Source organism: Clarias gariepinus, chromosome 7 (assembly GCF_024256425.1).
Source record: "Clarias gariepinus isolate MV-2021 ecotype Netherlands chromosome 7, CGAR_prim_01v2, whole genome shotgun sequence".
NCBI classification, from domain to species: domain Eukaryota; kingdom Metazoa; phylum Chordata; class Actinopteri; order Siluriformes; family Clariidae; genus Clarias; species Clarias gariepinus.
The window spans coordinates 17,063,131-17,350,705 of NC_071106.1; the positions used below are offsets into that span (position 1 = coordinate 17,063,131).

The 287,575-nt window shown below is 38.4% G+C and overlaps 3 protein-coding genes across 5 annotated transcripts; 2 read left to right on the forward strand and 1 right to left on the reverse strand.

The window, feature by feature from the left end:
• Nucleotides 1-1,875: 1,875 nt before the first annotated feature.
• On the reverse strand, nucleotides 1,876-170,363 carry mgat4c (mgat4 family member C). Of its 2 annotated transcripts, XM_053500633.1 has the most exons (7): nucleotides 170,192-170,363; nucleotides 119,086-119,150; nucleotides 99,651-99,720; nucleotides 88,502-88,597; nucleotides 10,521-10,672; nucleotides 3,527-3,674; nucleotides 1,876-3,085 (listed from the first exon to the last, which is right to left on the reverse strand). In XM_053500633.1, the coding sequence occupies exons 5-7, from the start codon at nucleotides 10,647-10,649 to the stop codon at nucleotides 1,929-1,931; spliced, it is 1,434 nt and encodes a 477-aa protein (XP_053356608.1). In that variant the 5' UTR covers nucleotides 10,650-10,672; nucleotides 88,502-88,597; nucleotides 99,651-99,720; nucleotides 119,086-119,150; nucleotides 170,192-170,363; the 3' UTR covers nucleotides 1,876-1,928. The 2 variants fall into 2 exon arrangements, with proteins under 2 accessions (XP_053356608.1, XP_053356609.1); XM_053500634.1 differs by lacking the exon at nucleotides 99,651-99,720.
• eps8b (epidermal growth factor receptor pathway substrate 8b) lies at nucleotides 35,649-44,754 on the forward strand. Of its 2 annotated transcripts, none has more exons than XR_008360918.1 (7): nucleotides 35,649-35,765; nucleotides 36,980-37,073; nucleotides 39,536-39,670; nucleotides 39,808-39,898; nucleotides 40,035-40,264; nucleotides 44,136-44,268; nucleotides 44,414-44,754. XR_008360918.1 is itself a non-coding variant. In XM_053500635.1 (7 exons), the coding sequence occupies exons 1-7, from the start codon at nucleotides 35,755-35,757 to the stop codon at nucleotides 44,489-44,491; spliced, it is 720 nt and encodes a 239-aa protein (XP_053356610.1). In that variant the 5' UTR covers nucleotides 35,649-35,754; the 3' UTR covers nucleotides 44,492-44,754. The 2 variants fall into 2 exon arrangements, 1 of the variants encoding a protein (XP_053356610.1); XM_053500635.1 differs by having other exon boundaries at nucleotides 40,087-40,264.
• Nucleotides 170,364-200,506: 30,143 nt separating the features above from the next.
• LOC128527640 (uncharacterized) lies at nucleotides 200,507-212,771 on the forward strand. The gene is made up of 5 exons (XM_053500104.1): nucleotides 200,507-204,215; nucleotides 206,126-206,350; nucleotides 207,365-209,553; nucleotides 210,403-211,267; nucleotides 212,707-212,771. The coding sequence occupies exons 1-5, from the start codon at nucleotides 200,507-200,509 to the stop codon at nucleotides 212,769-212,771; spliced, it is 7,053 nt and encodes a 2,350-aa protein (XP_053356079.1).
• The last annotated feature ends 74,804 nt before the right edge of the window (nucleotides 212,772-287,575 follow it).

The window sequence follows — 287,575 nt, forward strand, 5'->3', positions numbered from 1 at the left end:
GGAGCTTGTTTAAATGATAAATGAATACATGTATTATTAATGCATCCATGCATTATAAATGTATTATATGTAATTCTAAGTTAACTTACACACTTTTAGTTCTAGGTTAATCAACAAACTATCTAGAGTCTGTAATGGAGTTTGAGGGCACCTTTATAGGCTCAGCCCATCTGAAGGTGTAGAGAGTAAGTGATACAGTATGAACAAGATCAAGACACACAAACAGGTTCATGTTTTTTTTCCAGATCAAATGGCATTCATTTTTGTTTCAACACTTCAGATACAATATACAAGGCAAACAGTTCTAATGGTACATGTAAAAAAATATACGTCATTTTACAATATACATACAGTACCATATGACAAACAATGTGGTGACGAAATACAACATAAATATACATCATCAAGCATTCTCTTCACTTAAAGACCTATGCAGTACACTGAGAGATGTACACTGCTGTAGTATTTGGACCATTTATACCGAACCAAACCATGTATGTTGCTGGTCAAATTCAAAGCAGACAGTTTGGAGACAAGTAATAAAACTTTAAAACAAATAACAGGATTACTCACAATGCAATATTCTTCCCTGGCTCATGCACTGTTGAGTGATGTGTTTTCGTGTGTTTCATTACTGAGTCAACAAACACCTTCCAGTAATCATATAATCCAGTTGGAAACCCAAACCATCAATTCCTCAGGTGGCTTTCTGAAACAGGACCTGTGCTTTTGTTTGGAGAAGAACAGAAAGTGAAAAAAGAAAAAAAAAAAAACAATAATCTTTTCTGTAATAATACTTGCCTTGTTGCTAGGATAAAAAAAAAAAAAAGATTTTACCGAGAAAGAGGAAGAAAATCACTTGATCAAACATGGCGCAAACTGATATGCACATTGGTAAGATATGAGTTAAGAATACTGTGCCATAACAGTCCTATTTTAGAGTAACATAAATACTGTTTACATAATCATACTGTTTTTGCCCAGCTGCTCTGCCATTTTCCAAATCTATATATTTATTATATATTTCACATACAATACAGAACCCATCTGTAGCTTATGTATCTTCTGATACTGCAAGAAAACCAAAGAAAATCCAATTTAGTTGGGCAAAATTGTGCTGAGGCAAAGGAGGGGCGAAAAAGAATGAGTGGAAGGTAGAACAGGTCCGCCTCATTTGTCACTGTACTGTTCAATCACAAGCTTCCTAAGACGGCTGAATAGAAACACTGTGTTGTGGTCCATGCTTTTGAAGGAACACATCAACAAATTACACACTGCAATTTCAAAACACTAGACTAAAGGTGACCCTCCAGGCCTGAGGTCGACTGAATAAATGACATTCCTTTTACCATTTAGTGGGGAGACAATGTGAAGTGCAGTCGGACTAAATTCATGCCACAATACATTGTATATTCAATGCCACATTGACCATATGCTTGCTGAATGGATGATAAAATGAGAGGAAATAATGCAAAAAAAAAAAAGAAGAAACAAAAGAAGAACAACAAAAACAACAAATCTTTGTATGTTTACAGTTTATCAAGCAGCTTTATCATATCATGACCATGTAAGTGGACATCTCAAGGATATGAGTGAAAATGCCACTGCCAATAATAGATCCAGCAGTCAGACTGCTGAAAAGATTCTGGCATAATCACATAAAAACAGCATAAGCCTACAGTGTTCTTATTGATGAAGAGTCAGAAAAATACCAGTCCATCATTTCGTCACATACTTTTCTATATATACTTAAGGTATGAAGCAAAATCGAAGGGATCTTTTATAAAAATGAATAAATAATCAAATAAATATTAAACATAATAAATACACAATAAACCAAAAATAAATAGATAAATATACCAAGCAAATCGAAGGACTGATTGTTGTGCCTTTTGTATGACAAGTATTGTAATGATCCATAACAGTTCTCACTGGCTTGGAGGCTGAGTAGTCCACAGGCTTATACTTCTGATGATCAGCCATTCCTTCTGGTTTGCTGTGACCACAATGCGAACGCACTCAATATCAAAAGCGATTTTATGGTCCACATTGTGAACCTCAATGTTCCCATGTTTGAACTCTCCTAAAGTGATGTAGGAGGAGCACTGCCTGCCTTTTTTTGTTCCCACCAGTTTCTCTCCAACTTCTAGAGCTCCGTGATGCAAAATGTCATTCTGCCGGTCATCTGTTCCAGTGCTGATCTTAATTTTGCTGATTTTTGTTGGCTTGTTGAAGACTATAACATAAAAGTCCCCAGTGGAAGGAGCCTTGCCCCAAAAGTACTCATCCACACTGCTGTAAGCTTTGGCAGCATCATAGCTCTCAAACACATTAATGTTAGTGTACAGCGTGGCAGGGGGGTTGTCTGGAATATCCAGTGAGTCCTCCTCAAAGTCATCATCCTTCAGTTTATTCTCAGCCCCCTTGTATGATGAGTAGTACCCCATGTGTTGAAAAAGCGATGGCTTGAAGCGGATCACTTCCTTCTGCGCCAACAGGCCTCGGAAATGAATCAACAGCCAGTCACATGGCATTTCCTGATAGAACATGAGCAGAAAGTGTGCAAGTCTGGGGAGATCTCTAGAGTGGTAAAGCTTCCCGATATACCCCAGCTTGGAGAACTCCAGAGTGACCCAGTATGACCCCTCTCTGGAAGTGACTACCTTCTTTAGAGCAGTAAGAAAATTTCGTGAGCATCTCACATCATCCTCTAGCATCATGTAGAAGTGGGACAGGTTGGTGCAGAAGTTTAGGAGGAAAGCATAGTCTACATTCTGCTTGGAACGGAACCGAACTCTGTCCTCAGGGTCATTGTAGTTTCGCTTCAGCCCGTCAAGAGATGGGTAATATTCTTCGGGCGCATGGATGACCAGTAGACGTCCTGCAATGATATGATGCCCAAACTTGCGGGTGATCTCTTGAACCAAACTCTCACACCAAGCCAGGTCGAAATCTGCTAAGTGAACCACAACTACAATCTCTTTAAGCTCTTCGTAGCTAGACTGATCAAAAATGGACTTGATGGTCTCCAAAAGGTAATTTCCTCTTTTTCTTTTCACTGATGATAATCCAATTGTGAGGTACTCTGTGTAAAAAAAGATATATATATATAATTCTTTTCTAAATTCAACACATTCATAAAGGGTTTATTGCATAAATACTTGCACTTTGGACCATCATTTATTACACTTCTGATGGTACTGTAGTACAGTAGTTCACTGTCAGTGTCTACGAGAGCTAACAAAGATGAATGCAAGTGACATTTATTAGATATATAAGAATATTTGCAAGTTTTTTATTAGCAAGCTGTTTTCTGCCTAGATACCTCATCATGCACACACAGGAAAATGCTCGAACAATACATTTAAAACACAATTTAAAACAGGTAATGTGTCATAACACTGAATGCAAGAAACCCATTATGTTTTCATTTTATTTTGCATGCTGGCATTATGGTAAATTACAACTACTTCAAAAAAGATTGAGTGCCACGTTAAATTACATGGAAATAAATAAATAATTTTACTTTTTCGAGGCAAAGGTGTCCCAGCAAGGTAACGATATGTCACGTTAATGGTTCCGGAAAAATTGGTGATGTCTTTGAAGGTGTGAACATATCGCTCAGAATTTAGCGGGTGCATCGAGACCTCCCTGAGCTGCCGTTTATCCTCCTCCTGTGGACAAACAGATATATTAATACAAACTGATTATATACAGTGGCATGTTTTTTTTTAAATATATTTTTAGACCTTTTTGAATTTTTCACATTTTGCTATTTTTCATCTTAAAGTGGTCATGATTCTACACACAATACAATAACAAAGTAAAATCACGTGTTTGGGGTGTTTTGTTTATTTATTAAAAAATAATGTAATATCTAATTTACATCAGTATTCAGATCCTTTTTCATGACACTTGCAATTAAGCTCTGGTGCATCCTCTTTCTATGAATGATCCCTTAGATGCTTCTACTGTACAACTAGATTGGAGTCCACCTGTGCCTAAATTATATGAATTGATTGAACATAACATAAATAACATAAGGTCTGACAGGAGATGGTGTATGTCAGAGTGAAAACAAAGCCATGATGTCAAGATAATTATCTGTAGACCCGCAGGAAAGGATTATCTATAGACCTGCGGAAAAGGAGTCTGCAGCATTGAAAGCGCCCAAGAGCTTGGAGTCCTCCATCTGTCTCATATGGAAGAGATTTGGTACAACCAATAGCCTTCCCAGATGTGGCTGCCCAGCCAAAACAAGTAATTGGTAATGAAGAGCCTTGGTCAGAGAGGTAACCAAGCACCCAAGGGTCACTAGAAATGAGACCCAGAGTTTCCTTGTGGGGAGTGCTGCGGGGAGTGTGCCACAAATCCCATGAGAAACAAATTCCTCTGGTCTAATGACAAAATATAAGAAGAAATCAGGCACTGCACATTACCTTATTAAAAACATCCCTAAAGTCAAACACATTGGTCGCAGCACCAGGCTGTGTGGATATATTTCTGGGACTGGGAGACTTGTCAGTATATACTTGTCAGTATATAGGGAAAAATAGATGCAGAAACATATAGCGCAACTCTAAACAAAAACCTAATCCAGAGCGCCCAGGGTCTCAGGCTGGGGTGATGGTTTACATTTCAACAAGAGAATGACCCAAAGCATACCACCAAGAAAACACAGGAGGGGCTTCAGAACAACAAGTCCTGGAGTCCAAACCTGAACCCAACAAGACATTTTTTTAAGAGACTTGAAAATGATTGTGCACAGACACTACCCATCTAATAAGCTCGAATATTATTATGTAAAGGAAATATTATAGTCTTTATTTCTTTTTAACAAGTTAACAAAAACTTCTCTAAACACAGAAGTTTATTTATTATTGTGTATAGAATGATGAGGAAAAAAGGATTTTAATACACTACTGTATATGGTACCAGTATGAAGTTTGAAGTTTGGATTTCTTTTCTACATTCTAGAACAATACTGTATACATTTTTTTTTAAATGAATATAATACCACACATGATATTTGGTAACTGATATTAGGTAGTTGTTATTTTGAGACACAAAGATGTCAGCACAATAATCTTTATGAAAGCAGCTACAAAAGTTAGTCCACATATGGCAGGAAGAAGGAGATCATGATGCATTTTCCTCCTGTAATAGGGTTTTCTTCAGACACACAATGTATATTTAACAGCTTGAGGGCCGAATTTGATGAATTACTTACTCTGTTTTACTTAAACAGATGCCATGTTATCCAAGCATAAATATATGTTTTTCAGTAGTAGGCTGCATTATTCTGCTTACAGATCAACTGATAACACTGCAGATTCTATTTTGCAATAACTTCCTGCTTGTTTATGTTATATAAAAGAATGCTTATTTCACCAAACCAGACTATTACTCAAACAAACAAACAAACAAACAAACAAACAATCTTTTGGGTTTGGAGAAAATCAGCACAAACTATTGCAGGTTATACAGTACCTTTAAATAATTATTTAGCTTCCTGCGTATCTGTTAACTAAAATTAATCTGTAGAAAATGACCAGAATGGTTAGAAGACCACATAAGTTTTCCTCCTGTCAGCCAGCAACAGCAATCTAAGACTAACAAGCACAGAACAACTGACAGTTGAAGACGTCTGGTTTTTCTACACATACAAACAAATTATATGTGTCTATATATAATCCCTCATAAAATTCTAAATCCATTTTTTTAGTAAAAAAAAAAAAATCTCTTAAATAATTCAAAAGACAACCACACACAACTTCTTGTGACCACAAAGATTTCATCATTAATTTGATCTCATAAATATTAATCAGGTCTCTTGCATTTGTAATCATGAAATTTTAACCATGATGTGTTTTGAGTTCCATCATTATGTCTACAACTCATGAACATCAATGCCCTGAATTATAAAAAAATAATAACTACTAAGAAATAATAAATCTAAAAGCTTTTGATATAAAAACTATAAAAACAACACCCAGCCCTTACTGATTTCTATCGGCCCCCCTGTCAAGGTTTCCCTTGTGTACTTGTTATTGTCGTTTTGTGGACAGTTGTTGGCTCAGGACGCCTACTGTGGCATTTGTCTTTCATTGTAAGGGATGGCTTCGCTGCCTCAGTAGCAGAGGTGTCGAAAGTTTGCTTATTCTCAGTATATACAGTAAGCTCCTGGGTTTCTTACATTGGGGTCTGTTATTGTTTGTTTGTTTTTTAGATACTGTATATCCTGTCTGTACTCTATATCCTTTTTCAATACTGTATATCTACTCTTCTCTATGCTTATCTTGATTCTGAAAAGCTAGTGCAAATGTTAAAGGGTGATAGCTTCTCTGTGTTTGGTCCCGTTTTAGATGTGTAAATATGTGTAATAAATGTCTTCTTCAGGCTACTGGTGCTGTTGCTATGCCACAGACACTGGACAGAAAACATATCAAGTTAGCTTTGTACTGAAAACATACTGATAACTCCAGAGCTACTGCCACCCATGGTAAAAAATAAAAAAACTTCTATCAATACCTAACAGAATAACTGACTAAGATCAGGAAGGAAGAGCTACTGAGGAGAGGTTCCTCCCCATATCTATATGCAGACTGATGCTAACTTGCTACAGTTACCTGCGAATGGAGTGTGCGATCACATCACTGCTGCTCCTGACACTGCTCCAATGTTTCAGCAGATATATTTTACCTCATATGGCATAAAAGACACTGTCTACTGTTATTTTGGATGACAAATTGTTACACATGTGATGACGCTGCTTACTGTTATAGTTGGTTAAGATCACCTGTGAAATGCTAACAGGAGGGCATAAAAGTTAATGCTGCCTGCTGCCTTCAGGTTAAAAACATCGACTACTGTCCATCCACAACACTATACTATAACACTATACGCCCGTTTATTTTGGGTTTATGAGGACGGAGCCTCCTGGATTCAGGAGGCTGGCAGGGAGACCAGGTCCCAGTGTTTGCTCTGCTACAGCACCAGTGTCAAGTTGCTACCTTGTTGCTGCCACGTTCCACTGTACCAAGTACAATTTCCAGCACACAAGGTTCTGGCTCAAGGTTCATGCCAAGAAGCTCCCATGTTTAGTTCCACCTCAGCGTTCAGCCTCTGGATGAAATTTCATCCCCCCATTTCAAAGTTTTTCATGTTAACACACTGTTAATAGACTGGTTTCTAGGGCTACTTGTTCTGTGCATCAGGAGACATGGCTTAGGACAATGGTTCTGTCAGTGTTCCTCCATGTGCTTGTTTTTGTGTTTTTTCCCAGGACTCGCATTGTCACATTTATTGGTCAGTTGTTTCACTATCACTTGTTTTGGGTGTTTTATTTAGTTTGAGATTTCATTGAATTTCCTGGGTTTCTTAAAATAAGGTTTGTTATTGTTTGTTTGTTTGTTAGCTTGTGTATATCTTGACTGCTACACTTGGCTGTGCTTATTTTTTATTCTGCTTAGCTAGTGCAAATGGTAACAGCGTATAAATGCATTAGGTGTTATTAGGTGTTATTCCCTCCGCTGTATACTGTAGGATAACAAAAGTCAATCCCTTTGTACTAAAATGCCTAAACATAGTGGACAACACTTTTGAACATATCGTGGGCTCTCCTTCATGCAACATTTTCAGCTCCTTTATATTTTTAAGGTTTGTGCATGTGCACTGTTTTCACAAATTCAGAAAGACAAATTCAAAAGTTCAAACCCAGAAACATAAAACTACCACTGCACAACACTGATTTTGTTTCAACCCCGTCTGAGCTGATTTGGATGATTCATTATTGTAACTTTATGACAGAGGCAACTTTTTTATTGAATGCAGTTTCTGTAGTCTGAAAGTGCTTTACACAGTAAAAAATGATTTCAAGCTTCAAATATTATTTACTTCAAGAATTTTACCAGAAATGTAAAAAAAAAAAAAGAACTAAACTAAAAACGTCTTAAATGAAATGTGTATAGTTTCAACGAAGCAGTGACTAACAGCTCGCATGTAAAAAACTTTAGACAACAACATCTGCATACTTTGTCTTCAAAAATCTGGAGCTGACTATAACTGGTCTGACCTGTCCTATATAGGACTGGTCCATTTATAAATGACACAAGAAAATGCCCTTTAAAAATGGTGCAGTAACTGTGTCACATACACTGGACTGTATGCAGAAAACATATCAAGTTACTGTAGCTTTGTACTAAAAGCGAAAAAGAAAAAGAATGGCTTTGGTATTAATGATCTTAAACTCTAATTCATCAATGAAATTATACTGCCAAACCAAAAACATTAAAAACAAATATATTTTATATTTTACCATGTGTCATTGTGTTTGTCACACCTCTGAAATTTATTTAAAAAAAAACCATATTGTAATTAAAGCATAGCGACACATGGCCAAATTCCCTTTATTCTTGGAAATTTCCCTTCATTCCCTTTTAATTCCCAAATTCCCCCCGCTATGTTTATTTGTTGGTCTTCGTTCAGTATGTCACATAATAGCTATAAAAATAACCATATACCTGATAATGGCCATATTCACTATCTTAATTAATTAAAAAAGCAAACAACCTGCCTGAAATGTGACAAAGAGTGGGAGGTTAGAGAAAATTGAATTCGCCAAGAAACTATTTATACAGCAAAAAAATAATTTCAGGTTTCCACATCTGCTATTCGAAGCCACTATCATCAAGTACTTATAAGGTGTGCCAGAAGAAAACCATGAAGACTGTAGCACTATTGTGCAATTCACCTTAATTAGGCACCTTCATGTTTAACAATACAAATACCATCTTTTATTGATTTTGCCAATTCATATTTTGTCACTTCTGCATTACTGAGTCAGTAAAAAAATTATAATAATCAAACAAACATACAAAATTAAATATTATAGAAAAATGTCAGTAAAAAAAACAAAAAATTTTATGAAACTACACAACGTCTACATGACACTATTGATGAATTTTTTAAAAGCATATCATTTTCAATTATTGTTTTCCCACTGCATGGTGCACAGGTTTGTATTTTGATGTTGCATGGGAGGATTATTTTGATTATTGCTGTGAATCATGCGTTCGGTGTTTTAATTCATGATTCCTGTTTTAGTTTAATTTACGTCCAGAACATTTCCTTGTTTCCTGTTTCATGTTGGTTTATTATACACTGCACAAGGTGTTCAGCCATGTTAAGTGTAATTTAAAAACTGCCCCGTTCAGAGGGAACTGTGAGCGGTGTAGGGTAAAACTTAACAACGGGTCATCACTGTGGTGGAAGTGGGCATAAAAAATGCGGAGCGTGAAAAAGCCGGAGTCTTGAACAGGGATTTATATATCTATTATCATTATTATAGAGGATGATGTAATATAGATATAACACAATAATTTTAAATCTAATTTAAAATCTAAAAAGTAATACTTTTATTTACAAACCAAACTTTTATTTAAAAAAGAATTTATTAACAATGTATACACCTTGCAATAGTATACATTTTATAATAGTATTAGTTTATGTTTCAATAAATATTTAATAATTAAAATCCATTGGGTAAACTTTCACAGTAGCAACAGGTATCTGAGGTGCTTATGTAACCAGGGTAACTCTGGTGATGTTGCAAAGTGTTTCGAATAGTGGAATTTTATCACTGGAGGTTCCCTTAACCAACATTTCCTGCACAGGGAACACGAATTAGGGAGTAGGGAGAATGGAAAACAGCCAAGTATTGTTATTCAAGGCACATGCTCTTGAGTTTCTTTGTCTTGTCTTCCTACGTATGACTGCTAATTGGTCATAGTCATAGCCCTAGCTGTTGCGTCGGTTTTGTAAGTTTTAACTCTGCTAAGCATACTGTACTGCCAAAGAGATTGTTTGTGTGTTTAACATGTATAATAAAGTTTCGCCTGTGTATACATCCTGCCTCTTCACCACTTGTGACATTGTGATACCAAACATTGACTTTGTTACAGTATGTATGTTACAGTTATTTTATATTAATAGTATTAACATATTATAATAAAATCTATTACCGTAGAAATGTTTCATTTCATTTTATTATATTTGGGATTTTTCCTTTAAAGAATTAATTTACATGTAACTAAGACTTATACAGGTGGCATTGGTGGCACCTCCAGGATCGAGGGTTCAATTCCCGCCTCAGGTCTGTGTGCATGGAGTTTGCATGTTCTCCACATGTTTAGTGGATACTCCGGTTTCCTCCTTCTGTCCAAAGATAACCAGATTAGGCTACTCTGCATTCCCAAATTGGCCATAGTGTGTGAATGAGCATGTGTGTGTGTGTGTGCCCTGCAATGGATTGGCACCCTGTCCATGGTGTACCCCGCCTCGTGCCCTTGAGGTGTGAACACAGATTTTTTTTTCTTTAAAAGAAAAACTCATCAAACAGTAGCAGATCATACAATTCTAAATGTAGGCGTTCAAGTAATGATACCACATGCTTTTCTTAAAATAATAACTTTATATTTCTCTCATATTTTCCATGTGAGATAAAGCTAACTAGCACTCACCAGCACATAGCCATCCTCCATGTAAAGGTTCATGAAGAGCAGAAAGGTGATGAGAATCACCAAAAAGGGGATGGTGGAGCGTTTACGTAAGCATCTCATTTTATCCAGGTTCTTCAACAAAAACCTCATGATGGAGACACTACCACTCAGATCTGAAAAAAAAGAGAAAGATGAAGCTACATCAGTGCTGAATTACCGCAATACTTGATATGATGCTTATAAAATGCCATATTTTAAGCATAGGAAAACGTCATCCTTGAAATTATTGCTTTACACCAGTAAGAAACGTGGTATTGAATAATAATGATTAGTTTTGGGTGGAAAAATCCGGCTCTGTGTAAATCAGCAACTCTCCATAAAGTAGACTGCCCAATCCTGTCTTGTCTACACAGAGTCTAGGATGGTGTTGGAAATGGCAGATGCAAATACTGTCATGAAAAGAGGCTTAGCTCATTGTTGCAGAACACTTGTACAATCATGTCTTTAGAGAATTATCCCCATGCTCACACTGCATATCTGCACAGAAAACAGAGTATAATCTATTTGTTTGTAAGGCAATGCACTGCAGAAATTCAGTTGAATTATAAAGCCACTTTCCCAGGCACTACATTCAAATTAACCTGACAATAAGAAGCTACATGTAAGCTATTGTACTAAGATTAGATAAGAACACAACAGTATGATAGGATTAATATTACGACCCACTTTGTATTAGCAAACTTGACACTAAGCATCTGTTATTCAAACTTACTAAAGTCTGCACTTGCTGCTAAGCATTTGCTAATATATATATATATATAGCTCAGTGGTTAAGGCATTGGACTACGGTTCGGAAGACCCTAGGTTCAAACCCCACAACCACCAAGTTGCCACTGTTAGGCCCTTGAGCAAGGCCCTTAACCCTCAACTGCTCAGATGTGTAATGAGGTAAAAATGTAAGTTGCTCTGGATAAAAGTGTCTGCCTAAATGTAATGTAAATGTATACAGTATATAAAAACATACTATATAGCAATACATTTAGGACTGCATTAAAGTATTTATACAAGTTTTTCTTTTCCTGTAATGTGTATATATTTTTTGACTGACATTGTATATACTGAATCTGTTTATTTATATATGTATATCTATACACACACACACACACACGCACACACACACACACACACACACACACACACACACACACACACACACACACACACACAGTATTGAGGCCTCCATAGTCCCTGGTTGGACTACAGAGGTTCCTAAAGGGATACACACACACACACACACACACACACACACACACACACACACACACACACACACACACACTATTCCATTCACCTAGTACAGAAAGAAATAGGAAAATAGCACTATGAAGCAAAGATAGGATAAAATGTCTTTGGTATTTTCGTAGCAGCAGAGGGCCATTTTGTTCTCAGTAGCCTTCATTCGAGGAAGAGTGGATGCAATCGTTATCACCTTTTTGCTTGAAAAAAAAAACCCTAAAAGTGCTCCATTATGTGCAATATGTGGGCTTGGGGTGTTTTTCCAATGGTAAATTACACTAAACAAGCCAAAAATAGATATAAAATGAGAAGTGCTGTTGAAGATTCTTGTGAAAGCATCTCCTTATCCCTTTTTTCTATAACTCTTGCTAACCACAAAGGACCACTAATGGAATACAAAAAAGCTCTATGCTAGATTCCGTAGCCAAATAGGTATCGATCGGGCTGACCACTAGTCTGCTTCACCAGGGAATTGGCCAGTCAATTGCTGTCTGCACTAACAGCAGTTAACGTGTTCAGCCCAAACAACACCATGGTCCATTTCAACACCTACAGTATAGAAATATCACAACTCACCAACTAATGATGTTTAATGGAGCTCTTTAGAAAACATACTGGATACCTGTTGTTCTAGCAATGTGATGTTCAATTATCAAGGCTGATTCAGTTGTCCAGGCTCTTTTGCCCTTTGCTCAAGCTCTCATTATACTTTTAAATCTTTTATAGATGCTGAGAATTAGGCATTAAAAAACACAGTGGGACATGAGATCAGACATTACTGTATGTCATCTGACATCAAAACAAATCTCCTGGGTAGATTGTAAGACTGTTTCCAAACTTTTGTTGGCCTAATGGCAGACATTATTGCATTTCGCCTGACTTGGATTATTTTTTGTAAAATACATCAATTATTTTCAGTAAAAAAAACACTCTTTGTCTATGTTAAAGGAAAAAAAAAACTATACACAGTTCCTGCTCATTTAGGCAGCTATCCAGACAGTAATATGGCAGCAACACGGTGCATACAATATATTACAGATAAAAGTCATTGGCTTCAGGTAGTATCAAACATCAAATTGGGGAAAATGTGAATTGGTATGGTTGTTGGTGCCAAACAAGCTTGTTCCAGTATTTCAGAAACTGCTGATCATCTAGGATTTACACACAACAGTCTCTAGAGTTTACAAATAATGCATCTAAAATAACTATTTAAATCTTTGGTGAGCAGAAAAGCATCTTAGCATGCACAACAGAAGACCTAACATCACTAACATAGGTCATCATTTTTAATCAAAATCCAGCCAAACTACTGTACATCTCAAAAAATACCAAAAAAAAAAAAAAAAAACCTTTCTTAGTCATTGTGTTAGAGACAAGGTCACTGTGGTGCTCTAGCATTCCTGATGAATGGACATTCTATTATTATACAATTGATAAATACACTTACTCTCCCTTTATATCTATATATATCCTGTACAGGGTTGCTGGAGGACTGGAGCCTTTCCAGGGGGACTCCAAGCAGTATACGCCCTGGATGGGGTGCCAGTCCATCAAAGGGCACAAGCACACACACACACACACACACACACACTCATACTCACACACACATACACACACACACACACACACACACACACACACACACACACACACACACACACACACACACACACACACACACTAAAGGAAGTTTGGAAATACCAATTGACCTAATCTCAGAATCCAGAAGAACCTCACCAAACACGGTGAGAACACACAGACCTGAAGGCCGGACTCGAATCCTCAGCCCTGGCAGTGTTAACCCCTACGGCACACTGCCAACTTTATAAATACATTCTTTACCATATATCTTACAACTGAAATGGTTCTGTACAATATAAACATAGTGTATACACCTTACCTTGTAAGGAAATGTATAAGATTTAATTTATTGTTCGCTACAAATTTTGATCACAAGATTTTGCAGAGCAACCTGGTGACCCTGTCTGTAACTGTCCTTTCCACACGTCCTTCTGCAAGCAGGGAGATTAATAAACTAATGAATCTAATTACTAATTACCATACTAATTTGTTTCACAGATGCTCCACAACATTAAATGTATCTGTAAAAGTTGATGTGTTAATGTATTTCTCTTTAATAATAAAAAAAATCAGTGGAAAATTGTTTTGGCATTGGAGGATTAAGACAATCTAGGGCAAAGATAATCAACTTGGGGTTAATAACAGTAACCGGCTTTTTGTTGGGCTTGAATTATTATATCCTTACTTATTTAACAGGCACTCAAAAAACATGAAACACTTGGTCCCACAAAAGGATACAACCTCAGCTTCATTTGAACATATACTTTAGTGAAGACTCTACATAGATATATTTGGGTTAAAATGTTTAATTTTTATAGGATTTCTATAAAACACTATTTAATGGATGCATGGACACATTCTTGAGTGCTACACCTTGAACTTGTCTTTCCCTCCTCGCCCCATGTGCTCTATTGTTAATAAAAAGAGAAAAAAAATCACTTTGCCAGACCAATGGAGGTTTACTGTACAATTACACAATTGGATGGTTTTTAAATTTTCTAGTTCATGCTGTTTTGCATCTGAGTGGCACTGGGGTTATGTCACGATAATACAGATTAATGGCGGGTCTGGTTCCTTTCAGCTGTTTAGGCTGCAGGTGGACTCAACTTTCCACAGGAGGTCACTCAGGGATGCCACTTCACACTTTACTGCTGATGCAGTGAGAGAAACTGGGGCAGGAATCTACACAGACCTTTCAAAATATGATGCATACACAGCAGAGAACATAACAGGTTGACACATTGCTGAATAAAACAGAGATCCTGCATGTAGAATTGCAATAGATCATGGGCAAGGGAGATGCTTGTTTTATATTTCCAGAAAGAAAGGAATATTTTTTTATTTCTGAAGGGAAATTATTTATAAATACATTATAAGTGTCAAGCTTTCTCACCCCCTCAGATAGCCTTTCACAAACTCCATCCTCATTAGACATGGCCTCTGGCTGACTGCAAAATGTCTATTAGAAATGTATAAATCTGTGGTGATATCAGTCATCACTAAACTCAATTGAGCTGAACTCTACTAGACATGAATAAAACAATTTTGAAGAAACAAATCCTCTGATACAAGCTTTGGTTTTGGTTTTCAAACATCGTAGAATTTAACAGTTAATTGCTTCTGACAAGGGCCAGATTGAGCAAGAAAGCAGAGCTTAGATCTCCTTGTTGTCTGCCAAGGACCTCACTTTTGAAGAGGCGTGTTCTGAAGGGAATGTCTATTCAACCATCCATCTCCTACCTCAGAGGAAACACTGTGACGGCAAATTAAGCATGTACACTATAGAGAAAGGTAACTCATCTGGACTGTGTTCATTTGAATACACACGATCATAGGAAATCCATATGGGATGCCCAAATATTGGCTCATCTGCATGTGGATTGTACTCATTATCTGAAGTCACTGACTAATCTAAACAGATGACTGAACAAATTTAGTGCTCAGCTTTATTTTTCTAACATAGACGTACAACAAGAACAGGCGTGAATCAATGATTAAAGGGATACAACACAATTGGATGAATTGTTAAGCAAAAATAATCACAATCATGACAATATGGTTATTTCTGGGCAACTGGCAACAATTTTAGTAAATGATTTTATGTATATGAAAACCATCTCAGGAAAGCAAGACCAGAAGTTAACTCTGCTGAGGAGAAGTTCATTTAGAGCTAGCAGCCTTAAAAATATATATTATTACATACCATATATGTATACAGTATGTGTGTATATGTACTGTATATGTTTATAGGTACTGTGCAAAAGTTTTAGGCAGGTGCTATAAACTAATTTTATTTATTGATTGACCCCAGCCACTGGATTCAGTGCCGGTCCCAAGCCCGGTTAAAATGGGATGGTTGCGTCAGGAAGGGCACCCGGCGTAAAACCTGTGCCAAATTGTTGTGCCAGCAGACTGGATATTCCGCTGTGGTGAACAACATTTATTTATTTATTTATTTAAATATACTGTATATTTTAATTTTTTCCAAAACAAAAAGTAAAATCTAAATCATATTAATATTTGGTGTAACTGCCCAATGGCTAGGACCAGGTCTTACACTTGCACACTTGCACAAAGTCAAGGATTTTGTAGGATCAGAGTCAGGTGTATGATTAACCAGTTATACTGTACCAAGCAGGTGTTAAGGATCATCAATTTCAAATGTAGGTTGAAATACAATATACTGTATGTTGCCATTAAATGAAACAGAAACAGTTTTGTAGGAGGCTTCAAACTGGGTGAGGAATATCCATCCTCTGCTACTAAGGTAAGGAAGTCTGTTGTGGAAGACAGTTTCATGTCACAGGTCATACCCCATGGCAAGACTGAGCACAGCAACTAGATACAAGGTATTTTTACTGCATTAGCAAGGTTTCTCCCAGGCAGACTTGGGGTTCAAACACAAACAAACAGGCAATGTTGAGGACTGTAGTTACAGTGACTGTTAAAGAAAACTTAACCCAGCAGAGGAAATACACATTATGCTTACTTCCCAGTGCCATTAGCAAAGAACTGCCAAAAACCACTGGGACCCTGGGATACTGTGGTTCTCATTAAAGAATTGCGTCAAAAAAGTCATACCTTCCACATGGAAACAAGGATAAGTGACTCAACTAAGCACGAAAACATATAACATGGGGTGCAGAAAAATGGCAGCAGGTGCTCAGGACCGATGAGTCAAAATTTTACATATTTGGCTGTGTAGCAGGAGGGAGGTTGTTTGCCAAAGGGCTGGAAAGCGGCATAATAATGACTGTCTGCAGGCAAAAGTGAAGCATAGTGGAGGTTGTTTGCAAGTTGGGGGCTATAATTCTGCAACTGGAGTTGGAGATTTGGGCAGTGTCCTTGATGTGGTCTTCAATGCTAAGAAATACAGGCGGATAGTTATCCATCACCATCTATGAGGTGTCTGACTGAACGCAATTTTTTCTGCAGCAGAGCAATGACCCCAAACATGCAGCCAACGTCATTAAGAATGATTTTCTGCATACTGAAGAACAAGGAGTCCTGGAAATAATGGTTTGGCTCCTGCAAAGCCCTGATTTCAACATTCTCTAGTCTGTCTGGGATTACATGAAGAGACAGAAGGATTTAAGGCAGCCTACATGCGCAGAAGATCTGTGGTTAGGTTTCCAAGATATTTGGAACAACCTACCTGGCAAGTTATTTCAAAAACTGTGTGAAGAAATTATTCTGTTTGTTTTGTGCATGCACACACACACACACACACACACACACACACACACACACACACACACACACACACACACACACACAACATACATACAGGTGTAGATTAAAGATTCTTTATTGTCACTAGTATAGTGCAGTTATAAACTCAAATTATAACGTAAATTACAATTTTTAGTACTGGCTAAATAATCATATGCTAAAATGGGTTTGCTACTTGAGCTTTGTAAAACTAGGTAAGTGTTGCTCTTTATTTCCTGGGAAGGTCTTTATGAGAGCCAATTTCATCATGTGCTTGATGGGTTTTGCAAATGCACTTATTCCAGAACAGCTGACCTTCGCGACTTAATACCTTAATACCTAATTCATAGTTTTTATTATTATTATTATTATTATTATTATTATTATTATTATTATTATGATGATGATGATGCTAGGATGTAGACAAAGTTGTGTCCAGACTTTTGACTTTTGATAAATATTACTTTATGTTTAGTCTTAAAACGACACCAGCACATTCAAATTCACTTATATACAGTACAGTATTGTTATTTTAGCGCTGAAAATATGAACAAATCCCAGTAAAATATTGAGTTAAGATTTTACAATTAAGATCTGTCAGTTGAGATATTTGTTTACATTGAGCAAGGAGCTTATTACTAGATTATTTAAAAGTAGATTATTATATCCGGCACATAACTGTTCATAACTGCTTTTATTCAACATTTTAATTTAATTTACGAAGCAGGTTAAACTGTAGGCAGATACTTAAGGACTGCAAAAGTTTAATTAAATTCTGTCAAGCGGTCGATTTAAGTCGCGCCCACATTTTGATGCATGTATAGTACGATGACAAAACTTGCGGTTTATAATCTGGCACAAAACTGCTTATACTGTAACTTTACTTCTACTAAACATTTTGATTTCAAATTTTGATGCAGACAAATACCAAAGGACTTGCATCGATGAATTAAACAGACAAACGGACATACAGACAGAAAATTCAGGTATCCGGTCCTCTATAATGTATGAAACATAAAGATTGAAAGAGTGAGTTGTGACCGATGTACAGACAAAACCTTTCTTTTATTTCTAGTGTATAAGCATCATGAATTGCACATGCTGTCATTTATTTTTTTACTGTAAGTGTATTTAGATCTCAACCACAGGCACAAAGCAGAGAAAACTCTCATTCAGTCGCATTTTGTGGTCTGCTAGTACCATACTATTGTTAATGCTAATGCTTATTTTTTTTATTTATACAGATTTATTATTAGGCTAGCAAGCTATTAGTAACACAGCACAAACCTTACGGGCATTACAAGCACTTATGACTTTATAAATTATTTGATAGTAATCAGTGTTCCTATAATACAATGCAGCACTAACATGGATTATCTTTTAAAAAAAACTGAAGAACATTATCCAGACTTTAAGGCATTTCAAAAATCTTGTTTAATGGACTGTCTCTCCAAGCTGACCGATAAACCCTGTATCAGGTGAGAAGTTCTTGGATTAATTAGGACACAAAGGCATACCCTGCCTTAATATAAAAACCTAGAGAGAGTGAGGTGTGGGAAAGCCAGTTTGAACGTGAAAGAAACAGATTAATAAAGCTGGCAAGAGAAAGCAATTCTCCAGCATTTGATCTTGTTATCTGTTTTACATTATTTCCCCTGGGTGTGCTGCACCTCGCTGATACACAGCTCTGCGCAAATAATCAATTAAGCCTGCAGCCCTCACTCTCTTTGTGTCACAGCTTCTGCCAGTTAAATAGGGTTTCTTGGCCAAAAAAGAGCAGAAAAATGGCAATAAATACTGTGCGGTGTATGAGATAAGAATGTTTCAACACATTAATATATTTGAAATAATACAGAACATTCTGGAAAGAGAAGAATAAAAATCTTTTTTCCGTGATCAATATATATATTGTCTGTCTGATGCAGAATGTTGATTGTAGGCACAATTGCTGTAATTTGTGAGTAATGTAATAGGAAGTGCTTATATCAGGTTATTGATTATTCATTTGCAATTATCTAAGGAAGTGACTAAAAACAACATTTATTATTTATGCTTAATTATGTTTCACTGATCCCATTGTTAACCCATTAATGGCACTGTTTTTAAAGTGTGTGTGTTGAAGAGGGTTACAGAATAGTCGGTAAGTATTGAACAGACATGCTAGAATGACATCATAGCAAGTGATATCTTGAATATTGACAAAATTTTCCAATAGAAAAAGATTCATTATATAATAGAATAAGCTAAATTAGTCTATTATTGTCTATATTATTTATGATGAAAGTTAAATTACAGAATAATATTATCTAAATTTATGGCTAAATTTTACTTATTTCATTATAAAACAACTTCCCTTTTTTCCTGAAAATCAATGCTTAAACATTGAGCATGACAAAAAAAAGTGTTAACCGTCATACAGTATGATTTGTTTATTGTAGACTTATACAAAAAAATATAAAGATATATTTGACTATATTTATTCAAATATTTACCTTGCTAAGATGTTATTTTTGTGTAAAGTGTCTACTGTAATAGGGCTTTACATGGTTAATAGAACATCGGTCACCAAAGGCACAGATGGACAAACACTAGCTCTATGAAAATGTTAATAATGTTAATAATGTTTATGAAGTTTTAACTCAAAATGTTGCAAAAATATTTATTACACATTTACAACACAACATTTACAACTGAAAATTATTTAAACCAAAATCTTTTTAGAAGAGGTTTTGATGTAAGAATATGGGATTTATATAGTATGTTCCCTGATATTTGTGCAATTTGTTCACTGATATAATAATTATGAGTACACATGGAAATAAATGTCAATATAAGTATCAGCTTTATAGTAACGGATATATAGAGAAACTACTGTAGATTAATAAACTTTTATGTATGTTTGTTTGTGGTGGGGATCAATTGTTTCATAATAGGAGTGGAAAAAAGAGGTTATGGGTAAATTTATAGTACTGTAGGAGTAGGCATGTGTATTAATTATAATTAGGCATTAATAATGCCAATAGAATGCATTCAGACAATGAAAATCAGTAAAAATTAAGAAAAGAAATTGTATCGAGCTCATGCTCTCTCTTTCTGTGTGTGGGTGTGTGTGCATGTGTGTTAGTTTAAAAGGTACTGACACTGCATTCCCTGCACTTACAAGTTTTTCTCATTGTCTCATACTTTCACACACAAAAATGCTCTATAAACTCCCTGGAGAAACACATCGAGCAGAGTGCCTGACATATGTAAACATTCACACGTATGTAAACATTGTCAGCAGCTCTCACTGTCTGTGTGTGTGTGCGTGTGTGCTGTTGTGTGTGCATACTTGTGTTCATGTATGCACACACACTGTGTTATCTAGAGAATTGTGTCAGAGCTCCTGCCCACTCCTTTACTGCCAGTGAGTTGAGCAGCAGCAGCAGCAGCGGCGGTAGCAGCATCATGAACTGCACATGCTGTCAGTTGTTTTATGATGTTTATTCAGAGCATGATCTCATAACCACAAACACAAACCAGAGAAAACTCTCATTCAGGTAGTTGCATTTTGTGGTCTGCCACTAAAAGTACCATGCTATAAATACCAGAAAATGAAAGCTAAAATTCTGATCATTTATCTCATCTTCATCTTTTGATCCCAAACCCAAATGTTTTCAGTGTATAACAGAAAAGTTTTGTCCTTGCTTTTATTAATACTTTCAGGGAATCTATGGTAACTGACACACGCTTTTCATGTAAGCTTTTTAAAATCCTGCTTCCAGTTGGGTGGTATGATTGGTTAGCACTGTCGCCTTGCATCTTCAGGGTCAAGGTCTGCATGGGGTCTGCATGTTCTCCCTGAGCTTAGTGAGTTTTCTCCCACAGTCCATAGACATGCGGATTTATCTAATCGGCGTTACTAAATTACCTGTAGTGTGTGAAAGAGCATATGATTGTAGGTAGGCATGTGCCAGCCATGCGATGGACTGGCACCCCGTCTAGGGTGTCTCGTGCCCTAAGTCTCCCCGCGACCCTGTACAGTATACAAGATAAAGCAGTTTAGACGATGCCGCTTGTAGGTGCTTCTAGTTATAGTGTGTGGCATAAAGCATGACAAGATGTCAGGTAAGGATGCCAAAAACCTTCCTAAAATAATATTTTGAATAGCCGCTTATGGTTGGGGTGAAATCATGAAGAAATAAAAAAAAATAAACAATGAATGTATGCACTATTGCTGGTATTAGTTTCGAGAAGGAATTTAATGGAATGGAAATGTTTCCTGTTCAGCATGACACCAAGGGTCAGATGCTACTGAGATGGCCTGACCAGAAAACTGGCCTGTTTCTTTAAATCAATGTAATTTTAGCACCAATCCACCTGATGTAAAAACTCGGCACTTGCTGGGGAAAAAGGGTGTGTACTGAACACATAACTAATAGCTGCTATTTAAGAGCCATTATCTCTTCATCAGGTTTACACTGAGACAATGTAATTACTGTATACATAATTATAGTGTTGCCTAAATGAACATACTGTACATATATGGTAGAGACACATAAATAAGGTGTTCCTGTTGCCAAATAACCATGACCCAAATAATTTTTATTCATTACTTATGGTTTTGAATAAGTTTTGAATGAGCAACCTTTTATGCAACCATTTTCTGGTCTTTATAACACAGTGCTGTTAAATTCTCAAATGTGAACAGTCAGAATGTGTCTTTTCTATACCAGTAGGTCTAAAAGTACTTCTGTCTGCAGGGCAAATCACAGGTTTGTGTTGATGTGTTCGCTCTAATGTACTATATACAAGGGCCAGAATAAAAGAACACATTATGAAAGTAAAAACTACCTTTATTTTTTATATAATCCTCTGCTGCAGCAAGTTGGTAACAAGTTATCAGGTGACAATTTATCAAGGGTCAGGCATTCCACTTGCAGAACATTCAAGGGAACGACTGCAGTGGGCTCTGAGCCACCTCGGCCAGGATTGTCATTCACGGACACACGGCCTTCTTTAACATGTTTATCTCAAAGTCATCTGTAAATGTCAATCAGTTTTTCGCCTTCAACAAGAAATACCATCACAAATCCCGGTTTGAATTGAACACCCCTCATAACAACAGATTACTCTGGGAATTGTAAGGGGATTTAATGAAGCTTTAGAAAGAGAGAGGCTGCTGAGTTAATGGCTTCATGTTTTTAGCTGTATACATCCTGTCCCGTGATGAAGGAGATCAGAAGTTTAAGAAATACCCAGCCCATCTGCCACCAACAACCGTGCCATTGTTTAAAATCATCAAGAAAACATTATTTCCTCATTCCAATGTTTGAGGTACATACAGAGACAAACCACACAGCTGTAATTAGAAGATATTCAACTTTAGCTTAATGAAAAGTTTTTCTATAACAACACATACCATCCTTGGATGGATTGGCACTGCGTGACCCTGCCTCATGCTCCTGGAATAGGCTTCAGGCCCTTCCGCGACCCTGTATGCAGGATAAAGCGGCAGAGTAATTCCCCGACTTACGAACGAGTTCCATTCCATTTGATGCAAATAGCAAATATAAAATGTAAACCACACGGTTTGGTCTTTTGGCGCTACATCATACTCTCATGAGACTGCACCTTTAAATCGCGAGGGGAACCCGGGTGACCCAGTGGGGTCAAAACCAGGGTGACTCAATGGAATCAGCTGACCTTGTGGCCCAGGAAGACGTCGGGAGCGGACAACGCTACATGGTTTTTACTGTGCGCTTGAACGGACTCTATTTTGTCACACAAACAAATACAATATACTGGACTTTGGACATTTTATACATTCACTTACACGATAAGAACATTGTATATAATTATAAATATTGGTATCTAGTGCACTGCATCGTTTTTTTTTGTTGTAGAATACAGGTTAGCAACATCCCTGATTTGTTCCCATTTCCAACTATTTGGTTCGGCGGTTCGATCGTCTCTGTGGAATTTTGTAACTCGAATGTTTATAGGTCGGGAACTTACTGTATAGGCGATGAGTGAGTGAGTAAGTGAGTAAGCATACACCATCATAATTTTTCCTATGTACTTTGCATGTTAATTCAGGGAAAGGAATGAAGAGCTTCTTCATGGCAGCCAATTGCCTAAAATATGCCTTGTGCCGGAGTACATGTTTAAATTAAGCTATCTCTTACAGAGATGACTAATATGAAGATTTTCTTTGTCTACACTTGGCCTTAGCCTATTTTCCCTCTGGTAGTGAGTGATTATGAGGAAGAACTTTTTTTGATGTATGAGCCACTCCATCCTGCTGCTGTAGATCTGGGCACAGTCCAGCCTGCAGCAGGACCCAGCTGCACAAGGGAGAGCTGCCTCTGCGAAACACTGCCTTGATGCTGACTACAAAGATGCTCTATATATACTGCTTGTCTAGACACACGCATAAAAGAATGCAGATTGTCCAAATGAGCCACAGACACAACAACAGGAGCTCACAAAGGCTGATAGCATTAAAAGTAGAAAGGTTTATTAACGAAACCATCCACATTCGCTAGAGCTGTTGAGGGGAAAGATATAATATGTTTTTTAATTTGCAGTTCGGTACAGTACATACCTCAGTTTTGAAGTCACAGTTCAGTATATTTTCCCTACATGAAGTGTTAAAAAGAAATAAATCTCCTTTAAATTACAAAAATTTACATTAATAATTATATAACCATATAATGAGCTTGTATTGCACACAAACCTTTCTTTCTTGTAAGGTGCATGTGAAAAATAATTAAATCTTAAGCTTAATCTATGCAGTTCATTGTTTACGAAAGATAAAGTATACCTATAAGCTATAACCTTTACACTACCATCAGCTGAATAGAATTAAATTAATCACTAACTAGTGTATACAGCAAACTGGTGACAGGCTCATGGCACCCAAGGCTCACCCATGACCAGAAGGGCCAAAGGCCAGGCATCCGCTCCAATCCCACAGAACAAATCAATGCTGGCCACTATAGAAAGGCACCTGAACACTGAGTACACAGCCCGGCACATGTGTCCGATCCACAAAGCCGCCGCCCGGCACCCTACGACACACAAACAATCTGATGGCAACCCCCTTGATGCCAGACACCATGAAGCACCCAGAGGCAAACGCACCCAGGTTGAAAATGATGTACTGTACTTCCAATCTGTGTACTTACACTCAGGATTATATGTGACATAGACTTATTAATCTTAATTTTGAAACCTTTACAAATGCTCTAAAGTAATATACTGAATATTTAGCTATTAGCTCCGTTCTCAGTACTATCTGTTTAACTTGACTTTTTTTTAGTTTTTATGTAAATGAATGGTGTCTGGAAGCAGCACCGAGAGTGTGTGTGTGTGTGTGTGTGTGTGTGTATGCTCCAGAGGAGTTCATTTATTGTTACCAGCCTCAGAAATTAAAACTTCAACAGCACCTCAGATTAGAGCCGTTATAAAGGATAAGTAGCACACACATCTCAATATCAACTGTTCAAAGGAGATCATTGCACATTTTGAATGCATTCAGAATTGTTTTAGAATGTAGAAAGAAATAAAAACCAGGAAAACTTTCGTCTGGTTTATACATATTGTGGCGTGGGCGGGGCGGCGGCTGACGACCAGCATGCCTTGCGGGGATGTCGGTAAATTCACCATGTTGAGGAAAGGTGTTTGGGTTAGTGGCTTCGGCCCTGTTGGGTGTGTGACGTGTGAATTGTGCTCCGGTTCAGGCTGAAGCTGAATTGAATGTAGGTTCCTGAGTGAATGTGCTGCTCATGCCATACATGCTGTGTGCCTAATAAAGTACTCCCAGCCATTGCATTGGGCAGCAAATAAGCTCACTCGTCTCTTCACCATCCTTTCCGGCGATAAAAACGCTACAATATAATCATGTTAATCAACTAATCATGTTAAAATCAACTAATGAATTAAACATAAGTTGAAGTATTAGTTAAAGCTTGACTATTTCCATACTTAAATACTAAATGAAAAAGTATTTGCCATTTTCTGTTTGTTTGTTTGTTTTTGCATATTTGTCACACTTAAATGATTTATATTATCAAACAGATTTTAATGTTACACAAAGATAACCTGAGTAAATATAAAATGCTAAATAAATTACATTTATTTATTAGGGGAAAAAACCTGTCCAAACCTGCCTGGCCAAATGTGATTTGCCCCCCTAAACCTAATATAACTGGTTGTGCCACCCTTGGCGGCAACAATTGCAATCAAGTGTATGTGATAACTAGCAATGAGTCTTTCATATCGCTGTAAGGCGATTTTGGCCTACTCTTCTATGCAGAATTGTTTTAATTCAGCCACATTGAAGCGTTTTCAAACAGGAATAGCCAATTTAAGGATCTCAATCAGACTTAAGTCTGTACAGTGACTCGGGCACTCCAAAACCATAATTCTATATATATTTTTTAACCATTTAGAGGTTGAGTTGCAAAGCAGCCTTTTTCAAGAAATGCTGTATGATTTTACATCAGATGTAACGGGATGCACACCTTCAAAAATGTTAAACTTTTATCTTATCACTCCACAGAATATTTCCTCAAAGTCTGGAAGACAATCAACATACTCTTTGGCAAAAACTCTCCCATGGATGCCATTTTTCCCAGTCTCTTTCTGGGATGTTGAATCATGAACACTGACCTTCACTGAGGCAAGTAAGGACTGCAAGCAAAATTGAACTCTTTCCAAAAATCACAGTCTATTTATGATTGAGCGAGGGGGCACTTTTTTACATAGTGGACAGGTAGGTTTGGGCAGCTCTTTGCCCCTAATAAATAATACATTTACAGTAAAACATTTTTATATTTTTGCATTTTATATTTACTTGGGTTATCTTTGTGTAATATAAAAAAAAAATGGTGATCTCAATAATTTAAGGGTTACAAATGTTAAAAAAAAAAAAATCAGGAAGGGACAAATTGTTATGGCACTGTACTTGGATATTTACATAACTTGCAGTTTATTACAACTCCAAGACCCCAGATAGGCTTACAAATGAGGCCACCAAATGATACAATTGCCAACACCCATGTTTTCAACAAACTCTATGACGTTCACCTGCCACTTTCACTGTTTCTGCTGCCTAAAGTGAACTCTATATTGAAATAGCTTTTTATTCATATGATTCAATTATTTATGTCATATTAAAACAAAACCTTACTGTAGTTAACAATAGAAATGTGCAGGAAAACTGTTTTTGAATGGCCTGTCTGTCCAAGACCACTTGCAGGTAAGGGCTTTATGATGCTTTTATGCAAAGCATTTACTGACAATAACAAACTGAGAAAGCCTCCATGTCTGTGCCTCTGATTAACATTTTTTATTAAAATGATAATTGATAGGTTTTTAGAGCAGGCAGTCAGTTCTGTCCCTAAAAATATAAAAAAGAATATTCAGTTTTTAAGCAACCTTTTCTGCCTCTCAGATTCATTTCTAAAAAGACCTTGCTACTTACAATGCCCTCTCCCTTTTTCTCCAAAGTCCATTAGTGGCATATTTCAAATACTGTGTTACACAGGCCCTCAAGTGTTGTGGTTTAAGCATTGGATGACCTGATTTTCAGAGCTGCGTGCTAGTGTGATGTTCCAAAGGTGCCATGTCGAGTGGCTCTCTCTCTCTCTCAGTACCATGAGGCTGAGAGCTGCAGGTCCACCTTTAAGGACAGTGTTACACATGAAAGGCTTTGAAATTATATCTGCAGTGAACATAATGAGGACTGGAGGCATGAGAAATGATTTATCTGTGAGTGAACCTCTCATAGGCCCTTCTCACCAGTTAGCACTTTGACCCAGATTACAGTGTTAGGGAGGCCTGGAGAGCTGGAGGCCGCTGCGATACCGCCTGCTTATCTCTGCACTAAAACGAACATTTTGTCCCATTGTTCATTTCTCCACATGCATGAGAAATGTAGTGGTGTATGTCTCTATATTTTGCACATCCTGTAGTGTCACCCAAACTTCCAAACAATGGAATTATTATGGAAGAATTATTAAAGGTTAAAAAAGCAGCAAATTCACAGCCACTTATGTGCTTTCTTGAAGTCTGCATTCATCAGCAGCCAGTCAGCAAATAGACCATTTTCAAATACAGTCCAAACTGCTTCCTAAATTATGCCCCATTCCTCTCTGTCTATGATGGGAAATCTGTGGGTGCATGCTATTTCCTTCAAAGCTCTGGAAAAAAGGCCAAGGTGACTTATAGGATGTGTGTTGATGAGAAAATGGCTACAGGGTGAGCATCCAGTGGCAGATAACATGAAACAGCACTATCTCCCCTCAGCACATTTAGTGAGAAAAAAGTCCATGGCAGTCTCAAAACAGCAATTTTCTTTTTTCTCTTTCTAAGAAATGAAGACTCACAAACAGTCCTAATTTTCTCTTGCTTTAAAAGCCCTGAAGGCCCAGGTTGAAATGTCTGTTTGTCAGTCAAAGGCCCTCTTTATTTATTCCTTTTACTTCGAGTACCAAAACTAAACTAGCCTCAATTATACATGTTCTGCCCAAAAATGTCTCAGAGGAAATAGTGGTCAAAGTTTGCGTAACAGCTAATTGTTGTTTTCCCAAACTTGTTTAGACTTTGCACTTCTGAGATACTGTATCTTAGCAAAAATATGAAGCGACTACTACTGGGCCACTAGCACACCTTGCACTATGTCAGGGAATATTGAAACATTAAACTATGCTTATGGGAAATTAAAAACAACAACAGCAACACAGATCCAGATGAGAAGCTATCGGCCAAAACATGCTATCAGTGCTAAAAACGTCTCACCTAAATGAAAAAGTAAATTTTCAGATAGGATCATATAACACTTCCGAGTACTCCGCTTTCCTCCCACAGTCCAAAGACCTGCAGATTATCGTAATTGGCGTTCCCAAATTGCCCTGTAGTGTGTGAATGAGTGTGCGAGTGTGTGTGTGTGTGCCCTGCGATGGATTGGCCCCCTGTATACAGGATAAAGCATTATGCGATGAGTGAGTGAGTAAGTGATCATATAGCACAATTTTTTATAATACAGTACTTAATGATTATTATATTCCAATCCATATGCATACACATTTATATTTTTATCAGATAAAAAAAAAAACACATTTTTTTAATACAATTTCATGCCCTTTTATGTAATGTCCAATTCTCAATAATCCTAATTGTTATTTAGATGAAGCTTGGCCAATTTAGATTTTACATAAAAAGACATAAACCTAAAAGTGTATTATCCTAAAATTCAAATTTGTCAAGATACTGCAATATGAAATTGACATGGTTACAAACACTACAGATTTTTTTGCTGTTTAAGCTTTTACTAAAAAACTATTTAAGCAAAAATTTTACATACTGTATGCTTTTAGATTACAAAAATATTAACATTGGATGCATTTTTATACTTGTATATGTCAAGGCACAGTTTTGGAGGTTTGTGTAATGTTGGTTAGGATAGTTTGAGTCTTTTGTATGTTTATGAGTGATAGAGTGGGTAAGCTGGGTTTGGACCAATTGTTGTACAGGTACAGTTAAGGTCAGTTAAGTGGATTAAAATATTTGTGTCCGGGCTTGGATTGCATGTTCTCTGGTTTCAGTCAGGGCATATACAACATTTTAAAACCAGTTAGCTCTAAAATAATGTTATGTAAATCACTAAAAAGTATTTATTAAAATAGGCAACAAGCATGCAAAAACATAGAAGCAAACAATTGTAATGTTTCTGTGTGATTTAGTATTAAAATTACATAAACTAAGACTGAAATGTTCAAACCTATTCCAGCAGAACTCAAGGAACTGAGGAAACTCGAGTGACCTGCTTAGAGCCCTGACATCAATCCCAATGAACACCTTTGGGATCAGGTGTCGGACCTTCTCACCCAACATCAGCACCTAACTGGCTGACTGAATCGCCATAGCCATTTTCAAAAATCTAGTGGAAAACTTCGCCAGAAGATTATCATTAACAAAGCACCTATACTGTAGGTATGATTATTGGTGTCCACATATTTTTGGCCATATGGTCTACAACATTAAATTTTCACAAGCTGCCTTTGTTAAACTACCACATGATTAGCAAATGAAATTTGCAATGCTACCAGTCGCAATCAAATGCGAATATCAATTGAAATCTACACTTAAATTGAATAGATTTTGAGCACCCTCTTAATTTAACAGAAGGTTTTTCTTAAAGTGGTAGTGATCTTTTCTAAAATTGGCATGAGAAAGGTTTGAGTGATGTGAGACTGTGAGACAGGATCTGAAAGTGTGAGTCCCATGCCAAAAGCAAGATTGTTGGCAACCCTGTCATTGTCCTTCGGCAAATGTCCTGACTATATCTACTTTTTCGTGCCAACATGCTGAATCTGCTGCAACCGTGTTTCAATCCGTTTTTTTCTTTCTAATGAAGCCTCTACAGAATAAAGCATTAAACTAGTTAAACTAGTTTTCTTAACTTTATTGGAGCCATTTTCTTACATTTCAGATACTTTAATGTCGTAACAAAGTATATACAGCATATATATATATTATACACTGTATAAATACTAAAAGTAATTGCATTTCTTACTACTGTGCAATAGTGCTTCCTAATAAAGTTCTCAATATGAAGACGGAACCACAGAAACAATATGCATTCTAAAAATGTTATGTACTGTAGCATACACGGAATTTGAGGAATGCAGAAATATACATTGTGGAGACTGTTCAATACTTTCACTACAAAATGCTAGCCATGGCAGTGAATATGATGCACTCACACAACCTTATTAACCAATGATGGTGATCCAAATCAGTGTGTGTTCTGGACAAACAGTGGGCTAGCATTGCTAGCATATTGCGATTCATGTAATCCAAATAAAAAACCTTACAGTGGCCTTACTCCAGCTCTTTTCAGTAAGGTCTGGCCAACTTTCAAAGCCCAGATGCATTCTTGATGAATATTTAATGAGGACATATGACTACTCTAGTCTCTTTTTCCTCCATTAGGTTATATACACAGACAGGTAACAAAATTAACCCCCTTATAGGGCAACCCCCTTGTAGTACTTGGAAATAACTTTTGTGATTTTTTCACAGGTTTTCATTGTTGTCATTTTTATGTTGCAAATCAAGGTTTCTCACCAGTCTACAGTAGGTTAATATTTTTTTCCACAAAAAAAAGATTGCACTATATATATAAACAAAACAGATACAGTTAAAAAGCACATTTCTTTAAACATAAAAATGTGCAAATATTTATATACTGTAGATCTTTTGTGCATATTTATATTATATTCATACTTATTTAGGGGCCCTTGCTTGCTGGACATTTTCGGTTAAGGAGAAACAGAAAAATTTTTTATCCGTAACCGAAAATGTCCAGCAAGCAAGGGCCCCTGAATAAGTATGAATATAATATAAATATGAACAAAAGATCTACAGTTACAGCAAAATCACAGGATTGCTGTTTATATTTGGTGCTTGCATTTGGTAAAAATAAAATTTAGATAAAAATTTATTTGTCAAATACACATTCATACACTGTATGATATGCACTGAAATGCTTATTTAAAATCGTTTAAATTTTTTTTTAATAATTTGCTAATAAGAAAATGATCAGAAAAAAATTTCTAAATTTCTACAAACAAAGGAACAGTTTCGGTGCAGACAATGTGTCTATCATGAACACAATCATTGAAAACATTGGGAGAATGAAAGGATGTTTGTGGAGTGGATAATGTCCAAACATCAAAAATGTGTGTGCACTGCAGTGACCTTGTTTCACACTTAAAGGCTGAGAAAAAGAAGAAAAACGTGTCTGTGATTTTCTAATGGAATTTGAATTGAATGAAATTTTGGGCTTGTTTCTGGTATTTTGTTTGTGTGTGTTTGTGTGTGTGTATTTTCCACATGTAGTTAGTCTGGACAATTTGCTGGAACTTGGTGACCCTGGTTAACAATATTACCTCTTCTGTGTGAGTCTTAAACATTGTGATGGGAAATACACTTGCTGCATTAGAGACAGTTGCAGAAACATATGTCTAGAACCATCAATATACAGTAAGATGCTAGACTGTATGACTCCCCACTGCCTATTATGGGATTAGTCTAAAACTACAGTATACTAGATAGTAGTCTATAGAATAACTCAGCTGTAATAGTCTCAGTGGTGTCTGTTTCCTAAGAATAAAGCCAATCCAGAGGTTCATTTTCACATTGCTTACTTTTATGCAATCATTAATATCTGATAAATTAAATCATATTATTGCCTGAGGAAAGGACTACTTGTAGGTGCAGATTTATCACATTATGTAATTATGACCTGCTCTAAGATTGCCATTCCTTTTTTTCCTAGCCTCCCTATTAAGTTAATGATTCTTAATCATGAGCCAAGCTCCTTTCTGCACTCCACAATACTGTTAATCACTTAAGTGTACTTCCAATAATAGGAGACAGTTATCTTTTTTATTCAGACTATCATTGTGCAAACAATGGATGTACTACAGTGTGAAGGATCTGAACATTTCCAAGCAGCTTTAAATTTCCATAGACTTGATCACTGCCATTTAGAATAGTTAATAGGAAATTTTCTGAGAACAGCATTATCAGATTTTTAGCAATGTTCTTCAGGCTAGAGAAGAAGAAGAAGAATAAAGGGTATTTTCTCCTTCAGTAAAGACTGTTTAGACTGATACCCCGACAGAATTAAATGAGGCTGTAGCACATTTGTAAAGCAATCAGTCCCTAATTAATGAGCACTATTTTGTTCACTGACATTTTTGCTTGTAGCTATGTGGAATAATTTTCAGCCTGTAATTATTCTTGCAGATTTTAAATCCTGTAATTCAGAATTATGCTGCAGAATTAAATAGTCTTTACTATCAAATAACTAAAAAAAAATGACACATGAGATGCCAAGCTAAGTTTCCCAAGTCAAAAAACTAAATTCCAAAAAAAAGAAAAAAAGAAATATTTCAATACTTCAGGATTTTGGGTTGACGCTTTATGAATACTTTAACAGTTTACCCGTTTGACATTGAAATGTCTCAGCAAGTCTTGGATGTTCTTGATGATGTCCTTAAAGAAGGAAAGACTTTACGTTGATGTTTCATACTGCAGAAACAGATGTCTGTCAGAAAGTTGTGTGTTTACTCAGAAGCATATTCTGTATCATTCATTTAGCCTATGTCTTAGATTACGTTTTTCATATCCAATATGAGAACGGCAGGACAACAGCTCTTACAGTGCAGTGAAAACCAATATCTAACCAAGGAGCAGAACATATTATTTATGACAGCACAGAAGATTTACTGTAGAAGGTAGAATCTTATTCTCCCTCCCTCTTTCTCCCTCTTCTATCTGTTCTTCTCTCTCTCTCTGAAGTTCACTTTTGACCCTGGTCTGAAACTACTTATTCTAAAAAGTGATTTCCACACACCAATTCCGAAATTACATTTTTGTCTCTCTTTCTCATTTACATAAAGTTTTCCCCACAATTTTTTTTTTCTTTTTTCTCCTAATGTGTTTCATGCATTCTAGATCCTGCACCTTACATCCACGTTCCTTTAACTACTTGCAAGCTTCCAGGAAATGAATATGCATCAGTGAATTTTCAGGGGAACCATTTACATGGTGGAATGTTAATGAAGAGAAAGTGCTCTTAAAAAACACAATTAATCTTATGTAAAACGGCTGCTCAATGCCTCTAATTAGATGCCATTTTAATAACTGGGTATGTTGTACAACAAAGCCGTTTGGTAAACACTATTGTTCATTTGTTTGATGACATGCAGACGAGAAAGAGCTGATTTTGTTTGCTGAAATAGAAGCGTTCATTCTTTGATCTTAAATACACCTGCCCTATGAATGTTCCACATGTTATTTAAACTTAATTTCCACCTTAAAAAAACAAAGCTCTTTTTTTTATTTTTTTTACTGAAAATGTATCAGCTTGACATTTTAATAATACTATAAATCGGTGTGTAACACAGCTGTAGTAAGGAAAGAGTCTCTTGTTTATTCGGATGGTAATTTATTACATGATTTATATTACTGGATGGTTTCTTAAACAATTATACTTTATTCTTACAGTCACCAATGAGTAATGTGCAACATGGAAAAGTTAATGAAAAGTTAATTTGCTCATAAATTTGTGTTTTGACAGAAAAATAATTGTTTTTTTCACTCATGCATGTTTTTCCAAGTAATCATTAGCAAGCTGTAAAACATGCAATTTATAATTAACAATGAGGCCATGATCTGCCCATAATTTTTACTATACCGCCGTTTGGAATGGTCACTTCTGCTCTACCATTTTTTAGCACTTTTGGCACATCCATTCAGCAACACTCAGTAAATGTATTATTTGTACAAATTTAACATCTTTACCTTTAATCTTTTGCCATTAATTCTTTGCTATATGACAGCCTCCAGCTTAAAGCATGAGAAAAAAATTACATTCTGAAAATGACTATTTAAGAATCAGCTTCTGTGAACCTTCACTGACCAGTCCCATGGGAACAAAAATGCAGTTACTGACATTTACAGCTAATGCCACCTAACAGTGTCATTATTCACTGTACAAGTGAAATCTGGCTTAGCGAGAAGGAAATACTTAACAGCCAATGGAACCCGTGTGTGGCCTCTGGCTATGCGTCACAAAATTCAAAACTGTCTACCACTGTGGTCATATTAATGCTTGTAGCTGCTGTCAGTTGTGTTTTTAAGGATAGTAAAATTTTACCTAAATGGGAATGATTTCCCGTAGTGTAGACGACAAATTGAATAAAAAACCATAAGAAATAAGTAAAAAAATATAGCAGGTTTAGATGCTTCTGGACATGTGTAAATTAGACCAAATTAAATGATTGGTTAAATGGTGTTCATCTGTCCACTTCTAAAATGTAGATTTTTAGAATCCATGCCGAGGGCAAACTAAAACTGATTGTAAAGGCCCATTATATAAACAGTTCAACAGCAAAATGAGAAAATGTATTATTTATTTATTTTTATTAAGCAAGAAGTATTGCAAACTGAAAAAAAATATTTTATAGATGTTTTCTTTGAGTTACTGTAGAAAGGTGTTATAAGGCACAAATACCATATTAAGCAATTTATTATCAATAATATATCAGCTAATCTTTAATACTTTGACTGCTGTGTTTTGTAGTGAGCTGCACTGATCATGTGACAGAAAGATCAATGTGATTAGCTGGTCTCAGCATATCAGCATCATCATCGAAAAAGTGTAAAACTTGTAAAATGAAAGCTCCTAAAATAAGGTTATATAGATATAAATAAATACTTTGTTACGAGAACCTTGCCTGTCAGAAATATTTATTTGCCAAAATAAGCAAACGTCTTAAAATTGCGTCCGCTGTCGAACCGTTCACATTATTTTTCACTTTTTAAAGATTTTATGCCTTTGCAGTAGCATGCAATGAAGCAATGTAATGAAGATTGGAAAAAGACCAGGTGGCATCTTCAGTTGAGTTTAGATTAGTCTGTGCCCATTATAGCCTCAGATTTCTGTTCTTGGCTAACAGGAATGGAACCTAATGTTATCTTCTGCTGTTGTAGTCCATCTGCCTCAAGGTTTGGTTAAAATACTTCTCTTTTAACCATTGTTGTAAAGAGTGGTTATTTAAGTTACTGTACATATCCTGTCAACTCTAATAAATGGGTGCTCATTGAATTTTTTTTCTTGCATCAATCTGTAAAAAATCTAGAGACCCATGTAAAAAAAAATAATCTCAGGAGATCAGCAATTTCTGAGATGACAGGTCACTGAGATCAGATTTTTCTTTCTTCTGATGATTTAATGTGAATATTAATTAAAGCTCATGACCAGTATCTCTGGGCAGGGATAGCTCATTGGTTAAGGCATTGGACTACTGATTGGAAGATCCCCAGGTTCAAACCACATCACCACTTACTGAAGTTGCTACACTTTGGCCCTTAAGCAAGGCCCTTTACCCTTAACTGCTCAGGTGTGTAATGAAAAAAAAAAAAAGTTAAGTTGCTATGGATAATGACATCTGCCATGAAATTTAAATTCCTGCTTGATTCTATGCACTGCCCTGCTGCCACACGATTGGCTCATTAGATACTTGCCTAAATCTGCAGCTGTACAGGTATTCCTATTAGTGGTAAGTGAGTGACTTATGGTTTGGATATCATGGTCTACACATATTTATATTTACAAATGTATTGTTGTGTGAGCGTGTGAGTGTTTGTGTGTGTGTGTGTGTGTGTGTGTATTACAGGGCCATAACATGCAACGGTGCTAAGAAGTTTGTATAATATTTGGACATCTAGGGCTGTTATACAAAACTGCAATTGCAGGCGAAAACGAATCTGTGTGTAGTGGAACGGCGTGCTGGTTTCCTGTGTTCACGCTCCTAATTTATTTATAGGAGAGAAATAGACAGCCTGACAGAGGCGGATACTGGAGGCAGTGCTTATCCTCTTCCCCTTGCTACTGGACCAAAAGACGGGAGGAGGTGTGCACATTAAAGATGCATGGGGACCAGTGTGTCGAGTTTAAAGTTCTCCACGCTTTGTGCAGGCCTACTAAAATATTCATGGCCTACACTGCGTGTGAAGGCTGCGGCACATCGACTTAATCTCCTTCCACTGAGAAAGAGGGTGCAGGGGCTCACAGCAAAGCAAGCACAGGCTCTTCTAATTAAGGATGTTCAAGTCGTAAGTTGCTTGTTATAATACTTGAAATCCACTCTTTCGCATGTAGCATACTTGCTATCCTTTTCACATTTCAGTGCAGGCTTACATCAGATTGCAAAGTACTGATAATCTGCAGGATTAGTAGAGACACATAATTCATTTTGGGTTTAAGGTGTAGCCAAAATACTTGTGTTATTCTGATGAATTGTATTATTTTCCAGTAAGCGAATTAGTATGAGTGGCTAAGTAAATAAAACTCATCTCAAGTTACTTTTGTGCAGACAAACTTTTCAGATGATAATAGAGAATAAAGCACTTGAGAAAGTTTTGCCAAAGTGAATTTCTCATCTGAAGAGATGATTCTGAGTGGCAGCAATGTTTCTGGCTTACTTTGTTTAAAAATGGCAATACTAAGCAACCTGCCGTATTTGGTGGAAAGCAAATATCAAAACTGGAAAACTTTGCACATTGAAAATGTACCCAGAGAGAAAGAGAGAGAGAGAGAGAGAGAGAGAGAGAGAGAGAGAGAGAGAGAGTATCCATTGTTTAACCTACGGGGCATATTTTTCCATTGTTAATTTGTACTTTTGTTTAAATTTTTTTGTTTAAATTTTTTTAGGGCAAAATAGAAAACCACCTACATCACAGAAGGCTATATGATGCACTGCTAAATTGAAAAATTACATTAGGAACAAAATGGGTGTGCTTTTTGAGGAAAAGGATCAAATTATGCAATCGTACTGTTCCCACCATGAAGTTAATTATTACTCAGTAACATCAGTCAAGAGTTTTACTCATCATATATTACAAACATTTCTCACCAGAACATACTTTTAAACCCTAAATGTTGTGTAACATCTGTACAACAATGTTTACAATACATTATAGCAGCTACAAAAAGATGTTCTTTCAACAACTTTTTATCTTTCTTAAAGTTATTAATATAAAAACTGGAAGACTCTCCAGTGATGTAAAACTTAAGTTTAAATTCTATTTATGAATCCTGGATCATGCAGAGCATCCACCATACACAGTGTTGTAAATGATAAAATAGTGAATGAAAAGGAGAAATATTAAGATCAAGATCAAGGAGAATTAAGGTTTATAAAAACCTTCATGCTGCCAGCCAAAGATCTTAAAAACACGGATCTCTGTACGAGCAGTTAACAAAAATGCATTCATTCTTCTTGACCAAAATCCGCTGCACAACTATTAACTCTGTTTTCATTACGCAGGTCTACCATTGAACCAAAATGTGTGATGATCCGTTACGACTTTGTGGCACGCAATTCGAACGAGTTGACTGTGCAAAAGGGTGAGGTGCTAAAGGTATGGATGAGACTGAAAGAAGAGAAGAAGAGTGGTGGAAACAGGAACAGAACATAGTAGGCACTTGTGAGGCTGGGGAAATCCCAACCTCACAAGTGAAGATAACTTTAAGTCATAATATCAGTGGTTGATGTTATGCATATAATATGCTTTTTTAAGCTGATGTTATACTGGGGTCAGAATCTAGAATGTTCTATAAGGTGCCCTTTCCTTTGAGTTCTCTGATGTTATGCTGGGATCAGTGTCTAAAATGTTCTCTGAGGTGCCCTGCCCTGTAAGTTCCCTAGTGTTATGCTGGGGTCAGGGTATATAATGTTCTCTAGGGTGCCCTGCTCTTTAAGTTCCCTGGTGTTATGCTGGGGTCAGGGTATAGAATGTTCTCTAAGCTGGTGTTATGCTGGGGTCAGGGTCTAGAATGTTCTCTGAGTTGCCCTGCCCTGTGTTTCCTGGTGTTATGCTGGGTCAAGGTCCAGAATGTTCTCTGTGCTCATGATATGTTGGAGGCCAATGTCTAGAATGCTCTCTGGGCTGATGTTATGTAAGGACCAGGCACTAGAATGTTCTGTAGGTTGATGTTATGCTAGGGTCAGACACTAAAATGTTCTCTGAGCTGGTGTTATGTTAGAGCCAGGCACTAGAATGTTCTCTAGGTCGATGTTATGATGGGGTCAAGATCCCGAATGTTCTCTAGGTCGATGTTATGCTAGGGTCAGGCACTAGAATGTTATTTAGGTTGATGTTATGCTAGGGTCAGGCACTAGAATGTTCTCTAGGTTGATGTTATGCTAGGGTCAGGCACTAGAATGTTCTCTAGGTTGATGTTATGATGGGGTCAAGATCCCGAATGTTCGCTAGGTTGATGTTATGCTAGGGTCAGGCACTAGAATGTTATTTAGGTTGATGTTATGATGGGGTCAAGATCCAGAATGTTCTCTAGGTTGATGTTATGCTAGGGTCAGGCACTAGAATGTTCTCTAGGTCGATGTTATGCTAGGGTCAGGCACTAGAATGTTCTCTAGGTTGATGTTATGCTAGGGTCAAGCACTAAAATGTTCTCTAGGTCGATGTTATGATGGGGTCAAGATCCAGAATGTTCTCTAGGTTGATGTTATGCTAGGGTCAGGCACTAGAATGTTCTCTAGGTCGATGTTATGATGGGGTCAAGATCCAGAATGTTCTCTGAGCTGGTGGTTTGCTGGGGTCGGGTCTAGAATGCCCTATGGGCTGATGATATGCAGGGGTCAAGCTCTAAAATGCTCACTTGGCAACCATGTTATGATTGTTTTAGACCCTACAATGTTTTAGCTGCTGATGTTACTGTGAAGTACAGTACTGTTAGAATTATATATTTTTTTCAATTAGATAAAAAAAAAATCAATTTTTTGTGATATTATACAGAGGATACCTTTACTTAAATATTAGCTATTTAACAGTTAAATTATACTGAAGTAAACAAATGGCCTCAATGCTTGTTTGAATCTTCAGATATACTCTTGTGAAAGAGTAATTATTAATTTTCTCAATATCATGGATCACCTAAAAGTGGATCTAAATTCTTGTACTGTATATCTGTGAAGCTGCTGTGTGACAATGTTCATTGTTAATATGGCTACAGTATACACATAAAATTTACCTGAATTGGACTGGATTGAATGCATGGTCTAGAATATTCCATAGATTGATTTTTAATCTAGTCCTATAGTGCTGAAATATAAACACAGAATAGAATAGATTCTAGAGTGTTCTTTGCATTGATGTTATGTTACACTTAGTACAGTACATAGAAATAGTCTGGACTATTCTTCCTTGTGAGATGTGCAGAAGATAGAATCAAGAGATGTACTGTAGAGAATGTCACAGTCACTTTTTTGTTTAATGTTTATCTAAAAAGGGTACTGAGGCATGGTAGCTTGCAGCTCCAGGCCTGGGGCTTTGAGCCCCACTGGCCTGTGTGTAGAGTTTGAATGCTCATCCCTACAGGCTTATTGGTGTTTCATACCTGTGGTGTACTGTATGATTGGGTGTGTGAATGTATGTGTGCTTCTAACTTGTGATGGGTTGGCGCCCCATCTAGTTGCTGTGAGTTGTGTGAGAAATGCTCCATGCCCCTGCAACCATACAAAGGATAAGCAGTATAGAAAATGTATGAATGGATGCATAGAGGACCTGGCATTTTACTGTTTTTTTTCTGGATTTGTTTTATTCACATCTTTCTTCCCAGGACATTATTTACTATCAAAGTTTCATTAGAAAATATGCTACATATTTTATATGTGATTCTCAAAAGAATACATTTAGGAGAAGGTTACGTTAGACTAAAGCAGATAAGGGTTAAGCATCTTCAACAAAACAGATCTAGCAAAACTAATTGGCTGTTTCAAGTGTCATTTGAAAATTTATTGACAAAATAAAGTTCAAAGCGTGTGTGTGTGTTGGTGAGAGCAAGTGTGTATGCACTCCAGGTGCTGGACGGTGAAAAACAGTGGTGGTTGGTGAGGAACCGCAATGGTCACACAGGGTATGTGCCCTGCAATGTGCTGGAAGAGCTAAAAACAGAAGAGACACCATACAACCGTGCTGTGTTCTTCAACAACCAGGTAAATCTCCATTTCTACTGTCCTTTTCTATTATTATTAAAGCTTAGCAAACATACAGTCACCTCCAAGTGGCAGGTATTGTCTTACTCTCTTTTTCTTCACCTCACCCACTCGCTCACACCTTTTTCTCTTTTCAGGCTGTGAATCCTTACAAAGCTACTTCTCCACCTGCCTTGATAAATCACGCTGAGAATGTGGAGATGAATAAATCCTTGTGGGACAAAGACAGTGCGTAACTGCTCTTATCTGTGCTGTGTAGTGGGTGTGAGATAGAGTGAGGAGTGAGTCAGGCAGAGAAATGCAGCAAGAGAGCTTGTATATATACGTAGGCTGCATGCCAAGAACTCATTGTTTCTCTCCATAGCAATGCGGCACACAATCTTCTCTTATTCTCTTCTCTTGACTTGTCTCTTGAGACCGAACACAGCAGAAGGAGATGAACGACGAGCTCTTGAAGAGGATAACGGACAGCAAGGTCCAACCTCCTGCTCGCAACTTCCGGGTGGAACACCCCATCAGAACGGTGCCCATCACTTACGATTCTCAGCCATTCGAGATCCGAGGCTGGCTCAACGCCAAGGGTTTCTCCAGGCCGTGAGCTCCCATTTGTTTGTTGATGTGTTTGCAATTGGCGCTCAGAGTGAAAACGTTTAGTAGGAGCACTATACTGGTCAGGGAGGTCATAGAGTTGTGAGCCCATTTACTGTAAATGTTTGACTGATGATGATGATGATGATGATGATTTTTATTATTATTATTTGGGCACTGTTGGCAGGTATTTCTTAAGTAGGACGCTACTTGTGGCAGAAGTGTTTACATTTTTTAAAATCACCCTCTGAATCTTTATGCCATAAAAAATTGCTTAATAACAATTTCTCCCAATCAAGCAGACTGCAGGTATGACATACAGCATCATTAAAGCCATATAGGACAAAAAATTAAATGAATTGAAAAAAGTTAATATCTAGCCTAATTAAATTTTAATTTGTTTTTTAAAATTAAATAATACAGTACATTAAAATACATAATTATAAAACAATATATATATATATATATATATATATATATATATATATATATATATATATATATATATATATGTATATATATATATATATATATATATATATATATATATATATATAATTTTTTATTTTTTTTTGGCCACGAGCCCCACAGACAAGGGGGACCCCATCATTACCATTATTTATTGCTCTATCTCCACTCATTGAGGAGCTTGGATCTCTTTACATGCTTCTTAATTATAGCTTTGTTTTTTTCTCATGTAAGGATGCTGTGTCATGGTGCCCACATGGGTCACTAAAGCCACAAACATAAATATCAAGTGATGGAAAGAAAATTCAACAAATTACAAAACAATGTGATATTTTTTTTATTGCCTCATGATAAGCCTCGGATCTTCATGGGCCCCGGGCCTTTAGCCCAGGTAAGCCCATGCATTAAACTAGCCTAGGTTCTGCCAACATTCTGAAATATGCTTGTAGGATTGGGTAATCTGAATTGCCCTTAGGTGTGGGCATGTGTTTGTGTGTGAATCTAAGTGTTTTTGGGATAGGCTCCTGATGCAACCCTGATCCTGAGCAGAATGAAGCAAGCAAAAATGAACAAATACTTAATACAAATGGAAAAACATAAACATTAATCCTATTTATAGTAAAAAATATATATATATATTTACATTGATTAGCATGAATAGTTCCAGTTTAATCATTGCAGATTTGTTTCACTCCAGCTGTATAATATGCACTTTTATGATGTCTTTATAAAGTTTATTATGCCATTACACCCCCAAGAGACTGATGCGTTGGAGCTCTTATGAATACACACCCATCAAAGTGAATCATAGAGAGCAAATCAGAGTTGTTGGTTTGGTCTTTAAATAGTCACATATAAAACAAATTTTCACAAGTCTTAGAGGTCTTTTATAGCTGAAATACTCCCGCATTCTAAAACACTCCTGCATTCTGGTTGCTTTATATTTTTTCTAATTCATTCCTTTTTCAAACGCACTGTTTCAGTGTCTGTAACTTAAATGAATGGGGACAAAGATTTCCCACTTATTTTCAGGCTTTTCCCATCTACATTTCAAACAAACAAAATAGTATCTACTGTACGAGCGTTAGTTCACAATGACATCCTGAACATTTTGCAGTATAAAAGACAAAACACAAGGAGCACAATGAGCTGGCTAGCCTTATTTACTGTAGCTCTTATAGTAGAAAACAGCATAGAGAACAGCAGAGAATTAAGAGAGCTAAGCTGAGCATTGGCAGTGAGAATTTTCTTTCCCTTGTTTTTTGTATTTGTTTTTCAAATGTCTAAAAATGACAAAAAAAGGATTTTGCATAATACGTCCCATTTACAGTAGGATCTTTGTTCAGCAACAAACAAATATCGAACCAGTTAATATTCTGCTGATCTGTAGGGTCAATTATTAGCTCTAATAATAAATCAGCATACAGTAATGGTGACACAACCATGCTGATTCTAAATATTTTTAAGTATTATTTATTTATTTATTTAATTATTACAGTTTGTGCATGACTTACTACAACAATCATAAAGTTAAATGTAAAACTACCCATGGAGTTTCAGTAACTTCAGCTATCATAGATCTAAATAGATTTGTCATTAAATTAAATTTTAATTATAATAATCAATAATTTTAATAAACTTATGAAAAAAGAAAAAAACCCTTGCACGCAGACTATAATTCAGACTATAATTCATATTATATTCAGCCATATGTAATCGAACTAAACATGGGTAAAAGATCAAGTTTTGCTTACATTTTTTGGAAAAATAAGTATAACGAGTAAATGTTATTATTTTACAGAGGTCATATTGGCTGTCTGCTCATTGTGTTGTGGTTGCAGTCTTTATTTACCACCTGCAAAAGAATAAAAATGGTCAGTCAAGCACCAAAGAGAAAATCACATATCACTCTGACAGGACCTTGAATGATGGTGGCAACAAATATTAAAAGTGTAGGAGTTTCTCACAAAAAAAACCCACAACAACAACAAGCACTATACTGTATGTAGAGCCATGGCCTTTTATAGCAGCACAGTGATGCGAACATGTTGATGCAGGTGAAAAAGACTGACAACATGAGTCATGATTTATACAATGTTCCACAGAAGTGGTAGGTTTAGGATAAAAAGGTAAAAATTATTAAATATGTGAAGTAATTCATTGTTTATGAGATCAGTTGAGCTTAGCCTTTTCATAAAGACAAAAAAGATTGATCGAATCATTATAAAGAATTAATTCGTGTTCGTTGTATAGAGAATTTGTTAATTCTCTACATTGCTTATCATATACAGGGTCATGGAGGCTACACCCTGCCAATTCATCATAGGGTCCACAAGCATTTACATTACAGCATGTGGCAGATGCTCTTATCCAGATCAACTTTTCACATTTTTATTTCATTACACATCTAAGCAGTTGTGGGCCCAATAGTGGCAACTTGGTGTTTGTGGGGTTTAAACCTGAAACCTTCCGATCTGTAGTCCAATGCCTTAACTACTGAGCTACCCCTGACAAGTACACATGCACTCACACACACTACAGGGAATTTGATAACACCAATAATGCTAATCTGCATGTCTTTGGATTATGGGAGGAAACCTGAGTACCCAGAAGAAACCCACCAAGCACGGGGAGAACATGCAAACTCCATGCACACAGACCCGAGGTGGGATTCGAACCTGGAGGTGTGAGGCTACAGTGCTAACCACCACCTCACTGTGGTGCTTGGGAATTTATATAAATATGATACATTTACTGTACATGGGTGTTCAATTATTATTGATGAGCTCTATAACCACCCAACGTTGATTATTTTCCTAGAATTGCACATTGCTAAATGTTTTAGAATTTAACTTTAACACCACAGCAATTTAATTGCCAACATCAGAATTTGTTTATTTATTAAAGGATTTACTTAAATGTTTGCAAAACAAGCTAGAAATAGGTATTCTCTCGTCAGATCAACACCACAGCATACAGTATACCTAAAACCAAAATGCTAGAATTTTCTTTGACTTGAGGGTGTCGCAATGTTTGCAACCCTAAAAAGACATCTTTACCTCTGACTGTTCAAAGTGCTGAAACTGAAGACTCATTCCAATATTAAACCTAAACATACAGTATTAACAACTTTTCTTACTGTAAAAAGAGTCATGATTAAGAATTGAATAGTATTGTGATTATGTGTTATCATACAGTAAGCCAGGATGAGAATAGGTGTGCCCATGATCCTGTCACTAGATTACCGTTATATAACTGATAATTAATGTTAATGTATTAATGTTTTGACTGATCAGTGAATACATAAGTATAATTTCATTATGCACATTTCATCATACAAGTTTATCTTTGAACATGGTTCAATGAGAACAATTCCATCTAAGAAAGCTTTTTCCATGTGTTGGATCAGGGTAGTGGATTGTCTGGGCATTCTGACAGGAGCTCAGTTGTTCTCTCTGAGTAAGGATGAACTAAAGGCAGTGTGTGGTGATGAGGGCTCTCGAGTCTACAGCCAGATCAGTGTGCAGAAAGCACAGATAGAGGTCAGTCACTCAGAAAGCCATAGCTGCTACACTGTTACACCAATTATTACCACCAATGCTATGATACACACGCTACTCTGTGTCAAATTCATTACTGCATTTTACAGATTTGGTTGGTAAACTCTTCTCATTTCCCTTTTCTCAGAGGAGCAATGGAAACTCAGAGCTCGAGGAAATCATGAAGCGACGGCAGCGGGAGGTAGATGCTTTTATGTGGGACTGATTGCACTCAAACTGCCTGTCAGTCACAGCACATTTCTGTTCAGCTCACCTCACATACTCCACAGATTTTGAAAAGTTGGAGTGAGGAACACAGACACTGTCAATCCTTTGATTTGAATGAAACTGAGCTTAGCAAAACAAAACAATCTCCAATGTTTATGCATGCTATTAATTTAGTATTTATTCCTATTTATTTTCCTGTCCATTTATTCAGTTTTATTTGCCAATATGTTAGAAATGTTAAGGTATATGTATGTAACTAGTGTGAATGTCTATTTACAGTATGTCTCTTTAACATGTCTCTAACACTTCAAGAAGGAATATAATGTATATTAAAGCGTGATCAGGAAAAATAAAAGTTTGCAAATACCTCGCATATACTGTATGCTATATAGCTTTACAACTGGTATGTACAAAAAGTGTGTATATAACACAATAAAGATTTTATCAGCCTCATTATGCCTCATTTGCATGAAAACCAGTGTGGGAAGGAGAATAAACTGCAACGAATAGTTTGCCGCCGGAAATAATATGGAGATGAGCAGATTATGAGCCAACCTCATTCCAAAAGGTAGCAAGGGCAATTAAATTGGGGGGGTAGAGGGAGATTGGATTAGGTGGGAAGAGGGGGCTGTTGGGAGTATGGTGGCGTGGGGGGGAGGACCTCATTTGGAACATGAGCTGGTGAGTCAATTGACATGTGCATGAGCAGCATGTTGTATAATCTCAGTGGATCTTGATTGCTGATCTGTGACAGATTGATGACTAAGTTGTTCCAGCCATCAACATATAAACGTACAGCCCATGACAGGAGTCTTGCCACGCACTGCCTAAGGCATACTACTCAAACAAAAAGGCAGCATTTAAGTCTTACATACATCTCATGACTCAATGTGTTTGTTTTTGACAGACAGCTTTCCTTGCACTGGAAGTAGAAGTAGAAGTGACTTGGTCACGTCACATTATTTCTTGTCTAGACGGCAAATGTTTCAGTCAGTATTGTCCCATCATGCTCAGTCTGAAATAGAGGCAAAATGACCTCTATCTCCCTTTCAACAAAGCACTCAGCTGAGCAGTGAGAAGGAATGGTCATGTAATGTCACAGTGATTCATGAAACAAAGTGATGTTTAACAATGGGATTTTTTTTTTAATATCCCGCTCTGTATATGCACAGATTAAGGCTGTTTATTGTAATTTTCAATATATAAAGTGTATATAAAAACATTATCAGCTTTTTCCTTTAACTCAACTGATTATCCGAAGAGATTTTTACATAAATTATCTTTAATTTATTTCATTTAATTTATTTTTATTTAATTGGTATGAAAACCCTTAGGTTTGTAACACTAACACTTCATTCTGGGTGTCTAGTAAAAATGTCAAAAAAGAGTAAAACAGTTAACGTATAACTTGGTTTTGACTTTCAACTCTTGACTTAATAAAAGGTACTGTATATTAAATTGATACCCCTCAGCAATTTCATGACCATAATGTTAAATCAAGGTTGTTTTACAATGATACGCTTGTTTTACAATAATTACCACAATGACAATATACTGAAAATAATGCAATTAAAAAGAAACCCATACTAAAGAACCACTGTCGTCAAGTTTATTAGGCATATTTAGCAAAAATATTTTAGGTGTTCTTGTTTAGTTCTTGATTAGTTCCCTTATATAAGTTTTTTTTTACTGCAGTTTATGTGTGGTAGCTTACACGTGCCAATATAAGTATAAAAAAACATATTTGAAGAAAATAAATAAATAATTAAATAATTAAATAAATATATATATATATATATATACAGACAGCTTTCCACATGCATTTTGCACACTTTTTATGTTGAACTTTACAATCGCCTTAGCGTAACATCAGCTTTTTTCTCCTGACATTTAATCATAGTAAACATGTAAAAATTCCTGTATTAGGTCGGTTAGGATCACTATTTTAAGACTAAAATATCAGAATAAGAGAAAGAGTTATTTTAGTTTTTATCTCCTTCATCACATTCCTCGTGGGTCAGAAGCTTATAAACACTTAGTACAGTATTTTGTAAAAAATGCATTTAAATTGTTTAACGGGTCAAAAGTTTCAGGCAGCCTCCACAAACTTCTTACGATAAGTTGCTGGAATTTTGGCCCATTTCCCCTTGACAGAACTGGTGTAATTCGTTAGGTTTGTAGGCCTCCTTACTCACACATGCTTTTTCAGTTCTGCCCATAATTTTTTTTATTGGATTTAGGTCAGGGCCACTCCAGTACCTCAACGTTATTGTCCATAAGCCATTTTGTCACAAATATGGACAAGGAAGTATGCTTGTCCATTTGGAAGAATCTTTTGTGACCAAGCTTTAATTTCCTGGCTAATATCATGAGATGTTGCTTCATGATATCCACACAGTCTTCCTTCCACATGATTCTTCACTATGCCAGACCCTCCTGAAGCAGAGAACCCAACATGACGCTGCTTGCAAGCCTCCCCCTTTTTCTATAGACACAAAGCCACAGGATATTTCTCCAAAAACTTAAATCTTTGTCCCCATGTGGAGCTGGCTTTTTTGTGGTTTTGGAACAGTGGCTTCTTCCTTTCTAAGTAGCTTTTCAGGTTATATTGATATTGGTGTCATTTTTCTGTTGATATAGATACTTTTATACCTGTTTTCTCCAGTGTCTTCACAAGGTCCTTTGTTGTTCTAGGATTGATTTGTACTTTTTGTACCAAAATATGTCTCCTTCCTGAGTGGTATTAATTCTGCATGGCCCCATGGTATTCATACTTGTGCAGTATTGTTTGTACAGATAAAAGTGGTTCCTTCAGGTAATTAAAAATTGTTCCCAAGGATAAACCAGAACTGTGGAGGTCTACTATTTTTTAGGAGGTCTTGGCTGACTTCTTTTGATTTTCCCATGATGTCACACAAAGAGGCTCCGAGTTTCAAGGAAGGTCTTGAAATACAGTACATCCTCAGGTACATATGGTATATACACAAATGATTTCTATTTGACATGACATCATTTTCTAGAGTTTTTCAAGCCAATGTTATTGATGGGTAAAGAGTTTTTAGAAATAGTTCAAAGGTTAAAGTAAAAAATATGCTAATTAGCTTTAATGTAATCAGTGATATTATTATTTCAGGTTAAAGCCCCACATACTGTACAAGTCTGCCTTATTAATTCCAACAAATAAAATTTGTAAAGTTACACCTTGTTTATGCTATGTTATACTCACACTCCCTGTTTAATATTTGGAGAGTGAATCACAGATGAGAAATCGACAAAGTAGATCTGATAAAGATTTTAAAAATAGCGTGTGAAAATTCACTAATACCACTTTAACGCTGTTATTTCAGAAGTGAAAAAAGAAGTAAAAAAAATTCAGGTTACTGTAGCTTTTCTAGTTAATATCTATTGGTGCAGGTTGTTTATGTTGAGCAAGAAGGTTATTAGTAGTTTCTTTTTAAAAAGTTTCTTAAATCTGTCACAGAAGTGTTCATACAATCACTTCTAAGCATTATTTTTATTTTGATGGTCAGGTATTTTCCATGCCCTCACTCTGCTGGATTTTTTTTTTACATTTTGTATTTATACAGATTATAAATCAAATAATCTATCCATAAACAATTATTGAAAAAATTACTTGTGGCCATGAAAAGTTTTATTGCCTTTAACCTAAGTGTATGTAAATTGCCAACTTGAACTGTAAATGTTCCTTCAACTTTATCTGATGATATTTACATACCTTTTAGAACAAATATTACCCTAGATGCAAAGAACCATACAGTATATGTAAATTTCACTAATCTTGATTTGCTACATACAAATGACAACAATAAAAAAAAATTAGATAATCAAAAAAGTTTAGGAAAAAGTCTTTTTTTTTTTTTTTTTTTTTTTACATTTCAAAGAGTTTAAATGGGTGCCCTATAAAGGGCAACATTGTTATGTCTATTTGGTCTAGTTTACTTGATGTTCTGTTTTTCGTCATGCTACTGTAGGTGTTCATAGTCTCACTATTTATAGCCTAGTTTCAGTTCTTGCTCATGTTTTATTTAAATATGTTCAATAAAGGAAAGTCTGCATTAACATCCGGTACTCCAAACCCCTGACAGATCAACATTCCTCAAATTTGATGTAGCGGATGACTTTAGGGAGACATGAGAGTTGCCAGCAGGGGGCTCAGTCTGCTTCCCCCAGAAGAAGCTTTTGAAGCTTATGAACATGATGGCGCCCTATGACAGCCTCAATTACATCCCCAAGGGGTTTCTCTTCAAGTGTCAGTTCTACAGGAAGGCTTGGCAAATCCCAAGCCTTGTGAAGGGAAGTAGATGAAGTTCATATTAGTCCTGATCACTGGCTCGCCTCATCTGTGGGACTGACTGGTAATGGCACAGCAACATCCAAGCCTGGGGAATGTAGCAGGATTTGGGTAGTGGGGACAGATTGCCAAATTGTCCTGGGTGAGTCTGACAGGGAGGCACCCCATGCCCTACTTCAGCCTTAGGATGACTGCCCAGAACACCAATATGTCCAGGGTGAGGTCTCTTTGTACTGCGCTTCAACCCAAAGTCATGCTTCCTGCTTAGCATACTCTGGGGTTCAACCTGATGGCCTCCCACTCCAGCTATGAATCAAGCCCAGCTCTGCCTGAATCCTGCCATGCTTTTTTTAAAAATTGTTGTTGAAGTCTTACCTCCCAACCCCAGACATTTTTACAATATGTACTGTAGGAAAAATTCCAGCTATGCATGTAGGATATGCAGTAATATACAGTAATAATCCTACCTAAAGTAATATTCACTTATATTCACAATATTCACTTAGGAGGATAAATACCTGAAAATGTTTGACTATAATTTCATTCCCTGCACTTGGAAAAGTATATGATTCATATTTTAAATGAATTATTAAAACGATTGGTAGAGTTGCATAAGATATTTCTTAATCTTTAGGAATCCAACACATTTAGTAGATATTATCTTACTGTCCCAATAATATCTTGGTAACATATTGTTTTAACACACTGTGACATAAACATGCTCTCCATACACAGAGTCAAATACAAGGGTGGGGTAAGGATATGTTATTAATGGTGCTATAACTCAGATTAAAAATTGACACTAACTAGACTAACTAATCAAGAATCAATCACTCATTCTCTATACATCTTATCCTGGGTCATAGGAGCCCTGGAGCCTATCCCAGCGGACCTGGGCACTAAGCAGGGTACACCCTAGACAAGTTGCCAGTCGATCACAGGGCATAAGCATGCACACACTACAGGCAGATTTGAAAATGGCAATTTTTATGATCTGTATGACTTGAATGTGGGAGGAAATTCACCAAGCATGCAAACACCATGCACACAGCCCTGAAGACTGAGTTTAAAGTAATTGTTTTTTTTAAAGGTTTTGCGTTTTTTCGAAATATAACTCCTATTGATAAATAAAAAGGGGGGAAAAAAAAAGAAAACTGACATTCTAGCAAGAACTTTGACCTCAGCTTTCTCTGGCTGTAAATCAGTGCTGTTAGCATGTCAAATTCAACATGCAAATAAACACTCTCAACTCTGAACATGGCGGCTTAATGACAGATACATGACTGTTAAGTACAGTCTGTTGACGGTTTGTCGACTGTTTTGTATAGAATATTTATTATACTAAAGAAAAAAAAAGGATTTTCTGTGTTTCTTTTCATACAGGGACATTTATCTAAGAAAAAAAACTCCCTTTTGCACCATAGTCCTTTAGTCCTTTAGGTTGACCAGGATAGTTATTCTCATTTAGCAAGCAGGTGACAGTGATCTAAGACCAAGTAAAAATAGAGCAGGTTTAAAATGGTCAATGATAAATCATTTAGCTTCATTCCAAACGACTGGCCAATTAGTGAAAAGGTATGAGTGTGCACATGAGCTATGGAAGATAATAAATAAAGGCTTTGACCTCTCATGGGGCTAATCAAGTTCATAATTCAATGAATAATACCCAGTCATCTACTTAAAAACCAGCAATACATTAAAAAGAAACTCTATCTCTATCTCTCTGTGTGTGTGTGTGTGTGTGTTTGTGTGTGTTTTTCAGCACTAAGCTAACAAACTGGGAACTGTTAAAGATGTCATTAGTTTAAATGTCATTTCACTTTGAACGAATAAACAACCATAACTTGAGTCGACTTTGGCATTTTGAATAACCACCAGGGATTCTTCCGGCTGCGTTTGTGTGTGCACTGAAACCGCTTTTGTTCTCCTGGACAGACAACTAAATCTGTGCGTCACTCACACCTTGCTGTCGGCACGACGGGAGACAGATAGTAAAAAACTTTTGGCTCATCTCACTCTGGGTGCTACTTAGAAGGAGGATACTTAAAATAGAAGACAATAACATGCATGAGGGCCTTTCCAAGGGGAGAAGGATGAATAGGTCTGAGGCCCTCATAATACATCGCCTCCTCCCTCGGCTCAGCTTTTTAATGTGGGTGTCAGTTTGCATAGCATATCCGATTAATGAGCGCCTGAAACATTAACATTTAATCAATGATCTATTCAAAAGCACACGAAGCACACACACACTCTGAGCGTCTACCAGGGTGTGGATTAGGATGATAAAATAATATCTGAAATAAAACTTGAGATACAGCACAATAATGTGCAAGCAAGGGCAGAGGATAACAGGATGTACAAGCAGAAAACGAGCTCAAAATATCAACCAGAACGGATTATTAAATTTCCTTGTACCCTCCCCCCCCCCCCCCCCCATGTGTCTCTCCATTGAGTGGTTTAAGACATTTTTTAAAACATTGCAACCATTTCATATCCAGTATGAAACTGTAGACTGTAGAGACAGTAGAGAAAATGTAGACCATTTTAGAGTCAAATTTAATAAGACTTTTATGATTTGGATTCAGTGTGCTTCCTCAAAGGTGAACAGAGGGACGTTATCTGGCTTTTTATTCTTCGAATGACATTTTTTCGCCTCCATACAGACATTTAAGCCGCCGCGGCTAATAGTCGTTAACTAGATGATTGCCCTTTCTTTTTGACCTGACCTCCCTGACTTTATTAGATTTGATTAGATCAAATGTCATTCCACACTTAGCTAATTTAATTATTTTTGCTGTGTTCCGCCTGATATCATTTTCCTTTTTCTTTGTTGTAAATCTCCCAAGACTTCAATTCAGATTTGCATCTCACGGCTTTGGGCATACAGAGACAAAGGCACTGATCCACTTTAGCTCTCTTAGCATGCAAGAGCATCTAACAGTTCGAACACATACATACCCAGATTGATTTCGAGAGTGTGGAAAAGCCTCCTTTATGTGTAATCTGTAAAGAATAATCAGCTATTATGCCTAAACTGTTGTTAATATGTGAATGTGGCACAAAGTAGAAAGCTGGCGACAGGAAGAGGGTCCACTGCCATGTTGCTGAAGGCTAAGATGTAAGCATAGCCATTTAATCCTTCTGAAAGTATGTAAGCATAGCCATTTAATCCTACTGAAAGCAAACCCCAAAGCAAGCACAATCATATGGTTTAGAGGACAGAGCCAGTCGGCTGGTTCTTGCTTTATAGTACACTGCCTGGCCGAAAAAGTAATGAATAAATACACATCCATACAAAAAGAATTGGTGCCAGCTAAAACATATCATAAATCACTGTAATAATTTTCCAGGCTAAGTATTTGCTTATTTACATCCAAACAGCAACGTTATTTTGGCCAGACAGTGTTAGTTGTAAATCTTTCTACTGTACAAATATTTCAGCATGTCTTTGCTTCATATATCAGAGTAACATCAAATAAAGTGTATTATATCATAATGCTGTTGAATTCTCACTTCAAAATGGTTATACATGATTGATTTTTTTTTCCTCTGGGCTTTGTCTCTTTTATCCTAGAAGTCGCCACGTCAAATCACTCAATCCGCAATCTGCAAGCTCTTCCATTTTCTAACCAGGCTTGGAAATAGCACTGGCTGGGTTGCATGGGGCGTTAACAGTCTGGCCCAAGGACCCGAGAGTGGTGACCCAGAAGTGAACCCGTAACCCTCTGATCAGCAACCCAGTGCCTCTTCGTTTATTGTTACACATTCATTATTTTTCCATAGGAACATGGCTCAGATAGTAGTTTATATTAATGAGCTCATTCAAAAAGTTGATCTTTTCTATAGTAACAATGAACCCAATGACTTGTATGGCAAACAATCCACATAAACAGAATAAAAATCTGTCATTATTGAATTTTTTCTGTTATCCTGAACAATTTGCTGCAAGCTGCAAGTTTAAGTTGTCAGCCAAAAGGACAAAAGATTTTAACAGTTTCTTAGTAACATCACAATCTTGTCTTAAGAAGCTTAAGTATAAATTGTAGATAACTGTAAATTGATATCACAATATCACACAATGAGTCAGGCTTTTTGGTAGGGTGTTAAAGATTTCTCTGCGTTATTAGTATACAGATTTTGTTCTCAATAGAAATTAATAATAAGCTTTCTGAAGAAAAGAAACAACACTGTGGTGGGATTATTGCTTTTTTTTAAGACATGTTGTTGTGATTTTAATGCGAGATATCTGAAACAAGGTTTCATTAAAATTTAGTATAATTCATTTGAGCTGAGGAATCCTTTTTACTAAGACGTATCTTGTCAAAGCATGCATTTTCAATCAGATCTACAAATGGTCCATCAGGTCTTTGCTTTTGAATGAAAAGTAAGGCTGATTTATGCTCCTTTGTCTGATGTACACTCTCACATAGCTGTGCACTCTACTTCGTACCTCACAGTGTTGCCTGACATGCACCTCTCCTACCTCGCTTACCTCACATCACAGCGAAGCAGATCGCAAAAGCTGTGACTGGGCCACCTGGAAGCATTGCATTTCTTTCATCTTTTTCCTTTTATGACTCCATTTTTTAATTCAGCTGAAAGTTGTATAATCATGGATCACAGCAAAAAGAGACTTCCTGAAAATGTTCATAAACATAATTTTATGAAAAGTAAAAGTAATCCAAAAGTAAGTAAACTATTAGCCCAAACTCCAATAAGATCTGCTTAGTTTCATTCATTACTGTTTGTAGTATACACACACAACAACAACAACAACAAACTCACTAGAGAGTGGCCGGAGAGACTCAGCATGGCGGCATAAAATGCCTGCCATCAACTTGTGGTTTGGTAGTCGTAAATGCCAAGTAACATAACACCGGAGCATAATTCAGGTTTTATCCTATACAAATACAAATTGTTATTGCAATATTGTTATTGCAATACTTAATATACAGTACCATATTCTACTGTATTCTAAGGTGCCTCTGGGACACTCTGGGAAAATGGAGTTATTAGTTTTGTTTGTCCCTGTCCATGAGATTTTCTACCGGCTCTCAGAGCGAGATTCAGGGACCACCTGGAGTTCATGTTGTATATCCAGTTAGTTCTTATTTTAACACAAATGACTCTGGAGGCATGGTTAGTATCACTGTGCTGCTGGAAGATCCAGGTGTGACCAGGCTTTAGCTGCTTTGATGTTTTGCTTTGGTATTTCTAGAAAATCCTACTTTCTCATAAGGGCAAATATTTTCTGAAGAGCACAAGTTCCTATTCCAGCAAAACACTCCCACAACATGATCCTGCCACCCCATGCACACCGTCTTCAAAACATAGTGTTGATCATCATGGAAGAATTCAATTTAAGTTTCATTTGGCCAGAAAACCTTCCTTTAAAATGTAGGTGATCGCCAGCAAAGTTCAATCTACCTTTTTTCATGACGGTCTTAGAGTAGGGGTTTCTTCCTTTCATGCTACAGTAGTCTTTTAGGCCATGATGATAAAGGGCTCTCTGATAGTAGATTTACATAATTGATGCCACCAACCTCTTGGGATTTATATTTTTGGATCAAAGTTTGTTTATTGGTGAGAGTTAACTGGTGCCTCTTTCCTGAATAATGCAATGTCTATGTTGTTCAATTGTTTTAACTTTGCAATCAACTGATTGTCCAGATGGTTTGTTGACTTCAGTTGTTTGCAAAAAGGAGGATTTGTACTTTCTTTTTTCTTTGAGGTTTTGGCGTTGCTTAGATTTTTCCATGGGATCAAGACTAAAATGTAATTGGCTTTACATGTGGGCTTTTTTACAGCTACAGGTGAACACCCAGTTTATGAAGTATGGCTAATCAGAAGCTTTTAAACACCATTCCAATTTCTAAAATCTTTAGACCTTTTAAAGAAACAGTCAACTTGGTAATTCCCATTGGAATTCTGACATACTGTAGTAAATTAAAGCTGTCTGTTTAATGACCTCAGATGGGAACAAATTATGTGCCCTAACTAAAATGCCAAAATAAATGTATAATAAGATGAAATCTGTAGAGTTGTGAAAAAAATAGAAAAACAAAGACTGAGTTTTGTGAGCCTAGGCAGTGGCAGATCTTGTGTGTAAAAATAATAATAATAATAATAATAATAATAAATTCTCAATCACGGTTTATACTATACAGGAAGAGGGGATGCCTGAAGCCTATCCCAGGGGACTTGGAGCACAAGGCAGGGTACATCCTGGTTGGGGTGCCAATCCAATGTAGTGCACACAAGCATACACTCACTCAAACATTGGAAATTTGGAAATGCCTTTAGCCTTCTCTGCTATCCAGGGAGGAAGCTTTCCTTATAAGAAGAACCTCCAAGCTCCGCGCACACAAACCCAAAGTTGAAGTTGGTCCATCGACCCTGGAGGTGCAAGGCCATAGTGCTAAGCACTATGCCACAGTTACAAACATGCGTTTTATGCTAGCATATGTAACTGTATTACGTACATAATATTATACTCATAAAGTGATAATATTGCTGCATACCTGGACATCTAAAGGCGTTGACTTTATTTATTTATTTATTTATTTTCTGATGAGCATCAGAGCATTACTTGCTCATTGGACCTTGCTTTGATTACAGCTGTGGAATAATTTAAAAAGGCCTATGCAATATCACACAATTTATTTTTATCCAAAGTAGAATTTATTTCTCTCCAAGATCTTGTATTGATAATGGGAAAGTCAGGCCACTGTGTAAAGCCATCTACAGCACATCCCAAAGATTCTCAGTGGGGTTAAGGTCTGGACATTGTGGTGGTCAATGCATGTGGGAAAATCTCTCATGCTCTCTGAACCACTCTTTCACAATTTACGATTGATGAATCCTTAAGTAAAAAAATAATTTATGGAAATTCTTGATCCTTCGATATATTCAGGTAGTCAGCTGACCTCATTTCTTAACGCAATATAAGTAGTTTAAGCAATCTCCTTAGCTGTTATCTTTTCTTGATGCAGGCCAATAAATTGACTTTTCTATATCAGAGTAACATCTTTGCCAGGACTACAGGATAGATCTTCTGACATGGTGGTTTAGGAAATGAGAAGCTTCTCACAGCATGATTAGTTAAATACAAGTGGTGCCTTTTTTTTTGCTGGGCAGTATATATAAGCTTATTCTTATATAGTTAGTTTATAGTTTATAGTTACTGAGCTAGTCTCAGTATTAGGCAAATTCAACTTTTAATGAACAACAAAATCTAACTTTTTTCACTGTGCACCATAATTCAATAGCTTGTACGTCCACCTTTAGCAGCAAGACCTTGACATTATCATTTCGTCTATGAATTTATCAGTCTATTACATCATTGTGGCATAATTTTGACCCATTCTTTACAACACTACTTCAGTTAATTAACGATTTTAGGAATTTGCATACGCACAGCTCTCATAAGGTCCTGCAACATCATTTCAACTGGGTTGACGTCTTCACTTTGACTAGGTATTTTGAAAATCTTGATTCTTAGCCATTCTGATATAGACTTACTGGTGTGATTCTGATCATTGTCCTGTTGCATGACCCAATTTTGACCAAGCTTAAGAGCTGTCAATATGTGACATATATATTATATTATAATATATGTTATATATATATATATATATATATATATATATACAGTGGTGTGAAAAACTATTTGCCCCCTTCCTGATTTCTTATTCTTTTGCATGTTTGTCACACTTAGATGTTTCTGATCATCAAACACATTTAACTATTAGTCAAAGATAACACAAGTAAACACAAAATGCAGTTTTTAAATGATGGTTTTTATTATTTAGGGAGAAAAAAAATCCAAACTTACATGGCCCTGTGTGAAAAAGTAATTGCCCCCTGAACCTAATAACTGATTGGGCCACCCTTAGCAGCAATAACTGCAATCAAGTGTTTGCGATAACTTGCAACGAGTCTTTTACAGAGCTCTGGAGGAATTTTGGCCCACTCATCTTTTCAGAATTGTTGTAATTCAGCTTTATTTGAGAGTTTTCTAGCATGAACCGCCTTTTTAAGGTCATGCCACAACATCTCAATAGGATTCAGGTCAGGACTTTGACTGGGCCACTCCAAAGTCTTCATTTTGTTTTTCTTCAGCCATTCAGAGGTGGATTTGCTGGTGTGTTTTGGGTCATTGTCCTGCTGCAGCACCCAAGATCGCTTCAGCTTGAGTTGACGAACAGATGGCCGGACATTCTCCTTCAGGATTTTTTGGTAGACAGTAGAATTCATGGTTCCATCTATCACAGCAAGCCATCCAGGTCCTGAAGCAGCAAAACAACCCCAGACCATCACACTACCACCCCCATATTTTACTGTTGGTATGGTATTCTTTTTCTGAAATGCTGTGTTACTTTTACGCCAGATGTAACGGGACACGCACCTTCCAAAAAGTTAAACTTTTGTCTCGTCGGTCCACAAGGTATTTTCCCAAAAGTCTTGGCAATCATTGAGATGTTTTTTAGCAAAATTGAGACGAGCCTTGATGTTCTTTTTGCTTAAGTGGTTTGCGCCTTGGAAATCTGCCATGCAGGCCGTTTTTGCCCAGTCTCTTTCTTTTGGTGGAGTCGTGAACACTGACCTTAATTGAGGCAAGTGAGGCCTGCAGTTCTTTAGTTGTTGTCCTGGGGTCTTTTGTGGCCTCTCGGATGAGTTGTCTCTGCGCTCTTGGGGTAATTTTGGTCGGCTGGCCACTCCTGGGAAGGTTCACCACTGTTCCATGTTTTTGCCATTTGTGGATGATGGCTCTCACTGTGGTTCGCTGGAGTCCCAAGGCTTTGGAAATGGCTTTATAACCTTTACCAGCCTGATAGATCTCAATTACTTTTGTTCTCATTTTTTTCTGAATTTCTTTGGATCTTGGCATAATGTCTAGCTTTTGAGGTGCTTTTGGTCTACTTCTCTGTGTCAGGTAGCTCCTATTTAAGTGATTTTTTGATTGAAACAGGTGTGGCAGTAATCAGGCCTGGGTATGACTAGAGAAATTGAACTTTTAACTGTGATAAACCACAGTTAAATTATTTTTTAACAAGGGGGGGCAATTACTTTTTCACACAGGGCCATGTAGATTTGGAGTTTTTTTTCTCCCTTAATAACATAATCTTCATTTAAAAACTGCATTTTGTGTTCAATTATGTTATCTTTGACTAATAGTTAACGGTTTTTGATGAGCAGAAACATTTAAGTGTGACAAACTTGCAAAAGAATAAGAAATCAGGAAGGGGGCAAATAGTTTTTCACACCACTGTATATATATATATATATATATATATATATATATATATATATATATATATATATATATAAGAGGGGTATCAACCTTTTGAAGGTGGCTGTATTTCCACAATACAGTGGACTCTCAGCCCTGGGTGGCTGATCATGTTGCCCATATCTAATTCTGCCACTGAGCCTAGCTATAAGTAAACCTTTGGCCTCAACTGTTCCTGTTGTTGTATCTGTTTTGAACGCATCTGTTCATTTTGAATAATGTATTTATAGTCACTTACATCCCCTGCAAAACACAATACAAAACACAAGCACTATCCATGGCCTCATGGCTCATATCGGCACACAAACCAAAGCAGGGCAAAGTGAAGTGTCTGCTGTAATTCTCAGAAAGATTATTGCACAATCTTCAGCTTCCCAGGCTCAAATCTTCCTCATCTGCTGTGGGAAATCCTCCCCTACGCTCCCTCAGTCCTTAATCTCACACAGATCCAGACATATAATGCAACCTAACTGTATAGGCAAAAACTGTTATAGTCAGATGAAAATCAAGAAAATATTATTTAAAGTCTCTGTTATACAGTCTTCACCGATAATAATGTAGTTAAAGGTTATATTCATATGTTACACTTTTATACGTTTCTCTTTCAGCACTTCCCAGGAAAGATATTTAAAAAAAAAATGCAGATGACATTTAAAGATTAAAAAATCTATTATTTTTAAATAAGTCTTTTTAAGCTACTCCTGGTTGCTGCATGTAGAGGTTTTTTTTAATGCTGGCTGAGCCTGATCTCTCTGTCTCTGTTTCTTGTTTTAGAGAGTGGAAGATGATGAGAAGTTGGATTGTGTTCATTGTGTGCAGATGGTGGTCCATAATGAGTTTCTGACCAAACAGGACATGCTAAGTCCGAACAGCACAGAGTTTCATTCTTTAAGCAGCTCAGCCAACCAGATCAGGAAGATGGTGAGTGGGAGCTCTTAGTTGCTCAGTGCCAGAACAGTGAAAATCTGAATTTCACAACAGCACTAAATTAGATGTATAAGAAATTCTAAAGGAAGCCAACATGTACTGTATTACTGTATGTTCATATTTCGTTCTCTTTCGCAATTCATGTCTTACTGACCCAAACCAATTCTTCATACAGAATTTATATTGTACACACTATAAACATCAAAGTAGGGATTAAATAAACTATATATTAAATATAATATATAATTGATTATTATAGATTAATAGTTCTGACTGAGTAATCTGGTCTGAAAAAAGAGTGGTGATATAAAGGATATTTAACTATATGTATCATGCTGCATCCCAGGTGCGCTAACAATTGTTAATTACACTAACTGTCGGTCACCAGCATGGGGAAAAGTAGGTCAGAATGATGAACAGTACTGGTAAGAAGGGATAGCAGCTGTGTGCCAAATCCCACATTCAAGACCAGATAGGGGAGCACATCGGAAATCATTGTCATCTTAATACTTTGTCTCCTTAGTCATGCAAATTGAATCTGAACCATCTGTGTTGTTTTGTTCATGGCTAACTGGAGCTATACAGCTAACTAGCTTCTAACACAGGACTGAATCTCAAATCACATTTACATTTACATTTAGGCATTTGGCAGACGCTCTTATCCAAAGCGACTTACATTTTTAACTCATTACACATCTGAGCAGTTGATGGTTAAGGGCCTCGCTCAAGGGCCCAACAGTGGCAACTTGATGGTTGTGGGGTTTGAACCTGGGATCTTCCGAACCGCAGTCCAATGCCTTAACCACTGAGCTACCCCTGGCAAATCCCCCTCTAACCCCTGATTAAAGGCATTACTTGGTATATGGAACAAGAGACTGCTAAATCTCATAAGTTTCTGAGGACTGTCCATGATTTAATCTTCTCACACTGTAGCTACAGTACATAGTACATGTAAGAATGTAAAGCTACTTTCATATCTGTTTATTACACTAACTGTCGGTTGCCAGCTTCGCCTGTCGTGTTTAGTTTATTCCACCAGGCATGGAAAGATATGTGTTGGTGAAGCAAAAATCTGTAAATGGTTATCATATCACACTTGTGCTGTTGTACTGAATATCAACACTGCAATGATATCTTTTGCACTCAGGCTGCACCCTCATGTCTATAACAATTTATATTCAGTATAACATCACTCCTTCTCATGTGATATTGATTAATTAAAAATATCTATTTATATTCCGCCATAATGCCACATTGTTTTGTCGTCATCTCAGTACAAATACTACAGTTGCACAACATAAAATAAGAAAAGATGTATACCAGATAAGTATAGTGATTTAAAAAGCACGAAAAAGTACGAAAAATCATTAAAATAATTGATGCAATTTATATATAAAAAAATTTAACTACAACCCGAAGATTTTATCTTGCTTGTCAGCTAGCTATTACTAGCTGTTACTTTGCATTTGCTTGAACTCTGTTATCCATATCCTACACTTTGTCCCATGCCAATTCCTCATTTCTTTTGTTCTTAAGCTACAGCAATTTTGGTTAACTGGTAAAGTGATGCAAATAAGACAACTAGCGGTTTACCACCTACAATGCAGCTATAACTTAAATTGTCTATGCCTATAATTCTGCAAAATTTTGGGTTTATATATTTTAAACTGATGAGTTACATAAAATAATCCATCCCTGTATAGTTGTAATGAATAGAAAATCTAGTTATGGAGACCAAATAATTTTTTGCCAGAATGTAAACACTTACAGACGTGGCCAACATTTTTGTGAATGACACGAATATAAATGTTCACCTGTCTGCTGCTACATATTTGATGTTTTAGATCTTTTTGTCAGATATTACTATGGTATACTGAAGTATAATTACAAGCATTTCAAAGGTGTCAAAGGAGTTTTACAAAATCTAGACGTTTTGGTCGCAGAGCTACTTAATTTTCAGTTTTGTCTCATGGCAAGGTGCTCCATCATGCTGGCAAAGTCATTATTTGTCACCAGGCTGTTCTTGGATGGTTGGGAGAGGTTGCTCTTGGAGGATGTTTTTGTACCATTCTTTAACCATGGCAGTTTTCTTAAGCAAAAAAGTAAAAATAAAAATAACTCTTTTGGCTGGTGAGCAACCCCACATCTGAATGGTCTCAGGATACTTTACTGTTGGCATGACACAAGACTGATGGTAGCACTTACCTTCATACATTTGAAGAATGGCAGCAAAAAGCCAGGAAAAACAACAGGGACAGACTGATATTCTGCAAAATGTACAGGTTTTATCCAGCTGAGTACTGGGATGAAGTCATTTTCTCCTATTAAAACCCCTTTCCCATTGTTTGGGGCATCTGGAAAAGAGCTTGCTTGGAGAAGAAAACTTGAGCGCTACCATCAGTCCTTTGTCATGCCAACAGGAAAGCATCCTAAGATCATTCACTGGTGGAGTTGTTTCTCAGCCATGGGGTTTAGCAGGCAAAGAGTTTAAGGTTGTTGATCTGGACTCTAAATTCCACAAGATGTCTATCCAACTGAACATCCACAGAACGTGCTAGACAAACAAGTCTGGTCCATGGTGGCCTCATATCACAACCCACAGTTCGCAAAGGATCCGCCACTAACTAGCTGGTGCCAGCCACCACAGCACACTTCTGGATCTCTTGTGGAATTGGGCTCTGAGGGGCCAGAAACCAGAACCCACACAATATTAAACGGAAATCTACACATTATTGGGCATAATGTTTGGGGTTTTAATGCTATGGCTGATCAGTGTATATACACACAGTTTTAAGAAATAAAAATGAGGGACAGGTGTGTTCAGCGGGCAGATGGAATGTAGACCAGTGGTGGTGGAGATGGATAAGCCACTGCTGCATGCTTTTTTATTATCAAATTCAAGATTAGAAGAATATAGTCTTGTGAGCAAACAACGTTTTATACTGTAGTTGTTATACCATATAGCTGTTATAGCATGATTAATAAATCAACACTGTGAGATTGTATTTCAGGGTCATTAATTAGATTTACGTCTTTGTGATATGAAATGTTAGGCTCCATTTTTGTTTCTTTTTTCGTCATAATATATATCATTCTCCATTCCATTTAAAACCATTGTTCAGTCTTTTAACCTAGAACAAGTCTCTCAATTCACTCTGTGCAGATATAAAAAATGAATTGGCATGAATTATACAATCAGATCATTGTGTCATAAGTGTGTCATTCATGACAAATGTGCTTCTCACTCCTGAATGTGTGATAACTCTGAGAAATCGACAACATATCATATCTCGCTCCACCTCCTCAACTGGCAGTCAGATTCATTAAAACATTTAGATGGCAATAAACTCATTCCATGAAAATTGCAGGACAGACCACATATGCTTTATTACATCGATTTTCTGCTGAAGCCGAATGAACAAATGTGAATTATTCTTTTTTTCTCAGCTCCTTCTGCTTTTTATATTGCCATGATAAGTGTGGAACAGGTGGAAGTGGACGCGGTAGTTTTCATTTAAACACTCCTATCACCTCTGATGTTAACAGCAAACAAGGCAAGAGCAGGAAATTAAGCCTCAGATAAATATATGAAAGAAGCATTGCAAGAGAAATACATTTTTCACCATATATTTGATTCATTGCATGCCATAGTGCAAAAATAGATGACTATATCCTCCCACAATTCATATCTATTGTGGAGGTGGGATGCAGGAGAACACAGTCTGGGTCTTAATTACTTGCAAATATTGCAGTCACACTTCTTCCCTTTTAGACTGAAAATAATCAAATATTAAAGAAATTTTACAACATCAATATCCATACTGTCATCACTCATTCATCGTCTATCCCGCTTTATCCTGTATTCAGGGTTGTGGGGACCTGTAGCCTATCCCAGGAGGCGGGGTTTACCCTGGACAGGGTGCCAATCCATCGCAGGGCACACACACACTCTACGGGCAATTTGGGAATACCAATTAGCCTAACCTACATGTCTTTGGGAGGAAACTGGAGTACCCGGATCCTTGAAGTCCCAGGCGACAGGGCTAACCACTACACCACCGTGCCACCTACTGTCATCACAATTAAGGTAATTTGTGATTTGCAGAAAAAGTCCCAAATTGAACATACACTAATGTGTAAAAATGATAAAAAATCCTTTTAAACAGTAGACACATCTATCAACCCACTGTTTTTTTTGTTTTTTTTTCTTTTTCATTACAGTTGATGAGAGGAAGAACACAAAACGCATTTGGGGCTACTGCACTCTATAAAGAATATAATCAATTCTCTATTATTGCATTCGGGAGGCTCGCAAGCTGTCACGCTGCAGCAAATGATATTGCTGGAGACCAGCCTAAGACAAATTTATGTGTGTGACGTTCGGGATGACAAATGGGATTGGGAGCTGTCCAGTTTGTGTGAGTCACATTAGTGATGATGGATGACCTCTCTTTGAGTGTCTGCGATGTGTCAACAATGACCTCAGGTACAGTACGTCATGTGTGGCTATTGATGACCGTGTTATGACAATGCTGAGTGACACGGTCCTCTCTTACAAAAATTACAGATATCAAACAAAGAGAGTCCAACGAATTCCCTTTGGATATAATTGGCTGCCCATTAAACATCCAGACAGGTTATAAATATTTTTTGACAGGTTTATACTTATTTTACAGCCACGATAAAGGATGGCAGATCAGCAGCATCTGAGCCTGTATTTCAGACCTGAGGATGTTGCTTTGATGCTTGGTGCCGTTAATGGCATGTACTCTGCACACAGTAGTGCCTGAAACATCAAAAGCAGATGGAGTTCCCACTTTGTGCTTCTAAGCACCATTTAAAGACATGCTCAAATTCCTTTTGAATAATTCATCACATCCAGCATTAATAGCAGCTATTCGTTTCTCTTCCTTCAAACTTTTCACTCCGTTTTTTCACTAATTGTATGTTTGTTTTTCATTTTTGGGAAACTGCAAGATGGCTCTGTGCAAGCAAAGAAATCAATATGCCAGAAACAAAAACAATAAACGCTGGCAATTTTATAGCACATTCTATTAAACTAGAACATAACCCCTCCAGGGCCGTCAAACCCTAAACAGTAATTGGTTTATCAAAGGTTAATTGCTCAATAGATACCAGACTGCTGGAGTTTAATTGTGCAATTAAATGCTTGTGCCAGAGCCCCGGGTTTGGGTAATGGATGTCACCATTTGAAAATAATATTTGGTGGGTATAAGACTGATAAGGCTGTCGAGCTCTGAGAAAGCAACGTCTCACGCTCACTGACTTCACCATGAGGAACAATGAGCTGAGCACCATGCGTACACACACTTACTGAAATGAATAATTATATTTGACCAAGGTCTATTAATCTAAATTCAGCTTAAATGACTAATCATTCACTTGCCACTCTTTCCATCAGTATTTCCCTTTTATGAATGAAACCCCAGCTCATGAGTCAGCCCTACATCAGTTTATGTGACAAATAAAGAATCCTACAGACAATGTAAAAACAAATGTACTAAAGGGGAAGATGATAACTGGTAGAAATGCTACTTTTGTGTTTTTTTTTTTTTATTGTGTCCATGTGTCTAGTGTTGTGAGCCCCATTTATGTAAATGCATACTGTACGATATTAATCTATTATTTTCACGTTAACTTGGTCTAAATTGAAGCTATCTTGTTTGTCTGGCACGCTTTTTACTGGATAACTCCTTTAATGGTCATTAGCGCAGTCATCATATCACATCACTGACCTTGAACTGTGCTTCAAAACAAACATTTCTATCAATGCTCCATTTATAACAACCTCTATCCTGGTAATTGATCCCTCAGGAGAATTTATTATGAGAGAGAGAGAGAAAATGGCAGACATGATTTATTATTCTGCAGTGTGAGCATCAAATGTCTGTTATTAGCTGAGAGATGATGCTTAATATCAATAAGAGAACGCTTATATTTTGTAGATTGGAGTGTGAGAAAAAAGAGGCCAGGCTATGCTTCATAACACAGCGCTTTAGAATGTTTTCACACATTATTATTATTATTATTATTATTATTATTATTATACTATCATGGTCATATTAATGTAAAGTCTAATGGATACACAACAAACACTGACAATCAGAACAAAATCCTAAAATTCAATGTAGCCATTATGTAAGGCAGTTGTGCTGTGTTATGGTTTCTTCTAGTTAGCAATCTATATGATGAAGAGTTGGTGGCAGCATCAGCTGTAATGCTCTGGATTCTGATCTGAGCAGAGAGTACAAATGAGGAAGTGAGACTGCTGCATCTGTCTATTTAGGCTTAGAAACAGTAAAGGGCTAAATCCTGCTGGTGCCACTAGCAGCAAGTAATCAAAAGGCATTGTTGGTAATATTGGAAACCTACAGTATAATTTGCCTACACAAGTCAGCCATAACATTATGCCCACCTGCCTAATATTGAATAGGTCCCACTGACACTTTTCTATCACCTTTCTATACAGTAGTGCTTCTGTTGGATCGGACTATAGAGGCCAGCCTTCACTCTCCATGTGCATCAGTTTTCCTTTTTTTGGTACAGTATGTTTTGACCACGGCAGACCAGGAACATCCTACAAGACCTGCAGTTTTGGAGTTGCTCTGACCCAGGCCTCTAGCCATCACAATATTGCCCTTTTCAAAGCCATTCAAATCCTATAGCTTGGCCATTTATTTGCTTCATTTATTCGCACCCACTTTTAGCTGCCATTGTAATGAGACATTTAAACTGTAGCTACTGTGAGAACGGTCAAATTGTAATGGCTAGAGGACTGGATCAGAGCAACTCCAAAACTGCAGGTCTTGTGGGATGTTTGCAGGCTGCAGTGGTCAGGACATACCAAAAATTATCCGAGTGAACTGGCAACAGGGTCATGGGTGGCCAAGGCTCACTAATGCACATAGAGAGTGAAGGCTGGTCCACAAGATGAGCTACTGTACTGTAGCTTAAATCTAGAAAAAGGTTAATGCTGGTTTCAATATAATAGCGTCAGAACCCAAAAGTCATTAATGTGTTGGTGGCAAAAGGCGGACCTACTCAATATTAGGCGGGTAGTCATAATTTTATAGCTAATTAGTGTATATTGTATATAAACTATGTTGACAAATGTACTGTAATGTACAGTAGATGGAAACATTTACTCAGAATTTTATTACAAAATTAGTACATGTTGGTTATCAAGATTTTTATTAGGATTCATATAAGATCCATTGAGGTTCCCTTAACTAACATTATACAATAGTTAGTTCCGAATGAGTAATCTGATTTGACTAGTGGCGTTCCATGAGTGGTTATAATAGACAGTAATGTCACTGGGATGATTAACTATAAAGTATGAGTCCTTTGTGGTTTACACTTACTTAAATCGTTATTTACACTTACTGGGGGTCACAGCATGGGTTAGTATAGGTTCTTCTAGCATACTCAGAAGAGATCTGTTATCTGCAAACACCCACATTCAAAACCAGTCACAGACGCACTAATGTATAGAAAGAAAACACATCTGATAACGATATGTCATTTTATACAACACTTCATGTCATCTTCATAATTGCTACTAAGCCGTTCCATTTTGCTTTATTTAAGCCTAAGGCGAGCTATGAAGCTGACTAGCTTTAAACTCAAGGCTGAATCCCAAATCCCTCTTCAACCCCTATTTAATGGCACTAATTTGTGTGTTGAACAAGTGATTGTACACCCTAACACACTAGCTGTCCATTTATCTCGAATTTAGATTTTATTTAAAAATAAATAGTGTTTGTGGAACTGGTATATAAAAGCAATATCACACTCAAGGTCTCATTGTTGTACTGAATATTAGTACGGCTGTCATACTGTATATTCGGCACTCAGGCTGCAGTCTCGGTCACATCATGGCCATGTTGTTTTTCAGCACAACAGCACTACCTCTTATGTGATATCTCTTAATTATATACAGCATCAGTTAACATTAATAAAGCATAAACTTCATCATTACGCAAGTTAGCACATGTATTATTTGATAGCGGTTTGTCGTGGCCACAAACAAATATGGCCATAAAAAGGCCGTTTTGAAACTTATATTTAAACTTTTTAGGTCTTGCAGGCCAAAGTTCTGTGGAGGATACTGGCAATGATGTAAATGTGGAAAGACATTTCTGTGGTTGCACTTTGTTGCAGGCTAAGAAAATGTGTTAAAACAGGAGAACATTTGGGAGAAACAAATAAAAAAGCAAGCTGAGTGGGACCTTATTTACATATAAACCGAGGGGGAGAGAGAGAGAGAGAGAGAGAGAGAGAGAGAGAGAGAGAGAGAGAGAGATTGTACTTAAACTTGGGAAAACTGCTGTCTGAGTTGTTCCGGACTTGTTGAATGCTCATGTGCTCCTGTGACACTCAGTTCAGAGGAAGGGAAGAAACGAAATGCAGGCTTGAAACAACATGCACAGGTGCTTGATTTTTCTCCCTTTTTGCTCTATGCTTTCCAGCAGCTTTATAAACACACACACACTCACCCCACACACACATACACACACATACACACCTGAACAAGCAACCCTCTGCTGTTCAGCTCTCCCTTCCCAGTTCTTCTCTAAGTTGCCATCTTGTTTGTTTCTACAGTAAATGTTATCTGGATCACAGGCTTGCTGAATATAATGTCACCCATTGCAAATTTGGAAGTTTACATTAAAATTTCAAGATAAAATTAAGGATCCCTTTTCTTTGTTTAAATATAGTACAATGCCTAGACGCAAAAATGTCACACACACTTATATATTGTTGGACCTTGTCTTCATTACAGACATGTCAATCTCACAACATTTATTTCCGTCCAGAGTCACAATAATTTCTCTCCAAGATCTTGTTTTCATAATGGGAGAGTCGGACCGTGATTCTTAGTGTTCTCAATATTGCTTCATTAAGCAATATTTTCATGTTTTACTTTCTGGGCTTTATTTGAATTATTAATGGCATGAACATCAGTTAATGCAGGTGTTGATTCGAGGTGCTGTACAGTATTTGACCTTACTTTAAAAAGCATGAATTAAACAAGAGGCAAGTCATTTGTTATTTTCATTTATTAATTATTGCTACAGTGTATAAACTGTGCATGCTAACTAATATTTTAAATAACTTCAATGTTTTAAAAAATTTAAATTAAGTAGACCTTATGCACCAATACTACTTACAATAATAAGGATATTTGGTTTATTTATAAGAGCCTAGCTTGACTTTGCAAAAGTGATCACCTGTCAGTATTTTCTTGCCACTATTTGATACAAACACACTATACAAAATAAAAACACCCCCGGGACAAAGGGAATGACACTTCCAGGAAATAGAGCCAGCTGTCATTTCCAGCAGAGCAGAAATGAAGTGAAATGCTTGACAGAATGTCAAAAACCAGCGCCACCATGATCTAATCCTGACCATCGTCAGCACAAAAGAGGTACAAGCACTTTTCCATCTCCTCTGAGTGCGAGACCTGTCAATCTACTTATTCAAAGGTCTCCCTATCCCAGGGCGAGCCTGTTTCTTTCCATCTGCCATTCACCCCTGCCTGTAAGTGTCACTTCAGTTTAGAGCGCCTGCGGAAGGATCCGTGGGCCCAAGGTAAAGCCGCCATTTCATTAGCACTATGGGGAAGTTAAGCTTTTTAAAGCAGCTTCGCATCATAGCACAAGGTCCTTCAACCTTACTGGATGTGTGCTGAGATGATTGTCTGTGCAGATCGAACGCCACTTCAGGCAAAGTGAGTCAGCCTCTTTGTGCCTGTTACAGAATCTTTATATTCATGTCTAGTATTTTTACACTTTATGTATGAATGAATAAATGGTGAGGGAAAAAAAGCACAGGATATATTTTTAAAATATAAAATACAATAGCACCTTCGGACTACATAGACAACCTAAATTCTTTCATCAGATAAAATTACTAACACTGACCAGCGTTTGTTGCAGACAGCCAATGAAAGCGAAGATGGGCCTTATGAGAGAAAAATCCTGCAAGCAAGGTGAAATTCAATATATTGCTGAGCACAGGATGGATAAGTCCTAATCTTAGCAACTACAGCTTGGTCTGAGAAACAAACAATAGAACCAGACTCACAAAGAGGAATGTACACACACTTTCTTCACATTTCTCTTCTCATTTCTGACTGACTTGTTTTACACAATCATAAGTTACAGTACTTATTTTTTAGGCTTGTGGCTAGATGGCAGAAAGTGATAATGTCTTTATTAAATAATTAATAGCATCTTTTTTTTTTGCTGGTTAGAAAAGGGATACCAAATATACCCTCTTTAATCACTTTGGAAGCTCACAGAAATAATCAATAATGCCAAACAATGAGCTAAAAGCTAGTTGCTACTGTAGTTACACTGGACTAGCCATTCACTAGCTTGTATCATTAATACCTTGTTCTCCTCAAAAATCACCACAAAATCATCAATGACAATCATTATTTTTCCAAGGCCAGCCTAAAGTGATTTTTACAGCCTAAAGTGATGTGATGCAGATATATCATGTGAAAACAGTCAGATTGGAATTCATGTAACTGTTTCCCTCTGTGCATCCATAGGGTGCTCACCGATGTCGCTAAAGTTTTAGCAACAGCTGCTAAAACAGCTAAACAAGGCATTTGGCTTACTTCCTTCTACTGGATTTCAACAAATACAGCTGACTAGATGCTTGCCATCCCCCAGAATAAAATCCCAAACATAGTTTTGCTAAAATCAGATCCACTGTTGGAAATTATTAAGTGGTCATACAAATATGATGTGGTTTAATTCTGATATTTGTGACATTAGAGTCAAATAAAAATTATTCATAATCATGAATGTGAACTGCAAATTTCATCTGTCCTAAAAGTTGACACAGTTGACCAGTGTGGCATGTAATGTGAACATGGCCCTAGACTACTAATTTGTGACAATGCTTGTCACTGCATTTACTGGCCGTGCATCACTACTCTGTCCTGTTTACTGCATAATGGTGAGCAGCATGTCTGACTCAGTACATGACTGCACAGACAACTGATTATGTGGTGAAGCATAAACTGATGGACAGAGAAGGAGCAGCCCAAATGAGAATCTTACACCCAGCACATGGCTTGGCTAGGCCTCGAAACTAAAATTTCGGCATTTCTGTCCTCAAATTATGCTAGGACATTCTTTGCCTCTTTTATAAAGCCCATAAGACAAAATACAAGCAAATAAGATATAAAGGATAAAGATTTCCTGTTAAAATGAATGCCACACTGATATAAATGCTATAAATGTTAACTAGTAAAGCTCCTTGTGACAGAAGGGTTTTTAAGCTCCTACTGTAAATAGATCATGACAAGTCAGCTGGGTATCGTTAGTGAAAAACTCCTATTTGCTACTGTATAAGTGCTATAAGTTTTGGCACCAGATTTAACAAAAATGACATACTAGAACAGTGTTAAAAGGACTGTTCTACTGTATACAACTCATTGTAATAATAATGGGGGCCAAAAGAAGAAGATTTGTTTGCAGAATGACCTGGAAATCCTTGCAAATGAGATGCATGCTGGAGTAATTGATACCTATTGTGTTAGAAAACATGATTCCTAATAAACCATATTGAGAGTCACACTGCCTAGATGCCAGAACTATGACTAAAAACATTCCTCTTCATGAAGAACTTGAATTGGCATCTTTTAGTTTGTTTTTCATACTGTTTTATCCGTATTAACACCTATCGGAGTGATGGTACTGTTTGTCCCTGACCTAGTGAACCAGTATAAGGATTTTTTTAAGAGGCTTCAAAGTCACTGTGGATAAGGGTGTCTGCCAAATGCCAGAAATGTACAGTAAATGCAAGTGGGTAAAATGTGCCACAGTATATTAAATATCCATCCATGCAATGTGTATATTGCTTATCCTGTGTATGGTTAAGGGGCCCTGAAGCCTATTTCAGGTAACTTAGGGCACAAGGCAGGGTGCATCCTAGATAAAGTGCCAACCCACTGCAAAGTGAACTTTTACTGACACACGTACACACACCATCTCTATGGTCAATTTAGAAACCTAGACCTCATGACTTTAGATTGTTGGAAGATACCCAAGAGAAGGGGAGAACATGCAGACAGAGTGGTCCTCAACCCGGGAGGTGTAAGACAACTGCTTATACACAGCAATATACTGTATTTACATTTCTTTGAAAGAAAACTGTTATTAAAAAACACAAACTGTCAGACAACACTGCTGTACATAATACAGCTTTCTAACAAAGTAGATATTAGGCAAGTAAAAAGCACTTTCTCAAGACAACAAATGTACAAGCAAAAATTAAGCTCATAGATATCGATGTGCAGAATTTCACTATTAACGCCTCTTTACAGCCCTTGGTAAGTTTCCCCCAAGGAGCTTTATAATTACAAAGTACTAATTTTCTCACATCAATAATTTATACTTTGCCTAAGTTAATGTTTCACCAGTCTGCATTCAATTTTGTATATGTACAGTATATGTGGTTATTGCAAATGAAATTTCAGGATCTATTTTCATGATCATAACTCAAGCACACACACAAAAAAGAGTCCTGGGAATGACATGAATGTAATGACCTACAGTTTGATTTAAGTTCTGGATTTTAAATCGTTTTTTAGTGTGGGAAATTTAGCTGGCGAAAGCTTAAAATAAAACTTGTCTCTGTCTCTAGATGTTTTATTACAATATATTATATTACTGCAGATGCTATAATATATTACATTATATTATACTACTGCAGATGCTTGGACACAACATTTTATTCGAAACAATACAAAATCCACAATCGTTAACGGGTTAAAGATGGCAAAAAAGATGAAAGTGCTCTATAGTGAATGCGATAGATGCCTACAAATAACACAGGAGATTAGCTATATTTAATAGCTTGTTAGTTGCCAAATTCTTACTTTGTGTTTTTATGAATGGGACACTGCATACTAATTATGTCTGATCACAATACATCAAACACACTTTGCCGAAAGGCTTGGAAGATGAGTTTCTCTGTAAATCTCGATCTCACCCACAACTGTTGTATTTTAAAGAACCCATACACATTGCAGGGGATTAAAGCCACCTACCCAAGAGCATTGGAAGTAATCTCATTCACCACAGTGAAAAACAGTTTCGCACATTAAAACATTTTCAATTTTATGCAGGGTGTAGACTTGGTGGCTCTTTTGGTAATTACTAAGATCATAATTTGAAAGAGGAGCTAAACTGAATGTATTATTAGAAGCCTGTACAAAAGAAATCTGTTTTATTTACTTGCTATAGCATTCAGATAAAGTAGCCTTATATTGTTGGAAAGGGGCTGACAAGTATTGACCACCCATTAAAGATTGAGTCAGTCTGTAAACACTATTTTATCCCGCATCTGTGCTAAGAGGATGTCTAGACAGATGACATGTTTTTTGTTTTTTAATATTACCCTGTGTCAGGATTTTAAATGCCATACCCCCCTTTGCAGCATCCAACCCATGGCATGACAGTAAAATAATTTATGTCTGTTAAAAATAGTACCAGATTACAAGTGAAAAAATGGCTTACGCCCAACCTAAACGGCAAGACATCAGTCTTAACGCATGAAAATACAGTCCTTATAGTCCTTCGGTTCAAAACACCTCAATTGTGTTTGTCAGGCCATGTAGCTAGCACTTTGATTCTACTAAAGAAAATATATAAAATCCATTATTAAATTTTAGAGCGTGTTTATATTAAAAGCTATTTATTAACTGCAGTGTTAATTATATTTTTGTAGAAATTTGGTTGTGATAATTGGTTTTCAGTGGTGTTCAGCAAGCGTATAATGACAGGCTTCGACAAATTAATTAGATTTTATTACAGTCATAGTCAGATTTGTCCTCGGTTATGTTGGTGTCCTGTCCAAGTATACACAAAATAAAATGCTGAATAATAAGGAAATGTTTAAAAAAAATAGTAATACCCATAGAAAAAACACTGAAAGCACACTGTATATCAGAGTATTGTAATTATATCGTCCCACACAATGCTGGTGATCCTATTCAATGCTGTGCAGCCTTCAGAGCTTCCCTATAGTACTTAAGCTTTGATAGCTCGAATTCTGTGATGGAAAAGCAACCTTTTTATGCCCAGAGTAATCTAACATAGCTCTCTATGGGCAGCTAACACATTTGTCACGCTGGCTGCAGTGATCCACTTGATTGTATTCTGCTGATTGGGCTGTAAGTGACCTGTTCTCCTTTCCTTTCCCCTTTCGACCCATCTATTTAACACTCAGTGTGATTGACCAGGCTTGCTAGCCAGACTTTTAAAATGCAACCTGATGGCTTGGGGATTTTTTTTTTTTACCATGAAATGCATCAGCTTGAGTCTTTGGGACACAAATGCACTTATTTCTTGCTGTTGTTTATAACAATGACAAAGCTACAAAATATTTGGGGACTTGATTTCTAAATGAACTGTGAAAAGATAGAAATGTTCTCTTTTTACTATAAGACTCAAACACTTAACTGGATTATAAACAGCATTTAAATAGTTTGCTTCACATATACCCCAAACCACAAAGGCACTCTACAGTCTAGCCTATGTATTGTTTGGTTTAACATCCATAACAGAGTATTCAAAAATCCTACAAACTGCTTATTTTTCTGCTTTGAGGATGTATAATAACATATACTGTAGCTCAGATCAGCTGGGTCTGTGCAGGAAACACTGTATTAGAAGATGCAGGTTCCCCCGAGAGAGGTACTATGTTATCAGCACTCATCAAAGGCATTGTCAAGAATATGGAAACTGGGACTTACACGGCCTGTCTTAAACCCTTTCCTGTTTAAATAAGACAGCCTTATTAATTCTTCAACATGCAGACAGAACCCAGTTTTTATCAATCCATACAAACATTGACACATACAGTATAAGAAGAGTCTCAAACACCTATAAAAAACAAACTTAACGCCTACTTACAGTATATACTGAGCTGCTCTTTGCCCATTTAGATGTGCAACATAAAAAGCTGTTTGTCGATACTTAACAGACTTAGGTTTAAACCTAACAATAAAGCTTATAATATATAGAAAGTATGTTATAATATATAAAATGTGGGTTTATATGATTGAGAAAGCTTTATCAAAGACATTCAGGACAAATAAATGCAGTACAGGACAAAGCAAAGCATATCGAGAGCTTTTTATACAGCAATAAATCAATAAGTTGTTATGTACTATATGTGTGTACGCTCCTGTGTCTTTGCATGTAAAATCTTTATAGTTACTACTCTTCTAGACATATCCATTTTAGACATGGGTATTGCATTGTTACATTACAAAAATTATATCTCTACTATTTATCCAGTTTAATATCTGAAATGATGTTGAGCCTGGAAAAAAGCCCATTTTGCACAATCATGTCATGTTCTATAGCATACAGTAGTATGTCCCTTAAAAAGGTCAAAATCATTTTCCCCTTATAGTCTGAACTAGATGACTTGCATTCATGACATGTTACAGGTTCCTTCCTATTTCTATTGGTAAGATTTTAGAGGATTTTTATTAATAATAATAATAATAATAATAATAATAATAATAATAATATTTATAATAATAATAATAATAATAATAATAATAATAATAATAATAATAATATTTATTATTATTATTATTTTATTATAATAATAATAATAATAATAATATTTATTATTATTATTATTATTATTATTATTATTATTATTATAACACACACACAGAGGGGGCTCAAACAGCCCCCTGTTATATACACTTAAACAGTTGTTATTTATGTCCTTTTGAAAAAGGTGAATTATGCTGGCAATGTGCAGTATTATGTGTCTTTTGAAGATATCAATATATACTGTATATATATATACAGTATATATTAATAAATAAAAAAAGAAACATAAATGACATTCCAATAAAGAGAGCTCTTGCTAATTTTTTTTACTGTTTCGTTTTTTTAAGCATCGTTAAATCCTAGATTTATACTGTTATGAAGTATGTGAATTCATGCACATTTAGTTAGATGACAGCTCTTTTCCTTAATACTTGTAAGAACATTAACCTTATACTAACTTTATAAGACTGATTGTTATACCTACTATTAAAAAATACACTATTCACTTGTAGTATCTTGCCTTAAGGTATACTGTGTAAAAGATATTTGCTGTCAAGTGAATACTTGAGTAGCAGAAAAGTACCCATATCAAGCCCAACTAATTAGCCATTAACAACATTTGCACTGTAAAGACAGAGACAGAGGGTTATAAAGAAGCATGGAAACACCATCAAGAAGTGCCGCACTGACATTTACTGTATAAGAAACATCTATATGAAAAAGCCAGGTCAGGTTTGCCCAGCACATTAACCTGGCTGGATTAGGAAGCACACATTGAAAATGTCATGTATGCAATTCCGTTGAGCCGAGTACAGCATTGAGATTTGCTTCGGCCTTCGCTCCCGTTTTCAGAATTATTCGTCATATTAACACGTGCGTCATTTTAATTTAAATGGAAATGGGTTGTACGGCCCACATGATGGAGAAGAAAAAAATAGAACGAAAGCAACTTGACTTTGAGGGAAGTTGCAAAATGAGAAAATAAGGTGATTAAATTGGATGAATCTCTTGTTGATACATATGTAATTGGAATTTACAATCAGGTTATCATCCATGAAGGACAGTACGAGTGTGTGCACAAGCACTGCTGCATATTTGCTGTAGAGTAGCAATGCACTCCTTCACCACAGACTCTTGGGGAAAGAGAAAAGACAGAAAGGGAGGTCAAATGAATATGGAGAGGAGGATGCATACTATAAAAATGAAACCCTTTCTCCATTTCCCTGTAGACAACACCACAGCATGAAGAGGTTTTTTTATATTAAATCAGTCCACAGGAATTTTTTTCCCCTCAGCTGTGGATTTATGTGGTACATCAAAGCATTCATTATCTTAATTACACATACTTCAGAATCTATTAGCAGTGGCCACTTGGCACATCTGAGGGAGATCTGACAGTATTTGTGGAAAACATATCTTTAATGCAAACTTTCAGATGTGTTTTCAAAAGCGACATGTTTGTATTTCAGTGTCACCAAGAACTTTCCTTTTTTTTCATTTTTTTATTATTAATTCTCCTCATTTTGTCTAATGTTGACGACTAATTGTTTTGTTCTGTATAAAACGGTATGACTAAAACTACTATTGTTTATCTTCCTGAGACCCGGAGTCAACTGTTTCTCTTAATTAGCACCTGATGACTATGAACTTTATCAATGTCTTCAAGTAGAAAAAGATTTATACCTAACAGTTTTCATATGAGGATCACACAGGAACACACATATATTTATGTTTTTTTTTATGGTTTTTGAATTTGTTAATTTGTTTTCGGTTTGTTGTTTGGTTTTTGGTTTTGTTATTATGTTTTAGTATTTGTTATTTTGTTTTGCTATTTTATTTAGTTTTTGGTGTTATAATGTTTTCTAATTTGTTAATTTGTTTTCGTTTTTGTTATGATGTTTTAGAATTTGATATTTTTGTTTTTGGTCTTATTGTTTTGTTTTTGGTTTTGTTATTATGTTTTTTAATTTGTTATTTTGTTTTGTTATATTGTTTTAAACTTCTCCACCACCGTGGAAAAGTGTGCCATACAATTGTATTTAGCCCCCTCTGAGTCAATACTTTGTAGAACCACCTTTTGCTGCAATTACAGCTGCAAGTCTTTTGGGTTTTTTTCTCCACTAGCTTTGCACAAGCTTAGTCAGATTGGATGGAGAGTGTCTGTGAAGAGCAATTTTTAGTCTTGCCACAGATTCTCAATTGGATGTAGGTCTGGACTTTGACTGGGCATTTTTTGAACATGAATATGCCTTGATCTAAACCAATCCATTGTAGATCTGAGCTGTGAATCTCTGCAGCTCCACCAAAGTTACCATGAGCCTCTTGGCTGCTTCTCTGATTAATGCTCTCCTTGCCCGGCCTGTCAGTTTAGGTTAGGTAGGTTTGCAGATGTGCCATACTCTTTCCATTTTGCAGATGATAGCTTGAACTGTGCTCTGTGAGATGTTCCAAAAGTGGGGACCAAAAGCCAGCCCATTCAGTCTAATTTATCAGAAAAGCCAATGCAGCACACATCACTAAGGAAAGACAATGTTGACCCTACAGGACAGTCAAAGAGGTCCTGTGGAGTCATGCCCTGAGGGGCCAGAACTTCCCTGGTGTACAAGGGGAACCTACACAATATGTTAGGCCATATGTTACAATATGTAATGTTAGGCTATGTTTACATGGTTTTCTATTATTCCCAAAAAGGGCCTTGATGTTTATAATATTAGAACAGGAGTAGGTGCATTATGGCAATAGATGGAAAAAGTGTGTGTGTGGTTATTTTACTACAACCTTGGTCCTTTTTGATGAATGCTGGACAGAAATAAAATGCTTAGCTACTTGAAAGTTGTCACAAAAAGAGTGTTGTCACTGTCGTCACACTTAAATAACATTGTGCTGACACACAAATAATGCAGAATGCATTAAAGACATGATTTTAAAAAATCAATGTGCTGACCACACTCGCTTTTTTTTTTTTTTTTTTTTTTTGCTTATTTAGTTTCTGTTTTTTTTTTTTCGCCCAAAGCGTTCCCCATTTTGGTTACCAGCCAATTTCTATCCAACAATTAGCTCTTTTCAGCATAAAACAACTACCAAACTAGCAGGGGACACATTTAGAAGAACGCACTGTTTACCTTATTTCACATACATGAGCCTGTGATTGGCTAGCTTTAATGATGATTCCATTAACATGACCTCAACTTTGGCCACAGATGGATGTGTCTTGTGATCTCCTAACAATTGGGCAAACGATTTTCTGTTGGGCCACTCAGAATAAACTCAGACTCATAATTTTAATGTTAATTGTAAGACTAAACCAAATTCCATGCATAATTTTGGATCAATTATCATGCATTCCTTTTTTACCTTCTATACCGCTTATCCTGTATACAGAGATGGAGCCTAATCCAAGCATTTCACTACATTTCGTACTGTGTATGTTTGTGTATGTGACAAATAAAATTTGAATTTGAATTTGAATCCTAGAAGACTTAGGGCACAAGGCGTGACACACTCTGGCCAATCCATTGCAAGGCCCATGCATGCACACAATGTAATGACAATTACCCTAATCTGCATGTCTTTGGACTGTGGGAGGAAACTGGAAGTAACCCACCAAGCAAAACATGCAAACCCTTGCATACCCGTGGCAGGAATCAAACCCTGGACCCTGGAGGTACAAGTCCACAGTACAGTACTAACCACTATGCCAGATCAGGTCTCATGTTGTATGCATATCAATGAAAACTGTCTACAGAGGGTCCAGTTTAGGGTGCATATTAACAGATAATTTGGAACCTTCAATCAAAATTAAAGTCATTCATTTGGATTAAACATCTCAGCATACAATGCAGCCATTGCTCCCCCTGGGAACAGTACAGTACATTTAAACAATCAACCCCACCATACTATCCCACAGGGGAACACTGCTGTTTTTTTTTGTTTTGTTTCACAGTTAGAGATTCTGAAGTGGTAGGCAGACCTGCGCATGGGTGGATAATTCATTGTCTGAAAAACAGGAACTGGGGCATCCAGCAGTCTCGCATGGTACAATGGTCGAGTGCTTCTGCTTTGGAGGTCAACATCCAGCTGATGGTGAGTCAGTGTGGTGGGAGACACCGACACCATTGTTCTGTTTTCTGTTCTCTGTTCTGTTTTTAAGCATTAAGCTGAAATAAAATCTCTCTGAAACATTTCAGTTCAAGGTAATGATTTTAAAATAATTTTTTAAATGACTATATTATAGTGGTCATTTGTTAGACTGCACTTTACTGTATTAAACGGCCCTTTCCTATATAAATGACACTTGTTGCAGGGTTTTCTTGTTCTCTCAGAAGAAAAAAGTTTTTTTTTTAAAAATAGCAATTTTTAACAGGAAAAAGAGACTAAAGGACAGGGAATGTAAACTAATCCTCTGAGTAGGTCTGCTCCATTGAAAACAAGTATTATCTCGCTTCTCTCCCAGAGAGAAGTGTTTATTTTTCATGACCTTTATTAGACATTCAAGATTCAATACAAGGCCAAGCCACCCGATGGATTTTTGTAATTACGTTTGCAGATAGAGGTGAATGAGAGTTCAGGAGCATCAGATGAGGGACTCACGTTGCTCAGGTATCTGTATTCCCTAGTGTGAATGTCACAGTAATCTCTAAAGGTTTGTACATGCCAGCGAATGATTCTCTTTTGAAACACGTTGTGCCCAATATGCTTTCCTGAATTTAGTCATTGCCAACTCCATCTCTTATGGCAGGATCATCGTAATTGTGCTTCTATGGCCAGAAGAAGACAGCCATAGTGTCATTCTAACCTGCAAACATTAAGCAGCATTGTTGAAAGCCTTCACAGAGGAAAGCCTAGAGGAAAGCACTAATTACTTCACTGCTGCTGTGCAGAAGCTGGGCCTGAATCAGTGCATTATACTAGAAAGTGGAATAAAATAGCCTGCTGCACCGAGTTGAAAAAACTGAAAAAGTCTTACAACAGAATATATAAATATAAAAATGTTCCACTTTGATAGAAACACCTGTACACCGGCACATACATGCAATTATAAAATCAGACAGCCGTGTGGAAACAGCACAATGCATAAAATCATGCAGATGCAGATCAAGAGCTTCTGTTCAAATCAAATGCCAGAAGTAGGAATATTCTGCCTGATCTCAGTGACTTTTACCGAGTCAGACAGGCTGGTTGAGTGTTTCAGAAAATGGATGAGCTCCTGGGATTCTCACAGATAGTATCTCAGGTTTAAACAAAATGGTGTATAAACAACAAAAACAACAAAAGCATCCAGTGAGCAGTTCTGTGGGTGAACATGTCTTGTTGATGAGCACGGTCAAAGGACAATGGCCAGACTTGTTCAAGCTGACAGGAAGGCTAAGATAACTGAGATAACCACTCTTTACAATCATGATGAGCAGAGAGCATTTGAGAAAACACCAGGTCAAACCTTGAGGTTGATGGCCTAAAAGAGCAGAAGACTGCTTTGAGTTCCATCCTTTTCAGCCAGGAACAGGAATCTGAGGCGACAGTGTGAACAGTCTCATTGGAACGGGATATTTAAAAATGTGAAAAATGTCAGCTTTATGTCCATTTTTCAACTGGACAATCGGAAGAAAAATTGGGAAAGAAATGAAGTGCACGTACAGTAAGTCATAGTCACTGTGGTGGCAAGGTTCTTCTGAAGCTGTGAAATTTCTGCAAAAGTCTTTTTGTCATTTCTTCATCCTTTTCTTGTTTGAACGAAACAAATAAAAAGCTGTATTCGCTGGCCACAGCGAAAATTTCTTTTTGATGGTCAATGCCACTATGCTACAAACAATCCACTTTATTGAAAATCTGTAGCTGTTTTTTGCTCAGTGATGTGCAACACTTGGAAACTGAGACTTTATGAGAAAGCATGGTTATGCTTATAACAGTCTGATTTTCAAGAAGGAAAATGCCGAGGCACATACTCAACGCAACAGCACAGGCGGTGGAGCCTGCACTATTCATTCTGCAATGGCCAAGCTGCCTGAGCAAACCTTCTCCCTCTCTTCTTCTGTCTTTTTCTTCCCAATCCTTTACCCCAGGAGAAGGATCCTGAATGCCACAGTCGCACATTGCCTCACATTTCAAATGTGTTTCATCCTCACATGCCTTTGTCTCGTTTAGCCTTTTATTTTCTCAGGAAAGCTGGTGCCATTTCAAAGAGTCAATGTCTTGAGAGACGCTCTGGGCTCCTATCTCATTCTCTCTCCTCTCTCTTTTACTTTACTCTTACCGTTTTTTTTCTTTCTACTAAAGCCAAGGCCCAGTGCATGCATCTTAAGGCATCTCTCTCTGTCATTGCCTCACCAAATGTATTATTTTTTTTTTTTTTACAAACTAGCTCTGTTACAGTCTCCAGCACAATCTTATAACAAGAGCTTCTGATTATGCATCAGGTGATAACAGCTGAAATACATTAATCTCTGCTCCTTTCTGCTCAGTCCCTGTTAAACAAGGGAGAAACAGGCAAAACTCATCAGTTTGCCAAGCCCGGCAGACACAGCCATACAAAAAGAGGTCGCTTTGTACCACCTTTTTATTCTCCCCTTTTCATCATCAGTACATATAATTTAAGTTTACCACATTCTCTTGATACCCTGGACATTTAGGAAATTGACTTGGCCCTGTTAGCCTTATAATTAGCTTTCTACTGAAAAACAAATCTGTTTACGAAGTTTTTAAAAGAAACATAAAACAAGATCGCATTTGGAAAATTGATCATAATGAGTGCATCAAACATTCGACTGGCTTTAAGCATCTTTAACATCGCTGATAAAAGGCCAGTGTAGCTATCAGTAAGTCAGTATGCATGGAGATAATCAGAGCCAGGCAATCTTGTGGAAAAAGCTCTTTAAAAATCACTTTCTTACAAAAAAAAAAACACACAAAAAAAAAATGTGTTTGATTTTTGTATTAAGCTCAAGTTATTACAACCATCACTGGGCAAAAAAAGCACAATGTGACCAACTATTGTCTAATGTGACATTTCATACAAATATGCACATGTTTTTTTTGAGGTATTAACACATAAATGTGGGCACATACACATATACACATATACACATATTCTTAGGTAGCCTTACACAAAATGCAAAAATCCAGTGAAACACGGTTGAGAAACAGAGTGTGTATAACTTATTTTTCTTCTAGCACTCATAGCAGCGTAAGTCTGAGAACTGTTACATTTCTCATAACCCTGCCATGCCCCTGCGCTCGCTACACCGACTTCCAGTGCTCTACGAGTGAGTTCTAAAGAGAGGAAAGAGTGCCCTGGCAGGACCTTTATATTTAATATGAGTCATGGAAAGACAAAGTGGCCCACACTGTCACTGTTACATGCCTTCGAACCATTCGCAGCCCAGGTTAACAGCTGCCGTCAAACAAGGAGTAACACCTCACAACAGTGCTTCTTCATCAGAAAAGCCATCACCAGCTGTTATTTCAAACGGAGAAAACAGGATTGTTACTGCGATCCCCAGAAGGAACAGGCTCACCTGCACTGCTTACTATTTTGTGCAGTGGCGCAGCTGCAGGGGGGAGGTGCGAGTCATTCTGTTTCTGACAGATAACCGCATTTCCCTTTCATCAAGGTCTGAGCAGGAAGGACAAAATATTTATTCTTCACGTTGACTGAAAATCATTATTGCAAGAGAAATATGAAAGAGACCTGGGTGCATTGTGGTGCCGGCGGGAGCGAGCGCTTCGCCTCGGCTGTTGCTCGCTGGTGAATCCTTTGTGAGATTTTGTCAGACGCTGTTTATGTTCTCTCGAGTGAAGGGCTGTTTTTGTTGTTTTGCTCTGAAAGATCTGCACAATCCATCATTCCCCCTAGAGAGTTCAGTAATGGTTGCGACAAAGAAAAGACTTATAATATGATAAACACTGTCTACCAGAAATAACATATAATCATTTTTATTTTTTATAGCGGATGTGTTGAGCACTGCACTAACTTAAAAACCTTTGGAGACACCTGGAAATGGCCAGCAGAAATTATAGAGACAACTTTTTAGTTGTTTTCATGTAAGAATGTCAAGTGCAAACATCATTATTGGGGCAGCCTGTTTATCGAGCACAAGCGTGTTGTGAATTCCATCAGGTCGTTCAGCAGTTTTAAACTTGACCAATTGTCAATACAGTAACTGTAAATTAGAGACAAACAAATAAAGCAAATTATACCACGAAGATTCTTTCTATTCCATTTTTTATTTAAGATTTAGTCAAATAAGTTTTTTAAGCAACTCAAAAAAGTCAAATTATTATAATATTAAAAATTATGGAGTCTGGAAAAAAAATGAATAAACAAATCAAATTTGAGCAAGCCTAATCATAACATAATAAAAAATTAATTTGCACATTTGCATCCATAATTACTAGGAGTGTAAAATACAATAAGCATGATTATATAATAAGATGTCTGGTTTCTAAAATAATGTACAGTATCCGCAGATTAATAGAACTGAAGGGCAAGTAATGGTCTTGAATTAATAATGATTAATCACAATTTTAAAATACTTAAATTTAGTGTATTATAAATGTGCAATTTGGGAATAAAGAAATGCATGACAAACATTATGCAAGTTTATAATATCTCAAACATTAAAATTTAACAAATGATAAATTAAAATCTCGCGAATGGGGGTGTTGCAACCCACCAACGGTGGTGCTCGAACCCGGATTCCTTAGACTCGAAAATAAATAGCCTAGAGCCTAGGAAGCACACAAGTTTGGTGTCATATAAACTTCCATCCAGAAGCTTTTTATAACGAAACTTGCTGTTCAGCACACCTGGTGATGTTTCCTCAGTCATCTTATTATCCGCGTTAAACGTGCCATTATTACACACAGCCGGATAACTGTGCTGCAATTATGGGAAGCCATTAGGATCACACTTGGACATATGATTTTTAATATGCATAAAAAAATTCTAGATTAATCACATGCGTTAATGGGTCAGTATTGATTGATATTGCCCAGGTATTTACAAAAAACTATAGAAGCTTCTTTGTGACAATTTAGAATTGTCTTAGTCTTGAAAGTCTTAATAATAAAAAAACAAAAAAAAAAAGGGTCTGAAGAACTAAATGACTTATCACAGTGGTAACATCAGTTTTGCATGTAGTATTGGCCACACATCTGATCTAATGAAAAACGCTTTTCTCACTGTATTTGATTAGTCACAAGGTTGATTATATACAGTATATGTGTGACAAACCTCATTTAAAGTCTTCTGGGAGTCCATTTAAGATCTCAAATCACCATAGCTATCAAAAACCTTTAGCACATAAAGCAAAGGCGTAAAAATTTACATGTTGCTTTCTAAAATAGCTTCACATGTCATTGTTTTTAATTTTTTAATTCTTATTATTGGCACAATTATTTTTCTATTATAGAAATTTGTACTGCTTATTTGATATTTTGTTAAATTATGATATCTGCATGCAAGCTACAGTAATAAATAATAAAATGATAAATAAATTACTGTCACAGGTAGAAGGATCAGCCATAACATTACAACACAAAACATTAAGCCCAATATTGTGTAGGTTCCCTTTGGGCCGACCTTTAGGGCATGACTCCACAAGACCTCTGGGGCGTGTTGAGGTGTCTGGCACCAGGATGTTGGCAGTGCATCCTTTTGGTGCTGTGGGGCGGGGGCTCCGTGGTATGGACTTGTCCGGTGCATCCCATGGGTGCTCAATCGGAGGATATCTGGGGAGGTTGGAAGCCAGGTCTGCAGCCTAGAGCTTTTTGCCCGCTGGGCAGTATTGACTTTTTTTCTGTGATTTGTGCTGTAATGACTTTTCTGTGGGATTGGATGAGACCGGCTAACCTTTGTTTCCTCACAGACATGGGTAAGCCTTGGGTTGCCACAATCCTGTCACCAGTTTACTGATATATAATTGATAATCAGTGTTAATGTGTTAAAGTTATGTGATGTCAATTTTATGGCTAAACAGTATACAGATTTTTTTTTCATTTATTTCTTTTTGCATAGGAATCTGGAGTTTGATAATGGGGCGGTGCCTCTGGAGAGAGAGATAAGGGCCTTGGTACACACCCAGTAGAGGCAGTTGTACCGCAACTATAGAATATCGAGTTAAGTGACTTAAGGAGGAGTTGTGCATTTTAATTATACAGAACAAAAACCATGGGACTCTAAAACTCACATTTTGACCTATTTAAAACATCCTTACCTAGATGTTAAGCATTCTGTCATTCAAAATGATTAATTATTATTTTTATTCATCATCTACAGGGTCACTGGGGCCTGAGCCCGGCCCCAGGCAACTTTGGGATGCCAATCTATCGCATGTGCGTGCGTGCCTGTCTTAATACAGTCTTTGGACTTTAGAAGAAAACAGACCAAGAACGATGAGAACATGCAAATTGCAAGACCTACGGCAGAAATCGAACCCTCGACACTGAATGTGCAACTCCACAGTGCCAATCACCATGCCACCTTGCCACCTCAAAGTTACATTTATGCATTATAATTTAAGTCATGATTATGCATTTATACTTTACATTACTGTATGTTCATATTGTATGTGTACTCATCTGCTAAACTGATATGCATGGTTATATGGCGAAAGACAAGTGTTAGTGGATGTGGATTGTGAATGCCCACATTTCTAACAATATATGTAATCATGTTACATCTGTCTCACTTGACAAGAGCAGGGCTGTTATCACACACTACACCACGCATAGGAAAAAAACACTGGTTCTGTTCAATTTCACAAATCTGGCAGATCTTACAGTCCAGCACATCTGGCGCAATACTCCAAACTCTTGAAACATTTCAGCCGTGATTTCTGCACTCCGTCTGGTTCGAAATCAGAGCACATGTCATTGCGTGATAGTGTTCTTTGCTTAGAACAGCTGTTTGAATGAATCATTAATGCTCGTTCCTATCAATGTTTCCCCTCTCGCACTGTACAGCTGTTCCTCCCCTCTGTGCTGTTCCAACTGCCCATCATCCATCAGGCCCGTGCTCTACCCTGCTCATTAGAGCTTGTGTCACCAGGCCACTGTTGGCCACAACGTCATTATGGCTGGAAGACGCATCAAAATAAAAAGGCCATTACAAGTGTGCTTGTTGGACAATAAGATTAACATTAATCATTTGTTGTAAAATTTAAGCTGTTTAGTTATGAAGACGTTCTGTCTACCTACATGTTGTGTGTTGCCCAGTGCACATGATGACAACATAATAAAAATAAATATAAACGAGCTATTTTTTAGCGATCTAACAGAACATGAACAATATGCTCTCGATATGGTTTCACAAATACTGTGCAGCAAGAATGAAAAGTAACTCTTTATAATTGTACATGTGTTTTTAACTGCACATGTGGTAGAGCCATCTGCTTGAAACTGGGGTATGATTAAATAAGAAAAAATGGTAGAACAGTTATGATTCCTATAACTGTAAGCAAATTGAAAGGATACTGAATTTTAGCCGAACACAGTTTTAACCTTTGTGAGGACGCATTACATCACAAAATTGCTTTGAATAAAAAAATAATAATAAAATAAAATAACAGCAGCCGCTGTACTTTCCCAATCCTCTTGAAAATAGAAATTGTATCAACAGACGTATGGTTATGGCTTCACTGAGTCGACTGAACAGCTTGCTTTTGCTTGAAACAAGACTGCGTTTCACTACAGCGTCTCATACTAATGTGTTTAGAGCTCAGGATTCTATAAATGCTATGGATTTTTTTTACATGCTTTTCTTTTCACACATTTTTTCCTAGCATATCTGTGCTGAAAACATAAAATGAAAAACATACCATGTGACTGAAACAGAAGGTTTGAAAAGGAAAGAAAACAGTATCCGTATTTCAGAATTAGGAATAGAGTACACCTGGTATAAATGAGAAAGCAGAGCTTTCATGGATCAAGTGCAACAGCAGCAGAAATGGTCATTAGGCAGAGGCTGATTTCTTTCTACCGAGTTACAAAGGTTTGTAGTTCCATACAGCCTATTAGTGAGACTCCCATGTCACTGGTAAAGCCACGACACATCACCAGCAATGATTGAGATGGATAATCATACAGTATATGTCATCTTACTCACTCACTTGCTCACTCCTCGTATATACTGCTTATCCTGTATGCAGGGTCATGGGGGGCCCTGGAGCCTGTGAGGCACAAGGGGGGTGTACACCCTGGACTAGGGTGCCAATCCATTACAGGTCTCACACACACACACACAAGTGTTGGCTGTATCGCGTTACTTTGCAACGCGTTAAGATACTTGTATTACCAAGTAAGAGTACTTAAATTACTTTTTTGATGTAACGATTAACGAGTAACGAGTGATGGACCCGTTAGGTCTGCCATTTAGTTATTTAGTTATATTCTCATAAATGTAATCCGTTATTCAGACAATTCATGTAATCTCTGAGCCAGACAGCAGTCATTCTGTTAGTGTTTGAGTGTGTGAAAGTCGTCCTAGAAAGCCCCGTCCCTGATAACCCGCCCCTCTTTCTTATTCCTGCTGCCACAATCTCACCTATGTGGTTTGACTAGCGGTGAGAAGCGGTGTTAGGCACCGTGAGCAGCCACGAGTGACTGCCCGCCGTTTTGCGAAGTTCTACAAGGTCTGGGGCTTCCGCGAGGAACGATGCGCAGAAAGATGGAAAGGTAATCACAGTGCCAAAACTAGTGGTGAATCAGAATGAATCGTAATTAGGGCCACCGCGCAAAACCGCATAGGTGAGATAGGGGTATAAGTAGTTTAGATTCTGGGCCAAACTTGGCTGAGTGATGATGATATAAATAATTATAAAGGTCTTGACTAAAACAACATGCATGAGGAATCACAAAGGAATTTTCATTTTCTGCATTTTCTCTAACTAGTTACTTTGATTAGAAAGTAACGCTGTAATGTAACTGATAACATTTTAATGACAGTAATTTTGTAATGTAATTACTTACTTAAAAAGTAACGTCCCACAACACTGCACACATATCCTCACACGCTCATTCACACACTATGGGCAATCTAGGAATCTCAATTAGCCTTTGAGCTGTGGGAGGAAACTGGAGTACCTGGAGGAAACCCACCAAACACTGGGAGAACATGCAAACACCATGAACTCCAAGGCAGGAACCGAACCCGGAACTGAGACCCAAAGGCAGGAACTGAACCCGGAAGCTAGAGGTGCAAGGCGACAGTGCTAACCACTACACCACCGTGCCATCTACTGTATATCTGTCAACTGATTTTTTTTACCCAAAAAAAATCTTTGGAGGAGAAACTAGTAAAGAAAGTAGCTAGACTAAGCAAATATTGTCATACAGTATTTACATTTTGCCAAGTTTGTTATTTTGAGGAACATGAACATTTTCAAAATACTAAACAAAAGTGCCTGTCTATGTTTAATCGTTCATGTACCAAACCCACGTCACTGTTATTATACCCTCAGTGTGGCCTCATGATATAATGAACTGCTCATGCCAGATATATTCATTATCATCATGTTCTCATCATCATCATCATCACTGCTCAGCATAACTGCAGCGTCCATATAGAGTAATGCTGACTGAAATGCCAAGCTGAAATCATTCTCTGGGAAAAAGACAGCATCCAGGGAAAAGAAAAAAGAAAAAAGAAAAAAACACAACCCAGGCATAAATTCATGACATTGTTTCTTCCCCTGTTTCATGCACTTATATATAATTCAATTATAGTGAAATTAAGATGTAGGAAAGCTGGAGCTATAATTGAAACTGTAAACCCAAGTGTAAGTCTGTGACTCATGCTGCTTCCACTATATTATATGTTACGTAGTAACCTGACATAAATAAAAGAATAATTCAATTTACCTGTCTACAGAGCTCAGATGTTTTTGCAGGAGACTGCCTGATGGTGGTAGAAGATGACATGCGGTGCAACCAACAACAGTGGATCGTCTGTATGCTCTGAAAAAAAAAAAGGGGGAGAGGCGGGGAGGATTGTTCACTTACAGGCACGCAAGCATGGATTCCTATGAGAATTTAGAATCCAAAGCTACAGGCAAATATCTGTAAGCATGCATGCATGGAAAAGATCTGTGTGTTAGTGTGAAAGACCCAATTGGCTAAAACACTTTTCAAAGATTCTATTTCCCTTTATATCTATGTTGATATAGCATTTCTGAGCATACTGGGAAGGTGGGAAAGGGGTTGCTTGGGATATCGAGGAATTCTATATGTATGTCTGTGTGTGTGTGGACAGGTGTGTTTGTGGATGGTAGAGCGCTGTGGTTCCCCAGAGCACTTGTATATACACACATACACACACACATACACACGCACACATCGTAATTGGCTCTCGAAAAAGAGCCATAACCATAGATCACACGGCTAGTAAATCGCCATGTCCACAAGCAATAGAGCCAAAGCCAGATCTATTTCTGCTTACACACATCAAATGAGCCTCTATAAGCTATATATAATATACTCACAAATGCACATTTACACAAAAACCCATTCAGCACATTGAGACTGACAGAGAGACACTATACAGTACATGCTCACTGGTTCACATTAAATCAAACACACAAACACATGCAAAAACTCACAAACACACACACACACACACACACACACACGTTTAAAGCAAATAGGCAGTATTTTAAATTTGCCAGATGTGTCTCTATTTCACCTGCTCACTCAGACAACTGACAGGAAACACCCATACACTAAATCACAGCCTGTTTTAACACCTTGCTAAACCCTATGTGTGTGTGTGTTTTGTATCATTAAACTTATACCATGCCTTAAAATACATCTCCTATTTTAAGCATCACTTTCTTAAAGAACTTTCACACACATGTGATCCCACATCATATCCAACTCTCAATCCAGCCATAAAACCTACATCACATATTTGATGATGCAACTGGATATAATTTATCTAATTCATGTCTAAGAAAGTCTAACCTTCACAGGAACAGACAGTCTGTGCCTGACCCTGTTTCTCCGCCTTAAGGGAGAGAGAGGAAGAAGGAGAGAAAGTCCTCCATCTGGATCTTCACAGGGGAAAGACAGCGCAGGTTCCTTCTCATTATTCTGCCCAGGCACTCAAGGCCAAAGGAAATGTCTCTCATTTTTCTTGTCAAAATTCAGTCTCTGTTAATGGTGTGCTCTCAGTCAGTGGTGAGACACAAAGCTGGATTTGGCCTGCTCCAACCATGTACGGAGTCATGATAAGTTCAGAGACCCGTTCTAACGAACGTCACCTCCTCCTGTTTCTTCCAGTTGCCTCAGGCAACCTGAACATTTACTGCAAGACTAAAAATCTTTATTTGGCTGATATACACATAAAGTTTATTCCAAATTACGTCCTTGGAAACGTTAATAATAAAAGAATTATACTTGCCAAAAGTGTTACTTATTCACTTATACACATATTTATTTATAAGTACAGTTAAACCTTGGATTACAAGCATAACTTGTTCAATTACTTGTATATCAAAGCAAATTTGGTCATAAAAATAATAGAAACTCAGATGATTTGTTCCACAACCCAAAAATATTCATATAAAAAGAAATTCTAAAATAATGAATAAAAATATAAAGTAAAAATAAAACAACTGTATGGCTACTGTGTAGGATGATCGTGCGCAAACACACACACACTTGCACACACATGCGGAATCACTGCTTTGTGGGCAAACTTTTTTAATATGGAACCTCTCTAGGATATCTTGCTTTTGCCTGGTATTGCAAATGTATCATTGCATTGTCATTCAACAGATTCATCTCCCACATGCTACAGCCTTTTTAATCTTTTTCTTTACCCGGCAGTTAGAACAGCCAAGTGTAGAAAGAACAGTCACTACACTTAAACGCAAAATTTTAATAAATGCTTTTACAAGCGCGCTCATGGTCACAATGTTATAGCAAACAGTACACGCGCATAAGGATGTTGACTATACGAGTGACCCGCTAGCACTGAGACTGAGCATGGGAGATGACTACCCACAATCCCGCAGTGCAAGAGGGAGAAGAACCATTAGCTCAGTTGTGATCATGTTATCATGTATCTTGGCAGATATAGTGCATACGTACTACTTGTAAGTCCTTCTCTGAGTTACTATAGACTTCCGGTAAGTTCAGATCAGTCTGTTCATTATCTTCAAACCCCTATCATAAACAAGATGTGTTTAGACTATAGCAATCAGCCATAACATAAGCTAGTGAACAGTCTGCAGTAGTCAGGACATACCAAAAGTGGTCCATAGAAAACCAAGGAACCGGACTGGGTCATGGGCAGCCGAAGCTCATTGATGGATGTACCGAAGGCTTGTTGGATCCAATAGAAAATCTACTGTAGCTCAAATTGCTGAAAAGGTTAATGCTCATTCGGATAAAAAGGTGTTACCCATCACCCTGGAATAGAGTCAATCTGGACTCATCAGACCACATGACCTTTTTCCATTGCTCTCATGTCCAATATTTAGGCTCTCTTGCAAATTTAATCTTTTTTTCCTGATTAGCCATTCTTATATCTGTACGGCTGTTTAGTCCTTGATGAATTGTGCATATCAAAATGCTCTTACTTTCACTAATAAACATGCTGTAACTGTGAATTCTACTGTTGATTTTTTTATTCAAGAGTGAGCTCCATGTCAGATTTTTTTCTCAATACATTTCTCAATGAAGTTGATAGTGCAGCATTATCCTATCAGGATAATGCATCAAACAGTTATTTACATAATTTCAGTAGTTTTAATTGTATTCAATCCCCTTAAATATGTTGACTGGTGCAAGCCAATAATTTGACCCTTCTAAAATGGCAACATGTTTTTGGCCAGGCAGTGAATATATAGGTCACACACACACACACACACAATTTCACATGTTGTATGATATCGGGAACCCTTATACTTTTATTCATTACACAAACTGGTTTTATGATATGAGATGAGATAATGATTTTTGGTTAAAGTACGGTTTTTGTCCTTCAAAATTCATTTTCAACAAAGAATCATCCGTCTTCAGCAATTACGGCCTCTCAGACCCATGGCATTCAAGTTGTAAATTTGAGCAGGTAATCAGAGAAAATTTTGCTTCTTGATGCACCTCAACACTGTGAAGGCCAGTCCTTTACAGATAAATGCTTCGTTCATTGTCCTGTTGTTGGAGTAGAATCTAGCACTATCCACAGCTCATGTGGTATTGCAAAAGGGAGTGACATCCTTTAGTGTTTAAGTTCCCTATAATCATGTATAAATCTTCCACTTTAGCACTGGTAAAGCACATGGAGACCATCACCTTCCCTTCACCGTGCCTGACAGATCATGTCAAGCACTCCTCTAGCAGCCTTTTTTTCTACATCTCACATGTTCTACTCTGTGTTTCAAACACCTCAGTTATGGATTTGTCTATCTATCTTACTTTTCTTCCTAGCCTTTCTCTGTCTAATGTCAATCCCATCTTATACTGGCCCACGCTTTTCTTTGCAACTGCCTAGATTACCCCTTAATTGTTGACGTCTTGTCTAGAGTTTTGCAGGTACCACTCAATAAAGCTGCCAGTTGAGGACCTGTGAGACATCTGTTCCTCAAGCTAGAGATTGTGATGCACTTGTCCTTTTGCTCAGCTGTGCACCATGGCCTCACACTTCTATTTCTTTGAAGAGAATAATACACACCATTGTATGAAATCTTCATTTTCTTGCCAATTTTTTTTACATTGAATAGCTTTCTTTTCTTAGAACTAGAATAGGCTGAAGAAGAGTTGCAAAAGAGAGTTTTTTTCCCTTTCCTTCTGGCCATTCTAAGTCTATACCCACAAATGCTGATGCCCCAGACACTCGTCTAATCTAAAGTAGGCCAATTTTATTGCTTTTCTAATCAGTACAGTGGTTTTCAATTGTACTAATATAATTGTGAAATGATTTTCTAATGATCAGTTTTAAGATGATAATGTGGTAAGATGGTAAGATGATAAACCTGGATTAGATATCACAATGAATTAATGAAACACAGGAATGATGGGTGCTGAGAATAACCGTTTTTGTGTCTGTGTAGATATTACATTAACATAATGAGTTGACAGGTATAAGTCAGTTACAACATTAACAATGTATAGACTGTATTTGTGATCAATTAAATGTTATTTTAACTGAAAATAATGCTTTTCTGTCAAAACCAAGGAAATGTCTGAATGACCCTATATTTTGACTGATAGTATTATATAAGCCCATTACTCTATAGAACATCAGAGGTCACAGGTGAACTACTGTGTGAAGGTTATAGGATATTGCACAAAATACATTCTGTGCCATGATGTAACAATATTGAAATTTTCCAGTACTGTGTCTTCAAACACAGCATATACATAATTATAATAATTGAGATGACAGTATGTCACCTGCTTCTTTCAACCAGGACTGATGCAAGTGTTGTCACACTATCTGTCATCCATCAGTCTCTATACGCATCCTGCATTCTTTAACATCTAATATCACACATTTAAATCAGCATCCATCTATCGTCCCCAGCTGGAATTCATTTAACACCCAGCCTGATCCCATGAAGAGGAAGCGCACACAGGCATTATGAGAAAAGTACACAGCATATGTTGCTGCTTAATAGAGCTGAAGCAAAGTAAGCTTTTGCAGAAGTGCCTGTGGGGGTTAACATTGGTCAGTGCAGTAAAAAAAAAAAAAAAACGAAAGAAAGAAATCCGTCAGTGAGGCATAGATAACCCCATGTTCTACGGTCAGAGGCCTCATCTAGCGTGCATATTATTTTTGTGCTCTTCTTCACACATAAGCTTAAATGTAGACTACTTGAGGTGACAGTTTTTCTCAAATCTGGTACACTTAAAAAACGCATTTAATTAGCATTTAATTATAATTATATATTATTTGGCACTATTATTATGTAGCTTTTTTATTGTGTCAAATGTGCTAAAATAAATGAAATGTGTAAACGTTCTGTTTAATGAATTGAACATAATAAAAAAAATTCTACCCTTAGTTACAATTATTATTTATTTTTGCTCCTCTTACAAAATTTTCTTGAGTGGAAATCCTGCCCTTAATTTAAATATATGGATACATGAATCATAAATAGTGTATATAGCATATAAAATCACATGATACTGATGGCCATTAAAATGACATTAAACGCAAAGGGTAAATACAAACATCGTTATTCCATAATGCTGACGAAACAAAAGTTTCCAAAAATCTGTGAGCTTACCAGCTGTACAGCACTATATTTAGTGTTTGGATTTTAATTAAGGCTTAGTTTCAGTAGCTCAGTGGATTAAGGCTCTGAGTTCCTGATCAAAAGGTTGGCGGTTCAAGCTCCAATTCCATCAGGCTACTAGTATGGCTCTTTGAACAAGGTCTTTAGCCCTCTCTGCTCCAGGGATGCTGAAACATGGCTGACCCCACACTCTGACCCCAGCTTACAAGCTGCAATATGCATAGAAAGAATTTTACTGTGCAGTAATGTGTATGTGACTAAAATGGTTTAATTATGTTACTGCTCCAATTCTCCATCCTCAACAGGAAAAAAATTTAAGTAATTTCACTTTACAGTATACTATACATTATAATAAAGGTCTACGTGACTTGACTGACTTGACTGTATGTCCAGAATAAAATGATTAATAGAGATAAACAGCATGGCCTGAACACCTAAATATTAAGTGTTCTTTCAGTTTGGCTGAAGTACATTTGGAAATGTATATATTGTAAATATATACAGTACTGTACATATTTTATTATTTGCAAAATTATAGACAGTACAAGGAGAAAACATTCCTGCAGCTAAAAACACAGAACACATTAACCTGAAGATAAAAAAGCTGTGTGAGGTTTTCAATGTGCAAATTATTTTTTTAATATAATAAAAAAAAAAGAAAAACAGTGCATGATGTTGCTAGACAAATGTTTACAAAATTGTTTCATCAGTCATAATGTTTAAAAACTCTCTCCTTTTGAATGCTCTCTTTTTAAAAAAAATCTCTGTAACCTTTGATGCTTTACCAACGTTTAGCCTAAAATAAGACACACTTTTCACACGTTAAATTCATGCAATAACGAAGTCAGTAATTACTGAATGTAGGGCTTGATGAATTGGAACAGGTGTTTCATTAGGATCATATTCATCTAAAAGGATGCGTGACCTGAAATACACAAGCACGAAATGGTTGTGACCCTCATAGTCATGCCTTTTTATCTTACCTCATATCTTTAAATGATTGCAAACATCCTTATTTAAAAGCAAATTATGTCTTGTATAGCTGGTAATTGTTTTCTTTAGGCAGGGTCTGAGAGCTTTATTGTGAACAATTGTGTGTACTGTATATGGAGCCACAGTATCAAAGGCACAGTATGAAAAATCTTTAAACGATGTGTTGGGTTTAGTTTTCTTAAGGCAGGTACAGTATGCAAAGAGCATACGGTAGTATACAAAAATTGTGAACTTGTTATCTTGCTGAAAACTGCTTGGACATTTCCCTAAACATTTCAAACAGTAAGCCAGGTTTTTTAAAGCCAATTACTCTAATGATTTGAACAAAACTGTAAATGAAGCAAACACATTCCGCCTTGCCTTCCGTGCAGGAGCCTGTACTTGCCAACAAGAAGGGACTGCCTTCAACAGCTAACGATCCTGACCTAATTAACTGTCTTTGTTTAATAAAACTGCACCAGTCAGTTTACAGCTGCATCTTCCCTCGATCTGTTTTTACACTGCTTACTGATCACGGTTTTAATTATCTGAGGCCCCTGCTGTAATGAGACTTGTAAATCCATATTGATATTTTACTGAATGTGTGGGGAGGGCAACATCTTCATCTCTACCCCCAACTGTGAAATAGGAAGGTTTAAGCCTCAAATCACAAGTCTGCAACTATTATGAGCTCCTGGTTTACATTTCCCTTAAGCTATTTTTTTTTTTTTTTTAATCTTTTTCCATTTGAAGCAGGGAATTAAACATAGCTTCAAAAATGTAAAGCATTCATTGCAGTAATTATTCTCTGTTGGGAAAAAAGCCTGGTTAAAAGCCTGATTTGACATTACAGGTTGTATTACAGTATGTAATATAAGTATGTAATCTCTGGATTTTACCTGCATAAAATAAAGAGCATACTCTAAATTGTCTCCAATCAGTAACTATATCGTAACTATAATGAGCATTAAAACTATTAAGTCTTTTAATATAATGTACACAGCCTGAGAAAAAAAAGTTTTAGACAGCTCATTATTTTTTGCTCATAAGCTCATAATTATTGGCTGAATCTCTTTCTACATGTGCAACATGAGAAGAACTCACAGTATCAGTAGTAAAACCTCTGTATGGCCAAATAAAAACCATTTGTTAATGAGAAAAGTTGCTTTAGTTGGTCAGGTCTAGGATTAGCAACTTTATGTCGAAAAAAAAGTCTGGAATGTACTGCATGACCCGGATATCACATCATTTGTGAAAGAGCGGTTCTAGGAGCATGAGGAACTATTTTTGCATATGAATTACCTACAACATTGTGCACTGTAATCAAAGCTAAAGGCGGCCAAGCTAAATATTACAGTGTATACGTTTTTTTTTTTTTTGTCCAGGTAATATACAATAAGTTTTCATTATTCTTCAATATGTTTTACTGCTTTTATACTACATCATCTGTTACTTTTTTATCAGAGAAGTGTATTAATTCGATTTTAATTGCACACTCATAAGTGCATATAAAAAAATATACAGTGCCATCTGATAAATTTTGACATTTAATGATTGCTTTTAAGGTTGATTTTTTATGCTTTCTTACCTGTATCAGTTATAAGTTTAGAATACGTTCAGCGCCACCTGTGGTATTTTTTTTCCATTTAAGTTTCCATTTAAATCTTCTCTTCCCGTGGGCCGATTGCAATGAAACAAAGCCTATACAGTATATTACCTCAAGCTCGGCCAAATACATCCGTGAAAACGAAATTAAGATTAGTTCAGTAGTTTTTGCGTGATGCGTGCACGAACAAACAGACAAACAGACAGCCAAAAATTCCAAAAACCATCTTGATGTGTTCAATTACTTATCTTACGTCTGAATAATTTTTTGCACATATCTTTTATGTACAGACATACTATATATCGTATAAAATATACTATATATTATATGTATATATGTGACAAGTAACATGTTAGATTTAGATCATGTGGATTGTCTGCCATATACTGTAAAGCTTTTGTTTCATTTGGGGCAAGCCGAGTATCAAGACCAAAAGAGTGCTTACAATAGAGATTTCAAAACTTCACCACACTAGTGACTGTTAAACGGGGTTGTACTGGGCCAGAAAATTAGCCCTGGCATTTGCGGTCTGGATTCCAGAATCAGTCTAGTCTTACACCCACATACAGTGAACCTTGAGAAATACTGTGGATAGATAAGGGGATTTAACAGAATTTAAATTAGGAATTTAATTTAAAAAGGGAAACACATATTCTAGATTTAGTACAAATAAATTAAAATGTCTCAAGCCTTTTTGTTTGTTTCAATTTCAATGATAGTAAGTTATAGCTCATGAAAATCAATATTCCAGTATCTTAAATATTAAAATAATTCATTAGATCAATTAAAAAAAGAGAATTTGCAATTTAGAAATGCCCAACTTCTAAAAAATATTATGTTCTTTTCTGCACTTGATACCTTCTGTACTGTAAGTTATTTTTGTGGAATTGTGGAAATTTTTATCAATATATTGAAAACTGGATTTGTTACTGTATTTTCATGAGCTGTGAGCCATGATCTTTCAAATTAAAACAAAAAAAAGGCTTGAGGCTCCATTGTTTAAATTAAATTACAGAAGAAAAAAAATCTTTTTCCATTTTTTTGTGATACACTGCCATTTAAAACACACCCACATGAATGCCCCCTCATACACACACTAGGAAAGACTACCTCCCTCTTTCTTCCCTGCAAGTCCCTGTTATGGTAAAGCTACTCCTTACTGATTCAACTACCATCTCCTCCTGCTCCTTCTCATTCTGCCTGCCACTCTGGACCTCTTCATCGATTACAGTAAACGTTGTTCTCCGTGGCTCTACCTGATGATGCTGCACCTCATTTGGCACCTCCAATGAAGTAGAGGCTACTGCAGCAGCCCATGCAGTAAACATGTCTAAGATCTTTACACATCTGGTGGCATCTGCCTCCAAACGTATAGATTTTCCACACCTTTCTGCTTAAGTCTGTTAGTTTTGGCATAAGAGACAAAGAAGAAGGTGGGGACAGGTAATGCCAAAAAATAAATAAATAAATAAATAAATAAATAAATAAATACATACATATATATATATATATATATATATATATATATATATATATATATATACATATATATATATATATATTTATATATACACACACACAAAGTAAGACATTTCCTTCCTCCACTTATGGTGCCATGTGATTGTGCTTATGCTGTTAGTACAAGAGAAATAAACAATGGACTAATGTCACTGGAGCCAGTCCTTAAAAAACAACAACAATGACAACAACAACATAATAATAATAATAATAATAATAATAATAATAATAATAATAATACATTAAATTACACTGCATTCGTTTTTTAACATTCATGTTACATATGAAACTACAGTACATGCACTATTATACAAAAATAATCTTCTGACCAACCAGATTAAAAAATTAAATAGTGTTGTGATATGATACCTACAACACCTTTACTGACTATGTTTACTTATAATGAATTAAATAACATGTCATACACAATTTGAAAAAGTGCCTTAATATACAGTCTTATGAAAAAGTTTAGGCACACCTTGATAAATAACAGATTTTGGTGATTTTTTTATTGAAAAGATGTCTCCCATGGAAATGGAGAAAATGCACAATATTTTCCACAAACATTGATGCATAGTTACTTTTTATGTCATAAAATGAACAAAGATAAAAAATAAAAACATTATTGTGGCACTGTGCAAAAGTTTAGGCACCCTACAGTACATAACCAGTACTTAGTAACACCTCCTCAGGCAGATATCACTTTCATGTTTTCAGACCTGTCCCTGGACGCCTAAACAATAGTTTTTCAATGATCCAGCCATTGTATACAGCATATCACCATATAGCACCATTTTCACATTGTAACACTGTTATTTGTTTTCTCCCCCTCCAATAACTTTATCTGTCTTACTTTTCCCCTCTGTGTTTTTGATGGGCATGTGAATCCGTGTGGTGGTGTATGCATGTGTGTGTGACAGCTTTCTCTCCCACTGAGGAGGCTGAAGGAGCTTCCTCAAGCTGTCAGAGATTTCCCAACATCTCACATCATAGACAGACTAGCCACTGTGACTGACACACACACACACACACACACACACACACACACACACACACACACAGTGCACACATAATTTTCTCTCTATGTCTTTCCAAGCATGCTTCTTTGTCAATTTCAAATTGACACACATGTAGACACACACACACACACACACACACACACACACACACACACACACACACACAAGGAAAAGTAAACTAACTAAGCCATATGCCACATAGCTACAATTTACAATCTACAGTAGCTAAATTTCCTTGCGAAAATAAAGTGCAGTGGTTAACATACCTAAAGACATGTTTCTTTTTTTTTCACTTTTTTTGCAGGCAAACCAATCTGAACACCATTACAAAGTAACTGAACAAATAAATTCATCCATAATTAACCCCAAAGTCAATCACACTTTCATGTAACAGTAAACCGGGTGTCTATTGCTGTAAAGGTTTATGTAAGAGATGACAAAAGCAAAGTGTGAAGATCTAAGCATTTATTGTGTGAACGTCTTGTATCTGTTTTATGCTTCTGTTAATCAAGAGCGTCCTGCAAAGTCTAAAAGCATAGCGGGTCGATACAGGTTTTAAGACATGCAGCCAATAAGCACAAGAGCACAAAGAGCAGGACAGATAAAAGGAGGAGGATGTCGATACGACTGTAAATACATCCAACTGCACTTACTTATATTGCTTATCGTATGGGCCATTATTGGTTGAGGCTTTCGCCACACATCAAAATGCCATTTTCAAGACTGCAGGGAGAGAACAAAAAAAGAGAAAAAGAAAAACACTGTGGTTAAATTTTACACTGTGAAGAGAGAGAGACACTGACAGAAAGAAAGAGAGAAAGGGGGTGAGCGAGAGGGTGAGAATGAGAAAGAGAGCTCGCATGAGGCTGAACCGAGTCATGAATGCACCCGAGGTCCTGGGGAGATAGAAAAGCCATTGATTTTTGACAGAAGTGCCAGTTCATCATTCTGAGAGACACTTGCGATCGATTTCTCCTTTCGTTTGTTTGTGATTTTGTTCATTCAAAGCCAGTTGCTATGATAAATTCCTCTTCATGCTGCAGCTTCTGAGCAGAGGACAGAGCAGATCAAAGGATAAGTCTAGATGACCTCGTTTCCAAAAGGTTTTATTTTAGGGGTTTATTTATTTATTTATTTATTTTACTTGGTCAATTATTGCACAATAGAAAAGTCATAGTCGTTAACACTGAACAAAATCAAGTGATAACCACCAGCAAACTGTGACAATGCACAAACGGTCCTTAAATAAGAAAGAGGTAGAAAGAGGGTTATCAAATGCCTTTTTACTCAGAGCCAAACTAGAATATCTACCTGCCCTAAAATCCATTGTCTCATTCAAGACAGCAAAGAGGATGCTGCTTTCAAACATCCCTTCCATCTGCGTCCCCCCCTTTAGTCATTTCCCAGCATTCTTAGAGGTTAGTGAAATGTCAGAGTAAGGTCTATGCACTGGAAACCTTGTCTTTTTCTTAATGTTCTGCTCCTATGAATGACAGAGAAGAGTTTATAACCTTAACCCTCCTCTTCACTTGCTAAAAACAGAACCTCCAGTCATCTAGGCTATAAGGCACAGGATCCCAACCCTGGCCCTGGTGTATCCGCAGTTCTGCACATTTTAATATTTTTCCTTGCTCGAACACACTTTAACTCAGTTGCTGTTGCTCTTTCAGCTGCTCCCACTGGGAGACGCCTCAGCAGGTCCGCACATTTAGGTTTTGGCACAGGTTTTTACATGGTATACCCTTCCTAATGCAACCCCCGTCTTTTTATCCGAGCTTTGGAACGGCCCTAAAGATGCCCAGCATCTTTAAATGTGTGGAACAAAGGCTGGAAGTCAAACCATCCACATGCCAGATGAGAAGCCCGCCACTGAAGAACCAATGCCCATTACCCACTTTAATTCTTTGGTTCTTAATTACCCAGTGATACAAAGAGTATAAAAACTGACACTGAGTCAAAGGTACTACTACTACTACTACTACTCCAGGAATAATTTTCTTGAGTAGAAGTGATCATTAAAATTAGTCAAGTGAAAGTACACGATCTGGTAGTTTTGAATAAAATAAGTTTTTTTTTTTTTCAAAAGAAGCAAGATGTATTACAACTCTTGATTCTCCTTCAGTCTTTAAGACTTAAATGATAATTTTTTAACTCTGTAGATCAAAAGTAAATGTAATGAACACTATTATACTTGGAAAAAAAACTCAAGTACTTTAATTAAATTTGGATACAAAATACAGCTACAGTTAACCAACTTAGTTACTATAATGAGACTACGTGCACAATAGTCTGTTACTTTCCGGCTCTGTAATTAGCTAATAGATAAATTCTCTGACAAATTGTGATAAATGATAAATAAGATAAACTTATGAATCAGGTACGCTTGGAGACGGGAAAACAGGTTTAAGTACTTGCAGTTTAAGATAATAAAAGGTCCTAAAATCACGTATCTGGTTTGAGCTTGCTACTGCTAATCTCCGTCTAGTTATCTCCCTAAAAAATAACATGCGTGATGATCTCTGATCAGGATCTGTTCACAGAAAATAAAACCGGATTTCTGTAACGATTTTAACACCCATCAGGTTGTGAATCATACGCTTGACAGTCTGTTCTTAAAAGCAGTGTCAGGTGGTTAGAGTGTGAAGAGCCAGCGTCCAGAAAAGCAGGGTTGTTTATAGCCTGAGCAATCACTATTCAACAAAAGAAAATTAAAAGTATGTGGATGAAATCTAAGGATACACTGGTAATCTGACATTGTCAGTTTTCTCATGAGGCTATTTGAAGTGTTCACACTATTCCATGGCTTCATCAAACATTACCTAACAGTCATAGCTGCTTCCTGTACCAAATAACCAACACTCGTCTGTGCTTTCCTCGCCTCTCCGCAAGTCTTTAAAACACTATTAATGCCTAATGGGCTTGCTCATTAGCTGCGCTTCCAAACACGCTCTGGACATTATGAGCTCCATTTGCTTTTAGGTCTCACACCCGTGCACACAGTGTGTGCTGTCTGTCTACTTTAAGTTCGCTTCACAATTCAAAATCACAATTGGGCTTGACTACTGTATGTTTTAACATTTTGATTACATTTATTTATTTATTTATTTATTTATTTATTTATTTTGGTCAGACCTATTTTTTTGTAGGACAAACAAAGACGATATTCATTAATTTGAACATTCATTAACCCATTCATCTTAATTAGTGACTGCCTGGTCACACTCACGGTTGGTTAAATTTCTAGTTTAAATGACTACTAATTAAATCATTAGTTTTGGTACATGAAACCAGATCAATTTATAAATTTAATATAAAAAATGAAATACAGTTTAAATTATGAAATTTTGTAATGTAGCTAAGGTTGAGGAACTGTCAGAGCCAGAATTCATACATACCATATTGTCAGTGCTGGTACTTTCTAACCTTTTTCTTCAGCGTTTCGACATACTGTGGTGGTAGGCTGCATAAAAAATAAAATACACTGACAAAAAAAAGAAAAAAAGAAAAAGAAACTTCACTTTTAGGATTTCAGGTTTAAACCTGAATACAGCTCCAGAGCTAAAGACATAGAGATACTTACACCGTTCATCTATAACATTATGACCACTGACAGGTGAACTAATCAACATTGATCTCCAGCTATAGACCACCAAACTCATGACAGGATCATGGGCATCCAAGGCTCACCCATGTTCACAGAGACCAACGCCAGCTGTCTCGTCTGACCACACAGAAAAGCCAATGCAGAACAAATTGCTGGAAAAAAAATCAATGTCGGCCTTGATAGAAAGGCACCAGAACACCCAATGCACCACAGCCCACCATGAACTTACTGTATAAATAATTTGAACAACGGGGAGTGAGATAGGAACAATATCCTCCCTGCAGTTATGTACAGTGTAAAGTGTGATACAGATACAACATACTGTATGTACTGTAGAATGTTAGTGTGTGTATTAATTAGAAGGTTGCTGTTGTCCCCGAGATCCGCATAGGATTATCATCAAAGGTGGGTAGTAACAAGTTAAATTTACTCCGTTGCATTTACATTTCATTTTTACATTTACAAGTGAAAAAATTTTTTTTATGCAGTTTAACTTACTTAAGCACCATATTTTTTTTTACTTTTACTTGTGTAGAAAGTAAAGCTACTCTTATATTTCTTATACTGGAAATAGTTTACACTGTTTAAACATACATACTGTATGTTACCTACATGTTTGTTTCAAAAGCTTCATGTTGTGAAAAAAGTGAGATTTGTGTTTCTTGTTCTTTGATTTGCTATTTTGTAAAGATATTTATTTTTATTCATATATTTGAATACATTTATTTAATTTATTTTATTATTTGAAAATGTCAGAATTTGTACATTATTTCATCATTTTGTTTGTCTGTTTACTTAATTCCCAAACATTACTAGGGACATTACAATAAGAGGTACTTGGCGCTCCCACATTAATCACGGCTCTACAGCCAATCAGGGGCGTCTGTGAGCTTTCGCGTGCGGAAGGAGCGGCTAGCGCTTTCCTCCAAATGTGTGTTACTCCGCCCCTAACGGTGCGTGAGCATGCAGTTCGAAAAGATGCGGTCGGCTGGCGTCACGCGGTTAAGAGGAAACACCCTCCCGGCTGAGTGGTAGTATTAGCCTTAATGTGGGAGCCCCCTAGTGACGGGGAGGAATTGGCCACGACTAAATTAGGGAGAAAATCTAATTTAATAGTTTAAACTATATGGCTAATTGGTGTATAGTAGCATTCTGTTGCACCAAAGCATTTAAAAAGGATGCTTCTCTATGTAGTATAATGTACATACACTACATATACAATATACTAGTACATATACTATCACAATCCATTAGGCATCACACTCTTTTAAACAATACAAATAACTTTTAAATCATAAAATGTGGCAAGATGCTGTAAGTTTTTATACTTTCTCAAGCAGTGATTAAATAGACCAACAGTAAGCTGACATTATATCTTGTCTCTTTTTTCAATTTAACAAAGATGGGTGAAAGGTGCACAGTTTTTCTTCAGGAAGGCGGATACTAATACTACTTTTGCTCTCTAGTGATCTGAGAAGCTCAGGACTATATTCACTTGTTCTCTGTTAATATTAGCTCACAAATGGAAAATATCTTTTAAAAAAATGGAGGTGGCTATTAAACTTATAGAACACCATAATCTTAAATTATGAACATATGCTGTTTAATGGTATGTGCACTTGACAGGCAATAATTTTAGCCTCATAATGGTGCAGTTTAGAGCTCTACAGTATGGAGTTATAGCTATAACCACTATTTTAACTTATTTGCGTGTATTTTTGGAAAGCAAATAGAACATCTACATTATGTTTAGACAATATCAGCTATCCCTTAGTTATGATTGATTAGCACTCAGGTCACTCAGGCAATGGCCTTCTTCTTCCTCAGAAACAACACTATCCATGCATGAAATGCACACATCTAAGACAATATCCTGTCCCATGACACATGATAATGTATCGATGGCAGCATAAGACAAAGAATGTTGTGAAGGACAGAAGTGTAAACCCAAGCATGAAAGGTTAAGCCTACATAGCTTACTGAGATATGGGTATATGTCATCAGCTCCCATTATAAGCAAGATAAGCCTAGTGAGGCTTACACACACATACACACCCACACAACCACACACAATCACACACAACGGTTAGACCACAGCTTTGATAGATTTGACCTCGCAGTAAGAATGACAGTAGCTAACACCGTTTTCTCGCAGCCCTGCTGCTGCTGGTCAATTGCTCTGAGCCATTGAACGACCTTTCACATAAGCCTCATTCCCAGACAAAATAGCAGGCAATTAACACAGCAAGTGGATTACAAGATTGCAATAACTTGTGGATTAATGTGTTCACTTATTCTTAACATTTCTGAGCTACCCTGAATAGAGATGTCTTTGGCACTCAGCCCCACACCAACTCAAGTGAATGCAGTGCAAATTATGGGGTAGTAAAATTGCTAATCAGAAGCTTAACTATTAGAGCAGAGAAGTCTAATGCTGAAATAGCTATGATTCGGGAGGGGGTGAATATCAATCACTGAGTGACAGTCATAATGGGTGTGAATGGGGAAACTACTCACTCATCGTCTATACCGCTTTATCCTGTATTTAGGGTCGCGGGGACCTGGAGCCTATCCCAGGAGGCTTAGGGCATGAGGCGGGGTACACCCTGGACAGGGTGCCAATCCATGGGGGGCCTATTGGCAAGATATTGGTCTCAAGGCAGTTATTTTGCAAACAAGGACCAAATTTGGCGCTCTGTTCATTTACCAGACACACCAAGCAACATTACATGCACCTTCATCTGGTAAATGTAAGTTTATAAAGTCTATAAACATAGAGCTCTTACTATTTCCTCATTTCCTACTGTACAGTTAGTTTGATCTTCTTCAGCCTTTTTATTTTATACTGTAGGTAGATATATAAACTTAATCTATATACAGTGTGCAACGATAGCTCATTCACAGTAAAATCACAACTCCACCATCTGTAGAGTCCAAGCACTCTTGGTAAATTTTTGTCAGTTCTTGCCAATTTACACAGAACAATACAGAGACCAGAGATAAGTGTACAGTACTTACTGTATGTACTCATGTTATAGTTGGGCAAAATACCTTCTATGCTCCCTATGCTCAACTAATAGTCTAATTTAAGGACAATCAAATATCCAGTTACAGATAAGAAGACCAAATTTCACATTATATTAACTTTTGGTTTCTAAGAAACAGCCATTTGAGCCTAACTTCACCCTACATCAGTGACCATGCTCTACATCAGGTGATTCGACCTGAGCCACAACGTGCATGTGTGGTTACTACATGGTAAAAATTAGGCACAGGAGCCTATCCCAGGTGAGCACGAGGCGGTGTACACGCTGAACAGGGTACCAATCCATCACAGGGCATACTTATACACACACACACACACACACACACACACACTCAACGCCAATTAGCCTAATCTGCAGGTGCTAACCACTAAGCCACCGTGCCACCGGCATGTAAAAAATATCAATTAATCTATAAATTTTTCAATAAGTAACTTGTTTTATTTGAATTTTTTTGATATAGAAAAACCTGTTACTAAAGTATTACATTTCTAAAATACAATTTACCTTTGAAATTAATAAAGTAATCTATTTAAAAAGTACTCTAAATTATCTATCTATCTATAATACATGAAATTAAGGTGTCCTATATTGCACTTATTTTTTTAGCACATACATTTCAGAGCCCCCCAAAGTGTCTATTAATGTTATTGTCTACTAAAATAGCCCTTGGATAACGCATTTTTCTATACCTCAGACCTCTTTTATTTTGTATTTGGAGTTTCCTTTTCTAATCTAAACCGTGCGTTATAAACCGATTCATATAGTACATTAATATACTATATAGTGTATTTGTCTAAAGTTTAAACATTTTAGGATTTGAATCTAGTTTGGATTTATTTTCTATATTATAGAACAGGGCGGCACGGTGGTGTAGTGGTTAGCACTGTCGTCTTGCACCTCCAGGGTCCGGGTTCAATTCCTGGCCAGATTCGATTCCCGTCTCTGTGTGCATGGAGTTTGCATGTTCTCCCTGTGCTTGGTGGGTTTCCTCCCAAAGACCTGCAGATTAGGCTAATTGGCGTTCCCAGTTACCTGTAGTTTGTGTGTATGTGTGTAAGGTGTACCCTGCCTTGTCTCCTGGAATAGACTCCAGGCCCCTGTGACCATAAATAAAGGATAAAGTGGTATAGACAATGAGTGAGTTAGAGTGACATTACAGAACAATACTAAAGTTTTATTATGAAATAACACATATGGCATTAGGGAAATAAGTAACAACAATAACAACAACAACAGTCGGTTGTTATTTTAAGACACAAAGGTCAGCTGTTCTGGAATAGTTCTTGTGAAACCTGTATTGTTAAGTGCATTTGCAAAACCCTCAAGCACCATGATGAAACTGGCTCTCATAAAGACCCTCCCAGGAAAGGAATAAAAATCAAAAAAGACCATGGTGTTAGAAGATGTGTTTATATTACAGTATATACTGTATATTATTTATCTGTGCACTGTACACACATATATGATATATATAGTATATTAATATACTATGTTACATTGTAGTCTTATTGAATTGTGGTGCACTATTTAAATATTTTACAAGAACAGTTTTACCCAGTGAGTTGCATCTAAAGAAAATGAATTCTATCATGCATTTTATTTGCTCTTTTGATGGTTGTGCTGAAAAACAGAAAATCCTTTCTGTTTTGGCCATACATACAAGATCATACTGCTTGGGCTCTGAATAATAGTAAATTAGAAGATTGCAAAGTATGGCCTAGTGCAAAAAAAAAAAAAAAAAAATTCTAAACACATCGAAGATCTCAGATGGCTAGCTTTGATCGTAAGAACAGACAGAAAAGCGAAGCTGATCAAGAGGAGTATAAAGTTTTGATTTACATCACAGTGTTCGCACAGGGATATTTTGGTCATTTCTTCTCCATTTTCTACTGACTGAATAAAATTGCATAACACAGCCGCATTATGTCTTATTATTTTTGACTTAATATCTAATGTCAGAGGTCTAAGCTTTTGGTCCAATGTTTGCAATCGTAAGTCAAAATATTGAGATAAGTCATTAAATTGTAGGATGTCATTTTAAAAAAATAAATAGTCATCGGAGATAAGAAGTAAATGTTGAAATATATATTTGAATAAAAAAACCTTGTTATAAGCCGAATTTTACGATAATAGTAGAAGTGTATCTCAAAATACTGATGAACTGCAGCTCCCAAAAGTAATAAAAATAATACCTTGTGTTTATTTTTATTCGATCTGCAGGAAATGGGTTTTGATAGATCTGATCCCAATTTCAATAAATAAACACACACACACACACACACACACACACACACACACACACACACACACACACACACAGTATACTCACACACACTGTTTTCCCCCCACACACACACTCACTCACACACACACACCCATCACTATTCCCCTTGGCTAAGTGGAGGGTGTCCTCGATCAGTAGTGACACTAGTGTTGGGTCAGTGGAGGGGAAGCAATGATACTGAAAGGTTATGGATGGCAGTTAGCTCTTGCCTCCTCCTCTGGGCCACACCAAGCCCTAATGGCTCACATCTCTCAGTTACTCTCAGACGTTTGACATTGCTCAGTTATACCCTGCTCCGAAAATTCAACAAAATGACCTCTTTCATAATGTGAGCATCAATACTAAGAATGAAAGAAATGTAGGCACTATTAATGGCACACTACTGTATTAATGGCAGGATGGTATACTATGGTTAGGCCACCTAAAACAGCTTTGCCGTTAATGTTATGAGGTTCACACACATATGTACTGTTACTGCAGTGATGATGCCTTGCCTAATTTGCAAATTTGAATACATTTATTTATCACATCTTCTTCTTTGTCTTTCGGCTGTTCCCTTTCAGGGGTCGCCACAGCGAATCATCTGCCTCCATCTACCCCTATTCTCTGCATCCTCTTCTCTCACACAAACTAACTTCATGTCTTCTCTCACTGCATCCATAAATCTCCTCTTTGGTCTTCCTCTAGACCTCCTGTCTGGCAGTTCCAACCTCAGCATCCTTCCACCGATATATTCACAATCTCTCCTCTGAACATGTCCAAACCACCTCAATCTGGCCTCTCTGACTTTATCTCCAAAACATCTAACATTTAGTCATCACCAATAACAATTTTATCATATAATGCTGGGGACTCTGGCAGTAATATGGAGGATATACACCAGGCCATTGCCGGGAACCCCTGCATACCCATTCACACACACATTTACATTAAGGGGCAATTATGCATAATTACTGACAGGTGAAAAGAAATCAAAACTAAACCCATGGGGAAAATTAGTACAAAAAAATAGCATTATGACGTGTACTGTCAGCAGAGTACGTTTAATTTGGAAGGAAAAATCAGCTCATTAGTGTGGGATATTCTAAGAACAAAAATGTGAGAATGGAGAATTCTGTAAAAACTTCTTGGATGGCTGTTATAGATTTATATGTGTTTTTTATTAAGTAAAAGTGGACATATAACATTCTTTTTGGATCAGCATTATGTGGATTATAGTAGATTTTGTATTACTTATGTTTATCATATTCTATATATTATGCATATATATATACACAATATCTACAGTGGGTGTAGCCAAATCTGGAAGGTTTTTTTTTTTAATTTGTATTACAGTACCAGTCAAAAGTTTGGATACAAATTTGGGTTTATTTTCTACATTATAGAACAATACTCGACTTCTTTTTTTAAAACTATGAAATAACCCATACTTTATAGAATTATGTAATTAAGTAACAACAACAACAACAACAGTCAGTTGTTATTTTAAGACATGAAGGTCAGTTGTTCTAGAGTAATTCTTGCATGAAAACTACTGTCAAGTGCATTTGGAAGACCAGCAAGCACCATGATGAAACTTAACCTCTGCTGTAGAGGAGGAGTTCATTTAGAGTTACCAGCGGTAAAAAATCACAGATTAACACATTTGGGATCACTCAGGTTTGAGCTGTTATGAAGGCTTTACCGAGCCTAAGTAGCAGACACATCTCAATATCAACTCTTCAAAGGAGATTATTGCATATTTGCGGTGCCTCCAGCTTTGTGTTACAGTGTAGAAAGAAAAAAATGTCAGGATAGATCATGAAATTAGAAGGTGTGTCAAGACTTTTGACTTGTAGTGTATATATATGAATCCTCCCACAAGGCCCTAACAGAAAAAAAAAATAGAAATAGGAATAACAGCACTGTCAGCACATCATAAACATGTGCAGCATGGTCACTGTTTGTCTCATGAGCATCAAATCTCACTCACACCTACATACTGTAAATGTGAATAATATCCTTTTCCCAGCTTGCCTCTTTTATTGTTCTGCAGGATGTTATGTCATGCATACCTCTAGTCTTTACATGAAGCTTTCTGTCATTCAAAAACTAGTGCAACCACCATTTTCTTATCTCTATTTCTATCTTTCTTTATCTATCTAAACATATTATACAGTATGTTCAATCCACATAATGTATTCATATTCAGGCAAATCCCTACTAGGTCTGAACATATAATTTTTTTATTGAGTTACATCCCATTTAATCAGTTTTTTTACAAATGTATGCACTGTATGGCACCGAACTTTCTCAGTCATTCTCTGTTTTAAACAACACCCACTTCTCCTGCGATCTCCTGTCGCAAAGGCTTCATATTCCGGCCTTTGCCGCACTGCCACCGATATGATCTTTAATCCAACTCTGGCCACTGCACCTCCACAGCATGGCATGGAGGAGGCAAAAGGAAAAAAAAGACACACTTTCATCATCACCACTGCCCCAGAGAGCTGCTGTCTGATTACGACATTAACTCCATCTCAGTGTGGCATCACAGATGACTGGCTGATGCATAGTGTGTAAGTGCAGATGAAATTACTGATTTTAATGTGACTCTGCCGCTGTGATTGCTGAGAATATACTATAACATGTAGTTACTCCTGCCTGACTCTGATAATTGAAGGATACATAGTGATAGACTTTATGGGTGCTTGCTGGGATTTTGCATGGTTCTAGTCCATAAAACATAGATTGGTTTTAATGACCCAAAATCAAAAAGTCAGTTGGATAAACCAATGACGTTGTTAATCCTATTTCCTAGAGTGCAGATTAACTGAAGAACTGAAGAACTAAGGGGTTGATGTCAGAGGCGTTGTGCAAGAAAAAAAACAAGTGCTTCCACTTGGCATCACAGATTGTCATGCTGGAACAAGTTTGGCCTTTGTGATCCTAAAGAGAAATTGTAATGTTACAGCATCGAAAGACATCCTATACAACCATGTGCATCCATTTGTGGCAATAGTTTGGGAAAGGCTTACATTTAGGTGTGATAATCAGCTGTAAACAATTACCCTATAGTGTAGGCATAAGGAGACTCATTGACGTTAACCTTTTGAATGTTTTATTGGCAAGAGTAGATGCAATTTCATATCCTGATCAGCCATAAATTTAAAACAAATGAACAACATTGATGTCTCCGTATAGTGGCATCTGTTCAAGGGTGGGGTATTGTACATTAGGCAGCAGGTGTACAGTAAGCTTACAGTGGGAAATGGGAAGAAAAAAAAAGGCAAGCGTAGGGTCTGAGTTAATTTTGTGAAAAGTAAAAAATTTTGGTGGCTTTTACTTGATGTCTAGGTTAGAGCATCTCCAAAGTGCCAGGTCTTGGTGAGAACCTACCAAAGAAGCGATCCAAAGATGGACAACTGATGAACCGACACCATGTTAATGGGCACCTAAGACTCATTGATGTTCGTGTGGAGGCTAGCCCGCCTATTTGGATCTCACAAAATACTTACTGTAGCACAAGTTGCTGAAAAAGTTAATGGTTGTCAGATCACACAGCACATCACAACTTGCTGTATATAGGGCTGCGTAGCCACACACTGTTCAGAGTGCCCATGCTGATCGCTGTCCCCTGATGAAAACTCCTACAATGGGCACATGAACATCTATGCGCTAGACCATGGAACAATGAAAGAAAGTGGCCTGGGCTGATAAATCATGTTTTCTGCCACATCATGTATAAAGCTTCTGCCTTACTTATCCGGGGTAAGAAATGGCACTATGGCAAGCTGGCAGAGGCAGTGTGATACTCTGGGCAGTGTTCTCCTGGGAAAGCTTGAATCCTGGTTGTTACTTTGACATGTTCCACCTACCAAACATTGTTTCATCCTTTAATGGCAACAGTATTCCAATTATTAGTGTTATTTTTCAGAAGGATATTGTGTCATGCCACAGTGCAAGTATTGCTCAGAAGTGTAAGGAAACGACACAAACGTCAAGGTGATAACTTGGCTCCCAAATAGTCCAGATCTCAGTCTGATCAAACATCTGTGGCAAGTCCTGGACACAAAAGTCTATTCAATGAAAGCCCTACTTAGCAATTTTCATTCTTGGTGCTATATACAGTACAACTCTCAAGGTCTTGTAAAGTCTATGCCTTGATGAGTAAAAGATATGGTAGTTATAGGTATAAGTATAAGGGTGACCTACGTAATTTGGTATGGTTGTTTTAATGTTATGGCTGAACGTTATACATGTGCTATCCTTACAAATTATGACTTGAGACCATACATAAAACCAAATATGAGCTATTCAATTAGGAAAAAAGAAACACCCCCTATAAAAGTATGAAGACATGATGTATGGCTGAGCTACATTTCTGGAAGATTTACTACATTCTGTCCCTAGGATATGCTCTTTTCCCAGTTTCAGAGATGACATTTTCAGCTCTCTGTGGAGTTTCTACCTTTTGTGAATATTTTCTCGGGTTACTTTGCTGTAACCCTGTTCTCTAAAAAAGCGGGAACGAGATGCTGCGTGGAAAGGCTATGGGAACATCTTTTTGTGTTGCCGGTTGTGAATCTATGTGTATCAAACACGCCAAATTTTTGGCTTATATAACCTCGGTCAGGTGATGTCACCTGATGAAGTGCACCTGCAGGTTATAAATAGGAGTGAACCGGAAACATTCCTCAGATCAGTTTTGTCTGAAAGGACGTCCAGTCATGCAAGCAGTGCGGCATTGGAGCGTCTCGTTCACGCTTTTTCAGGGAACAGGGTTACAGCAAAGTAACCCAAGACATTCCGTTTCAAAAGTTACACTTGATGCTGTGTGGAAACGCTTTGTGAACGAGAATACCAATGCCGCCGTACTGCAAGTGCCTGTACCCCCAAGGTTGTGTTGCTTGTGCGCACAATAGCCAAGGAGGTCTCAGACCTAGCTCTGGAAGGCTGACTCGAGGACCGTGAGTAGCATGAACATCCAAACTATAGAATCTGACAAATGTGTGCAGAGAGGACCAACCTGCCGCATCACACACCTGCTGCAAGGGGACACCTCTTGCCAGCGCAATAGATGAGGCAATCCCCCTGGTTGAATGAGCCCTGATTCCTAGAAGTGTGACCACACGGTTCGTAGGCTAGGGCAATAGCATCTCTCACCTTATGTGACAGCGCTTGGCATAAAAAAGGCTGTTCTGACTTACGCCACTGGCTAGTGCAATGAATGTAAATCTAAAGAGCACGTACTGAACACAGTAAGTGAAACCTCTCCTGCTCCGGAGCTGTAAAAGGCGGAGGACAGAAGGCTTCGAGGAGAACTGGGTGCATGGTCAAGAATGGAACTTCTGGAAGATAGTTCGGGTGAGGATGCAAAATAGCTTTGACTAGCCCAGGGACAAAGTTTAGGCAGGATGGGTAGACTGACAAAGCCTGCAGATCTCCAATTCTCTTGAAAGAAGTAATTATAAAAAAAACATCTTAAGGGTCAGAACCCCGACAAGCACTGACTTTAGTGATTTGAAAGGGGTGTCAGCCAGACCTTCGAGCATTATCGATAAGTCCCAAAAAGGGACCGTCGCCGTTTAGGTCCACGAATAAACGGGCAACTAAAGAGTGCTTTCCCACAGAAACCCCATCAGTCAGAACATAACAAGCCGAAATAGCGGCTACATACAATCTGAGGGTGCTAGGGCATAAGCCCGAGGACAACTTTTTTTAAAACTCCAGCACTGAAACAATCCGGCATTGGACTGGGTCTACATGTTTCGTCATGCACCAACTTTCAAATACCCTTCATTGAGGGCATAAGTTCTTCTAGTGGTTTTTCGTGAAGGTTCCAGAGTTTCCAACTTCATATGCCCTGGAATGTAAATCGCCCTGAGGGACAGAGACTCGTCCTGTGTCCAAAGCAGAACCTGGTGAGCTAGCTCATTCAAGCGGCACGAGCACAGTCCGCGCTGGCAATATTTACGGGACTACTGTACAATTGTACACCTGCACTAGGAGATGGTAGCCTCTCAACTGCTGGCGGAAGGGTTTCAGGGCCAAAATAGACCCATCATTTCAGGGCAATTGATGTGCTACGCAAGAAGATGGCCTCTCCAGCTCCCTTGGGCTGGACACCATCTAAGACCGTACCCCAACCCACGAGGGAAGCGTCTGTCGTTAGTGTGTCGCAATAACAAAACGCAGATAGAGTGGGAACCAAAGTTAGAAACCGGGGTCTAAACCACATAAAAAAGGTATAAAGCCTCTGGCGAATAACTCTTATTTACCTCCCTATTTCCCGAAGGCTTGTTCATATAATCTAGCCCGCCGAAACCTAGTGGCGACGAAAACAGGCCGGAAGGTGAGATGGGGGCATCAAGGAGAAAGGCACAATCCTTATCCGTGATGCCCATGAGATTTAGCCACAGGTGCCTCTCCAAGAGTAGGTCTCTCCTGTCCATTTACAAGAAGCACCGAGGTGCGCTTGAGAAGTGGACGGAAAACTTCCTGATCCGGCGAGAGCGCGAGAGAAAGGGGGAATTCCATCTCGTGCCCGTCTGCCAGATTGCACTGTTTAACCCCAGGAATGCGCCGCTCGAAACAAAGGTGTGGAGATCGCGCTCCGAAAGAGATCTATCACGCGAAGGTACGGATCTCCTAACAAACTCCCCCATATCGGTGAGTTAACATTTTTAAACTCGCTTGCACATACATGTGCGAACACAATGCAGTCCTAAAGACAAAAAGATCTAAGGAATGTTTTCAGTTTACTCCTATTTATAACCTGCAGGTGCACTTTATCAGATGACGTCACCTGACTGAGGTTATATAAGCCAAAAATTTGGCGTGTTTGATACACACATGCTTCACATCACAAAAAGATGTTCCGATAGCATTTCCACTCAGCATCGAGTGTAGCTTTTGAAAGGGAACACAAGAATTAAATTAGCTGTGTTGTGTACATGGTTGGTAATTTAAAGGTGATTTGCCATTTGTCACATATACACACAATTCAACACTTAATTCAAAAATTAATGAATAAGGCCAAAAGTCCTAATCTACCTTGATTTGGACCATAACCAGTATCATCTTTTTAGTGTCATCTATTATAACCTTTTACAGTGACCAAAAACATTTTTTTAACATTATTTTATTATTCTCACTGGGATAACTATGCTTTCTGTAGATAAAATCATGCTATATAGCAGCCAGTTAAACCCAATTTATTTAATCCAACCACAATTCAATAGTCTTATGCAACAGATCAAAACTCTTAAAGGTTTTTTTTGTACTGAATGCAAAATGGGGATACAAGACATGAGCAAGAAATTCAAGACACTTGCTGAGGTAGCCTACAGCACATTAAAATTTCTCTTTGAAAGTCAATAAGCTCTCACTGGTACACAGTGCACAGAACAGCACCACAATTATGTTAACACTGATGCATTGATTGTTCTAAATAACTATTCTAGGGACATGCACATAGAATTAATTCTCCTAGTAAAAGATATTAGTATATTATTGTGCTATTGATTGTTAGATTGAAGTTGTCCATTAGATATTTTAATTCATTTAATTCATTGTACAACAGTTTGTTCCGGCCGAGAAATCTGATTGGAATGGAAGCATACCATGAATTGGGATATAAAGTATAACAGCACTGGGACATTTTTTATCTGCGACTATATTTATCACTCTGCTTTACAGGTGTTCTAACATCTGTTAATTACAGTAACTGTAGGTCGCAAGCATGAGGTTGGTAAATTCCACAGTACTGCAAAGGGGGGAAAGTAGCTGCCTGTCTAAATCAACATTCAAAACCAGTCAATGAAGTACTTTCAGCAAGATCTTGTGATGTTGTCATCTTAAACAACACTTTTTCTTGCTTCTAAATTATTCCAAATTGCATCTAAAATATCTGCATTGTCTAGTTCACTGCTATCACAGGCTACACGGTTCTAACACATGGCTGAATCCCAAATCCATCTCTTATCCCTGATCAAGGGCACTACTTGGTGTTTGGAACAAGGGATTCTTCCTCCTACTGTACTGTACATACCGTAGTGCACTAGCTTTCCATTTAATACTATTATGGATTCAATGCTCTCATTTTGATGTTATTGTTACTATAGTAACAATGTACAGTGTCAACTCCTCATAATACAATACAATTATTGATATGGTGAGGAGGCATTTATTTAGCATTTTTGGAATAAATCATTTGTGTCAGTGCTTTGTAACAGGTAAAGGTAAAGCTGTAAAATAAGTTCTACAACAATCTGTAGTTTTGTCAATAACTTATATAAATGTAATACATGTGTCAGGTATTAATGAACAATAATTATTTTAGGGATCACACCATCCAATAGCTGATTAAATTCCTGTAACCACCCACGCTGCAATGTTTTGTTACTTTTTTATTCATTTTATCTTTAAAACTGGAACAAGATGCATAATTTTATTACCAAACTGACTTGACTGAATATGTTTTAAAGAGTAAAACACACACACACACACACACACACACACACACACATAACCCTTTATAGTTAGGTAATTAATGTCTCATCTGTTTTACACGGTTTCTGATGGAGAACATATACATGTGTCAGATGATCTGTGGCCTCTGCACATGGTTGCTCTATCACACCCAACCGCTATCGACAGAGTGCACAGCAGGTGCTTTACTGCAACACAATTACACTCCAGTTCACTGCACACTTGTGCCACATATATAACACATAGGCACACATAACTTCATTCATTTTTTTTCTTGGCTTAGTATGCAACGCTTCCACCTGGGCATTTTGTACAGGGTATAATCACTTCATTTGTTGCTGTAGACATTTCTCTGGTATTCATTGATTTGGCTTAATAAGGGCGGTGGTGCACCGAGCAAGCAGGTGGACAATTCATACAGAACAAAATTAGATGGTGCATCTGTCTTATTGGAAATGGATGAAAAACTACAAGGGTGATTAAGCTGATTGAACTCACCATGCTGTAGCAGGGGCCAGAGTGCAATACCTCACACAGTGTACACACCTACCAGCAGGCATCTACTAAACCTGTCACCAACCATCTAACTAATTGTGTTCATTAACCAAGAACAAGGGCTACAGTCTAGCCTGGAAAAAGGAATGTTCCTGTCACCCTACATTTCATTAAAGAAAGGAAAGAGACAATGGCAATTTGTACAAAATGAAATGTACCATACAATGAGGAGCTTAAAAAAAAGGGAAATGATATACTATGCTCATTAAAATTCCAACCTATAATCCTGATAACAATTTCAGTTGTCAGTTGAAATACTATACATGATAAAAGCAAAGAACATAAAGGTTAACATAATAAGATGCATCTAAATAAGAAGAGAAAGAACTGTGAAAAGATATTACATGAATTATATTTGTTATTTTACAATATAAATAAATTTAGAGTTTCTGCAAAAACGTATGATGCATTTTAAATCAAACCCATCAGCATGTCATGTGGACATGCATCAACAGATGAGATTAGGCATGAAAAAAAAATCTGACCTTTTGTAGATAGCAGTTAATACGGTCAGTATCACAAATTCGTTTAGATTTTCACAGGGACCCATAAATAATGAAAAAATCTGATTAAGACAATGGATATCTTTGAAATCTAGAAAAAAAACATATGAATTTTTTTTTGCTAATGACAATATGCAATATGCAGATCATTCAATAAGCTGAATGAACTGCAACTCAACATTAACTCAATCAACTCATAATGATGAATGAATATCTACTTTCTTTGTATATATTAAAATTTCCCCATCAGTGTGGTCTCAGACTTATGAACCCAAATGTGTATTTACTATATACATCGTCAACTATAACATTACAACACAAAACATTACATCCAATATTGTGAAGGTTCCCTATTAACATTTGAGCATTTGGCAGATGCCTTTATCCAGAGTACTTTGACGGTTACATCTGAGCAATTGAGGGTTAAGGGCCTCGCTTAAGGGCCCAATAGTGCCAACTTAGTGGTGCCAGGTGTGAACCTGGGACCTTCTGATCAGTAGTCCAAAGCCTTAATCAGTGAGCTCTGTTCCCACAGGGGACTCCACAAGATCTCTGGGGTGTTCTGTGACGTCTAACACTAGGAGGCTGGCAGTAAATAGTTTGGGTGGAACTTTTCAAAGAATGCATTTCGTGTTGAGATCCGGGAAGTTTGAAGGCCAAGTTGGGCTCTTTGCCTACCTGTGTGTATCAGGCTGTGGTGCACTTCATATTCTGGTGCTACAGTGGCTTTTCTGTGCTACAGAATGTGTTTTAATGTGTTAATGTTGTAATGGAGGATCGGTGTGGACAGTATATGCAGTCTGACATTTGCCAGTAAATTCTTCACTATTAAAAAATTCATTTAGGATCATTGTACTGGTGTATATATGTTTTGAATAATTGTAAACATTTATCAGTATATGCCTATTAGTGTACATCTGCTGAGGGTTCCATTAGAGAAGAGTTGCAATGAAACACTTGCTCACATATTTACTATAAATAAAGGAGTTGGATCCATTTGGAAATTTTTCTCTGCTTCAGTATTCTGCTTGTATTTAGAGGTGATAATACTTGAAAAGTACTCACAGTGCTCTCAGTGAATTGCAATGGCTTTACCCAATGTCAGAGAGAAAAAAAAAAGAGATTTAAATTATGAGACCTTCCCGGTGTGTTGTGCCGTTTTGCTGGAAATTCAGTGAAAGTTTGTCTCCACTAATGCACCATCTGTCTCTTAAGGAGGGCCTCATTAAAATGAAGGAGAAAACATAAATAACGTTTGTACTATCAGACAAACCACTGTGTAACTAGTGATGGGTGCAAGACGAGGAGGTTCATTTACCTCCTCACATCATTAGATTTATACTACAAACACAGATACCTGGCATGCTCGAATTAGCTTAATGCGGAGAAACAGATTCAGCATGACCACATGGCCCATGAATTTGCAGTATAAAACAACATTTTTACATGTTTGCATGAACAGAACACGAGCAGACACTTTCAGCCTTGATCAAAGTCAAGTGACTCCATGCTGGCTAAGGAAAATTAAATATATTATTATCTACATGATGAATATTACAAATAGTTGCTACAAATGTGTTTAACTTTATTTTCTGAATGGTTTAGTCAGATTATTGAGATTACCTGAATGCAGTCCACTCTCCAATGTTACTTGTTTTTTCTTGTGGAGATGCGTAGTGGATGTTTTTCTGTTTCGAGAACAAGAAAAACATAAGGCTTAGTCTTACACTATAACAATAAAATGCAAATAAAAAGAAAACAAGGATAAAAATAAATGTTTAACAGTAGATGATTATACCGAGGCTGTCCCAAAAGTCTCCATACATAGGGCATTAAGGGCATCCATTTGAACACCTTTTTAGCAAAATGGAACTTTAATTACAAAACATTCTCCGCATGATTGCCATTTCTTCGTAAACACACAGAGTCATCTCTCCCACTCAAGATGAACTCATGTTAACACACCGGCTGTTATGCATGTCTGATTCTTTAGAAAGACCCATTTTTAACAAAGAACATACACCATACAATTTTATCCTTACAATGCATAACATTAAGCCCAATATCCCATTGTGCTGCCTGGCCTCTCGGGCATGTCTCTTCATGACCTCTGGTGATGTGTTGCGGTGTTTGGCACCAGGAGATGGGCAGTACATCCTTTGGGTGCTATGGGTTGTGCGGTGGGACATCTTTGGATCAGATTTGTTTGTCCAGCACATCCCATGGGTGCATGATTGGATTGGGATCTCGGAAGGTTAGAGGCCAGGTCAGCAGCCTTAGGCTCTTTGTCTGTTGGGCCCCGTGCACAGTGGGCTTTGGATCACTGGATGTTCTCTTGCCTTCTATGATGACCAGAATTGGCTTTTTCGATGATTTTTGCTTCAATGGCTTTTCTGTGGTTGCAGATTAGACAGACTGTCCTTTGTCCCCCTGGCCATGGGAGAGCTTTGGGTGCTCAAGATCCTTTACTGGTATATACAATTGATAATCATTGTTAACATGTTAATGTTGTGTGGTAATGGTATGGCTGCTGGGGGTATAAATATATAAAATCCTATAAATTTATATGAAGATGTTTGTTAAACATTTATTAAGCAAGACATTAGTCAGTGGATTAAAGACAAAAGATGTTACATTTTTTCTACTTCTCAGTTTTTGTCTTCTTTTTCTTCTAGCTATTTAATTTGTACACCAATGTATTAAATGTGTCCATGTTTTGTTTAACTCATGCTCTCATCCATAGAAAATGTTCATGGTTTAGCAGACAAATCAACCAAGCACTCTCTGCTTAGCTATATATATATAGCTGGTCAAATGATTACACAAATCTAAAAGAATTGCAGTTATCAGTTCCCAATATGCTTCACAAATCCACCAGTAATCTGACTACATCACAAAAATGTGGTAGAATTTTCTGCCACCAAGCTGTGATTCAACTTTTTAATATGATGACCTCATGCATAAAGAACCATCACATGAGGAATAATCCCATGTCTGCTTAAAGAATCAATCAATCAGAACCAGCCCTTTTAGGTTAATTTAATGCAGCCTCATGAATAAAGCATCAACTTTGCATAGAAACTGACTCTTTTAAATTGTTCCCAGTTAAGCTTGGTAAGGATTTTTTTAAACAAGGTGAACAGTAGAGGTGAACATGTCAGGGCAGAACCAGGATAAGTAGAAAATGCACTGCATCTGAATTAGTTTTAAAAATAACAAAATTCTGAAAAATGTCACTAGTTATGTTTGCACATATTACAACAGATATAACCAAATAAATCATTAAGGACTTGTATGTACTCCAACATGGTATAGGGAAATATATACACATACTGTAGTACTGATTTTCCAACATGTACTCCTTGTATCCCTGAAATATAGTTAATATATTGCTAATCTTTTCAAGGGAAATATGTAAGTAGCTTGGTAAGTAAGGAATAAAACACAATAGGTCATGCAGTTATGGGAAAATAAGATCTATTTCCGAACAAGCATAGTGGACTACACAAACCAACATGCTTGCACATGGTCATGTTTGCCAGAGATCTGATTGAACAGACCCGCTCCTCATTACCACAAACTACATAAGCAGACTCCAAACCTAGAATCAGTGCTATTTAGCATGCTCCTGTCTGAATTCACCAAGCCGTTGATGTTTATTTTGATGTTCGGCTTTTGACCGCTTTTGTTTAAAGATTCAGATTTTGGCCCTGACCTTGTCATTATTGTTTGTACATCATCTGACCCTGCCTGTTTTTAACCTTGCTTTGGATTACTGTTTGGTACCTGTTGGCCTGGTGTTCGTAATTAAACCTCCTATTTTACGCTCATTTGCATCCTTCTCTACCTTCATTATACCCAACAGTTGCATAGACCAGTATTTACTAAAATAATCCCAAATACATCAATATTAAGTATTGATGCTCCAACATGCAAGGCTGAGCATGAATTATGTTCGCATTCTCTATTTTCAATGTAAATTTCGAATAAAGCAGCAATTTTTCATCTGTTGGGCCAGCAAACATTGCTAACATTAACTTTAGTTTACCATTACTTCCAGAATAAAAGTAACTTTTAAAAAATTTATTTGCATCACCAAGGAGATACTGTAGAGTGTGTACACACACACACACACACACACACGCACGCATGTACACACACAAACACACGCACAAAAGAAACAAACGATTGCCCTATCTTTTCGCCTTCAATTTTATGTAGGCTTAAATTCCTTTTCTGATAACCAGATTTAATTTCACCATGTTGTGCATGCTCTGACTTCTTCAAACAGAAACTGGCAGAGACTACATTTAAAAGTCAAGCCGAAGCAAGTTGATCAATAGACCAACACAAGCTGGCCTAGATTTAGGACAATTCAAGCTTAAGCAGAGAAGGAATACAGAGAATGTTTCAGTTCCATATTTTTAAAAAGAAAAAAAAAAGAAGCATGTATTATTAATAAATTTTATAAACAACATGCTATGTAACTTTAATGACAGTCAAATAAAATGTCATAAATCTCCTCCCATATCACTGGCTCAAATGGCTCTGGGTAAGGGAGCGAAAGTTCGGGGGGGTTCAAGCCCAAACAGTGTGGAATTTAAGGTTACTTGAAGATGTTTGAAGCAAGTTGACCAACAGACCACAATCTGGTCTAGATTTAGTTGCCTCACCTATAGAGGCTACTGGGATACCATGCTAACGTTGGTTAATTTCCTCAAACAGCATACCCTGATACTGTACATTTCATTGCCAAAGATTACAACTGCCAATCATTTAACAAACAGCTTGTTGTTTTTTTCTTCGTTGTTTGGTTGCTTCTAATTTTTCCCCCTTTTCCCCTAATTTGGTCACTTCCCAATTCCTATACACTATCTAACTTCTATCACACAACAACAACAACAAGTCCCCAGACAGGGTGAAAGCTAACACTGCTTCCTCAGAGACTTGTGAAACCAGCCAAATGCCTCCTTACGAATTGCTTCTCATGCTGCATTACAGGGCAGCATGACACACTTGGAGCTAAGCATTATTTGCCTTCTTTTACAATCACAACCACAACTGACCAGTGAGAGACTGGATGTTGACAGATAAATAATAATAATATCCTTTTTTAATTCTTTTGCATTAAAAGAATGCATTTTTAGTGTCCATTTACAGTTTGTGAAGTCCATTTATAGTTTCTGTCATATTAGTACCTTTAAGGTGATATAATTAATAGGTATATAATTAAAAAATATATTATTTGTATTGCAGAAATACCTTTCAGGAATTCAAGAATTGAATATTGCTCTGCTATAAAACTCAATAACTGATGCAACATAAATCTTTTACAGCATTCTCAATCTCCTTATCACATAAATGACTTCCATCAAGGACAATTTATTTATCACTGTGGTTCAGCTTTAACTGCTAGAGCCATTGAGGTGTTTACAGAGAGGCCCTTGACACAGCACAGATCAACAGCGTGTAATCTAATATCTCACCACTATCGGGTTCCTGTGAAGGCCAATTTTAAAGGCAACAATAGGCTTTTTAAACATACATTGATTTTTTTTTACACACTGATAGGCATTGTAATGCATTAATTCTACAATTACTTGGATTTTTTTCGTTGCCAGCAAGCCAACTTAAATTTGCCACATCAAATATAGGACTTTATTGGTTTATAGGTTAAATACAAGTGTTGCAGAAGACCTACGATTAAACATCCAGACTAAGAAATCCATATGACTAGAATTTAGAGGGTTTATGGTGTTTCCTTCTGTTGTAATTCCATGCTCTTGGGTCCAACTACAAAAGCAGTCATAAGCTGAATACTTACATTTACATTTTTAAATTCTTTTATAACTTTCTTTGATGGTTTGGGATGCTCTTAGGGGATAAACGTGTCCTATAGAGAGTGTGTCAGAGACAGTAAATGAGGCTTAACCTAAATTTCTGGAGGCAGCAGGAATGTCAGCCTCTGCGCACGCAAGACAAGTTTGACAACCCACTCTACCACTTTTATTAACGTTCCCTGAACTTGTTCTATTTTTTTGCTCCCTATTTTATTTTTGGCATTTATTATCACTGACCTTTTCCTCCATCCTGAAGTGACAATACAATAAAATTGCTATTAATTAGCTTACCTCTTATTGGTTTGATGTTTAATGTTTTTATGTGGTAATAACCAATGTATAAAGTCATATTACACATTGGCATTAGCAGCATTACTTAAGATGGCCAAAAATATGCGGACACCTGATCACCACAACTATGCCTGTACCTTCCTGAAACTACAGTACTTTTTTTTTTTTTTTTGAAACTACAGTACTGGCAAAAAGGTGGGACTCAAAAAGGTAGAAAAATTCTTTTAACTGTTTTTGTATGCAGTAGCGTCAAGATTTCCCTTCACTAAAACTGCAAGGCCTGAGCCTGTTCCAGCATGGCAATGCATAAATCAAAGTTCATAAAGATTCCTTTAATGCTCTTGTGCCTGAATGGGCAAATCCCCACAGCCAAAACCTAGTTCAAAGACTTCCCAAAAGAGTGGAGGTTATTATAACCTCAAACAGGAACTAAATCTAGAACAGGATGTTCAAAATGTACAGCAATGCTCAGGTATTAACAAACTTTTAGCAATATAGTGGAGCGCTGCATATAAGATTTTACATGATTTTCAAATTTATTTTTTTTATAAGGTGTATTATTATCGAGTGATAATTATGTTCCAGTCGTGTGCCCTTCTCTACTACTAAACTCAAGCAAAAAGGAAATTCAGAATTAACACAAATAAAATTATTTGAAATCAACGGCCATGCTGGATGTTATACATACATATATATATATACACACACATCATTGTGTAAATATACACTACCCGACCAAAAAAAAAAAAAAAGAAAGTCTTCTCTAACACATCTCAAAAGATTATCTATGGGATTAGATCTGGACTTTGCAGTGGCCAAACCATGTGTGAAAATTATGTCTCATGCTCCTTGAACCAGTCTTTCACAATCTGAGCATGATAAATCCTGGCATCTTATGCTTAGAAGAAAAAGTCTATTGATGGAAAATCCTGATCATTCAGTCTATCCAGGTAGTCAGCTGATGGAATTTTTGAGCACTTAACATTGTTGAACTTAAACCTGATCAACAGATACAACCTTATATTATAGAACACTGCCATACCACATGTTGTCTTTGCTCGATGAAGGCCAATAATTTGACCCTTTTGAGTAACATCTTTGCCATGACCAGAGGCACCCATCAGTTAGGGTTAAATTACTTGTTGCCAGCTGAAACATATTAATCACTGCAGTAATTATCCAATGGAAAGCTTTTAACTATTTGCTTAGTTAAATCCAGGTGGTGATTTTTTTGGCAGGACAGTGATATATACTCAGCAAAAAAAGAAACGTCCTCTGACTTTTAACTGTTTTTACTTTCAGTAAATTTAATGTGTAAATATTTGTATGAACACTAAAAGAGTCAACACCATAAGACATAAACTAAAAATGTTTCACAATGTGTTCCTGAATGAAGGGAGGCTCAAAAGCAAAAGTACCAGTCAGTATGTGGTGTGGTCACCAGCTGCTTGAAGTACTGCAGTGCATCTCCTCCTCATGGACTGCCTATTGCGGACAGTCTGAGCACTGATGGAGGGATTGTGTGTTCCTGGTGTGACTCGGGCAGTTGTTGTGGCCTTCCTGTACCTGTCACGCAGGTGTGATATTCGGATGTACCGATCCTGTGCAGGTGTTGTTACACGTGGTCTTCCACTGCGAGGATGATCAGCTGTCCTTCCTGTCTCCCTGTAAAGCTGTCTTAGGCGTCTCACAGTGCGGACATGGCAATTTATTGCCCTAGCCACATCAGCAGTCCTCATGCCTCCCTGCAGCATGCCTAATGCACGTTCACGCAGATGAGCAGGGGCCCTGGGCATCTTTCTTTGGGTGTTTTTCACAGTCGGTAGACAAGTCTCTTTAGTGTCCTGCGTTTTTAGAACTGCGACCTTAAATGCCTACTTTCTGTAAGCTGTTAAGGGCTTAACGACCATTCCACAGGTGCATGTTAATTCATTAATTATGGTTAATTGAACATGCATGGAAAACATTGTTTAAACCCTTTACAATGAAGATCTGTAAAGTTATTTGGATTTTTACAACATTATTGTTGAAATACACAGTCCTGAAAAAGGGACATTTCTTTTTTTGCTGAGTATATATTCTAAATTCAAAACATGTAACAGCTTGCAGCTCATGAAAATTAAAAATTGTGATTAATATTACATTTTGAGTTTGAGTAAAGTACTATTCTTACAGTATAAATACAAAGTATCTTTTGGTCTAGTTAAGAGTAAACATAGTAACAATCATGGGAAAGGCATATTAAATGAATTATTAGATAGCTGGAAATAATTTTAATCACACACAATCTCCCCAAACAAACCACACCAAAGGGGATCAGGATTTTTAATTCAAACTGCCATTATAATGCCAATGTAAAAGTCCCTTAGTGTACAGTATGTTACTCTCCTATACACAGTATCAGTCAAAAGTTTGGACACACCATTTACAGTAATTCGGTTTTTATTGTTTTGTCATCAGTTCAATCACTCACTCAATGTCTATACCGCTTTATCAAGTTTACAGGTTCGCGGGAGGCCTGGAGCCTATGCCAAGAGACTTTGGGCAAGAGGCAGGGTACACTCTGGACGGGCTGCCAATCTATTGCAGGTTACACACACACATATACATATTCACACGCTCATTTCTACACCACGAGCAATTTGGAAACTCCAATTAGCCTAATCTGTATATCTTTGCACTGTGGGAGAAAACCAGAGCACCCAGAGGAAACCCACCAAGCACAGGGAGATGCACACAGATCCTTAGATGGAATTTAAACTTGGACGATGGAGAATCAAGGAGACAGCGCTAACTGCAGAACAATACTGGAGATGTCAAAACTATGAAATAACACATACAGTATGGCATTACGTAATTAAATAGCAACAACAACAACAAAAAAAAGTCAGTTGTTCAGTCAGTTGTTATTCTATTTCCCAAACTCTGCTGTTCTGAAATAATAGTTGCAAGAACAGTATTGTCAAGTGCATTAGCAAAACCCATTAAGCATCATGATGAAATTGACCATGCCAGGAAAGCAAGACCAAAAGTTTATTTAGAATTACCAGTCTATTAAGAATAAAAGTACCTCAGATTAAATTTGTTATTAAGGTTCTACAGATCATAAGTAGCAGACACATCTCAACATCAACTGTTCAAAGGAGATTATTGCATATTTTGGATGCATTCAGCAATTCCTTCACAATGTAGAAGGAAATAAAAACCAGAAAAGACCCTGAAATTACGGTTGTCCAAACTTTTGACTGGTAGTGTATAATTTTTCCACTTCAATTTTACAGCTGACTACTCTTCAGAAAAGTGTTTGTCTCCCTCTCATGGTTTGCATCATTTTGACCTTTCAGAGCTCACAGTATCTCTGTGACCTGCTGTTCTTTGCCTGCTATTATCACCCCTAATTGCAGCCACTGTGATGACTGCTTATAGAATCACTCTCACACTGAACAGAAGGAAGGTGTTGGAGTGGAGGGTTGGAGAAAGACAGACAGTGATAGGCAGAAAGTGAGATGGAGACAGATAAAACAGGGTAGTGGTAGAGAGAAAAATAGCTCTGCTTTGTCGACCCCACAATGCGACCTGCTCCCAGAGGAAAGCAATTTACCGCTTGGCTGCATCCAGAACAGTATATCTGAATCACAAAATAGCCTTAGATAAATTACAGCCAGCTTCTTTCTGTGTTCCTTATCAGAGAGCTAGAGACCGGTAGGTACAGCTCGGCTGTGATTCTAAACCACACAGCAAGTGGCCTCATGGAGCGCCGTCACTAAGCAACATTGGCCAAATTGGACACGTAGGGATGTGATGTGTGGGAAGGAGAAGACAAAGAGACGTCATCCAAACACGCAATGCATGACTCTGAATGTGGTCCTCCAAACAGGAACTAAACACGCTGTTATCTTCTACAGACGAAAACATTTCAATCCCCTAAAATCATATTAGGTTTAAAGAATAAAAAAATGTCCATCAAACCATGGACATTTAAACCTGCTTTTGCAATAAGTGTTCTTTGTTAAACTTTTTTTTTTTGCCCCAAAGAGGTCTCAAGTTTCTATTTGTTGTTTGATGGGGAGAGTAGGGGTCTGTGTTCTTCTGTTGCCCTATTTCTACTGCACTGCTTTAGTGTGATAGCACAAACATAGAAGAATCCAATTACATGGTGTCTGGGGTCCTGACACCACCTTGGGTTTGTTTCAATCACCTCTGCGCAACATATTAAGAGGTTTAGGAGAGGTGGAGAGCGAGGGCAATGAGGCATGAGGTGGCTACAGGCCCACCAGGGGACAAGTCTAAGAGATGGTCCTGATAGCAAAGTGAGAGAACCTTGGATAAACAATAATCAAAGCAGTCGGATGTGTTTATGAGCTTTCATTCTATCAAATCAATAAACATATATAGGTTTATGCAACTAGGTCCTAATTTACTAAATCAAATTCATGTGTAAAATGTGTGGTAAACGTAATGGAAGTCACAATGGAAGACTGCATCTTTCAAAAGAGGAATATATTTTGTATGCTTGTCTTAACAAAAATGCAATCTCTGCCTAATTGTGTAAAATAGCTGTGGAGTCAATGCAAGGAGATTCGTTTAGTACAGTGTGACTTAATGAAGCCTGAAAGTCACACCTGGGACAACAATTGTGTGTGAAAATTAGTATGACTGAAAAGAAGGTATTATATTTGCAGTTATTATGTAACATTACATCTTTTGTCAGTTTCTGCTAGTTCAAAACCAAATTATATCATTAGATTGTAAAAGTAATTTATTTATTTATTTATTTATTTATTTAACCACAGGGTGAATCAAAAATAAGTATCCACACTCTAGTTGTTGAATTTATTTTAATTAACTTTGAGAAAAGAAAAAATGCATAATTTTTTCATATAAGTTCCTTGCTTTCCAACATACTTTATCCATCTATCAACAAGCTTTCATATTCCCTCATTAAAAAATGTTTTGGCTAAGCTGAGAGCCACGGATGCGCCGCTGTCTTCACTTCTTAATCAGAAGTGATTCTTCAGCTTCATAGGGCTTCTTTCAGGAGACCAAACAGGTGAAAGTTAGATAGAGCAAGGTCAGGGCTATAGGGATGATGCAATGTTGTCAACAGTTGTGGTCAGATGTCCGGCCCCTTCTTTAAGGCTAACACGTGTGCAACTTTTCTTGAACTTCTCTATCCATTCCTACCCATTTCTTTGCAACAAAACACTCTCACACACTCACTTACTCGTCTTCTACACTACTTTATTCTGTATTCAGGGTCGCGGGGACCTGGAGCCTATCCCAGGAGACTTAGGGCACAAGACAGGATACACCCTGGACAGGATCCATAGCAGGGCACACACACATATACATACAGTACAATCACATTCTCATTCACACACTACAGGCAATTTAGGAATGCCAATTAACCTAACTTGTTAGGTTCCAATTCCAAGCAAATGAACTGATGATCACACAGCGTATTGAACCTAGAAGCAGCGGAAGACCACACCGGGTGCCACTACGATCAGCAAAAAACAGGAAACTACAATTTACGTGTGCTCAACAAAATTCAACAATGGTAGACATGGCAAAACAGTTTCTGGTCTGAGGACTCTCCGTTTCATTTGGATGGAAGAGTCAGAATTTGGTGTAAGCAAAATTAAAGCATGGATCTATCCTGCCTTGTATAAATGGTGCAGGCAGCAGCTGCTGGTGTTATGGTGTGGGGGTGATTTTTTTGGCTCACTTTTGACCCCTTAGTACCAACTGGGTGTAATTAAATGCCAAAGCTTGGATGTGTATTGTTGCTGACCATGTCCATCCGTGTATGCCTACAGGATAATGCACCATTTCTCAAAGTTAAAATAATATCATATTGTTTTTTTGTACACAACAATGAGTTCACTGCATTCAGATGATCTCTAGAGTCAGTTTGGGATGTAGTGGATCAGGAGATTCTCATCATGGATGTTCAGCCATGCCAATTAGGACCAAAAATCTTTGAGCAATTTTTCCAGCACTTTGTTGAATCTATATCACAAATAATTAATGCAGTTCTGAAGGTAAAAAGGGATCCATATGGAAGTATAAAAGTCCCAAATTTTTTCTCAGCAAAATAGCAGGTTAAATTACTGAACTTAACAAAAAATTGCTGTAATAATTTTTTTTTTCTGACTTTAATAAGAATGGAAAAAAATCCTTACAGCATTTATAATTTTGGCAGCCTGAAGGTATGCGGTTAAAAATAATGAATATGGTATTTTTAATACTTGAAAATATTTTTTGGAACAACAATTTAGTAAGGTCAATATTCTTGCTTTAACTTTTTAAATGGTTAAATTACATTTTGATTTGAAAAATACACACCACAATAAATTACAGTGCCAAAAGTGTCAAGCATTATAAATGCTGTAAAAATTCGTTTTTCCCATTCAGATCTAATCGCAGTGCAGAAAAGTGCAAACATTTTTACTGCAACAAGTTTTTTTACATGTAATTTCACATGCTGTTTTGATTTGGCACTGCTACTGTATACTTCCATATGTCCAACCCAGTACTAGCAAGGTGTATCTAATCAAGTGACTAGTGAGTGCAGATATCTTCTGCAAGTTCTCATTTCTGGTGCCAACAATGTTTAAACAGAGACAGGGGCCTTTGACATTACTTCATTTATATTTGCTTTCTCTCTTTACTTTTTACATAATGTAGTTCATACAGTTATTCTGTGTAAATCACCCGACTCTGGTGGCTGAGTGATAGGCTTCTTGCCTGCCCCGCTGAAAGCCTACAGTAGGTTTGATTCTCAGCCAATGCCCAAACCCAGCCGCTGTCTCAGACAGAATTGAAGGGTTGCATCAGTAAGGACACCCGCCGTAAAGCCTGTGCCAACCTGTATGCAAATTGGTTGGTCTGCTGTAACAACCCCTTGACAGCAGAAAGAACAACAACATTCTTTGTAAATCCCCCACAATATGCACACACAATCCATTCCATATGAAAATGAGTGTAATTATTTTGGATCTTAGTTAATCAGGGCCCTTGATATGAAACTGTGTTGATGATTCAACCACTTTTCATTAACCAATAATTTAAATATTTAACATCCGGGCCAGTGTTGTTGCCTCCCAGCTCCAGGGTCTCAGGTTCGGCTTCTGAGCTTACGTTACACTCAAAAAAATGAACTTGGCCTGTTACATGTACTAAAATGTAATATGTGTTTTGTACATAATAATTTCATGTTTCCAAGATAAACATGAATAAATTATGTTGTATTTGCATGAAATTCAAGAACTTACCATGTATTAGCTTCAATCATGTTGAGATAAACCAAAGAGATCTTGTCACTATGAAAACCGGAAATATCAGATCAAACATTGCAAGAAGATATCGCAAGAAGAGAAGACAAACGTTTGGCGGGCGTGTGGAAAAGGGAAGCAGGAATTAATTCCCATATTTCTAAATAGAAACGAAATACTGAACATAAATGTCACCTGCTGTTTAGCGATGTTTAGTCCCGTTATTTTGGTTTAAGCTATTTCTTGTATTTTTAATCACACTTAAAATACCGACGGTTAAATGCGCGTGCTTAATCTGCGGTTCGGTTCTGGTTTCGGTCTGTTCTCATGAGTTGTGAAGCGAGAGGAACAATGTATAAATATTGTTCATTTGATAAATTAAGTATCATGAATTTTAATTGAATCTATCTCTGTATTTTTTCACAGGAGTTTGTGAGTGAAAGTGTCCTGTCTGCATCTGACTTCAGGAGTTTCCTGACCAACCGTCTCTAACGGTCATATTTGAAAGTCATAACGTACAGTTATAAAGTACAAAACGTTTCTGTTGGTGTTTAATTTTTTTCCCATGATTAATACTTATTTGTGGTGTTTTATGTTTTGTACATCTTTTCAAATTGAGACCTCATTTGTAACTTGCTGCTGGTGTAAAATTAAAATCTCTGTTTTATCCCTTGTCTTATGCTTCTTTCCTTCACAGAATTCTGTTGACCAACTTGAGTTGAATCAACCTAATTTACAACTGAAAAAATTGTTGTAACAACGCTATTCATTTATGTTAACAGTATAAAATTATGATGGATTATTTTTTCATGTAAAATTATGTGTTATTTTATGTATTAATTAAAGTTAAGTTAAATGAACCTAATAAAATTTATTTGACTGAACCTAAGAACATTACGTTGAGCCAACAAAATTGCTGAATGCTGAAAGAAAGCCATTAAATCAGGTGGAATCCTTTCCATAATTTAATTATGTTCATTCAACAAGTTATTTTTTGAGTGTACTGTGTGAGTTTCAAATAGGATAGGTTCTGGATCCTCTGCATCCTGACTACAAATAGAGTGGTTGGTAAAGATCAATGAAGGAATATAATATTTCTGCTCACACCTTCACTATTTAGATCTGCTACATCATTATCATTTCTTAAGCAACACATCCACCTACTGAAATTAACTGAAATTCATAGCATTCATGAATGATTACATGGAGAACCCCTTATAAAAACCAATACTGTAATCCAATTTTCTGCCACTTCAAGGACTTGCTAATGCATTTATGATGACTGGCAGTCTGGAACTTTTAAATGAACAAGGCATGATGAACAATCATTAAGACCTTAAGGAAGGTGAAGCACAAGCAAAATATTGCATATATTTCTGCCATCTAAACAAATCCTTTTTTTTTTTTTTTTTTTTTAAAGCAAAATGTACCTTTCAAAGCTAAATAATTATAAGAATATTGCTGTTGCCTTGCAGCTCTAGAGGTGTGGGATCAAATTCAACCCTCTATGTACTTTTAGGTACTTTAGTTTCCTTCCTCAGTGCAAAGGTTTGCAGCATAAGCTTGTTTGTGCCATTCAAGGTGTCTTGTCTACTTGGTGTTCAAGTATTTTTATACTGTAGCATGATCAATTACACTGATCAGGCATAAAAGTCAAAAATTGTTAACATTATAACCATCTAGGTTTTGGGTTCTCCTTATGCCACCAGGAAGGCTCTGGCCCCCTGGGACTGGGTGTCAAGTCAAGTAGGCTTTTATTGTCATTCCAACCATATACTCTTTAATACACAGTGAAACGAAACAACGTTCCTCCAGGAACAAGGTGCTACAGACATGCAACAACACACTTTACCGGAACCAGCTAGTTAGCTAAGAGATCTAATTAGCTGACTATCTTATTTATGACAGATTTACATTTTAAGTTAACCTAAAACTATCTATTTCTATACAAAAAAAAAAAAAAAATAGACAACAGACAACAAAGTGCACGAGCAAATGTGAGCTACAGAGTGACAAACACAACAACATGGCCAGCATTGACGTTTTTCAGTCATTTGTGCTTCTTTATATTTCTAGAAATCCACAAAAGCTGTAAATGCTGTTTACGTGTACTGTGGGTCTCCAGTTTTAATATCATCTTTAACATCTTTCCTGCTTCAGCTAACACAGAAGGTTATTCGAGTTCATGTTATTTAACGAAAGTTAGTCTAGACTGTGCCAATTGCAACATTTCTACAATGCTATAAAAATATTCGTACAAGATTGTTACTCACCAATGTTCCCAAACTTACATTGGCATTAACTTATCTGCAAATAAAATGTTGCAGGTAGCAGAATTGCAAGGACATCAACAATAAGTATTGTACAGTGTGTATGTAATGATATGTACAGAAATTCCTGACAGATTGAATGTTTGCGGAACCATAATTTCTTCTCATTACAGGGTTTAGAAAACATTTCACAGTCAAAAAATTTTAAGCGGGATTCAATTTATTAAAATTTAATTTTCCTAAATAAATTTGATCTGTGCCTTCATTATTGTTCCTCATATTTTAACTATACAAGTCTTGGCCTAATTCTTGGCAAAATCAGAAATATTAAACCTTCAAAAACAACTGTGTTAAAGACAGAAATGATGACAAAAATCAACTATTTAATTTTAAAGCAAAATTAAAGGAAATTCACTTTTCATGTTCCTTCAAAGCAATCAATTGACAAGGTTCTGAATAAAGTGTCTGCATTCTGAGAATGGCAACACTACATATTTGTAACATTTTTTGCACAATTTTGGAATGCTAAGCATACCTAGTCTTACCTACTCATTCATGGCCAGTGCAATAAGAGGTTATAGCGAGAGAGAGAGAGAGAGAGAGAGAGAGAGAGAGAGAGAGAGAGAGAGAGAAAGAGAGCAAGAGAGAGAGAGAGAGAGAGAGAGAGAGAGACCTTTCTACACAGTGCTACAGTACTAAGTGAAAGCCCATAGGGACTTCAGCCATGAAAGGAACACAGGCGGGAATCTCAGTTAAAGCTCTCAGGGGAAGTCAGAAGGAATTTAAAGTACTGTGCCAAGCAGGTAACAAAGAAAAACTTACATTTTGTACACTCACTTCAAATGCATGTCCTTAGGCATCCATGAATAAAAAATTCATTTGAACTGCAACATAAATAAAAATCAGTTTAGCTCCAACAAGTTAATCTGCAAATTACTTTTTCCTCTTGAACTTAACACAGGCATTAAAACAGTAACTAATCTCACCGCAAAACCCATCTGGATCTATAATTGATGACCATGATATTAAAGTTTTTACCTAAATGCTCCTTTTGAAGTCAAAACTTCAACAAAAAGAAGAAGTCCTGATACCATGTAAGGGTACGACTGCAGCTTACTTTACTCTGTTCAGTCAGGTAACTCTGAAATGACTGACAGCAAAATGTATCAAAGTATTAATTTATTCGGTGAAAGCTACAAAGGGTTAGTGATATCTGCTACATTACAGACACAATAACAGACTCGTTTAATGTATTCCCTCTCAGGCACTGCCTGGGGACGATGTTTTCATGTCACCAGCCAAGAGCTGTTGGGGCCAGTGCGATTCTGTGCACAAGCACATTGTTTAGTGAGGAGAAAGAAGACACGGCATATTGCCTTGTCCAGTATCTATCAATATGGCTCTCTGCAGCCTGATGAAGCGTTAAACCATGCAGCACTTATGTGCATTCTGCATTCTCACACTTCTCTTACAGTCAGAACATATTTCTCTATTCCCCTAAGGTTCCACTTTCCTGGATGATTGAACAGCTGTTTGTCTAAAAAAGGGACCAGACCATTTAACTGCTATTCCCCTAGGGTCCAAGAAGGACTTCTTTTCAGATCCAGCTCTGTAAGGCTATACCACTGCATGGGTTAGTTTTTTTTTTTTTTTACGTTGTCAATATCATGTAAATATTAATGGTGTTATACTTAACCAATGCACTGACAGAAAACAAGCAAAGCCACGGAGCAACAGGGACAGACAAACAAAGCTATACAGTATAAAAATTAGAGGGTATGCAGTTATGTAATGTTTTAGAATGTGTGTTTTAGAATTGTAACAAAATCTAAAAAAATAAATAAAAAATACTACAGAATTGGATATGTAAAAAAATCTTGATCCTTACAGAATTGCAATTTAAATTAAATCAGCACATAGGTATTGTGATAATATGCTACCGGGAGGGCCCTGGTGATATCTTCTAAAACAACAAAACAACTTATACACTGATCAGCTGTAACATTAACACCTGTTAACACCCATTAACATTGATTATTAATTATTTACTATTTAACTGGTGACAGAATCATGGGCACCAAAACACTCAGCGCACCACTCCCTGCTATGCACGGGGCCTGGCACCAAAGGGCCTAAGAGCCCCGACATGGCCTGCAAATTCATAAGATCCCAATCTGATTGAGCATCCCATAGGATGTGCCAGACAAACAAGTCTGTTCTATGGAGGCCCCACCCCACATCCCATAGCACCTAAATGATTTGTTGTCAATGTCCTGGTGCCAGACTGTACAGCACACTCACAGAGGGCCTGAAGAGCCATGCCTAATGGCCCCAGTGGCACATGGAGTCACTCAAAACCTGGGTATGTTGTTAGACTTGTTTGATTCAGCTGCTTAGGTGAGGTATTAAAGTATCTTGAAATAAAAAAATGGATAAGTTGAAATAAACAGCAAGGAAAACACAAGTTCCATCTACAATGGTGTGATAAATATCAAAAAGAACGAAAATTTTCAAATCTTATTCCTGTAGTGCAATAAAAGCAATGCTGCTATGCAGTCTGTCTTTGAAAAGAAAGAAACACTGCTGTGGTAATCATGTAATGAACATTGTTCAGATTACTGAAATTACAGAATTTTCATTGATGAGGCCCTTTTGAATATCAGAAGTGTCTGAAAGTGTGCTCACACTGAAGACTCTTTCAAAAATGCTAAATATATATCTCACAGACTTTCTCATCATAATTTAACAGTATAATATGTTATAAATATGTGCCCCATTTCATTATATTAAAAAATATATAAATAAAATTATTTAGCCACTTATCCTTATGACATTAAGTGTTAGAAGCACTTTTATTTGTTTTGTTTAATAGACTTTATTAAATTAAGCTTTGCTTGCCATATAAAACAGTTCATTACATTCTTTTTTTCTCGTTATCTGTTAATGTGTTTGTAAGTTAGCTAGTCAGTTTATGGTGTTAGTGTTTGACAAATGTGCACTTTTTTTGGTTAAGCTACATTTTTAGTCAGGGTCTGTAGGGTCATGTTTGTGATTAATACATGAAATAGAAATGTATTTTAATAACCCTGTTATCCTACTGTACGTAATGAATCCAGATACATTTCCAAGAAGGCTGGTAGAAATTTTAACACCGGATATGACGCTAGTCAATCGCAGGGCGCCATTCACACTTACACACATGCATTCACACCTAGCACAAATTTAGAGTAGCCAGTCTGCCTATCTGCATGTGTTTTGGACAGTGGGAAAAAAACAAAAGAACCCAGAGAAAACCCACAAAAGAACAAAAGAGCATGTGACAATCCACACACCCCCATAAACTGAGCTGAGGTTTGAACCCAGGACTCTAAAGCTGTGAGGTGTGAGGCGGCAAAATATTGTAAAATAGAAAGATTGCCAAGTGTTAGCTCCTTCTATGTCTGTGATCATCACCACTACCATCAACACCACCATGACCTTTCTCAGTTCATCTCACTAGCCAACACTGAATGGAGACACAAGCCTGCCAAAATACACTGCCTGGCAGCCTGCAGACACAATTCAGATGCAATCCAACGTTTTAGCCAATGAGTTTTGCTGCATGTCTGCATTGAAGCCATATGCTTCCATTCATTTGAATAATACTGTTAAACCACCATATAAAGCTCTTTAAATGATCATAGGAAAGAGTCTCTGTAAGAAAAAAAAAAAATCCACACATCACGTATTCACTGTCAAAATGGTGTTAACAGGAGATTATCACTCCAGATATCTAATGTAATGATTGCTTTTCTCAGAAAGGTGTTATAGAAGGTTTTTCGATGTAATATTAACATTAGAAGTTCTCTGATTCTCTCCAGTCCCCATGTTGACCTTGCCTGTGGAAACCATTAATGTACTTTTTAAAATGCCTTTCAAATTTTAATCATCCATGTCATCAATACTTAATGTTGAATTCACTCTTAGCACACTGCTGTGTAGAAGCAAAGCTCAGGAGGATTCATCGTTTTAGCATTCAGGAAGAGGGAAAGACATGCCGGACTGTCAGACTTGACAACAGACCATTACTTTGGGACAGAGGATTTTGTCATTTACACAACTCTACGAGGCAGCTCTATGTTTTTTTTCTTTTTCATGCAGATAAGACATCTAGTATGCTCTCTTTTTGTGCAGTTCCTAGTTCTAGTATGCTCTCTTTTTGTGCCGTTCCTTTGTAGATGTGATTCACTGCCTAGCCAAACAAAAATAATTTGATAAAAAAACTAATATTAATATTTCATTCGACTGTCTTCACCTGTGATTATGGCGCGTAAAGTGACGGCCAGTTCATGTGTGAAAATGATTTCTCATGCTTCCAGAACCAAAAGTACAAATACATATACAAAAATAAATAGGGAAGAAAAATTATTGTGATTACCTGGTCAACTTAGTACATTCAGGTAGTCAACTGACTTTATTTTATTGCCACACAAAGTTGTAGAACCTTGGCTTGACCAACTGGAGCAATCACTACAGTACTGTACAGTATATTCCCTTCCCTCCCTAATACACCCATCACTCTGGAATACGGTTAATCTGGACTCCTCGGACCACGTGACCTTTTTTATCGCTCCAAAGTCCAGTTTTTAAGCTACCTTGTAAATTAAAACCTTTTGTCCAGTGTTTTCTTATGGCAACACAGTGGTAATCTTAATCCTTGCGTTTTTGCTGCACAGTGCATGTGGAAATATTCTTAATTTCACTATTACACATAGATGTCAATTCTACTTTCAGTTGTTATGATATAACTTTAGCAAGCATTTAAGTATTTAATATCTATGCATCATTTTTTTCTCTAAAAGCATTTTTGTGAACATTTAATTTCAAATCTTATTTTATTTGCTTAATAAAGGTCAATGATTTGATCCTTCTGCAGTGGAAACGTTATTTTGACTAGGTAGTGTATAATCCATCGTTAACACCTGTGTCACAACAGACTGTGAAATTGGCATAAAAGTATTTAACAGAAATACACACATACACAGACTAGCTAGAAAAACTAGTTACAGCAAAGAAAAAAAAGCATGGAGAAGCTAGGCAACTGGATCAACATAATCCACTCAAATTAAGTCGATAGGATATAACACAAACTGTGTGCTATAGTTAGTAATGGTTGTATTTTAAATTCTGCATTATTTTGTTATTTTTTTGCCAAGATTCATGTGAATTTCACTGTAAGTGTGAATACAGCACTTTGGAGATGCTGGCAGTGATAATTAGTTATATTTTAAGAACGCAAGCTGCCGATGAACAGTTAACAACACGTACTACTTCTCTACCAAAATACAGTCTGTTGTTCGCTCAACAGTCTGTAAAAGATTTGATATAAAACTTTACCAAATCTAATCTATAGTGTACATTACCTTGTACAACCAAGTAGATGCACAAATGGGGATTAGTGTATGTATATATACAGTATATATATATATATATATATATATATATATATATATATATATACACACACACACAAGCCTTCAATCAAATTAGCAATGTAGATGAATACACAAGCTGCTCAGAAAACACATTTGCCCTGTTATGATTTCAAGAGCTTATCATATCACATATTCATAACCCTATTCAAATATTCTTTCCCTCATCAGTTGTGCCTGAGGAGACTGAAATTACACTGGAATGAGTAGCACACATTATACTGGGTTTATTGCATCTACTAGATTTACTGTCTGCAACCTATATGCATTAATATCTCAAAGTTAACACACAGAGATGAATAGCAATAATCTGCATTCATTATATTTTACACACATTTCAAAATCTAATTTTTTTTTTCTAGTAGGCATGAATCAATAATGAGCTAAATGAATATTAATATTTTCTAAATTACAGAACGTCATGATTTTTGGCACACAACAACAACAAGAGCACAAACTCAAGGTGTTTGCTGAAATTAGTTGAATTAATATCTGATAAATAAGTTAAATGAAGATTTGATATGTGTTAAAGACTGTATACTGTATATTTAAAAATGGTTATTAAATGCAACATGGAAAAAGACGTTTGCCTAAGAAAGAAACCTCAGATTTTCTTTCATGACCTTGCAAAACGAAGTACTCTCAGTTTGATAAAAACTGCAGTGTTAATTAAGGCCCAGTGAAGTTTGTGTATTCGCTTGCACTTCATGGATTATTAAAGATGCACATAAACATTTACTATTCATGAGTGCAATTTAAAGTAACTGAGTTTAAACGAAGCTTTGAATACAGCAGTGTGTGCTTCAGGCATGCATTTTACAAATCCACTTCCTTTTTTTCCCTATTAATTTAAATAATTTACCGGATTAAGCATTCACACACCCTTAGTAAAATTGAGAACAAAAAAATTGTGGAGGAGACAACAAGTGGGATACAAATTCAAAAACAAGAGCATTTATTATAGGGTTGGCAGTCTGACAAAAAAACTCTATTCAACAAAGCTCAACTCTGTAAGAAAATGGACAGGTTTTGCTAGACTTTACATTTCAGTCTGATAGGAATTCTGTTATATACCACCCAAGTTTTAAGACATCCAGAATGGTATTTCCTGCATGCCTATATCAAAGAAACTCTAAGATGAGACCTTATGTAATCTCTTCTTTGTCTCCTAGACAGAAATGAGCCATCTTTGTGACTTGAATGAGATTTAGGCATTTTCTGCATCTTCTTAAAGGTGTCTCAAATGTGGCTCATTACCTTTAAATCTCAGAGATAGTTTACATTTGTCTCGTGTGCAACTCACATACAGTATGCAGAAATGAGCTATCTTTGAGACTTGAATGAGATTTCAGCCGTTTTCTCAATCTTCTCATATGTGTCTCAGATATGGCTCATTACCTATAGTTCATATTTGTCTTGTGTGCAACTTACATATTTATTGTTTCCCCAAAGCAGTGTTTCCTGCACAGAGGGGCCAGGGGAAGCTCAGTGGTTAAGGCTAAGTAATGGTTCGGAAGATCCCAGGTTCAACACAACCACCAAATTGCCACTGTTGGGCCCTTGAGCAAGGCCCTTAACCCTGAACTGCTCAGATGTATAATGAGATAAAAAATGTAAGTCGCTCTGGATAAGAGCGCACCACATACTTTGCCTGCCGCAGATAAAAATGAAGAAAAGACCAAGAAGACAAAGCGGGCGGTGAAGGTGGGTTTTACTTTTTCGTGCTGAATTTAAAATTAATTATTGTTGACAAGGAGTCAAAATGTAAGTTAAAACTGAGTCTGTGGTTACAAAAAAAAAACTGTGGTATACTTAGCTGAAATTTACACAGCTTACGTTACTTAAATTGCAAAAGAAATGCAAATGCTACCTGTGGGTGGTTTAGCATGTGGATTAGCATATCTAGGCAACTAACACTTGAAGGGTTGAAAGTTGTTTTTATGGTAAAAATCAGTCAGCTGGCTATAGTATTATTATTAGACTTTTTTTTTAAATAGTAAGTTGATGTTACTGCATAATCAGTTTTTGTAAACCAGTAGTTTTATTATAGAGTGTTCAGTGTTTAACAGTAGTTACCAGAACATGTAACTTTAGAGACTTTAGAGGTTTATTATATTCTTTAAATTAAGACCAATATGTTTGTTTGTGAAAAGCTTATCTTGGTAATTATATACATTTTACTTTAACTGGGTTCTTTTCAGAAGCATGCCACCTCAGGAGTCCAAGAATAATGCAGGAGAATGTTCCAGAGTCTCTATCAGCACCACATCATCAGTCAGGTCAGCACCAGCCCATGAGCAAGCTCAAGCCCACCTCTTAACCTTCAGAAAGTTGGGAATAGAGGAGCAGATTGGTGTTTAGGTAAATCTCAAATGTTTTAATATATATATTTCTTGTTCCATTAGATACTAAGCAACTTTAGGAATTGCAGACTTTAATCAACCTTTTTAGACATCCTCCACAAGAGAAGACTAATGTAGCTGGTGAGAAAAAACTTTTCCTGGCATTGGCCCATTCTTGTAGCCCTTACATACAGCAGCAATATTCCTTTAAAAAAAATTATCTCCTTTTTAACTGATTCTTTTCACTGGAAGATTGTCACAATGCTGTGGCCATTTGTGTTTAAGTTGAGCAGTGTGACTTTTAATATCTTTGTCAGGTTAGGTAATATTTTGTATCATTTAGTGTCTTGATTTGCCAGATTGTGCTGGTGTCTGTTTTATTGTGTGAATTGTAAATTTATTACACTGTATGCTGTTAACTGAGGATTTTTGATAAGTTTAATAAAACTATAATATTTTTATTAAATTATTCATGCATGTCATTTATATCTGATTTTAGTTGCATTTCTCATGTAGATCTCAGATTTCTCAAATGTTTCTTAAAAGTATGTTTTGCTTTGTGTCTCAGTTATGGCTCTTTGTTTCTCCTAAGTGGGGTTTAGGAGAAATAGAAAAGACAAAGTCGAGCTTGTAATGAGGCAGCTCAATTCAGTCTCATGAGACAAGAAAAAGCTTATTTTGAGCAACCAAATTTTTTTTGCTATGGGTGTTCCCATTGTACAACAGTGGTAAATTAGCAGAGAGAAGCTTTCAGTAATGCAACACTATAAAAGTGGTAGTTAATAAAGGCCACATTGTGTCTTTTATAGAGAACATTACCTTTTCCCCTCTCCTCCTGCTCAACTTCCTGTGGCAATGGCTGCCTCCCATGAAGCCGTAATGTAGGAGATTTGTCAGTGTCAATTTTACAGCTAATCTCTCTGGTCCACTTCAGCCCTCATCTCCTACTCATTAATTTGGTACAGCCTTCTACACTAGATATAAAGAAAGAGTGGGGAGAAGAGTCCACGGAAGAGAGAAAGAGGGAAAGATTTAATTTTCAGGAAATCATAAATGCAATAGTTCTGGTATACGTTAGTTAACCACACTTACAGTAGGAAACCTAGTTTTACAGAACACAATAAACTATTTATCATTTTGTTATTAGAAGCTGTAGGTCTGCTAAAGTGAAAGAAAAAAATTGAGAAGATACTTGGTGTTTAGAAAAAATGGTGTCAACAAAAATAAAAAACTAATAAGTACTGGTGGAAAAGCATGAAAGCTTTCCAGAATGTACTCACCCAGAAATATTTATCAACATCTCTTGTGATGAATTCATGCACTCATCTTCATTAACCTTTTTAACTACATAATTCTGGGATAGAGCCTATTCTGGTAACACCAGGTCCAAAGCAGAAATATACACTGGATGTGCTGCCAGAATCTCTCTCTCTCTCTCTCTCTCTCTCTCTCTCTCACACACACACACACACACACACAGAGAGAGAGATTTGTGCATTCATTTAAACCCACTGGCAAATTACCATAACTAATCATTCCAAATAAAACGTTTAAGTGTTCTGGGAGAATGCAGGGGTAGCCTACATGAACATGGGAAAAACAGCAGAAATTCTACAGACAATGATCTAGCTATTCTACATTCAAACACGGTGGTGGCAGCATCATGCTGTAAGGATGTTTTCCTGCGAACAGGAAACACTTTACCTGGTGATCTCAGGCTGGGGTGACAGATTACACTTTTACAAAAAAAAAAAGGACACCCAGTACACTTATGCTGGGTATCAAACCTGATTAAGATTAAATGATTTTTCTTAGAAGAATGGAAGAAACCTTTAAAAGAAAGCCATGCCAAGCTTCATTCACAAGCATACTAGAGGCTGTCAATACTGCCAAAGGTTATTGTGTGTAGAATGATGAACAAAAAGGATCTGATTTTAAGATGAATGTTTAGCACATGTGGAAAACTTTGGAAGGGTCTGAAAACTTTCTTTCTTCACTGCACATATAAATGTGCATACATGTTGATTATTGCAGCATAAACAGCAACCCAGAGTCTCTATTTGTGAGAAAGCAGTGTCTCCGTTGCTCTGTTGAGATTCTTTTTAAAGGTAAAGTGCGGGTTAATTTGTTTTATTTTTACTTAATATTTTATATTAATTATTTTTAGATGAATATTTTTTAGGTTGTGGAACGAATCATCAGAGTTCTCGGCCACGATCACTTGACTAATGCTTAACTAGAAGATCAGGTCGATCTGGTCCAAGCTGGTCAACTTTTTTCTTTTTCTTCGCCTTGCGAAAAGGTATTCTAGCAAAATTACAGCATTTTCCCACATATTTAGCTGGCTTTCACGCCATCACTATTCAGTACATTAATTAACAATCTGCTGACCGTTAATAAGACTTGTTGAGAATGGTCCAATTACATGAGCCCAAATATTAAAAACAATATTGATTTGCTAAGAACAAAGGTGGGAGCGTTCGGGGCGCACAGTGCTGATTTGAAAAGATCCAAATAGAGCTTAGCCTCAAATCAGATGCTTTCCAAAAATGTACGTGTCTACATAGACACTCGTTTAAAATAATTACATGTTAAAGTAGCATTCTTTAGCTTAACTTTAAGGGGGCGGCGCCACAGCTCCCCTTATTGATCGGCCACTACTGTATTTACCTTAAGCACATATCAACAATTTGGAATGATCAGATCAAAGCTTAGATCTAAATCATATTAAATCTATGTAATAAGTTGAAAAAGGCTGCAGACCCAGTGCAATTTGTTACAGCTGGATCATTTTTGCATAGGAGAATGGAATAAAATTACCAAATTACCAAATCAAGTTAGTAGACTCTTTCCCCCAAATACGAAATGGTGTATAAGTGTTGTTAAGCACAAGGTACTTTAATAAAGTATTAGGCTATGTTAATTTTACAAACATTGTTCAATTCAGATTTTTTTTGTTCACATCCTTAATTACAAGTGACTTTTATCTGACTCTAATAAGGATTGATTTGTTTGAAACAGCACACATCCACAGAACGATACATCTTTTTTCTCACCATCTGGGTTAAAACAAATCATATTTGTGCGACCACTCATTCATTACAAACAGATGCTATTTTAACAAAAAAAAAAAAATGTTGGGATGTTGCTTTGGAGGATGCCAAGCAGTTAGTCAGCTGTATTTGTTGGGGTCCAAAAGAAGGAAGAAAGCCAAACTTTAACTGTTTTAGCAGCTGTTGCTAGCATGAAATGCCTGCGCTGCTAGTGCTGATTGTCGTCAGCGAACGCCCTATATATGCACAGAGGCAAGAAGTTGCATAAACTCCAATCTGCTCATCCTCACTCAAGTTGCAATACCGCATATTGGCTATATATTTGATTTAGGACCGCATACAAAGTGACTCAGATCTGATCTAGAAAACATCTGATTTGTGCTTTCAGATGGGCGTGAAAAATTCAGTGCTGTGTGACCTTATTGTAACAAAATCAGACTTTCTTTAGGTGGCATGGTGGTTAGCACTGTGGCCTTAAACTTTTTTGGTCCAGGTTCGATTCTTGCCTCAGGTCTGTGTACATGGAGTTTGCATGTTCTCCCAGTGCTTGGTGGGTTTTCTCCAGGTACTCCAGTTTCCTGGGATAGGCTCCAGGCCCTCATGACTCTTTGTACAGGATAAACAGTATAGATGATGATTGAGTGTGTGAGTCTCTTAGGGCTGGTAATGTAAACGTAGCCATATTTTAGGGGTGTATTAATTTACGCTCATGCAACCAGGTTATTTTAAGATAAATTGCTTTTGGTCTTTGTTAATATGTTTGTATTTTCCACGTTGGATGCTTTATTATCCTAAAGGTGGGAAAATTGTCTCAGTCTTATGTTTAACATCATAATATCTGAATATTAATGGGGTTGTGTTAACTTCTTTATATACAGAAATTGATATATTTTTTCAACATTGTTTTTTTTTTTACTGATATCTATGTGTGTGTGTGTGTGTGTGTGTGTGTGTGTGTGAGTAAGGGTGTGTGTGTATCTAGCACTGTAACTAGTGCTTTTTTTTGCCACAAATGTCCTCAAAACAAGGATCAATATCACCCAGTGCAATATTTAACTAGTGATGACTGTGTGTGCTGAGAATGAAATCAGCCAGTTGCAACAACAGACGCCAAGTGAGGAAATCAGATAAAAATCTATGTGAACTGACCAGCAAGCAAGGCAGCAATTGCCACTCATTAGCATGAATGATTTAAAATCTCATTCATAGCTCTTACAGTGCATGCACCATAAGAATACAGTACAGTACATACTGTACCATACGAAAATGCATAACATTTGAGCATGAGCGTATTTGTGCACACAGACACAGGCACACACACTGTGTGCATAGACACATCAGACAGATAGATACAGTATACACCTGCAATGCAGTGTGTTTTTCATAACATAGTACTCTCCAGTGAAATATAAACTGTGGGTTAACATGAAATTTTAAATACAGGTTAACCTGAAATATGTCCCAAGTAAACGTAGCAACTAAAGTACAATCCTGGCCAAAAACTCAATTTATCCTAATACCAAAGGAGCTAAATATTGGCAAACAGATGTAAAGTTAGGATATAAAGTTGATATTAAATAAAGAGCACTGGGACCTAATCATCTGACAGCAAAAATGAGCCAGAACCAAACATATTGTAAATGATAGAATGATTCCTTAAGTAACATCCACGACTGCGTGCACAAAGCTGCCTCACTAAACTGAGCATTCCGATCTGTATTAAACCCACCACTGCTGGATTATGTATCCACAAATTTGTATTCGGTACCCACCACTGAACACTTAAAAGGGCAAAGCTTATTTGCACTTATTCACCAGTGAACTGTACCTAATCCACATATAAAGAGTGTGAGTCAGGGGGGATTGGTAATATTTACATGTTCAGCATTCAGTAGCCACACACAGTCTTTTTTATACAGCGGTTAAATTAACATTTCACTCTAAAAGGTCATTGGTCCTCTCACTCTCTGCACTGTTTTGGCTTTTATTATTATTATTTTTTTAGTACCAGACATCAGTCACTATTCATAAGCTGTCTAAGGATTCCCCACATTTAAAAAAGAGAACATTGCAATACTTTGTGTTGCGGACAACACACATTTTGCTAGGGCTCACTTGTGTATAAATGGCAATGGATGGTCAGTCAGATGTGACGCTGTGGTTAAGACTGTAATAGAATTGCAGTGGGTATAGTTAGTGTCCTGCTGTGAATGGGGCCTGAGCAAGAGGAACAGTAAGGGACAAACTGCAAATGACATCCAAACACTCTAAGCTACCACACCTACATTACAGTAGCAATCAACTTCACTCATAAAAACAATGTTTACTGCTTAAATTGATTATCTGCCCAGGTACTGTGCTTAGACTTGGTTTAATTACCAGCTACAGATTTAGTGCCTTGGTTTAAAGGTAGAATGCTTGATATGACTGTGTTTGTGGACCAAGGTGAGAGATTATTTTCTTAATTTGACCCTATTTGCTTGATCATTAAAGACATTTGCTTTGGATTGTTGTCCAGTATTTCTGTTCTCCCCTTATGATTAAATTATACAAGCATGCAACAAAGTTTGATACCAGATCTCTGCTAACAAAGAGATCTTGCTTGGAAATTTTGTGGACCAACTTTAAAAGGCCCTCCAAGACTCACGGTTGAGACCTATTGAGCACTACATTCCTATCCCAGCAGCCTCTCTTAACATTTGGCACAACTGGGGATACTATTTAAAAAAACTAATTACAGCAGGTATCTGATTAGACCCTCAAATCACTAATAGTGAACACCCAGCATTGACTATCACAGGCTATTGCACACAACAAATCTGCTAACCAAAGTTCAGACAAGGAGAGGAGGCCATACAGATGAGCTGGTCATGGGTGGCCATGTAGGACATATATATATAAAAAAAAAAAAAAACCTGTGCTGGTGAAAAAACAAGAGAAGCTAATTAGAAAGCTAATGAGCAGTGTCATAGAACCACCAAAATCCTCCACACATCTGAAGGTGGACATTATGATCTTCTGGGGCAATCAAACCTGCAATTTTCTTTAGTGGACTCTACTGCATGGGAGAATAAGGACTCTGTGTCCTACTGAATCCTAAACTGGTAATTATTCATGCATAACATTTTTGCATTGCAGAGGCTTCCATTAAACCTCTATGCAGAAGTCAACTATTGTTTGGACAAGCATAAAAAAAACATTTATAAAGTTGAGCTCATGTAACCGCATCTATCATTATTGTATTAAGTCAGAGAAGATGAAGCTTAACAACTGGAATGGTTTTCCATTGTTACTGAAAAAAAAAACACAGAACTGATAACATATACTGATTATCAGCGTATGCACAAAATTAAAAACTTTATATCTGTTTAAGGTGCTAGTGTTTTTACCAACATAGATTTAATTAATGTATGAATTTGTAAAAGGAAGTAGAAAATGCATAATACTCAAATTTAATACACATATTGTAGTTGTAGGTTTTTTTTTTTTATCAAGTTCAGGCGTTATTGGTCAAATATGCATTACTGCACAGGAAAATTCTTTATTCTTCGCATATTCCAGCTTTTGAAAGCAGGCGTATTGGTCATAGCGGAGCGTCAGCCATTTTTACAGTAACTCGGAGCCCTTAACCCTGGGTAAGGGCCCACAGCAGCAACTGATACTGTATTGATAATACACAACATGAGTACACTTTTCAGTGTAAAGGTTAAAATCAAAATAATGTTCATATTCTTTTCTAACAAAACAACTGGCCTGTTGAAAGAGATGAAATGTGCCATTAACATTGTAATTTACCCCCAACATGAGAAAAAAGCAGGACAAAATTTTGAAAATCCTTTCAAATTTATTACAAAAATAACATTATATGGGGTTTGGATACTTAAGCCACAGGTTTGTCTTCAATTTGCGCTCTATTGCAGCTTTCTTACTAAAGTAACTTTTGGAGATTCTACTTATATTAAATTGACATCTGGGGCCTCAAGATGTTTTTGACACACTCAAGATGATTAAGTATTTTACTTCAGAGTCTATATTAATATATCATAAGCCTGCTCTAACATTTCAGTAAAAGTAGACATGCCTGTTCTTCTTCCTTCACATTTCTTCCCATCACAAACTGTCACCTACTAAACAAAACCAAGAGGCTAAAGTCAGAGAACTACTAAAATTAGGTCTAGAAATCCTTAGAATCCTTCCCTTATATCTGAGTACAGACAGTGTATGGGTATAAATCACAACCAAAATGGTTTATGATGTAATTTAATGATGTTGTACAGATGCTAGTTTCTCGGGTTAGCACAGAGTTAGAGAAAAAAAAAAAACTTTTTTTTTTTTTGCACCTTTGTGCTGGAATAATGGCCTGAAACTGTCAAATCCAATCACTCTCAGCAAATTTAAATTATTGATAAAGGATCTCGAAGACTCCACTCTGGGAAAGTGTTTTTGTTCCTAAATTTATAAATTGTTTTTATTTCAATGTTATCACCTAACTTTTTTTTTTTATTATATATAATTTCTATGTTATAGTTGAGTATGGTTGGTTTCCTGTTGTGTCAAACTGTTTCAATTTGTTACTTTTGTAAAACAAAGTCATTGACCTGGTTAAATAAAGCAGGATAAAACCAGCAATGCACGAGGAATGCCAGGAGACTAAATTCTGTTCAGGTCAGATACTGTAGGCATAATTATTTAATCAAGTTTACTCTTCAGGCTAAGACAAAAACACAGAAGTTCATGCTTTGTCCATATTTTTTATAGCTATAATTCCTCTGTTTCACTCCTGCTCCAAACACGCTGTTACTTGTAAATGTCTATGCGTCTGTGTAAATAAGATGTTGCCAAGTCCCGCCAGAGAACAGAAGAACTATGCAACAAGCTTTGGGAGAGCATATCTTTTATATGAGGTCATATTAAGGGGAAGATTTTATTGGGTTGTTTACATCCCAATACAAAAATTGGAAAGAGACAAAAAAGCTAAGAATGTATTTTTCTTATGTTCTTTGTTTGTACACACATAAACAAAAGAAAACCTATTTGAATACCTAAAAATGACTAAAATATGATTTTTGCCTAATAGGTGCTCTTAAATGTAGAATTTCAGCACAGCTTAAATAGTAAGATGAATGAAAAGATAATGAGGTGTTAAATAATGGTAAAAATTTATATTTTTATGTTAAACATAATTAAGTATATTTATTAACTTTATTTATTTAAGTAAAATTGACATAATAATAATACTGTATGTAAAATATACACATGGCCAAAATCTTTTTTGTGTTGAGGTCAGAACTTACAAACCAGCAACTATGTAAATGCAGACCCAGGAAATGGTTTGACCAGTGGCCTGTTTTACCAGTGGTAATTACTGAGGAATTACTGTAAGGTGATAATACATTTGTGGTAGGTAACCCTGTATCTATTAAAATGATACAGTACAGAATGTCTATGCTCATACTGTTCATGCCTCACACAAAAGACCTTTAGCTAGGAATGGACAGGATTGCTACCTAAGTGTTACCTAACAGTTTAGACTCTGATCATGTGATATTAAACTTCAAGCATGCCTCTCCTACCATCCACTAGTATCATGGTTATAGTACTGGTAATAGTGGATGATTGTCATAAATCATCCTATTTGATGCCTCTACCTAAATTACCCTAAGCACAGCAAACATAAGTGCTTTTAAGGAAAGAAGTGCATTCTTTTTGGGGTGTCCATGGAGATTTTCACAAATAAGTAATTGTTAATTGTGGGGTTATGGAAAGTAATGTTGTCACAATACAATTTTTTTTGTTTGTTTTGATACTAACACCAACTCATGTATCACAGTGTACAGTACATAAACAGTACTTCCTACTCCCTACAGCATCACCTATGCAGATATAACTTCCTCCATGCGTTACTCTGGACACCTTTTGCTGCGACTGTGGATATTTCAAACTACAGTAAGTCCCCTACATACGAACGAGTTCCTTTCCGAGAGCTCTTTAGTAAATACAATTTGCTCGTAAGTCCAACAAACATTGTCTAGGTACTAGGATACCAACACAATTGGCTATACAAAGTATATTACAGTACAGTGTTCTTTAGAATCATGCTAAATGGTTGAACGATTCATGTTAAAAGAATAAGCAATGTCTGCCGTATTTTTTATCTCGTTCCATTCTCTCACTTTTGTCTCCATCGTTATTGCATGGTGCTTCTAAGCAGTACTTCATCGCCACTGCTTTTATGTTTGTTCCCGACTTCCTGAGATGCACGTTCACGCATGTGACAACACATGCTGGACAGATGCTTCTGCAACTGAACATGCGTGAACCCATGTTTGTATCTCTCGTCACTCGGGGGCCACATGTTAATATCTCCAAAAGCTCGTAACTCGATTGTTCGTATATAGGGGACTTACTATTCTGAAATATACAATATACTGAAACAAAAACTGGCACCATTACACTACAGAAATGTATCTAACTTTGTTGGGTACTGGAATAACACAATCACTGATGGGTAATCTTTCTTTAAAGTGAAGTGATGAACCATTGTACAGTTCTTACCCCCACAATACCCTTTGAACTAAGCAGTTCTGCTCCCTATGTTTTTTAATTTTACTTAACATGGGTGAGTACCCTTTGCAGTCTACTTCACAAGGAACTACTAGGTGATCGACATGTACTGTACATTACCCTATACATTCAATGAGCACTACTGACTTCTGTAGTTTAAAGATAATTATGTTGTTAAATTTGTCATAACAGAAGGCATAAAGAAGTTATGAGTTACCAGACCGTGAAATTACAAGACAAAATGATCATCTTTATAATTAGATACAGTCAAGTTTTCTTTGGGTTTTTGTTCACCACCACAAACCTAACTGTTGGTCTTTGAATATTGGGATGTTTCAATAAAAGATGTTTTGCTAGGTTGATATGTCCCCTTCCTTTGTAAGACACATTTAAAAACAGCACTTACACTGCAATGTTGCTGTGTTTAGGGACTCATCTTTTTGCCCACTTTATTGCCAAAATACCTTCATATTTTACTGTAGCCTTCAGTGTGCTGCTAAAGCTACTGCCATCTCTAGTCTCAGGGCAAACCAAAAAAGTCATACGCTTTTTCTGCTGTTGCTCACCACTCACTTTATGTTTGACCTCATGTTCAGATCACAAGCTCAGTCAGGGCTGCTTCACACAACACCATGATTGTCAACATTGTGCTTAAAGAGACAAATGATTATTCAAATGAAGTAGACATTCAGATAATAAATGTAATGAATCTAATACTACAGTAATTTTTCTGTACCAGTTTATCTTGCAACCCTAGTGGAAGGCGTTCTAGTCCCTTTTCAATGCATCCTCCAGACACCACCATCTGTCTAACCGCCAGAGAAACATATTTTACCAAGAGCTAGGAAAGCACTTGAATTTTTAGTGCCTGATAACTCCTGTAGCAAGACGTTAATTTCAGAACAGATAGCTCATAATCAGCGGACTAACACCTCTACCAGAATTTCTTCCTTTTAAATGTGATATCTTTAGAGTGGCTTTTTCACTTCTCCAAAAGCCAGCTGCCCCCTGAATCCAATCCACTCAAAGAATGTTTTCATTCATTTTTATATATTAATATTGTTATATAAGTACTATGAACAAACTAGGAAATACACTGCAACCAACATGAAGGGAGTTAAAGGAGGTGAAAGAAGTCCTAAGTTATGAATACTGTCTGTGTGGTATCCCTCTGGCCTTCCTCAGACTATTCCTGTTTCTTTCCACCTCCCAAAAACATAATGACAGGTGACTTGGCTATGCTAATTAGCCCTTGGGATTAAAGAATATTGATTAAGGAATAAAAAATTAGGACATAGTCATAATGTGAGGGTGTCACGGCATGCGTCTGTGATAGATAGTGATAGATAGATTTCGGCGTGCGCCAAAATCTATTATCGCTCCTCGCTCACTCCATAGGCTCCCTAGATAGGCGGCGGCCCTTTCTGCAGGTATGCAAAGGGACGGGGCCTATTCGGGCCGTCGGCCGATAATTAACGTTAATAGAATTTCCGGGAAGAGACGTGCAGTGGAGAAAAAGAGAGTGGCAAGCGAGCGAATAGATATGACACGCCCCAGGGACTTTAAAAAGGACACTGGAATTCCGCCCTTTGATCTCCGCGCTGAGGACAGCACGGGGAAAAACTGCGTAAGCTCCTGCGGCACCTTAACTCCTGCGCAGAGCCCGCCTTCGCACCCCCGCCGCTGAAGAGGAAAAGGCCGCAAGAACGACTGTGTTAGGACCCCCGATCCCAGCCAGGAAAGTCGCCCAGCAGACGTCAGCGAGGACTTCCGAGCTGGGAGCGTTCCATCCTCCCTCCTTTAACCCTTTCCTTCCCCATTTTTACCTAAATAAATTACCCTTCTTCCTGTAAGACCTTGCCTCGTGTCCGTGCTTCGTAGAGCCGCCCGTGCACATGGGGCAAAACCTATATATAAATATAAGTGTTTCCGTTTATGTGTGCAGGCGCTGTGTGTGTAAGAGGAGGAGTTAGACCCCTCCTCTCCCTCTTCTTGTCTTACACAATAACCCTTCACACACACACACACACACATTTATCAAAAAAATTAACAAGGAACATCGTTAATGATGGTCGTGTAAGCGCATACTAACGGTATCACTGCTGTAAAGTAAAAATAAAAAATTAACCTGCACTTTCTCCTTAAAAAGAATCACACACACGTGGTCACGGTGTTATAGTAAACAGTACACTCGCGTACGGATGTTCATTATACTAGTGACGTGCAACAAAGACTGAGCAGGGGAGACGATTACCCACAATTCCACAGCGCAAGACAGAGAAAACATTGGCTTAGTTGTGATCACGTGACGCTTGGCGTCAAAACAAGAAGCGCATGCGTGATACATGATACTCGGTATTCGTAAACCAAGACTTATTCATTTTCCAAGTGAGAATTTTTAAAAAAATACCATGATCAGTTAACTATTAGAGCTGTAGTGACTCAATGGTTAAGGCTGTGGTGTAGTGATTGTTTGATGGACCAAGCCCCTAGCACGGCCAAGCTGCTACTTCAAGACAATTAACCCTCTTAGCTCCAAGGGCCATGTTTCATGGCCCACCCTGTGCTCTGACCTCAGCTCACTATTAAACTGGGATAAAAAAAAAGAAGAAGAAAAAACCCACTCTGCTGTAAGGTTTTTATGACGAACAAAGGATTTTTATTCTTCTATTAAGTAACAGTTAATAGTGTATCTGATAAGCTAGTTACTTTTTCACAATTTACACTAATCTGTTTAAGAGCAAATGTTCTGTGTGGGTCTTGCTAAAAAAAATGACAAAACATGACTAATGAGAATATTTTATAATCTGATATTTGTGAGTTGTTAATATACTGTAATTATATTTCAGTCAGCATTGTGTTAGGGGTATTAGGTAGCACTTGTCTAATGTGTAAAATGTATGCATGCATCATACACCAGCTAAAATAGGTCAAACGTCATCATGCCTCAACAACAGTCACAAAACAAGTCTAGTTACATGGTTATTGGCAGATACTGCAGCCAATCAAGACAAATAGCAAGCATGAAAGAAATAGCAGTGAGACAATTGATTCTAAGAAAGGATCAAAAAATGCTTTAAAATTAGCTTGTTGTAGCATTTTCACACAAGAAAACGCACATTTTAATTAATAAATAAAAATAATTATTTTCACAAAAAAAAAAAACATTGTGTGTGTCATTCCACAGACCAGATTGCTGAAGTAACAACAAAGCATATTCAAGAGACTGGCATATGGTGGAAAATTTGCCATGGATGTTAAATTGCTAGGCGATAATTATGTTCAACATGTTTGCATTGTAGCTACTGTATGCAAGAAACTCAAAATGGCATCATGACACCCCCATGTCTAGACCCATTTTTAGTTGCCTATTAAAAGGTATATATGTAGCAAAATCTTGTTTTGATACCACAATGTTACAGCTTGGCACCTGGAATCTAACACTTTACCGAGGAATGCAAGGCATGTGCAATGTTCTGCAGATGCAATTTTCACATTAAAATAGTACACAACATAACTTATAAAAACAGCAAACTCTGTAACTCAGAGCCAACACAATTCAAGTCAGTTAATAGGAAGTGTTATGAACAGACATGCTGCATGGCTCCAATAAACAAGAGACTCTTTCCTGTCAGAGACTGGAGACCAGAGCAGGCATGACATACCCCAGGGAATAACACATCTGGTCAAAGACCTTCTCCCTACACTCCAATTAGGAGAAAAGTAGTTTTTTTCTATGTTTTCGAAACCCTTATTTGATTTGTAGTATAGAAACACAAAATTATGCATCATACTTTTAAAAGCACCTGCGTTTGATCGTTTGTACATACACACCAGTCCTCAGGTCCTTACACTGGCTTCCTGTAACATTCAGGATAGATTTTAAAGTACTTTTACTTGTTTATAAATCACTTAATGGCCTAGGACCTAAATACATTACAGATATGCTCACTGAATATAAACCTAACAGACCACTCAGATCGTTAGGTTCGGGTCAGTTAAAAATACCAAGGGTTCACACAAAACAAGGGGAGTCCGCCTTTAGCCATTATGCTGCCCGCAGTTGGAACCAGCTTCCAGAAGAGATCAGATGTGCTAAAACATTAGTCACATTTAAATCTAGACTCAAAACTCATCTGTTCAGCTGTGCATTTATTCAATGAGCACTGTGCTACGTCCGAACTGACTGTACTATCTTATGTTTATCTAATTTCTTAAACTGTCTTATTTTTATTTGAAATTATGTTTTTATTAGTTTTACTTAGTCTTTTATTTTTATTTTTATTAAATTTTAATTAGTTTAAAGTTTTGTTGCAAACTGCATTTATTTTTATTTTAAATGAAATTTAAAAGTTTTTGTTAAAATGTCTTATTGCTATTATCTTTTATTTCATTTTCATGTTTTTCTTCTTCTATGTAAAGCACTTTGAATTACCATTGTGTATGAAATGTGCTATACAAATAAACTTGCCTTGCCTTGCCTTACTGTAAATTTAATAATTTCTGCGTTTTTTAAACATTTTTAATAAGCAAAAAAATATATTCTGACTTGGTCAGCAATCTCTAGCTTCCACACCAACTGTAGCAACTGCTCGTCTCAATACTAAGCCTAACACATTTGATATACAGACCATCAAATCCACAGCACATATCATCCAAAATTAAATTACAATAGTTATTCCCAGGTATATACTCTGGGACACCTAGGGTGTCATGACACTTTAGTGTACAGTGAGTACAGAAAAGAATTACCCACCTTTAAAATGATCACATTTTGTTATTTTGCAGCCTAAAATAAAGACAGACAAGTTTTTGACTGGAAAAAACGGCTTAGAGAGGCGTGAAAGAGGCCTATAGCAACTCTGAAGCAAATGCAGGAATTTTTAACAAAGTGGGCATTGTAGGCATATCAGAAATTCTTTATAAATTCTTTACAAATGGGGCTTGTATGGTAGGGTTGCAAGAAAAAAAACACTCCTCAAGAAAGGACACATGTAGTCAAGACTGAGCTTTGCAACAACGAAGCTGGTCAGATGAGACTAAAAAAATTTTTTATCTGGCCATAACACCAAACAATATGTCTGGCAGAAATCCAATACAGATCGCCATCTAAATAACAAAATTTCTATAGTAAAGCATGAAGGTGATAATATCCTGTTATATGGGCTAATCTTAATCATCTCAACAATTTCTGACTGATTTCAAATCCTTCTTTTATTTCTAAAATATTGGGAAAAAGTAGTTAAAATACAGGTTCATACCTTACACCTCAGTGAGAAAAAAACTTTTTTGAATCATTTTACTCAGGATTTTGTTTTTTAAACATTGTACGGAAACTCTGTTAAAGGTTACCAATGATCTCTTGATGGCTGTGGATGCTGGACTATTAAGAATCCTTGTCAAGCTAGACTTAAGTGCAGCCTTCGATCTCTCACTCCATTTTATTAAACCGTTTAGCGACAGTTAGCATCACTGACCTCCCTCTCGCATTGTTCTCCTCACACCTCTCTGACCATACCCAGTTTGTGCAATTAAAAAGCCTCTCAGCCACTCCCAGTTAGCTGTGGTGTTCCCCAAGGCTCTGTCCTTGGCCCCCTTTTGTTCCTTATCTATCTCCTCCTTCTCTCCATTTTTAGAAAATTTAGTTTACATTTCCATTGTTATCCAGATGATACACAACTTTACATCTCCACAAGCCTGACTCGGATCTTCTCTTCAACTGATTAAACAAAATAAAAACTTTGTTTTTCCTGCAGTTTTCTCAACTTAACAGCAATAAGACTAGGGTCTGCTCATATGTTCAAAATCCATCCAAGTCCAGAAGTTTCTCATTCTGAATAAATGGGTCATCCTCGATGGCACTTTGTCCTTCGAGGCCCATATAAACAATATTTGCAGGTCCATTGCACTCCAGCTAGGCAATATTTCAATCTTTGCCTGTTTCTTACCCCACACACTGCTGCCACTCTCATACATGCAATGGTCATCTCCTGTATTGATTACTGTAATTCACTTCTAACTGGCCTACCACAAAAACTCCTACATAAACTCCAACCTATTCAGAGCTGCCTGTATCGTAACCCAAATATCCTTAATGCATTACATTACCCCCATCTTTCAACAACCTCATTGGCCCCCCATCAAATACTGAATAGAGTTAAAAATTTTACTACTCACATTTAAACCACTTCATAATCTTGCTCCCCCTTACTAATCAAAGCTCGTTCAGTGCTACACCCCCTCTCGTCACTCTAGAGCCTTTAGCTATACTGCTCCATATCTTTGGAATTCTCTCCCCGAAAAAATCCTTTTGCACAGATTCTTCAACCAAATTCAAATTGGTTGAATTAGACCCATTTATTCAGAACTGCTTATCCTACATGATGTAAGGCTACACTCAAATCTGCATTTCTCACTTAAAACTTCTTTTGAATCATCATGTTTTAAATGTCTTATTATAATGTCTTATTAATTATGACAATGTCTCTTGTTTCACATGATATTGTTTTAATCACTGACTACTTAAAGTTGTCTTTGTTATCTTTTTTTATCTTTTATCTGGAAGGTGACCTTGGGTGACCAGAAAGACACCCAAATAAAAGAAAATGCATTATTATTATTATTATTATTATTATTATTATTATTATTATGAGGGTCTTCCTCAACAGCAGGGACTGGGGGACTTGTCAACATAGAAGGAAAATGGATGGGGTACAATACCTTCAAATTCTTGAGGATAATCTGCTGCCCTCTGCCAGAAAGTTGTCAACGGAAAGAAGGGTTATATTCCAACATGACAATAACCCAAAGCACACAGCAAAATTAACCACACAGTGGTTGAAGAAGAAAAAAAGAATGTCTGTATGGCTTAGTCAAAGCCCATTGAAAATCTGTTGAATTACTTGAAGACAGCAGTCCACATATGGTCATCATCAAATTTAACTTATCTTTAGCAGTTCTCCAAAAAGGAGTGGGAAAATCTAAATTCTTTTCCATACCCACTGTAGGTCTCTTGTAAATCTAAATGATGATGTAAAAAAAGTAAGTAAAATGCCTCTGTTCTACCTAAATAAAAAGCATTAAGTTTAAATTGCAATCAGATAAACTGTATCAATGACATCAATTACAAAGTGGAGATAGAAACTAGCAGGGATTTAAAGATTTTCCATGATATAAATGTTCTTTGATCTCGTATCAAAAAGTATCAAAAGAGTACCCATACATAAAGGAAGTTAAAGGGGTTAAGCTGCTTTGAAATTAACAGAATGTAGACATGAGTGTGCACTTGGTTAATAAGGAATATGTGTCCATAGGCAAGAATCAAGACAGCAGTTTTTCCATGCTCCCTCAAGGGGAGGGATGGGATTCTCGCACTCTCACGTCAATCATTGCAACTCTAGCCAGTCATGGGCATTTGTGAGCACACGCAAGCAAGGGGTAAATAGATTGTTCCTTCATTTGTGTTACTCTGTCCCCAACGTTATGTTCGAAAAGATAAGGTTGGGTGGCGCCATGTGTCTCGAACAAAGCCATTGATAGTCTTCGCCCTTCCTAGTTGGTAGTTGTCATCTGTATGGGAGAGTGCCCTAACAGAGGGACAGGTGTATGTTGGCTATGCCTAAATTGGGGTGGGGATGGGGGGGGGGGGGGGGGTAAGAAAGTAAGCAAGGAGAATGTACATGAAGACCATTTTAAAAGCTATGTGTCAATGCTGCTTACACTAGAGGTGTGCACAAGCAGGAAACTGTCATGTCAACACCATCAAACTCCATTTCCTAGAAGTATGCCTGCCACAGACTATAACAACCATCTATATTGACACAGTCACAGTCACGTTCATGTGTCCTGCATTCAATAACTAGGGCACTCACAAAATGCTCCTGAAAATACCGCAGTTCAGTCTGTTGACCATCAGTTTGCCAAAAGAATTTAGAACAGTTTTAAGACATACAGAAGCTCCTCTGTAAAAATAAAAAGGAAGTGGATTATACTGATAATTTTACATTATTTTACTTTTAAGCCTACACAGACAATACTAATATTTAAGGTGAAAATATATATTTTTTTATCTTCTTTGTGTTTTTCTATTATTATTATTATTATTATTATTATTATTATTATACAGTATACTACCACTAATAATTATAATAATAATAATAATAATGATAATAATAACAGTAATTAAAAAAAAAGTTATTATAATATTATGCCACAACACTGTGTTTAAAGATCACAATTTTAATCTTAATATTTTAGCTACATATATAAGAGAGGAGAAGAGTAAGACTGCAGTGCTTCTCTGTGTTATGATTTGTTGGCGCATCTTTTACTGGCGTATACAATCATTGGCAAACAGGGTGTTCAACAGCCCTGAGAACATTTGGGAAAAATGTTTCACAAGCTCTTTTGTTATTTTATGCATCCCTGATTTCTGATACACATCTAGCTTTAATCATCCTCACACCCTGCAAATTATGTGTTAAGGACTGTTCTACCAAACATTCTTGCTCCCGTTTTTGTGTGTGTGTGTGAATTGATCAACAGTATATCACATTTGTAAGCTACCTGCCTTTTTTGCTGTTTTAACAATGAATAGGTTCTTTGTACAGTATCTGTTTGATAATTGCAATCTTTAAGCATTACCCTCAACTAAAGCTGAAAGCCAATTTTATTGCAGTAATAATAAGCAATACCTTTATGAAAAGTAAGGTATATTGTGACAATGAGGCATAATTTAGAGAAACTTAGCTATTAATCAGCCATGGTTATAGAAATATGTTTCTGTGAATACCCGCCATTTGGTCATACTAATTTGCATATACAATCACCACTCCCGATGTGACTTTCAGACTGAGTAATTCACATTGTGGGTGTAAAATTAATAGTTTGGCAAAAACATCCCTCTATAATTTACCTTAAGATATAAATAAGCCAAACTGGATATTCAAAGCAAGTGACACACACTAGTTTGCCCTTCATTTTGCACAATAAAATCTACAGTATGAGAAGAAACATATGAAAAGTTATAAGGCTCCATCAGCACAAACATACAGTTACTCAGAGGTAAACGTCATTTCATTGTGAAATTAATGGGACCCTTTTTTTCCAGTTCTTACTCAAGTGCTATTTTTGTGGTCAGCAGTAAATGCACCTGTGCTGACAGAGCAACCCTGGGTGTGACATCTGAAATTACCCAATGCACTTGGATTTTCCTATGTACGTACTTTGGTCAAAAAGAAAAAAAAATTGCATTTACAATCATTTGTGACCACGGAGGGATTAGCACACATGTCAGAATTATTTATTGAGTTGCAACTCAACTGGGCCAGAAAATAAATAATTCATGAGGTCATGATTGGTTAGATTGGATGAGTCATAGTTTAGGGTTTCTTTTATTTTCATGGCTTTATTTTACGACCTCACTAAATCAGTGGGCATTGGGGGCACAGTGGTAGGGTTCTCTCCTGTTATACAAAAAGCCTGGTTTTGCTCCCCAGTCACTAGATGCAGTGCAGGTCACAAACCCAGTTAAAATAAGAGGGTTTTGTAAAGAAGGTGTAAAATCTGTGCTAAGTTGTGTGCAGATCGGATAGTCGGCTGTAGAGACCTCTTGACAGGAGCAACTGAAAGACCAATCAGTGCAGCAATTTCTGGTAAGTAACATGGAATGCACACTGGACATATTGCCAGCAAGGCGGTACATTACATTTTTTGTAGTTATATTGAGGAGTGCTGAAGTTGGCCAGTGGTAATTACAGCAGAGTAAAAAAAATCATGACACAGTAGAAAGGTGAACAGCATATTTTCTGGTTATCCTGGAGAATCACTACTGTACAACTGAACAGATATTCATCCAAGGTGAATTGACCCTAAATGCTTAAGAAACCAACCATATAATGTCTGAAAGGAAATATAGTAGCAGGACACAAAAATGAAAACAAAATCTACTAACAAAGCAACAACAGTTTAAAAAGATGGTTTGAACAAGTTATGGAGAGGCACAGGAGAAAATCATTCATCCTGTCACTGGGGTATCATGAGTTGAAATTAGGAACTGGTGCAGATTTGCCTTCTTCAGAGATTGGCTGCCTGTCAAGCAGCAAGAGCAACACTTTGAAATGATGCAGTTAGAGTCACATTTATTGGAGGAAGCATGTTATCCTTAAATGTTGCACGTTAGTGGCTGGATACTAGAGAAAATTGGATTTTATCTTGTCAAGGTTTCAAAGTGTTCTATTTCTTACAATCCAGTGTACATAAACTTCAGCCCAAAATATTAAATATTTATAATATTATATATAATATTAAAGCCCAAAAGTAATGCAAAAATGGGCATAGCTTTTTTTTACTTAACTGATATAGGTTGCTGGAGACAATTGGAGACAAACCACACAGTGGGGGACCATCAAGTGCAAAAAAAATTGATTTTCGTAAAGGATTTAAGAGTTCGGTTCAGTGATGGTGAAAATTCATCACTTGTGATGTAAACTGTGTAACATGAAAATCAGTGAAATAATTTATCCATTGCAAATTAGAATAAACAATCCAGTTGTGGCTAATAAATGCAAATTAGACCATTACACACATATTATCATGCAAAGGACATCCTACAACTAATGGAAACGTTACAAGTCAAACATCATTACTTTGCTGAATAACAAAGTGTGGGATATTTAAGGAGATTGTTATATCCACTACTTAAACATTCCTGCTCAATTTAGCATCCTTATTCCCCACTGTATTTATATTATTACATTAGTACTTTAGATTTTCTTCCATGTACCTCATATATATTTATATATATATATATATATATATATATATATATATATATATATATATATATATATATATATATATAAAGTACTAAAGTAAAAATAAAACCCACATAGTTGGGTATTTTCCAAATAGCTTTCTGCTTTAAAAAAAATAGATATGTTTTTGGGTGCTAATATACAGAAGTAGTGAGAGTATATGGGTGAAATCTAATAATATAGTTATGAAAATTTTACTTCTCTGAGCAGCTGGCACACATTCAGGTTTTAAAGAGAACGAAAGGAGCTGATTTGACAATATGGCAGCAAATCTCCTGATAATGTATTCATTCCAGTTATATCTCCATGTGTGAGGTTATGTCTGTAGCTATAAGCACAAAACAAATATGCCTGCTAAACTTACACATGCCAACAGCCTGATCCTTACTTTTGTGCTTGCATTCTGACCATGAAAACAAGATGTTTAGACAATAAAGTTTTTTTTTTTCCACCTAGAAAAAGTTTAGCAAAGCTCCAACTATTCTATTTTTGTGTACATAACTACATAACTTATATGCTAAGTTTTTGAAAGGAACTTTTGTTTAGTTATTTGATTTATTTTGAAGCCAACAGCCGATATTTTGCATTCTCCATGCTACACTTTCTTTTCCTCTTCCCCTATGTTTCTGTGTTACTTTTACATCTATCCCTCTAAGCTTATTCCATCTTTTTTTTTTACTTGCTGCTTGTACAGTACGTGCCACCCTGTAACATACTACACTGGCACCTAACATCTTGACCCAGGGTCTGAACCCAAACTTTATTACTTTATTATTTATAAATTAGAAGCGGCATCAGAAATTCAAGATCAGTCAACAAGCAACCAAATAAAAAATAATTGTGTGTCAGGTGGGACGGAGGTGGTGAGAATTCAATTTACGCAAACTCAGTGAATGACATCAACCCACATAATGCTTATTTCTGGTCTGCATCATTTAGGGCAACAGCCAAATTGACATGTCAGCTCCTCCAAATATAAACCAACATACAGAAAGGACTCATGACTGAGCTTGAGATATAAATACACTGAGATATATAACTGTGCCAATAATGCAATAAAGATATAAAAAAAATGAACCGGTGCAGCACATCATGAGGGAATAGATTTCACTGGCAATTATTTCCATCACTCGATCTATGAATGACAGGGCCATAAGGAGGCAGGCAAGTCTTTGTCCCTGTTAAGTTGTCAGAAGATATTCAAGCAAGCTCCATTACAGATAAAACTTGCTCTCTAATGCTTACCTATTCACATCAACATAAAGCATCATGCATTTTATTTCCCAAGCATCAGAAACAGAATGGCATCCTAAATAGCTGGTGCAGGCTGTGTGGCCCTTTTATTAAATAAGCATTTCCAGTGCTTCCTCTGACGAACACACAAATTTGCCTTTGTTCTTCTTCTTGCACTGACTGATGTATATTTCATGAGGAACTTTTCAAGCGCCTCCTTTTGAGTTAACGAAAGCTGCTGTGAGTTGACAGGCTGTCTATTAGCTACTAGTTATTGCACTCTATGGTGTTTTCACCCCAAATGGAGCACTTGCCCACAGTATCTGTACATCAGATTGCTTTTATTACATTAATAAAATCGCTGTGATTGTATTTGTTTGAACATTAAGCTACTCCTTTTTATTATCTTATCCCTAGTGAATCATGACAGACAGGGAACTTTCCAGAGTGTGCCGCTACTTCCTGAAGGGTATACATGTGAAAGCAAAATGTTTTGCGAAAGGAAAGCTCCTCTGAACATGTCATAAGCTGGAAAGTAAAACGCATGGAATTAATGGACACCTCAATAGGCAAGCTGTCGCTGTAGTCAGAATACACGAGACTGCGGCTGCTGCATTGTGCAGAAGCCTGCAATAAACAATGGAAAAGTATTCATAAAAGGTGGAATGTCAGATATGAATTGTACACCGATAACTGCCATGAAATTACATGGCACAGACTTTAATAATGTCTGATATACAGAAAATAACTCTATTAGTGTCACAGTGTTAATTATGCTATGTTAAAATAAAAACATTTTATAATGAACATAGCACTGCTATAGAGAGAGTAATGTTTGATATAAATAAGTATATTGCTACCAAATAGTCATATACTGTAGATGACTCCTTTTGGTAGATTATAGGAGTGTAATTCAATCTGTATAAATTTAGTACTCAAAATATCTGTATCTCGTTTTGAATTTACACTTGAAGTGGGTGTGGTACAAACAAAATGTTGTTGTTGCTGTTTTTTTTTTTTTTTTTACTTTTTTAAATGAATCCTTCCACTATGGTCCCATATATATATATATATATATATATATATATATATATATATATATATTTGAGAACAAATTCAGTTCTATTTAGTTTTTATTTCCCAAAAGATAATTAGAAAGAAAAATTGTGAAGTAGGGGCACAATGGCACACCGCTTTTCCTGTGAATGTTAAAATACAGCAAATACACAGACACAGACAATGTAACGAGCTTTCACTACATAGGCCATGGCACAGAGGAATCTTTTATTCATATTTTGTGAACCATAGTCGCTACAGATTTATTAGAGAGGAGGCTTTAAACTTGCCAGCTTTTAAACAATTTTTTTGTGTATTTCAAAAAAAGTTTTTTTTGTTTTTTTTTTCAAATCAGCCAGAGTGTAAAATGAATGAATCCTTTGACATATTCCAAATGGTTTGACCAATCTTCTCTGTTTAAAATGTAAGCAGGGCAGGAGGCCTGGCTTTGTGGAGGTGTATGCAAAATTGAGCAAGCATTGGGGAAAGAGAAAAAGAGAAAGAAGTAGATTTTTTTTTTGAATGGATCATTGGGTATCCACTGTAAAAATACCAATATAATCTATGAATTTTAGGCCCATTTTTAAAAAATGTGAATTATTTTTGATAGGCATGAGTTTTTCACAGAGTTTTTCTAGCTCTTCACCCTGACATGGCTTGTTTTCTGATTGGCCCAAGAACGCAGTCGGCGGGAGTACCAAATGGCTCCTCATAGCTCAAAACCGGTGCATTCTGCACTTGAATCAACTTAAAATCATTTCACTGCACACATGAGGCACAACTGAGTTTTTTGAGGAGATACATAAGAGACTGAGGGCGTTGGGGCCACCCTAGTTCCAAATTGAAAAAAATGGAATTTGGGGAAAAACATTGGTCGGATTCCTTAGAAAAATAATAGCACATCTTTAGGTTAATTAATTTGAACTAATTTAGTTAATTAGATATCTAATATAAACCATTGTAGCTTTGACCAGGCAGTTAGTAAGTATGGATGATGGCTGCACATGTGCCTGGGGTCCTGGAGCCTATCCCTGGGAACTCAGGGCTCAAGGCAGAGGACACCCTGAATGGGGTTACCAGCTCATCACAGGCCACAAGCAAACACATACTCTTTTATAGACCCACTCCTATACTGCGACAATCTGGAAACAACAGTAAACCTACAACAAGTCTTTAGACTGTGAGAGGAAACTAGTGTACCTGGAGAAAACCCACAAGGACGAGGTGAAGCCTCCAGAATATTCAACCCTGAAGGAGTGAAGTGGCAGTGCAAGCACTATGTCACCATGCCACCTGTATTGATTTACATAGTTAAATTTGTTACATCTTTATTATACTGTTAAATAAACACCATGTAGTCATATAAAAAGATTGTTTTCCTCATGTGTATTTGCTAAATGTTTGTAATAATTTAAAAACAAGTTTCCTGAAAACCATTTGTTAAGTAAAAAAAACAAACAAAGAAACAAAAAAAGCATTTTTTTTTTCTGAAATTGACCTGATAGATTATGTAGTAGCACTGCTTCCAGCGGGATTTAGGAAAAATCCATTTTTCCGGATAACATTATGATGCGCTTTTGTCACATAGTGTGACAAAGTGGTTAGAGCTGAGATTTCTCATTTTTAAGATGCTCAGAGGTTGGAAAGAGCCACAAAGCCTGCAGGGGAACATATCTTGCAAAGCTAGGTTGACTCTTATGAGATTTAAACCATAGATGTGGCAATGTTTTAGAGTATACACCAAAGCATACTGTTACCCAGGCTGGTACTACCCCAGCACTTACTCCTACTACTGAAGAACTACAAGGCTATAACCAAAGATGCATTAGAATATTAGAGAAACAAGAATATAGCGCAGACATTTAAAGCTCAAAATTTTTTCACATTAATCTACACTCAGTACCCCATAATGACAAAGTGAAAACAGAATTTTAGAAAAGTCTGTAAATCTATTAAAAAGCAAACCTTAGTAGGAGATGGACTAAGAAACCAATGATCACTCTGATTAAGCTCCAGATATCCTGTGTGGAGATAGACAAAGTTCCAGAAGGACAATCATCACTGCAGCCCTCTGCCGATCTGGGCTTTATGGCAGAGTGGAACAGTTGCCCTGTTAAAACCCTCTTCTAAGTTCAAAATACATAAAAATCTCCTTGGAGTTTGCAAAGAGGCACCTGAAGGACTGTGAGAAACAAGATTCTTTGGTTTAATGAAACCAAGATTTAACTGTTTGGTCTCAATTCCAAAGGTTATGTCTGGAGGAAACCAGGCACCATTCATTACCTACCCAATACCATGCAAAAAGTGAAGCATGGTGGTGCTAGCATCATTATGTTATTCTGATGTTTTTCATGAGGATGAACTGGGAGACTGGTTAGTGTTAACGGAAAGCTGAATTGTTTAAAGTACAAAGATATTCCCAATGAAAACCTGTTCTCCAGTGCTCTAGTTCTTAAACTGGGCCAAAGGTTCACACAGCCAATACAATACAGGAGTGGCTTTGGGACAACTCTGTGAATGTCCTAAAGTGGCCCAGCCAGAGCCCTGACTAGAACCCTACTGAACATCTCTGGAGAGACCTGAAAATGGCTGTCCACTGACAGTGCCCAACCAAACCGACAAGAGCTTGAGAGGATTTGCAAGGACGAATGGCAGAAAATCCCCCAATCTAGGTGTGCAAAGCTTGTTGTGTCATACCCAAAAACACCTGAGGCTGCAAATGCTGCCAAAGGTGCTTTAACAAAGTACTAAGTAAAGGGTCTGACTACTTAAGTACATGTGCCATTTCAGTTTTCTCTTTAAAAAAATCTTCCCTAATTTTTTAGATAATTCTAGATACATTTTCTAAATATTTTTTTTTATAGTTTTATAATAATCGTTTCTAAAATTAATTTTTCTATAAGTCATCATGGGTACTGAGTGTAGATGAATAAGAAAGAAAAACACATTAAAACAACTGTAGTCTCTGCCTGCAACATAACTAAAACAATTGAAGGGGGTCTGAATACTTTTTATGAATGCACTTGTATATGCTAAGGGGTGTAAATATATGGTATAAGCCTGTGAGCATACACAATTTGAGAAGGATTCATTCATGTGTTAGGATTCATTGTTAGAGGGAATAGCTATGCTATAATTAAAAAGAGGTCACTGCATAAACAGAAAACGTGTTTACACTATGGCTGCATCAGGTCATATACAGTAAAGGCATGTCATAATTTGGTTTTATTTCTATTCTTAAATTTAGTCATAAATGCTGTAATGCACAGAATAAAAATCAATCCATAAATATTAAAAAGGATAAATGTACCAGGTTATAGTAAATGGCAATGACAGACATTCAGTCTCATGAGCTCAAGAGTTGTTTTGGTGTATCTAATCACACAACTAATGCTATACCACTTCATCACGCTATTCCACTTCTTACACGGCTCAGCTTATCACAATGAGACAGGGAAACGTAGCTCAAGTACTTGCAGCTGACTTTGTAATATAAAAGGGAAAAAAACCATAAACACGACTAGGCTTGGTCTAGGTTTGGTCATCCATGTTTATGCAATTGTTTAGTGTTATTGTCTCTCAAAAATATTATTTGCTAAGTCTGACAGATGGCCCAGATCACTCCTACCTTCCTCTCCCTCATGACAGCACAGTGACTCTTCTTTCCATCATCTCTGCTTGCATTCATCAAACCTCATGCTGCCAAAAACTGTGGCTCTTTAAACTGCTTCCTCATGCAGATAAAATTCAATTCACCTACGTCGAGAGCCCTGTGGAAAAGGTAATTTCGCCATTTACAGAGAGAAAGACAGACACAATTAGGGCTTTTGCAAGCATCACACCAGCAGTGCTACAGCAGAACTCCCACGCAAGCAGACACCACCTTGCCCTTGTTAAATCGCTTGCTCAAAAAGAGTGACGGAAAAAGCTGCTTAAGAAAGCAACTTCATAATTCCCAATGTCATAACTAGAAAGTGTGCTATGTGTAGGTTAATAACAGAATAACAACTATTCTGGCAGTGCTTTCTTAGCCTATGAGGGAGAAATCAATGGGCAGGTTCAGGACCATGTTGATACAATAGCAGTAATTTTGGATCATCATGGCCAGCCTGCTCCATTATATTTATTGGCACCTTATTAATGATAGCATGTTGTGATGCTATGTTTTAATGTGTGTACAAGAAATGCACTAATGGAAAGATGAGTATTAATTTCCAGTAAAAATGTTTGGAAAACACAATGGTTGAGAGCATTTGGCCATTCCACATGCTGTATTAGAATTCAAAAGTTTCTAATTGAAAAAAAATATATATATAATATATACATTTTTTAAATATATAAAGTATTGCATACCATTGCAAATGCATAGATGTTCTCTTGACATTTTCAATGTGCTCTTTTTATGAATACAGTACGTTCCTTCTCAAATTTTTATTCCTGCAAAAGCAAAAGCATTCAGAAAAACCCATTGCAGTTCTCTACTTTTGACATTCAAATTCCAGCTGTCTGGGACAGAGCAAGGGCAAAACCAAAAGGTACAACATGTCCCTGTCTTCTTATGATGAAAGGTGCCCTCTGTGGATTTGATGGACTTCACTCATGTTCTGGGCAATATAGAGCAGAGTCAAGCTGTTTAATAAACCTACAGTAGACTATACATGTGAATTCACATCTTTTTACTCAGTGCATGAAACATTTCTTTTTCTTCACAAAGACATTATCATATATTAATTTTTTTCTCATTTGCCACCCTCTTTTTTAGCCACAAAGGCACAGTGTCGATTTTCCTATACTGTACATGAAGGCCAAATCCGTCTCGCTTAAAGTATATCTGGTATTTATTCCATGGTTCAACTTGCAACTACATACTGCATGTCTAAGCTGTGATGAAACCTTTTTTGACCTTTTTGACATGCTATCCTTCATTCTATCCAGCAGTTTGAAACAATGTTAAAAATATTTTACTAAAAAAAAAAAGAACTTCAATTTTGAGATCATTAAAAGCCAGCACCACTTCAAGTAGCACACTGAGAAATGCTGTGTTCATTAGCTGACTTTAGTCCATCTGGTCCTAACCAGTTAATTAGTGATAGTGCATCTGATATTTTTTTAAGCTAGATTTCACTTAGTATTAACAGTGACTTTCTTTATATTTCAGCCTTTTCTGTTCTGTGCAACAGGAAAACACGAAAGTAAGGAAATTAAGAGTTGACGGTACTCTCGTTAAAACATGCATTTAACTAATGTTATGGAGATGTATTGATGGCACATCTGAATCACTCCTGAAGGTTCTGCAGCAGATATTCTGTTCCCAGGGGTCGATACAAAAACAGGATTCACAAACATTTAAAAGAGACTAGGCAAGATGCAGTTTTTATTTCATTCATTCATTCATTCATTCATTATTCAAGCCACTTATCCTGTGATATGTGTGTAAAGCCTGGAGCTTATTTCAGAGAGCGCAGACCCCCCCAGTTCTGGCCTGTAACAATTTTATTGCAGCATTAAATTTTGTACATCAATCAATGACCCTAAAAGACTCTATCCTCAAAAAGCATTTTCTTTATTTCTAGTGAGCAATGTAAGTATTGAGACATATATCTATAATAGAAAAAAGCTAATTAAATTTACTAAAAATATGATAGTCAACATTGGATTGAGTTGCCACAAGGGGAGGCACTGGTGGTGGGAAAACACACTCATGTCAAACAACATGAGTGTGACTAACATGTCAAACTGTCTAGGAAAAAAAAACTTTTATCAGTCTGCTTGTAAACCCTGTAGTGTAATCTGAACCATGACCTTTCCAGGGAAGCGTTCCTCAAGCACATTTCCATGTTCAGATGTCTTGCAGAGACCTTTAGTTTCATGGGCTCATCAAAAACTCAAAATAATTTAGCAGAATTTAGATTAAGGGGCAGCTACAGGTTGGAAAAGATTAGTTATAAGAATAAACATGGGCATGTTAATACATAACAGTAATCCATTATCATGAGCTTCTGTCATTTTGCATAAAGTAGGTGAAAGAAGTAAAAGATTCTCTACAGAGTTCTATATGACTCATCCGTATACAGTACTAGTCATGTTTCAGATTTATATGAGAAACGGTGCATCATAAGATTAACTTAACAGATAGTTGTTTTTTTCGCATATGCATTTATAATAAAGGTTTTAAAAAACAGCAAACAAGCCAGGCATTGCATCGATTGGGTTTAGTTTTCCTAATGCGTGTGTGTGTGTGTGTGGATTGTTTATATGGACACAAGTCGTAGGATCTGCCCATTGCACATGCAATCGGCGAAAGATAGCAATTTTTTTTAATGATTTTTTTTTTTTTTTAATAATAATGATAAAAATCCCTTTGAACAGAAGCACGCGCTGCAGCCGTGCATCGGAGACATCTGTGGAAGATGTGGTCTACAGAATATCACACTCGCGCGTGCGAAGAAATGTATACGAAAATCAGCCCACTGATTATAACCTGCAACATTCGACTGTAAAGGAAGTGTCGCTCTTACCGTGCGAACCGCTCGGTGAGATCTCGGGAGAAACCGGGACTGGCATGTCTTAACTTCCGCGCTCGCGCATTCGGTCTGTGCGCTTCCCGAAGCAGACAGCAGCAGATAAAAGATGCTTCAGCAGCAGCGATCGACCGAACGTCAATAAATCACGCGGAGAAATTTTGCCCGGGTCTCCCCTCCTCTTCGATACACACACACACACACACACGACGTTCTGGAAAAGCTGCTCTAACGTGTCGCGTCTGAATGCAGAATAAAGATGTTGTGCGATGAATGTGTTATGGTGGTGGGCTTGTTCTTCTCAGCCTGCTGCTGACTGAGACAATACAGAAAATGCTACAGCAGCCACTATCAATCAAGTGCTTTTAGGGAACACTTCTCTCCAAGCTAATCCAAAAAGATGTACTGTAACGTTTTTGGCAGTTCTGTTTTGTTTTGTTCATGGTAGAAAAATTATTAAATACTAAAATAACCAAATTTCCATGTTACACTAACATAAAACCACAGTAATGATTATTATTTCCATGTTGCTGAAAGAACTCCTGGCTTTGTGGTTAATACTGTCGCCTTGCACCTCCAGGTTACGGGTTCGACTCCCACCTCGGGTCTGTGTGCATGGAGTTTGCATGTTCTCCCCGTGCTTAGTGGGTTTCCTCCCATATTCCAAAGGCACGCAGTTAGGCAAATTGGGGTTTACAAATTGCCCATAATGTGTGTGCTGCATGTGTATGTGCCCTGGGATAAATTCACCGTTCAGGGTCTACCTCGCCTCATGCCCCAAGTCTCCTGAGATAGGCTCCAGACCTCCTGCGACCCTGTAGAAAGGATAAAGCAGTATAGACGATGAGTGAGTGAGAGAGTAAGTAAAAGAACACCTCATCTATTGCTTCATCCTGATACGTCTTCTACTCTTTGAGTTTCTCAACTTATGACTTATGCTGTTGTGAACAGTCCCAGAATATTTCCTGAAACAGTTTATGCTTAAGTGTCACCAGTTTTATTATAATCTTTACCGGATACTAATCATAATCATTACTTTTTTTTACAGTTTACATTTGTAGATGAATAACAATTTATAATTCACCCAGAAGAGGATGACTTACCCTTTGAGTCTAGTTCCTCTCGAGGTTTCATGTGTTCTCACAGTTTTTCTTTAACAATGTCACCTCCAGCATGCTCACAAGGGACTTCAGGATTCATGTGAAGCTGCTATATGACACTAGCAGTATTTACATGGACCTTGATATTCCGATAATAACCACTTCCCTGTTTCACACCTCATCTTTTCCCCACTGAATTCAGGATGTCTGACCTGATATGAAGAACCATATTGCCCCTGCATAATTGGTACCTTGGTGTATAGTGTATATATATATATATATATATATATATATATATATATATATAGTTTGATGAAATTCTACTTGTGATGTGAGATTCTGATCTCCCGGAAAAAAGTCAGTATAGTCTGCCCAGATTCCTCTGGATCAGAAGGAATTTCTGATCAGAATAAGACGGTTGTTGTAAATCTTTGATAATATGTTAAATTGGAAAACATTATTTATGTAAATACTTGAACAAATTTGTTTCTCTTGTTGAAATAAAATATTCCTTTCGCACATGTTTATCACTTGTAGGGGTAAGATAAGGCATTGTGAAGTTTTTTCCAGGAGGGCAGGGGAAAAGAGATTTTCTTATTACTTGACTAACTTTTTTATGTTGTGCTATAAAAAGGAAAAAAGTCCATCTGCAATGTATAATAAGTAGCCTGAAATGTAAAAACTTTTTCAGATTATTTGTCAATTTCAGCAGCACAACATGTGTCCTGGCAGTTGGTCAGACTAAGCTGGAGGTTTGCATTCCTCTTAGTCTGTGAAAGCAACATATAGAAAGCACTGATCATTTTTTTTCTTTAATTCAAGAAAGCCACTACCCTTTTTCTTCTTAGCTCTTTTCTCATTAAATCTGCTATGAAGAAGCATGTTGCCCATACATACTCTATGTTGCACTACCTTATGATTAACCTTGAGAAAAACTATAATATTATACATTAATCTATTTTTAACTATTCACCTTTAACAATTTTTCTTAATATTTTCTTTCCAATTTTCACACTTGTTTACTACTACATAAATAATACACATCCATGTTAAAATAAACTGCATAACATGCTTAAAAAACTTAAACTGGACTCTTAAAATTAATAAAACTTCATATGTGCTAGATCGTAATGTTAATCAAGCTTGCAAGTAAGATTCTCCATTCAATCATGTTTAAGAGCTGAGTGAAATATAGATGGCCAGGGGGAACAACTTCCTATTTGTTTTCGAAAGAGGTTAGGAAGATGCTAGCATTCTGTTTGCTTTAGTGCATCATGTACAATATCACAGCTTGAAAAATCAGCAGATACCTTGATATTTTGTTGCTACTGTAAATCTGATAAAGAGTGAAAACCCACATTGAAGGTTGACTCTATAGTCATTGAAGGTTCAATACCCAGTTATAGTCAGTTAAATTAATACTGTACACTCTAAAAAACGCTGGGTTGTTTTTTCTACCCAAGCGCTGGGTTGCCTCTGTTGGGTCATTTTTCTGGGTTATTTACAGAGAGTTGGGTAGTTTTTGTGTAACCCAGCTGCTGGGTTGAAGTTTGATTGGCTCCTCCCCCAAAGTTCACCGGTGGATTCAGCGGCTGTCAGTCAGAGCTTCGTGTCTCTCTTGAGCTCCCACACCGCTGATGACGGTTCATTTAAGGGAAAATGACGTTAAATACAAGGTCTGTATACACATGTTCACTCACCTAAGTCACATATGACTGAAAAATTATTACTATATGTGAGATTTATTACTGTTACCGTGTTAAGGTTACACTTAAACTTTTAGGCTGGTCTGAGGTAAGATAATTTAGCTGACAATAGCTGCTATAGTTAGCCAAAGAACCCCACCTGTGTGTGAAATAAACGGCTAAGATGTCTGAGCTTTTTATCTTTCTCTGTAGAATGTTTGCAGAGTGACGAAACTGTAACTGTAGTGTTAGCATGACGCTAGCATTTAGTTAGGTTGATTGCGTTACCGAGCATTAACATTAGAACTTTATTAATCTTACTGTTTGAGACAATAAAATGCTGGGGTGTTAGAAAACACTGACCCTCTCACAAATATACACACCTGCTAACCCTCCTGTTTTCACTAGCTAGAAATTTACTCCGCGGTCAAAAGTCGCCCGCGTTTCTCCCGAATTATAACAATATCTTACACCTTTCCCCCTTTGGCAAGTAGTATGCAAATATGACTGCTGCATGTAAGCTAACCAGGTAGCCCTCTTTAACCAAAGTTGCTTGTGACTCAGACTAAATTAACTATTAGTCAGCTGTACAGATAACTACTAGATGGAAGTATTAATATTTGGGTGATTATAATGTGCCAGTATGACCCCAGATATGACAATGCATCTCCTCGGTAATTAGCTTAAAATCAACGCAGACCACAAGACCAACTAGTCTGATAAAGCTCATATATATATATGAGCTTTATCCCAAAAGCCATGCTTATTTTGCTCATTTTATTTTTGGTAGTAGTTGTCTCCATGTTTTTGTTTCAGGTTACCTATACCCTAGCTTTGTCATTTTTTTTATTTAGTATAAATCCTATTACACATTAAATTGATAGTCTTATTCAGTTTAATCTTTGTTATTCAACAAATTTTTAACTTTCTTTCATTTCTTTCTAAGGTTGGCACCAACATGGTGGAATACTTCCAGCAGGCTGAAGTGTCAAGGCCGTACCCCTACTGTACATCCTGACGTTGGGAGATGATGACCAGCGCTGCTCTCAAGCATTCGTCATTCTGGTGGGACAGGCTCTGGAGCAATGCACACTACTTGGGGCGGTTGATGTGTGCTTCAAGGCATTTTATATTTTTGACATTAACTATTTAAAGTAGTGTGCACCTGTATAGGACTTTTTGTAATGTTGCTATGAAATAGCAAGGCCTACTTGAAAAGTCATAGACAGTGTTTGTATGTTAAAACGGAACCAGGGCTGGATAGTTTTGTTCTGCAGAAAAGATATCTAATGTCACAAAGAGATCCTGCTCTGTAGAAGCTGCCTCAGCCTATTTGTGTTATTACTCCATTCTGCCCTTATGAGTAATAGTATAGTAATGATGTCACTGTTTATTATCTCTTCTTGTGCTTTTGAAAAATAAACGTTTTTTCTATGAACATTTAATAGAATGTTGTTTATTGCATATATGTATGGTTTGCAAAACTTTAATGTTTTTTTTGTAATAAACCAGTATATCAAAGTAATTTAACTGTTTAATAGACATGGGTAGTGTTTTTTTTTTTTTTTTTTTTTACAGATTCACTGTAAAACATGAAAATAATAATAACCTATTTGTGAGGTAGAATTAACTCAACATTCCAGTTAAAATGAAACAACATCTGGGTAGAACATTTAACCAATTTATGTGGTAGAATTAACTACCAGATAGGGTTGTTTTTAACCCAGCATTTTTTAGGGTGTAGACATATCTGAATGTCTAATTACAGTTACAGAATTTTTGTACAAAGGGTTTCATAAAATAACCTTAACCTTCACTATTGGTAACCATGAAAGAAACAAATCTCTTCTATTTCTTCATCTTATTTTAAACCCTAAGTAAGAGGACATGATTTTAAAAATGCTGTTCAATCTTCATTTCATATAGAACATATTAGGAAAATTGTGGATATTTGTAGGAAAAAAAGAACATTGTATTTGCAGATCTTTTCTTGCCAACTGAAATATGTAACGTATATGTAATGTTCATCCTGCTGATAATAGTCTTTTTAACTGGAACTAAGCTGATCTGACTCAAGTGGGTCTTGAATTCTGCCTTTGGATGGAACACATTAAGTGCTTAACACTGGTGCACCGAGGAATATAGCAAACAATACGGTAAGAAAATCCCAAGCAAAGTTTAGACCTGTTTTGTGCAACTGGACGTTGTGTAGTTTGGATGTTGTGTGAGGACCATATTACTGTAGGATAGTGTAGCTAATTAGCTATAGGGTATTTTTTTTGTGTGTTTGTACCTGCTACGCATACAGTAAGTGCAACAAGTGAAAATCATGAGCAATATCTTTCCTTAATTTGAAACCTCCTGTTGTTTAGTAACCTTTTGTTTTACTTCCCAATAGATACTCATTTGCCTCTCACTGTTGTTATTACCAGCATTGGTTTTGCTGCAGTCAGGAGCTATGATGCATTTCACCATTTTATAGAAATTCATATAGAGACCTACAACTAAAGCTACAACAATTAAGAACCATGAGGGTTTTGTGTACAAGAGACATCAGATACATGTGTTGTGTTTTATTTATTTTTATTTATTTTTTACAGTAAGTGACCATAGATTAATGTTGTTGGACATTGTGTAAACGGATGTTGTGCAAACATACATAAAAAAAAAACTATTAGTAAATGTTGATGTTCTGTTGTTTTAAGGTTGTATTTACAGTGTTGTTTGCGGTCAACAGTAAATTGATTTTAACTTAATCCCTAATTTTCAAAAACAACATTGTCCCAATGTTGTCCCAATGTTGTGTTGGTTTGGGTTTGTGCTACGTAGCCACCATAGTGCATCCTTTAAAAAAAAGTCTAACGAGTGATAGTGCATTTCATATTTCTTTTTTTTATTTATTTATTCATTTATTTATAATATAATTTTTACATATTTTACTCATATTAAATATAAGGATGTACAGTGTATATGTTTCAGGCCATTCTGTGTTTTGACACCGTATCTTGTTCCATTGTTTAGGTGCACAACAGAAGTACACAAAAGAAAAGATTGTAAGGGTGCTGCTATGTCAAAGATGTCAACAACCTTCATATATTGTCATTGATTTTTATGCCTAAACCTGGATACAATAATTCTGAAGATATTTATAGCACTGAACGATTCTCATTTTCAGAGTTTTTCATTTAGAGGTATAAAAATCATATACACACCTTTTTGTTTATGTCACATATGAGAAAAACAGATGCAGGTGCTACTTATGGAATTTATTTATAACCAGCCAGGCCAAGAAAACAAAAGGTCTACTCAATACTTAGAACACTAGACAGGCATTGGTTAGGTGATGGGCAAACAGGCATGAAGTAGGCAAAGAGAGCGCAAGAAAGAGAGAGAGAGAGAGAGAGAGAGAGAGAGAACAATGAACAGACATGGTCAAATAAAATAGTGCAATGTTGAAATAAGATTCTGCAAAGACTTTGTATGCCCTTATTATTTTTATAGCATGATTTATATTGTGGGTGACTATGAACAGGTGAAACAAATGAGTAATATGGAGATCTCAAGCAAGCATTATTTGTGTTTGAATTCATGATAAATGATCATAAAGAATCATGGTCTGTGTCTGTGGAATTGTAGTGCTATGGAGATTTTAGTACAATGTAGGATATGTACAAGCAAAAACAGCAAAGAAAAAAACACTTATGGCCATACTGAGATGTTGACATTATAAGTGCTATTGTACATCCTGCTATTGTAGATCCTGCTGCATCATATACTTAAGTACATGTATGTGAACAGTTTAGGAACTGATAAACACAACATACAAACTAGACAGTCGATGCATCAGTGAGCTAAGTTCAGCGGTTCAAAGTTAATCTTTGTTTGCATGAATTTATAAGAGGCAAGTTACAATCTTCCTAAAAATTGCATACAGTGTAACATTCTAAAACAGAATCTGCTCTCTCTGCCAAATGTATTATCAGTTTCAGCCACCTAGATCACAAAAATCACTTAAACCCACAGATAATATTGAGTCCGCACATAAAAATTAGGGGCAGTGGTGGATCAGGGGGTTGAGTCTCTGGGTTGCTGATCAGGCGGTCAAGGGTTTGAGCGCCTCCACCGCCATTGCCACTAGGAAAAGCCCTTAACTTGATTCCCATATAAGCATCAAAAGGGGAAGCAGAACTCACAGGCATAAAGGATGTTTAAGGAAAACGGGGTAGAGTGGATAGTTGAAAGCCAGGATTGGAAGAAAAGCAAGATTGGAATGCCTGAAAATCTGATCATTCAATCTATGGTTTACCCCCACCTAAAAAGAATAGCCTAAAAATAGATAAATAAATCAGATAAATTCTCTTTTTAGGCAATCTTCAAAATATCCAATACGCATTGCATTTCCGTGCAGCTCTGTTTGTGTCAGTGGAGTTTGCGCCCTGTCCATCAACAGTTTACTCAACATTTGTTGTCTAACACCCAAAATACAAGTTTGGTTCACTTTTTGTATTATAAAATAATGTCCAGAACCAGTTGCATAATTATTTGGAGTAATTAGAATATTTGTTTCTATTAAACGATTTTAAATTTATACCTAAATGACTCTGTTGCATTAGGTGCATTGCCTGTTTTTTGTTTTGTTTTGTATTCAGTTAAAAGTTCAGCACATTATTTAGATGCTTCCCTAAACCATAGTGTGTTTTAAAATAAGTTAAGCCGTGCCTCACTTGACAATCATGAACACAACCAGAGAGTCTCCTGGCTGGGGCTGTTCCCAGGGGTTACACAGGATGGCACACCAATGTTAGACAATCACTTACTATTGTATTGATTTAAGGCTAGTAGAAGAAAACCAACACTAATGGTCAACGCTTGGCTTAAAATACGATTACCTAAATCTACATTCACAAGTTTTAATCTCCAGGGCGAGGAACTATTTTTATCTCAGTGTTTGCTGAAAACACTTTTCTCATTAGATGCATAATTAAGTAAGTAAACAAAATAAAATAGACATCATCAAACAGGAACACACACAACACACTTACACACACACTCTGTTAAGAATTAACTGTAAATAGCATATCGCTTGAAATAAAATGACCAATTTGTAGTAAGTTATCTAATAGCTATACAGTATATACAGTTACGCAAGCCTGGATCTCTACAAATGACATCCTTTTATTATGATATAAAGCCAATATTCCTCATAGAATTTTTATTTAAAAATATATATTTTATAAAATAAAGCAACTGAGGTTTGACATGTATCTAACAAAAAAACTGTAACTATGCACTGTTTTGTATCTATACACAAAATAATGCTTGATTAATAAAATATGTCTTCAGTGAATTTAGAGAATAACCATAACATTTTAAACATGTTGTACTCCTTACTTCATGGAGCAATCAGTAACTGCTAGCTAGAATATGCAATGTGCCTAAATGATAACCAGGATTAAGCATGGCTAACTGTACTACTAAGCACAAAAATAGTACACTGTTGGCTGTCATTGATTTTATATAAAGTATGATATGTAATTAGCATTGCTAATTAAGTGACCTATTTAAACTCCTTTGTACCATCATCTTTTCTTTAATTCACCTGCCATTTTGTCCAATGTGGCTTACATTTTAAACAGGGTACAATCCAAGCAAAGATCGAATGCAGGTAAAAGTTACAGTCCTTGGTCAAGAGTGCAGCAGTGGTCTCTGGAAACCATGGGATTTGAATGAATAATTTTCCTATCACTAGCACAGAATTCTGACCACTGAGGCACCACTGCCCTCTAGTTCTGAGTCCCTTTTAGTCAGTCTGCTTAAATAGCAGGCTCCATGATCATGCCATATATTCCTATAACCTGTCTCTTAATATATATATAAGTTTGAGCTCTTTATTTTATGCTTCATACTGCAGTTTTTGCCTTATACACTGGCCAGGGAATTTTTATTACAAAAGGTTAGAAAAAGTGTAGGGTCTCAAAAAGTAAAGCAATTTGAAAATTCCATTGATATTTACTCAGCTGGTTAAAAAAGGAATTTTTTGTTACATATTTTTATAGTTACACATATTTTTTTGTATTATTATTATTATTATTATTATTATTTGCAAATGCTTAATATTAATTAGGTAGGCCACTGCAATTTACAATAATTGTAAGGTGGTAATTGACTAGATTTGTTTTAGGTCTGGGACTTCCATATTAATGAATGATCAGTACATACTCTATAGGTTATTTTATGAATCTGAAACAGTATCATTCCAGAAAAACAATCTAAAAAACATCAAGCTGTGTTTATATTTTCTAGAGTAATCCAGTTGGAATTTACCCCACAGTAATGTAATAACTACACTTGGCAATGTGTGGTGCATTGTTATTGCATAAGGTACTGTATTGTTATTATATGATTGCTGTCAGTAACATTGATTTTCAAGGCTATCTGGTTATTTTGCCAAATTACAAAGATACGGTTATGAATAAACCTTCTCTGGTTAAAAAATAACAAACATAATAATTCTGTATTTTTGTCTGACCCAACTTGTTTCCCACCTTTTTTATTTTATTATTTCCTGGTTTTATTAAACCCATTTTATCACATGATTATACATGTTTGTCCACTTTGTTTGTTGTTAATTTTAACTTCTCTGTGATACAAAGTCCATATATTTGTAATATATTCTCAAATCATTTGTTAATTAACATGAACTGTATTTTTCAGGAATTAATTGTCATAATTTTAAAATTAGGCAAATATGAGAGACATGGCAACAAGATAACCTCAGCTATTATGTGATGCAACATAACCAATTAAGTAAAAAAGTAATTAAATGCAAATCTACATAACATAAAGTACATTGTCTGTAATACAAAGTTTTGTTAGAGTATTAAACAAATAAATTCACTGCTCACACTGAGCCCCCTTAATTAAAGCCTATTTAATTTTTACAATGGTGTCTGTCAATTTTTCTGAAGATAGTCAAGAAGCTTTAGAATGAATAAAGGACCATCATATTATTTAGAATCCCTGAATAAAATACAGACTATGAAAATGAATTTTATTTGGTATCACTTCATATAAAAATTCTGAGAAAAAAATGGGAACAAGAAATGGTTTAAATAATCAAATTTACATGGGGCCTACTATGAAAATTAGCTTTTCAATCATCTCTGGATAGTCAAGACACTGTTTAACTTGGACAAAATATACTGTACACAAAAGAATTGTGTTGCAAACTACAGGATTAAAGAACAATTGCATGTCAAACCCAAACAGAAGGCATGCTCTGTTGTTGGCTATAAACCAAATTTTACTCAAAATTTTACTCAAATTTTTACTCACTGAGGGAGTAAAAACAGTGGTTATGATGTATTTATGATCAAAATATTCCAGGAGTGTAAAGTTGTACATTTGCGTCAGTAATGAAGTTACTTCATGTTTAGCACATTTAGTGTATTAAGCGGGTTTGTTGAATTTAGTCACACTTTGAGACTAACGTTGTTAACAGTAGCCGTATTGAAAAAGCAGGTTAATTCTTCAGGCAAATAATGTTGATTAATATTCGGACTGTACCAGGAAAACATTATAAACCAATTTCATGGGCTCTCACCCTGCAGTCAATAGCAAAAGATGGTGGCCAAGATGAGATTGCCTGCTCCCTAGCCATTTGCTATACAGGCTGGGAGATGCAAATCTTTAGATGACTCTAGATGACTCAAATTTTTGCCCTTAATAATAACTTTAATTTCTGCCCTTAACTTAGAGTCACTTTCAACCACACTTGCTAGAGAGGTGTATCCTCATCGCTCTTGCAGATTCATAAGGAAACATAGTCAGTGGCCATTTATGCAGGCGACTTTCAAATCCTCACAGCTCATTCAGACTGAAATTCTCTGTCACCGTGTGTGCCTGTGATGGGCGGCGGCCTAAATCAATATCGCTCCTCATTCACTCAGAAAATTACTAGATAGACAGCCTCCCCTATTGGCAGGTGCGCAAAGGAGTGGGGCCGCGGAATTAGGCACGGCTGGTGAGCCATTGCCGCTAATGATCTGCGGCTTCAAGGCTGCAAGGAGGATCATGCCACGGCCTCTGTTTTCAGCCGGGATAAGCCGCCCAGGCGCCGGACGTCAGAGAGGACTCCCATCTAAGGCCGCCCACAGAGAGCTGGAAGGGGCTGGTCCGGCCATCTGCCGAAAGCAGATTCAGTGCATGCAGACAGAGGCAGGAGCTGCTGTCCACGCAGGCCCATGCTGCCACTCACTCACACCCAACGCCTGCCAGCCTGTGCCCGCATCCCAGCAGAGCACTGCCCACCAGACCTGCACGTGCACATTCATTCCTTGGAGGTGTCCTTCCCTTTCTTTCCGTCCTCCCTCCTTTAACCCTTTACTTCCTTATTTATCCTAAATAAATTACTCTTTTTCCTGTAAGACCTCGCCTTGTGTCCGTGCTTTATGGTGTCGCCCATGCAACATTGGTCGAACCCGCTACACTGGTGGAGAATGCTGGCATGGGGGCACCTGGCACTGACTTTGGGTTGAGTCCCAAATGAGGCCAGGGTCTTACTCTGAAGTCCCAGTGGCAACCGTGAGCTCGGAGCTGAGGGAGGGGCAATGTCTCAGTGTGCGCCTGTGATGGGCGGGCGCCCAAATCAATATCGCTGCTTGCTCACTCCTTGCTCACTAGATATGCAGCCTCCCCTATCGGCAGGTGTATAAAAGAGTGGGGCTGCGGAATATGGTTGGTGAGCCATCGTCGCTAATGATCCCAGGCTTCTCTCCACGCTATAAAACACAGCGGGAGTGTAGCTCAGGGTCTGTTGGGTCGCTAAGGACCTTCTTAAAGCGGAGAGTGGGACTCGCACTACAACACTGAAAAGCAGCATGCAAGCGGGGGTGATGGAACGCGCCAAGGGACTTTAAAAAGGTGAATATGCCTTTGGACTCCACGACGTGGACATCCGCAAGCTCACTGCCAGAGCTCCCACAGCTCTACAGCTCTCAATTGAGCTGGATTATAGTGACCCTGCCGCCAAAAAGGAAAAATGTCGCAAGGAGGATCACGTTACGGCCCTTGTTCCCAGCCGGATAAAGCTGCCCAGCCGTTGGACGTTAGAGAGGACTCCTGTCTGAGGCCGTGCCCACAGAGGAACCTGGGAAGGGCTGGTACAGTCATCTGCCGAGAGCAGAGTCAGCTGGAGCAGAGACAGGAGCTGCTGTTCATGTGGACCCATGCTGCCACTCTGCCCGCTGCCCACCGTTCACTTGCCTGTGCCGGCATGCCAGCAGGGCACTGCCCACCAGACCTGCACATGCACAGCATTCCTCCCCTTTCTTTCCGTCCTCCCTCCCTTAACACTTTACTTCCCCATTTTTCGTAAATAAACAATCATGGCCCTTTTCCGTAAGACCTCGCCTTGTGTCTGTGCTTTATGGTGCCGCTAGTGCAACAAACCGAACCTGTTACATGCTCCTATTGCAGTTCCCAACTTGATTTGAAGTTTAGATATGAACTATCAATCCGGAATGATAATCAGCCATGGGAATGCTGTAAAGATCATCAGATTACTCAGGATTTGGGATACCAATATTTAAATAAGTCTGTGCCTTAAAGGGTTGACCCCACGAGCTGCTTTCTACGTTTATGCAATGGGGCCACAGGCCTTCCTCCTCATAGACAGAAAAGCTTGTATCTCCAGCCTGGGCAAGCTGGCCTGGGGCGCTTGTAATGCAACTACCGTATCCGTAACAAACTGGGGTCATTCCAGGGCCAGGGACCTGTGATGACCTAAAGTTCAGAAGTCTAACATCCTTTTTTTTGTTTTTTGTTTTTCTGGCAAGGATTTGGTAGAGATTCGGTCCTACCTTCTTAACTCTTGATCCCCTACAGTACCACATCCCATTCCTGTTGACCATTTAGGTCAGCCCATAATTATTAGGGAGACAGTTTTGATCATACTCTAGCTTAGCCAGTATACAAAATTATTCGGAATCATTCTATCTAACTCAAGTGCTGTTCTTCATAATGCTTATATTTATTGGGCAACATATTCAGTGTTGGCCTGGGGAGACCAGTGTCCCCAATGCTGTCTCAAGGGCATTTAATCTCCAGCCCCAACTTCCTCAGAGCCAGTTGACTTGTCCTTAGTTCTCAAGACTATTTCAATCTCATGAAGGTGTTCTTCAAACAAAAGACCTAAACCTTACCTCCCAGTCAGCTTTTTGACTGTGCAGTCAACTTATTCTGGTTGCCACACCAGTCCAGGATAGATTGTTCTTCATTTCATTACCAGATCGCTGGTGTATGATAAGATTACATAAAAGAAGCATTAATGATTGTTGAGGTTATCTGCCTTTCTACCTCACAGGTAGGGGCAGTATTATTTTAGAGGAAGAAGGCTATTAATTACCGTGCCCTTAATGCTATCAATGCGCAGGACCAGCATCCCATGCCCTTAATGCATTCCAAATGCCTGCAAAGTGCTAAGATATTCACAAAATTAGATTTATGACTCACATAAAATTTAAATTGCATCAGGGTCAGGGATCAGTAGTAGACTGTGTTCATCATGCCCTCAGTGCATTATAAAAACCTGGCTGTCCTCTTTGGCCCGATGCACACTCCCTTAGTCTTCGTGCAGTATATTAATAGGATTTTCTGAGAGACCCTGAACAACTACAACTTTGTATATTTGGATGATATATTGATATTAAGCTATTTGCTGAGAACATCATTGCTTATATAAAGCTATAAATTGTGTATATATATATATATATATATATATATATATATATATATATATATATATATTTTTTTTTTTTTTTTTTTTAAATTTATATACAGAATTGATGTTTAGGTAAAATATTATCAATTACTATTCTTGGGTTTCCGACACAAAGCACTCGTATAGTGTCGTATAGTATAGGGCACAACACCTACAGTATATCGAGTGGAATATGCACACAACACCTTATCGCACCCCTCACTGGGCATGTTCCTTTACTGACATTCTCAGAGCAGAGACAGAAATAGGAAGATCCTGCAGTAGAATATATGGTTCATCCCTGCCACAGGGTCTGACAATAGGCCAGATTCTCCTTACTGGAAATTGCTTAGCAAAGGTCATGTATAGATAACACAATGATGCACCTGGGACAGGGCAGCAGGAATAGTTAGTTACCAGGGATTTTCCACTGCATGTGGAGTCTACAAAACTAGCATCACAGTGCATCAGAAATTTTAAGGTCTTTAAAAAAAGTTGGATTAACCCAAAAAGCATACCATATAGGATGCCCATGTCCCCTCAATCCCAACATTCAAGTCCCAGAGGAATGGAACTCATTAGGGACTTTCACAGGAAGCATGCAGCAGTTGTGGGTTTCCAAGGGGTGACATAATGGTATGGGATTTTGTTCAAGCAGGCTTATAGTCAACTAAAAATCTGGTCACTTTGCACTATGCCATGCGATCAAGTAAAAGTCATGTCTCCCAGTCACCCTATTTTATAAGTTTCACTGTTCGTTCACTTTTGATGCATTAGTTTTGTTCCAGGTATAAGATTTCTCAGTGTAGGTGAAATGATATTTAAAAAGAAAAAGACAAAAAATATTTGTAGACAGAAAGAAGAAAAGATATTTTAAAAAAAAGAAGAAAATATATTTGAATGATATTGGAAAGAAAGAAATATTTCAACAGAGGAAATAGATTTGTAAAAAGTGAAAATATATCTGCAAACATTGAAGTTATCAGAAGAGAAAAAAAAGATAACATTTCCTCTTTTTTTTTTTTAAGTTTAACACTGCATGCCCACCTTCCCTTCCAGTGCCTTGGCAACACAGGGCGGTAATACTTTGTGGTATGCTGTTCTCACTACCCTCAAAAACTATTATATTGCTGTCTGTTCAGCATATGCTTGCCGCCTTACTTTGCATGTTCCTTTAAGGAGCAAACAAACTGTGTGTTGCACTTTTTATTAACAGCGTATTCCATCTCACCTTGCTCCGGTAACAAATTATGTAAAGATTAGCTGATGAATGAACAACAATCGCAGTAATAATAAGAAGAAGAAAAAGAAGGAGAACAACAACTATTATTATTATTATTATTATTATTATTACTATTATTATTATTATTATTATTATTATTACTATTGTGGCCAGCACATCATATTTTATCTCTTTGTACATAATAATTGGTAATTTCCCCTCCAGAAGATGTAGGCACTATGAATAACTCTCTTGTGCAATAAAAAACATAGTGTTGTATTTATAATAATTTAACAACACATGCTGTTTGGGGGAAAAAAAACACTAAAAAAGTTTAAAAGTACATCACATTAATCGTGTCTTAAAGCTTCAAAAATTAGCACTTAAATGGGTTATGTTTGCCCTTTGAAATTGATTATGCATTTAAATTAACCTTTGTTGAGTTGCAAATTTCAAGTTAGATTTAACACTCTTATCAACATTGTTATTAGACATATTAGCCTGGACATTGAGTTTGGCAGTCGTGGCTCAGTCGCATTTCCAGTTTAACAAAAGGGTTTCAGCAGACACATATTCTGCCCAAAATGTTTGGATGCATATTTGTCTGGACACGGGTTATAGGAAGTGTAATGTTTGGATACATATTCGTCTGGGCACGGGTTATAGGAAGTGTATATTAAACCATTCAATACCCTTAGGTGAAACAAGTTCTTATTTCAAGGTTTTTTTTACTTGTTTTTGAAGTTGAAATGAATTTTTTTTTTCAATGTGCTCGTCTATATTACACATAGTGGGAGATTTTAGATCATTTTAGATCATACCGTAACTTTAGATGGCCTTTCTGTTCCATCAAATGCAACAGTGAAAGACCTTGGTGTGATTATTGATTCCAGCCTTTCATTTGAAGCACATGTAGATAATATTACCAGGATAGCATTCTTTCACCTCAGAAATATTGCCAGAATAAGAAATTTATTGTCGCTAAACGACGCAGAAAAACTAGTTCATGCTTTTATCACCTCTAGGTTGGACTATTGTAATGCCTTACTGTCTGGTTGTTCAGCTAGATGCATAAATAAGCTTCAGCTAGTCCAGAATGCAGCAGCGAGAGTCCTCACCAGAACCAGAAGATATGAGCACATCACCCCTATCTTATCTTCACTCCATTGGCTCCCTGTGAAATTTCGCATTGATTTTAAAATACTACTCTTGACATATAAAGCATTAAATGGTCTCGCGCCGCAGTACCTGAGCGAACTGCTAGTGTCTTACGATCCGCCACGCCTACTTCGATCAAAGGATGCAGGCTGCTTGTCAGTACCGCGTATTATGAAAAATACAGCTGGGGGCAGAGCTTTTTCTTACAAAGCCCCAAAGTTATGGAATAGTCTTCCAAATAGTGTTCGGGACTCAGACACAGTCTCAGTGTTTAAGTCCAGGCTAAAAACCTATTTATTTAGCCGAGCATTTTTATAAATAGATTTGCCATAGGTAAAGGAGCAGATCTGGGGGACTCATGGACGTAGAGTATTATGGTGAACTGGTATGTTTGGATGCTGTCTTCCTCACTCTCATTGATCACTCAGGTTTGCTGACGGTGAGGGGATTGTTTGCTTTACATGTCAGGAAGCCCTCATGTTTGTGTTTCCTTCTGGCTGTCCCTTTTAGTTATGCTGTCATAGTTAGTCCTGCCGGAGTCTCTGCTTGCACGCTACAGTTAATATACATTCACATTATACATTGTGTGACTGTGACCATACCTAACTGCCATCTCTCCTCTTCTTCTCTTTCCCCCCCTCTTTCTTTTTCCTCTCTCCTCCTGTCCCCCCCTTTCACTCTTTCTCTCTCTCTCTGTCGAGCTACACATGTCGTTCCTGAGCTGCCAGTGATCCAGACTCCCTCTGCCCTCCGGACCTGTCTGACCCATCCTGGTGCCCCGCTTCTGGCTGAAGATCTCGTCACATGGATGCCCCGTGTGTCTCTCTGGGATGCGTCTGGTGTCTGGGAATGATTCTCTCTACCTAGAAAATGGTTCTGGCCTTGACTGGTGTTGGCAACTGTTTCTCTGGGGACTTGACAGTTCGATAGTTCATGACTGGAACTTCTTACAAGTCTACCTGGGTCTTCAATAAATACCTGGACTCCATATTAACATCAATTAACATCAGCTATTATAGCTGAACTGCCTCCCACCCTACACACTGTATAAATGCAGATCATTTACTGCTTTTTGTTTCACCCAAATGAGGATGGGTTCCCTGTTGAGTCTGGTTCCTCTCAAGGTTTCTTCCTCTTACCATCTCAGGGAGTTTTTCCTTGCCACTGTCGCCCTCGGCTTGCTCACCAGGGACAAACTGACCATTTTGATTCATACAAATTCACATTTCATACAAACCTAAATAATTCTTTTGACTATGTAAAGCTGCTTTGCGGCAATGAAAATTGCTAAAAGCGCTATACAAATAAAATTGAATTGAATTGAATTGAATAGATTGAGATCTGGGAGTCTCACAAAAACATGGAAAATAGTATTTTTCTGTGAAGGAGAATTCTTTTCTTTCCTTTTTTTTGTGCCCATGGCCATCTCATCTTTTGAAAAGACAAGTGAGGATTGACAAAATTCTATAATTCCAAGTACTTCAAACTGTTTATTACATGTATCCAAATTTCTAAACAAATATCATTAGTGACTTTTAATACCACTGTGTAATACCTAGTCATTTTTCAGATGTGTATTCAGAGTCATTAAACTAATTAACCAGTCTGGTCTACTCTCTAGTTTCTTTCCATTATTTCTGCAAACCTTCATGATGCTTATGAAAAAATTTACATCATTCATTTGGGTCATTTTGCTCAATTAGCTCATTTCATTCTGGTCTTACCTGTTGATACTAAAATAACTCTTTTTGCTTTATAGGGGTCATCCAGACCCATTTTTCATTAAGTGTTAATATGATCTTTAGGGTCCTAATGAAAAGTTTGTAATATATTTAATTAAAAATTCTCAATGGTTGTGTAAAAAAACACTACTTTTAACTCGTAAAAACTAGCTCTGTTCTCAGCAACCTACTTCAGTGCATGTTCCTTTAAATGCTTATGATCTCTGCTGAGGTGCGGGCAATGCTTTGAACTGCATGGGTAATGCAGTCCAAACTGGACTGCATGGGTAATGCAGTCCAAAGTAGAAAACACTGGAATATAGAGCCTGAGCCTGTTTTCTTAAGCGGTTTTGGTTTAATTTAAGTACGGAACCTACGTGGAAGTTTGTAATATCGCCTGACAGCGCAAAAATTAAAAGAATGGACATGCATCGACTCGATTTGTCTTTCTCATCACTGCATGGGCATGAATTAACGGGCTGTTACGCTGCCGCGAGCAACAACAACAAAAGCGGAGAAGCTTACTGAGAGAGATACGGACGCGATGTGTTTACTGATGTGTTTAAATGACTTCTTAATCTTCGACAGACACCGTTATAAACCATCTAACGTTACAAAGGTAAGCATAATATAGTTTTCCGACTTTGTACACAGTTTGCAACTAGACAATCACCTTAATGCATTGTTTATTATAAACGGGCGATTAGGAATTATTTAGAGACGGATGTACATAGAAAAGAAGCCATAACCATGTTCTATGAGAGTATAAGTTAACTTACACTCCACATTCATCGTGATTATTAAAAAGGCGATCTGCAAAGATTCACAGAAAAAGGAATTACACTCACTGAGCCTGGTGAAGATGAAGCAGGAACACGAAGTTAGTACAGATCCATTTTAGGAGCAGCTTCGTAGCAAAACCTGCTTTATATTGGCCCGCATTTATACAGCAGTCTGGTGAAAAATGATTAGCGTGAACACATTTAGGTAAATTAAACAAACAAAGTCAAAACAGCTTTAAAAAGTGCATGTAGGCCTGTATGACCCCTTTAATGTGATATATTTATTTTTTAAAATGACCACAATAGTAGGTATAAGGAGACTGTACTGTAGGATAACCTACATGAAGATACAGTGGTCTCAAGATTTGTGGTACATTTAACAGTTTGAACTGTCTCATTTGCATTTTAAGCTGGTAAAAGTACAAAATGATTAAACTTACCAAATAAATAAATGTTAATTAACATTACTCCAAGGAGTGCAGTTTAGAAAGGCTAGAGACTCTCAAACTATTTATGTTGTGGTTCATTTTGATCTGTGGTATCTGCATTACTTCTAAATCCTGACCACTCTTCTTTTAGGTGGTCATTAATAACGACAGGATCACCTCAGTCAAGTGCTGGCCTTTAATTGTGCTGTGAGTCAGAAAGTGATGTATAAGCATCTTGTCAGTGCTGCTGACCGACTAATGTACACTTCATCGTTGAGGCATGGCTTAGTCAAGAGGGACTGTAAAAAAGTGCATGTACTCTCACATAATGGAAGGTATTGGCCCAAGATGATGGATAACCTTGAGCTGGTTTGTTTCCCATTTACATTTTGTGACTTCTATAAGTGCTTGAAGTATCTATTCTTAAAAATATCCTTACACTGGTTCAGTAGGATGCTAACTAGTCATACCAGTCAAACACTGAATTTTTTTTGTCTGTGTGTGTCTATTTGTTTGTGTGTGGGAGTGTTAACCCAAATACCTAACAAACAAATAGGTCTTTAGTTGGCACTTAAAGATTGCCAGTGACTCGGCTGTATGGGCATCTAGAGAAAGTTTATTCCACTACCTACAGTAGGAGTCAGTACAGAAAACATTCTAAATGTATGTATTCCTCAATCCCTAAGAGATAGTTGAGCAGGGCTTAAGGACCTGTGCAGTGTGGGGTGTGATAAATTCTTTGAGCTAAGTGGGTGCAGGGTTGTTTTTAGCTTTGTATGCAGGCATAATTGTTTTAAATTTAATGTGTAAAGTTACAGGAATCCAGTGAAGGTAGCAGAGAAGTGGGGTGGTGCTGGAGAACGTCTCGGGTTACTTTGCTGTAACCCTGTTCCCTGAAAAAGCGGGACCGAGATGCTGCATGAAAACGCTATGTGAAGTATGTGTGTATCAAACATGCCAAATTTTCGGCTTATATAACCTCTGTCAGGTGATGTCATCTGATGAAGTGCACCTGCAGGTTATAAATAGGAGTGAACCATAAACATTCCTCAGATGTTTAAAAGGATGTCCAGTCAGCATCTTGTTCCCGCTTTTTCAGGGAACAGGGTTACAGCAAAGTAACCCAAGATGTTCCCTTTCAAAAGCTACACCCGATGCTGCGTGAAAACGCTATGGGAACGAAAGTACCAACGCCACCGCACTGCAAGTGTCTGGACCCCCAGGGTTGTGTTGCGTGTGCGCACAATAGTTAAGGAGGTCTCAGACCTAGCTTTGGGAGGCTGACTCGAGGACCTGTAAGCCCAGAGTATCATGAACATCCAAACTATAGAATTAAACAAATGTGTGCGGAGTGGACCAACCTACCGAATAACACACTTGCTGCAAGGGGACACCTCTTGCCAGCGCAATAGATGAGGCAATCCCCCTGGATGGATGAGCCCTGATTCCTAGAGGCGAAGTGTGACCACACGGCTCGTAGGCTAGGGCAATAGCATCTCTCACCCGATGTGACAGCGTTTGGCATAAAAAAGGCTGCTCTGACTACTTATGTACGAGACTACCGTTGTGTTGTCCACTAGGACATGGTAGCCTAATCTGCTGGAAGAGGTGTTTTAGGGCCAGTTCAGGGCAATTGATGCGATCTGTTGTTAGCGTCTCGCGATGACAAAAACGCAGATGGAGTGGGACCCAAACTCAGAAACCGGGGTAAAATCCCCTTGCTTTTAGCCACAACTGAAAACAATCTCATGTGCAAAAGGCCCAAAGGTATCACCGTGGATGCAGCTGCCATGAGACCTAAAAATCTCTGAATGTGATGAACAGTCACTTTCTGGCCTACCTTGGTTTCCTTCAGGGTGTTTGACACACGCAGGAGACACCTGTGCCCGTATTGCAATTGAATCCTACGTGACACTCAAATATGTTGTTTTCTGAGCAGGAAATTGCATTTTGTATATGTGCGGGTGACAGAGCTAGGCCAAATGGTAGGGCCCAAAAATGGTAAGCTTTGCCCCCGAAAGTGAACCTCAGGAACTTCCTGTGTTGCGGCAATATTTCTATGTGAAAATATGCGTCCTTCAGATCGATTGTCACGAACCAATCCCTTAGTTGGATTTGAGAAACAATCACTTTAACAGTCAAGCTTTTGAACCTGCCATTTTTTAATAGCGGTTGAGTCCGCGAAGATCTAAAATTGGACGCAGCCCCCCGTTTCTCTTGGAAACCAAGACATACCAACTGTAGTAGCCTGACTCACTGTTTGGTAGAGGGACATGTACTATGGCCTCTTTCCTAGCAACTTCTGTAACTTTAGAGTCAGCAGATGCGTTTGACAGAAGTGAAGACCACGCTGTTGAAACGCAGAGGGCGATGTGAGAACTGGATCCTGTAGCATCTCTCTACAGTGCTTAGTACCCAAGGAGATATACTTGGCAGTTGCTTCCATGCTTCCAGTTTCTTAGAAAGGGACAAAAGTCTTAGCGGCTTGGTTGGGGGGGGATGGTGCTGAGGGCTTGGCGGAGCATGAACACCGACCTCCTGGGGGTAAACACTTCATCCTTGAAAGGAATTCTACGCGCCTCTCCCCGGGAGGAGCCACCCCCACGGTCCTGGGGGAATGAGCCTCAGGACTTTTTCTTCGTAAGGGAGACAGTACATACAGTAGCTCAGACTTCTTTGAGGCCAGTCTTACGAGGGGATACCTGGCTCAGAACACTCTCTTTCTGTGCTTCACGCCTCGCGAGAGTCAGACCCGGTCGGGGACGGAGTTAAACAGGGTCTCCAAACAGGCCGAAAGGCGAGATGTGGGCATCAAGGAGGAACGCACAATCCATAGGTAACTCTCCATGGAACACCATCACAGCCATAAAAGCGGCTGATAGCACGGGCCATCTGCTTTGTTGCACGAAGAGACAGGTCTGTGGCTTGGCGTAATTCCAGGAATGCCTTATCATGAAGAGCCCTGCCAGTGCTCAAGTCTTTTAGCAGGTCAGCCTGGTAAGCCTGCAAAAACCTCCATGGTGTGCAGTAGAGCACCAGCCTGATCAGCTGCCTGAAAGCTTTTTCCCACCAGGGAAGATGTCAGTCTACGAGGCTTGCTTTTTTAGGAAGGATGATGTCCCAGGAGAGAGATAGCAAGCAAGCGTCTCTTATATCTGTGACATCATCATATAACCCTGCGCCTTCGCATCAATGATATTTGAATAAATCTTAGTTAATGGCACGAAAAACACGGGATGAATAAGGCTTATTCCATAAACGAGTTAACAAGAAACACCGATGCGCACTTGAGAAGTGGATGGAAAACTTCTTGATCCGACGAGAGCACGAGAGAAAGGGGGAATTCCATCTTGTGCGCGCCTGCCAGACGCATGCCTGCACTGTTTAACCCTAGGAATGCGCCGGAAAGCACTCGAAACAAAGGTGTGGAGATCATGCTCCAAAAGAGATCTATCATGCAGAAGTACGGATCTCCCAACAAACTTCACCATATCGGTGAGTTAAAACTTTTAAACTCTTCTTGCATACATGATACGCAAACACAATACGGTCCTGAGGACAAAAAGATATGAGGAATGTTGTCGGTTCACTCCTATTTATAACCTGCAGGTGCACTTTATCAAATGATGTCACCTGACCGAGGTAATATAAGCCAAAAATTCGGCGTGTTGGATACACACATGCTTTACAACCGGCAACAAAAAAAAAAAAGGGTCCCATAGTGTTTTCACGCAGCATCGAGTGTAGCTTTTGAAAGGGAACCAACATACTGGATCAGTTGCATAGGACAAATTGAGCACATAGGCAGACCTGTCAGAAGTAAGTTGCAGTAGTCCTGTCTTAAAATAACAAGCAAAAAAACAAGTCTCTGAGTAGCCTGTATGGAGAGAAATTAATTCTTTTGAGAGGGAGAACAGAATAGGACCATGTGCTGAGCCTTGTGGGGCACCTGTGGAGAGAAGCACACAATCAACTATGGGTGGCAAGGTCCTGTCCATGATGAAGTGGAGCAAAAGACAGGAGATGGATACAAAAATGTCTATGGCTTTATCACTGCCTAGAAGCACAGTGAAGTCTATTATTAAGAAGTGGAAGGTATTTTGTTGCGACACAGACCCTCCATGAATAAAGATATCACTATAAACTGGATGCCAGAAGGAAACTGGTCAGAGAGGCTACCAATTGGCCTACAGCAACTCTGAAGCAGTTTTTGTGTCCATGTGACAACAATATCAAAAGTTCTTCACAAATATGGCTTGGGAGGGTTGCAAGAAAAAAGTCTGAGCAAATGAACTTTGCAAAAATGCACAATGAAAATTCTGACCACATAGTAAAAGGTGTTATGGTCATATAAGACTTAAATAAAATTTTTCCACAACACCAAACAATATATCTGGCAGGAATCCAATATAGCTAACAATCCAAATAACAACATTCGTACACTATTCGACAGAACACAAGCTGGGTTGTTTTGACCCAAGTGCTGGGTTTTATCATTTAACCCAGAATTCTGGGTTGTTTATTAGATCCAACAAGTGGGTAATATTGACACTCTAGCTGGGTTAAATGTTACTATTGTGCTGGGTTATTTTATTTGACCCAACCAGTGTGTAAAATTAACATTCTTGCTGAGTTGACACATTCCATTTGATTTAGTAGATAATACCATTTTGTTTTAAAAAAAAATAGTCCCAAACATACACAACTTCACATAATTTTAATAGATTGTCACAGAATAAGAAAATGCAAATAACTCAATTTTGACAAAAAAAAAATTCAGAAAGAAACAAATAATCCCAAGATAAAAATGTATTAAATATAAAATAAATGTAACAAGCACTTTCTGTAAAACAATAAAACCAAGAGGCCCATGTACATTTAATTTGAATTGCATTTTTTTAATTTAATACAATGTTTAAGACTTTATATAGAACTTTTCAATACAAATCATATAATGCCCACATGAAAGCAAACATTCCCCATCTTAATATTTTTACAATTTATTTTAACTATTAGTTATTTAAATATTAGTTTAACTATTACCAATTTAATTTACTTTCTAAATGACATTAAGAACAAGAACAATAAAACTTTTAAAAATATTATTGATTAAATGTGGGCTGAAAAACCTGTTGTCCTCAAAAATTTAACAGATGAGGACTCATGTACATCAATCTGATATACAGTATGCTGGAGAAACTCCCAGGTGGGAAGTACATTGCTTTGTGTAGTTTACATCAAAGACAAAAAAAAACTTTAAAATGAACATCAAGCCTCCATCATAGGCTACGTTTACACTGTCAGTTAAATGTGACCCAATTCCGATTTTTTGCTCATATGTGACGCATATCGGATATTTTATATGTCCGTGTAAACAGAAAAAAACGCATGCATTCCAATATTTCGAGATCGGTTTCAGGCCTCCTTCATATGTGGAAATAAATCAGTTATAAATCAGATATGTGCTAATGTGATTGTCGTGTAAACAGACAATTTTTATGCAAACTTTGCATATATTGCAGAGCTTCAAGCATACTTCACCTTTGTCTATCTTGTTAGTGTGTAGCGCAAGAACCTCCCTTTAAGTATGCGCGATGCTTCAGATGGCATGGCAAGTTTAAACACGTGTGTCGGATATGAGTCATAGTTGAAAGAACATGTAAACAGATGGTAAAAAAAAATCAGATATAAGCAAGAAATCAGAATTGGGCATCGAGACCTGCAGTGTAAACGTAGCCATAGAGTCTGTCTCAATAGCAGAGGTGTCAAGTACGAGGTACAAATACTTCGTTACCTTACTTAAGTAGAAATTTTGGGTATCTATACTTTACTGGAGTAATTATTTTTCAGCTGACTTTTTATTTCTACTCCTTACATTTTCTCCTTACATTTTTTTTATTATTAATCACTTGGATTAATCATTCATTCTGACAGCACTAATGTTTATTGTAGACAACCATATACTGTAAGGGTAATTGTTACTACGCCTGCCCTGGGTACACTAATTTTCTTGTATGTTGCCCTCACATATTCCTGCAGCTAAGCTTGGATGTACATTTACATTCCAATAAAGGTTGATAACATGCCTCTGAAGTTTGAATTTTTGCAACATTAAAATACTTATAGGTAACTAGTTATCATATCTTCTTCTCTATGAAACATGTTAATGCTCAGTAGTACACATATATGGTTCTTTAATGTATTTGCATTGTACTAAAATGCATTTTTTTCAATTGCCATATACAGTATTCCAAATCACTATGGCTGTTAAAAAATACAACAAAAAAAACACATTTTTCTTTTCTTTTTTTATGAGGTGTTGGTGCAGTATATAGGCCCATGGCACAGCCTAAGCTTTTATCCTTAATGATTTTTCCCCCCTCACGTTACTTTTACTTTTATACTTTAAAGTAGTTTGGAAACCAGTACTTTTACACTTTAACTTGAGTAAAAAGCTTGAGTTGATACTTCAACTTTTAAAGAAGTCCTTTTAAGAGTATAGTATCTATACTTCTACTCAAGTAATGAATGTGAATACTTTTGACACCACTGCTCAATAGTAGACCCAATCCCTTCCACAATCTCACAAGAAATCCACAGGAAATCTCACAAGACCTCCTTCCCTTCACCACAACCATCATCAACCATTCCATATTATCTGGTCATGTTCCTGCTGCTTTTAAGAAGGCAAGTGTTATTCCCATACTCAGGAAACCCTGCCTGGACCCATCAGAAGTTAACAACTATCGCCCGGTATTACTTCTCTCTTTTATTTCCAAAATTCTTGGAAGAACTGTTTATAACCAAATGTCTCTTTATCTCTCACAGAACAACCTTAATGATACCAACCAATCTGGATTTAAAGTGGCACATTCTACAGCAACTGCCCTTCTGTCAGTCACTGAGAAGCTCCATGCTGCTAGATCTGCTAAACTGTTATCTGTCCTCTTCCTCCTGGACCTGTCAGCTGCATTTGACACGGTGAACCACAAGATTCTATTATCTATTCTTACAAGTCTTGGAATTTGTGGAACAGCGTGGCAATGGTTTGCTTTCTACCTAGAAGATAGGTCATATGAGGTGACATGGAAGGGATATACATCTGCCCCACATAGACTCTCTACTGGTGTTCCGCAGGGCTTAGTACTTGGTCCTCTTCTGTTCTCCCTCTATACCTGGTCTCTTGGTAAGGTCATATCATCGCATGGATTTTCATATCATTGTTATGCAGATGATATCGAACTTACTCTCTCTTTTCCTCCCTCTGACAGTCAGGTTTCCACCCGGATCTCAGCATGTCTGGCAGACATCTCATCCTGGATGGCTGCTCATCAGCTAAAGCTCAATCTCAGTAAAACCAAACTGTTGTTTATCCCTTGTGACTCATCCCCATGTCAAGACCTTGTGATATCCCTGGACAACAACCAAATCACTCCTTCAGCCACCGTCCGCAATCTTGGGGTAACCGTGGACAATCATCTGTCATTTTCCCCACACATCGCTAACCTTGCTCGCTCTTGTAGATTTTTTCTTTACAATATCAAAAGAATTCCCCCATTTCTTTCTTCACAGGCTACTCAGGTGCTTATTTCAAGACTGGACTACTGCAACCTGGCAGGCCTGCCTCTGTCCACGATTCGTCCTCTGCAACTGATCCAGAATGCAGCAGCACGTCTCGTTTTTAACCTTCACAAGTTCTCCCACCACACCACTCCTCCGCATCCTGCACTGGCTTTCTGTAGTTGCCCACATTAAATTCAAAATGCTGATGCTTGCCTACAAAGCTAAGAATGGCCCAGCACCAACCTACCTCTCTGCTCTAATCACACCACGCACTGCACCACGTTCCCTCCTATCCTCCAGCACTGCTCGCCTCATCCCACCATCTCTCAGGGATCGAGGGCTGCATTCATTCAGGCTCTTTTCTGTTCTGGCATCTAGGTGGTGAAATGAACTTCCTCTAGATGTCCCTACAGCAGAGATTTTGACTATCTTTAAACGACGACTCAAGACGCATCTGTTTCTCCAGTACTTGGACTACCCGCCAAAAAAAAAAAAAACATCTTCAACATTCAATATAATCAACTATTGGCACAGAATATAAAAACATGAACTCCCCACACACCCAAATCAAAGTGTGACGGTGGAAAAGCAAATCAACAAGGGAATGACTTACTCCTACCACAACTACAACATTTAAAATTTAAGTAAAAATTATTATTAACTTACAAAAAATACTGACAGCTTTAGGTGGCATTCCCCTCGCCTCATAATTGAAGAATCTAAAAAGGTTGTCATGCTGTTTCTCGAGGGTTTGAGGACACTGGTTATATTAAAGATGGAATGCGGTTGTGGTAGAATGAGTAAAGCTCTTCCCACCTGTTTCTGGTTGGTCGGGTTTTGGTTGATTGTCCTATCATGGGTTAGTCACTACTACTTAAGCTGGTTGGTAAGGTGGCTCGGGGTTATGGGTTCCAGCCCCCTAGCTTCCGTGGCATGTCGTCATATCCAACACGGAACCTGGAAGTCCTGAGGTGATTGCGCTGCAGGTAAGGATGTCAGTTGCGGTGTGTGTGTGTGCTTAAAGTGAGTTTGGCTTATTATAGGGTGTTTGTCTGGTATCTGCACAGTCTAGCCAGCCTGCGTTGAGTCAACGGACGCGGGTGTTCATCTGGTGTTGTGAACGTGACGGTTCCTCCCAATAAACTGGCCGTCTCCCTGTAAAACTGACGGAGCTCTCAGCTTCCCGGATCATGTCTTAAATGCCCTCCTGGTGAGATTCGGTGTCACATTGCCGGTAGGTAATTTAACAATATGTTGCTCGTGTTTATGCAGTATGTTTGCTGGTAAGTGTTTTAATTGTTATTTTATGTACTAGACGGGGGTGGCGCGAGGTGTGCTAGCTTCCTGTAGTGGTGCGACGTGAAGAGCATTCCTGGTGGGCGCTGCTGTTTTGTCGCTGGGTTTGTTTTGCTGCAGCCGTATTATATGGTTTACATTGTACTAGCCGTATTGCTAACCCTGCTTGCCGTGTTGCTGCGGGAAGACGGCGATTGCGATTATTTTTTATTATTTTTTATTTTTTTTTTATTTTGTTGTTTTGTGAATGAATGTGAGTGTGTCGTTGGTTGTAAATCACTGTGCGTGTGTGCGCGCGCTTTCTTTTTTTTTTTTTCCTTGTTTGTGAATGAATGTAAGTGTGTATTGGGTGGATGTGTGTGTAGAGAAGAAAACGCATGTCGAATAAGACCGTGGGGAAACCTTATTGGCCTTTCGCCAGGGAGATTTTCTTGCGGGTCTTCGTATGTGAATTTATTTTACTTATTTTTTTGTTTTATTTAGATAAATATATTGTAATTTTGGGCCAGCTGTAAGGGTGGACAACCTTTGTCCATTGTGTGTGACTGTATCTGCCTAGTACTTTCGTCAGATTCTTTTTTGTACAGGAGCCGGGTGCTTATGGCAGCGGTGGGATTCTAGTTTTTCCTACTTTGAGTGGTTGGAATACGAGCACGTGTGTGTGGGTGTGGTGAGTCACTTGTGTGATTGCAAGTTGCTGTGCTGTGTAGGCCGATTGCGCCCTTAGGCCCCGCCGCCCGGCCTCGGTTCCTGAACTGAGGCTCTGGATATTCAAGTTGTCCATGAGTGCATTGTATGTGAACTACTGGTCCCAGTCATTTTATGTTATTGATTTCTTTTTGTTTATTTGTTATAATTAAGTTGTTTAAAATAGTACGTGTAATAAATGGTAATACTTTTGGATATCCTTGTCTCCTGCTTTCTCCCGTGAACTGACCTGTGTGCCTTTAGACGAAACTTACTTAATTAGGGTCCCTGGCCTTTATCCAGGGTGGCGTAATCGGAATTTCAATTCTAATAAACCTTTTCTTGCCTCTGCGCTTCGCCACATTCTGGCGTAATCGGCAGGATCCCGGTAACTAGGCGGAGACGGGGTTATCCAGATTTCATTGTTTATTTTGTTTTTTTTTGTAATTTATTTTTGGGTTGTTTCTTTTTTTTTTAGAGTTGCGGCAAAACAGCAGCGTCAGTCCGGACTGCGGTGAAACCATCCTCTATCTCTTCGGGTATCCGGCCGGGGGCTATTGGGTGGTAAGTGGTAATTTAGACATGGAGGAAGAACTTCGCGAACTAAGGGAACTTGTGGCCCAGTTGAAGGCCGACAATGAGAGGCTGCGTCAAGAGCGCCTCCTTGTGCTGCCTGGTCGCGGCTGTTATACCTCCTCCAGTTGTGGGTGCTAGCCAGACGGAGAGGTTGGTATTCGTACCTAGGGACCGTAAATGTCCTAAGTTTAATGGCAAGTTGGGGCTTAGCATCGATGAATGGATTGAGGAGGTGCAGGCATGTATTAGAGTTCGCCATTTGTCGGTTGAGGACCAGGCGTTATTCTTGTTTGACCATCTAGAGGGGGAGGCACGGGAGGAGATCAGGTATCGCCCAGATGGTGAACGGGGGGATCCAACTAAGATTTTTCTTGCACTGCGTGAAGTTTTTGGTTGTTCGCAGTCTCATGTAGCATTACAGGAAGCCTTTTTCTCCCGTAGACAATTGGAGGGGGAGGGTTTATTAGAGTTCTCCCTTGCCTTGATGGGTCTCATGGAGAAAGTTAAACAGCAGTTTCCTGGGACTGCCCCAAATGCCCCGGTCTTGTTGCGCGATCAGTTCGTGGAATATGTGATGGATAGTGCACTGCGGCGGGAGCTTAAGCAATTAGTTCGCCGCCAGCCACACGCCACCTTGTTAGATGTGCGTAGCGAGGCAATTAGGTGGGAACAGGAGGGCATGCCGGGGGGTGCGAGAGCTCGTAGTCAGTCAGTTCCAGCAGCGTATGGGATTCAGTATGGGGTCCAGGGGGAACAGCATTCACATGCGAGTGAATCTTCGTCTTCTGAGCTGAGAGAATTACGGGAGATGTTAAAGGTTTAGCAGCAGCAGTTGAACCAGTTGAGTCAAAGTGTTGCTCGGTTTCAGGAGGTGCGTCCGCAAAGTCGTTCTTCACGGTATGGGCCGGTGGTTTGTTGGCGGTGCCATCGACTGGGCCATGTTGCCAGGGAGTGTAATGTTCCACCACAGGGCCCATTATCCTCTGCGCCCACGGGGTCATCACTGGCGGAGGGGCAGCGTAGCTCAAGCCAGCCTTCGGGAAACTAGTACCCACCGAGCTTTTGAGCCGTAGCTCGGGCGGGGAAATTGGGGGCTCGGATGAGGTAATTGGTGGTTGTTCATTGTCCCGTTTAATGTCAGGCTGTCCCCAGTTGACGGTCACTATTGGGGGCATTTCGGTCGCTTGTTTAATTGATACCGGTTCTATGGTGTCCACCATCACGGAGAGCTGCTTTTTGGAGAATTTTAAACCTTGGGGTCCGGAGCGCTTAAAATCGTGCCAATGGCTCCAGTTACGTGCGGCTAATGGGCTTGCCATTCCCTATATTGGCTATATGGAGTTGGATGTGGAGTTGTGTGGCAAAATAGTGTCAGGTTGCGGAATACTGGTGGTTAGGGACCCGCCCGGAAACATGTGTGTCCAGGTTCCGGGGGTGCTGGGGATGAATGTGTTGAGCCGGTGTTACCGGGATCTTTTTAGCCAACACGGCTCAGCCTTGTTTGACTCTCCACCTGTGGTAGCGGTTCCGGGTTTTGTGATGCAAGCTTTGCAGCATTGTCATGGGGTTGACCCTGAGTCCATGGTTGGACAGGTTGGTAATGCACGAGTGCGTGGGCGCCATCCGTGCCGTGTTCCAGGTGGCACTATGAAGATTGTTACCGCTACGTGTTCAGAACAGGATTCTGGGGGCACCATGTTGTTTGAGCCCTTGGAGTCAGGACTACCGGCCGGCTTGTTGGCTTCGCCTTCCCTGGTGCTGGTGGTGCGAGGTACCGCCTATATCCCAGTTGTAAATGTGGGGGTATTGGACGTAGCATTGTACCCAAGGACCCTATTAGGTAGTCTGCAGGGGGTGTACGTTGCAAGTCTACCACCGGGGGTGACTGAGGTTAAGGACGTGGTCGCTAGTGTGTGCTCCCAGGGCGGTGCAGTGGAACCATCGCTGCAGGAACAGATTGAATCAGTTGATTTATCTGCCTTGGCATCAGGAGAGCAAGGTGAGGTTAGGGCCCTGTTGCGGAGTTATCAGTCCGTGTTTTCGGCGCATGATAATGATTTAGGGTGTACGAGTCTGATCTCGCATGATATTCCCCTGATAGATGACGTCCCAGTTCGGCAGCGGTATAGGCGTTTGCCCCCCTCCGAGTATGATGTGGTGAAGACCCACATTAACCAGCTGCTTGAGGGTCAGATAATTAGGGAGAGTTGTAGTCCTTATGCGTCTCCGATTGTGTTGGTGCGCAAGAAAGATGGTAGTCTACGCATGTGTGTGGACTACCGGCAGTTGAACCTAAAGACCAGAAAGGATGCCTTTCCATTACCTCGTATAGAGGAAACGCTGGACGCCTTGACCGGGGCCCGCTGGTTTTCCACGTTGGACTTGGCCAGCGGGTATAATCAAGTCCCGGTGACCGAGGGGGATCGGTCCAAAACTGCTTTTTGTACACCGTTCGGGTTATTCGAGTGGAATAGAATGCCGTTTGGGCTTTGTAATGCTCCCAGTACTTTCCAACGGTTGATGGAAAGATTGTTTGGTGATCAGCGACATCAATCATTGCTTCTGTATCTGGATGATATTGTGGTCTTTTCCTCTTCGGTGGCTCAGCATGTGGAACGGTTGGAATTGGTTTTGGGTCGGTTAAAGGGCGAAGGTCTCAAGGCGAAGTTGGGGAAGTGTGCGTTCTTCAAACAGCAGGTACGGTATTTGGGCCATGTGGTGTCTTCTTGTGGTGTGGCTACTGATCCAAGTAAAGTGGAAGTGGTGGCAAATTGGAGCTGCCCCAGTACCGTAACGGAGCTTCGTTCCTTTTTAGGTTTCGCCAGTTATTATCGTCGCTTCGTGGAGGGGTTTGCACAGTTGGCATCCCCTCTGCATAAGCTGGTTGCCGAGTTTGTGGGGGGTAGGCATAAGAAACCGGTAGGTCTAAGCTTCGTCGGTGCCTGGACGGACCAATGCCAGATGAGTTTTGATGCTCTGAAGGAGAAGCTCACCACTTCCCCTATTCTTGCATATGCAGACTTTTCTTTGCCCTTCATCCTTGAGGTGGATGCTAGTCACCGGGGTTTGGGGGCCGTCCTGTCTCAGGAACAGGAAGGGAAGGTCCGGCCTGTTGCTTATGCCAGCCGTAGCCTGCGACCCACTGAGCGTAATCCGGCTAACTATAGCTCAATGAGGCTGGAGTTTTTGGCGCTCAAGTGGGCCATGACCGAGAAATTTCGGGAATATCTGCTAGGGCATAAATGTGTTGTCTTTACTGATAACAACCCTTTGAGTCATTTGTCTTCTGCCAAGCTGGGGGCCACTGAGCAGCGTTGGGCCGCCCAGCTTGCAGCATTTGACTTTGAGATTCGGTATAGGTCAGGTAAGAGCAATGGTAATGCTGATGCCCTTTCGAGACAGCCTCCGGCCAATAGTCAGGGCTTAGAGCCGCTGTTACCAACTACCACGGTGCCGGTATCGGTACGACAGGCAGCCCAAGTAAAGCCGGTATACCCGGCTACCCAGGCTGCACATCAGGTTTTCCCTAGTCTGTCTGCAGGAGAGTTGAGGGCATTACAAGAGTCCGATCCGGATATTGGTCCCATTTTGGGGTTTTGGCAGTGTCAACACCTCCCCAGTTTTGAAGAACGCAAATTATTGTCTAAAGGTAGTTTGGCCGTGTTGCGTCAATGGGACCGTTTGGTAGAACAGGAGGGGGTGTTGTACCGTCGAATCTTCCGTCCAGATGGAAGAGAGGAAGTTTTGCAAGTTCTTTTGCCGGTTGGGTTGAGGGAAGGTATCTTGAGATGGTTGCATCAGGAGCATGGCCATCAGGGCATTGAACGTACAACAGAGCTGGTTCGTCAGCGGTGCTATTGGCCTGGTATGTCCAGAGAGGTCGCTCGTTGGTGTAAAGAGTGTGATCGGTGTCAGTTGGCCAAGGGTGGACAGCCAGTGGCGTCTAGTTTTATGGGTCACCTGCTCGCTGCTACGCCCAACGAGATCTTGGCAGTTGATTTTACTGTGTTGGAACCATCCAGTTCGGGTGTTGAGAATGTGCTGGTGATGACCGATGTCTTCACAAAGTACACCCTGGCAGTTCCCACACGAGATCAGCGGGCAGAAACGGTGGCACAAGTGCTCGTGGCAGAGTGGTTCTGTAAGTTTGGGGTCCCTGGCCGGATACATGCCGATCAGGGCCGCAACTTCGAGTCTTCACTGATACGGCAGCTGTGTATGCTATATAATGTGGAGAAGTCTCGAACCACACCTTATCACCCTGCGGGGAATGGACAATGTGAGAGGTTTAATCGAACTTTGCACGATTTGTTGCGGACTCTGCCTCCCTCTAGTAAGCGTGATTGGGCTTCATGTTTGCCGCAAGTAGTGTTTTGTTACAATACCACCCCTCATCAATCAACCGGTGAGTCCCCGTATTATTTAATGTTTGGGCAGGAACCTCGTCTACTAGTTGACTTCCTGTTAGGGAGGGTAGAAGGAACTGGGGGTGGACATGTACACCAGTGGGTCGTCGAGCATCAAACTCGGTTGCAGGTGGCTTTTGAAGGGGCCCGGGAACATCTGCGGGCCGCCGCGGAACGACGTAAGGCCCAATATGACTCTCATGTACGTTACACCCCATTGTCCGAGGGTCAGCTTGTCTACCTTCGTAATGTTGGGGTGAGGGGTCGCTCAAAAATTCAGGACCTGTGGAGCCCAGTGGTGTATCAGGTGGTACGGGCCCCTAAACAAGGTGGTTCAGTTTATTCGATTGCCCCTGTGGATGACTTGAGCAAAGTAAGGCAAGTACATTGTTCACTGCTGAAGGTTCGAACCCAGAAGGACTCTCCTGCTTTAGTGTCCCTTCCTAGCCCAGTCGCAGAATTTGCGTCGCCGGTGGGGGAGCAGGCTTCGGAGGGGTCCGAGCAGGGGGACTTGTGGGTATTGGTCTCCGCGACACCTCCGGTTGTTAGTGTGGGAAATATGGCGGACCCCGAGCCTGTGGAGCCCGTAGCTAATAGTGCGACCGATGCCTCGGCGTGTGTTGGTCAGCCCCTCGAAGGTGAGTTAATACCAGGGTCAGTAGGGGTATCCAATTTAGTACCACGACGGTCTAGGCGAGCTAACGCAGGGAGACACTCTAACTTGCATCATCTCCCACGATCTGCAGGCATGTTGGGACCTGATGGAGTATTGCCTGCGGGGACATCTTCGACCATTTCGGCATGGTTCCGACCTTGGAGTTGAGGGATTGTTTTGTCCATCGTCGGGGCGACGATGCAGCCGTGGGGGGTAGGTTGTGGTAGAATGAGTAAAGCTCTTCCCACCTGTTTCTGGTTGGTCGGGTTTTGGTTGATTGTCCTATCATGGGTTAGTCACTACTACTTAAGCTGGTTGGTAAGGTGGCTCGGGGTTATGGGTTCCAGCCCCCTAGCTTCCGTGGCATGTCGTCATATCCAACACGGAACCTGGAAGTCCTGAGGTGATTGCGCTGCAGGTAAGGATGTCAGTTGCGGTGTGTGTGTGTGCTTAAAGTGAGTTTGGCTTATTATAGGGTGTTTGTCTGGTATCTGCACAGTCTAGCCAGCCTGCGTTGAGTCAACGGACGCGGGTGTTCATCTGGTGTTGTGAACGTGACGGTTCCTCCCAATAAACTGGCCGTCTCCCTGTAAAACTGACGGAGCTCTCAGCTTCCCGGATCATGTCTTAAATGCCCTCCTGGTGAGATTCGGTGTCACATTGCCGGTAGGTAATTTAACAATATGTTGCTCGTGTTTATGCAGTATGTTTGCTGGTAAGTGTTTTAATTGTTATTTTATGTACTAGACGGGGGTGGCGCGAGGTGTGCTAGCTTCCTGTAGTGGTGCGACGTGAAGAGCATTCCTGGTGGGCGCTGCTGTTTTGTCGCTGGGTTTGTTTTGCTGCAGCCGTATTATATGGTTTACATTGTACTAGCCGTGTTGCTAACCCTGCTTGCCGTGTTGCTGCGGGAAGACGGCGATTGCGATTATTTTTTATTATTTATTTTTTTTTTTTTCTTTTGTTGTTTTGTGAATGAATGTGAGTGTGTCGTTGGTTGTAAATCACTGTGCGTGTGTGCGCGCGCTTTCTTTTTTTTTTTTTCCTTGTTTGTGAATGAATGTAAGTGTGTATTGGGTGGATGTGTGTGTAGAGAAGGAAACGCATGTCGAATAAGACCGTGGGGAAACCTTATTGGCCTTTCGCCAGGGAGATTTTCTTGCGGGTCTTCGTATGTGAATTTATTTTACTTATTTTTTTGTTTTATTTAGATAAATGTATTGTAATTTTGGGCCAGCTGTAAGGGTGGACAACCTTTGTCCATTGTGTGTGACTGTATCTGCCTAGTACTTTCGTCAGATTCTTTTTTGTACAGGAGCCGGGTGCTTATGGCAGCGGTGGGATTCTAGTTTTTCCTACTTTGAGTGGTTGGAATACGAGCACGTGTGTGTGGGTGTGGTGAGTCACTTGTGTGATTGCAAGTTGCTGTGCTGTGTAGGCCGATTGCGCCCTTAGGCCCCGCCGCCCGGCCTCGGTTCCTGAACTGAGGCTCTGGATATTCAAGTTGTCCATGAGTGCATTGTATGTGAACTACTGGTCCCAGTCATTTTATGTTATTGATTTCTTTTTGTTTATTTGTTATAATTAAGTTGTTTAAAATAGTACGTGTAATAAATGGTAATACTTTTGGATATCCTTGTCTCCTGCTTTCTCCCGTGAACTGACCTGTGTGCCTTTAGACGAAACTTACTTAATTAGGGTCCCTGGCCTTTATCCAGGGTGGCGTAATCGGAATTTCAATTCTAATAAACCTTTTCTTGCCTCTGCGCTTCGCCACATTCTGGCGTAATCGGCAGGATCCCGGTAACTAGGCGGAGACGGGGTTATCCAGATTTCATTGTTTATTTTGTTTTTTTTTGTAATTTATTTTTGGGTTGTTTCTTTTTTTTTTAGAGTTGCGGCAAAACAGCAGCGTCAGTCCGGACTGCGGTGAAACCATCCTCTATCTCTTCGGGTATCCGGCCGGGGGCTATTGGGTGGTAAGTGGTAATTTAGACATGGAGGAAGAACTTCGCGAACTAAGGGAACTTGTGGCCCAGTTGAAGGCCGACAATGAGAGGCTGCGTCAAGAGCGCCTCCTTGTGCTGCCTGGTCGCGGCTGTTATACCTCCTCCAGTTGTGGGTGCTAGCCAGACGGAGAGGTTGGTATTCGTACCTAGGGACCGTAAATGTCCTAAGTTTAATGGCAAGTTGGGGCTTAGCATCGATGAATGGATTGAGGAGGTGCAGGCATGTATTAGAGTTCGCCATTTGTCGGTTGAGGACCAGGCGTTATTCTTGTTTGACCATCTAGAGGGGGAGGCACGGGAGGAGATCAGGTATCGCCCAGATGGTGAACGGGGGGATCCAACTAAGATTTTTCTTGCACTGCGTGAAGTTTTTGGTTGTTCGCAGTCTCATGTAGCATTACAGGAAGCCTTTTTCTCCCGTAGACAATTGGAGGGGGAGGGTTTATTAGAGTTCTCCCTTGCCTTGATGGGTCTCATGGAGAAAGTTAAACAGCAGTTTCCTGGGACTGCCCCAAATGCCCCGGTCTTGTTGCGCGATCAGTTCGTGGAATATGTGATGGATAGTGCACTGCGGCGGGAGCTTAAGCAATTAGTTCGCCGCCAGCCACACGCCACCTTGTTAGATGTGCGTAGCGAGGCAATTAGGTGGGAACAGGAGGGCATGCCGGGGGGTGCGAGAGCTCGTAGTCAGTCAGTTCCAGCAGCGTATGGGATTCAGTATGGGGTCCAGGGGGAACAGCATTCACATGCGAGTGAATCTTCGTCTTCTGAGCTGAGAGAATTACGGGAGATGTTAAAGGTTTAGCAGCAGCAGTTGAACCAGTTGAGTCAAAGTGTTGCTCGGTTTCAGGAGGTGCGTCCGCAAAGTCGTTCTTCACGGTATGGGCCGGTGGTTTGTTGGCGGTGCCATCGACTGGGCCATGTTGCCAGGGAGTGTAATGTTCCACCACAGGGCCCATTATCCTCTGCGCCCACGGGGTCATCACTGGCGGAGGGGCAGCGTAGCTCAAGCCAGCCTTCGGGAAACTAGTACCCACCGAGCTTTTGAGCCGTAGCTCGGGCGGGGAAATTGGGGGCTCGGATGAGGTAATTGGTGGTTGTTCATTGTCCCGTTTAATGTCAGGCTGTCCCCAGTTGACGGTCACTATTGGGGGCATTTCGGTCGCTTGTTTAATTGATACCGGTTCTATGGTGTCCACCATCACGGAGAGCTGCTTTTTGGAGAATTTTAAACCTTGGGGTCCGGAGCGCTTAAAATCGTGCCAATGGCTCCAGTTACGTGCGGCTAATGGGCTTGCCATTCCCTATATTGGCTATATGGAGTTGGATGTGGAGTTGTGTGGCAAAATAGTGTCAGGTTGCGGAATACTGGTGGTTAGGGACCCGCCCGGAAACATGTGTGTCCAGGTTCCGGGGGTGCTGGGGATGAATGTGTTGAGCCGGTGTTACCGGGATCTTTTTAGCCAACACGGCTCAGCCTTGTTTGACTCTCCACCTGTGGTAGCGGTTCCGGGTTTTGTGATGCAAGCTTTGCAGCATTGTCATGGGGTTGACCCTGAGTCCATGGTTGGACAGGTTGGTAATGCACGAGTGCGTGGGCGCCATCCGTGCCGTGTTCCAGGTGGCACTATGAAGATTGTTACCGCTACGTGTTCAGAACAGGATTCTGGGGGCACCATGTTGTTTGAGCCCTTGGAGTCAGGACTACCGGCCGGCTTGTTGGCTTCGCCTTCCCTGGTGCTGGTGGTGCGAGGTACCGCCTATATCCCAGTTGTAAATGTGGGGGTATTGGACGTAGCATTGTACCCAAGGACCCTATTAGGTAGTCTGCAGGGGGTGTACGTTGCAAGTCTACCACCGGGGGTGACTGAGGTTAAGGACGTGGTCGCTAGTGTGTGCTCCCAGGGCGGTGCAGTGGAACCATCGCTGCAGGAACAGATTGAATCAGTTGATTTATCTGCCTTGGCATCAGGAGAGCAAGGTGAGGTTAGGGCCCTGTTGCGGAGTTATCAGTCCGTGTTTTCGGCGCATGATAATGATTTAGGGTGTACGAGTCTGATCTCGCATGATATTCCCCTGATAGATGACGTCCCAGTTCGGCAGCGGTATAGGCGTTTGCCCCCCTCCGAGTATGATGTGGTGAAGACCCACATTAACCAGCTGCTTGAGGGTCAGATAATTAGGGAGAGTTGTAGTCCTTATGCGTCTCCGATTGTGTTGGTGCGCAAGAAAGATGGTAGTCTACGCATGTGTGTGGACTACCGGCAGTTGAACCTAAAGACCAGAAAGGATGCCTTTCCATTACCTCGTATAGAGGAAACGCTGGACGCCTTGACCGGGGCCCGCTGGTTTTCCACGTTGGACTTGGCCAGCGGGTATAATCAAGTCCCGGTGACCGAGGGGGATCGGTCCAAAACTGCTTTTTGTACACCGTTCGGGTTATTCGAGTGGAATAGAATGCCGTTTGGGCTTTGTAATGCTCCCAGTACTTTCCAACGGTTGATGGAAAGATTGTTTGGTGATCAGCGACATCAATCATTGCTTCTGTATCTGGATGATATTGTGGTCTTTTCCTCTTCGGTGGCTCAGCATGTGGAACGGTTGGAATTGGTTTTGGGTCGGTTAAAGGGCGAAGGTCTCAAGGCGAAGTTGGGGAAGTGTGCGTTCTTCAAACAGCAGGTACGGTATTTGGGCCATGTGGTGTCTTCTTGTGGTGTGGCTACTGATCCAAGTAAAGTGGAAGTGGTGGCAAATTGGAGCTGCCCCAGTACCGTAACGGAGCTTCGTTCCTTTTTAGGTTTCGCCAGTTATTATCGTCGCTTCGTGGAGGGGTTTGCACAGTTGGCATCCCCTCTGCATAAGCTGGTTGCCGAGTTTGTGGGGGGTAGGCATAAGAAACCGGTAGGTCTAAGCTTCGTCGGTGCCTGGACGGACCAATGCCAGATGAGTTTTGATGCTCTGAAGGAGAAGCTCACCACTTCCCCTATTCTTGCATATGCAGACTTTTCTTTGCCCTTCATCCTTGAGGTGGATGCTAGTCACCGGGGTTTGGGGGCCGTCCTGTCTCAGGAACAGGAAGGGAAGGTCCGGCCTGTTGCTTATGCCAGCCGTAGCCTGCGACCCACTGAGCGTAATCCGGCTAACTATAGCTCAATGAGGCTGGAGTTTTTGGCGCTCAAGTGGGCCATGACCGAGAAATTTCGGGAATATCTGCTAGGGCATAAATGTGTTGTCTTTACTGATAACAACCCTTTGAGTCATTTGTCTTCTGCCAAGCTGGGGGCCACTGAGCAGCGTTGGGCCGCCCAGCTTGCAGCATTTGACTTTGAGATTCGGTATAGGTCAGGTAAGAGCAATGGTAATGCTGATGCCCTTTCGAGACAGCCTCCGGCCAATAGTCAGGGCTTAGAGCCGCTGTTACCAACTACCACGGTGCCGGTATCGGTACGACAGGCAGCCCAAGTAAAGCCGGTATACCCGGCTACCCAGGCTGCACATCAGGTTTTCCCTAGTCTGTCTGCAGGAGAGTTGAGGGCATTACAAGAGTCCGATCCGGATATTGGTCCCATTTTGGGGTTTTGGCAGTGTCAACACCTCCCCAGTTTTGAAGAACGCAAATTATTGTCTAAAGGTAGTTTGGCCGTGTTGCGTCAATGGGACCGTTTGGTAGAACAGGAGGGGGTGTTGTACCGTCGAATCTTCCGTCCAGATGGAAGAGAGGAAGTTTTGCAAGTTCTTTTGCCGGTTGGGTTGAGGGAAGGTATCTTGAGATGGTTGCATCAGGAGCATGGCCATCAGGGCATTGAACGTACAACAGAGCTGGTTCGTCAGCGGTGCTATTGGCCTGGTATGTCCAGAGAGGTCGCTCGTTGGTGTAAAGAGTGTGATCGGTGTCAGTTGGCCAAGGGTGGACAGCCAGTGGCGTCTAGTTTTATGGGTCACCTGCTCGCTGCTACGCCCAACGAGATCTTGGCAGTTGATTTTACTGTGTTGGAACCATCCAGTTCGGGTGTTGAGAATGTGCTGGTGATGACCGATGTCTTCACAAAGTACACCCTGGCAGTTCCCACACGAGATCAGCGGGCAGAAACGGTGGCACAAGTGCTCGTGGCAGAGTGGTTCTGTAAGTTTGGGGTCCCTGGCCGGATACATGCCGATCAGGGCCGCAACTTCGAGTCTTCACTGATACGGCAGCTGTGTATGCTATATAATGTGGAGAAGTCTCGAACCACACCTTATCACCCTGCGGGGAATGGACAATGTGAGAGGTTTAATCGAACTTTGCACGATTTGTTGCGGACTCTGCCTCCCTCTAGTAAGCGTGATTGGGCTTCATGTTTGCCGCAAGTAGTGTTTTGTTACAATACCACCCCTCATCAATCAACCGGTGAGTCCCCGTATTATTTAATGTTTGGGCAGGAACCTCGTCTACTAGTTGACTTCCTGTTAGGGAGGGTAGAAGGAACTGGGGGTGGACATGTACACCAGTGGGTCGTCGAGCATCAAACTCGGTTGCAGGTGGCTTTTGAAGGGGCCCGGGAACATCTGCGGGCCGCCGCGGAACGACGTAAGGCCCAATATGACTCTCATGTACGTTACACCCCATTGTCCGAGGGTCAGCTTGTCTACCTTCGTAATGTTGGGGTGAGGGGTCGCTCAAAAATTCAGGACCTGTGGAGCCCAGTGGTGTATCAGGTGGTACGGGCCCCTAAACAAGGTGGTTCAGTTTATTCGATTGCCCCTGTGGATGACTTGAGCAAAGTAAGGCAAGTACATTGTTCACTGCTGAAGGTTCGAACCCAGAAGGACTCTCCTGCTTTAGTGTCCCTTCCTAGCCCAGTCGCAGAATTTGCGTCGCCGGTGGGGGAGCAGGCTTCGGAGGGGTCCGAGCAGGGGGACTTGTGGGTATTGGTCTCCGCGACACCTCCGGTTGTTAGTGTGGGAAATATGGCGGACCCCGAGCCTGTGGAGCCCGTAGCTAATAGTGCGACCGATGCCTCGGCGTGTGTTGGTCAGCCCCTCGAAGGTGAGTTAATACCAGGGTCAGTAGGGGTATCCAATTTAGTACCACGACGGTCTAGGCGAGCTAACGCAGGGAGACACTCTAACTTGCATCATCTCCCACGATCTGCAGGCATGTTGGGACCTGATGGAGTATTGCCTGCGGGGACATCTTCGACCATTTCGGCATGGTTCCGACCTTGGAGTTGAGGGATTGTTTTGTCCATCGTCGGGGCGACGATGCAGCCGTGGGGGGTAGGTTGTGGTAGAATGAGTAAAGCTCTTCCCACCTGTTTCTGGTTGGTCGGGTTTTGGTTGATTGTCCTATCATGGATTAGTCACTACTACTTAAGCTGGTTGGTAAGGTGGCTCGGGGTTATGGGTTCCAGCCCCCTAGCTTCCGTGGCATGTCGTCATATCCAACACGGAACCTGGAAGTCCTGAGGTGATTGCGCTGCAGGTAAGGATGTCAGTTGCGGTGTGTGTGTGTGCTTAAAGTGAGTTTGGCTTATTATAGGGTGTTTGTCTGGTATCTGCACAGTCTAGCCAGCCTGCGTTGAGTCAACGGACGCGGGTGTTCATCTGGTGTTGTGAACGTGACGGTTCCTCCCAATAAACTGGCCGTCTCCCTGTAAAACTGACGGAGCTCTCAGCTTCCCGGATCATGTCTTAAATGCCCTCCTGGTGAGATTCGGTGTCACATTGCCGGTAGGTAATTTAACAATATGTTGCTCGTGTTTATGCAGTATGTTTGCTGGTAAGTGTTTTAATTGTTATTTTATGTACTAGACGGGGGTGGCGCGAGGTGTGCTAGCTTCCTGTAGTGGTGCGACGTGAAGAGCATTCCTGGTGGGCGCTGCTGTTTTGTCGCTGGGTTTGTTTTGCTGCAGCCGTATTATATGGTTTACATTGTACTAGCCGTGTTGCTAACCCTGCTTGCCGTGTTGCTGCGGGAAGACGGCGATTGCGATTATTTTTTATTATTTATTTATTTTTTTTTCTTTTGTTGTTTTGTGAATGAATGTGAGTGTGTCGTTGGTTGTAAATCACTGTGCGTGTGTGCGCGCGCTTTCTTTTTTTTTTTTTCCTTGTTTGTGAATGAATGTAAGTGTGTATTGGGTGGATGTGTGTGTAGAGAAGGAAACGCATGTCGAATAAGACCGTGGGGAAACCTTATTGGCCTTTCGCCAGGGAGATTTTCTTGCGGGTCTTCGTATGTGAATTTATTTTACTTATTTTTTTGTTTTATTTAGATAAATGTATTGTAATTTTGGGCCAGCTGTAAGGGTGGACAACCTTTGTCCATTGTGTGTGACTGTATCTGCCTAGTACTTTCGTCAGATTCTTTTTTGTACAGGAGCCGGGTGCTTATGGCAGCGGTGGGATTCTAGTTTTTCCTACTTTGAGTGGTTGGAATACGAGCACGTGTGTGTGGGTGTGGTGAGTCACTTGTGTGATTGCAAGTTGCTGTGCTGTGTAGGCCGATTGCGCCCTTAGGCCCCGCCGCCCGGCCTCGGTTCCTGAACTGAGGCTCTGGATATTCAAGTTGTCCATGAGTGCATTGTATGTGAACTACTGGTCCCAGTCATTTTATGTTATTGATTTCTTTTTGTTTATTTGTTATAATTAAGTTGTTTAAAATAGTACGTGTAATAAATGGTAATACTTTTGGATATCCTTGTCTCCTGCTTTCTCCCGTGAACTGACCTGTGTGCCTTTAGACGAAACTTACTTAATTAGGGTCCCTGGCCTTTATCCAGGGTGGCGTAATCGGAATTTTAATTCTAATAAACCTTTTCTTGCCTCTGCGCTTCGCCACACAGAGTACAGGATGCGTCACACAGCCGCAATATATTATAACATGACGTATAAATATTGCTAGTTAGAAATACCAAAAATGAAATAAATCTGCTGCATTGAGCGGTGTACATGAGTGCAGAGCACCTGGGGATTTCCTGGAGCTTAAATCTCCGAAAACATTTGGGCAATTTTTTAAATAGATGCTATCTTCAATATCCAATAGAGGTTTTGAGCTATGCACACATGCATTCTCACCTAAACAACTCTTGAAACTACACTTTGTGACAAGATAACAGTAATATTTCGAACATTATGCAGGCTGCCATTTGAGAAACCAGAGAATAAAGAATAAACTAGGTGTTGGGTCAAAATAACCCAACCAGGTGTTCATTTGTAAATGACCCAGTACATCTTATTTGAATGTGTTTAAAGTTCCCGAAATAACCCAGAATTTTGACCCAGCATAAACAACCAAATAATGTGTTTACAGAAACAACCCAGCATTTTTTAGAGTGTACAGTAAGGTTAAGTAATATCCTGTTATGGGGGTGTTTCTCTGCACCAGGAACTGGTGCACTTGTCACGATAGAAGGGCAAAATACAGTCAAATTTTTAAGGAAAATCTGCTGCCCTCTACTACTAATGGGTCGTTCACGAACAATTTATTTTTTTTGAATGAGTTTTAACGTGAAGAATGAGTAGTTTTAGAGAGTGATTCGTTCCTTTTTCTACTGGGCGCGCATGCACAAAGCATCGCAAAACCTCCGTAGGTTATGTACAGGAGACAGAAATTATTAGTTACCTCTGAGTCTCCTTGTCCAAATTGTTCATTCTTTTGTCACATGACTCCCATAGACGCTATGCAGTGCAATAGATTAAAAAAAAAAGAAACGACTTGGACTAAAAGACTCGTGGGAATAACCGCTCAATTCTCTTTCCTGTGTAATGCACTGCATAGCGTCTATGAGAGGCACGTGACAAAAGAACGAACAATTATGACCAGAAGATATGAGAAGTGAGCTGCTCATTCTGTTTATTATAATAAGTCCTTAGCTGCATTGTAATATTTTCATTATAGCCAAAATTTGTGTATTAACATGTGTTAGGGTTCTGTTTATAAAAAATGTAACATTTTATTTTATTTGTGATCAAAAGATCTAAATGAACTAAAAGAATCAAAAAGATTCATTTATTTTGATGAACAAGATTCAAAGAACCAAGTCACTAAAATGATCCAAACGTCCCATCACTACCCTCTACCTGAAAGTTGTAAATGGGTGGAAGGCTTACCTTCCAAATGACAGTGAATCAAAGGGCACAGCAACACAGTGGTTGAAAAAGAAAATGGTGAATGATGAAAGCACAAAATGTGATTGTTTTCTGTTTTTAATATTTAGGCTTCATTGGCTTTAATGAGCTACCTGTATATGTAAGACACACAAGCCTCTAGCCTTAACACTAACAACTGGTTATTTATTACATTTAGCAAGCAATTCAAAAAAGTTCTCTTTTTTTATAGTGTCTCTGTGTCTCTCATTTTTTCCCTTTTTGTCTGTTTGGGCCTCATTAGAGGCTTTTGGGTCACAAGGGATTTAGTACTTGCTACTCCCTGCACTACTGTAAACCCCAGGAGACATTTTGGGTATAACTGGAGGAGAACCAACTAGGCTAACGGAGCTCTGAGGGGTGTCTCTAAGACCATTCATTTATCCTCCATTCACTATTTCCTTATCAAAGAGGTGGGACAGGTCCCAGTTGGGTTCAGTCCTTATTGCCAGTAGCAGAATTTTCTTTGTGGTCTGCTAAACAATAACTGCATACAATCAGTTGTAATGTAAAAGAAAATTTTCAGGAGCCAATGGAATATTCAACCTGCCAATCAGACTGTGGTATAAAAGACAATGTTTAATTTATTTTTTTGTTCTCTACACAGAGTCCACACTATAGAATTTTTTATACAGTACATAAACATTGGAGCCATCATCAATGAGCAAAGCATGGGGAATTCCATAACGTGATTAGATACTCCGCACTGAATAAGTCAGCCATGGTCACTACATGCCTGTTGACCCATTTTCGGCACCACCAATAGGTATCAGTTCTTTAGTTCCACATTGTTTTAATAGTTGTTTGGGCTTAGGGTATTCTCTAAATGTGCATGGTATTAAGGTATGCACTAAACGTATACCCTATTGTCTATGTAAAGCATTGTCTTCAGTTATCCCTGATTCAGTAAAAACACCTTAGCAAACTATTATTATGGAAATAATATATTTGTGTAATATATTCCAATGAGTCCTTTATGCTTTGGTTGCTGAAAGGCTGGGTAAAATCTCTGTCCATGGAGGGCACTTGCTGCCAGGCTTCAGTACACATCAAAAAGGAATTGTCTGAGGTCTGGTTGATGTCCCTTACACACCTGTCTAGTAGTCCAACTGTTGGATTGCCCTCCATCAGTACTTCATTGGATGGTTCATGTAAATGAGCAGACACTGCCTCCAAAAAAAATTAAGTCAATACACTTACAGTGTACTGCTTGATGATGTAAGTAATCAGCACCTAAGAATTGTGCTTTCCAAATCTCTCAAGCAAAAAAAGCCAGCTGCATTTCAGCATCATATATAAATATGAGGCCAGTACAAGCTGTTGTGGTTCATTTATGTAGTGAAAGTTCAGCTCAGGAGGTACTGTATTACTGAAAATGGGGTGCCAGTCCCACAAAAGCAAGTGCCACCAGTTAAATTTTATTAACTTTTGAAATATTTTTGGGCTGTGTGAGCACTTCAGAGATATTCTGAGTTTCTGGATCAGTGCTCATGCTCAGAGACTACACTGTTCAGCCAGAACATTAGCACTACATAACATTAACACATTAACATTTATTATAAATTATAACAGTAAACTGGTGACAATATTATGGGCACCCAAGGCCCACCCATAAACCTGGGGACAAAGGACCAGCCCATCCAGTCCAATCTCAATGAAGCACAACTTGTGCATCAAGTGTATCACAGCCCACTGCATACAGGGCCCGGCAGCAAAGTACAAAAGCCAGCTAACCTATCTCCAAGATCACCAGATCCTAATTCAATCAAGCTTTATGGGATGTTTGACCTATGGAGACCCCACCTTGGAACCCACAACACTCGAAATATTTACTGCCAATGCCCTGGTACCAGTTACCCCAGCACACCTTCAGAAGTCTTGTGGAGTTATGTTCCTGAGTGGCCAGAGCTGCTTAGGTGGCACAAGTGGAACCTAAACAAGACTGGGCATAATGTTTTGCATTGTAATGTTATGACTGATTGGTGTACAGTATATGACTGAGAAGAGCAACCTTGGGCTAGGGGTAGCTCAGTGGTTAAGGCATTGGACTACGGTTTGGAAGATCCCAGGTTCAAACCCCACAACCACCAAGTTGCCACTGTTGAGCCCTTAAGCAAAGCCCTTAACCCTCAACTGCTCAGATGTGTAATGAGACAAAAATGTAAGTTGCTCTGGATAAGAGCGTCTGCCAAATGCCTAAAATGTAATCTCTCTCATAGGCAACACATAGACAATGCTCAGTAAGTTTTAGTTTTACATTGGCATAGCCTATTGAGCACTTGTCCGAGGTGCTTTGCTATCTCTGTTATGTTATCAAGGTACACTACACAGGTTACCACTGATCTGACCCATCAATTGTTGGCTTATGGTTTATGCATTGCTTAATACAAAATAAATTATGTTCCACTCAAATGGGCCATCCCAGAAAGCTGTGACTTTGCATGCCCTGGAGATAAATTCCACTCACGTTTTACTAGTTAAAAGCAAGCATTTGGCAGTAACGAGTGTATGTAGTGCAGGTGGTACACTGTGCCATAGGTACAATAACGCATGCTCTTCTGATAACATTCTTGTTTTGTCCTTCTACCAAATTGGCCAAATTTTCTGGCTTCCAAAATAAAGATATGCCAACAACTGTCTCTGAAGGCAATGGCAACAAATGGCCTCAAATTAGCCACAGTGAATTTGGTACTGACTATGTGACTGCCAATTTGGATGACTATAATGCTCAGGTTTTATTTTAGAGCTAATTACACAAAAACGGGGTCTTAAATCTAAATACGGGCTAATATTACTTACTTCCGGTGTAAAGATAGAGATGGTGAAGACGCATGGGTGTAGGCTTGTAACCTTTGTACTGCGGGCGTGCTAAAGATGCGCAGCTTCCTCATCTGCTTTTCCCAGATGACATTGCGGCGCAAAAAACAGTCAGTAATTGCTTTCTCCAGTTTTACAAGATTATCCAGGCAGTAGAGCTCCAGCTCTGTCAATTTAGCGTCCACTGCCTGCCGAAAACTGATTTCCCGGTTTATACTGCTGTTTATGGACTCTCTAAAATCCCTCTCAAACATACCCACTTTCTCAGAAAGAGGCCCTACATCCCCCTTACATTGTTTTAGTTCAGTTTGCATTGCTTTAACAACATCAGTAATTTTAGACATCTGACCCACAATATCATCATGTCTATCTGATATATACAAAGAGCTAAGCAATGAAGTAGGGTATATATATTATATATATATTTTGCTAATATTAGCACTAAACAAAGTAATGCTGAATGACCACATGGTAAGAAACTTCAGTTATTAGTATTTTTTTTAAAGCTCAAGCTATTCTTAAAAACACTTTTTGAGCACTGTGCATTAGTGTATTTATGATATGGTAATATTTACAGCTATCTTATCTAGTAAAATTTAAAGTAAAACAATACATTGCTTTGACCAAAATTGATGATAAAAACTTGAGGAACAACAATTTAACTAATGCTAACCGAATGCTAATAACATAAAACAACAATGCTAATGAAATCATAATGATGCCCTGGCCCATAAACCCCTGCATGTATGCTAAATTAGATAATGTTCACATATATAATGTACTATATATTGAATATCTACTGTTAAATTTACCCTATACTGTACAGTTAAACCTTGCATGCTTGTATATCAAAACACTCGTATATTTGTATACTCGAATTTCTACACACAGGCTCTCGAAAGATAGACATGAAAAAGCAACATACACATTTCTCTCCTGCTGTACACAAAGCAAATGCAGCATACTTTAAGCTGCTATTAAAAGAAATCAAACCTTAATGTTTAACAATATTAAATCATAATTTAATTAATAATGATATAAATGAAAACTTGTGCATTAACCTACAGCTGTGACCTGTTATAGGTTCTGGTGAGATTGAAATAATGCTGTTTTTTGTTGTATATCTGGAAGTATCAGTAGGCTTAGCAGCTTCTTCTCCAAACACACCAAGCTTTAAATGCATCTCTTCCAGCTGTGCCTGGAAGACTCCAGTGGGGAACAGTGGAGTGCACAGTATTGCAAATGCCTTACAAGTACTCACACACAATAGTAGGGCTGCTTTCTTTCTTATCAAGCCCTGCAACAATTTCACCTGACATCTCGCGTCAAAGCCTTATTTATGCCACATTGTGCAATTGTGTCTTTGTGCTGTTCACGCATCACACCCTGCTGTGCCTGAAGCCAGCAGCTCTTCTGCAAAGAACTCAAATCTGCCTCTTAACCTAAAGTTTAAACCTCAAACTCTTGTCCTCTGGATCTGAAATCAGGAAGGCAAAGCAGAAGGCAAAATTAATAAACACATTTAGTGATTCAGATCTTTTGTCCCAAGGATAAAGGCACATAGCAGTGTATAACAGTGCATATAGAACTTTTTAAATGCAACTTGTCAATATTGCTTGTCAATATGTCTGTGTTCAGCATTGCACTTATTTTATTTCATCTTTAAAATTATTTGTATTTAATGGTTTTTTTATATGTAGAATAAAACTGTATTGAAATGACATAGTGGCATAGTGGTTAACAATGTGGCCTTTCAACTCCAGGATTGATGGTTTGATTCCTGCCTCAGGTCGGTGTGTGTGGAGCTTGCATGTTCTCTCCATGCTTGCTGGGTTTCTTTTTGGGTTTCCACACACCACACAAGTAGTGTGTAAAAGTTTTAGGCAGATTTAAAATGCAGTAAATAAGAATTCGTTAAAAAAAAAAGAATACAGTAACGGACAATATTGAGGATCATAGGCGCAGTGGTCAGCCAAGGAAACTTCATGAAGCAATTGAAAGACACATCATTGGAAGATGCCCAGCAGTGCCATCAGCAAGGACCTGGTAAAAACCCAGGTACACCCATTAACATCCCGGAAAAGTCTGGCCAGAAATTATCTTCATCAAAGAATTGCAGCTCATAAGCCATAACTCCAAAATGGAAACAAGGCTAAGAGACTCAAGTATGCAAAAAAACATAGGAACTGTGAATGCACTCCACTATGCCTCAACAATGAAGCAAAGTGGAGGTTCCTTGCAAGTTTAGAGCTGAATTTTGGTAAATGGAGTTGGAGATTTGTTCAGAATCAACGCTGAGAAATACAGGCAGATACGTATATCCATCTTTCAATACCATCAGTAAGGGCTATGATTGGCCCCAAATTTATTCTGCAGTGGGACAACGACCCTAAACATACAGTACAGGCAATATCATTAAGAACTATCCTTAGTGCAGAGAAGAACAGGGAGGCTTGGAAGTTATGGTTTGATTATAAGTACAGTATCTTTTTAAAAAGTCCCAGTTTTAAAAGTCACATTTAGAGAAGATTTCAAGCACAGTATGGTGAGGAGACTTTGAGGCACAGTAAAACATTTGAATGGTGCAAATTTTTTAAAGAAGGTCATACATCTGTAAGTGATGATCCCAGCCAAGGTGTCTCAGAGCCCACTGCAGTCTGAACATTCAGCGAGTGGAATGCATGAAACTTAAAAATTGATAATGAAAACTTGTCATCATTAATCCCTGGTTTTACTTGAATGCCTGGATGGACGGATGGATGGATGGATGGATGAATCTGCATTTGGAGAATGAATGAAATAAAAAGAGTTTGAGGTATGACAAACTGCAATATTTGATGTGTATTTCAGCTGGATCATTAACAGCCACACAGGGACCTGTGAGACCTATGGTAGACTCGTAAAAGAAATATATTTAAACATGGGAACTTTAAGGGTATTATTGTCCACCACGGCTGGTGTAAGACTATCAGTTCATCTAATTTTGTCTTGCAATTACTGAGCACACACTTTGGCACCACTCCAAACAGAAGCACTATCATTATTTGTTTTCTAGCCACCTGCTTGGATGTTAACTTTATATTTTGGGGCAACAACCCTCAAAGAACCTGACACAATGGGTAATGTGATAAATGGGCTGTAGAGGAGGCTGTCTTTTTTGAATAGGACTGACTCTGGGAGTAATGGGGCTGAACTAACATGAGCTGGTAAATAGGATGCAAACACCTGACACATCAGTTAGCGTGATTCTCAGCAGGAGCCGGCTCTGATGCTGCCAGAGCCAATCATGGCTCACATGGGGTGACCCAGCGCATTGGCTGTTCCACTCTTATCATCTATCATGTACTAGACTTATCTCACAAATCTACATGGGTACAGGGCCACACCAGCTGCACAAAATCTAAAAAGGACAATAAGGGTCTGTGCAGGTTATGACACATTGCATACACAATATACCAAATTTTGGTAGTTTTGCATATACAGAATTTGTATAGATAATATACAATGTCGTAGTGAAACCTGCTACTGACCATACGTTCAAACATAATAAATGTCCTGATTCTGGCAAAGCAATACAGTGATGTAATAGATGCACTGATACTTTCTATTGGTATTCTGGTCATGTTTGGACTCCTAATGTGTGAGTCAAGGTCTAGACCTTTTGATAACTCATTTGCCCTGTACTTTGATTTGGATTCCGAGCAATAGAACAGCGAATCAGCATCTTAATTAAACTGACATTTAATTTAAAGAGCTATTCTGTTTATATCATCTATTCCTTTCTTAATATACTGTAGTGTGGATACAACATTTTAAGGAGAATGGATGCAAATAACTGATCAAGTCTCTCTATTAATGCATGGCATCACAAGATATGTCGGTTGATATTGCTGTAGGAAATCCTCAGCCCCTTAAAAAGAATGTAGCTGTTTGAAAACATTTTGTTAAGGTTTTAACACATCCCTGACACCCCCAGGAGGTCTGTGTTTTTGCTCCGCCACCACTGGTGTTTCGGGGAACACTAGTCTCCAATAAAGTGTTAGTTCTTTGTTTTTTTCCTGCAATTTTTTAGGATGACAAACATCTAACATACATGTGGTTCAGACCCCGGTTTCTGACTCTGGGTCCCACTCTAAGTTCGTCTTGTCGTCGCTGACGACAGACGCTTCCGCAGACTGTGCTTGCGCCGCTAAATAGCTAGCGCACCAGATTCCTCTCTCTCAGGACGATTTACATTCCAGGGCGTATAAATGTGGGAGCAGTTGTACTGTCCAGTGAATTTCTAACACACGGAGAATGGAAACCCCACCCCGAAGTAGTCAGTCAATCTGGGAGAGATTTCATGTAGCATAGGTGGACCTCTTTGCCTTGCAAGATCAGCAAATGACCTTGGGGTCCAGACACTTGCAGTGCGGCGGCGTTGGTACTCTCGTTCCCATAGCGTTTTCACGCAGCATCGAGTGTAGCCTTTGAAAGGGAACGTTTTAGGTTACTTTGCTGTAACCCTGTTCCCTAAAAAGGCGGGAACGAGATGCTGTGTTCCAATGCCGCACTGCCTACGTGACCGGACGTCCGTTCAGACAAATCAATCTGAGGAATGTTTCCAGTTTACTCCTATTTATAACCCGCAGGTGCGTCTCATCACCCAACCGAGGTTATAAAAGGCTAAATTTGGCGTGTTTGATACACACATGCTTCACAACCGGCAACATGACAAGATGTTTCCCATAGCGTTTTCACGGAGCATCTTGAATTGTCTCAGTGCTGGAGTTTCTGCAGAAAAAGTTGTCTTCGGGCTTGTGCCCTAGTACTCTCAGGACGTACGTAATTGCATCCTCACTGAACTATCTTCTGGAGAGTTCCATAAACCCAACATGCACCCTATTGTTTTTGAAGCCTTCTGTCCTCACTGGTTTTAAGAGGGTTCCGCCAATCATTACAGCCAGATTCTGCTAATCATCAGTCCTTGATTAATTAATTAGCCGGTGGGCTGTAACTCCTATAAAAGCAGAAGATTTCGCAGTTTGCTGGAGCAGTCAGATGTGTGTTAAGGAGTGGAATGGATCTTCCAGCACATTCACCCCAAGTAGACTATGCAATGCTTAGAGAGATCTAAACCATCCAAAGCATTGTCTGAAAGCGTTGCCAGGAGAAAGCCTCTTCTGTCTAAAAAGAACATCTCGGGTTACTTTGCTGTAACCCTGTTTCCTGAAAAAGCAAGAACGAGATGCTGTGTGAAAACGCTATGGGAACGCTCTCCGTGTTGAAGCACGTGTGTCAAACACGCCAAAGATTTTGGCATGTATAACCTCGGTCAGGTGACATCATTTGATTAGGTGCACCTGGAGGTTATAAAAAGGCATGAACCGGTACCATCTTCAAGTCAATTTTGTCTGAAAGGACGTCCAGTCACACCCACAGTGCGGCATTGGAGCGCAGCATCTCATTCCCGCTTTTTCAGGGAACAGGTTTACAGCAAAGTAACCTGAGACGTCCCCTTTCAAAAGCTACACTCGATCCTGCGTGAAAACGCTATGGGAACGAGAATACCAACGTGGAGAGGACCAACCTTCGGCATCACAGACTTGCTGCACGGGGACGACTCTTGCAGAGCAGTTAATGAGTCATGGGCCCTAATTACTAGAGGCGAAGTCTTCCACGCGCCTTATAGGCTAGGGCAATAGCATCGCTCACCCAATGTAACAGTTTTTGTCCAGTGGCGACCGCCCTTCGGCTGCGGTCACCACAACGTATAAAAACCTGCTCTGATTTACGTCATTGGCTAGTGCGGTAGATGTACTGTAAACCTGAAGAGCACGAAGTGGAGACAATAAGTGAAGAACAGAGGCTTCGAGAACAACTGGGTGCATAGTCAAGAATGGAACCTTCGGAAGATGGTTGGGGTGAGGATGCAGAATAGTTTTGACCAGCCCAGGGGCAAAGACATGAAGACCTAAGCACCTTGTAGGGCAGTCTGAAGTCTCTGAAGCGTCTGAGGTGGTAGAGATGCTGTCAAGCCTTTTTCACCACGGTGTTGATGTGACAGGACCATGTCAGGTCCTGCGTGATGTGAACACCGAGGTATTTGAAGCTGTTCTGTCCACTCTCTCCACTGGACTCTTGTTGGTTCTGGTAGTTCCTCTCCTCTTCCTCTGCTGAAGTCCACTATCAACTCCTTTGTCTTACTGACGTTTAGGGCAAAGTAACCTGAGACGTTCCCTTTCAAAAGCTACACTCGATGCTGCGTGAAAACGCTATGGGAACGAGAATACCAACGCGGAAAGGTTTAGAAGGAGGTTGCTCCACTGGCACCAGTTCTCAATATTCCTAATTTCCCTCAGGTGGGCTGTCTCAATGTTTACAGAGATCAGGCCCACCATGATGGTGTCATCAGCAAACTTAATGATGGTGGTGGAGCTGGTAGTGGCCACACAGTCATACGTGTACAAAGAGTACAGCAGGGGGCTCAGAACACAACCCTGGGGGGCTCCAGTGCTGAGAGTGATGGAGGCTGAGACCTGATCACCCATCTTAACTGCCTGTGGTCTGCCAGTTACGAAATTGAAGATCCACTGGCACAGAGATGAGCTGAGTCCCAGGTGCTCCAGCTTGGTGGTGAGTGTGGATGGAATTATGGTATTAAATGCTAAGCTGTAGTCGATGAAGAGCATTTTAACATAATTCCCCCTTCTAGATTCCAACTGAGTAAGTGAGGTGTGGAGGAGATGAGAGATGGCATCATCAGTAGAACGATTTGGACGGTAAGCAATCTGTAGTGGTTTAAGTGTGTCTGTTAGAGAAGAAATGATGAAGTCCTTGACTAGCCGCTCAAAGCACTTCATCACTACTGAGGTGAGGTCTACAGGGCGGTACTCATTAAGAGAATCAGGATGCTGGTCTGCTCAGGCTCTGAGAATACGACCTAAGATGCCGTCTGATTTTGCTGCTTTACTGGTGTTAACTCTCTTGAAGGCTCTTCTCACGTTTCCGGTGCTGGCAGTGTCTTCCTGTCTGCAGCCGTTAGCGCCGCTAGCATTAGCATTGCTAGCGTCTTTAGCTGCAGCCTCGAAGCAAGCGTAGAAAGTGTTTAGCTTGTCTGCCAGAGTCATGTCCGTATTCGTCATACCGGATGTTGGTGCTTTTTAGTCCGTTATGGTTCTTAGTCCCTGCCACAGGCTCCTAGAGTCACTCTGTTGGAGCGCTGACTCTAGTTTTTTCCCGTAGCGTTGCTTTGCCTCTTTCACCGCCTCCCACACGTTATATGACGCAGCCTTGTATGGGTACATGTCCCCCGATGCAAGTCCCGTGTTGTAGGCAGTGGTGCGAGATCTCATAGCGGATAGTTTTATCCACCCACGGCTTCTGGTTGGGAAACGTTCTGATAGTCTTTTTCTCCATGGTATCATCTGCTAGTTTTCCGATGAATCCCACAACCGCTTCCGTAAACACGCTGACGTCATCGGAGCTGTTTCTGAACATGTCCCAGTCTGCGTCATCAAGTGCGTCCTGTAACGCAGCCACCAATTGGTCCGTCCAGCACGTGACCTTCCTCTGAACCAGAACTTCCTGTTTCAATTTTGGCATGAGAAAGATGGCGGCATGGTTGGATTTCCCAAACGGTGGATGAGATTGTGCCTTGTAGCCGTCCTTGACTGTAGTGTAGCAGTGGTCTAGTGTCCTTTCGCCACTGGTGGGGCAGGTGATGTCCCCCGCCACAATAAGCGCAGCGTCCCGGTGCTGTGTCTGGTGCTGTATGAGTGCCTCATGCAGCTTGCATAAGGCAGTGTCTGTGTCCACTTGAGGCGGGATATAAACAGCGCTAATTATGACCAATGTGAACTCCAGAGGTAGATAAAAAGGATGACACATGATGGACAGTAGTTCCAGGTTTGGTGTACAGGAGCATGTAAGAGAAACAACGCTCGCGCTGTTGCACCAGCTGCTGTTCACCATTAAACACACGCCGCCTCCCCTTGACTTCCCAAAGTCCCATGTCCTGTCCATGCGGTGAACTGAGAAGTGGATTTCCCAGCTGCGTGAGCACAGTCTGCCCAGGTGATTACTTACGAGACTACCGTAGTGTTGTCCACCTGCACTAGGACTTGGTAGCCTCTCAACTGCTGGAGGGAGTATTTCAGGGCCAGAAATAGAGTCATAGTTTTGAGGAAATCGATGTGCCATGCAAGAAGATGACCTCTTCAAATCCCTTGGGCTGCACGGCTATCTAAGACTGCACCCCAGCCCGTAAGAGGAGCTCTTGGCGCATAACCCCTATTGCCTCTGGGGATTGGCCCTTGGATGAAATCCCCTGGCTTTTAGCAACAACTGAAGCGATCTCATGTGCAGAAGGTCCAAGGGTATCACCGTGAAAACAGCTGCCATGAGACCTAACACTCTCTGATTTCGACATATTATGGGTGTCATATGAGATTGGGCCGCAATGCGAGCACAGCAGTCTCCTGCGCACGTCGAATCCATTCTCAATACCCTAAAGGAGATCAAGCTAGACCAGAAAGTAACTTTTACTATCTAGCACCTGATCAAATTACGTCACCTGACCGAGGTGCCAAAATCTTTCTGAACAAACTGCAAACGCCAAACTGCATCTGAACAAACCACAAGGCTTCTGGAATCATGTCCTAAGAACAAATGAGACCAAATTGAAGATGGCTGACCTTAAAGCCCAATGCAACGGCGGTAGATCAGGTAGGGGGTGATTTGGGCTTGTTTTGCCACTGCAGGACTGGGGCACCTTGCACACAATAAGTCAACCATAAAGTCGACTTATAAAAAGACAATATTTACTTTACTGTAAAAAGACTGTACTTTCGACTGTAAAAAGACAATTATTAATTCTTTTAAGAAATCTTTCATTCTTTTTTAAACTACGCAATAAGAAATCGGTCATTTGCTTTAAACTGAAGTCAGGAATTCACTTCAATTGATTCAATCTGAATGAAAAACATAGACTTCAATTTAACATCCATTTAAAAAGTTTATCAAATACTCTGCTTAATATAAGAACAGGTAAAGAAATAATGAAGAATGCAAAGAAGAAACCAAAGATAACAGTTTCAGAATATTACAGCCTAATTAATTTCGTTAAGTGTTCAAATCAATCATTTGATGTAATTTTTAGATTAATAAATTGTTTGGAAAGAGAATATAAAGCAAATTACAGCATCTGCAATATGTTAAGCATGGTGTAGTGAATCATTAATGCATTTTGGCTGTGTTGCAGTTACAGTATTAGTTAAGAGTCCTTTAGGAATGATTGATGACATTTAAATTCTCTTATTTACTGGAGAAGTGACACAAGGCCTGTCTTCTCTACCAAAATAGGAAGAAAAAAACTGACAGTGATATTATTTTCTCAGTTTTTTATTACCTAAAGGTGCATTACATAAGTAAGTCTCCTTTTTCACGATTAGGTCTCTAACAGTCGGGTAGCTCTGCCCTGAGGGTATACAGTTGCCTGTAGAGTGTTTATAATATGACAGACATAGTCCATGTTTATGGGCTACTTTTTTTTATATATTTATTGTAGCCTATTTTCTTCTTTGAAGGATGCCACTAATGCTGGTGATGAGTATATATAGTGTAGCAATGTTGCATTTATATGCGGAAGTTATAATATTATAATTTATTTAAAACTCCCTTCGAAGAATAGCAGTATATTATGTTATGAAATATCTCATGTTGTTGTATAGTCACTTTTGTTTGCACATTTGCATGTGCACTTTGTTGTCTCTTTTGCAGAGGACTTCATTTTCTGTTTATTTAAAATGTCAATCTATCTTGTCTCAGCTAGTCTGCTAATTATTTTTCTTAGTTAGGTTTGTTAGTTTATGTTGTATGTAGCACCTTGGACCTGAACATTGTTTTGTTTTACTGTGTCCTAAACTGTATATGAGTAGAAATTACAATGAAAAGCCTCCTTGACTTGACGTGAGCTGACTTGACAATAGCTGTAGGATTTGCAATATGTTTTGAGGGTTTCAATTCAAAGCATGTACTAAATCTCAGACTTCTAGTTATAGAGATGCTGCCTTTTCATGTTTTCAAGTGGCAAAAGATTTTTCTTTTTCAATTAAAATGTCCGCTTTGCTTCTGAACTATGGTCAAAGAGGGGTGGGTGGTTGTGCATCTATATTGCACCTTTAACTGTTGTGGAATGAGAATGCGAGTCAGGCGGAGATGAGTGGCAAGAGAAACAGCACACATAATGGTTTGCTCGGGGTCAACTGCCTGATGTTCTACATCACATCATCATGAGAGGAAGCAAAAAGGGCAGCTCATCAAAGTAAATTGTCGCAAGCAGCACATTCCCACAAATGCAACTAAGGATTGTGATTATTTTGTATTACTTTCATTATTTGTATGAATATAAATTCATTTAGTATTTACTGTAAGAGTGTGAGTGTTAACGTGATATTATTATGTGAGCTAATGTGTGCCCAGAACATTTACCTCTACCCTTCACAGTTCATTTCATTCCCCATCTGTTTCTCATCCTGAGTCTCTGAACTCAGGACAGATTATTTTTGATGACAAAGTAAAAGACACACTTAATTCACACCACTGCTTCACCAGAGAAAATCATTATCAGAACCTGCATGGTAATCCAAAAAGGGTCAGACAGATTCCTTCAGATTGACACACTATTCACTAAATCGCTAAGATTAATCTCCTCAATCCATTGTTACCCAGGCCTACTGACTGCTGTCTCCTACTTCCCCTCACTGATTTGAGTTAAAATCCATATCCACTACCTTTACATACTTTTTCACATGAATACAAATATGATTTTGTATGTTATCAAGTGGTTTATAAATATGTTTAGCATTCATTATTATTACATTGTTGTTGTTGTTGTTGTTTTTAAAAAATAGTACCAGCCTTTATTTTTCTTACCAGTTAGTTATAGGCATTCCATATGGTAGGTTTGTTATGTACAGTAAGTGCTAATCAACACTACTTAACCACTAATTATTTGAGAATTTCCCATTCAGCTAGAAGAACAATAGTGAATTTGAGCATTTATGGTAGGTAAGAAGGCAATGGGTGCAGCATTCCGATTCATCCTAAATATGTTCACTACGGTCAATGTCAGGGCTCAGCTTTTTCCACTTCAACTTTTTTTAACCATGTCAACATGTTCACTACTTGGTGAACAGTGGAATGTGTATGGAATAAAATCACTGTCAAAAATATTCGTGCGTAAAAAAAAAGATTTGTGTGTAATTCTGTCTTTTGTCTGAGTTGGATTCCAAAATCTACGGCCACGACAGCTTACAGATACGAGATTTTGTGTGTTTGTTACAACACAACTCTGAAATATGCGACTCTGACCGTTTAAAGACACAAAACTCGTTTTTACAACTCCTCTGTTTCACGGACGAATTGCGAAATTACGCATACGAATGCTGTGTGTTAAACCAATGTCAAAAATACGTCATCAAGGCCACATGCACAGGCATCACTATCGCAGGGAAGAGGAATCGATTCGGCGCATGCTCCCCGCCACTGTTTTAACCCCAGTCGAGCGCTCTCTCATCGTCTCAGGTAAGTTTTTTTTTCACATATTCGGACATGTTCAAGAGTAGTAAAATTACAGAGATGTTTTAACTATAGTAGGTAAGGTTTTAGGAGTTTAAAACGGAGGCGGGGCGCATGCGCCGAATCGATTCCTCTTCCCTCGGATAGTAATGCCTGTGCATGTGGCCTTGATGACGTATTTTTGACAGTGGTTTCACGCACAGCGTTCGTGGCTGTAATTTCGCAATTCGTCCGTGAAACAACGGAGTTGTAAAAACGAGTTTTGTGTCTGTAAACGGTCAGAGTCGTATATTTCAGAGTTGTGTTGTAACAAACACACAAAATCTCGTATCTGTAAGCTGTCGTGGCCGTAGATTTTGGAATCCAACTCAGACAAAAGACAGAATTACACACAAATCTTTTTTTTTACGCACGAATATTTTTGACAGTGATTTTATTCCATAGAATGGTCATGCTGGAACAGATTTGTAGTGAGTCAGCACTCTGCTTCTCTTAGTATGTGGACACTAGACTTGCTGTATGCTAATGTTAAAAGTGATTACAGCTACTCTTTCTGAGGAGATCTGATCACAACCCAATCCATTTCCCAGCAAAAATATACAAAATCCCTGATTCTGAGGCAGCCTGCTACAGTTTAAAATGGGAGACGTTATAGGCCTGATTGATGGATTGCTGCAGAGATGGTTGTCCTACTGGAAGGTACTTCTCTCTCTCCACAGAGGACCTCTGGAGCTCTGACAGCGTGACCATTGGGTTCTTGGTCACCTCCCTGACTAAGGCCCTTCTCTCCCGATCGCTCAGTTTAGATGGCCGGCTAGCTCTAGGAAGTGGTGGTTTCAAAATCTTCCACTTACGAATGCAGGAGGCCACTGTGCTCATTGAGACCTTCAAAACAGCAGAAATTTTTCTGTAACTGTCCCCAGATTTGTCTCAAGACAATCCTGTCTCAGAGGTCTACAGACAATTCCTTTGACTTCATGCTTGGTTTGTACTCTGACATGAACTGCCAACTGTGGGACCTTATACAGACAGGTGTGTGCCTTTCCAAATCATGTCCAATCAACTGAATTTACCACAGGTGGACTCCAATTAAGGTGCAGAAACATCTCAAGGATGATCAGGGGAAACAGGATGCGTATGAGCTAAATTTTGAGCTACATGGCAAAGGCTGTAAATACTTATGTACATGTGCTTTAAAAAGTAAATTTTTTTCATGTTATTATGGGGTGTTGTGTGTAGAATTCTGAGAAGAAAATTATTTAATCCATTTAAGAATAAGACTGTGACATAACAAAATGTGGAAAAAAGTGATGCGCTGTGAATACTTTCCAGATGCACTGTAGATACTACCTTGATTCCCTGCAGCATGTTCCAGTACATCCGATTACAAAACTGTGTGCCCGAGACCGCGATCTGCAGCACTGATGCTCCTCAGGGGACTGTACTGTCTCCATTTCTTTTTACCCTCTATACATCTGACTTTAGATATAACTCAGAGTCTTGCCATCTGCAAAAGTTCTCTGACTCTGTGGTTGTTGGATGTATTAAGAAAGGTGACATCTCTGAGTACCAGTCTGTGGTGGACGACTTTGTCTTCTGGTGTGAGCGTAATCACCTACAACTCAATATCACAAAAACAAAGGAGCTGTTGGTAGACTTCAGGAGAAGTAATACCCCTGTGACTTTTATATCTGTTCAGGGGGAAATAGTGGACATGGTCTAAGAATAGAAATATTAGGAAGTTTATATCAACAACAAACTGGACTGGTCACTTAACATAAGGGACCTACAAGAAAGGACAAAGCAGGTTGCGTTTCCCACGAAGACTCATGTCCTTCAATGTCTGCAACCCCATTCTTTGGATTTTCTATAAATCCATTGTGGCTAGTGTATTTTTTATGCTGGGGTTTGTTTAGGCTAAAATTTAAAAGTTTCTGACAGAATGAGACTTGACAAGGTTATTAAACAGGCCAGATCTGTGCTAGGCATGGAGTTGGACTCTGTTGAGGTTGTGACAAAGAGGTGGATTATTTCCAAAATACAATCAATCTTGAACGATCCTTCTTCCCCACTATACAGTGTGCTCTCTGACCAGAGGAGCAAATCCAGCCAGAGACTGATTCCTACTAAGTGACCACAAGACTTCTTTTCTAACAATGGCCATAAAATTATACAACTGTTTACACTATGTGGGTAGTAACTGTCTGTAATGATACAATATTACATTATTATAATATTTGTGCACAGTCATTTACCAATGATATTGGACCTTACCACTCTTTAAGTGCAATATTGGTACCTATTATTTGTGCAATGCCTTTTCCTTTTTCCATTGCAAGTGCAATATATGTGAATTATGTCATGACTCGTGCTGCACCTTACTTTACTGCAATATTGTATTAACTATTTTCAAGTAATTTTTTCCCCTCACCCTACCTAAAACAACGATAAGCAACTGTGACCAGGACAAAGCAATTTGCTCCTGGGATTAATAAAGTTCTTTAAATCTTGAATCATCTTTAATTTTTGTAAATTATAAGTCTTTAGCAATGTAGTAGCTAATACATTTCACTTATTTACATAGAGCAAAAACTGATGTACTGTGCAACTTTCAAGCTTATGTCGAAGTACACATATACTCACTTATCGTCTGTACCACTTTATCCTGTATTCAGGGTCGCGGGGGACATACATACACACACTCACTATGGGCAATTTAGGAATGCCAATTAGCTTAATCTATATGTCCTTGAAACCCACTAAGCACAGGGAGAACATGCAAACTCCATGCACACAGAGACCGGAATCAAGCCTGGCCGGGAATCGAACCCAGACACCGGAGGTGCAAGGCAACAGTGCTAACCACTACACCACCGTGCCGCCTATTCAGTCCCTGGGGACTCAGGCACTAGGCAGTGTACACCCTAGGCAGGGTGCCAATGCATCAAAAGGCACAATCACACAAACCCACACACTATTGGCAATTTGGAAACACCAAATAGCCTAATCTAAAAGTCTTTGGACCTTGGGAGGATACCAGAGCACCCAGAAGAAACCTGCCAAGCATGCATAGAACAAGCAACCATGCACACAGAACTGGAGCAGGACTCATATGCTTGACCCTGGAGGTGCAAGGCCACAATGCTAACCAATAAGCCTCCATGCCGTAGTTAATGTAGAATTTCTTTTTTTTTAAAGCATATGTTGATGGAAATGCTTAGAAAACTGCAATTAGTACACAATGAAAGTATTCTGGGTGAGTAGGTCCTGGTGAGATGACAGATTTGTTTGATTGAAAAAAAAAAGGTCCAATCAAAAAAAATCTATAAAAGTAAGCTGCTCACTATTAAGTTTTCTTCAGGTTAAATAAGCAATATTACTACTGAAAATCTCTGTGTATCTTACTTACTCTCCCTCTATGTATCTGTACCTCTTAAAAAGATTTACATATTTCTGATATTTAGCTATTTTTGTGTGTTTGGGTTGCTTTAAGCATTGATTTGTCATTCATGCCTCTTCCTTATGCAGTTCCATCAAAGCAGACTGCGACTTTATAAGAAACAGGCTTTTGAACATATCCTAGAGCAAATGTTTCAAGTTTCTGGTTGTATTTTTTTCCACGCTTGAGTTTTTTTTTTTTTTTTTATGTTACTAAGAACATGTGATATTTTCCCCTTCAAAGCAAGATCCAATATTTCTGGTAAATTGTATTAATTCCTAACTAGATTTCAGAAAGTTAAGAAATCTTTCTGATTTAGAATGAAGAACCTGTAGGGTTGAGCCCTGCTCAGTGGGAGAAGTAGAACATAGACACAGGGCACCCAAATGTTATGTAAAAAAAAATGATATTTTATTTAAATGAGGATTTTCTCTGCAGGTGAGGATTGGAAGTGAGAGTGAGAGGGTTTAGTGAGGTGCAGTGTGAATGGGGGAAAGGTGTTCTTTGGAGCTGGAGCTGTGGCAACAGTATGGCTGTCTAGCTGGGTGGCAGCGGTCAGCGCTGGCTGGTTGTGGGTTAGGGTTGGCTCCTGTGGCAAATGTTGTTGATGTCTGTAAACACAGTACCAGAGTTAGAGTTATAGATGCACACTCGATTCTGCTCTCTTGGCTGATGCAACCGCATCCTTTTATATGGTGCCCAGCTTCTCAAGGAGGGCAGGTAATTATTTTCTGCCAACCATGCTGGTTTTTCCTTCCCACCCAAAACACCTATTGTGTTTGGCGTTCCACAGAGTTGGTGCCGAATCCATGCTGTCTGTTCAGCGACATGGTGGGTGCTGAATGATTAGTGTGAATTTTTTAAGGCGCATGGGGGCGAAGTCCCACCATCACAAGGGTACAGTATAGACATTATTTTCACTTTAATTGTGACCTAGTCCATTATAATGGTAATTGTGAACATTTCAGCTCTGGTTTCATTTGGTGTGTAATTAAGGGTTTCTCTCTTCACTGTAAAAGATTTAATCAGAAAAAGGGTTATTTGGGACATTATGAAAGGCAAACAAATGGCCAAAAAAGAGATTCTCTAATTCATTATTCATTTATGTACTTTCAGGGGTCTTGATAAATCCTTAGAGGTCCATTCTCGTGTGTTCAAACAAAAAAAAAAAAAATCCAACTTCTTGCTTGTACAAATGATATAACTAGAGTACTGTCTTTCTTTCTTACGATACTATCCCTGGAATAATTTGCACAGGTCTTTTATGTGACAGATGCACACTTCATGGGCAAATAGTTATTTTGATATGTACAGGAAATTTTATCTATGTGCAACTTGTTTGAACTGTATTTGAACTTTTTTTAGTGAGAGAGTTTTTTTGGAAAATCAAATCGCAGTATAATTCTAATCTTACCCTCCACCTTAAAGCAAACACCCTAAAGCAAACAAATCACTTTGTAAGAACATTAATTTGTTTTTCAACCCTCCAAACATTCTTTGTATTGACGATTGATTGCAAATAATATGCTCATTTAAAAAATCAGATGTCTTCAGAGTACCTTCACATGTCAGGTTATTTTTTAACAATCTGAAGCATTTGTTGAAAAGTTGAAATATGTGCTTAGGTCTGCTGCAACCTACATAAATTATGACCTGAGGCATTGAGCCATTTGCATACAGGTAATGAAATACTCAAATGTGCCACAGCACTTCGTAGACAGAGCGGCTGAGTCAGTAATGATGACATAAAGCCCTCAGAGGAACTGAGGTGATTAATGGGAATAGAATAAGTGTCGCAGCAACCTTACACACCCAACCAGCCAGAAAACTGGGCCAGAATAACAGGTTAACAGTGCCAGGCCTCTCAGCACGAAACACTGCTGTCTTTGAGCTACTAAAATGAGCTACAGTAAGTGAGATCAAGGAGGGATTTCAATAATTCTTACTGATTTTCAGGAGAAAAGATGTGTTATAAAAGGGTGTTATCTGTTATTACAGGCAGTTTTTAAACATTTCAATGTGTGAAAAGTATGTAATGTATGCAAAATTTTGCTACATTATATTTTATTTCTGTTAAATTAATGATCCATTATACTAATTACAAGTTTAATTCACAGCTTAATTGACTATGTGTTAGCAGCCAAGCCTGTCAGGGTTCTTGTATTTATACTTTTCCTTTACATGCTCGCGGACAGTCTATTTTAAATAAAATATATTTATTAATGCCTGAAGCTGTAAAAGATTAAATAAAAAATAGAATAATAATAATAATAATAATTATTATTATTATTATTATTATTATTATTATTATTTATTTTATACTGCTTTTATAAAACTGTATACTTTGGGGAGACAAATAAGGGAAAGTATAATTAAAGATATGAGGAACCTGCAACAATGTAGTTTTGCTTTATGTATTAGCAAGTGTCCTTTTTATAATATATTTTTTAAAGATAATATACAGTGTTAGAAACAGATGCACAAGGTTTTTGTTGTTTTAATAATGAAAGTACTAATATATCATGGCTTTTTAAAGAAGAAAAAACAATTAAAAATGTATAGATTATTTGCAGTAATATTATCTCTGCTATAATGGCTTATAGCCATTAAAGAAAATGTAATGTTTGCTCTAGACAGTATAATCATATATTATGCATAATATAGGTTGCCTAAGCCAGAGGAAAAATTGCCTATCTTATTTACATTTTCGCAGAATAGGGGAAAAGTTATTAACGCAAACATTTTTACAATGTTTTTTTTTTCTGCTCAGCTGAAGTGGCATAACACATTTGAAAACTTTAATTCGAGAAAAATAGTAAAGGATGGATAGAAAAACATCACATACATTTTATGTAAAAATTTATATATACAGTATGTATATATTTATAAAGTGACCAAAAAAGATCAGCCACTCTAATATTTTCTTTAATTACCTATAGCTTTGATTGCAGCATATGTGCTGTGCCATTTTTTGGCTAAGATCTCGTATTCATAATGGAAGAGTCTAACAATTTTTTTCCTATCACCACTCTGTGGTGGCAAATTCATGTGTAAAAACTATGCCTCATGTTCCCAGACCAGTGCGCAGCCAAACATAAATGGTAGGAGTTTTTGGCTCATTAACCTAAAATATTTAGGAGCCAAATCCAAATTTTAGAAGACAAAATTTAACCCCTCTTCATAACATAACAATGTGAAGTCATGTAGCCATGTCATGTAGAATGTAGTCATGTAGAATTCAGCTGGAGTTGTGGGTAAAAGAAACTTCAGTAGCTCTACTTCACTCACATTATCTAATAATAATTACTGAACATTGACTGTGTCTGGCTCTACATCGATGGCATCTGATGTAAAAGATGCAGAGTTTGGAGGCAAGAAGTAAGGAAAAGTAATTTTCTGTATCCTATATGCCTATGAGGCGCCATATAGGGCTTAAATCAAACTTCGCTCATGCACAAACATAAGAAACACTTGCATACACATATATGAAACACTCACACATACTGTACACAGTGGTGTCAAAAGTATTTACATTCATTACCTGAGTAGAAGTATAGATACTAGGGTTTAAAAAGACTTCTTTAGAGGTTGAATTATCAACTCAAGCTTTTTACTCAAGTAAAAGTGTAAAATTACTGGTTTCAAAACTACTTAAAGTATAAAAGTAAAAGTAACGTGAGGGGGGACAAAGCATTAAGGATAAAAGCTTAGGCTGTGCCACGGGCCTATATACTGCACTAACACCTCATAAAAAAAAGAAAGAAAAATGTGTTGTTGTTTTTAGTTGTATTTTTTAACGGCCATAGTGATTTGGGATACTGTATATGGCAATTGAAAAAGAATGCATTTTAGTACAATGCAAATACATTAAAGAACCATATTTGTGTACTACTGAGCATTAACATGTTTCATGGAGAAGAAGATATGATAACTAGTTGCCTATAAGTATTTTAATGGTGCAAAAAGTCAAAGTTCAGAGGCATGTCATCAACCTTTATTGGAATGTAAATGTACATCCAAGCTTAGCTGCAGGAAACTGTGAGGGCAACATACAGGAAAATTAGTGCACCCAGGGCAGGCTTAGTAACAATTACCCTTATATATATATATATATATATATATATATATATATATATATTGTGGCGTGGGCGGGGCGGCGGCTGAGGACCAGCATGCCTTGCGGGGATGTCGGTGTGTGTTCACCATGTTGGGGAAAGGTGTTTGGGTTGGTGGCTTCGGCCCTGTTTGTGTGAGGGGTGTGTGACGTGTGAAATGTGCTCCAGTTCAAGCTAGTGCTGAATTGGATGTAGGCTCTTGAGTGAAGGTGCTGCTCATGCCTTACATGCTGTGTGCTTAATAAAATACTCCCAGCCATTGCATTGGGTAGCAAATAAGCTCACTCGTCTCTCCAGCATTCCTTCCGGCGTAAAAACGCTACATTGGTGTCAGAAGTGGGATGGAGAATAACGGGTTCGAGCGCACAAAGGAGGACCTTCTGAAAATCCAAGCGGGCCGCCGAGTAGCGGAGCGACTACTCGCGCAGAAGAAGCGTTTTTCTGGCGGAGCTAGCGCGAGCACACCACGTCAACCAACGCGGAAGCAGAAAATCCCGGCGCTGGATCTCGGGGCGGAGCCTGGCGCTGCGCAACCGGAGCAAGACACAGCTCCGTGCGCTGTTAGCCGGCAAAGCGACCTGCCGTTGCGCGAGGCCGAGTGCGCTGAGCCCATATCGGCGGCACATCGCGGCGGAAGAGCCGAGCGACCGCCCGCAGCTCAGTGGCGCTCGGTTCGTGAACCTAGCCGGGGACAGGGCTACCCGTCGCGGCTAGGCAACGAGCAGCTCTCCGACGTCAGGGACCGCCGGACTACCACTGCAACGTTCTCAGGCCTGAGGGACAGCCGGACTACCGCTTCAACGTTCTCAGGCCTGAGGAACAGCGTACACCAGCAGCCGCTAACCTAGCGCCGGGTGGACGGTTGGGGAGCCCCGCGGGGCTTTACATCGACTGTGTGCCGGACGGCGTCTTACTGCGGGCGCTCGTGGACACCGGCTCCACTGTTTCCCACGGGTTGTGGAACTGTGAACCGCTCATCGCCAGGCAGAAGGGGCGAATGGGCGTGGACACTCACAGCCAGCTCGGCTCTCCGATGTCATCTACCGGGTGCGGTTGGCAGGGCGGGCACGAGTTTTGCCCCACCGGGACCGTCTTGCGCCTCCACAGCCGCACGCCGGGTAACCATCGAACTCTGGAGGCCGGACCGCCTCAGGACTACATTCGCATTCACCCCTCACCTGCCAAAGGACGCCGGCGTTCCCACCGCCAGCGCCAACCGCCTCCACGCCTCCGAAACGGAGTTCGTCATGGTGACCAGGGACGGTCACAGCTCGGGTGGGGGCAGTGTGGCGTGGGCGGGGCGGCGGCTGAGGACCAGCATGCCTTGCGGGGATGTCGGTGTGTGTTCACCATGTTGGGGAAAGGTGTTTGGGTTGGTGGCTTCGGCCCTGTTTGTGTGAGGGGTGTGTGACGTGTGAAATGTGCTCCAGTTCAAGCTAGTGCTGAATTGGATGTAGGCTCCTGAGTGAAGGTGCTGCTCATGCCTTACATGCTGTGTGCTTAATAAAGTACTCCCAGCCATTGCATTGGGTAGCAAATAAGCTCACTCGTCTCTCCAGCATTCCTTCCGGCGTAAAAACGCTACAATATATATTTATGATGATTTTTTTTTCAGGAATGATATATATATATATATATATATATTCCTGTTACCTTCCTCGCTGGTGCTTGGTTGTGACATTTCGCTTGAATCTTGAGTCTTTATCACGTACATCTTTGTCTACTCATCACAACCAAGGCGCGATTTATCCGGATGTTTTATTTGTTTGTTTGTTTTTTTAAATGACAAGCTAAAATAAAATAGGAGTAATGAGGCTTTTTTTAATGTAAGGAGTAGAAAGTACAGATAATTGCGTGAAAATGTAAGGAGTAGAAGTAAAAAGCCGGCTGAAAAATAATTACTCCAGTAAAGTATAGATACCCAAAATTTCTACTTAAGTAATGTAACAAAGTATTTGTACTTCTTTACTTTACACCTCTGCACATACATATATACTACTAACTGCTCAAACAACTACATATGAAATGCGCGTGCACACACATACATACAGTACTTTCCACACACACACAGATTCCGTGCTTCAAGTTTTCTTTTACTTCCGATTACACTGAAATGCCTTCCAGTTACACTGAGAAGTTTGTAAGTGTGTGTGTGGAAAGTATGTATGTGTGCGTGCGCGGAAAGTACAGTATGTATGTGTGTGCGTGTGTGTATGCGCGGAAAGTATGTATGTGTGTGTGCGCGCAAAGTATGTATGTGTGTGTGTGCGCGCGCATTTCATATGTAGTTGTTTGAGCAGTTAGTAGTATATATGTATGTGTGAGTGTTTCATACTGTATAAACTCACCTAAAAGATTATTAGGAACACCTGTTCAATTTCTTATTAATGCAATTATCTAATCAACCAATCACATGGCAGTTGCTTCAATGCTTTTAGGGGTGTGGTCCTGGTCAAGACAATCTCCTGAACTCCAAACTGAATGTCAAAATGGGAAAGAAAGGTGATTTAAGCAATTTTGAGCGTGGCATGGTTGTTGGTGCCGGACGGGCCGGTCTGAGTATTTCACAATCTGCTCAGTTACTGGGATTTTCACGCACAACCATTTCTAGGGTTTACAAAGAATGGAATGAAAAGGGAAAAACATCCAGTATGTGGCAGTCTTGTGGGTGAAAATGCCTTGTTGATGCTAGAGGTCAGAGGAGAATGGGCCGACTGATTCAAGCTGATAGAAGAGCAACTTTGACTGAAATAACCACTGGTTACAACCGAGGTATGCATTTGTGAAGCCACAACACCCACAACCTTGAGGCGGATGGGCTACAACAGCAGAAGACCCCACCGGGTACCACTCATCTCCACTACAAATAGGAAAAAGAGGCTACAATTTGCACGAGCTCACCAAAATTGGACAGTTAAAGACTGTTGCCTGGTCTGATGAGTCTCGATTTTTGTTGAGACATTCAAATGGTAGAGTCAGAATTAGGCATAAACAGAATGAGAACATGGATCCATCGTCCCTTGTTACCACTGTGCAGGCTGCTTGTGGTGGTGTAATGGTGTGGGGGATGTTTACTTGGCACACTTTAGGCCCCTTAGTGCCAATTTGGCATTGTTTAAATGCCACGGGCTACCTGAGCATTGTTTCTGACCATGTCCATCCCTTTATGACCACCATGTACCCATCCTCTGATGGCTACTTCCAGCAGTATAATGCAACATTCGGCAAAAGGCAGTACTGAAGGCGAAAGGGGGTCAGACACTATACTAGTATGGTGTTCCTAATAATCCTTTAGGTGAGTGTATGTGTATGCAAGTGTTTCATATGTGTGTGCATGAGTGAAGTTTGATTTATTAAGCCCTATACGGCGCCTCATACATGCAAAATATGTTCAATGTGCAGAAAGCACGAGAGTACAGGAGTGCTTACTATAGTACAACAGGGCTGCATTTTATAACAAGAGCACATGTGAAACGTTCAGTTTAATGGTCTCAGGAGTTGACTTTGCAAGAGCTTTCTTTATTAAACACAGCCTGTGGAGTGCTCCTGTATTCTAGTGCTTGGCAGCCATACGCAGGACAAGAGAGGAAAGAAGAAGAGTCTATCACAGGATTAAAGATTGCTCCCTGCCTTTTAGAATGTATTTATTTATTTTTTTGTGGAGGACAGTCACTAGTCGCAGTATGAAAAAATAAGCACATCTGGAACCCTGCAAAGCCACTTTTCACAATTTTAGTGTGATGACTTTTGGCATTGTGGTCCTGGAATGTCAACAAGAAAGAAAAAAAACACTGATGTGATAACCTGGTCATTCTGTACAGTCAGGTTCATTGCTATATAACATTGCTGATCCTAGGCCTGACCATGTTCTATCCTTACCACAAATGCCAACTGTTTTGACCAGGTAGATATGTATATATTATTAGTATAGATTACTGTACACTGGTAATTGTCTTAAAAATAATAGATTTTAATTATTTTTTTCTTGGGTTAACAATAAAACATGTGCAATTAATTTAATTATTTGGGAATCCTTGGTGAATTGAGATTCTTAATTTAGTGAATAATGCTTGTGAAGAAGAAAAAACATTTTTGTATGTCTTTAAATCCTATCAACAACAGGCTTCAGAGTATTCTTTCCCTATGTTTACACACATTTATAAACTGAGAACCATCCATACATCCATTATCTGTATACTGCTTATCCTGAGTCACAGGCCCCTGTAGCCTATTCCAGGAAACGTAGGGTATGAGGCATGTCTTTGGACTATGGGATGAAACCAAATAAGGAGAATAGATGACCAATAAGGAGAAGATTTGAATCCCCAGCCCTGTGTAAGGCTACAGTGCTAATCTCTAAGCCACCTGAATTGAAAAGACTTTTAAGCAATCTATTTGTTTTGAGTCAAATTCTAGTTCATAATGAATCTGTGATAATATAATTATTTATAATGTATCTTAAAGGTCACCATGAAAATATTTATTGTACCAGACTTTAACAGCTACCCTTTAAAACAGTACAAAATAGTGAAGACGTTTTCTGAATACAGGCTTGTGATCATTAACTTATTATTATTATTATTATTATTATTATTATTATTGGGTTAATATCAATATAAAGTGCATCTAGTGACCGCATCAGAATCACCTAGCTACCATAAAATTATTGCAAAATAATGAAATTTTGAGGTTTTATTAAATGGCCAAACATTTACAATTATAAATCCCCTAAAATATGATTTCCTCATTTTATACTATTTACTTTGATTGGGTGTACTGTATGTGATATTGTCATGTCCCTTATACTGATTTGCTAACTTTGGACTAGTGAGTGCAATAAGTAGACACAACATTAAATACTTTTCATATATTCTTATTGTCCTCAACAAATTCTTGTATAAAATAGGTTTTTTTATTTTTTAAATTCCCTTTTTATAATAATAATAATAATAATAATAACCATAATAATAATAGTAACCAGTGACATCACAACCACTGTCTTTCTTCATTGAAGGTTGAAACTATTGCTGTAAGTACATTACATTACATATTTACAATTACATTTCAGAATTTTTATCATATTGAGTTCGTAGGTTGATGTTGTCAACCCTAACCCTGTCATATGAAATGGTAATAAATATAAAATCTTTTCAGCAATTCTTAATATATGTAAACAGTCACCAGAGAATTACTTTACTTACTAGGTCCACCATGTGCTCATTAAATGCTTACTTCCGTCATCAATACTTCCATGAAACACTGGACATGTGCATGGTTATTTGACACATTTTGGATTGATTTTATTATTCCCAGACTTTTCCATTTAACAATATTTTGTTAATAATGGGAAGATGAAAATTAATTAATTTCCAAGCCTCAAAGGAGCTTCATTATTATTATTATTATTATTATTATTATTATTATGTGGTATTAAACAAACACTGTTTCTTTCTTTCTCAATTCATTTATTTATTTAAAAATTTGAGTCGATTGAAGATTGCGAAGGAAATCATAGTTATTTATGTTCAGAAAATGTTTGATCATAGCCGCTTTGAGTGCTTACACAAAGGAAAGTATGGAATTTGACATGTGGCATAGAAAGTCAATTAATGAAAAAAGAAAGGATTAAAAGTCAACCAAATAAAACTCTAAGGTGATTTTCTTTATCATTTAAGCATTTTAATAAGTGCCTTGTGTCTGGCAGAAACAGTTTTTAATTCTGTTACCACATTAGCATTTACGTATCTACAACCAAGACTCTTCCTTCTTCCTGCCATATACACAATAAAGAAAATTGGATTTAGCACCATGTATTTCTTTAAGTGGATGCAGCAGATAGCAAAAAGAATAGTCTAATCGCATAACACTTTTCCAAGACAAAAGCTTTTATCTGCTACATTTAAAGGCCAGAAGGCAAATAGGCTAGGGCTAAGCAGCTTATATGCACTGCTGGCTGTGTTGATTAGACAGGAATTAATTTTCACTGGGCAGTAGGTCTCAGCAGAACATCTTACCAGTTTTCTTCTTTAAAACTGTTGTGGATCTCCAGATGGTAATTTAGCGCTTTAGCTCCTGTAGCCATTCCGCTTCATATATTACTGCAGCAAGTCACTGGAGGCAGCAGTCTTAAAGCCAAGCTCCTCCTGAGTGTCTCATTGGATGCTAGCATGCAAATGGGGCCAGATGGCAGGAGGCCCCTGCTGAGGCCTTGTCAGGTGAGCACTGGAATTCTCAATGAGGTGGTGGTGAGGCGCTGGAAACAGAAGGAGACAGGTACTACTTCTGCACAACTGAGCAGCCCTGACAGCTAATGCAAAAAAAAAAAGTCCTGCTGGCAAGGAGGATTTGAGACTCCGGGATGATGCAGTATGTGTCTCCCTCTGTTTAGTTTTACTGCAGAACTAACAGGGGATGACCAGAGGAGCTGTGTCTCTGGGCTTTACAAAAAAAAACTGTAAATGAGGGATGCTGATGAAAATGCCTGTGATTTACAGATCACAGAATGTGAATGGCTGTATTCAACATTTTTTGTGATGGAAAATGCAGACACTCATTTGTATGATATTCGTAAGCAGATTAATTCCAAAATTGTCTGGTGTGCTTGGTGATTTAGACTTATTTCTGTTTAATTTTTTTATGCAGCATGATTAACAGGTGCCTACAAGTTTCCTATACATTATAGAGGAAAAGATTGACTTTATCACACCATACAATCTACGGATGTATGGATGTATAGTAATATTATAGACAATAGTTATGTAGTTGCAATTACAAATTGTCAATCATGTAGTGGAGTGTAGTCAACAACGACAAAAAAAATATGAAATAAATATGAGCAAATATAGGTGAATGAGGATAAATATCAGTGAATAGCAACTGAATATTAGCATTTACCATCCCTGGGTCACATAAAAACAAAACAACGGGGGTCACACAGATTCAGTGGTTAAATTGGGATTCAGACAGATTTCTCCATTTCATGGTGTCAACAATTGAAAAAATGTGTTGTGATTATATAGAGTTTTAATACTATCTTCATGGAAATATGATTGAAAGATTTTTTTAATGTTGGGGCTTATTATAACTATTAATATTTGTAAAAATTTGTATATCATTCCCCTCTGATTATATTCAGACAAAGCATTTTCAGTAAAGTATTTAAACTAGATAAAAAGAATGTTGCTTTATCTGTGAAATGCATTGCTTACTGGCTAGTGGTTAGCACCTCGCACCTCCAGGGATGAGGGTTTCAGTTCCATCTTTGGGTCGGTGTGCATGGAAGTTTACAGTATATGTTCTCCCCCTGCTTTGTGGGTTTCTTCCCATAGTCCAAAGACATGCAGATTAGGCTAACTGGTGTTTCCAAATTGCCTCTGTCTGTGTGTGTGTGTGTGTGTGTGTGTGTGTGTGTGTGTGTGTGTGTGTGTGTGTGTGTGTGTGTGTGTGTGTGTGCACTTGTGCCGTGCAATGTACGCGCTCGCCTCGTGTGGTTCTGACAAGGTCATTGTCTAGTTGTAAGGTGAACCAGACTTAAAAAGTTTTTGGCAGGTGCCCTAATCCAGAGCAGCTTACAGAAGGGGCTCTATCAATAAATACATTCTTAGACTGCTCACTAGATTATTGACTAAGGGTATTATCATTCAAACCCCTGTTGGGGAGCTTTTTTTAAGTACTTAAGGAAAAGGTAGGTCTTAAATCTTCATTTGAAGACTGCAAATTACTTTTTTGCATCTAGAGAATGTTCATTCCACTACCTAAATACCAGAACAAAAGGATCCTTGATTCATACCTTCCCCTTGTACCCTGAGAGGTGGCAGAATCATAAGTTTAATTTGTTCAATCTATTGTGGGCAGCTACTGGAAGCCAGTGAAGGGAGCAAAATAATTGGGTGGTGTGGGAAAATATAGAAACTATAAAAACAAATCATACAGCCAAGAAAGATTGTAAGATCTTGATTAACCACCTTGGATGAATAGTAGTTTCATCCATGATGAGATGTTTGCAATACTTGATTGTCTGAAGGGTTGAATGAGTAGATGAGTTGCGCATGATCCGCATAGCAATGACATAAAAATCCATGTAAGGATATAACGTCCTTAAGAGTATAGAGGAATAACAGAAAAGGTCCAAATATCAAGCGTTGTGGGAAACCACTGCCATTCTGTCCCACAGATTTCAATACTCTTAGTGATACTAGTGATAGCCAAAGGGGCAGTCTCTGTGGAATGTGTCACTTCCAGACATCCAGACAGGTTAGGATCTTGGTTTTGCTTTAAGAAATAAAAGGACAGTTGTAGTTCAAGGAGATGAGTTTAATGATTCTAGAAAGAACAGGAAGAAATTCTACCTGTACAGTTATAATTGCTGTAGTCTGTAGTTGCTGATGTTTGCTGGATTCAGAGTGAGTGTCTTCAGGATGGGAGTAAATCTTGGTTTCTTGGATGCAGCAGTTACATAACCAAATGCTATGGAACTGTAAATCATGGCTGTGATAAAGGGATAGTTTTTTGAGATGGTCTTGAGCATTGTTGAAGGGATTGGATCAAATGGACAAGTGGGAGGATTGGAGGACAAAATGATTTGCAGGATCTACTCTTTTGACAGACTAGATAAATGTGCTAGTAAAGGAGAATATGAATATTGAAATTGTAGTTTAGGTGTTGACAAAGAAGAAACAACAAATCCTTTCAACCTTTCCATTGAAAGCGGTGGCAAAGTCTAGCTAAATTTTTTGCCACATTGAAAGCTTCAAGTCAAAGCAGAAGGTGCAGGCAAGTTAAGCATGAAGAAAAGATGTTGTAGAGCTTGTAAGGATCTTCCGCAGAGTATTTCAGTAGGCAGTCTTAGCAGATGTCACATTAAATAATAATTTCGACAACAGAGCACAATAAAAGGCAAGATCTTTGTCAAATAGAGATTCTTTCATTTTCTCTCTGCAGTGCCTAATTCTTTTCGGGCTACTGTGCGGCACATCTGATAGCCAAGGACATTGCAAGAAATCTTCTTGGGTCTATGGACAGAGGAGGTCCATGGATGAGGAAAGTGTGGAGATCAAGGTGTCATTGGCTATCTCTAATAGTGAAAAGGAAATTAGTCAGGACCTTGGAGGGATAAAGGGTTCAGAAAGACTAAGAGGAGAAAATTTTGCCTACTGACTGCAACTGACTGATCATGACAAACTGTTGAAACACGTGTGACAGTCAGCAATCCCTCACTAAGTTCACAGACGAGGAGGAGCAGAGTTCTCCGATGTAGTGCTATCCATCTCAGAAACGTATTGTGATTATTCCTTTCTTGTGTATTGGCTGGTAGCAATTTATTTTATTTTTTTTACTTTTTCGCTAAAAAGGTTTGTGCTAGCTATGAAAGATACCAGAATGTACAGTGCAATTTATCTTTGTGAGTATGGACTGCATATCCGCAGAGTGGCCGGAGTATCGATGCTGACCCGTGTCAACCAACAAAAATGCCTAAAATGAATACATGAGCATCAGATCTGGATCTCTGGAAGAAAGTAGCCTAATCTGGTAAATCATTTTTTCTTTTACATCATAGAGATTAAAAGGTGATAGAGCAATGCTTAGTTAGCGAAGAGATGTACCAGGATGCACAATAAGAAGAAGGTACGCCAACAGAGGCAATTTTCTGCTGGGAAACCCTGGGTTCAGCCATTCCCCAGGATCTTACTTGACCTGTGGCACCCACCAAAACATTGATGCAGACCAAGTACACCCTTTCATGGCAATGTTATTGCATAATGTCAGTGGCCTCTTTCAGCAAGATAATGTAAACTGCCTAATTGCAAACATTCTTTAGGAATGATTTGAGGAAAAGATGGCTTCATGGCTTTAAGGCTAATTGGCATTCCCATATTGCCCCTAGCATGTGAGTGAGCATGTGAGTGTGTATGTGTGTGTTCCCTGCCATGGATTGGCACCCTGTCCAGGGTATACCCTGCCTCGTGCCCTTAGTTTACTGGTATAGACTCCAGGGTGCCTGCGACCCTGTATACAGAATAAAACGATATGTACAATAAATGAGTAAGTGAGTGAGTGAGTAAAAAGCATGTTATCCATGGCACACAATATGTTACTATTAAAAATATAAATACATTTTAAATTTTATTTTATCAAAGCAGTATATTGCATATGTATACACCAATCAGCCATAATATAAACACCACCTCATGGTCATTATATATCAGTTAACTGGTGACAGGCTCATGGGCACCCAAACCTGAATTTATGCCAGTGGGGCTCAAAAGCCAGCCTATCTGGTCTGAGCCCACAGAAATCTCAATGCAGCCCAAATAGCTGAAAGATGTTAATACTGGCTAGCAGATAGCAGGGCTTAGCAAGCAAAGAATTCAAGGTTTTTGATGTGGCCTTCAAAGTCCCCAGATTTCAATCTTATTGAGTATGTTTGGAATGTGCTGGACAAACAAGCCTGATCTATAGAGGCCCCGCCTTGCATTTTACATCACTTAAATAATCTGCTGCAAATATCCTGGTGCCAGATATCACAGTACACCTTCAGGAGTCTAGTGGAGTCATGCCTTGAGGGGTCAGAGCTGTTTTGTTGACAGGTGGGGAAGCCACACAATGCTTGTCTTATTGTTTTTCCATTTTAATGTTATGGCTGATCTGTGTATATACAGTACAGAACTGTACAAAAGTTTTAAACCACTCCTCATTTCTTCATACTGTATTTTGCTTTCAAAGAGACAGACAAGTTTTGGACATTTTCAGTACCCTCCCTGTACCCGATGAGTTTCAGAGAAATGTTTTTTGTTTGTTAGGCCAAACAATGAACTTGAATTATTCCAGCATAAAAATTATTTAACATTATTAGATGTTATTAGTCAGTGGTTGCTGCTGATGTTACCTAAACAACCAATTTTTTAATTGGATTTACAGTATAGAAACTTTACTTTAGCCTGTCTCAGTAAAGCCACTACCTCCATCTTCACCATTACCACATCAAATTCATTGTTCTTACTATCAAGTTTATTTGTCATATGCATGTCAACACATGGGTCAGTTGACAGTTTTTTGCATTTTCATTGCTTAGTATTTGGGCGTCCCCATTTTATGAAGAGTGGATTTATCCAATGGGTGTGCCTATAGATAACATCATACAAAAAAGAATTAGAAATTCACTTACTAGAAGACAATTCATATCCTGTTCAGTAAGTACAAGTACAAGTTATATGCCTTAACTGATAAAACACATTATCAACACAATAACAGGTTTAGGTTTGCTAAAATTTTATTTAGGATGCATAATTAATTCATTTGGATTGAGAAAACACAGCTTACAAGAAAACAATTTACAGCTATGGGAGAATGACACAAAACTATATATTATTTCCACAGTCTGATCTTTTAGTCAGATGTTACTATGGTATACTGAAATATAGATATAAGCATTTCATAAGTGTCAAAAGCTTTTGTTGACAATTACAAGCCAAGTTTATTCGAAGAATTAATATTTGCAATTTTACCCTTCTTTTTCAAGACCTCTGCAATTCACCCTGACATGATAGCAATCAACTTCTGGGACACTTTCTGACTGATGGCAGTCCATGGTAGCACTCACCTTTACTTCTCTGGACAAGCTTTTTTTCAGGCGCCCCAAACAATCGGAATGGGGACTTTACTCTCCAGTCCTTAGCAATCCAATTCCTGTACCTTTTGCAACATATCAGTCTGTCCCTTATGTTTTTCCTGAAGAAAAGTGACTTGTTTGCTGCCCTTCTTGAAATGTATAAAGGTGAGCGCTACGATCAGCAACTTTTCCCAACCTTCCTTTGATTATGCAAGAATGGGCTGCCATCAGTCAGGACGTGGCCCAGAAGTTGATTGACAGAAATATTGACTTTTTGCATAAACTTAATGTAATCATCAATAAAAACCTTTGACACTTATAAAATCCTTGTAATTATACTTCAGTATACAATAGTAACATCTAACACAAACAAACTGAAAAACTGAGAAGCAGCAGACTTTATGAAAATTAATGTTTGTGTCATGAAGGTGACACAATGAAGGTCCCCGGTTCAAACCCCACAACCACCAAGTTGCCACTGTTGGGCCCTTGTACAAGGCCCTTAACCCTCAGATGTTTAATGAGATAAAAATGTACAGTAAGTAATCTGGATAAGGGCATCTGCCAATTGGCTTAATGTGTTATTTTGATATTTTTATTGTCTGTAAACAGTTTTAATTGAGATATCAAGAATCAAGTGGATTTTATTGTCATTCCTTCATATAACTGGATTGAAATGTAATTTCTTCAAGACCTTGGTGATGGTGCAACACATGACAATACAGCAGCAATGTACAGAGAACTACTAGCTTAATTCCATAAAAAATGTGAAGGAATATAAATACTGGCAATATTAATCAGAACACTATTATTAGCAATATTTGTATGGATTATTTAGCTGAGTAAGAATGAATTGAGCATAATTATGTAGTTGTGTGTTCCTAAACACCTGTCTGGAAACTGTAAGCAAATAAACTGACAACCTCAGATAAGAAGCTGTTACAGTCTAGTAGTGGTGGCACAGATGGTCTGCTACCTTGTGGCAGATGACAGAAGGGTGAACAGTCCATGCAATTGGTGTGTGGCATTATACACATTGATGTGCCTTGTAAATGCAGTACTAAGTAGTGTCAGTAATGAGTCGAGAGACCCAAGTGATCTCGTCATTGTTCTCACAATCTGCATCCTGTAGCTGGCGTAAGTCCTGACCAGGGATGGAAGGGTGAGGCTCTCAATAACATGGAGTGAGCCTCAAGTCATTGATTGATTCACTCATTCATTTATTAACCCATCCATCCATTTTCAGTAAGTGCAGGGAAAAGGTATACTGTATATGCGATAATGTCATATAGAAATAATACTATTAGGATGTTCAACTTATAAAAACAAGAAAACTGTAAGCTGGTAATTGTATCATCTTCACCAATGGTTTGGTATCCATTTAATGCTGCGATTAAGCATGTTCTGTTCATGTTATGTTCTGCACAATCAAAAGTCCCAGTTTGACTTGAACTCCCCTTTTATTAAACATGTTGTTTTTCCAATTTGAAAAGAGTGATACTTAAAAGTCTCACATCAGTGACATGGGAGATTTTCATAGGCTTGGTGTCAGGGAGCTTCTTCAAAACTCATGAAGCAGTAAAATAGCAAACAGTGCTACATGCAGTGAAAACATATGGAATATTTTGTGTAATTGTATTATGAAAAGGCATTTAAAAAAAAAGCGTTAGGCATTTTTATGATCACAGCAGGAATTCTTAGACATTCTATGTCTAAAATATTGCAACTGAGACAAGCACCTTCAGCAGGAAGAGGCAGTCTTAGGTGTAAATTGTTTTGGGAAATTGAAAGTCTTTAAGGTTTCCCAGTGGAAAACAGCAGGAGGTTAATCATATGGCAGCAGAAGCAGGAACAAAACATAAGTAGATCATCAGGTAAATCAGAATAGTCCACAGGTTTACGAGAGCCACTGTAGGTAAAAGATTTTAGACTCAAAAACTGATTATTAGTTCCAATTGAAAGTATTGAGAGCTATGGCAGCATATCTAAAGGAGAGCGCCAGAAGGTAACACAGGTAAGCCAGCACCCTGGGACATCAGCATCCCGTCACTCCAATGTCAACAAAAAATTAATGGTTATGTAATTGTGGATCTGGGGCCAGGAGGAATATCGATCCGCATGAGTCTGCAGCTCTGCATTTAACAAAGGACCAAAATGTCTGACTATTCAAATAGGTTCTAGCCCAAACAAAGTTTGAGACTATGAGCCTCAAAATTCAAATCTTTAGGAGCACATTCAACCATATGAATTTTACCTGACGGAGTAGAGAGACTTAATGTATTAGACAGTTTTGCTTTTTTGTTGTTGTTATTTACCAATCATGGCTAAGGTAACAGAGCCTCCTGAAAAGACCTTAAACATCACAGTCAGTACCATTATTTGAATAATATATATAGGTGGATATTACTATACCACATGCAAATCTTTCTCTGTTCAAAATAAGACATACATGTAGATGCATGTTTAAAATAAGGTAAAGAAATATAAATGGCATTAAAACAATATACTCTGGTAAGACAAAAATTATAATTCAGTTCATTATGTTTGGCAAAAGGATTGTAAGTATGATCCCAGCAACACCATACCCCCACTGGAAAACAGACATAGTTTGTTAATATCCTGGGGTTGCTTCTTTGCTAAATGTAGTACAGCAGCACATGTCTTTGAAGGAAACATGAGTAGACGGATGGACCAGGATGCACCAGGACCTATTAGAGAGATCTTACTGTCCAATAAACTGATTCTGGAGAGAAGATGGAGGGTTCAACAAACAACAGCCCCAAACATATACGTAGAAGAACACCCTTTCCTGGCTTCCTGATTTTAACTGTATGAGGAATTTAAAAACTAAAAAGAACATTATGAACTTTAAACAGTTCTTACTATAGATGCAAAAAAACATCGGTTCACAATCAATTTCTTCTTCTTCCTTTTTTTTACATGTTTACACAGACATTATTTGTGTGAATTTGTGAATATACTCCAATCACCACTAACACTAACACCACTTAGCATTAACAAGTAAACAAGAGACACCCAAGGCTTGTTTATGCCTGTCGGGAGCAAAGGCTAGCCTTTCTGGTCTGAACCCACAGAAAAGCCAATGTAGTACAACTTGCAGGAAAAAGCCAATGCTGTCCATGATAGAAAGGCACCAGAACAGCCAACGCACCACAGCCTACCATGCACATGCGTTATGGGATGTGATGGAAAAAGCACAAAGTCCAATCCATGGAGGCCCCACCCAGTAACCCATGGCAGGCAGAGGTCTCAATGCTGTGACACCAGAAGGGGAACCTACGCAGCTCTAGGCATAATGTTTTTTTGTAATGTTATGGGTAAGCGCTGTATTCTTTTTTCATAGAACATTTTTTGTAGATTTTTGTGGTCTTGAGAAATAATTCTCCAGATTTCTCTAAAGGACTTCTTTGGCTCTAATTTTTGGTTTTATTTTCATTCCAGTCCCTATACCTGACCAATTTAAGAGGAATGTTGTTTATTTGTTAAGCCGGGCATTGGTGGCTGAGCGGTAGGTGTTTCGCCTGCCATGTGGAAGGCTCATGTTCGATTCCCAGCTAGTGCCCAAACCCAAGCCACTGGACACAGTGCCGGTCTCAAGCCCGGATAAAATGGGAGGGTTGCGTCAGGAAGGACATCCGGCGTAAAACCTGTGCCAAGTTGTAGTGCGGACTGGGTATTCCACTGTGGCGACCCCTTGCCGGGAGCAGCCGAAAGACCAACAACAAAAGTTGTTTATTTGTTAAGCCACACAATAAGCTATGAATCATTAGAAAAAAAAAAACATAAAATCAAGCAAGGTATGAACCAGTGATAGACAGGTGCAGGGAATGTCAGATGACCAGGCTGGAGATTAATATACTGGTGACGCTGAATGCTGACTGGTTGGAACAGAGGAGAGAGGAAAAGAGGTTGCTGCTGAGGTTATAGGCTTAGAAGTCTGTTCCAGTAAAACAGTAACATTTGTTACATAATTTAATTGAATAATAGGAAATAGGAAATGAAGGGTGGTATTATTTTCTGAAGGATATCCTGATGCATGCCAATGATTTAATGTACAATAAAGCCATTTGTTATTTCTGTTTAGTGAAAAAATGTTAGCATTCACCTAGAGGTACTACCATACATAAATCATAGTGTATACTACATTGTGCATAAATACCCCCCCCACACACACACACACTCTCTCACATACATACTCTTTTTTTTAGCCTTGTGCAGTAATAGCTTTTAAAACATAAAGCCTATTTATTCTCATGCTACATTTCTTCATGCCATGCTGTGGTACAAACAGAATATTTTCTCTTTTTAAGTTTAACACCTTTGACTTATGTTAATCCATTTTGGAATAACTTCCATAATTTCCAAAAGTGCTTTCATTAAAACCCAAATCAACTAATTTATTGTTACTCTAATCTACATGGATAAAATTTGACAATTTTAAAAATAAATCGATGAATATTATGCTTCTAAATTTAGATTTTCATCATAGACATACATATATCATTTCACAAGCCTACCACAGCCAGTTCCATACACTGTTCTGTTCTGTGAGTTTTCCTACATGTGGTCTCTGCTTCTCTTTTATGTCCCGTACAACATGTGTTACTGCAACTTTAGTTAGTAGGACTTGACAGTGACCATTGTTAGTCATGGCATAGCTGTGTTGTTTATTATGTTGAAAATGTCTTATTCATAAGATTTCATCACCTTGAAGGTTGAGAATAGAAAAACCTGGCAAGTTGGATAGAATAGAGTTCACACCATCACCTTTCACTATTCTCCAAACAAAAGACTTCTTTGCGCATTGTTGCTTGTGGGGAGTGTTTTTTTGTACGTGTGTGTGTGTGTGTGTGTGTGTGTGTATGTTTCGATAAAACTTTGCATGCAGATATAGTTTATATGCTCAGTTCATGTAAATGTTCTACATACAGTATGGCTTTTATACACTTCACAGGATAGAAAGTACACCCTCTAGTACATCTAACAATAGGTAACAAATAACATGAAATCAAGGGATTTTTTTGGCCCATGTGTAAATAATTAATTTTCTAGTCATTAACTTATACAAAAAGAAAAGTTTTGTGCTCCACCAGCACTGGTTTAGGCAGCTGTTATTTTCCTTACATACAGTGCCAATGGAAAGTTTTCAGACCCTTTCAAGTTTTCCATATTTTATGTTTCATATTCATCTTAAAATGGATTCAAATTCTTTTTTCACTCATCATTCTACACACAATACTCCACAATGAAGTAAAAGCCAATCTTTGGAGTGGTTTATTAATAAAGGCTGAAATATCCAATTTACATAAGCATTCAGAAACATAACAAAATGTGGAGAACTTGAAAGGGTCTGAAAAGTTCCTGGCAGCGTATTCTTGAGGTATGATTAGTCATATCATGGTATTAATTTCCACTATGCAGATGCTTATGACACAAAGCTACAGTATATTTCTTGACAGATTACAGCTGTAAGCTTAAGAAAATGTTGGAATGTATAAATGACATTAGACATCAAATGCCTCCTGAACTTTCCTGTACTTATACTGTAATAAGACAGAAGTACTTACACCTATAAGTATGCTCAATGGAAGACCTTTCATTTGAAGAGCATGTAGATAATGCTAATATGACAACCTTTTTCCCCTATTTCAAATCATTTCCCTGCATCAGGAAAAGAAAAGAATTAAGAAGATTGCTGAAACTACTAAAATTCGGTTAAGAACTGCAAAATGCATTATTAAATAAAGAAGGGATACTGGTGAACCATCATCTTTGAGGAGGAACTGTAGTCGCAAAAAAATCCTGAATGAGCATGATGGGAGATGCTTAGTCTATTCTACTTTATTCTGTATACAGAATAGAATAGGGCCTGGAGCCTATCCCAGGAGACTTGGGGCAAGAGGCAGGCCTGGATGGGGTGTAAATCTATTGTAGGACGGTTAATAAAATCAAATCATTAAAAACAGAAGAACTCACAGCTATGTGAAGAGAACTCAAGTGATTGTTATTAAACACTCTTGTAGTCTTTAGAAAGCCATTAATGAATGAGACTAATTGGAAAGCGCTTTAATTTGCTAGGGAGAATAAAGAATGGAATGTGGAGTATTGTAAGTCATGAGGTCTGATTTGAGTGAGTCCAGATTTACCCTGCTCCAGAGTGACTGGTGCATCAGGCGGATAAAAAGATGCACCCATCATCCCTAATGTCTACTATCCAAGCCTGTGGGGGCAGTGTTATGATTTGGGGTTGCTTTTCTTGGTCAGGTCTAGGTTCAACAATGTTAAGTGCACACATAAATAATTGAGGTCAGTTGCCTACCTGAATATACTGAATAACCTGGGTTTTCCATCAATAGATTTTTTTTTCCCTCCCCTGATGACAACAGGAATAAATGGAGATAATGGCAGGATGAGGATGCCAAGATTCATCAGTTTTAAATTATGAAAGAGTGGTTTAGGGGAAATGAGACATCAGTTCACAGATAGATAGAGTCCAGACCTTAACCCCTGAGAATATTTTGGATGTGCTGCAAAAGCCTTTAGACACTGGTATGACTCTACCATCATGAATACAAGATATTGGAGAGAAAGTGATGTGACTCTGGAGGAAAATAAATGTTGTGACTTTGCAAAAGCACGTAAAAAATGGCACAAAAATGCCATAGCTGTAAAGAAGGTGGTTCAATAAATTAGGGTTAAGGGCTGGACTTTTGCACTATAACTTTTTTTTGTTTCGGGTATTTATTTGTATTAGTATTGGCATGACTATGATCATTGTTTAATTGCATGAAGCAGTTTAGGCTATGTTTTAGTTGCTAGACAGATTGCCTCAAATTTGCATCTAAATGATTTAGAATTATAGAGTTTTCACACAAGATGGAACTTATGGATTGCTCAAAATGAATAGAATAAGAAGAAGACAGGGCTACCTTAGAATTTTTTAGGATAACCTTAAATCATCAGCTTTATGTTTGGAACTTAGACCAAATTTATTGTCCCAACAGGATAATGACCCCACCCATAATGTACATCAAAACTGTTTGTGGAATGGACAAAGCAGACTTTAAGCCTTTAAGCCTTTTGCCTTACCAAAAATTGTGGACTGTGCTTAGAAGTCAAGTTAAGTTATATAGTATTTCAGACCCTGACTGTAAACATATGTTTGATAGGGTTTTTTTTTGTTCGCATATGTTTTTTTTTTTTCATATGTAGGGCAGGTGTATCATTTTTTTCAACATGATTATTATTTTTTTTCCCCTCATATGATTTTTTTAATTGATTTTATTTTCAGCAATAACTTTTCTAATGAACAAGGTAATATGTGGACACATTATACACACATACCCACATGAAAAAAAGACATGCTCACTTGTGAAATATATGTAAATTTTCTGCAGTAGACCCCACTTTTAAGCTCATAGTCAGGTACTTAGAGTTGTTTGCATAATTAGCTTTGTACATGCGAACTAGCATGCCACCACTAGCTATCAATTTAGTAATGGAATTTTCATTATTCAGGATTATTTTGACCAGAGGTAACAGCCCTTACATCTCCTGACCCTGAAATTAATCTGGAGTGTTTCAAAGGCCACTGAGACAGATCCCCTGATATAGCCATCCACTTTATCTTAGCCAGCAGTGGAAATCTGCGGCACAGACAATGATTTAGTGTCTGGGCTCAGAGAAAAGGTCAAAGCTCTATATCACTGCAGAAGACCCCCCCCCCCCCCCCCCCCCTGCAAATACCTTACAGCTTTAGCTCTAGTTTCACAATGTCCAAGCAGAAGTGATGATGTAGGATCAGTGTTCTCCGGTGGGTTTGTAAAAAAAAAATGATAGGAAAGATTTTAAAAAAAAAAAAAGAAAAAAGGGAAAAAAATTTAAAGGGAAACAGCTCGTGGAACAGTGCTTTTAAATGTGCTATAAACACAAGACCAGACCACCTATGTTTTTTTGAATCTGCTATATTTCATTTTGTCCAAAAAAGGCAACTTATCAATTTCATAGTTACACTGAAGGAGTTATACATTTTAGACATAGAACACTCAAATTTATGTCAGTCTAAACTTGGGATTTTTTTTATACTGCATTTTAAACCAACAGAGTAGAGTCTTGCTCTGGATTGATACTCTTTAAATTTGTACTTTGTTACTCTTACAGAGATAACAGCAAATCTAGCTTTTTTCAAAGATAAATTGAAATAATAATTCATATTTATTACATTAATTTATCTTCAGTAACCTATTTATTTATGACAGATACTGTCAGAGCCTACAGTATCTAAGGAACACTGGGTATGAGGCAGGAATATACTATGGGTGTGATGTCAGTCCATTGCAAAGCACCATGCACACACAAATTCACACACTCATTCACATGTACAGTAGGATACTACAGAAGAATGTGAGAAAACCAGGGAAAAAAAGGAAATTCAGTACAACAGCAGCTCACAACCTGTTCATAAAATCAATTGTGCAGAGGAACTATATCTGGTAGGAAGTGTAAAACAAACAGTAATTAAATTTAAAAGTGAGATTTACATGGTGGTTCCTGAATCTACAGCTCAGCTATGTTAGTCCTTGACAAGGTAAAATTTCACACTGTACCTTTACCATGTCATTTTGTCTGAGGAATATTTTTTTAAATCATGCAGGTCATGTAAGACTCCGTCTAGAAAACACAACTCATCCACCTCAAAGTGCCCTTGAGAATTTTTATCCTGTTTGAAAAGAAATCAATGAAGTGTTTGGGTATGGCTTTAAAATTGAATTAGTATGTTAGCCTCCTTATGAAAAATCTAAAAAGTACAACTGGGAGAACAGCTGGAGAGTGTGAAGAGAATTGCATTTTTTTGTACCGAGAATAGCTGAGACATGCGATATTCAGTACAAAACTATATAAGTATATTGCTATTACTTAGTAGGGCCAAAGCTTTAGGCAGGTCATCTAAAGAACAAAAAACTAGTAAATGTTTATTAGCTATGCTGGCAGTAGACTAGAGTGACCCACCAGAGATTAAAAAGTGTTTCTGTAAATTTTTTTTTTTTTTTAACATTGAAACTGTTAAAGTTTTCATTTAGAAAAATATCAAGGATAAACACATTGAACGTATCGTAGTTCTTTGGGGTAAATAAATGCATGGTTGAGTACAGTGCAGTACACTTTTCATACAAAATATGCTTTGTATGTCTTGGCTAAACAAAGGTTTTTGTTTAAAACTGCATATTACAAAGGCACATGCAAAACGTTTCTTTATATATTTTACTTAACTCTAATATACATTTATAAAATGATTGCCATATGTAATTAACCTGGACTACAGAAGCATAACCTCAACAAGCTAAACGTTTTGAATAGAATAATTTTAAATAATTTAAATAAACGATAATTTACTTAAAAAAAATAAACAATAAATAATTTACATTTTTTCTATTTGTTTCCAGCTTTAAGACAAAGGGCAAATATTTTTTCGATTGCTGTGTGGCTGTTGCAGGCTTTTATTTTATAAATCATTTTATCAGAATGTAGAAGTCTTTACCACAGATCAGTTGATAATACAAATCAGTGTTCTGCTGCCTTTCAAGACCAATACCTGCCAAGGTATTCTGAAGTAATTGCTTTAAGACTCCATGGAAAGCCCATCTAACCCCCTAACATTTCATTACATGGCAGCAATTAAATGTTTAGCAGGGGTAATTTGGACTGAAAATAAAAATCTTGACTTATCTGTATCCAGCTGCTAATCAGTAAATCAGGAGTGAACATGACTAACATCAGAATGAGGTGTATCAGGTCTGAAGTCATTTGTAAATATTGTAAAAAAAAAAAAAAGAACTTTATACAGTATTAAATGAGGTATAAAGTTCTGTTTGACTATTTGCATTTATTTTAGAAATGTGCTACATGGAGGTCTAGCTAGCTAGCTGTCACCTTCTTTAGCTAGCAGCTTAGCTATATTACTGGAAGACCAATAAAACTAAGTTCTCATTTTCACAATTTTTTAACAGATCTCTATGAATTTAGGTTGTGGCAAGTGGTCATATTTTTAGGCTAGCTGGGGTATTTTGGGGTGACTTGTAATGATTCGTAGCTTGCTGGCATGAACTTTGTAATTTTTGAGCATGTTAAAAAATTTGTGTTGAAGCTAAAACTTTTCATGAGTCATAGGTGTGCCATAGGTTTATAGGTTTTTTCATTGTCTTTTGTAGCCTTCTTTTGTGTATCAGATAAAATTGAAGCTGTTTGAGATGCCATGGAAAGCCGGAGAGGCTGTAGCAGGAAATAAACAAAAACAGTGAGAAAAGACAACACGTTCGACTAGGGCTGGACGATATGGCAAAAATTTATATCCTAATATATTTCTTAATTTTGTTTAAGAAATATCGAAATCCTTTCGGGTAAAGGCGAGTGTGTGTCTATGTGTGTGCGAAGCGCGCGCACACACAGCCCCCACCCACCCCAACTCCTTTCAACTTCGCACAGACATAGACACACACTCTATCTGCCTTACACGCAAACTCCGCTCTGTCGCGAAACACGAGAGGAGAGGAAAATGGATCTTTACCCTCTATGAGACTTTAGAGGCTTTTGCTTTATACGCACGCTGTACAAACACGCTAACAAACACAAAATTAAATATGTTTCACACACACGTGGTCACAGTGTTATAGTAAACAGTACACGCGTGCACGGCTGTTGATTATACCAGTAAGAGACGAGCACTAAGACCCAGCAGGGGAGACAATTACCTACAATTCCGCAGCGCCAGAGAGAGAAAAACCGTTGGCTCATATATTCAAATGTATATCGAAATATCGGAAATGTGTTTAAAAATCATATCACCTGTATTGAAAAAATATATATCACTATATATATTGATATCGAATTATTGTCCAGCCCTACGTTTGACAACAAGTTCTCTGGGACACCATAGGCCAAACCATGCAGTGCCCAGGACCAAGCTATGAATCCCTACAGGAGCTGCACTGTCAGTTAATAAGCACCAGGATTATGACAAATATGTTATCTTGTGACTTTCTTTAAATATCCTTAAACCCCTCGCAGAGTTGTTTGTAAATATTTGTTATTATCTGAGGCCTTGCCCAAAAAAAAGGGTGACTTTGTATTCCATTACTTTTGTAATTGATGCCGTAGCTAATGGCATCAGAGTGTGTTAGTGCTACAGCAAGTTTTAAAACTGTAATTTGTAGGACAAATTAAAGTGAGACCTATGTATAAGACATAAGACATTTTTTTTGTTGCGGGGATTGTGGGGCCCTGAATTTACCTGTCTATCTCTGTTAGGTCAATCCCCCGACAACCACCAACCAGGGAGAAAGGGGTTTTTAACGTGCTTCATTTGAGGTGCTTGACACCAGCATCTGCATCCTTTCGCACTTCTATTTACATTACATTGGGGAAGACATAGTGTCTCTTTGATTGGTGAGAGTGTAATAGTGAGAGATTATGGCTAAATCTGCTCTATAGACTCCCTCTTAGCTACAAGTGGCTGTAGTTTATTATAAGTCTTAGATACAGATGAATGAATTATAAGATAAGCTAGTTCATACTGTATGTACTGTACAGTAATAGAATGTTTTACATTACCTTTTTAAATAACCACCAGCCACCTGTTACATGTATATATTGAATCATTGAATTATTAATCATAATCTCTTTATTAATCTTTTTCTGCACTGTGCTGCCTAAGCAAAAAAAAAGGCTATAACCTCAAATTAAGTAATAAAAATGCTTATTCACAAACTCATTCACATCAATGGACAATTTCATGCAACTAAAGCATGTACCTGCATATTTTTTGCATTGTGGGAAGATCCCAGAGAATCCAGAAGTAAGCACCTGAACAAAGCGAGGATATGCAAAACACCATACAGGCAGTGAAACTGGCTCAGGGTTTCCCTGGAAGCCCTAAATAAACAAATGACTATCTTTATCTTTAACTCTAGTTCAGACAAGAATTTTTAAACTGATTGGATACTAGAATAGACAGGTAAACAATTTTCCAGATTGATTTGGCCTGATATCCTATTTAACACTATTTACTTTATCTAAAGTCAATGTGATCAATAAAGATGAAGATTTTTCTACCTTCCAACATCTTGCCACAATCAAAATTGTTCTCCAAACTCATGCATGTTCACAGTGCAATGATCATCATAATCAATTATTTATTTTCATTTATTTTTAATTATTTATGTCAGTAATATTACTAATTTTGGTTGTCAGTAGCAATGGAAGACAATGGAGAAGGTAAGAGCAAGATTTCTTTACCCTGTCTGTCAAGTCTGGCCCTGTCTTTGGATAATGCAACATAACTGTAATTAGTGCTGTCATTCACTTTCTTTTTTTCTTTTTTTTTACATTCAAACAATGTCTTGATCGTTGAAAAAAGCATGAGCTATGAAGAATTTGTCTTTATGAAAAGGCAAAAAAAATATATGTGTCATCACTGAGAGTGACTGTTATAAGGGTCTGCAGAATAGCTGTCATGACATGTTTTTGCTGTCATTACCAATATTGCATAAACATAAAATAATCACAGTCAATTATAAAATTGACTTAAATAGTATTAATAAATGGAATCTTATTAAATGACTAACTCAGACATGCTGGATCTCAAGTTGAAAGCTTAAAATCACAATGGTTTTGGTAAATTCTTGGTAAATGGCCAACTAAATATTTTATATTGTAAAGCCTTTGAAAAGAAACAATGTTAATTATTAAGGTACATTAAATTATATGAGAAATGTTTCTTATTGTCCCGACCAACTCATGAGACATCTAATTTCATCTAATAATCAAATGTCTCTTTATCTCTCACAGAACAACCTTAATGACCCAAACCAATCTGGATTCAAAGTGGCACATTCCACAGAGACTGCCCTTCTGTCAGTCACTGAGAAGCTCCATGCTGCTAGATCTGCTAAACTTTCATCTGTCCTCATCCTCCTGGACCTGTCAGCTGCATTTGACACCGTGAACCACAAGATTCTATTATCTATTCTTACAAGCCTTGGAATTTGTGGAACAGCGTGGCAATGGTTTGCTTCTTACCTTAAAGATAGGTCATATGAGGTAACATGGAGGGGATCTACATCTGCCCCACGTAGACTCTCTACTGGTGTCCCGCAGGGCTCAGTACTTGGCCCTCTTCTGTTCTCCCTCTATACCCGGTCTCTTGGTAAGGTCATATCATCGCATGGATTCTCATACCACTGTTATGCAGACGACACCCAACTTGTCCTCTCCTTTCCTCCCTCTGACACTCAGGTTTCCACCCGGATCTCAGCATGTCTGGCAGACATCTCATTTTGGATGGCTGCTCATCAGCTGAAGCTCAATCTCAGTAAAACCGAACTGTTGTTTATCCCTTGTGACTCATCTCCAGGTCAAGACCTTGTGATATCCATGGACAACAACCAAATCACTCCCTCAACCACCGCCCGCAATCTTGGGGTAACCGTGGACAATCATCTGTCATTTTCCCCACACATCGCTAACCTTACTCGCTCTTGTCGATTTCTTCTTTACAATATCAGAAGAATTCGCCCATTTCTTTCTTCACAGGCTACTCAGGTGCTTGTTCAGTCCCTTGTTATTTCAAGACTGGACTACTGCAACTCACTCCTGGCAGGCCTGCCTCTGTCCACGATTCGTCCTCTGCAACTGATCCAGAATGCAGCAGCACGACTCGTTTTTAACCTTCCCAAGTTCTCCCACACCACCCCACTCCTCCGCTCCCTGCACTGGCTTCCTGTAGCTGCCCGCATCAAATTCAAAACACTGATGCTTGCCTACAAAGCCAAAAATGGCCCAGCACCCACTTACCTCTCTGCGCTAATTACACCACGCACTGCACCACGTTGCCTCCGATCCTCCAGCACTGCTCGCCTCATCCCACCATCTCTCAGGGATCGAGGGCGGCATTCATCCAGGCTCTTTTCTGTTCTGGCACCTAGATGGTGGAATGAACTTCCTCTAGATGTCCGTACATCAGAGACTTTGACTATCTTTAAACGACGACTCAAGACTCATCTGTTTCTCCAGTACTTGGACTAACCCCCCTCCCCCCCCCCAAAAAAAAAAAAAAAAAAAAAAAAAACTCAGTTGTGTTGGACTAATGGTACTTAGTTATTAACTTGGTTAACCCAGTGTAAGTATGTATCCAATGTTGTAAACATTAAAGCACTTTTTGTAAGTCGCTCTGGATAAGAGCGTCTGCCAAATGCCTAAATGTAAATGTAAATGTAATTTATTTCAACACAGTTGGCCATTATAAAATAAGATTATTACAAATATTGGTATAATAATGTTTTATATATTTTTAGATCAATAATACATATTTCTATAACATTAGAGATTCAGTTTTTAATTTCCCGGAGTTACAAAACACACGATCAACTAGACCTATAAACATAAAAGTTTAAAGACTAAATCTTTCTTTCACTCAAGTGCTAACTGACAGAGTGTGCAGTGACCTTTAGAGAAAGTCTGACTTCCTAATGATTTCCCCAACTCACTTGCAGGATGGAAACATTCCTATTTGAGAGTGAACTGAGATAACAAGGTCTTGACTGCAACTCCAGTAGCTGAAACGTTGAGATTTTCCTCTCAATCTTGTGGTGCGTCTATGGCCTCTGATTTACCGAGCAGCAGGTTGAGGCACCCTGATGCTTCTGACCTTTCTTTCACATGGTTGCTATGATACCCTGTAAGTGTGGATATGCTGAGTCAGTCTGTAACATACCTTCAAATTTTGTGCTTTTAACTACTTCTTTTTACCTACAAATTTAGAAACTGCTCTTTGTGGATCTGAAGTAGAATACCATGTGCATAATTATTTTAGCCCAGTTTTTAACCATTAAGCATCGGATAGATGCTGTTGTTTGATATAACTACTTGAACACTCCCACAATACCTGATTAGTTGTTAGGATGGACTACAGCATGGAAATCACTAAATTTTTCCAATCCTTGTTCTTTTAAAAGATCAATGTTACCCCTGTTTCATAAAGTTATTGAACAACCATTTTGTCTGGATTTTTTGTTGAGGTTTCTGATTTCTCTAATGGCCAATACAGTGCTGTGAAAGGTTTACTTGCTCTTCTGATTGGCAACATGCACTAGAAATTCTAGAATTAAATTTGATTTTCTGCCCTTACCTCCCGCTTTCTCCCACTCAAGGTCAGACAGATGGAAATACCAATGCCTATGTCCTAAGACCAAAGGTTTTTATTATCTATCCGTATGCTATCATTTTTGAAAAAGGTTTGACAAGAGAGACTGTCTGTCTCCAAGTGTAACTCGAGTGTGACTCACTGGGCTGACTCACTCTGGTGTCTTTTCATTCCATCAGTTCATGTTTTTTGTATTTACAATGCTACAGGCAGAAAGGAAAATGAAGAGATAAATAGTAAATACTGTTTTATTGTTTTACAGCATTGGACTCATTAATAATTAGAGCAGAATGCCAGGAAAGGCAATGCATATGTAATGCTTACATTTCCGGCAGGTGCAAGAATGGTAAAGATTTTCTTTGTGCTTGTTGTGCCAACATCTGCAAATTAGTGGACTATTTTTGTGGCCTTTATTTTAGGGAAACAAGAAACACCTTTGTGATATAGTAAACTATATATGGTAGCTCAGTAAAACACTGAAACGTAACTTTTAGTAAAAGGTCATTTGTTTGTAAAGGTGAATCAGTACAAGCTTGTTGAACAAACCACAGACATGGCTCATGAAGCTTTGCATTATAGATGAGAATGACACAAGTTTAAATCCACCTTTTCTTGGAGCCCTTAGCCATTAAATGCATTCACATTAAGTAAATTCTAAATTTCTTTCTTTTTACTGTATTCGTACTGTATAGTTTAGGTTGTGTGTGTGTATACAGTAATACTGCAATACTGGGCTGCAGAGTGGAGCCTCTGTGGATCTGGTGTTTGGAAGCCTGGATAGCAGAGTTGTGCTATTTGCCTGCTGTGCCCTGTACACGGTGGTCTGTGGTGCGCTGGCTGTTCTTGTGCTTCTTTTTCCGTTATTTGTGCTACTTTGGCTTTTCTATGGGATCGGTCTGCATGGGTTGGGCTCTGGTCCCCACAAACATAGTACCCATGATCACCATTTTGGTGTTATACAAGTGATAATCAATGTTGTGAGGGTGTATATATATATATATATATATATATATATATATATATATATAATACTGATATATTGTACACTGATATATTATTCTGTGATAATGACTACAAGACTGGACACGACAGTCAATAAACTGTAAAAACACAGCAATTAGTTGTTAAGAAATCATTATTGTTGTACTTTGAGCTGCTCTCATTAAAGGCATGCCACAGAGGACCATCTGATCCACACATCTAACATGCCACACAAATTTTACACTTCTTGATGCAACTCTCCTTCTATATTTATCCAGTATTAGGACAGGCACGAAGTACTCCCTGAATCCCAATTCAACACATTAGCTAGATTTGTAGATTGCAGTTGCATTTTACACCACTTAGTTTCACTTTGCTGTTTTTAAGAGGAGTGAAATAGTTCTTAGATGTTTCAGAGTTCTGTAATTGGCACACACACTGAATATGCTATAAGGCCACATTCTTAACATAATAAAGAAATACTGCAGTTGGTACCTTGTCCTTCACTTTATCTTAGTGGTCATAATCATGACGGCATGTAAACTTAACCAGAAGTTTTTGCAGAGCTCAAGAACAGTTATATACTGTGTGTTGTTGTTTGTCTGTAGATTGATTGATTGATTGATTGATTGATTGATTGATGCTTGTTTCAGGTAGGACTCTGGAGAGAAATACACTGCTATTAGAGAGCACATTCAAACATTTGATTCATTTTAGGTTGCAATGATGTTTTTGCCAGTGCCACTTAAATGCTCAAATATGTACTTTACTATTTTTTGTATGGTTATATTATAAAATACCTTACACAAAAAACACACACATTTTATGTCTTTCACATGACTGTGCACATAATGTGATCATGCAAGAAATTTGAAGATGTCTTTCAACATCTGAAGCCCTGAACTCATGATAATAATCTGTGACATGATGATGAAAATCTCTGCTCACATAACAAAATCATTCTTAAAAATTATTCTAAAAATGCCATTTGCAAAGGTTTGTTTCAGCTCAACAAATATTTGATATACCTAGCAACTTTGATTTTTTTTTTTTTTCAGCATGACTTTGGGCAACAAACCCAAAGGTCAATAGATCACTTTCAATGTTGACATTTATTTGTGTGGTGCAAACAACACAATTATAAGAAAACCAATGTTGCCATGGCAACTCTGACATTTCTTGGGAAATGCTTTGTCTTCATGAGGGTTGTTTTAGGTTGTTTTTGTCTTTTGGTTGTTAACACGGAACCTGTGAATTGGTCACAGGTCTTGTTGTGAATGTCATATGCAGTGGCTGCTCTACACTAACGAAGGTCTTATATAGTGCAGAGCACAAGAACACTCCTGGCAAAGCCACTGATTTGACTATGGTTTGTGAGGAAAATCTTAGAAAATGGTGGATCTGCAGCAGGAGACGCTGTCAGGCCAAGGCACTAATGAGCGTTGAGGCATAAACAGGGAGCAGTGTGTTAGGGAAGAGGAGGAGTGTCTCTCAATACCTTTGTATTATCATGCATTCATGCCCTCATCAGCTCTTGCACTCATCTCTTTTAATAGCACAATGAATCATGACATTTGGGGAGGACATGAGCAAAGAATGAGCACAATGAGGAGGGACAGAAGAGGAGACCAGTAGCAGAAGGTGGTCAGTGTGTTATGCATTGTTGAATATCTTTCAGCTGCCTGAGCAAACCCAATTTATAAGAGCAGGCTCTGACAATCCACAAAAAAAGATATTTGTAGGGATAATAATGCCTTTATGAAACAGTAACTCAGGAAAATTTCTAATTATTTTGCCATGAACAAAAAAATAAAATCCACTAAGAATTGTGTGGAACAGGCCAGGTAAAATAGAGTTAGAATAGACAGCTAGAGAAAACAAATGAGCATGGAGCATGAAGAAAACATGCCTTCCATGTCAGATGGAACTGCCTGGAACATACTGACAATTTACCAAAGCTATACATGGGTTTATGTGAGCAATTTTCAGTTCGTATTATCATCTTTACTTTCAAACTTGCTCTAAAAAACCCTTGGAAAAAATATTACTTACCAGGTTGCTGTCATTCCATTTTGGGTTTCATGGTTTACCGTCAATCATTTTGCCAATGACACCTCATTCTTCCACATTTTTTAATGCTAGGAAATGATCTTGTATATATCTGTTACACATCAGCATCGATTAATCACAACCCTTTAGATCCTTAGGCGAGTAATTGCTCTTCATCAAAAAATTCAAATCAATAACTATCCATCATACAATCTTCTTACTATGCATATTCTATAGCTGATATTAATGCTCCTTAGGGAAAAAGGATATGACTGCAGGATCCTCTGTGGAACTCTCTCCATCTACCCTGATCACTCATAACATTACAATACAAAATATTATGCCCAATATTTTGTAGGTTCCACCTGGCTGCTCTGGGATAATTCCAAAGGACCTCTAAAGGTGTGACACCAGAATGTTGGTAGCAGATCTTTTGGGTGCAGTGGGTTGCAAGGTGGGGCCTCCATGGTTTGTCCCATGGGTGCTCGATTGGATTGTGGATCTGGGGTGTTTGCAGGCTGGGTTAGCATGCTTGGCTTCTTTGCCTGCCAAGCTCTCTGTGCAGTGGGCTGTGGTGCACTGGGTTTTCTGGTGCCTTTCTATCATGCCCTAGCAAGGCGAGCTGTGTTACATTGGCTTTTCTGTGTAACAAATAAAACAGATGAGACAGGCATAAATGTGCTTACTTGATAATCAATGCTAATGTGGTAATGTTATGTGTGTGGTAATGTTATGGCTGATTGGCACATATAAAAATAGATAGGAATGATGTGAAAAAAAAGAACCAACCGTTACATAAAATTATTTATGTCCTTTAAAAAATGAAGTGTGAAATGAAGATAGAATGAAGATGGTCTTTAATTGCCGTCAGAAGAACACAAATTATCGCTAGGCACTAGAAAATATAAGACAATGTCAGGCACAAAAATGTCTGTTGTACATTTAGTTGTTTTTCAGTTCAGCTTACTTGGTACTTTGCATACTTTTGGTTCTCCTATTACAGTTTAGAGATCACTCTAATGCAATCCTCATTAAATTCATTATCATCCTGCTAATATGACTAAAGCTTATTTGGTGATTGCAAATATACTTATGTGCTTATTATAATTTATGCTTGCACACTGATAAAAACACAAAAGTGATTATTCAGGTCTGGACATATACTTGAAAATGATCATTAAAAAGAAAAAAATACAGCATAGAGAATCTTAATTAGCACACCTTAGACAATTTAAATCTTTTTTGATTAGTTAACATAAATAATGTAACATAACATAATAGTATGATTTTTTTAATATTGCCACAATACAATTAAAAATCTTTATGTTTTTATGTCTTTACCTAATGACACTATTGACTTTCCTCTGTGCTAATAAATCAGTAGTGGTTAAGCCTTTAGGGATGCTGATTTGGAGAGTCGAATAAGCCTCAGCTATTTAGACTAAAGGAGTGCAATAAGATGTCATCAAAAGTCAAGAACATTTTCAGCAAATAAATAAATATTCATTGAATTGACCCTAAAATCAGATAAGGCTTATACTGTGCTTAACTATCATGTGATTAAAATTGAACTAAACGTTTTATTCTATGAGCTTAATTTTATTGTACTTAATGGATAAAACATTTTACATGCAACATAAAAATGGTCATCCTTCTGGAACCACTGGTATGTATCTTTATTCTTTTGTGTGTCTTCTAAATTTCTGTTTTCTTCACCACCTCAGAAGTCTTGTGTGACCCAGTTTTCTGGTGAGTGCAATGTGTAAAGTTGCTTTGACTGAGATTCACTCCCTATTAATCACCTTAGTTGCTCTTAGGGTATTGTGTCATCATTACTGACTCACTCACTATGTCTATGAGTGCTCTTTTTGACTATGAGTACTCATGCCCTGTAATAAGTCGTATGGGGTAAAGATGACCTTTTAAAATGACAGAGAATGCCTTTGGTAGTGCTGCATAAGAATGAATGGTATATGTTTGATTATCAGAAATTACTTAGTTAATCCCTCAATGAAAGAGAAAAAAACATTACATAACATTTCAATGAAGTTGAGCATCATGATTCATGAAGACTAACAAGAAGATGTCTTTATGTATCTGCCTGTAGACCTAAGGGAATATATCCAACTAAGGCATTTTTGTTCCACTTTGCCAATGGCTCAAAGTGATTTATTTTCCTTCTTGGTGATAAGTAAGCAACTCCGCTGTTAATTTTACCCCCTTTCCAAATTGATTAGTGGATCAAAAGGCTAATTCAATCCTCAAGCAGCTGCAGTTAGACAGATATTCCCAGCGAGCCTCAGGGAACTCATCCATAAAACGCATGTGTCAGTCACAGCACTCAGTAACTCCCTGTGCTCTTACACACAGACCATCTTGTGATACCAATTCCAGGCACGTTGCCTACAGCCAGCCCTCCAAGTGTTTGCTTTAGCAGTAATTAACCAGTGCTTGATGGATAGCTATGTTGAAAAGTTATAAGTTAAGGTAATACTAATTCAATTCGTTTTAAATCAAGTGGAGTGGTGTCAGTCACATAGATTAAATATTGTAGCTGACATCCAAACACGTAAGCTGATCTACATACTTAGTACTGAACATAAACTAGTTGCTTTTAATCTTTTATTCAGTGTTTTCATTTAATCTTTTTCAAGGGTATAAAAGTTCTTTTTAGACACAAACCATAGAGACAAGATGGAAGAAACGGGACATACTGTATTTGTTAATTGGGAAGAAATATATTTTGCATTTGCTATGTAGAGACCAACTGAAAAGCTTAAAGAAGTTGAGGTTTGTGGGAAACCATTACAAATGCAAATTCCAGATAAGAGCCCTGGAGCAATGTTGAAAGGTCTTCTTCAGGAATTAATTACAGCCTGCTTTGATTACCTTTAAATGGGTAGACTGAAATAAAAACTCATAAATTATTCAAATCAACAAACCTAACCAAAAATGCAGAAAGTGCTTCCTTATCAAGCTTCAGAGTGCAGTCTAAGTAAGTACTGTAAGTAAATTCGACTTTTATCCCAAATGTTCAGCTCATGAGAGTCTTGGTAAAGTGTTAAAAAGAAAAAAAAACTTCTTCTTTTAAGTATGTGGTCTGCAAACAGAATATGCCTGTTGTCACACATTGGAGCTCAGTCTCTGAACACATTAAGTTGGAACATAAATTAAGTATTAATACTCAGGAAAAACAAGAAAATGCTAGACACAGTGACACAGAAAACCTGAATCCAACTACACAAAATTATCAGTGGCAAACAAAACAGATATCCAGTGGTACCAGCTGGGAATTGTAGTCCAGTTACACCTATTTTTGACTCTTTTGTTTAAAAAAAACAAACACATACCTTTTCTCTAATCACCCAAGTTACGGCAAAGAGAACTGATTCAGTGTGGCATGGTTGCCTGCTGGTAGCATTATGGCCTTACAGCATCAGAATTTACAATTTGATTCTAAACTCAGGTTATTGCATATGCCAGAAATCTGCAGTCCTGAAGAGTCAGTATCCAGCACGGATACTGCTAGATTTTGGATACTACTTTCTAATACCAGAACACACCCACTGAACCTAGTAATGAACAGATTAATTGAATCAGCTGTGTTCGAGGAGAAGAATCACCAAAGTGTGTTGAACACTGGCTCTCCAGGACTGGAGCTAATGACTCCAGGCATACACAGTTTCTGTGCATGTCCTCCCATGTAGGTTTTCTCCATTTTCTCCAGTGTTTAAAAACATGTGTGACTAAATGTGTAAATCTGTGTGTGTGTGTGTGTGTGTGTGTGTGTGTGTGAATGGTCTCTTGTGATGGACCTGTGACCAATATAAGTTTAATTCTGCTGCCTTGCTTCCAATTGGCTCGAATTTATCATGGCAGATACTAAAAAATAAATCAATAAAAATGCTAGGTCTTACATGGTATCTTAATTTTAAAGAGTAAAAGAACATGATTGAGCTTTAAATTTAGTGGAGATGCATTTTTTATCCAATTTTATGCATTCAAAAGGCTTTATGTATTAAGGATCCAATAATCTTTTAGAAAATTTAAGATTTTTAAAGTTTAACTCTAATTTTAGCTTAAATTCCAAACTGTGCCAAATATCATTGGGATTCACTGTGTGTCTGCTAAAGATGCTCTACCTAATGGACTAATTTGTGTTCTGCATTAACTTCACACTAATTGGACTATTTTGTACACAGTTTATGTTAACCCAGTGTGGATTACAGTGCACTCTTCCTTCAAATTTTAGCATATTAAACAGAGAAAAATAACATACAAAAAGCTCCTCATTACTCAATAACAGTATTTCCCCATTACTTACAAACACAGCTTTCTTGCTGGTGAATTATACATTTCAGATTATTGATTGAGGCCATGTGATGTAGCCTCCTGGAGGTCCAGGGTTCTTTCAGCAGCTGTAACAATCTTTATTGATTTGGACACTGCTTATGTGGGATGGACCATCATACAGTGAGCATGATGGGAGATATCTATTAAAATAAAATTTAAACTGAACCTTACAGTTTACCAGCCCTACAAGAATTATACATGCAAATAAAAGGAATGTACTTATATGAATATCTATTTTTTTAACCCACATTTACATTTTTATTTAGAGATGTAGGTCATTCCTCCATTATTTATAACACTATTAACAGAAAATGACATACAGTAAAAGTATGTGCACACTTGACCATATGTGAGCGTTTCCCAAAGTACACCCACAAAAGTTAACAGAATTAAATAATCTAAAATGTCTTTGTATGCTGCAGCAAAATAAATAATAATAAATAAAAAAATTTTACTAAAATGAAGGGCTCAAGTCTAAACCTGTTCCAGCATGACAATACCCCTAAGCACAAAGCAAGGTCTATAAAGAGATGGTTTGCCAAGGTTGATGTAAAATAAGTTGAGTCTCCTACAGATGCCCCTTACCTCACAGAACACCTTTTGACCTGGTAGTCAATTACGTTGGGCCTCTTCACCCCATATTAGTGCATGACCTTGCTAATGCTCTTCTGTAAAAGCATTGTCTTCACTTTGCCTAATAACTTGAATTAGGAGCCTTGGCTGTATAAATATACCACTGACATACACTGATGAACCATAACATTAACAACACTTCCAGGTAAACTGAACAACTTTGATCAACAACTATACATCAGCACACTAGAGACAGAATTATGGTCATGAAAGGCTCACTCATGCTTGCTGGGTCCAAAGGCCAGCCAGGCAGTCCAAGCCCACAAACAAGTTAATGCTGGCCATGGTAGAAAAGCATCAGAACACCTAGTGCACCACAGCCCACCACAAAGACCCAGCAGACAAGAACCCAAGGCTGGAAACCCAACATCCAATCTTCCCAGATCCAACCAATTCGATCAAGCACTTATGAGATGCACCAGACAGACAAGTCCAATTAGCCGAAGTGCCTCCCCGCAACCCACAGTATCCAAAGGATCCTCTGCCAGCATCCTGGCACCAGACACCACACTCCCAGAGGCCTTGTGAAGACCCTTGTGGCACAAGGGGAACCCAAATCCTAGGTGTTTTTTATTGCGCTTATTGTGGTGGGCGACGTTAACAGCGTGAACCAAAACTGCACGGTGCAAAACTTTTTTCAGTGAAAGGACACTGGACCACTGCTACAAAACAATCAAAGATGGCTACATGGCACAATCTTGCCCACCGTTTGTGAAATCTGACATAAACATAGACTCAAGCAGGAAGTTCCCGCTCAGAGGGAGGTCGCGCGCTAAACGGACCAAACGGTGGTGGATAATAACTGACTATAAAGCACCAACATCAGGTATAAACGATGATAAACTTGTTTCTGGCAGAAGAGCGGAACACCTTTTACGCTTGCTTCAAGGTTGCAGCTAACGATGCTAATGCTAAAGTTAATGCTAAAGATAATGGCTAAAGACAGGAAGAGAATACCAACATTGGAAACTTCTTCATTATATCATGATGTGAGGAAAGCCTTAAGAAAAGTGAACACCAGGAAAGCAGTAGCACCTGACGGCATCACAGGTCTAGTCCTCAGAGACAGCTAGCACCAGCTAGCACCTGTGTTTATAGAAATATTCAACCTCTCCATAATCAATTCGGTAATCACCACATGCTTTGAAGAGTCCATCACTGTTCCACCCCAGGAAAATTCCATCCTGCTTCACTCAATGACTCCTGCCCTGCAGCCCTGGCTTCAGTGGAGATGAAGTGCTTTGAGAGGCTGGTCAGATATCTCATCATCTCTTCACTACCCGACACACTGAATCTTTTACAGCTTGCTTAATACCTGAACCGTTCAAACAGATGATGCCATTTCTCACCTCCTTCATACATCACTCACCCTCCTGGACACTAGGGAATTATGTTAAAATGCTCTTTGTTGACTACAGTTCAGCATTTATCACTATGATTCCCCTCACACTCACCACAAAGCTAGAGCACCTCGGACACCCATCTTTGTGTGTGCTGAAAACACCGTCATGGTGGGCCTGATCCCTGACAATGACGAGACAGCCTAACTGGAGGAAATTAGAAATCTGGAGAACTGGTGCCAGAGAAACAACCTCCTTCTGAACATCAGCAAGACAAAGGAGCTGATAGTGAACTTTAGTACAAGGCAGGAGAGGAACAACCAGACCCCTGTGATCAATGAGAGCCCAGTGGAGGTTTGCACATTTTACACTTATTTGCACATACTTCGCACATACTTTGCACACTGTTATGCACATGACTGGACATTTCAATTCCATTTCGATTCAATTTTTATCACTTGTACATAGTATACGTTTTACTGCTAAAAGTTTTCTATATTTTCTATATTGTACAATTTTTATTATTATATTTTTATTTCATAGTTTATATTCCTAATTTTAATATTTTCTATTTTATATTCTATTTCTTTTCTTTTTTTTTATTACTATATTCTTATTTTATATTATGTATTTAAATACTATATAATATTTTCTTTGAAATTTTAGGTCATGGGAGGTTGTGGGACACATTTTACTGCATATCATACTGTGTATGACTGTGTATGTGACGAATCAATTTTGAATAACATAATTGCTGATTTTTGTTTAGTAAAGCATTACTAAACTACTAATAGCTTGTCGTCAAGTCTATCCTAAGACTGACCATTTCAGAAAACAGTTTTTGTTCTTCTATGCATATATTTGGTGTACTGTATAGTTTTTATTCAAGAAGACATACCCACAACACTCACACATCTCTTTCTGTTTCTCTCTCATCCCTCTTTCTCCCGGCAGTGGAGTTGGAGGCTTCAGTAATTTAGATATCAGCTGCCAGGCTAAAGGGTTGCACAGATTCTCATTCGAATTGAGTGGGCATTTGACTGGGCTATTCTAACACAATCAGGCTTTTTGGTTTTGAACCACTCCAGTGTAGCTTTGGCTTAAGGTGCTTAAGGTTGTTATTCTGTTTGAAGGTGAACCTCTTGTCTCTTGCAGACTGTTTTTTTCTTTGATTGCCTTCTCCATCAGTCTTGCTTTCAACCATTACAATTTTCACAATCTCTGCGATTAAAAACACCATAACAAGAAGCTACCATTACCATGATTCACTTTGGCAATGTTGTTCCCATAGTTATGACCTAGTGTCAGGCAAAAAGATAAGTTTAAGTCACTTCAGACTAAAAATCCTTTATGCAGATATTTGCTGATTCTCTACAATGTCTTTAAGCTAATTCATATGGCTCTATTTGTTTTCTTGACACTACTCCATTATGCACAGCTTTGTGGAGCATATGGATTATAACGGTTTTGTTAAAAACCTCCCTCTCCCCTTTGAGCTCTGCTCTTTCCAATTCATTTGGAGTTATCCTTGGTTTCATGCTTGTTTCTCTGAGTAATGTCCGCCTTACCTGCTCACAGACTTTTGTTGGATTGCCTCCTCTATAAAGAACTTTGTACCGGACATGAGAGTCTTCATGAGATATTCTCTAACAAACCCTGAGACTTTCCAGGAACAGGCAGTTTTATATTAAGGCCACGTGATGGTTTAATCACACACAGGTGGACTCCATTCAACTAATTATGTGGTTCTTGTTGCAAGTGGTTGCACCAGAACTATTTTACTGGTATCATAGCAACGATGATGAGTAACTACTGCTCATAAACAAAAATAAATAAATAAATCAAGATCTTACAAATCAGCCCGGACCACTTTCTTTGAGTGCTTAGCTTTTGTAGTTATGTGCTTGAGAAGATTAAATATACAAGATTGTGTAAAATTCTGAGATTACCCTTTTGTTTTCAATCAAATGGCCATTTATTATTTTTTTGTTACGCTTAAGTGGCAAACACACTAAATGATGGAAAGAGCATATTTTGAGCTTTAGCAAGAGCTATAAGCCTCACCTGATTCTGGGATGCCGTATCATAGCTAACATTGAGCTTCTTCCTAATGTGCAATATTTAATTTTGTTATACATTACATGGGTATGTAAGACAATCGTATAATACCAGAACCAGTCTAAATGAGCTAATAGATTGCAAATCCAGACACCAATTTATGGAACAGTCTCCATTTGTTTCCCTGGCAATCCATTATTTCTGCCTCAATTCTTCTGTCAAGGTTGTGGGTGTCGAGTTGAAACAACTTTTTAGCCCTAGCCAGTGGTTAAATATAGGAATTGTTTGTACATCACCCTCCATGGGGTAAATGCACCTCTAAACTTAACACAAGCTGGGGAAATAAAAAAGCTGCATCTAGTGACACTATTACAGTACATTCTCTGCTGCAGTAAAAATAGGCCTGTGAATTTCAAAGCAAAAATTTTGATGAACTTGCAAAATTCTGAGTTTGTTACCATACAATTACCATAATATCCTCTTATTTTCTCCATTTTACTAGTTATCATTTGTCCTAGTTATTTATTTGCCTTTTAATATAATTTTTGTGCATATTTTAAATAACAGTAAAATAAATAGCAGGATAACAATAGGATAATGGTACACAAATAAATAATAAGAATGAATAAGGAAATGTTTTACATTTAATGGTTTGGCACTATAAAATAGTGTGGCGTGGGCGGGGTTTCAACTGGCAACCATCATGCTTTGCGGGAGGGGTTGTTGTGTGTTTACCGTATTGAGGAAGGGTGTTTGGGTTGGTGGTTTCGGCCAGGTTGTGTGTGTGTGGGTTAGATGTGTGTTCTATTGATTGTGTGTGACCTGTTGAATGTGCTGTTCCTGTGATTTTTGTGCTGTGTAGAATAAATTACTCCTAGCCATTTGCATTGAGCAGCAAGGAAGCTTATTGGTCTCTCCACGTTCTTTCGTAGCGGTGAAAAACGCTACATTTGGTGTCAGAAGTGGGATGGAGAGTAACGGGTTAGAGAGCGCACACTGGAGGACATCCGGAAAATTCAAGTAGGCCGCAGAGTAGGGGAACAGTTAAGGAGGAGGAAAACCCTCCCTGACGGGGCCATCGCGGGCTAAGAGCGGCAACCGGAGCGGAGCGGCGCGTTCCAGAGTCTAGCACTGGACCTCGGCAAGCTACAGCTCCATGCGCCGTCAGCTTGCGAGGCAACCTGCAGCTGCGCCTGCCTTCCTAGAACGGTGCCGTCGAACCCCACGCGTTCCTCGCCCAAGTGGAGCTGGACGTGTTAGTAGCACGCACCAGGGGGGCGGAACTTCTGGTGGACGCGCCATGTAAACATCCGGTAGCTGACCGAGCAAGAATAATGGCCGAGCTTATGCAGCGTAGCAGTGTGGCAGATTATCCTCGCAACCGTTGTGTCGTCTACCGGCGGGCGAATTTGCGGCTCAATCCCAAAAAGTGTCAGCTGTTGCGGCAAGAGACTGCTTTTCTGGGACACGTAATTAGCGCTCAACGGATTGCCACCGATCCAGCCAAAATTGCTGCGGTACAGAATTGGCCTGAACCACTAAATGTGTCGCAGCTACGCACCTTTCTTGGGTTAGCATCGTACTATCGCCACTTCCTGAAGGATTTTGCCACGATTGCCAGCCCGCTGCACGGGCTCACGAGAAAGAACCAACCATATCCTGACGCATCTCATATGTTTATCCTCGACATGGATGCAAGCGATTTAGGGCTGGGGGCTGTCCTGTTTTAGGTTTCCAAGGGCAAAGAGCGTGCTATCACCTACTTCAGCCGCGCTTTGTCTGGATTGGAGAGGAATTACTGCGGCCCTTAAACATTTTAGGCTGTATTTATATGGGCAATCCTTCTTGCTGCGGACTAATCACGCTTCGCTAGTGTGGCTGCTTAGTTTTAAAGAGCCTGAGGGGCAATTAGCGCGCTGACTCGAGCGGTTGCAGGACTACGATTTTACCGTTCAGCACTGAGCGGGAAAATTGCATGCTAACGCCGATGCTTTATCCCGCCGGCCATGCAGCAACGAACGTTGTCAGTACTGTGAGCGGGTGAAAGAGCGTGTGGGTGGTTGCAACGTCGAACACTCTCCGAACCCCGTGAATCAGAACATTCTCCCTGTGCAGTTCTCCGGAGCCCCCGTTGGTAATCAGCTGTCCGAGCCGGCGTGCAGCCGAGTTACTGCGTCGTCTAAACCACCGCCTGTAGTAGTTTCGCCTGTGCCACAGCTGGACTGTGATCAGCTAATTGCAGAGCAGGAGAAGGATCCGGCGCTGCAGCAGGTACTAGGTTGGGTTAAAGCGGGCCGGAGACTGGATTATACCGTGGTCGCTCACCTGGGCCTAGAGGTAAAAGCTCTCCACTCGCAGTTTAACCGAATAGCGTTGCGGGAGGGTTTACTCTACCGGCACTGGGAACGGCCGTGCGGCGCTGGCGAATATTTTCAGCTGCTCGTGCCGCAGACTCTGCGGGCACGTGTGTTAGGGATGGTACACGGGCATGCGGGTGCGGGACACTTCTGGGTAACGAAAACTCTGCGGCGGTTGCGCGCTCGCTTCTACTGGCCGGGCTGGTATACTGATAGCGAACTCTTTGTGCACAGATGCGACGTCTGCATGGCAAAGAAGGGCCTTACCTAGCGCTCGTGAGCACCCCTGCAAGACTTTCGGGTGGGGGCACCTATGGAGCGTATGGGCGTGGACATTCTCGGGCCGTTTCCCATCTCCGATCGCGGGAACCGGTATGTGCTGGTGGCCATGGACTATTTCACCAAGTGGCCGGAGGTGTTTGCTGTTCCTGACCAGAGCGCTTCCACCACGGCTCGGGTGCTGGTGGATGAGGTGTTCAGCCGATTCGGCGCCCCGGAGCAGTTGCACAGCGATCAGGGGCGTAACTTCAAGGCGGAAGTGTTTGCGGCGGTGTGCGAGCGTCTCGGGGTGAAAAAGACCCGCACCACGCCCCTTCATCCGCAAAGTGACGGCCTCGTGGAACGTTTCAACCGAACGCTCACCACCCAACTCGCCGTGCTTACCAGCGACCGGCAGAAGGATTTTGACAAACATTTGCCTCTCGTGCTTTGGGCCTATCGCACAGCAGTGCAGGAGTCCTCACATGTTTGGTCGCGAGTTGCGCACGCCCGTGGACCTTGTGTTCGGGCCACCTCCACAATTGGATTTACCCACGAAGCCTGGGTTGGATTATTTTTGTTCACTGAAAGACAAACTGTTCCATGTCCATGAGTTGGCGCGTAGACACTTGGCGGTGTTAAGCAGCGCCGCGTGTATGATACTCACAGCTGGGGGCGAGACTTTGCTACTGGGGAGCAGGATTGGGTGTATTTCCCCGCAAGGAAAAGGGGGCTCTCGCCTAAGCTTATTTCTCACTGGGTGGGCCCCTGCACGGTAATTGCCCAGCTCTCCGATGTAGTCTACTGGGTGCGGTTGACGGGGCGGTCGCGAGTGGTCGTGCTCCACCGGGACCGTCTGGCTCCCTATCAGCCCCACGCCAGCAAAACATCGAACTCTGTGGAGGCCGGTCCGCCTCAGGAAGAGAGCTGCGCCCTAGAGGTAAAAGCTCTCCACTCGCAGTTTAACCGAATAGCGTTGTGGGAGGGTTTACTCTACCGGCACTGGGAACGGCCGTGCGGCGCTGGCGAATATTTTCAGCTGCTCGTGCCGCAGACTCTGCGGGCACGTGTGTTAGGGATGGTACACGGGCATGCGGGTGCGGGACACTTCTGGGTAACGAAAACTCTGCGGCGGTTGCGCGCTCGCTTCTACTGGCCGGGCTGGTATACTGATAGCGAACTCTTTGTGCACAGATGCGACGTCGGCATGGCAAAGAAGGGCCTTACCTAGCGCTCGTGAGCACCCCTGCAAGACTTTCGGGTGGGGGCACCTATGGAGCGTATGGGCGTGGACATTCTCGGGCCGTTTCCCATCTCCGATCGCGGGAACCGGTATGTGCTGGTGGCCATGGACTATTTCACCAAGTGGAATTGGTGAAATAGTCCATTTCGCCCCTCCTTCCCCCCACAAAAAGACTCCGGCATTCACAAGGCCAGCGCCGACCACTGTCACGCCTCCTAGACTGAGTTCGCCATGGTGACCGGGGACGGTCACAGCTCAGGTGGGGGCGGTGTGGCGTGGGCAGGGTTTCGACTGGCAACCATCATGCTTTGCGGGAGGGGTTGTTGTGTGTTCACCGGATTTTGGGGAAGGGTGAATGTTTTAACATTACTAAAAATTTGGTATTATTTTTTCATTTAGGCACACACTGTCTCCTAAATGTAATAAAACAGGGCAAGAAATGAAGCAGTGAGTACTCCACTAGTATGAGATTATTTTACCCTTTAAGAGGGCATCAGGTCATAAACATGCCTAATTAATTTCACTATAATAAATTGTAAAGGGGATTTTTTTTTTTACTGTATGATCATTATTCAAAAGTCATTGAATCTGGAGTAATTGCATATTGACATGATTGCATAACAGGCATATCTAATGAACAATGATGAATCATAAAAAAATTATACAGACTAACGGGCCTTTGATTGATTGCTCTGTTCCCTATGATGGGAGATATGAGTAGTCTATTCAATTTATATACATATGTTTGAAACAATAACTTTTAGAGTGCCATAAGGTTAGAGTGATATTTGATAGTAAAGCATCACCGCAGTCATAGACATTACATTTATCTGATTTTTGGTTCCTTCATATGCAAATTAACAAGGAATATATTTTAGGGCTGAATGGACCTGATGTCAATATGATAACGCAGCAACATCAAGATAAATGTATACAGAAGTTCTTTACTGATAAAGCTCATTCAATGTTTATTACATTTTTAAGCCATGTAATGAATAATATAATGCAGAATTCACCAGTAAATACATTCCGCATTATTAACATCTGATAAAAGATTTTTTTTAAATCTATTTTTGTGTACTTTATATTTAAATATAAATCATTGAACAATCCTGAAAATAAATAGCTTTTTATTTGCTCTACTTAAAATTTGTTTCCATGCCACTGAATGCTTTTCTGAAATAACAGTCTTACAGTTCACATCAAAACCTGCTTTGCTATAATGGAACTGACCTTAACGCTTTATGCATAATGATGACAATGCAATACATTTTGCTCTTTTATTTTATAGAGTATAACAAATTAAGCAGCTGCGATGCCATTTTAATTGAACACACTCTCTGTGATTGGTTAAAAAAGATATGTTATTGCTTGGTTTAAACAATTTTATTCTTATACTTCTGAGGGCCAATTCAAAGACTGTGAATAGTGCCTGTCCTTAGATTCAGAACACCTGAAAGCACCTACCCTCACTTAAACTCCTAGCTTGGTACAATAGACTGTTAATTCCTCTGCCTTTGTTTTTACTGGAGCCTCTCAAATACAATTTACCGTTTTTGCTGACAAGATGTTACAAATGTGCAGTCACGTCACAAACTGGCTAAGACTGCCCTTTGCAAAACCTTGAGTCTATAATTCATGGACTAATTTCAAGGTGATGCTATCATCAGGGCAGAAGAGCTACTCTTTGGAGACTCTGCTCAATGACTGCTACCCAGAAGCACAAGGAGGAAGAGTTTTAGGACTTGTTCACACGGGCGTTAAGTTTTTGGATAAACGAACGTGCTCTGAACGTCCTAGACGTTTACGTTGCGTTTTGTAGTGGTGCTTAATTGACTTCTACACCGGCGTTCGTTTGTCTCCGTCTAACGTCAGCCTGCAGCCCCAACTGTAGTTTGTGTGTTAACCTGTGGGGGGCAGTGTGTCGGGAACTGGATATGAAAGCCCGCCGCTACCGGGTTCACTCTCTGACCGCACAACGTCGGATTAAAGGAAGTTTTTTTTGTGGTTTAAAAAACATGCGAAAATTTCCGCGTAAGTTTTTTAACAATTATTTTATTTTATTTCGCCCTTTTCCGCACTTCCCTATGTATAGCATGTAGAATCATGGGATATATCCGGTCCTCCGAAGCGTAAAATGAACGCGCAGAAAACGAACTAGAAGCGGTTTCCTTGCGTTCGTTGGGTTTTGAACGCCAAGAAAAAGCTGCATGCAGCGTTTTTTTTAATGCCGTATAAACGCGCAGCCGGACAAACGCATGTCCCAAAGCCCGTGTGAACACTCTCATTGACTCCTATGTGTAGAAAACACTCTGCGCTTGATCCGCGCTCACCTGACGCTACGAACGGAAAAAAACGCTCGATTTTAACGCCCGTGTGAACAAGGCCTTAATGAGGCAGAAGATTTCTGTGAGCAATAGGTTTCTAATTGTGTCAAGGTGCTTTTTGTATTTTCAGAATTTCTTGAGTTTTAGAACCATCCTGAAAAAACAGCAAACAATAATTTGATATTTAACCATATTTAACCTTATGATCAACATGAGCTGCTATGTGCTTAAACCAGGAAACAAACATTACTGAAATTGAATTGGCCTGATAATTTTTCAGTGTAAACACATAAACTACATATGTAATATGTTAACAAAAGCAGCAACTGAAATGCTCTTGTGGCCTTCTGGTAAAGGCCATGCTTTGTTTCTTAATAATTTGCCACTTTGCACATACTGTATGCACAATAGAATGTTCACTTTAAAATGGTCTACATTGCATCAGGGTTCTGTGCAGCTTTAGGTTTTCTCTGGGTTCTCTAGTTTTCTCCCCTCTCTTAAAAAGCATGCTCCTATTGTGCACATTATTTTTGTTCCCTCTCACTAGCTAATGCTCACTTATTATGTGAAAGTTACTAACCAGAAAGAGGAAGGCAAACACTTCCTTCCTTTGAGACACATGAAATTAAGCTCAGCATCTTTTCAAACTGCTTCTCATGCAGAATTATAACGCTGTTTAACACACACCAAGGAAAGCACTATCCGCCCTCTTCCTCATATAGGAGCTTACAGGTTCTCACAATTGACTAGTGTCATTAACAGGAGAGAAAGTAATACAATCCCTCCCACACAGACAGAATGGCCAATTTTTCTCCCAGCCACAGATGGTTGTAGCACTGCCAGGATTTAAACTTACAATCAAAATGAATAAGCTAGAATAATGTGTAATGAGTGTGTGAAAAAAGTGTGCGCATGGTGCCATGCGATGGACTGGCGTCCCACAAAAACCAGGCGTGTTCCTAGAAGATGGTTTAAATTCTCCACAACTAACGTTTTTATAGCTGGAATGTTGAATCATTGTTATCCTTTGGGCTTTCAGTATAAGTGATAAATGTCAAGTAAAGTAAGCTTTTTTACTGACATACACTGTGTTGGACAAATAAATAAATAAATAAATAAATAAGTAGTAATAATGTACTTGCACTAAAGGTAGAACAGCTATGGACCAGAAAATATTACATTTGCACAAAAGACAAAAGAGTGATAATAATGCTTTAATGTAAACTTAAATGCCATGAAAAAGTATATTGAGAGCCATCATCTGCAAATGCAAAAAACTTGGAACAGTGGTGACCCTTCCCAGTAGTGGTTGGCCTTCCAAAATTACTTCAAGAGCACAACAATGACTCTTCCAGGAGCTCTTAAAGAACCCAGAACAACATCTAAAAAACCTGCAGGTCTCACTTGCTTCAGTTAAGGTCAGTGTTCATAATTAAACAATAAGAAAGATACTGGGAAAAATGGCATTCATAGCAGAGTTCCATGGTAAAAACCATTGCTGACCAACAAGAACATAAAAGGCTTGACTTACATATGCCAAAAAACATCTTGATTATCCCTCAGACTTTTGGTTAAATATTCTGTGGACTAAAAGTTGAACTTTTCGAAAGGTATGTATCCTGTTACATCTGGTGTAAAACTAACACAGCATTTCATAAAAAAAAGAACACAAGGCCGGTAGTCGAACATGATGGTGGTAGTGTGATGGTCTGTGGTTTTAGGAACAGGATGACTTGCCATAATTGTTAGAATCAGTAACTCTGCACTTTACCAGAAAATCTTGAAGAAGAATTTCAGGCTATCGGTTTGTAAGCTCATACTCAAGCGCACTTGGGTTAAGGTTTATTAGTGGCCTCATCAAACTCTGGACCAATTGAAATAAACAGACTGTGTGGTTTTTGTTGTTGTTGTTGTTGTTTTATCAGAAAGGGCCAAATACTTTTTAACAGATTTTTATTTAATAAACTTTAAGAAGCATGGTTCTAATGTATTGTAAAATGTCAGTAAAATGGCCCACACCTGCCACTGAATCATAAAAAAATTGGTACAAAACAAAATTTTGAAAAAAAAAAAACTAAAATATGTTTTCTCTTTAAACATTTATTCATTTTTTTTAATTTAGTCAATTACTCATTTCCAGTAGCAATTTACCTGGGTTAGGGGTGCAGAAGATCTGGAACCTTTCCCTGGAAACCCTCAGCACAAGCCATTGAAACACCATTAGACAAGACTCTTTGAATACTTTACTAGTTTTTTGTTGTTGTTGTTGTTTTGCTGTATCTCTACTGCCACTTAGTGGGAAACTAATTGAGTACAAAATTCAACAATGTAAGGCAGCATACAGTATATTTTAGCATCAGTGTACTGTAGATGTCTAATTTAGCCTAAAGGTAGTGAAAATGTGCACATTCTTCCAAACAGATTGAGAGAAATGTCAGTACACCAATAACAACCTCTCCACATTCTGTAAACACAAGCTTGATGATATCTAATGTAACATTCTAACATTTTATGACCTCTGCATAAAAAATTGAAAATAACTAGCTTACAGCAAGAAGAATGTATTTTAACATTTAGAATGTGTATTTTTCATTCAGATTATTTCATGCAGATTATCATCTATTTATCACACAATTTTCAGGGCACAATCTGCATTTTAGGATCGTGGCTGTAAATGATAAAAGTCAAGAAGTCAATTCAGAGCATTTTCCAAATGTCACAGATCTGATATGGAATAACAATGAAAAATTAGTGTGATGGAACTGCATGCATATCTGCATGTGGTTGGTTTTCATTTCGGGGATATGCAATACATGGATTTTTAATAATTGTAGATATGTTCACTCTTAATCCAAAAGTTTGTGGACATCTGACCCTCACATCAAGTGGCTATTGATTATGTTTTATTTTAATGAACTTCAAGAATTAATATAACGTTACAGAAGCAAAAAATAGTGAGTATCTTATACCCAAGTTAGCCTCAGAACAATAATGAGTAGCTTAGCAATAGGCTAGCAATATCTACAACCTTTATATCTTTGATGCTCCTCAAGACAGCAAATTGTCTGATCAATGTTGCAAATTTAAACAAAGTACTGTGTCTTTATATAAGTTAATACTGTTATTAAATAATTTTCAAAATGAGAAGGGGTACTATACGATGTCCGTAGTGTGAGTGATCATGTTGATTTGATGTCATTTCATTAACATGGAAGGAATGCATAGTTAGGAAAACTACCCCATGTTGACGAGTTGGTGTTTCAAGCTAAGAAGACATTTTCAGCGTCTTATACTGGTTGTTAGCAGAGAATTAAACAGTGTACCAGCTTAGAATGCACCAAGAGGCCAAATGTTCCAGCATGCCCCTGTGCACAAAGCAAGGTTCATGAAGATCAAGGACAAGGCTGGAGTGGAAACACTTGACCTCAACCCCACTAAACACTTCTAGGATGAATTGGAATGCAGACCACACCTTTTCAGCCTTTACTGCCTATTCAAATGGTAAAAAAATACCTTCAGTTTCCTGTAGGAATCGTGCATTCTTATTTATTTTACCAACAAGATGCTATTTTACATTTTTTTGGTTACTTAGCACCCTATTTTACACTAAATGCTAAGTAATCTATTTAGATTTTTCTTATATAGAAATGATGCAGTTACAAGCTTTATTAATACATTTACAAAATAATCAATTGTTATTAAGTCATACGAAAAGAATACATTATAATATGATGTTTATAACCTGTTATGAATAGCTCTGACAATCTTGTAATAGCATTTCACAGAAAGTCATGTTAGGCATGTTAGTCAATAGAAGGTTAGGCTATTATAGGCCAGTTTAGACAATAAGGCAAAATTGCTTATGCCCAAATTTCAGGAAAGAAAAGTCTGACTGGAATGGCGGTGGAGCATAAAATCTAGAAAATATATCTAGTAAATAAAAGTAGGGATAAATTTTCCTAAAAACTATTCACTGGTCAATTGTTCTCTGTATCAATAGCATCTGGTGTAACTGGAGGATGCAAGGTTTGCAGGTACGGAATAAGTCAGAAATTTTTTGTTTAGCTTAGTTTTCCTGTCAGTTGTTTAAGTTTCTTTACTAAGATTAGCTAACTTTGGCTAGCTCACCAGCTTCACTATGTCATGCCCATTATTATCTAGTAAATAAAAGTAAATAACTATAAATAGATAAGCCGGTTTATCCCTTTTGTGAAGGTGTTCAGCTGCAGAATTTATGATAGACAGCTAGTAACTAATGGAATGTGGTTTTGTGTATTTTTATGCTTCAAACTCTGTTGTATTGGGCTTCAGTTGTTTTAATTTTTTTTTTTTTTTTTTGTCCATTACCTCAATTTATAACGAAAAAAATGTATTTTTATTGTGTATTTATATGGATTTTTTTATCACCTTTTACAATGTATAAACATTTAGTACTTTAAGTGGTCTTAATAAATACTCTTAAGATCCTAAGGTCATTTTATTTCTTAAGTTGTTTAGCTTTTTCACTTTAAACTGACTAAAACTAGATGACTTAGAATAAGAATGTTTGCATGTTTTACATGCAAAATCAGGCACCATCATCCTAGAAATATTAATGATCCTATTTAAAAAACTATATTTAAACAGGCTAACATCTTAACTTCAGTGTATATAGTAATTGTCTCCTTAGATATTTATTGCTGATTTAAATAACAGAACATTAGACATAATTATACATTTAGAAGTCTTTGTTTTGGATTAAACTCATTCTGTTAATTAATAGCAGGGATCCAGACAAACAGACTTTTAGGAACCTTTAGCTTCTGAACCCAAAATATTTAGAAGGCAAGTAATTTTTAGAAAAAAATGTATCCTCTACTTGACCTAAGGTGAGCTCAGGTAGCTACTCTGAATTGAACTAGAGACGATATAAGGAAGTTAGTCAGCCGTGCTTTGCTAGCATTATCTGATAATAATAACTGAATACTGACTGCAGCTGTGATGAAAACTGAAAACTTAAAAGATGTGTGATGTGTGAAGAAAACTCCTGAAAACGTTAACTGGTCAACTCAGTCCCTGTATAAATAGCATCTAATGTACCTGTAGGATGCGGAGTTTGGACAGGAAGGGTTCTTGTACTAATGTTGGCTAACTTTGGCTAGCTCGCCAGCTGCACTACAGTATGTCATGCCTGTTATTTAGCAAGGCACTGGGTAAGTTTCAAAAGCTACTTAGGCTAAAAATAAGGGAATGGGGGTGGAACTTAATGATTGTAATTTTATCCCTATTTATCTGTTCTGTTGTTTTGCAATTATCTCTCCCAACTATTTGTCAGTGTGTCCATCCACATAGATTCACTGTGGACACAACACGAGGACACAAAAGCACATGTGATAGTACAGCAGGCTTTCATTCAGCAACAAGAGGCGCTTACAAAATAGTAAGGTTTTAAAATATTGTAAGACATTGTAATCTAATAAGAAGATTCCTGTGCTTTGAGAATAACCCCTTCACTGTGCTTCCTTATGCCTTATTTGGTAACACCTTCTTTATTCAGATATAAATGTCCAGATGAATATACATCCAAATGGCTCTTGTCCGCTGGAACCCTTTTGTTTAATCAGGAGAATGCAAATGTATTTGCTCTCTCCTGTCTGTCTCCGGGCCCCTCTATGAGTGACATGTTAATGACTGGTTCTTTTGATGTTTGTGACATAGCACCATTTAAATGTGCTCTCTATGCTGAGAATAACCAGATCTTCGGTGAGATCTGCCTGTGTGTGTGTATGTATTTCTTCCCCGGTCGATCGGGCCCGGACCGGTAAGTGTATCAAGGTGCAGCAGACACAACAAGAAATAACTCTTAATCTCTTAGCTTAAACTTTAGCTTGGGCACACTTCTTATGTCATTTAAACCTAACAATTATGTTCGTAAACATATCACAGTTGAACAGTCTAATGATCTGTCTTATTTTTGTGTGCACTCTCGTTATTAAACATAGCCCTGACACAGCAGAGGAGAGCATCTATAACAGGATTAAAAATCACTATAATTTTCTGGGGGAGGGATAACATTCCAACAAAGAATAACAACTGTCTGGACAAATTCTAGTCACAAAATAAAAACATTGGGCACACTGGTGACCATTTCAGTTGTCATCCGAAGTCCTGGTCAAGCAGGCTGATATGTAAAATGATTAAATAATGAATATAATAACTTTGATAATGAAAGAGTGTGATTTCCATCAATGAAAGCTCAAAGATTTTTCACCGGTAAGTAAGACTTTTTAAGATAAGACAGTCACTGAAAAGCTTAGCCAGAATCTTGGGACCTTTGCAGCAGTCTGAAGGATTCTGCAGCTTTTAATTTCATAAAGCGTTAGTTGGAGACGTGGTTAGTGGCAATGGACAAGTCAGGGCTACAGTCATCACCAATGCAGGTAGTGGACCTGCCACGAGTCTTAGGCCTTGTTTACACGGGCGTTTAAATCGAGCGTTTTTCTTGCGTTCGTAGCGTCAGGTGAGCGCGGATCAAGCGGCGAGTGTTTTCTACAAATAGGAGTCAATGAGAGTGTTTAACCGGGCTTTGGTGACGTGCGTTTGTCTGGCTGCGCGTTTATACGGCATTAAAAAACATTGCATGCAGCTTTTTCTTGGCGTTCAAAACCCAACGAACGCAAGGAAACCGCCTCTAGTTCGTTTTCTTTGCTTTCATTTTACGCTTCGGAGGACCGGATATATCCCATGATCCTACATGCTATACATAGGAAAATGCGAAAAAGGGCAAAATAAAAAAAATAATTGTTGAAAAACGTACGCGGAAATTTTCGCATTTCTTCATAAACCACAAAAAAACTTCTTTTAACCCGACGTT

Coding starts and splice junctions, on each gene's coding strand:
- mgat4c (XM_053500634.1), bottom strand. CDS start 10,649: ATGAGGTTTTTGTTGAAGAACCTGGATAAAATGAGATGCTTACGTAAA. Junction 3,675..10,520: donor TGGAGGATGGCTATGTGCTG/GTGAGTGCTAGT, acceptor GTTTGTCCACAG/GAGGAGGATAAACGGCAGCT. Junction 3,086..3,526: donor GACACCTTTGCCTCGAAAAA/GTAAAATTATTT, acceptor TTTTTTACACAG/AGTACCTCACAATTGGATTA.
- eps8b (XM_053500635.1), top strand. Junction 39,671..39,807: donor CTGTGTTCTTCAACAACCAG/GTAAATCTCCAT, acceptor TTCTCTTTTCAG/GCTGTGAATCCTTACAAAGC. Junction 40,265..44,135: donor GCCAAGGGTTTCTCCAGGCC/GTGAGCTCCCAT, acceptor GTGTTGGATCAG/GGTAGTGGATTGTCTGGGCA.
- LOC128527640 (XM_053500104.1), top strand. CDS start 200,507: ATGGAGTTGGATGTGGAGTTGTGTGGCAAAATAGTGTCAGGTTGCGGA. Junction 204,216..206,125: donor TGTTGGTCAGCCCCTCGAAG/GTGAGTTAATAC, acceptor TTTTTTTTTTAG/AGTTGCGGCAAAACAGCAGC. Junction 209,554..210,402: donor AGCGTTGGGCCGCCCAGCTT/GCAGCATTTGAC, acceptor CATGCCGATCAG/GGCCGCAACTTCGAGTCTTC.